This window comes from Dendrobates tinctorius, unplaced genomic scaffold, assembly GCF_039654945.1.
Source record: "Dendrobates tinctorius isolate UK_male_01 unplaced genomic scaffold, ASM3965494v1 ptg000135l, whole genome shotgun sequence".
NCBI classification, from domain to species: Eukaryota; Metazoa; Chordata; class Amphibia; order Anura; family Dendrobatidae; genus Dendrobates; species Dendrobates tinctorius.
Window position 1 is genome coordinate 11,524,292 of NW_027361803.1, and position 288,358 is coordinate 11,812,649.

The following is a 288,358-nucleotide window of genomic DNA, read 5'->3' on the forward strand; positions in this document are numbered from 1 at the left end:
TTCTGTTACGTCTCCTGGTAAGTTCTGTCCTCACAGCCCTTGGTCCAAATGAGCAGATGGAAAGCAGCCAGGACAGATGATGATGATGCAGTAGCAGCGAGATGAGTAGCCTGGTAATATAGCAGAGCTGAAGACTGAAGAAGCAGAGTACAGTGGGGTAGCAGAGTCCAGCAGCAGAGCAGGGAATGTCAGAGGACTCATTTCATTTGTCCTGATGCAGCACAGACCAGTAGTGCTGCAGGGCTATGTAACGCAGGAAGAAAACCTGTGGCAATGTAGCAGAGCTCAGCAATGTAGCAGAGCTGGAGACTAATCATGGAGAAGAAGCAGAGTACAGTATTGTAGCAGAGCCAAGCAGCCAGCAGAGCAGGGAATTTCCGTTGACTCACTTGTCATAATTACATTCACAACGTTGCCCAAACAATTAGCAACATCCCTAATCTGGGAAATGTGCCACACATTAACTATAAACACCTTTTGTGGTAACCTATATTCCTAAATCAACGAAGGTTCCACACCATGGCACATAAAAAAAAGTTATCTTTATTTATAACAATACATTCCAAAAGTTAAAAAGAAGGTGCTAGACCATGAAGAGAGACAACGCAGTCATAGACGCATCATTAAACAGTACTTTTCGCTATGCTAATGCATTCCCATGTGTTGAGTTTCAGCATAATTAACATGATTAGGGATCAGCACGATTTTGCTTACTTTAACACTAGTGAGCTGGCTATCCACAGACATATCCCGCTATATGGGGGTGTCATACCCTCCTAAATTCCCTCGGTCAGATATCCATGCTAAACCCCACATAACCCAATACCATGCAATGAACGTAAGTATAATAGCATACCATGTACTCAAGATGCTTCCTGGAACGTCCCTCATGCCCCGACGCGCGTTTCACTGTGCTTCATCAAGGAGGCGTGTCTTGACAGGGGGCTAACCCACTTAAGTATTAGTTCAGTTCCCTTGATTGGTCAATGATAACAAGTGGCACCTGATTTAAAAGCAGATTCCGCTCTTCAGATACACATCACGCCTGCGCGCATACACATCAAAAGCCTGCCCACGTGAGCTTATCACCATAAACACCAACTGCGCCTGCGCGCACAAGATCCTATGCTTAAACTAAGTCCGGTCACATGACTCCCTTCAGCCAATAAGAATACAGTCAGTAGTCACATGGTCCATACCGGATAGGTCCTATTCCCAAATATGTGCTCAAACCAGATCAGGCCACGTGACTCCCTTCAGCCAATAAGAGTGCGTTAAATTGTCATATGGTCCACACCGGATAGGTCCTATTCCCATACATGTTCAAAACAGCTCATTGCGCCTGCGTGTTTTTAATGTAAGCAGGCCCATCAAGCGTATATATTAATGACAGGAAGAGTATTCCAATGCGCACTGAAAACAGCCCATTGCGCTCATATACTCCAAAATCCCACATTGGTCTAAAACAGGCATAATCGGCGCATGCTCGAGATACGTCAGCCAATGGGAGAAATACTCAGTGGTCATGTGGTCCATACGCAGCCCGGTACGGAACTGTCCCAGTTGTCATGGAAACACCATTGACACGCCGCACATTCCTCAGGACAGCTCAAAATCCCAGCATGCGCACCGCCTCAATCAGCAGCCTGATTCCTCTGGATACAAATCTTTCTAAAAGAGAGTATATGACGCATCTCTTAAATGGACATGTTAATAGATGACATCATAAAATGCTTCTAACAGTTTGATCTTCATGGGGCACCATAGCAGATTCCATATAATCCAATACAGTAGGTAATATATTAAATATGTTATAACCAACCCTATTAATTTACATCAAAGTCTGGCCCCATGCCACGGGCTTTTCCCATAGAAAAGAGCAAGATGACCAAAATTCTTATGTGACCTACCCCAAAAATGGAACACAGGCGCACCAGATGCAAAAGGATAAAAATAAACCCACTAATTCCCCAATAGCCATATAATGTGATACCCATGTTGCCATGGGACAAAAATAACACATTATCAGCCCTAATCCATATGAAAAATTCACCAATAATTTAAATATATATTACTATTGTCAATACGACTTAAAAGCAGATATAATGTATTATATTGTTATCACAATCTAGATTTCAAACGATTAGTTGAACTTGTCCTTCAAACATCACTAGAGGTCGGCCCCCAGAAAAGGGTTTCTCCTTTAGGGCAATTCTTGATCCTTGGGTAAACCAGGGGATCCTCTCTTGGCGGCCACTAATGGAAAGAATCAGTGTATGTACTCAGAGCAGAATACTGTAAAAAATTAAAAAATATGTTAAAATCATGAAAGAACAAACCCCCTTACCTACTACCAACTTCATTGCTAATATTCAAAGAAAACCATTAAACCCAAAACTTTCATTAAGGCCCTGAGGTGTTAATGTCCCTAGCCTGAAAATCCACTGGCATTCTCTCTTTGCAAGCCTATCTCTTCATGGTGTACCACCTTCTTTTTAACTTTTGGAATGTATTGTTAAAAATAAAGATAACTTTTTTTATGTGCCATGGTGTGAAAACCTTCTTTGATTTAGGAATATAGGTTACCACAAAAGGTGTTTATATTTTTCACTTGTCATAATGCAGCAGAGACCAGCAATGTAGCAGAGCTGGAGACTAATCATGGAGAAGAAGCAGAGTACAGTATTGTAGCAGAGCCAAGCAGCCAGCAGAGCAGGGCATTTCAGTTGACTCACTTGTCATAATGCAGCAGAGACCAGCAGTGCTGCAGGGCTATGTAAGGCAGGAGGAAAATGTGTTGCAATTTAGCAGAGCTGGGCATGCCAAGAGGCCTGAAATCACAAGTGTATGTTGGACTTATATTGCAAGAGAAAAGAGGGACAGAACTAAGAGGAGAAAGCAGTGCCCAGGGCTGGATCCAGGAGATGAGTAAGGAGCAGAGTACAGTGTGGTAGCAGAGCCCAGCAGCACAGCAGAGCAGGGAATGCCAGATTATTCACTTGTTATGCAGCAGAGACCAACAGTGCTGCAGAGTTATGTAAGCCAGGAGGCAAACCTGTGTCAGTGTAGTAGAGCTCAGTGAGGTAGCAGAGCTGGGTTTGCCAGGAGGCCTGTAGGTATGACATCAGAGGTGCATGCTGGGTTATCATTTTACATGGTGACCAGGTGACCAAAAAGAAGATCCATCACTGGTAAAATGGCAGAGTGGGGTTGCAGAGGCATGGCCACCTACAGTGGGAAAGTATTCAGACCCTTTAAATTTTTCAATCTGTTTCATTGCAGCCATTTGGTAAATTCAAATAAAGTTCATTTTTTTCTCATTAATGTACACTCTGCACCCCATCTTCACTGAAAAAAACAGAAATGTAGAATTTCTTCAAATTTATTAAAAAAGAAAAACTGAACTATCACATGGTCATAAGTATTCAGACCCTTTGCTCAGGCACTCATATTTAAGTCACATGCTGTCCGTTTCCTTGTGATCCTCCTTGAGATGGTTCTACTCCTTCATTGGAGTCCAGCTGTGTTTAATTAAACTGATAAGACCTGATGTGTAAAGGCACACACCTGTCTATATAAGACCTCACAGCTCACAGTGCATGTCACACCAAATAAGAATCATGAGGCCAAAGGAACTGGCCAAGGAGCTCAGAGACAGAATTGTGGCAAGCCACAGATCTGGCTAAGGTTACAAAAGAATTTCTGCAGTACTCAAGGTTCCTAAGAGCACAGTGGCCTCCGTAATCCTTAAATGGACGAAGTTTGGGACCACCAGAAGTCTTCCTAGACCTGGCCGTCCAGCCAAACTGAGCAATCGTGGGAGAAGGTTGGTGAGAGAAGTAAAGAAGACCCCCAAGATCACTGTGGCTGAGCTCCACAGATACAGTAGGGAGATGGGAGAAAGTTCCACAAAGTCAACTATCACTTCAGCCCTCCACCAGTCGGGCCTTTATGGTAGAGTGGCCAGAAGGAAGCCTCTCCTCAGTGCCAGACATATGAAAGCCTGCATAGAGTTTGCTAAAAAACACATGAAGGACTCCCAGACTATGAGAAATAAGATTCTCTGGTCTGATGAGATGAAGAAAGAACTTTTTGTTGATAATTTTAAGTGGTATATGTGGAGAAAACCAGGCACTTATCATCTGCCCAATACAATCCCAACAGTGAAACATGGTGGTGGCAGCATCATGCTTTGGGGGTGTTTTTCAGCTGCAGGGACAGGACAACTGGTTGTAATTGAATGAAACATGAATGCGGCCAAGTACAGAGATATCCTGGATGAAAACCTCACTTTCATTTCTTATTTTTAAAAATATCAGCAGGGAGAAGTGAAGATTTTAAATGGTAGTTTGGACTATGGAGAGGTAGAAAAGCATCCAAGGGTTCAGAGAGGGCAGATCACACAGTGTAGAAAGGGAGGAACGCACACTCAGCAGAGTCTACAGGAAGGTGGAACCACATACACCTCAGCACCAGGGTCAGTCAGCCCAATGGATGGAGAGGAGATTCCTCATAGAAGGGTTAAAAACTCCAGGAATGAAGCTGTGCTGACACATGAGAACTAGTGAAGACAGTATCATCCCACAGACTTAGACCTCATGTAGTGAAGTTGGACTGACAGACAGACCTGCCTGTAGTGAGAGGCAGAGGGGTAGCGCAGTGTAGGTGTGAAAGCGCTGAGATACAGAGAAAGGGTGCTGCATTATAGTTTGACCAATAGAGGGCAGTGGAGAGTGTTAGAGTGGGACTGAATAACTGCCATTGGTCAGAGAAACTGTCAGGTGATAGTGGGCGGAGCTACCAGGACGGGGAGTATAAAAGGCTGAGGGAAGGTTCTGGAAAGTACAGTCAGTGAGGGGAGCACACTAGAGAGGAAGTTTGCTGTGGAGAGACAGTAGAAAGGCCGCCGAGGATGCCACGATTATAGTAACAAAGGAAGTGAAGGTACCCGGGTCTGTATACAGAGAAGTGTGAAACGGTTGTGATGAGCTGCGGTCGGCTTCAGAAGGACGGCCATAAATACGGACCTGTTGAATACAAACTCTGTCTCAGTCTCGTGTGTGTCTGCGGCAAGAAGTGGGTCACCCCCCGCCGGTCACCCTACCTACACTCACATCCAGCATGTATTACTGGAAGAGATACTCCCACATGAGAAAAGTCCAAACTATTGATGCACAGTGTTGCTGCCTCTGAAAGGAAATAAGAGTTTTCATTCACTGACAGCAAACAATAAATATTCTGCAAATGGAAAAATATATTAGAAAGATGGGTTGTCATGACAGACGCCTGTCTGCAGAGGACCCTCGTGCCCGTCGCTGTGAATCTCCTATGAATGCCGTTTTATGGCCGGCGTTCATAGAAGATCATGATTTTTGCGACACATAGCAGGGCAGAAACAAAAAACAAGCCCTCACACGGCCATATTGATGGAACAATAAAAAAGTTATGGCTCAAAAACGGAACATCGCCCGGGGGGAGAAAACTAATGTTGACTTGGTCCTTAAGGAGTTAAATTAAAGGAACAATTACGTCGGTTAATAGAAATCACTTTAACAAAACTATACCGGCGGCTAATAGGTGTAGTTGTCGGTGCTCGCCGTGCAGCTGGAACGTGGCGTTTCTTTGTGTCTGCGGCTGTGAAAGAGAAGAAATGAGCGATCGAGCGTTCTCCCAGCTATTATCAGCCGGATGAAATACAGGACAGCACTCCGGAAATGAGAAGAAGAAGAACGCCGCCGCAGCGCGGGCTCCAGACTAATTTACTCACTTTTGCCCAGACAATACCACAACATAATGAATGTGACTTCTGTCTTTCTTACGATCATGCACAGAATTCCGTTAATCCTGTACACACACACACACACACACACACACACGGCCTCAGATGACCTTCAGAAAGCCTCTGATGACCTTCAGAATGCTGGAGATTTTTTAGGTGCAAACTTATGGGGTTTTTTTTGTAGATTCAGGAGTGCATTTTATTTTATGCATTTTTTTTTTAATTTTTCCAATTTTTTTTTTACATTTTTTAGTAGAACGCACAAAACTTGTAATACTTTTGGTACATCAAAAAATACCAAGAATGGGGCTCAGCAGCCCCTTGCTGAATCATGTGGTGGCCCTTGCTCCATTTATTTTTTATGAGGCTACTGAGCACAGCACCCCAATTTTTCCTCTCGGTCCCATAGACTATAAATGTATTGGAGGCCCCTTCGAACTGTCCAATATTCCAGTGCCACATTCTCAGGATCACGGAAGGTCTCAGCGCTCAGATCCACATCGATCAGGAAGTTATCCCTTATCCTTTCAGTAGGGGGTAACCTATTTTTTTTTTTGGGGGGGGATAACCATTTTAAAAACGCTAATAATTGACAGAGTTATCTACTGTCCCCCAGCATAAGCCTGCAGCTGTTTATTATTTATTATTTTTTAATACATTAAAAACTAATAAAGTCATAATATTTTAGTGGGGGGGGGTTGTGTGTCTTGGGTTTGTTTTCTGTGTTTCTGTGTGGTCTCCTTTGGTTGTTAAATGTACCTTTCTTGAGTAAGTTTTAGTAGTTTTAGCTGTCGTGTACTAAAAAGTTAGAACAGCTTCATTCCTGGAGTGATTTCTCCAGGAATTTGAGAAGTGTATGGTTTCCTCATCCCTCGCCATACAGAGAGTTCCATTGGTTCTATCCACTCTCTTACTCATCCTCCCTCCCATAGTGCTTTCCTCCCTATCCACAAACTAAATAATTTACCCTCTCGGAAAACTTAGATACTTTTCTCCTCCAATAAAGGCCTCACATCATCTCAGCAATGTCATGCTGCTCAAATTAGAAAATTTGCTAGGAAACGTGCCGGAGTTGAAAGTCATCAAAATTGAATTTCTGCTGCTTTTTTTTGTGTCGCTATTGCGTTAACTTGCTGGGTACAAAGCAGACACATTCACCGTCACCAGCGTGGATTCAGCAGTGCAATACTGAAATCTTGAACCCATATTTGAAGGGTTGAGCAGAGTGAGCCGTCACAACGACAAGCAGTCGCGTCTAAGCCTGTCTCTGTTAGGGACAGCGGAACGCACTAAATATTAAATAACGGAAAGTGCGTTCGCCGCCCGGGTCCACCGTGCAGGAGGTGTTAATCTGCTGCTAAGTAATGGCTCCAGCCCGCGCTCTGAAAAACAGAGATCGATGCGGGTGGAAATGGCAATCAGCTCTTCCAGACTTACGGGAACCTCCCTGGTAGATAGAACATCCTAAACATGCGCCACCAAACCTCTCCAGAACACAGGGATGAGGGTTTTGTCAGACCACTCCAGCTCGGAAGCCAGTGTCCGGAAACGGGCGGCGTACTGGCTGACCGAGAGGGATCCCTGTGTTAACGCTAGTAGCTGGAGAGAGGTGTCGTGAGTGACCTGTGGCCCCAAAAAGACCTGCTTTAGGGATGTGAGGAACTGAGCAGCGGTCCGATCCTCAGGGTCACCACGCTCCCATAGTGGCATGGCCCACTCCAATGCCCTGCCCGACAGAAGGGAAACAATAAACCCCACCTTAGCCCGCTCTGTAGGGAATCGCACGGCCAGTAACTCAGGCTGGATAGAGCACTGGCTCACAAATCCCCTGCAGGAGGCGCTGTCACCAGAAAATTTATCGAGCAACGGGAGGCGGGATGCTGTCGGCGTAGGCGTGGACACACGTGAGACAGCCTCTGCGACTGTCTGAGCAGCAGCCTCAGTAGGTGGAACTCTTGAGAGTCGCCAACCTGCCCTCCAGCTGCCGAATGTACTGCAGAAGCTGCTGCTGGTCCGCCATTACTAGCCAGACCCTGGTGCTATTATAATGTTAGGGACGGCGGAACGCACTAAATATTAAATAACGGAAAGTGCGTTCGCCGCCCGGGGTCCACCGAGCAGGAGGTGTTAATCTGCTGCTAAGTAATGGCAGACACGCTATATCGCACACGGGTTGAACGTCACCCGCTGTGCACTGGTCGTACTCTCTTAGCTTCACAGAGACGCCTAAGGCATTAACATAAATGCTGAGCCTGTTGGACTGACAGGTCTCAGAGAAGTGCACGCATGGTATATGGTCACAGGAGCTGGGCCCTAGGCAGAGGGTCAGAGTCCGTCTAGACCTACCGTGCGTGCGGCGTCACAACTGCGGACGCCAAGAGGAGCTGCAGACTGCAGCGTGGCGAGAGACACTGCCGCTAATCGACTGTGCCCGGTAGCAGGCGCACTGTCGGACGCTAGCACTGTGGAGGATGCTGTTGTGGCTTGCCACTGGCTGGCGCTGACTCTAACCTAAGTCCCTATACACACTCGTAATATCAGAGGGAGGGGAGTCTTAATGAGTCATTCGCAGGTTCATGTATCCATCATCATTCACACAGTAGCAACGAGAGTCTATACTAGAGCATGGCCGAGTGGCCATGCGAACCATATATAGCCGGGACCTTCCGGAGGCTTCCGGATCCCTGAGATGGACCAATCAGAGCCCAAGAAGGACCTGGGCATGTGACTCCCAATCTCCAATGGGAGATCATCTCGCGAGCATGCCCAGTAGAGCGACGGAGGGACTTAGCCTCTGGAGCGGTTTGCTGCTGAGCAGCCTGCATTGCTACTGCTGACCCAAAGGTGGCAGCAACAGCCAGACCCACAGAGCAGGTCTGGGCAGAGCGTCTGGGATGCCGGGACTGCTGAGGAGGCTCCTCTGCTGTCGATGGAGAATGTGAGGCCCTGGATTCCTGCTGAGCTGCTGCAGGAACCTGACGCCTGACAGTTTCATCTGCACAGTAAGCTATATAGCAGAGGTACACAGACTCTACAACTACAGAAACTCTTTAATGAACATTGTTTAGAAAGTTGCTTAACTTTGCATCTAGCACCCAGATGTAGCAATGCACCAGGAGTATTTCAACCTTGTATAGCCCTTTCTGGTGGGATTTAGGGATTGTTTGGCCCTGCTGGGTACAATATAACATAATTGGAGTATATAGAGGAGAATACATGTACTTTTTTCTTAGGGAGCCACTTTATAGCACGGTTATCCTGTATGATGCAGTTACGTACTATGTGAACCCTGTACACCATATGAGGGGCACTTACTGCCCTATCATTATTCGGTGTCTGCAAATATCTTAGCGCCCAGTTACTTTTACATTGCAGTCACCAGTCTGTTTCGCACATGCATTGTATAACACGATCATCAGGGATCTCGCGCACTTTCTTCCTCCCTGATCACCCTCCATATTCCTCCGGCGAGCCTCGCCGTGGTGCCTGAACCTCATGTGATGTGCAGAGCGCTCAGTCATGTGCTGTCCACGATCACTGCTGGATGTGGCCTGAGGGGATGTGTGGAATAATTCATTCATGACATCTGACCCCATCAATGAAGATGTCCCCCCCCCGGCTGTCACAAGACTTCATAGGATTATGTACATAGCAATTCACCGTCACGCCCCAAGATGACCCGGATGAGTGCACGTGTTACACATGTATACATGTGCTGCGTGCAACCTACAGGAGAGCACTGGCCCTCACCGATTCATAACATCAGCGCCTCCTGGAGGAAATAAAGTAGAAGCTCAAGAGAATGGAAACTGTCCCAAAATAACCTATGTCAGCATTGATTATAGTATCTATTTATCTATTATCTATCTCCAAATAAAAGAATCCGGCAGCCTCTGTGTGCACGAAGATGTCTGCAAACAATGAATATACAGAATCTCTCCGACATTCCTGCTATCAGGATTCCACTTACTAAATGAAGGTACTTAGTGCACTAGGAAGCAGTCGCTGCATTTACAACATGGAGACGGTTCAGTATCTCTGGATACTGGTTCTCCTCACTTACCTGCTGATTTGTAATGAGAATATGTGCAAAGCCTCCCTGGCAAGGACCAAACCATACAGATAGATAGATACCTATCTATCAATATCGTATCTATAAGTAAAAAAAGCCAGGCAGTGCACCAATAGTTACCAAAATTAATGGACTATTTAGCCCACATAGCGTGGCAATGTTTCGGTTCAAATGAACCTTTCTCAAGCAGTCATCCATGGGCGCTAAATAGTCCATTTATTTGGCCAGGGTCAGACTTGCAAGAAACTCGGACGAGTCTCGCATCTTAATACCCGGCACTGCCGCCGGCTCTCGGATCGGAGCGTTCATCTGCATGTATTTCTATGCAGCTGCGCACTCCAGTCCCGAGTGCCGGCAAGTCTGACCCCGGCCTTTTGGTAACTATTGGAGCGTTGCCTGCCTTTTTTTACTTCTATATACTATTACAGAATCTGGATATTTTGTTGGGAAGGCGTTTTGGGACCCACATTGTATTTTTATAAGTGTGCTGTTCCATTTTTTCTATTACTATCTATAGTAAAGCAGCGGCGTTTCCGCCAGTGAATTTAGTGAGGTAGTGACCCAGGCAAGGTAAGTAAAACGACCATTATGGTCCAAATACTGCAAAAACTAAGGCCAAGTTCACACTGGTCGTTTTTCCAGCGGTTTTTTTTTTCTGCAGCAAAACTTGATCTCTTGCCAGGAACGAAGCTGCAGAAAAAAGCATGTTTCCTTGTTTTTTTTGCAATGTTTTTGATGCATTTTTTTGTGCATTTTTTGCTAGATTTATCGCTTGTGCATGCAGATAAAGTTTAATGTTGAAAAAAAAAAAAGTCCTGATCTATAGAATCAGGTTTTGGCCCAAAAAATGTAGCAACACCCGATACCTGCGTTTTTATAGGGTTTGCTGGTGCTGTAATCACTCACCTCCGATCACCACCGCACTGGCACTCGCACCCCGATAAGATTCTCAGGTGTTACCATGTTCATCCACATCGCTGGCTGTGGCCTGTGTCAGGCCGGTTTCACATTTGCGCTTTATGGCGCAGCGACAGCCTGCGCACGGCCGCCGCTAAGCCCCGCCCCCTGCCGGCTCCCTGCCCACAGCTTCCGGTCATCGCCGCCTTCTAGCGCACATGGACGCTTGCGATCTGTGCACCCTATCTTTAGCATAGGGTGCGCAGACTGCGCGCTGGCCGTGCACTAGCAGGATTTTGCCGTGCGCTGCGCACTTTTGAAGGTGCGCCGTGTGCGCCGAACGCAGCATGTTGCATTTTGGCACACACGGCGCACCTTCAAAAGTGCGCAGCGCACGGCAAAATCCTGCCAGCGCACGATCTGCACACCCTATGCTAAAGATAGGGTGCGCAGATCGCAAGCGTCCATGTACGCTAGAAGGCGGCGATGACCGGAAGGGGCAAGCAGGGAGCCGGCAGGGGGCGGGGCTTAGCGGCGGCCGTGCGCAGGCCTTCGCTGCGCCATAAAGCGCAAATGTGAAACCGGCCTTAGCTTCACACATCCAGGCACAAGTCCGCAGCACCTTCAGCTCTGCTACATGTGAGATCCAAACACAAAACTGCACCCCTCAATGTGCATAAACCCACATTCAAGAAGTTTATTAACCCTTCAGGTGCTTCACAGGAACTGACGCAACGTGGAAGTGAAAAATTAACATTTAACTTTTTTACAAAAAATTTACATTAGACCCTAACTTTTTTATTTTCACAAGAGTAACAGGAGAAAATGGATGACAAAATGTGCTGTGAAATTTCTCCTGAGCATGCCAGTACCCTGTATGTGAGGGAGAGCCACTGTTCGGGTGCACCGCAGGGCTTGGAACGGAAGGAGCACCATTTGACATTTTGAACGCAAAATTGTTTGGAGTCGAAGGTGGAAGACATGTTGGGTTTTTATTGTCACTGATGTACCTAAACAGTGGAAACCCACACACAAGTGACCCCATTTTGGAAACTAGACCCCCTCAAGGATTTTTTTCCAGGGGTTTAGTAAGTATTTTTAACCCACAGGCACGACACAGAAGTTGATAACATTAGATTGTCATTTTGAATACGTTGTCATTAGTGTTGAGTGCAAATGCTCGCTACTCCAGTTTGCATCGAGTGCTCGGGTATGCACCAAATATCGCAGGTGCTCCAGTGATATTCTTGAACCCCTGCATGTTTCGCAGCTGTAAGGGTATGCTTCCACTTGGCGTCCTTGCAGCGCTTTGGAAACCCCGCTCCATCCAAAGCGCTGCCCCCTTCTGTACACGGGGTGATTCTGGATGTGCTCATTGAACACATCCAGAATCGCCGCAGCGTAACCATAGAGTAAGCTATTTACCTTGCGTAAACTGAGCGTCACCGCAAGGTAACCAGACATGCTGCGGTCTAAAAAGACGTGACGCATGTCCGGAAACACGGGGCCTGTTTGCACGCCTAGTGGAGACGGGATTTCATAAAATCCCCTTCACTATGCTGTTACATCTGGACGCTGCAGATTGAACACTGTGGCTGTACGCAGCGTTCAACCCGCAGCTAATCCGGATGTAATACGGCAAGTGGAAACATACCCTTAGACACCCAAAAAAACATGCGGGGATCTGCGATACTTTGTGCATACCCGATGCAAACTCGAGTAGCAAGCACTTGAGCTCAACACTAGCCGTCATATCTTCTTTTTTTTTTTTTTACTTTTGAAAAAACCCCAATTCTAACCCTAACTTAAACACAACCCCAACCCCAACCCTAACTGCAAAGAATGGAAAAAATTAAATTTTTTTATTTTATAGTTTTTTCTAACTAAGGGGGTGACAAAGGGGGGTCTATCACAGTGATCAAAAGGAACCAATAAGTAAAATTTTCTACTGTTCCCAGGTACTGACTGGCAGATATTGGCGGGCACACTATGCATGCACCTGCCATTGTTTTCCAGGCAGATAGCGCGGAGGGCTGGGGGACAGATTAGGAAGGCCTGGGGATGGCGGAGGTACCAGTGAGGCTCGGGGGACCCCACAGCGATCTCATGACAAGGTCCGAAAAAAATGGCCCTGATCATGTTCTCCAAGGTCTCAGCTACATCACTGTTATGAATGAGTCACCGTAGGAGGCAAAAGCAGAAATACAAGCTAAGTCCAGAAAACCAGAGAAGTTGGCAACTATCAGACTGCAGACCCCTGAATCTATCAACACAACTAGCAGTAGCCGTGGGGGGTTCCTACGATGCCCTAGACCCCTCGATCACAGCCGGAGAGATACATAGGCCTAAAGAAAGAAAGGGGAAATCTAAACTGCCCCAGAGCAGACCCCAAAGCAATAGGCAGCCCCCAACATATAATGACGGTGAAGCAAGATGAAAATACTAACACAGACAGAAAGATAGACTGAGCAAAGACGGGGCCCCAAAACTACCTAGATAGGAAAGGAAAGGAAGGCTGCTGTCTGCAATCTGCCAAAACCCTATCAAAGACATAAGCCAACCAGCTGATATGAAAAAGGCCCTGAAGCAGCTAGGCTTCAAAAACTGAATCAGCACTCAGGTATTTTCAGAAGACAGAGCTAACTGAATTCAGCACACCCCAGCAAGGAATGGCAGAAATCCAGAAAAACAAAGCAAAAACAAAGTCAAAGCACAAAAGCAAAAGGCCGAGCAGCAAACTTAGCTTTGGAGGAGCAAGAATTCAGACTGGTCTCCAAGGATCCCACAGAGAAATCACCCGCAGGGCAGAAGGGCGTTGGCAGGATTATATCCAGTCCGTAACTCCACTCAGCCAGTCACAATCATCAGCCTCAGGTGTTTGACAATCAGGCTCACTACCTTTCTTTACCAGAAGAGGAAGTTCCTCGGGCCTCAGTAATGAAGGGGAAAATGAACTCACAACACGTCACGTAGCTGAGTGAGACCCCCGATATTTTCTGACCCTGGGAGGTGCTATGCCCTTATTTCTCAGCGCCGTTAAAAAGCGGTGCTGAGGAATAAGTACCCTTATACCCTTAACTGCCGCTGTTAAAAGGCGTATCGGCGGTCGTTGAGGGGTTAAATGAAAACCGTGTCCATGGGCCACTTGTAATACCCCGACTGGAGGGAGAGATCCGTCCCACTACCATCCCACAGACCTCTCTAAAAATAAAAGCCCAAGACCGGTTGTCCTAAACTGGATTGGTCAATAACCTGATCCAGTGCACACTGACTATTATTTTGCATTTGAACCACAGATGTGGTATCTATCATCTATTTATCCATCTATCATTTATTATCCATCTCTTATCTATCTATTATCTATCTATTATCTCTCTATCTATGTATCTATCTATCTAAAGTCTGGTCCGGTTCAGCGTCAGTCATTTATAGTTTTTCCTACCCAGCACAGTAGGACACCGGTAGGATACGGGGAGACACCTGATTTTGGGGGTCTATCATGTGTAGGGGCCTCTAGAACAACATAGGGATAGAACATAAATTGAAATCAGCTTTCTCCATACATAAGTACGAATTTGCTTTCTCACCCTGACAGGATATTGTGCCCCAGTCCATTAATCTATTCAGGAGCCGGTGATAATATTCTTGTCACAAGACTTAATGTAACACTGGACCGGAGGCGTCTCCCCCGCAGCGTCCTCGTAATCACTACAGAACCTCCATGTGATCGTCCTTTCATTTTTCCATATGAAACTCTGCGTTAGCTCCTAGAAAGAGCGGAGTATAACACATCAGTGACATCAGATGTGGCAGAGCGGAGATTGTCATATGGCGCACAATGATTGGAGCCGTTTTCATGAGGCAACCCTTGTAATGTAGCAGCCTTACCAGCAGTCCTATGTAAAACCACAAATAAACACCTTGCACGTTGTACATATGATATATCCACCGCTGACTAAATGAAAAGTTCAACAAATTTCTAATATAGTTTGTGTTTTATTTCTTCAGTATTTTCAAGATGTCTTTGCTGTCAGGGAATGAGAACACTCCTACTTCCATTCAGTCAGTGAGCCTGTATATAGCTGCTCCTGCTACAATGTATCCAGTGCAGACAATGCTCTGTGACTCCCGACTGATACACTGTATCCAGTGCAGACAATGCTCTGTGACTCCAGACTGATACACTGTATCCAGTGCGGACAATGCTCTGTGACTCCAGACTGATACACTGTATCCAGTGCAAACAATGCTCTGTGACTCCAGACTGATACATTGTATCCAGTGCAGACAATGCTCCGTGACTCCAGAGTGATACAATGTATCCAGTGAAGACAATGCTCCATGAGTCCAGACTGATACACTGTATCCAGTGCAGACAATGCTCTGTGACTCCAGACTGATACATTATATCCAGTGCAGACAATGCTCTGTGACTCCAGACTGATACAATGTATCCAGTGCAGACAATGCTCTGTGACTCCAGACTGATGTAATGTATCCAGTGCAGACAATGCTCTGTGACTCCAGACTGATACATTGTATCCAGTGCAGACAATGCTCTGTGACTCCAGACTGACACATTGTATCCAGTGAAGACAATGCTCCGTGACTCCAGACTGATACATTGTATCCAGTGAAGACAATGCTCCGTGAGTCCAGACTGATACACTGTATCCAGTGCAGACAATGCTCTGTGACTCCAGACTGATACATTATATCCAGTGCAGACAATGCTCTGTGACTCCAGACTGATGTAATGTATCCAGTGCAGACAATGCTCTGTGACTCCAGACTGATACATTGTATCCAGTGCAGACAATGCTCTGTGACTCCAGACTGATACATTGTATCCAGTGAAGACAATGCTCCGTGACTCCAGACTGATACATTATATCCAGTGCAGACAATGCTCAGTGACTCCAGACTGATACATTGTATCCAGTGCAGACAATGCTCTGTGACTCCAGACTGATACATTGTATCCAGTGAAGACAATGCTCCGTGACTCCAGACTGATACATTATATCCAGTGCAAACAATGCTCCGTGACTCCAGACTGATACATTGTATCCAGTGCAGACAATGCTCTGTGACTCCAGACTGATACAATGTATCCAGTGCAGACAATGCTCTGTGACTCCAGACTGATGTAATGTGTCCAGTGCAGACAATGCTCTGTGACTCCAGACTGATACATTGTATCCAGTGCAGACAATGCTCTGTGACTCCAGACTGATACATTGTATCCAGTGAAGACAATGCTCCGTGACTCCAGACTGATACATTATATCCAGTGCAGACAATGCTCCGTGACTCCAGACTGATACATTGTATCCAGTGCAGACAATGCTCCGTGACTCCAGAGTGATACAATGTATCCAGTGAAGACAATGCTCCGTGAGTCCAGACTGATACACTGTATCCAGTGCAGACAATGCTCTGTGACTCCAGACTGATACATTATATCCAGTGCAGACAATGCTCTGTGACTCCAGACTGATACAATGTATCCAGTGCAGACAATGCTCTGTGACTCCAGACTGATGTAATGTATCCAGTGCAGACAATGCTCTGTGACTCCAGACTGATACATTGTATCCAGTGCAGACAATGCTCTGTGACTCCAGACTGATACATTGTATCCAGTGAAGAAAATGCTCCGTGACTCCAGACTGATACATTATATCCAGTGCAGACAATGCTCCGTGACTCCAGACTGATACATTGTATCCAGTGCAGACAATGCTCTGTGACTCCAGACTGATACAATGTATCCAGTGCAGACAATGCTCTGTGACTCCAGACTGATACATTATATCCAGTGCAGACAATGCTCTGTGACTCCAGACTGATACAATGTATCCAGTGCAGACAATGCTCTGTGACTCCAGACTGATACATTATATCCAGTGCAGACAATGCTCTGTGACTCCAGACTGATGTAATGTATCCAGTGCAGACAATGCTCTGTGACTCCAGACTGATACATTGTATCCAGTGCAGACAATGCTCTGTGACTCCAGACTGATACATTGTATCCAGTGAAGACAATGCTCCGTGACTCCAGACTGATACATTATATCCAGTGCAGACAATGCTCCGTGACTCCAGACTGATACATTGTATCCAGTGCAGACAATGCTCTGTGACTCCAGACTGATACAATGTATCCAGTGCAGACAATGCTCTATGACACCAGACTGAAACAATGTATCCAGTGAAGACAATGCTCCGTGACTCCAGACTGATACACTGTATCCAGTGCAGACAATGCTCTGTGACTCCAGACTGACACAATGTATCCAGTGCAGACAATGCTCTGTGACTCCAGACTGATACAATGTATCCAGTGCAGACAATGCTCTGTGACTCCAGACTGATACAATGTATCCAGTGCAGACAATGCTCTGTGACTCCAGACTGATACACTGTATCCAGTGCAGACAAAGCTCTATGACTCCAGACTGAAACAATGTATCCAGTGAAGACAATGCTCCATGACTCCAGACTGATACACTGTATCCAGTGCAGACAATGCTCTGTGACTCCAGACTGATACACTGTATCCAGTGCAGACAATGCTCCGTGACTCCAGACTGATACAATGTATCCAGTGCAGACAATGCTCTGTGACTCCAGACTGATACAATGTATCCAATGCAGACAATGCTCTGTGACTCCAGACTGATACACTGTATCCAGTGCAGACAATGCTCTATGACTCCAGACTGATACAATGTATCCAGTGAAGACAATGCTCCGTGACTCCAGACTGATACATTGTATCCAGTGCAGACAATGCTTCGTGAGTCCAGAATGATACATTGTATTCAGTGCAGACAATGCTCCGTGACTCCAGACTGATACAATGTATCCAGTGCAGATAATGTTCCGTAACTCCAGACTGATACAATGTATCCAGTGCAGACAATGCTCTGTGACTCCAGACTGATACAATGTATCCAGTGCAGACAATGCTTCGTGAGTCCAGAATGATACATTGTATTCAGTGCAGACAATGCTCCGTGACTCCAGACTGATACAATGTATCCAGTGCAGATAATGTTCCGTGACTCCAGACTGATACATTGTATCCAGTGCAGACAATGCTCTGTGACTCCAGACTGATACAATGTATCCAGTGCAGACAATGCTATGTGACTCCAGACTGATACATTGTATCCAGTGCAGACAATGCTCTGTGACTCCAGACTGATACAATGTATCCAGTGCAGACAATGCCCTGTGACTGCAGACTGATACACTGTATCCAGTGCAGACAATGCTCTGTAAATCCAGACTGATACATTGTATCCAGTGCACATATTGCTCTGTGACTCCAGACTGATACAATGTATCCAGTGCAGACAATGCTCTGTGACTCCAGACTGATACATTGTATCCAGTGCGGACAATGCTCTGTGACTCAAGACTGATACATTTTATCCAGTGCAGACAATACTCTGTGATTCCAGACTGATACATTGTATCCAGTGCAGACAATGCTCTGTGACTCCAGACTGATACATTGTATCCAGTGCAGACAATGCTCTGTGACTCCAGACTGATACATTGTATCCAGTGTAGACAATGCTATGTGACTCCAGACTGATACATTGTATCCAGTGCAGACAATGCTCTGTGACTCCTGACTGATACATTGTATCCAGTGCAGACAAAGCTCTGTGACTCCAGACTGATACAATGTATCCAGTGAAGACAATGCTCCGTGACTCCAGACTGATACATTATATCCAGTGCAGACAATGCTCCGTGACTCCAGACTGATACACTGTATCCAGTGCAGATAATACTCCGTGACTCCAGACTGATACAATGTATCCAGTGCAGACAATGCTCTGTGACTCCAGACTGATACATTGTATCCAGTGCAGACAATGCTCTGTGACTCCAGACTGATACACTGTATCCAGTGCAGACAATGCTCTGTGACTCCAGACTGATACACTGTATCCAGTGCAGACAATGCTCTGTTACTCCAGACTGATACATTGTATCCAGTGCAGACAATGCTCTGTGACTCCAGACTGATACATTGTATCCAGTGCAGACAATACTCTGTGACTCCAAACTGATACATTGTATCCAGTGCAGACAATACTCTGTGACTCCAGACTGATACAATGTATCCAGTGCAGACAATGCTCTGTTACTCCAGACTGATACAATGTATCCAGTGCAGACGATGCTCTGTGACTCCAGACTGATACATTGTATCCAGTGCAGACAATGCTCTGTGACTCCAGACTGATACATTGTATCCAGTGCAGACAATACTCTGACTCCAGACTGATACAATGTATCCAGTGCAGACAATGCTCTGTTACTCCAGACTGATACACTGTATCCAGTGCAGACAATGCTCTGTAACTCCAGACTGATGCACTGTATCCAGTGCAGACAATGCTCTGTGACTCCAGACTGATACACTGTATCCAGTGCGGACAATGCTCTGTGACTCCTGACTGATACATTGTATCCAGTGCAGAGAATGCTCTGTAACTCCAGACTGATGCACTGTATCCAGTGCAGACAATGCTCTGTGACTCCAGACTGATACACTGTATCCAGTGCAGACAATGCTCTGTGACTCAAGACTGATACATTGTATCTAGTGCAGACAATACTCTGTGACTCCAGACTGATACATTGTATCCAGTGTAGACAATGCTCTGTGACTCCAGACTGATACATTGTATCCAGTGCAGACAATGCTCTGTGACTCCAGACTGATACATTGTATCCAGTGCAGACAATGCTCTGTGACTCCAGACTGATACACTGTATCCAGTAGAGACAATGCTCTGTGACTCCAGACTGATACACTGTATCAAGTGCAGACAATACTCTGTGACTCCAGACTGACACACTGTATCCAGTGCAGACAATGCTCTGTGACTCAAGACTGATACATTGTATCCAGTGCAGGCAATGCTCTGTGACTCCAGACTGATACATTGTATCCAGTGCAGACAATGCTCTGTGACTCTAGACTGATACATTGTATCCAGTGCAGGCAATGCTCTGTGACTCCAGACTGATACATTGTATCCAGTGCAGGCAATGCTCTGTGACTCCAGACTGATACATTGTATCCAGTGTAGACAATGCTCTGTGACTCCAGACTGATACATTGTATCCAGTGCAGACAATGCTTTGTGACTCCAGACTGATACAATGTATCCAGTGCAGACAATGCTCTGTGACTCCAGACTGATACATTGTATCCAGTGTAGACAATGCTCTGTGACTCCAGACTGATACAATGCATCCAGTGCAGACAATGCTCTGTGACTCCAGACTGATACACTGTATCCAGTGCAGACAATGCTCTGTGACTCCAGACTGATACATTGTATCCAGTGCAGACAATGCTCTGTGACTCCAGACTGGTACATTGTATCCAGTGCAGACAATGCTCTGTGACTACAGACTGATACATTGTATCCAGTGGAGATATTGCTCTGTGACTCCAGACTGACACATTGTATCCAGTGCAGACAATGCTCCTTGAGTCCAGACTGATACACTGTATCCAGTGAAGACAATGCTCTGTGACTCCAGACTGATACATTGTATCCAGTGCAGACAATGCTCTGTGACTCCAGACTGATACAATGTATCCAGTGAAGACAATGCTCCGTGACTCCAGACTGGTACATTGTATCCAGTGAAAACAATGCTCCGTGACTCCAGACTGATACAATGTATTCAGTGCAGACAATGGTCTGTGACTCCAGACTGATACATTGTATCCAGTGCAGACAATGCTCCTTGAGTCCAGACTGATACACTGTATCCAGTGAAGACAATGCTCTGTGACTCCAGACTGATACATTGTATCCAGTGCAGACAATGCTCTGTGACTCCAGACTGATACAATGTATCCAGTGAAGACAATGCTCCGTGACTCCAGACTGGTACATTGTATCCAGTGAAAACAATGCTCCGTGACTCCAGACTGATACAATGTATTCAGAGCAGACAATGGTCTGTGACTCCAGACTGATACACTGTATCCAGTGAAGACAATGCTCTGTGACTCCAGACTGATACATTGTATCCAGTGCAGACAATGCTCCGTGAGTCCAGACTGATACATTGTATCCAGTGCAGACAATGCTCCGTGACTCCAGACTGGTACATTGTATCCAGTGAAGAGAATGGTCCGTGACTCCAGACTGATACAGTGTATTCAGTGCAGACAATGCTCCGTAACTCGAGACTGATACAATGTATCCAGTGCAGACAATGCTCTGTGACTCCAGATTGATACACTGTATCCAGTGCAGACAGTGCTCTGTGACTCCAGAATGATACAATGTATCAAGTGCAGACAATGCTCTGTGACTCCAGACTGATACATTGTATCCAGTGCAGACAATGCTCTGTGACTCCAGACCGATACATTGTATCCAGTGCAGACAGTGCTCTGAGACTCCAGACTGATACATTGTATCCAGTGCAGACAATGCTCTGTGACTCCAGACTGATACATTGTATCCAGTGCAGACAATGCTCTGTGACTCCAGACTGATACAATGTATCCAGTGCAGACAATGCTCTGTGACTCCGGACTGATACAATGTACCCAGTGCAGACAATGCTCTGTGATTCCAGATTGATACACTGTATCCAGTGCAGACAGTGCTCTGTGACTCCAGACTGATACAATGTATCAAGTGCAGACAATGCTCTGTTACTCCAGACTGATACATTGTATCCAGTGCAGACAATGCTCTGTGACTCCAGACTGATACATTGTATCCAGTGCAGACAATGCTCTGTGACTCCAAACTGATACAATGTATCCATCCAGTGCAGACAATGCTCTGTGACTCCAGACTGATACAATGTATCCAGTGCAGACAATGCTCCGTGACTCCAGACTGATACACTGTATCCAGTGCAGACAATGCTCCGTGACTCCAGACTAATACATTGTATCCAGTGCAGACAATGCTCCGTGACTCCAGACTGATACACTCTATCCAGTGCAGACAATGCTCAGTGACTCCAGACTGATACATTGTATCCAGTGCAGACAATACTCTGTGACTCCAGACTGATACATTGTATCCAGTGCAGACAATGCTCTGTGACTCCAGACTGACACATTGTATCCAGTGCAGACAATGCTCTGTGACTCCAGACTGATACAATGTATCCAGTGCAGACAATGCTCTGTGACTCCAGACTGATACACTGTATCCAGTGCAGACAATGCTCTGTGTCTCCAGACTGATACATTGCATCCAGTGCAGACAATGTTGTGACTCCAGACTGATACACTGTATCCAGTGCAGACAATGCTCTGTGACTCCAGACTGACACATTGTATCCAGTGCAGACAATGCTCTGCGACTCCAGACTGATACATTTTATCCAGTGCAGACAATGCTCTGTGACTCCAGACTGATACACTGTATCCAGTGCGGACAATGCTCTGTGACTCCAGACTGATACACTGTATCCAGTGCGGACAATGCTCTGTGACTCAAGACTGATACACTGTATCCAGTGCAGACAATGCTCTGTGACTCCAGACTGATACACTGTATCCAGTGCGGACAATGCTCTGTGACTCCAGACTGATACATTGTATCCAGTGCGGACAATGCTCTGTGACTCCAGACTGATACACTGTATCCAGTGTAGACAATGCTCTGTGACTCCAGACTGATACATTGTATCCAGTGCAGACAATGCTATGTGACTCCAGACTGATACATTCTATCCATTGCAGACAATGCTCTGTGACTCCAGACTGATACATTGTATCCAGTGCAGACAATGCTCTGTGACTACAGACTGATACATTGTATTCAGTGCAGACAATGCTCTGTGACTCCAGACTGATACATTGTATCCAGTGCAGACAATGCTCTGTGACTCCAGACTGATACACTGTATCCAGTGCAGACAATGCTCTGTGACTCCAGACTGATACACTGTATCCAGTGCAGACAATGCTCAGTGACTCCAGACTGATACATTGTATCCAGTGCAGACAATGCTCTGTGACTCCAGACTGATACATTGTATCCAGTGCAGACAATGCTCAGTGACTCCAGACTGATACATTGTATCCAGTGCAGACAATGCTCTGTGACTCCAGACTAATACATTGTATCCAGTGCAGACAGTGCTCTGTGACTCCAGACTGATACATTGTATCCAGTGCGGACAATGCTCAGTGACTCCAGACTAATACATTGTATCCAGTGCAGACAATGCTCTGTGACTCCAGACTGATACAATGTACCCAGTGCAGACAATGCTCTGTGACTCCAGACTGATACATTGTATCCAGTGCAGACAGTGCTCTGTGCCTCCAGTCTGGTACATTGTATCCAGTGCAGACAATGCTCATTGACTCCAGACTGATACAATGTATCCAGTGTGGACAATGCTCTGTGACTCCAGACTGATACAATGTATCCAGTGCAGACAATGCTCTGTGACTCCAGACTGATACAATGTATCCAGTGCAGACAATGCTCTGTGACTCCAGACTGATACACTGTATCCAGTGCAGACAATGCTCTGTGACTCCAGACTGATACAATGTATCCAGTGCAGACAATGCTCTGTGACTCCAGACTGATACAATGTATCCAGTGCAGACAATGCTCTGTGACTCCAGACTGATACATTGTATCCAGTGCAGACAATGCTCTGTGACTCCAGACTGATACATTGTATCCAGTGCAGACAATACTCTGTGACTCCAGACTGATACATTGTATCCAGTGCAGACAATGCTCTGTGACTGCAGACTGATACATTGTATCCAGTGCAGACAATGCTCTGTGACTCCAGACTGATACATTGTATCCAGTGCAGACAATACTCTGTGACTCCAGACTGATACATTGTATCCAGTGCAGACAATGCTCTGTGACTCCAGACTGATACATTGTATCCAGTGCAGGCAATGCTCTGTGACTCCAGACTGATATATTGTATCCAGTGCAGACAGTGCTCTGTGCCTCCAGTCTGATACATTGTATCCAGTGCAGACAATGCTCATTGACTCCAGACTGATACAATGTATCCAGTGTGGACAATGCTCTGTGACTCCAGACTGATACAATGTATCCAGTGCAGACAATGCTCTGTGACTCCAGACTGATACAATGTATCCAGTGCAGACAATACTCTGTGACAACAGACTGATACATTGTATCCAGTGCAGACAATGCTCTGTGACTCCAGACTGATACATTGTATCCAGTGCAGACAATGCTCTGTGACTCCAGACTGATACAATGTATCCAGTGCAGACAATGCTCTGTGACTCCAGACTGATACATTGTATCCAGTGCAGACAATGCTCTGTGACTCCAGACTGATACATTGCATCCAGTGCAGACAATGCTCTGTGACTCTAGACTGATACATTGTATCCAGTGCAGACAATGCTCTGTGACTCCAGACTGATACAATGTATCCAGTGCAGACAATGCTCTGTGACTCCAGACTGATATATTGTATCCAGTGCAGACAATGCTCTGTGACTCCAGACTGACACATTGTATCCAGTGCAGACAATGCTCTGTGACTCCAGACTGACACATTGTGTCCAGTGCAGACAGTGCTCTGTGACTCCATACTGATACACTGTATCCAGTGCAGACAATGCTCTGTGACTCCAGACTGATACACTGTATCCAGTGCAGACAATGCTCTGTGACTCCAGACTGATACACTGTATCCAGTGCAGACAATGCTCTGCGACTCCAGACTGATACAATGTATCCAGTGCAGACAATGCTCTGTGACTCCAGACTGATACACTGTATCCAGAGCAGACAATGCTCTGTGACTCCAGACTGATACACTGTATCCAGTGCGGACAATGCTCCGTGACTCCAGACTGATACATTGTATCCAGTGCAGACAATGGTCTGTGACTCCAGACTGATACATTGTATCCAGTGCAGACAATGCTCTGTGACTCCAGACTGATACAATGTATCCAGTGCAGACAATGCTCTGTGACTCCAGACTGGTACATTGTATCCAGTGCATACAATGGTCTGACTCCAGACTCATACATTGTATCCAGTGCAGACAATGCTCTGTGACTCCAGACTGATACAATGTATCCAGTGCAGACAATGCTCTGTGACTCCAGACTGATACATTGTATCCAGTGCAGACAATGGTCTGTGACTCCAGACTGATACATTGTATCCAGTGCAGACAATGCTCTGTGACTCCAGACTGATACAATGTATCCAGTGCAGACAATGCTCTGTGACTCCAGACTGGTACATTGTATCCAGTGCAGACAATGGTCTGACTCCAGACTCATACATTGTATCCAGTGCAGACAATGCTCTTTGATTCCAGACTGATACAATGTATCCAGTGCAGACAATGCTCTGTGACTCCAGACTGATACAATGTATCCAGTGCAGACAATGCTCTGTGACTCCAGACTGGTACATTTTATCCAGTGCTGACAATGGTCTGACTCCAGACTCATATATTGTATCCAGTGCAGACAATGCTCTGTGACTCCAGACTGATACATTGTATCCAGTGCAGACAATGCTCTGTGACTCCAGACTGATACATTGTGTCCAGTGCAGACAATGCTCTGTGACCCCAGACTGATACAATGTATCCAGTGCAGACAATGCTCCGTGAATCCAGACTGATACACTGTATCCAGTGAAGACAATGCTCTGTGACTCCAGACTGATACATTGTATCCAGTGCAGACAATGCCCTGTGAATCCAGACTGATACAATGTATCCAGTGAAGACAATGCTCCGTGACTCCAGACTGATACATTGTATCCAGTGCAGACAATGCTCTGTGACTACAGACTGATACATTGTATCCAGTGCAGACAATGCTCTGTGACCCCAGACTGATACAATGTATCCAGTGCAGACAGTGCTCTGTGACTCCAGACTGATACATTGTATACAGTGCAGACAATGCCCTGTGACTCCAGACTGATACAATGTATCCAGTGAAGACAATGCTCTGTGACTCCAGACTGATACATTGTATCCAGTGCAGACAATGCTCCGTGACTCCAGACTGATACATTGTATCCAGTGCAGACAATGCTCTGTGACTCCAGACTGATACATTGTATCCATTGCAGACAATGCTCTGTGACTCCAGACTGATACATTGTATCCAGTGCAGACAATGCTCTGACTCCAGACTGATACATTGCATCCAGTGCAGACAATGCTCTGTGACTCCAGACTGATACATTGTATCCAGTGCAGACAATGCCCTGACTCCAGACTGATACAATGTATCCAGTGCAGACAATGCTCTGCGACTACAGACTGACACATTGTATACAATGGAGATATTGCTCTGTGACTCCAGACTGATACATTGTATCCAGTGCAGACAATGCTCCGTGAATCCAGACTGATACACTGTATCCAGTGAAGACAATGCTCTGTGACTCCAGACTGATACAATGTATCCAGTGCAGACAATGCTCTGTGACTACAGACTGACACATTGTATCCAGTGGAGATATTGCTCTGTGACCCAAGACTGATACAATGTATCCAGTGCAGACAATGCTCCGTGAATCCAGACTGATACACTGTATCCAGTGAAGACAATGCTCTGTGACTCCAGACTGATACAATGTATCCAGTGCAGACAATGCCCTGTGACTCCAGACTGATACAATGTATCCAGTGAAGACAATGCTCCGTGACTCCAGACTGATACAATGTATCCAGTGCAGACAATGGTCTGTGACTCCAGACTGATACACTGTATCCAGTGCAGACAATGCACTGTAACTCGAGACTGATACAATGTATCCAGTGCAGACAATGCTCTGTGACTCCAGACTGATACAATGTATCCAGTGAAGACCATGCTCCGTGACTCCAGACTGATACACTGTATCCAGTGCAGACAAAGGTCTGTGACTCCAGACTGATACAATGTATCCAGTGCAGACAATGCTCCGTGACTCCAGACTGATACAATGTATCCAGTGAAGACCATGCTCCGTGACTCCAGACTGATACACTGTATCCAGTGCAGACAAAGGTCTGTGACTCCAGACTGATACAATGTATTCAGTGCAGACAATGCTCTGTAACTCCAGATTGATACACTGTATCCAGTGTAGCCAATGCTCTGTGACTCCAGACTGATACAATGTATCCAGTGCAGACAGTGCTCAGTGACTCAAGACTGATACATTGTATCCAGTGCAGACAATGCTCAGTGACTCAGACTGATACATTGTATCCAGTGCAGACAGTGCTCTGTGACTCCAGACTGATACATTGTATCCAGTGCAGACAATGCTCTGTGACTCCAGACTGATACAATGTATCCAGTGCAGACAATGTTCTGTGACTCCAGACTGATACATTGTATCCAGTGCAGACAGTGCTCTGTGACTCCAGACTGATACATTGTATCCAGTGCAGATACAATGTATCCAGCGCAGCCAATGCTCTCTGACTCCAGACTGATACACTGTATCCAGTGCAGACAATGCTCTGTGACTCCAGACTGATACAATGTATCCAGTGCAGACAATGCTCTGTGACTCCAGACTGATACACTGTATCCAGTGTAGACATTGCTCTGTGACTCCAGACTGATACATTGTATCCAGTGCAGACAATGCTCTCTGACTCCAGACTGATACAATGTATCCAGTGCAGACAATGCTCTCTGACTCCAGACTGATACAATGTATCCAGTGCAGACAATGCTCTGTGACTCCAGACTGATACACTGTATCCAGTGCAGACAATGCTCTGTGACTCCAGACTGATACACTGTATCCAGTGCAGACAATGCTCTGTGACTCCAGACTGATACAATGTATCCAGTGCAGACAATGCTCTCTGACTCCAGACTGATACAATGTATCCAGTGCAGACAATGCTCTGTGACTCCAGACTGATACATTGTATGCAGTGCAGACAATGCTCTGTGACTCCAGACTGATACACTGTATCCAGTGCAGACAATGCTCTGTGACTCCAGACTGATACACTGTATCCAGTGCAGACAATGCTCAGTGACTCCAGACTGATACATTGTATCCAGTGCAGACAATGCTCTGTGACTCCAGACTGATACATTGTATCCAGTGCAGACAATGCTCTCTGACTCCAGACTGATACAATGTATCCAGTGCAGACAATGCTCTGTGACTCCAGACTGATACACTGTATCCAGTGCAGACAATGCTCTGTGACTCCAGACTGATACACTGTATCCAGTGCAGACAATGCTCAGTGACTCCAGACTGATACATTGTATCCAGTTCAGACAATGCTCAGTGACTCCAGACTGATACATTGTATCCAGTGCAGACAATGCTCAGTGACTCCAGACTGATACACTGTATCCAGTGCAGACAATGCTCAGTGACTCCAGACTGATACACTGTATCCAGTGCAGACAATGCTCTGTGTCTCCAGACTGATACATTGCATCCAGTGCAGACAATGCTCTGTGACTCCAGACTGATACATTGTATCCAGTGCAGACAATGCTCTGTGACTCCAGACTGATACATTGTATCCAGTGCAGACAATGCTCTGTGACTCCAGACTGATACATTGTATCCAGTGCAGACAATGCTCTGTGACTCCAGACTGATACATTGTGTCCAGTGCAGACAATGCTCTGACTCCAGACTAATACATTGCATCCAGTGCAGACAATGCTCTGTGACTCCAGACTGATACATTGTATCCAGTTCAGACAATGCCCTGACTCCAGACTGATACAATGTATCCAGTGCAGACAATGCTCTGCGACTACAGACTGACACATTGTATCCAGTGGAGATATTGCTCTGTGACTCCAGACTGATACAATGTATCCAGTGCAGACAATGCTCTGTGACTACAGACTGACACATTGTATCCAGTGGAGATATTGCTCTGTGACCCAAGACTGATACAATGTATCCAGTGCAGACAATGCTCCGTGAATCCAGACTGATACACTGTATCCAGTGAAGACAATGCTCTGTGACTCCAGACTGATACAATGTATCCAGTGCAGACAATGCCCTGTGACTCCAGACTGATACAATGTATCCAGTGAAGACAATGCTCCGTGACTCCAGACTGATACAATGTATCCAGTGCAGACAATGGTCTGTGACTTCAGACTGATACACTGTATCCAGTGCAGACAATGCACTGTAACTCGAGACTGATACAATGTATCCAGTGCAGACAATGCTCTGTGACTCCAGACTGATACAATGTATCCAGTGAAGACCATGCTCCGTGACTCCAGACTGATACACTGTATCCAGTGCAGACAAAGGTCTGTGACTCCAGACTGATACAATGTATCCAGTGCAGACAATGCTCCGTGACTCCAGACTGATACAATGTATCCAGTGAAGACCATGCTCCGTGACTCCAGACTGATACACTGTATCCAGTGCAGACAAAGGTCTGTGACTCCAGACTGATACAATGTATTCAGTGCAGACAATACTCTGTGACTCCAGATTGATACACTGTATCCAGTGTAGCCAATGCTCTGTGACTCCAGACTGATACAATGTATCCAGTGCAGACAGTGCTCAGTGACTCAAGACTGATACATTGTATCCAGTGCAGACAATGCTCAGTGACTCAGACTGATACATTGTATCCAGTGCAGACAGTGCTCTGTGACTCCAGACTGATACATTGTATCCAGTGCAGACAATGCTCTGTGACTCCAGACTGATACAATGTATCCAGTGCAGACAATGTTCTGTGACTCCAGACTGATACATTGTATCCAGTGCAGACAGTGCTCTGTGACTCCAGACTGATACATTGTATCCAGTGCAGATACAATGTATCCAGTGCAGCCAATGCTCTCTGACTCCAGACTGATACACTGTATCCAGTGCAGACAATGCTCTGTGACTCCAGACTGATACAATGTATCCAGTGCAGACAATGCTCTGTGACTCCAGACTGATACACTGTATCCAGTGTAGACATTGCTCTGTGACTCCAGACTGATACACTGTATCCAGTGCAGACAATGCTCAGTGACTCCAGACTGATACATTGTATCCAGTGCAGACAATGCTCTGTGACTCCAGACTGATACACTGTATCCAGTGCAGACAATGCTCTGTGACTCCAGACTGATACACTGTATCCAGTGCAGACAATGCTCAGTGACTCCAGACTGATACATTGTATCCAGTGCAGACAATGCTCTGTGACTCCAGACTGATACATTGTATCCAGTGCAGACAATGCTCTCTGACTCCAGACTGATACAATGTATCCAGTGCAGACAATGCTCTGTGACTCCAGACTGATACACTGTATCCAGTGCAGACAATGCTCTGTGACTCCAGACTGATACACTGTATCCAGTGCAGACAATGCTCAGTGACTCCAGACTGATACATTGTATCCAGTGCAGACAATGCTCAGTGACTCCAGACTGATACATTGTATCCAGTGCAGACAATGCTCAGTGACTCCAGACTGATACACTGTATCCAGTGCAGACAATGCTCAGTGACTCCAGACTGATACACTGTATCCAGTGTAGACAATGCTCTGTGACTCCAGACTGATACATTGTATCCAATGCAGACAATGCTCTGTGACTCCAGACTGATACAGTGTATCCAGTGCAGACAATGCTCTGTGTCTCCAGACTGATACATTGCATCCAGTGCAGACAATGCTCTGTGACTCCAGACTGATACATTGTATCCAGTGCAGACAATGCTCTGTGACTCCAGACTGACACATTGTATCCAGTGCAGACAATGCTCTGTGACTCCAGACTGATACAATGTATCCAGTGCAGACAATGCTCTGTGACTCCAGACTGATACATTGTATCCAGTGCAGACAATGCTCTGTGACTCCAGACTGATACATTGTATCCAGTGCAGACAATGCTCTGTGTCTCCAGACTGATACATTGTATCCAGTGCAGACAATGCTCTGTGACTCCAGACTGATACATTGTATCCAGTGCAGACAATGCTCTGTGACTCCAGACTGATACATTGTATCCAGTGCAGACAATGCTCTGTGTCTCCAGACTGATACATTGTATCCAGTGCAGACAATGCTCTGTGACTCCAGACTGATACATTGTATCCAGTGCAGACAATGCTCTGTGTCTCCAGACTGATACATTGTATCCAGTGCAGACAATGCTCTGTTTCTCCAGACTGATACATTGTATCCAGTGCAGACAATGCTCTGTGTCTCCAGACTGATACATTGTATCCAGTGCAGACAATGCTCTGTGACTCCAGACTGATACATTGTATCCAGTGCAGACAATGCTCTGTGTCTCCAGACTGATACATTGTATCCAGTGCAGACAATGCTCTGTGACTCCAGACTGATACATTGTATCCAGTGCAGACAATGCTCTGTGTCTCCAGACTGATACATTGTATCCAGTGCAGACAATGCTCTGTGTCTCCAGACTGATACATTGTATCCAGTGCAGACAATGCTCTGTGTCTCCAGACTGATACATTGTATCCAGTGCAGACAATGCTCTGTGACTCCAGACTGATACATTGTATCCAGTGCAGACAATGCTCTGTGACTCCAGACTGATACATTGTATCCAGTGCAGACAATGCTCTGTGACTCCAGACTGATACAATGTATCCAGTGCAGACAATGCTCTGTGACTCCAGACTGATACATTGTATCCAGTGCAGACAATGCTCTGTGACTCTAGACTGATACATTGTATCCAGTGCAGACAATGTTCTGTGACTCCAGACTGATACACTGTATCCAGTGCAGACAATGCTCTGTGACTCCTGACTGATACAATGTATCCAGTGCAGACAATGTTCTGTGACTCCAGACTGATACATTGTATCCAGTGCAGACAATGTTCTGTGACTCCAGACTGATACACTGTATCCAGTGCAGACAATGCTCTGTGACTCCAGACTGATACAATGTATCCAGTGCAGACAATGCTCTGTGACTCCAGACTGATACAATGTATCCAGTGCAGAGAATGCTCTGTGACTCCAGACTGATACAATGTATCCAGTGCAGACAATGCTCTGTGACTCCAGACTGATACATTGTATCCAGTGCAGACAATGCTCTGTGACTCCAGACTGATACAATGTATCCAGTGCAGACAATGCTCTGTGACTCCAGACTGATACAATGTATCCAGTGCAGACAATGCTCTGTGACTCCAGACTGATACAATGTATCCAGTGCAGAGAATGCTCTGTGACTCCAGACTGATACAATGTATCCAGTGCAGACAATGCTCTGTGACTCCAGACTGATACAATGTATCCAGTGCAGAGAATGCTCTGTGACTCCAGACTGATACAATGTATCCAGTGCAGACAATGCTCTGTGACTCCAGACTGATACAATGTATCCAGTGCAGAGAATGCTCTGTGACTCCAGACTGATACAATGTATCCAGTGAAGACAATGCTCTGTGAGCGAAACATCAGCAGCCGCTGCTCAGATCTCTGCTGGATTGTTACAGTGTATCAGTCTGTACAATGTTTCCATTCTGATTACTCTTTATTTACATAATAATAGACACATTTCTGCTTCAAGGAACACAGAAAATGGGGAGAAAATACATTTTGGTAAAGAGACAATGTTCAGCCACTGAGTGTAAAGCACAAGGGCACTCTGGGATCAATGTTACGTTCCTGGTCTGCGCTTTTGTATGGGATGATCCTGGCTCCCCCCACAGGGTCATCACCAGCTGGTCATTCACAGATAGATGTCAGCCAATCATTCAGCTGCCAGATCTCCTTCCCAGGGGTGTACACTAACAGCTTGGGGCCCATGTCCAATATATATATATAGTGAGGCAGTGACCGGAGCCATATGTGAGGGTCGCTATGTGTCCCCGAGGATGCGCGCAGAAGCGTTTTAGATCTGCTGGAGTGACCTGTCGTCGCAACAATGTGCCTGTGACTCACAGGGCAGAATAAAAGTGAGTTTGAGCCTGGTCAAGTTATTTGGATCAAGGAGTTTATTCAGGAAAACCCAGTATGGGCTTTTATTTTTGAAACGGACTGCAGGAAGGTAGTGGGGTCTGGTCCGTTTCCTCCAGCACAGGTCTCATAAGTGGCCTATGGTCACAGATTGGAGAAAGGAAAAAAAAACCCTGCAGAAAGGGTATGGGTGTGTCAGTTCTGGCTTGCACAGAAACAGAGCAGTCCCCCCTCAGACACACTTCATCATGTGCAGTCCCCTTCCCCCCACTTCATCATGTGCAGTCCCCTTCCCCCCACTTCATCATGTGCAGTCCCCTTCCCCCCACTTCATCATGTGCAGTCCCCTACCCCCACTTCATCATGTGCAGTCCCCTTCCCCCCTTCATCATGTGCAGTCCCCTTCCCCCCACTTCATCATGTGCAGTCCCCTTCCCCCCACTTCATCATGTGCAGTCCCCTACCCCCACTTCATCATGTGCAGTCCCCTTCCCCCCTTCATCATGTGCAGTCCCCTTCCCCCCACTTCATCATGTGCCGACCCCTTCCCCCCTTCATCATGTGCAGTTCCCTTCCCCCCACTTCATCATGTGCAGTCCCCTACCCCCACTTCATCATGTGCAGTCCCCTACCCCCACTTCATCATGTGCAGTCCCCTTCCCCCCTTCATCATGTGCAGTCCCCTTCCCCCCACTTCATCATGTGCCGACCCCTACCCCCACTTCATCATGTGCAGTTCCCTTCCCCCCATTTCATCATGTGCAGTCCCCTTCCCCCCTTCATCATGTGCAGACCCCTTCCCCCCACTTCATAATGTGCAGTCCTCTTCCCCCCACTTCATCATGTGCAGTCCCCTTCCCCCCACTTCATCATGTGCAGCCCCCTTCCCCCCACTTCATCATGTGCAGTCCCCTTCCCCCCCTTCATCATGTGCAGTCACTCTTACCCCCCACTTCATCATGTGCAGTCCCCTTCCCCCCATCATCATGTGCAGTCCCCCTTACCCCCCACTTCATCATGTGTATTCCCACTTACCCCTAATTCATCCTGTACAGTCCCCTTACCCCACTTCATCATGTGCAGTCCCACTCCCCCACTTCATTTGCAATCTCCATTACCCCAGTCATCATGTGCAATCTCCATTACCTCCAGTCATCATGTGCAATCCCCCTTACCCCCGTCAACAAGTGCAGCCACACTCCCCCCACTTCATCATGTGCAGCCCAATTCCCCCACTTCATGTGCAATCCCCCTTACCCCCAGTCATCATGTGCAATCCCCCTTACCCCGTCATCAAGTGCAGCCCCACTCACCCCCCCTCCATCATGTGCAGCCTCATTCACCCCCTTTCATCATGTGTGGCCCCACTGACCCCCCTCCATCATGTGCGGCCCCACTCACCCACCTCCATCATGTGTGGCCCCACTCACCCCCCTCCATCACATGCGGCCCCACACACCCAACTCCATCATGTGTGGCCCCACTCACCCACCTCCATCATGTGCGGCCCCACTCACCTCCCCTTCATCACGTGCGGCCCCACTCACCTCCCCTTCATCACGTGCGGCCCCACTCACCTCCCCTTCATCACGTGCGGCGCCACTCATCCCCCTTCATCATGTGCGGCCCCACTCACCCCCCTTCATCATGTGTGGCCCCATTCACCCCCCTCCATCATGTGCAGCCCCATTCACCCCCCTTCATCACATGCGGGCCCCACTCACCCCCCTCCATCATGTGCGGCCCCACTCACCCCCCTCCATCATGTGCGGCACCACTCACTCCCCCTCCATCATGTGTGGCCCCACTCACCCCGCCTCCATCATGTGTGGCCCCACTCACCCCGCCTCCATCATGTGCGGCCCCATTCACCCCCCTCCATCATGTGCAGCCCAGTCACCCCCCCTCCATCATGTGCGGCCCCACTCACCCCCCTCCATCACGTGCGGCCCCACACACCCACCTCCATCATGTGCGGCCCCACTCACCCCGCCTCCATCATGTGCGGCCCCATTCACCCCCCCTCCATTGTGTGTGGCCCCATTCACCCCCTCCATCGTGTGTGGCCCCATTTACCCCCCCTCCATCGTGTGTGGCCCCATTCACCCCCCCTCCATCATGTGTGGCCCCATTCACCCCCCCTTCATCACGTGCGGCCCCACTCACTCCCCCTCCATCATGTGCGGCCCCACTCACCCCCCCTCCATCATGTGCGCCCCACTCACCCCCACTCAATCATGTGCGGCTCCATTCACCCCGCTCCATCATGTGCGGCCCCATTCACCCCCCCATCATGTGTGGCCCCATTCACCCCCCTCCATCATGTGCGGCCCCACTCACTCCCCATTCATCATTTGCAGCCCCCGCACCCCCTCACACATTTAATTCATTTTATAAAGAAAAAAAAAATGTTTGCCGTACTTACCTCTCAGCCGCCCGCTCCCCAGCAGTGCCTCTCTGCTTCTAGGGTCCGGGCTCTGGTACATGTCATTGCGCGCAATGACGTCATCGCGCACGCGTGACACCTGACCCGGAAGTAGAGAGGGAGCGGGACTATGGGAGCTGTGCAGCCATCCAGGTGACGGCGGTGCACAGCTCCCGGCCGGCATGATACACTGTGACGCGGGCGGCTGTGTCTGCTGCCGGCCACGTCATAGTACAGCGGGCACGGCCACTCACAATTTGCTGTGCGGTCGGCCCTGTAGAGGTGCTGGGGGAGCAGCCCAGGGGGCATTTGCCTTTCAGCCACCCGGCCCAGCCCGCCCCTGACCTTACCCTTTCCTGGATCTCATCATACCTTTTTAATCGCACATTTAGTGTCTCCCACTCCCACACTACTTCCTCATTCTGCCCTTTCTATGTCGATATCCCTCAAGGCTCCGTGTTGAGACCCCTACTCTTCTCCATTTATACCTTTGGCCTGGGACAGCTCATACACTCCCATGGCTTTCAGTACCATCTATACACTGATGACACTCAGATCTACCTCTCTGGCCCAGACGTCACCTCTCTGCTGTCTAGAATCCCGTAGTATCTATCAGCCATATCCTCCTTCTTCTCCTCTCGCTTCCTGAAAGGCAATGTGGACAAATCTGAAGTGATCATCTTTCCTCCATTTCACCTAATTCCCCTACCTAATCTCTCTATTATAATTAATGGCACCACATTCTCCGCAGTACTGGAAGACCGATGCCTTGGAGTAACCCTCGACTCAGCCGTCCTTCACACCGTACATCCAATCTTTCCAACTCCTGTCGCCTCCAGCTCAAAAATATTTCCAGAATCAGTCCTTTCCTCAACCCTAAATCTACTAAAATGCTTGTACATGCCCTCATCATCTCCCGCCTCAACTACTGCAACATTCTCCTCTGTGGCCTCCCTGCTAACACTCTCGCACCTCTCCAGTCTGTCCTTAACTCTGCTGCCCGACTAATCCACCTTCGCTTCTCCCCTCTGCAAATGGCCCAGTTTAGGATTTCATGTATTACCCCATGTAGAGAGGAGCTATAAAGAGCAGCTCTCTGTCTGGAGGACCCTGCGTGTCCTCATACTACATGGACAGCCCATCATTATCACTGTGAATAATGGGTAAAACTTAATTTCCCCTGTGGTGGCGCTGCAGGGAAAATAAACACTTGGAACTGGGATTCTCCACAGCTCACTGGCGATCGACCTGAAGGTACCTGAAGGAGATAGAGCAGTTAAGACTGGACTGACTGCAGATTAATAAACAGATGCAGAACATGAGATGGCGGCCGCCTTCATCCCAAGGTTTAAGGACCAGAAGGTACCCTCCAGATAATGAAATGGCAGGTAGCCGAAGACTTTCAGCAAGACAAGAACGTCGAGAATCTGCAAGTGGCAGTTCTACTCTCAGTATGAGACTGAGAGACCTGGACAGTAGCTCCTGTGATGTACTAGATGGGTCAGACTCAGACCAGACAGTGGACTCGACTGTAAATGGGACTTATGACCACACCAACCGGGGGACCGGGCATACTGGCAAACTGTGGAGACTAAAAAGGGTCTGAGGACACAGACGGACTGTGACTTGAGGGCTGAAGCCCAAGCCCAACATACTGACTGCTGGGGGTGGGGGAGGCCTAACAATGGTATGACAGTGAATGACGCCCAAACCAGACTGAGACAGTCCTCTCGACATGTAGGGCAAGGTGACAGTGAGTACTCGGTCTCAAGGCACCTAGTGTGTGACAAATATTCAACCCCACAAGTTTGAACAGGGGGGAGGGTATGTGGTGCAGTAACCTCTGTTAAAGCTAGGGGGGGCTGCATGTGCTTCTCAGAATATGCATGGGGGGCATTTCCTTGATTGTGGTGGTGAAACAGTGACCGACATGGTTATAAATGTCCAGTATGTGTCACAGAGCTTCTCCGCGCTATAAGCCCAAAAATAGCATTGTCATGCTGGGACTTGTAGTCCACAAGTTATTTACCTATAAGGGGGGCTTATAGGGCTAGTCAGAGAGCTGGGCGGGATCAGCTAGCCACATATACACCGCCCACATATAGGGGTGGTTTAGGATATATAATGTGACTGAGGTCTGATCACATGGGTTGTGTGTTTTGATCCTGAGTGGTCAGAGTGCAAGGTCCTGCAAGGCCTGTGTGTGTTGGAAGTGTCTGGGACTGAACTTCCTGTAGAGCAGATGGAAAGGCCTGGACCTGGTAGAGTCTGTGACAGCTCTGCGTAGGGAAGCTACTGCCCGGCTGTGGGTCTGGAACTGTTAGGCGGCCGAGTGAGTAAGGCATTGTCCGGAACGGTGATCCCAGTGCGGCTGCTTCCCTGATAACCCGTGAGTAATGCTGACCGGGGTCAGTAAGAGACTGTTTGTGCTGTAAAACTGAATGTTTAACGGACATTGTACTGGAAGCTACATGCTGTTTAGTTCATGAAGAGCGGTTTATGCTGCAGTTTAATAAACCAAGTGAACAGTTTAACCTTGAGTGTGCCAGCGTGTGCCTCAAAGACCGGTCAAGCGAGTAAATCCCCGTCCACTCATATGGTGGATCGCTACTATATATATATATACACACATATATATATATATATATATAATTTCTCCTTAATATCTTAAAAATTGCAAACAGGAAAATGGGCTGATGCTAAAGGTTGCTTGAGGACTGGTTTGGGAAATAGACTCCGGAAAAAAAATGATATGCTATGTTGTGTTACCGCTAGTTGTAGCCTTATAGGGTGGAAAGTAAGCGCCCCCGAAAGTACTCTCTGCCACATAGAAAAGGACAAACATTCTAGTTGTCCTGAATATGCCAGGATTGTCTGGGGGTCCGGGAGATGGAAGGAGGAAAATGGGTGTTTCTGGGCAGGAATGGGCAAAAGTGTCCCAAAATTGCCAACGCCAATGTTGGAAATCATGGAAGATACTTGACACACCCAAGAAATTTTCTTGGGCAGCACAGTGGCTCAGCGGATATTATTGGGCAGCACAGTGGGCAGCAACTAACAGAATGGTTTTTAACAGGGAAAAATGCAAAGTGCTACATCTGGGCAATAAAAATGAAAAAAAGCATACACAGAATGGGAGGAATAGGGCTAAGTGACAGCACATGTGAAAAAGACTTGGGTATACTAATAGATCACAGACTGAACATGAGTCATCAGTGTGATGCAGCAGCAAAAAAGGCAAATGCAATTCTAGGATGTATTAACAGAAGCATACAGTCTAGATCACGTGAAGTCATTATTTCCCTCTACTCCTCATTGGTCAGACATCAGTTTTGGGTGCCACATTTTAAAAAAGACATCAACAAACTGGAGCCAGTTCAGAAAAGCGCGATCAGAATGGTGACCGGACTGCAAACCCTGTCTTATGAGGAAAGGTTGCAGGATTTGGGAATGTTTAGCTTGCAGAAGAGAAGACTGAGAGGAGACTTAAGGCTATGTGCACACGTAGTTTTAGGTGCTGCGGATTTTTCCGCTCGGATTTGGAAAAATCCGCAGGTAAATTCTCAGGTCCAAAGACCCGCGGTTTACCTGTGGATTAGCCTGCGGTTTAGCCCTGCGGTTTCACACCTCTACAATGGAGAAGGTGTGAAACCGCTGAGGATTCCGCACAAAGAATTGACATCCTGCAGATCTGAACCTGCAGCAAATCCACGCGGAAAAATCCGCAGCATGTGCACAGCGTTTTTCAGTTTACTATTGAAAACAATGGTACTGTACAACGCAGCTAAATCTGCTGCGGTCCCGCATGGCCAGAAACGCTGCAGATCCGCAGCAGACTCTGCAACATGTGCACATAGCCTAATAGCTGTCTACAAATATCTCAAGGGCTGTCACATTGTAGAAGGATCAACTTTATTCTCATTTGCACAAGGAAAGACTAGAAGCAATGGGATGAAACTGAATGGGAGGAGACACAGATTAGATATTAGAAAAAACTTTTTGACAGTTAGTGATCAATGAGTGGAACAGGCTGCCACGAGAAGTGGTGAGTTCTCCTTCAATGGAAGTCTTCAAACAGAGGCTGGACAGACATCTGACTGGGATGATTTAGCGAATCCTGCTTTGAGCCGGGGGTTGGACCAGATGGCCCAGGAGGTCCCTTCCAACTCTACGATTCTATGATTCTATGATTCAGAGGATATTATTGGGCAGCACAGTGGCTCAGTGGATATTATTGGGCAGCACAGTGGCTCAGTGGATATTATTGGGCAGCACAGTGGCTCAGTGGATATTATTAGACAGCATCGTGGTTCAGTAGATATTATTGAGCAGCACGGTGGCTCAGTGGAAATTAGTGTGCAGCACGGTGGCTCAGTAGGTATTATTGAGCAGCATGGTGGCTCAGTGGATATTATTGAGCAGCACGGTGGCTCAGTGGATATTGGGCAGCACGGTGGCTTAATGTATATTATTGGACAGCATAGTGGCTCAGTAGATATTATTTGCATCACGGTGGCTCCTTGGATATTATTGGACAGCACGGTAGCTCAGTGGATATTATTGAGCAGCACGATGGTTCAATAGATATTATTGAACAGCACAGTGGCTCAGTGGATATTATTGGGCAGTATGGTGGCTCAGTGGATATTAGTGTGCAGCACAGTGGCTCAGTAGGTATTATTGGGCAGCATGGTGGCTCAGTGGATATTATTGGGCAGCATGGTGGCTCAGTGGATATTATTGAGCAGCACGGTGGCTCAGTGGATATTTTTGGACAGTACAGTGGCTCAGTAGATATTATTGAGCAGCACGGTGGCTCAATGGATATTATTGGACAGCACGGTGACTCAGTAGATATTTTTGGACAGTACGGTGACTCAGTAGATATTATTGGGCAGCATGGTGGCTCAGTAGGTATTATTGGGCAGCACAGTGGCTCAGTGGATATTATTGGGCAGCACGGTGGCTCAGTGGATATTGGGCAGCACGGTGGCTTAATGTATATTATTGGACAGCATAGTGGCTCAGTAGATATTATTTGCATCACGGTGGCTCCTTGGATATTATTGGACAGCACGGTAGCTCAGTGGATATTATTGAGCAGCACGATGGTTCAATAGATATTATTGAACAGCACAGTGGCTCAGTGGATATTATTGGGCAGTATGGTGGCTCAGTGGATATTAGTGTGCAGCACAGTGGCTCAGTAGGTATTATTGGGCAGCATGGTGGCTCAGTGGATATTATTGGGCAGCATGGTGGCTCAGTGGATATTATTGAGCAGCACGGTGGCTCAGTGGATATTTTTGGACAGTACGGTGGCTCAGTAGATATTATTGAGCAGCACGGTGGCTCAATGGATATTATTGGACAGCACGGTGACTCAGTAGATATTTTTGGACAGTACGGTGACTCAGTAGATATTATTGGGCAGCATGGTGGCTCAGTAGGTATTATTGGGCAGCACAGTGGCTCAGTGGATATTATTGGGCAGCATGGTGGCTCAGTGGATATTATTGAGCAGCACGGTGGCTCAGTGGATATTTTTGGACAGTACGGTGGCTCAGTAGATATTTTTGGACAGTACGGTGGCTCAGTAGATATTATTGGGCAGCATGGTGGCTCAGTAGGTATTATTGGGCAGCACAGTGGCTCAGTGGATATTATTCGGCAGCATGGTGGCTCAGTGGATATTATTAGCCAGCACGGTGGCTCAGTGGATATTATTGAGCAGCACGGTGGCTCAGTAGATATTATTGGGCAGCACGGTGGCTCAATGGATATTATTGGACAGCACGGTGGCTCAGTAGATATGTTTGGACAGCACAGTGTCTTAGAGGATAATATTGGACAGCACGGTGGCTCAGTGGTTAGCACTGTAGCGCTCGGGTTCCTGTGTTCGAATTCCACCGAGGGCAACATCTACGAGGAATCTGTGATTGTGTGGGTTTCCTCCAAGTTTACTCTGGGGCGTGTAGTAATCTATCATGACTGTGGTGGCGCAGATTAGAAATTTTGCTTTCAAACTGATGAACTTTCTGCCTATTCAGACCCCCTCATATGTAGCATATTATATTAGTACACCCCGGAGTGTTACTTTACCTCTCCGGCACTGGGGATACAGACACTTCCAGCTTCCATTTTCTGGGGAGTAATGTGGGACCGTCTGTGACGCCCGGAGACCTGAGAGATAAAACAAGGGCTCCCAAACCTGCTGGCGAATAAACAGAGGAACCATACTTTGTGATTACCGCCCAAGAGTGAGAATGAAACGGCGCCGCCACATAAGGGAACGGCTGGCAACAATACTGAGAAATAACCGGAGACAATCTGGACGCTTGTGAGGTTCCCTGGTCGCCAACAATAATATTTGCTGCTCGTTCGCATGGATGACTTGACGTCGGAGAAGACAAATAAACCAGCGAGGACGGTCGCCAACTAATGTTCCCGCGGACGGTTTTACTAAGTCACATTTCCATATAAATTGCAAATGAAAAAAGCCGAACGGAAATGTCCCCAAATCCAATATAGCCAGCGCTTTATTCAGTTATGATGTGTCGTATGTCGTATGTGAGATACCGGAGTCTGAGACTATCCAGCGATCCTAAGGCCGGGGTCACACTAGAGAGGAATACGGGAGAGTGAGAGGCGCTAAAAGCACGCATTACACACGGGCCAATGATTCTCTATGGGGTCCCTCGCACCAGCCGTATATTTCTCATCCGTATTCTACGCTCTGTGTCACTCGCAGCATGCTGTGATTGTCAGCGTACTACGCCCGTAATACACCAATGCAAGTCTATGGGTGCGCAAAAAATACGGATTACACACGGAGCACACGTGTGACTTGCGAGAAATACGCACCCGGTGTCTTTTAGCAAAGCCGGCAATTCATTGCGCTATACAGGAAACTCACACTGACAGGTTTAATAAAGAAACGATATAGACACATAGAATACATATATATATATATGCATTCTATGTGTCTATATCTATTCTTTCATTTCTTTATTAAAACTGTCATAGGGCTCCATTATACGTCTATTTTGCAAGCTGGCGAGAAAATCTCACCATACGGATGCTGACATGCGCAAAATACGCGACCACACCTTGATTACGGATGACATACGGAGCACTATTTAGGGGTCTGTCATCCGTATTACGCATGTAAAATACTGACCGTATTTTGCGCAGGTTAGTGTGACTCCAGCCTTATTGTGAGTGTACAGTGATCCGCACCCCCTCCCCCGGTCCATTATGGCGACACGGAGGCCTGTGCTATGGGCTCATTCACATTCGCATCGCATGTCATAAGCTGACCAAAGCCATTGCTGGTCTCTCCCGGCCCTTCATGGTCTGTGCCGGTCGGAGCTCTCAGGGATTTTGCTTCCCTCCAATGGTCTGTGCTGCCCTCATTCAACTGATAAGACACATTACAAAGTTTCTAATATTCACTTGTAATATTCATTAATGGAAAGTTCACTTAAACCACAGCGGCTTCACAAAGCATCCTGCAGGTCTGACACATCTTGTCTGGGAGCGCGGCGGATATTTCTTTTTTGCCTTTCTAATTTTTGTGCTGTTTCTTTCAATCGTTTTTTGTGCCTTTCATAATACTGGATCAAAAAAGCAATTCTTTAACCCCTTCACCCCCAAGGGTGGTTTGCACGTTCATGACCGGGCCAATTTTTACAATTCTGACCACTGTACCTTTATGAGGTCATAACTCTGGAACGCTTCCATGGATCCTGGTGATTCTGACATTGTTTTCTCGTGACATATTGTACTTCATGTTAGTGGTAAAATTTCATTCAAATAACTTGCGTTTATTTGTGAAAAAAATGGAAATTTGGCAAAAATTTTGAAAATTTCGCAATTTTCCAACTTTGAATTTTTATGCCCTTAAATCACAGAGATACGGCACACAAAAAACTTGATAAGTAACATTTCCCACATGTTTACTTTACATCAGCACAATTTTGGAACCAAAATTTTTTTTTCTTAGGAAGTTATAAGGGTTAAAAGTTGACCAGCGATTTCTCATTTTTGCAACACCATTTTATTTTTAGGACCACATCACATTTGAAGCCACTTTGAGGGGTCTATATGATAGAATGGTGTCACTTTTGGGTATTTTCTAAAAACTGCACCCATTAAGGTGCTCAAAACCACATTCAAGAAGTTTATTAACCCTTTAGGTGCGTCACAGGAATTTTTTTGAATATTTAAAAAAAAATGAACATCTAACTTTTTTTCATAAAAAAAATAATTCAGGTTCAATTTTTTTTATTTTACCAAGGGTAACAGGAGAAATTGGACTGCAAAAGTTATTGTGCAATTTGTCCTGAGTACGCAGATACCTGATATGTGGGGGGAACGACTGTTTCGGCGCATGGCAGACCTCAGAATGGAAGGAGCGCCGTTTGACTTTTTCAATGCAAAATTGGCTGGAATTCAGATTGGACGCCATGTCACGTTTGGAGAGTCCCTGATGTACCTAAACAGTGGAAACCCCCTACAAGTGACCCCATTTTGGAAACTAGACCCCCCAAGGAACTTATCTAGATATGTGGTGAGAACTTTGAACCCACAAGGGCTTTACAAAAGTTTATAACGTACAGTGGTACCATTAAAAAATCATATTTTTTCCACAAAAATGATCTTTTCACCCCAATTTTTATTTTCCCAAGGGTAACAGGACCCTAAAAGTTATTGTGCAATTTGTCCTGAGTACGCTGATACCCCACATGTGGGGGTAAACCACTATTTGGGCGCATGGCAGAGCTCGGAAGGGAAGCAGCGCCATTTGACGTTTTTGGCTGGAATTGAGATCGGACACCATGTCGCGTTTGGAAAACCCCTGATGTACCAAAACAGTGGAAACCCCCCACAAATGACACCATTTTGGAAACTAGACCCCCTAAGGAACTTATTTAGATGTGTGGTGAGAACTTTGAACCCCCATGGGCTTCACAGAAGTTTATAACATAAAGCCATACAATTAAAAAATCATATTTTTTCCACAAAAATGATCTTTTCACCCTCAATTCTTATTTTTCCAAGGGTAACAGGACCCTAAAAGTTATTGTGCAATTTGTCCTGAGTACGCTGATACCCCACATGTGGGGGTAAACCACTATTTGGGCGCATGGCAGAGCTCGGAAGGGAAGCAGCGTCATTTGACGTTTTGGGCTGGAATTGAGATCGGACACCATGTCGCGTTTGGAAAACCCCTGATGTACCAAAACAGTGGAAACCCCCCACAAATGACACCATTTTGGAAACTAGACCCCCTAAGGAACTTATCTAGATGTGTGGTGAGAACTTTGAACCCCCATGGGCTTCACAGAAGTTTATAACATAAAGCCATACAATTAAAAAATCATATTTTTTCCACAAAAATGATCTTTTCACCCTCAATTCTTATTTTTCCAAGGGTAACAGGACCCTAAAAGTTATTGTGCAATTTGTCCTGAGTACGCTGATACCCCACATGTGGGGGTAAACCACTATTTGGGCGCATGGCAGAGCTCGGAAGGGAAGCAGCGCCATTTGACGTTTTTGGCTGGAATTGAGAACGGACACCATGTCGCGTTTGGAAAACCCCTGATGTACCAAAACAGTGGAAACCCCCCACAAATGACACCATTTTGGAAACTAGACCCCCCAAGGAACTTATCTAGATGTGTGGTGAGCACTTTGAACCCTCCAGTGCTTCACAGAAGTTTATAACGCCCGGGCGTGAAAATAAAAAATTCGTATTTTTTCCACAAACATGATCTTTTAGTCACCATTTTTTTATTTTCCCAAGGGTACCAGGAGAAATTGGACCCCAAAAGTTGTTGTCCAATTTGTCCTGAGTATGCTGATACCCCATATGTGGGAGAAAACTACTGTATGGGCACACGTCGGGGCTCGGAAGGGAAGTAGTGACGTTTTGGAATGCAGACTTTGATGGAATGGTCTGCGGGTGTCATGTTGCCTTTGGAGAGCCCCTAATGTACCTAAACAGTGGAAACCCCCCACAAATGACCCCATTTTGAAAACTAGACCCACTAAGGAACTTATCTAGATGTGAGGTGAGCACTTTGAACCCCCAAGGGCTTCACAGAAGTTTATAATGCCAGGGCATGAAAATAAAAAAATCGTATTTTTTCCAGAAACATGATCAATTAGTCCCCAATTTTTTCATTTTCCCAAGGGTAACAGGAGAAACTGGACCCCCAAAAGTTGTTGTCCAATTTGGCCTGAGTACGCTGACACCCCATATGTGGGAGAAAACTACTGTATGGACACACGTCGGGGCTCGGAAGGGAAGCAGTGACGTTTTGGAATGCAGACTTTGATGGAATGGTCTGCGGGTGTCATGTGCGTTTGGAGAGCCCCTGATGTACCTAAACTATTGAAACTCCCCACAAGTGACCCCATTTTGGACACTAGACCCCCCACGGAACTTATCTAGATGTGTGGTGAGCACTTTGAACCCCCAAGTGTTTCACAGAAGTTTATAACACTCGGACGTGAAAATAAAAAAATCATTTTTTTCCACAAAAATGATATTTTTGCCCCCAATTTTTTATTTTCCTAAGGGTAACAGGAGAAATTGGACCCCAAAAATTGTTTTGCAATTTGTCCTGAGTAGGCTGATACCCTACATGTGGGGGTAAAACACTGATTGGGCGCATGGCAGAGCTTGGAAGGGAAGGAGCACCATTTGACTTTTTCAACTCACAATTGGCTGGAATTGAGATCAGATGCCATGTTGCATTTGGAGAGCCCCTGATGTGCCCAAACAGTGGAAACCCCCAATTATAACTCCAACCCGAACCCCAACATGCCCCTAGCCCTAACCCTAACCCTAGCCCTAGCCCTAACCCTAACCCTAGCCCTAACCCTAACCCTAACCCTAGCCCTAGCCCTAACCCTAGCCCTAACCCTAAGGCTGTGTGCACACGCTGCGGATTTTGCTGCGGTTCCGCAGCGGTTTTGGCTGCTGCGGACCCGCAGCAGTTTCTGCTGCGGTGTACAGTACCATGATTCCCTATGGGAATCAAAAACCGCAGTGCAGACGGTGCGGAATTTTCCGCGCGGATTATCTGCGGTTTTCAATCCGCAGAAAGAATTGACATGTCAATTCTTTCTGCGGATTCTCCTGCGGTTTGCCATCTCCTCTATTGAGGAGATGAAAAACCGCAGGACAAAACCGCAGAGCAATCCGCAGGTAAAACCGCAGGTCTTTTGACCTGCGGTTTCACCTGCGGATTTTATAAAATCCGCGCGGATGAATCCGCACCTAATCCGCAGCGTGTGCACACAGCCTTACCCTAACGGGAAAATGGAAATAAATACATTTTTTTTTAATTTTATTATTTTTCCCTAACTAAGGGGGTGATAACGGGGGGTTTGATTTACTATTTATGGCGGTTTTTATGTTTGGCAGCTGTCATACGCTAAAAGACGCTTTTTATTGTAAAATAGTTTTTGCATCACCACATATTGAGAGCTATAATTTTTCCGTATTTTGACCCACTGAGTCATGTGAGGTTTTATTTTTTGCGGGACGAGTTGACGTTTTTATTGGTACCATTTTCGGGCACGTGACATTTTTTGATCGCTTTTTATTCCTATTTTTGGGACGCAGAATGAACAAAAACCAGCGTTTCATTAATTTCTTTTGGGGGGGTGCGTTTACACCGTTCCGCGTGCGGTAAAATTGATAAAGCGGTTTTATTCTTCGGGTCAGTACGGTTACAGCGATACCTCATTTAGGTCTTTTTTATGTTTTTGTCGGTTTTATGCAATGAAAACTATTTTATATAAAAAATAATTATTTTTGCATCGCTTTATTCTGTGAGCTATAACTTTTTTATTTTTTCGCTGATGATGCTGTGTGGTGGCTCGTTTTTTGCGGGACAAGATGACGTCTTCAGCGGTACCATGGATATTTATATGCGTCTTTTTGATCGCGCGTTATTACACTTTTTGTTTGGCGGTATGATAATAAATCATTATTTTTTGCTTCGTTTTTTATTTTTATTTTTTAAGGGGTTCGCTAAAAGGGTTAACTAATGGGACAGTTTTATAGGGCAGGTCATTACGGACGCGGCGATACCTAATATGTGTACTTTTATTGTTTTTTTTTTATTATTTCCAAAAAATGGATTTATTGAGGGAATTTTTTTTTTTTTTTTTCTAATTTATTTGGCGATTTTTTTTTAAATTTATTTTTACATTTTTTTTTTATTTTTTTTTTACTTTATTACATAGTCCCAGGTGGGACATCACTGTCCTGTGACAGATCGCTGATCTGTCACATCACAGATCACTGTGACAGATCAGCAATCTGTCACAGGCATTGAAGAAGACTTCCTCTTGCCTGCTCTTTGCAGGCACTGAGGAAGCCAGCTTCCTCAGGTCCCCGTCGCCATCTTGGATTCGGGGGCCTGGAGGATAGGAGCCCCCCGCAGCAGCGCTGCACATTGCGCTGCCGTGGGGGGCTCAGGGAAGCACGGAGGGAGCCCCCTCCCGATGCTTCCCTTTAACTCCCGGTACACCGCGATCAAACATGATCGCGGTGTGCAAGGGGTTAACGTGTCGGGGGCGGTCCGTGACTGCCCCTGACACATAGTGCCGGGTGTCAGCTGTGATAATCAGCTGACACCCGGCCGCGATCAGCGGCGCTCACCACGTGGGCGCCGCTGATCGCGGTAGACGTACTATCCCGTCCACGGTCATACGGGCCCGGGTACCGTGGACGGGATAGTACGTCGGATGTCAGGAAGGGGTTAAAGAAGATCTGAGTGCCGGCTCTCGTTTGGACTGTTTCTATTACTGGAGTATTTGGGCTGTGCACCCGGACAGGTGAGATGATTGCGCCTGTAATATACTGCAGGTACTGAGGATTTCGCCACGGATCCGAGACAGACCAAGAGTTAAAGGTTTACTTACAGGGATAAATGTGACAGTAGAAAACAGTAATATAGCATAAGGGCACAGTAGAAAGAAATGACAGTTATGCAGGCGTTCAAATGGTTAAAACTCAGGTAACTGTAACTTATCAGTCCAGGGAAAGCTTGATTGAAGGGTCTACTTCTCCCACGTTGGCACCGACAACAGCGGCGCTTGCAGGCTCTAGAGTGTCTACTCTGAAGGAAGTTGGAACCTCAAGGGTTAAAGCCAGGAGCAGGGAGACGCTGCGAACCTGAGTCTCCCCTGCTCTGAGTCTCTGTAAGATACACCGTCTGTCTCTCCGCAGGAATGATGCTGCGCACACTGGGAAGTCTCTGTACCACACTCAGGGGCCCCGGCTTGTCACTGCGGTCCCCAGGATTGCGCTCTTGGGTCACTGTCTGCACTGTCAGGGGGAAAGCCTCGTGTAGTCACGAAGGCTACCGGGGTCCACGTACTCACATACGGCGCTCTCAACGCTTCGTCCTTCAGACTCAGTCCCTTGACCTGGGGGTCCTCTCTCTCTGGGAGTGCTGTGCTGCAGCCTGCTCTCCGTCTGGCGCGCTCTGCCTCTGGCGCGCTCTGCTCTCAGTCTGGTGCGCTCTGCCTCTGGCGCGCTCTGCTCTCAGTCTGGTGCGCTCTGTATCTGGCGCGCTCTGCTTTCGCTCCCTTTCCCTGCACAGCTTCCTGTCCAGCACCTCTCCTCTCTTATCACAGCCCCCCACGATCACATGGTTCAGTTGTTCCGGGCCCGAATGTCTTCCCCCGGCAACCCTGCTGTCTGGCTAGGTGGTTCCGGATACGGAGCAGGAAAGGTAACCCCCTTACACGTCTTTTTCACATTTCATTGAAATAATACTACACTTTAGGGAACATTTGTATGATCATCCGTATTGTCACGTTTCCGCCAGACTTAGGGCCTGCTGTTCCGGTCGCGGCCACTAGGAGGCGCCGTACCGCCACTTTATCGTCAGACTCAGGGATGGCTGTTCCTGCCTCGGCCACTGGAAGGGGCCGTGGTTCTGTCACGTCAGGCTCAGAGCCTACTGTCCCGCCTTTAGGAGGCGCCGGTCTGTCACGTCGCCGTTAAATTCTGGGTCTGCTGCTCCTGTCGTGGTCACTAGGAGGCGCTATGGCTCGCCCGGGAGTTATGGTGCTGACAGAGTAAGGGCACCTGCGCAGGCATCTGGTGGACGCAGGCTCCGCCCCTCTGTCAGTCATCAAGAGGTTACTGCATCTCCATCTGGCCTGGTCCTGGGGGCGGTACTGATGACATCATCAGTTCAGGAACCTATGAGGGGTGACCTGATCCCTGAAATACCTTGGGACTGGACTTGCAAGCCGCCGGATATATTCTTGGTTCCCCCCGTGTGTTACTGTGTGAATTACTTTCTGACTGACTCTGACTTTGACCTGGACTTCTGACTCTCCTTCTGCCTAACGATTCTGTACCTCTGCTACTCTTCTGGTTTATGACTTTCGGCCTGAATCTGACTCTGCCTCTGCCTAACGATTCTGTACCTCTGCTACTCTCCTGGTTTATGACTCTCGGCCTGAATCTGACTCTGCTTCTGGCTACCGTTTTTGTACCATTGCTGTCCGACTGGTTTAGACTTGCATATCTCCACGTTTGTGTCCTGTATTGGAACACCTTTCTGGCGACCGTCCTGCTCTGGTCACTGCTCCTATTCAGACAGCGCCTCCTGGGCTCTGCTATAAATCCAGATCCCTGTATAGGGGTAAAGGGTATCAGTGTTTCTCGGGGTGTTGCCTGGCTGCGGCCCAGACCCGCAGGCGGACGTCACATTATATCCGGCCACATACAAAAAAACTGCTTCTTGTGTATATATCCACCATATACAAAAGCAGTCTCCCTGAACTTTTTTTTTTTCTCTCCCTTCTTCTGATTGAGCTGATTTCTGGCCTAAACACCTGGTTCAGTGCACAGCCGGAAGGAGCACTTTCATCTTCCTGCACCAGTATGCTGCAGTCTGGAGCCTTCAGAGAGAGAGCTGAGCGTCAGAGATCCATACTACTGAGACATCGGCCTCTGGGCAACTCTGGCTATGGTTGCCCAGGGGCACAGGTATTGCCCGCAGATGCGGCTAAAGTTTTATTGCCTATTGCCCTTTCTATTGGTCAGAAATCTCAGTGTGTGAACGCATATGTGGATTGTGGATCTGAAGGGAATTTTATGGATTCTTTGGTTGCTAAAAGTCTCGGTGTACCCCTATTAAGACTTAATGCCCCTATAAAAACTACGGCTATTAATGGCACATCTATTGTCCAGGAGGGGGTTAAATTTGTTACTGACAAAATCACTATGTCGGTGGGAGCATTGCATACCGAGGTTATGTCATTTTTTGTGATGGATAATTTGTCTGCTGCAGTCATTTTGGGGATGCCATGGCTACGCCAGCATAACCCAGTCATCGACTGGCACCTAGGCGATGTTATACGCTGGAGTTCACACTGTCAGGAAAACTGCATGTCGCTAACAGTAAATCAAGTTAAAGTTAAACCCCTCCACATACCGTTTGCCTTCAGAGATTTTGAGGATGTCTTCTCTATTGCAAAATCTGAAAAGCTACCCCCTCACAGAAAGTATGATTGCCCTATAGATCTGATTCCAGATGCCCGTCTCCCAAAAGGGAGAATATTTAATCTCTCAGGTCCAGAGCGTCAGGCTATGAACGAGTACATAGCAGATAGCTTAAAAAAGGGGTTTATTAGACCGTCCATTTCACCAGTTGGAGCTGGCTTCTTCTTTGTAGAAAAGAAAGATGGTGGTCTCAGACCCTGCATTGAATACCAGGAATCTATCAAAACCACCCCGTTCTTCTGCAATCATGGTTTGCACCCACGTTTTGGTTCCTTTTCGGCCAAGATGTCGGAGCTTCCGGGAGTAGAGAATTCCATACGTAACTTAAGGACAATCTGGTCAGAGGTGAACACAAACTTGAAAGGGTCCCAGGTCAGGCAGGCTTCGGCCGCAAATAAACGGAGGTCCACGGGGCCGCACCTAGGAGTTGGGGACAAAGTTTGGCTGTCTACCAGAAACATTAAGCTTAAGGTGCCGTCTGCCAAACTGGGGCCCAGGTTTATTGGTCCCTACGAGATATTAGAAGTAATTAACCCGGTAGCCTTTCGTTTAAAGCTCCCTCAGGCTTTTAAAATTCCTAATGTTTTCCACAAATCCCTTCTCAAGGTGTACCGCTCCCCAATTCGTCCCGTCCAATCCCCTCCTCCTCCAGTTTTGGTCAAGGGTGCCTTGGAGTACGAAGTCCAGGGCATCCTTGATTCCCGTTTAGTGAGAAAGTCTGTGCAATATTTAGTTCATTGGAAAGGCTATGGCCCAGAGGAGAGGTCCTGGGTCCCCGCTAGTGACATTCATGCCAAGGGGTTGATTAGAAGGTTTCACCTCCTTCACCCTGGTAAACCGGGTTTTGAGGGTCCGGAGGCCCCTCTTGGAGGGGGGGTACTGTCACGTTTCCGCCAGACTTAGGGCCTGCTGTTCCGGTCGCGGCCACTAGGAGGCGCCGTACCGCCACTTTATCGTCAGACTCAGGGATGGCTGTTCCTGCCTCGGCCACTGGAAGGGGCCGTGGTTCTGTCACGTCAGGCTCAGAGCCTACTGTCCCGCCTTTAGCCTCTAGGAGGCGCCGGTCTGTCACGTCGCCGTTAAATTCTGGGTCTGCTGCTCCTGTCGTGGTCACTAGGAGACGCTATGGCTCGCCTGGGAGTTATGGTGCTGACAGAGTAAGGGCACCTGCGCAGGCATCTGGTGGACGCAGGCTCCGCCCCTCTGTCAGTCATCAAGAGGTTACTGCATCTCCATCTGGCCTGGTCCTGGGGGCGGTACTGATGACATCATCAGTTCAGGAACCTATGAGGGGTGACCTGATCCCTGAAATACCTTGGGACTGGACTTGCAAGCCGCCGGATATATTCTTGGTTCCCCCCGTGTGTTACTGTGTGAATTACTTTCTGACTGACTCTGACTTTGACCTGGACTTCTGACTCTCCTTCTGCCTAACGATTCTGTACCTCTGCTACTCTTCTGGTTTATGACTTTCGGCCTGAATCTGACTCTGCCTCTGCCTAACGATTCTGTACCTCTGCTACTCTCCTGGTTTATGACTTTCGGCCTGAATCTGACTCTGCCTCTGCCTAACGATTCTGTACCTCTGCTACTCTCCTGGTTTATGACTCTCGGCCTGAATCTGACTCTGCTTCTGTCTACCGTTTTTGTACCATTGCTGTCCGACTGGTTTAGACTTGCATATCTCCACGTTTGTGTCCCGTATTGGAACACCTTTCTGGCGACCGTCCTGCTCTGGTCACTGCTCCTATTCAGACAGCGCCTCCTGGGCTCTGCTATAAATCCAGATCCCTGTATAGGGGTAAAGGGTATCAGTGTTTCTCGGGGTGTTGCCTGGCTGCAGCCCAGACCCGCAGGCAGACGTCACACGTATGCGGCTTTCATATTTTGTTTTTGTCTCTTCCATAGGTTTTTGTCTTGTCCCATTGTCTAAGTTTCCGAGATCTCCCAAATGCTCCAGACGTTAGAAAATGATTCCATTCCGTTAATAGACGCTTTAACCAGATGTTACGTCGAGTTCACCTCTCTCACGCGATGTAGATAAAAGCGTCAAAAGACAAATATATACAAACTAAAATCCTGAATATCCAAATCAGTGTTACTGAGGTCGCGGAAAAGGATCCGCCGCAGGTGTGAGAAATAACAAGATAAGCAATAATCTAATAAATGCAACTCAACTTCACCCCACAGCCGGCAGGAAAAACAGACGAACCTCGCACCTCGCTGTGGACGTCTCGTTCTGGACTTTAACTGCACATTGTGATCGATAGATAAAAAAAAATCACAATAATAATCTATCTTTTTCGTTAAACCTGTAAAAAAAATAGAAAAAAATTTCAGAATATGAAACCAACTCCAGCATCATTTAAAATGTTGGTAAATTTGCAGAAGAAACCTTAGAAATAGAACCAGAAAGCAGTCAGCTCTGCTACATCTGAGCTGCGGATCAAGCCATTATCTGGACTTATACTGGGAGAACTTCTTCCCCAGCGGGAGCGATGTAACAGTGACGCAGGAGGGACTGCGACTCCGTCTCCGCAGGAATCTAAGGCAGCCAAGACATAAAATATGCCAGAGCCTCAATAGAAGACGTGACGCCGCGCCGCCATCTGCACATTACCGGAGAAGCAAAATAGAGAAACAAAAATATGTAGGAAAAAAAATTATATACAATCACAGCAGAAAAATCACAAGAAAAGGATCTGATATAAAAAAAAAAGTAGCAGAGCGGAGACTGTCATTTATAACCAGTTTGACTCTCAGGAAAATGAGTTGCAGGATGAAACGAGATGTAGCAAAGTTGGGTTTATGTGATATAGTGGAATCAGTCAGAACTTGTTATTTCAACCAAATTTCCAGAAATCAATAACGTGAATATAAGAAACTTTGTAATATATCTTATCAGAGAATATTTTTCTTCTCCACTTATGAGCCACTTCTTCTCCTCCCCCCCCCCCCGCCTTCTTAACTCATCATTCACTCTGAGAAACAGCACAAATCTGTCTTGGTCAGAACAAAATTGACTGCCAGCTCACTGAAGAATAGTATTACAGCTGCCTATTTAAGTCTGTGGAGAGAGGAGGAGAAGGGAGGAGCAGAGTGAGCGAGAGAAGCAAAAAGATAGTGCCAATGCTTTCTAGTGAGAGTTTTATCTCATCTCAAAGTTGGATTCAAGGCTACAATGTTCAGTGCTGCTATACAGTACAATATCCTCTATGCTGCTGCTTTCTAGTATCGTAAGTGTTTTGTCTCAAGCACCAGAGCTGTATTTGCAGCTACACTGCTCAGTAAAGCTGCATAATGTCCTCTATGTTGCTGTGGCTTCTTAACATGTACTACAAAGATCATAGAATGTTAGAGTTAGAAGGCTTTCCCAGGGTCATCGTATCCAATCCCCTGCTTAATGCAGGATTCACTAAACCATCTCAGACAGATGTCTGTCCAGCCTCTGTTTGAAGACTTCCATTGAAGGAGAACTCACCACCTCTCGTGGCAGCCTGTTCCACTCATTGATCACTCTCACTGCCAAAAATGTTTTTCTAATATCTAATCTGTATCTTCTTCCAGATACAGGAGAGCAGGAATCCATCATGTCTGTGCGTGCAGGGTATGAGACACATCATTGCAGTGAGTTTCTATTTGCTAACTCAGCGATAACTGAAAATTAGAGATAGAACCTTCAGAGGAGAAACTGGTGAAAAATGCAAGTTACATGTCACATAATGGCCAGAAATAGTGTAACAATTCCTCCTGTACACTGGACCAATTATTCTAAGCTGTCCCCTCATATGACAATTATGCAATGGTCAGATGCTGTATGGCAGACTTTCCAAATTTTGCAAACTACCAGATGGAGAAGGGATGAGTTTGTGATAGTGGAGTAACTCTTGTAGGTACAATGGTTGTGGACTATGCCTGACATAGTACGGCTGATTTGTCAGATGTAGCAAAATAGAGTGTGTCAGATGCAGAAAGGTTGAACTTTTCTCATGTAGCAAGTCTGTAATACCTGCAGGGATGTACAACATTTTTTGGTCCAAATGCACATTGCCATACTGAACCAATCCCAAGGGCCACAAAAATTTTTAAAGGAGTAGTTACAATAATGCACCACTAGAACCACCATCAGCATAGTAATACATCAACATAACTAAATGTTGATTATTTGAGAAGGATTTGGAAACTGTCTGTTCAGTTTCTGCCCCAAAAGCACATGATAACTTGAATTAAGTTTTTTTGGAAGAGAAACTCACCAAATCCTACTTATAATCTCTAAGTTTTGATACTTTTTAAGTTTTAACATAGTCATGAAACACGTTATGAATTGTTACATGTGTACAAGATTAGAACCACCGTGAGCACATGAGTGCAGCACCAGAACCACCATCAGTACATGAACGGAACATTAGAATCACCATTAGTACATGAATTCAGCACCAAAACTACGGTCAGTGCATGAATGCAGCACTATAAACACTGTCAGAACATGAATGCAACATTACGATCACCGTCAGTACATGAATTCAGCACCAGAATCATCGTTAGAACATGAATAAAGAACACATTGTTCCAGCATCATAAAAAATCCATTGTTTATTAGAACATCTTGAATTAAAGTTAATTTAATTATCCAGGTAGATAAAGAATGATTGCGAGCGTTTGAAACGTTTTGCTATATGGACTGTCACATGAATCCTGTTGGGATTTAACGTAATTCATGATGTTCTAATAAATTATGGATTTTTTATGAAGCTGGAACAACTTCCTCTTTTATTCATATTGTTTGCACGTGTGACCACATACGTTCTGAGCTTCAGCACGCTGAATACAGCTATGGATGAGCTGTTTTTTTTCTACTTTTTTTTTTTACATGTTAGTACAGTACATGAATGTAGTGCCAGAAATACCATCAGCACATGAATGCAGCAAAACAACCTCCATCAGTTCATGAATGGCACATTAGAACCACCGCCAGGACATGAATTCAGCACCAAAACTACCATCAGTGCATGATTGCAGCACCAGAAACACCATCGGTACATGACTGCAGCACCAGAAACACCATCGGTACATGAATGCAGCACCAGAAACACCATCGGTACATGAATGCAGCACCAGAAACACCATCGGTACATGAATGCAGCACCAGAAACACCATCGGTACATGAATGCAGCACCAGAAACACCATCGGTACATGAATGCAGCACCAGAAACACCATCAGTACATGACTGCAGCGAAAGAGCCTCCATGATCAATTGTAATGTATGATCAGTCCCATATACAATTGTATACCTACAATTCCCAGTATGTCCTTCACAATGGTAAGGAGATTCTTGGAGTTGTTGCTAGCAGCCATCATCAGACAAACCATATCAGGAACAACAGTACTTATGAGACGTAGTCAGTATCACAAAAAAAATTTACATCCAGGTTTCTCATAAGTGACATCTCCTCTGATTGGGGTCATTCTCATCACTTTTGTATTCACGTAGCACAGACGCCATGATGAGATTTCATGCCCAGAGCTTCTCTCTCCAGACTTGCATCTTCTCTGTCTTCAGTAGCACGTCCCGACAAGGTGCCATTCAAAATAAAATACTCCCCCCCACACTGCTTCTCTATAAAATACCCCCCACAAACACTGCCCTTCTCCAAAATATCCCCCACACTGCCCCTCTATATAATATCTCCTCTACACAATCCCGCTTCATAATGTCCCCCACATACTGCCCCTAACCATATCTCATCCAAACTGCCCTTTTTCAAGTCGTCACACCCCACTGCCCCTCGCTCTACTATGCCCCCTTTCACCACCAACCAAGTGCCCTATAATGTCCCAAATTGTCCCATAATGTCTTGGATTGCCCCATAATATCCTCCATAATGTTCCACATTGCCCCATTATTTCCTTCATAAAGTCTGAATGGCTATAATGCCCAAATTGGCACATAATGTGTCCTCATAGTAACACAACGCTTCCCTCCCCCGGCCCCTCATCTGAAATAACATGACATTTAAAGAGAATCCGTCAGCAGGTTTTTACTGTGTAATCTGAAGGCTTTTTTCCGTGTAGGGACTGTGCCGCATGTGTCACCTTAGAACGCAGCACATCTTTTCTATCAAGCAACGGACTTAAAGAATTCCAGATCACACAGCGGATCACCTGCAGCCCCGAAGGAAGGATCTAGCATGCATCCCGTCCGTGCTGGCTGATATATGCAGGGCCTGCATCCCGCCAACTGAGGGTTCGGATTAGAGAGTGCATTCGAGACATAAAAAAATGCACTGGAGGTTACAGATGACACGCAGCTCGAACCCATACCAAGACATTCTACAGCTGTACACGGCTGTGGTCTCCTTACGGTGCGTGGGATTGATCGCGTCTTGATCGATAAACGTGGCGGGGACTGAAGGAAGAAACTGGCGCAACGAGAATCACGATGGATTACGAGGATTGATTATGGTCGACCCAAAGACATTAACGAGATCCTGAGTTTTTCCCCTTTCCTTTATATTAGTATCGTAGGGTTTTATTCTGTTGTTTTTATTTTGAATTTTAACCTCACTTTTTCTGTTTCTATTTCTTATAGGCTCCTGAGAGATTTATTCTCTAATAGTAGAATACCCGCGGAAAATACGTTAAAACGTTTCAAGCCGCGAGTCTCGTTGTTCACTTGTCTCAGCTCTTTGACACAATTTTGCTTTCTTAGCTTTTGGATGAACTTGCCCAATAAATGGTGGTTTTTTGGGCGGCATTTTAAAAAACAGTTCTTAGTATTATTTATGACCCTTTAGTATTCACCTGACACGAGCGAGATTTAACGTGCGCAGTATTCTGCTCCTGTCGGTGGAGAAGGGGTGTGCCAAATTTCACCCAAACCGGGCGAGAACTGTGGATTTGTATAGAGTGGGCTACTACAGATTTTGAATTTTATATACACTGCTCAAAAAAATAAAGGGAACACTTAAGCAACAGAATATAACTACAAATAAATCAAACTTCTGTGAAATCAAACTGTCCACTTAGGAAGCGACACTGATTGACAATCAGTCTCACATGCTGTGCAAATGGAAGAGACAACAGATGGAAATTATTGGCAATTATCAAGACACCCTCAATAAAGGAGTGGTTCTGCAGGTGGGGACCACAGACCATATCTCGGTACCAATGCTTTCTGGCTGATGTTTTGGTCACTTTTGAATGTTGGTTGTGCTTTCACACTCATGGTAGCATGAGACGGACTCTACAACCCACACAAGTGGCTCAGGTAGTGCAGCTCATCCAGGATGGCACATCAATGCGAGCTGTGGCAAGAAGGTTTGCTCTGTCTGTGAGCGTAGTGTCCAGAGGCTGGAGGCGCTACCAGGAGACAGGCCAGTACACCAGGAGACGTGGAGGGGACCGTAGGAGGGCAACAACCCATCAGCAGGACTGCTACCTCCGCCTTTGTGCAAGAAGGAACAGGAGGAGCACTGCCAGAGCCCTGCAAAATGACCTCCACCAGGCCACAAATGTGCATGTGTCTGTACAAACGGTTAGCAACCAACTCCATGAGGATGGTCTGATGGCCCGATGTCCACAGATGGGGGTTGTGCTCACAGTCCAACACCATGCAGGACGCTTAGCATTTGCCACAGAACACCAGGATTGGCAAATTCGCCACTGGCGCCCTGTGCTCTTGACAGATGAAAGCAGGTTCACACTAAGCATCTGGAGATGCCGTGGAGAGCGATCTTCTGCCTGCAACATCCTTCAGCAAGACCGGTTTGGCAGTGGGTCAGTAATGGTGTGGGGTAGCATTTCTTTGGAGGGACGCACGGTGTTGGGCTGTGAGCACAACCCCCATCTGTGGATGTCGGGCACTCAGACCATCCTCATAGAGTCGGTTTTAATCGGTTTCTAACTAGAGGGAGATCACTGCATTCATATTATACAGCCACCACTAGGGGGAGCTCACTACATACAGATTTGTACAGCCATAAAAAGAGTAGCTCATTACATACAAATTTATACATCCACATATATATAGTTTATATAGCCACCACTATGGGGAGCTCATTACTTACTAATTTCTTAGGCCAGCTTCACATTTGCGGATGGAGGAGCTGCGGAGGGATGCGGACTTCCTCTGTGAAGCTCCGCCCACTGCCGCACCTCCTCCGGTCAGCTCCGCCTACGTCCGCATGCGGCCTGTGTACCGAATGCTAAAGATAGGGTACGCAGGCCGCATGCGGACATAGGCGGAGCTGTCCGAGGAGGTGAGATAGTGGGCGGAGCTTCACTGAGAAAGTCCACAGCTCCTCCATCTGCAAATGTGAAACCAGCCTTAAAGTCGGTGTAAACTTTCAGAACTTTCTCTGGGAACAAAACAACCCATTCAAAACTATTGTGGTGTAGTCAAGTATTCATGGTACACCACTGCCACCTATAGACAAAAATACGTATTACATAGTCATCAACCAAACAAAAATACAGTAAAAGTTCAGAACAGTGCGAGAAAAAAAAATCACATGCCATATACCGACCATCAGTATAGCATCCGATTTTTATGGATACATTACAGTTCGGTAGCATAGGAAACTGTAAATGGTTCTGTAAATGAATAATAGCGGCTGAGGAAAAAACACGGATTGTATGACAAGTGAGAAAAAAAATCATCCCACTTTTCTGGCTGAGAATGGGACTGATTTATTTCTACGCCAATGTGAACGAACCCTAATATTAAAACAGCTACACAGAATTTTTAACAAAGGAAAAAGAAAAGAAAATAAAAAAAATTAAATTTACTGGAATTTTTTATTTTATTTTAGGATGAAAGATTCTTTATTAGCCTTAAATGCCCCATTGGGATGGTTCTAATATTCTCATATTGAGCTATTACAACTTCCCTTATTGACCACTAGAGGGAGTGCACAGCAGGCAAACGTAGGCTTCATCAGAACGGTTCCGGCAGCGATCACATAACAAGAAAGTTGTGCAGGGACAACTTTTTTGCAGTTTTTTTTAAAAAAACTGATCTCTGCTGCATCATTTCTTAGCAGTGAAGTCTAACGGAACAAAACAACTGGCTATTTAACGAGTCCATTGTCTTCCATGTTAAAAAAAAAAACGGATCCAGTTGAAATCTTTTTTTTTCTAGCTGGACAAAAAAGTTGTGTCTACATAACTTTTTTGTTAACGGATGCTGCTGGATCCGTTCTAACTGATGATTACTTGACATGTGAACACAGCCTTACAATCAATAACAGCTGTATGCAGTGAGCTTCCCCTCGTGGTGAAGCTAGAAATATGATTGCAAAGAGTTAAATTTGTAGGACTGTACCTGAAGACAGAGCACGGCTCATATAGAGATAAGCTAGGAAACAAATCAGAGCAGAGAACCCCAAGTCTATTACCATCCTTTGTGGCTCTCTCTGTAGCCATAGAGTAGTGCATCATATACAGTGAGTGCTGCTCACCCCCACTTCTAGCTAGCTACGGTGCAGACTATCTCTGCTCGGCTCTATAGCGTCTCCTTCTACATGTTCTTTTTCTGAGTGCACATTTTAGTGCAGACCCAACTCTATATTCGGACCCAGCCAAGTCACCAGCAACTCATTAACTCTTTATAGTAGAAGGCACAACTTTTGATCATAATTCGTGGTATCCAAGACCTCTGCACCCCATCTGCACCCCCTACATCTGCCGTATATGTGTATTAAAACATGGAATTGTAGGAAACCACTCACTGTCTGTGCCTCCTCCGTACCCAGTTGTTTTACACAGCAGACACCCGCCGGGAACTGCTGCTATTGGACCTAGCAGTTTATCCCCTTATATGCTGTGGTAAGCAGTGACCATGGCATCTAAGTTGTTAGACTGCGGGGGGGCAGCGGTGTAACTATAGTGGGGATCAAAACCTGCAGTCGCATTTTGGTCCTGGAGCTTAGGGGTGCCCAAAACGTTTCTTGCCCATATGAGAAGACCACTATTAAAAACCTGAAGAGATTTTGCATTTATACCCATGGACTTCAGGTTACGTCACTAGAGTCACCCATTATAGGACCCCTCTCATTGTGGCATGACAACCGGGTGACTATAAGGAGCCCAATTTGCGCTTTTGCAAAAAGTTCATTTTTTCTCATTAATTCATTAGTGTACACTCTGCACCCCATCTTGCCTGAAAAAGAACAGAAATGTAGACATTTTTGCAAGTTTATAAAAAAAAAAGAAAAACTGAAATATCACATGGTCATAAGTATTCAGCCCCTTTGCTCAGTGTTGAGTAGAAGCTCCTTTTGAGCGAATACAGCCATGAGTCTTCTTGGGAATGATGCAACAAGTTTTTCACACCTGGATTTGGGGATCTTCTGCCATTCTTCCTTGCAGATCCTCTCCAGTTCCGTCAGGTTGGATGGTGAACGTTGGTGGACAGCCATTTTCAGGTCTCTCCAGAGATGCTCATTGGGTTTAGGTCAGGGCTCTGGCTGGGCCAGTCAAGAATAGTCACAGAGTTGTTCTGAAGCCACTCCTTTGTTATTTTAGCTGTGTGCTTAGGGTCATTGTCTTGTTGGAAGGTGAACTTTTGCCAAAGTCTGAGGTCCAGAGCACTCTGGAAAAGGTTTTCATCCAGGATATCTCTGTACTTGCCCGCATTCATGTTTCCTTCAATTGCAACCAGTCGTCCTGTCCCTGCCGCTGAAAAACACCCCCATAGCATGATGCTGCCTCCACCATGTTTCACTGTTGGGATTGTATTGGGCAGGTGATGAGCAGTGCCTGGTTTTCTCCACACATACCGCTTAGAATAATCACCAAAAAGTTCTATCTTCGTCTCATCAGACCAGAGAATCTTATTTCTCATAGTCTGGGAGTCCTTCATGTGTTTTTTAGCAAACTCTATGTGGGCTTTCATATGTCTGGCACTGAGGAGAGGCTTCAGTCGGGCCACTCTGCCATAAAGGTCTGACTGGTGGAGGGCTGCAGTGAGAGTTGACTTTATGGAACTTTCTCCCATCTCTCTACTGCATCTGTGGAGCTCAGCTGCAGTGATCTTGGGGTTCTTCTTTACCTCTCTCTCCAAGGCTCTTCCCCCACGATTGCTCAGTTTGGCTGGACGGCCAGGTCTAGGAAGACTTCTGGTGGTCCCAAACTTCTTCCATTTAAGGATTATGGAGGCCACTGTGCTCTTAGGAACCTTGAGTACTGCAGAAATTCTTTTGTAACCTTGGCCAGATCTGTGCCTTGCCACAATTCTGTCTCTGAGCTCCTTGGCCAGTTCCTTTGACCTCATGATTCTCATTTGGTCTGACATGCACTGTGAGCTGTGAGGTCTTATATAGACAGGTGTGCGCCTTTACAAATCAAGTCCTATCAGTTTAATTAAACACAGCTGGACTCCAATGAAGGAGTAGAACCATCTCAAGGAGGATCACAAGGAAATGGACAGCATGTGACTTACATATGAGTGTCTGAGCAAAGGGTCTGAATACTTATGACTATGTGATATTTCAGTTTCTCTTTTTTAATAAATTTGCAAAAATTTCTACATTTCTGTTTTTTTCAGTTAATATGGGGTGCAGAGTGCACATTAATGAGAAAAAAATGAACTTTTTTGAATTTACCAAATGGCTGCAATGAAACAAAAAGTGAAACATTTAAAGGGTCTGAATACTTTCCGTAACCACTGTATAACGACTAAATAGTACTGCTACATAAGTAATAAGATTGTTGGCTGTCTTCAGCCCCAAGTCTCTTGCCGTCTGTGCAGCCCCCACCCCATATAACAGCAGTGCAGAAAAAGGGGGCACCGTACAGTTGTGGCCAAAAGTATTGACACCCCTGCAATTCTGTCAGATAATACTCAGTTTCTTCCTGAAAATGATTGTAAACACAAATTCTTTGGTATTATTATCTTCATTTAATTTGTCTTAAATGAAAAAACACAAAAGAGAATGAAGCAAAAAGCAAAACATTGATCATTTCACACAAAACTCCAAAAATGGGCCAGACAAAAGTATTAGCACCCTCAGCCTAATACTTGGTTGCACAACCTTTAGCCAAAATAACTGCGACCAACCGCTTCCGGTAACCATCAATGAGTTTCTTACAATGCTCTGCTGGAATTTTAGACCATTCTTCCTTGGCAAACTGCTCCAGGTCCCTGATATTTGAAGGGTGCCTTCTCCAAACTGCCATTTATAGATCTCTCCACAGGTGTTCTATGGGATTCAGGTCTGGACTCATTGCTGGCCACCTTAGAAGTCTCCAGTGCTTTCTCTCAAACCATTTTCTAGTGCTTTTTGAAGTGTGTTTTGGGTCATTGTCCTGCTGGAAGACCCATGACCTCTGAGGGAGACCCAGCTTTCTCACACTGGGCCCTACATTATGCTGCAAAATTTGTTGGTAGTCTTCTGACTTCATAATGCCATGCACACGGTCAAGCAGTCCAGTGCCAGAGGCAGCAAAGCAACCCCAAAACATCAGGGAACCTCCGCCATGTTTGACTGTAGGGACCGTGTTCTTTTCTTTGAATGCCCCTTTTTTTCTCCTGCAAACTCTATGTTGATGCCTTTGCCCACAAAGCTCTACTTTTGTCTCATCTGACCAGAGAACATTGTTCCAAAACGTTTTAGGCTTTTTCAGGTAAGTTTTGGCAAACTCCAGCCTGGCTTTTTATGTCTCGGGGTAAGAAGTGGGGTCTTCCAGGGTCTCCTACCATACAGTCTCTTTTCATTCAGACGCCGACGGATTGTACGGGTTGACACTGTTGTACCCTCGGACTGCAGGGCAGCTTGAACTTGTTTGGATGTTAGTGGAGGTTCTTTATCCAACATCCGCACAATCTTGCGTTGAAATCTCTTGTCAATTTTTCTATTCCGTCCACATCTAGGGAGGTTAGCCACAGTGCCATGGGCTTTACACTTCTTGATGACACTGCACACGGTAGACACAGGAACATTCAGGTCTTTGGAGATGGACTTGTAGCCTTGAGATTGCTCATGCTTCCTCACAATTTGGTTTCTCAAGTCCTCAGACAGTTCTTTGGTCTTCTTTCTTTTCTCCATGCTCAATGTGGTACACACAAGGACACAGGACAGAGGTTGAGTCAACTTTAATCCATGTCAACTGGCTGCAAGTGTGATTTAGTTATTGCCAACACCTGTTAGGTGCCACAGGTAAGTTACAGGTGCTGCTAATTACACAAATTAGAGAAGCATCACATGATTTTTCGAACAGTGCCAATACTTTTGTCCACCCTCTTTTTATGTTTGGTGTGGAATTATATCCAGTTTGGCTTTAGGACAATTCTTTTTGTGTTTTTTCATTTAAGACAAATTAAATGAAGATAATAATACCAAAGAATTTGTGTTTGCAATCATTTTCAGGAAGAAACTGAGTATTATCTGACAGAATTGCAGGGGTGTTTCTACATACATAGCGACTTGCGGGAGACAACAAGCAGCAAGAAAGTGTACATTTACCTTTTTTCTATTTTTCTTTTTCGCTCGTTAATTCATTTTTTACATCATTTGTAAGATTTGGCAATCTGCACTAAAACCCATAAAATTCCTCCATTAAAAGAAGGAAAAAAAACACTCAGGACTGTTTGATTCTCATTTTCAAAGAGCTTACACTTAGGGCAGCGCCATAAATTATTCTGGTTATTCGTCTGTCCCTATTACTCCACGTCTAGACAGGACCCTCTAATAAAACACTCCGCAGGAAAGCTAAACAGATGACCTCATCCCAATACAAAACCTCCAAGGAGAGAGCAGCTCGACACCATCTCTCAGGAGAGCAAGACAATTTGCCAGGAGGGCAAGACAATCTCCCAGGAGAGCAAGACAATCTCCAAGGAGGGCGACACCATCTCTAAGGAGGGCGACACCATCTCCAAGGAGAGCGACACCATCTCCAAGGAGGGTGACACCATCTCCGAGGAGAGCAAGACAATCTCCCAGGAGAGCGACACCATCTCCAAGGAGGGCGACACCATCTCCAAGGAGGGCGACACCATCTCCAAGGAGGGTGACACCATCTCCGAGGAGAGCAAGACAATCTCCCAGGAGAGCGACACCATCTCCAAGGAGGGTGACACCATCTCCAAGGAGGGCGACACCATCTCCTAGGAGAGCAAGACAATCTCCAAGGAGGGCGACACCATCTCCAAGGAGGGCGACACCATCTCCAAGGAGAGCGACACCATCTCCTAGGAGAGCAAGACAATCTCCCAGGAGAGCGACACCATCTCCAAGGAGGGTGACACCATCTCCAAGGAGGGCGACACCATCTCCTAGGAGAGCGACACCATCTCCAAGGAGGGCGACACCATCTCCAAGGAGGGCGACACCATCTCCAAGGAGGGCGACACCATCTCCAAGGAGAGCAAGACAATCTCCCAGGAGAGCGACACCATCTCCAAGGAGGGCGACACCATCTCCAAGGAGGGTGACACCATCTCCGAGGAGAGCAAGACAATCTCCCAGGAGAGCGACACCATCTCCAAGGAGGGTGACACCATCTCCAAGGAGGGCGACACCATCTCCTAGGAGAGCAAGACAATCTCCAAGGAGGGCGACACCATCTCCAAGGAGGGCGACACCATCTCCAAGGAGAGCGACACCATCTCCTAGGAGAGCAAGACAATCTCCCAGGAGAGCGACACCATCTCCAAGGAGGGTGACACCATCTCCAAGGAGGGCGACACCATCTCCTAGGAGAGCGACACCATCTCCAAGGAGGGCGACACCATCTCCAAGGAGGGCGACACCATCTCCAAGGAGGGCGACACCATCTCCAAGGAGAGCAAGACAATCTCCCAGGAGAGCGACACCATCTCCAAGGAGGGCGACACCATCTCCAAGGAGGGCGACACCATCTCCGAGGAGAGCAAGACAATCTCCCAGGAGAGCGACACCATCTCCAAGGAGGGTGACACCATCTCCAAGGAGGGCGACACCATCTCCGAGGAGAGCAAGACAATCTCCCAGGAGAGCGACACCATCTCCAAGGAGGGTGACACCATCTCCAAGGAGGGCGACACCATCTCCAAGGAGAGCAAGACAATCTCCAAGGAGGGCGACACCATCTCCAAGGAGGGAGACACCATCTTCAAGGAGGGCGACACCATCTCCAAGGAGGGCGACACCATCTCCCAGGAGAGCAAGACAATCTCCAAGGAGGGCGACACCATCTCCAAGGAGAGAAAGACAATCTCCAAGGAGGGCGACACCATATCCAAGGAGGGCGACACCATCTCCAAGGAGGGCGAGTGGCTGAGGATTAGATCTCATTATCGTGTAACTAAGAATTCTATTATTACATTGTATCTGAGCTGTGAAAGTGGAGTAAGACGAACCGGACCAGGTGACTTCTGACTGTTGGGGGGGGTAGCATCTTATTCTTAAAGAGTTAAACAGCAAAAAAAGAGGAAAAAAACATATTTCTTTCAAATTAAATCTTCCCTGGTATAAAGAAGCAGCCTCATCATTATCCCTCATTTTAATGCACTAGGGTAGACTAGGGAAGTATTGGATCCAGCGATAGGGTCTGTGCAGGCGTTAAGTATTTGGTGCAGAAAATTCTCCCCCATCTCTGCATTCCTTGGCAGCCAAAGCGCACTTTTTTGTTTGCCTTTTTGGTGCAGACTTTTCCCCACTCGTTAGTATGGATGAAATCTGCAGCAAAAATGCTGAAAGAATTGACAATCTGCACCAAATCTGCAAGTCACAAATACGCACCGTGTGCACGAGATCTAAAGATTCACACTCACTTCGCTGGTATCAGGAAACTCTGATACCAACACTGAGCAGCAGCACAAGTGCCACCAGGTGGCAAAAGAGTGGTCAGATGAGCCGAGTCAGAAACAGTCAAGAGCAGAAGAACCAGAGGTCACAACAGTACAGTGGTCAGAAACAAGCCAGGGGATCAGCAATGGTCGGAAGCGGATAAGACAAAGACAAAAGATAGAACAAGGTCTGAATGCAAGCCCAGTCAAAACCAGGGAGTCAACAAATTTACAGGGAAGTCAGGACAGACAGAGGGAATAAACAGACACGGGCAAGTCAGGGATCATAGCAGGGCAAATCAGGGTATACCAGAGTCAGATACACACGCGGAAGGCAGAATTATAGCTGACACCACCTGCAAGATGCAGCGGAGCTAAACAGCAAACCTGAAACCAGAGTGAGGCTGAGAAAAGTTAACCCCTAAATTGACCAGACCGCGAACATGGAAAGACAGGACTCAAAACCCGGTCTGGATCATGACATCTGCTACATACACACCTCTGCTACATACACCCACAGCTCCCCTACATACACACACAACTCTGCTACATACACACAACACTATTACATCGACACACATAGTTCTACTACATACACAAACACAGCTCTCCTACATACACAAACACAGCTTTGCTATATATACGCACAGCTCTGCTGCGTACACACTGCTCTGCTACATAACAAATGCACACAGCTCTGCTACATAAACACACCTCCGCTGCACACTGTGTATATACAGTACTATGACATTTTGAAACTCCTTTCAGCAATGTGACAGATCACATGATCTGAACCGGTCAGGTCCGGTAGTCAGGACCTGCAGGTTTATCTCCTACCCTACACTGATCAGACTGATCAGTGTCAGGTGGGAGGAGAGAGCTGTGCCGCTGCTTTGTTCTCTCAGTGATCGGTAAAGACGCTGTGTCAGCATTCGACTCAGGAAGTAGCCTCCGGACTTTATAAAGCTCATTTTTTCTTTCTCGCTTTCTGTAGGAAAATATAGTGGGCATGCTCTGTGGCCTGTGCAGAGTTCACTGTGCAGGGAGGAGGAGCTGGGTTCATAGCAATGATGTGATCCTTTCCAGCTACATAATAGAGCTGTTATTTTTATATATTCCTCACCCACTGATAATGAGATGACTGCTGCTGATGCCTCTTAGGAAACCACATGGAAAAAAAATCACCAAAACCTAGAGCGTAGAGAAAAAAAAAGTGACCAAAAGAGTAATAAATGAATGTACTGTATTTCATATTATCCTTTACGCACAGAAAAATGGTATCAAACAATGTTGAAGAATTTTTGCAAATAGTGAAAATGTGTAAAACTGCCCTCAACGTATAAAAATACTTTCCTCCGTCTCACTACTGCACAATGACCACTAGATGGCGACTTAGCAGCTCTCAAAACAGTTTGTAGATTCCAAGTAGTAGGTTTACAATGATATTATTATTATCATTATTGTTATTATTATGCTTTGCTTATATGGCGCCATTAATTCCACACACATTATCAGCACTGTCCCCATTGGGGCTCACTATATAGATTCCCAATCTGTATATCTTTGGAGTGTGGGAGGAACCGGAGAACCCGGAGGAAACCCACAAAAACACGGGGAGAACATACAAACGCCTTGCAGATGTTGTCCCTGGTGGCCAGATCCCTTAATTAATTCGGACCCCAAAATCAATTCATACCCCAGACCAGACTGCTAAAATACTTCTACTTGCCCCCTTTACACTAATACAGACCCCAGACCAAGCCCCTAAATTATTTCAGATCCCAGACGGGACCCTCTAAACCCAATTCACACCTCTGACAAGATCCCTAATTCTAATCATACCCCTGACTCGGACTCCTTAGTTAGTACAGACCCCCAAACCAGATTTCTAAATCATTTTTTGTCCCAGACCCCTAAGTCAATTCCCACCTTAGACCAAACTCTCTCCACTAATACAGACCCCTACATTATTTCAGACCCGGACAAACCCTAAAATGCAATTCACACCCCAGACCCGATTCCCTAACTAATGCAGACTCCGAATCAGATTTCTAAATTAATTTTGATCCCAGATCAGTCCCTTGAATTAAATTCAGACCCAAAACTCCTAAGATAATTCACACCCCAGACCAGACCCCTAAATTACTTCAGACCCCAGACCAGAACCTCTAAACTAATACAGAGACTCGAGCAAGACCCCACAAATGAATTCACCTTCCAGACCAGACCCCTTAGTTAATGCAGACCCCAGACGACACCGATACGTATTGGGATCCATTATGGCGCCCTCCAGATGTAGCCACTGACGAAACCGGATGCAATGCGCCTGCAACGCCCCAGCCGCTCCCACTCATGTTTGGGCCACTATGGCCTCTTGTGGGCGGTAATTACTGGGATTTGTGCCATTGTCTTAATTCATGTAGCACTGAATATAAAGTATTGAGAATCAGGCCCCGTGTAGGGAGCGTTTCGCCCACGCCGCGCCCCATAGCTGTGATGCCAGTGGGTGAGTTGTGTATTCATATAACGTCTATTAATGCGGTGCCAGTCATATACCTAATGCCTCACATGTTGGCACCAGAATCCAGCCGGAGTGTACTATTCACCCATTGCTCCCCTGGCAGAGCAAGCGAAACACAAGAGACGCCGTACAGCCATGACTGCCCAGTTACTAGGTTACCTAGTTACTAAGGATACAGCTGGCTCTACATTACACCCATGTGGCACCAAGATGCCAGAATAACTTCTCATTTCCAAAAGATACTTATGATATAAAGAATATAAACAATGTGCCATGAAGTTCCTCAAATAGCAATTCCCCAGCCTGGTAATAATCTGCAGTGTGAATATTGTGCCAGACTGATGCCATGCTATGCAGCCATGATCTGCAAGCTTTGCCCTGGCATCTGTTTGCTGCACCATGCCATTAAACAAGGTACTGTAAATGGCACCGGTGCAGGTTATTGTGGGGTCCGTCCCCTGTACACTGCATCTTCTGAAGTGAAGCTTTTAAGTGCACATTGGAAATATACCAGAAACGTGCCAGAAGTGAGCAAAATCTAAGAGCGGCCACTGTTTATTGACTGTTCCACTCTTTATCGCCCACACTCTTTTTTTCATCGTGCCCTAGTTATGCCCTTACTGTTTTTGCTACACTAATCCTTACCTCCTTTACTACCTCCAAAATCCCATCAGTGTCCAAACAAATGTTTCTCTCTCCTTCCCTCCTACCTCCCTACCTGACCTCATCTGCAGACCTGCTCCTCAACCTCAGATCCCTTGTACTAAAACATAAAACAAGCTGGACATTCCTTCTCCCACCTCCCCTCCTTCTCACTTCTGGAGATATATCTCCCAATCCTGGACCTCAATTACTTCTCCCTCCTATAACTCACTACTGGCTAGAAAATATCACAACCTCCTCAACATAAAACCCATTTATGTGACCCCTCCTCTGCAGCTCCTTCCCTCTGGAACGCCCGTTCCATCTACAATAAGCTCCACGTTATCCACAACCTCTTTACCTCTCGCAATCTATCCCTCCTGGGCCTCACCAAAATATGGCTAACACCCTCTGATCCAGCCTCCCCTGATGCTCTGTATTACTGTGGCCTTCACCTCATCCGCACTCCTCGCCCTGACAGCACACATGATGGAGGATCTCTTTCTTTTTAACAAATGCACCTTCAAGCCAATCCTACCTCTACTCTCCCTCATCCTCTCTTCTTTTGAAGTCCACTCTGTCCAGCTCTACTCTCCCTCAAACCTCCATGTGGCCCTCATATACTGACCATCGGGCCCGACCACTGCCATTATTGACCAATTCTCTGCCTGGCTTCTGTACTTTCTCTCTGCTGACATTCCCACCATCATCATGTGTGAATTCAACATCCCCACTGACACTCGGCAGTCAGCAACCTCCAAATTCCTGTGACTTGCGTTCTTACCCAATGGTCCTCCGCAGCCACCCCCATGGGTGGTCATACATTAGACCTTATCCTAACCCACTTATGCTCCTTATCTAACTTCACTACCTCACCTTTCCCCCATCTGACCACCATCTACTCACTTTCTCATGTTTGTCCTCCTTCCCTGGCCCCCATGTCCAGAAACTAGCATACCACCAAAGACACCTTGCACATCTATACAATCACATACTCTGATTCTCTACTATCTAATATCTTCACTTCACAACGCAGACAGTGCCACTGTTTTCGAAAACAACACACTCACATCAGCTTTTGACAAAGTCGTCCCTCGCGTGCATAGCAGAGAGCAATGAATCAATAGACAACCCTGGCAAACCAACCTCATTAAAAACTTTGGCAAGTGTCAAGGGTTGCGGAGTTGCTATGGAAGAAAACGCACTTACGGGAAGACTGTAATTTTTCAAAATGAAGATTGACCAAAAAGACAAATCTTTACTGCCAACCACCACTAGCCCTCCATATAACAGACCATTACCCCTCCCTCATAACCTTTTTCCCACCATCACTGAAGCAGAACTTTCTCATTTCTTCTACAAATCCCACTTTCCTACTTGTGCCATCCCACCTCCTCTCCAACCTCACTACCACTCTTGTCCCAACTCTTTATTTTTATTTATTTTTACTAATTTATATAGCGCTATTAATTCCACAGTGCTTTACAGACATTATTGGCACTGTCCCCGATGGGGCTCACAATCTAAGTTCCCTATCAGTATGCCTTTGGAATGTGGGAGGAAACCCACACAAACACGGGGAGAAGATACAAACTCCTTGCAGATGTTGTCCTTGGTGGGATTTGCACCCAGGACCCCAGTGCTGCAAGGCTGCAGTGCTAACCACTGAGCCACCGTGCCGTGCATCTCTTCAACCTATTGTTAAGTTCTGGTACCTTCCCTTCTGCTTTCAAACATGCCACAATCACACCCATCCTGAAGAAGCCATCTCTCGACCCGACCTCCAGGTCTATCATCCCATATCGCTGCTCCCGTTCGCCATCAAACTCCTTGAACAGCATGAACAGCACGTCCGCACTGTACTTTCCTCCCACCTCTCATCTAACTCGCTCTTTGATGACCTACAGTTTGGCTTCCGTTCCCACCATTCAAGCGAAACTGCCAAACTTACCAATGACTTGAAGCCAAAGCTAACAGGCAGTTCTCTATACTCCTCCTTATAGATCTGTCCTCTGCCTTCGACCCAATCAACCACTCCCTCCTTCTACAAATCAACTCTTCCCTTGACATCAAGGACCTTACCCTTTACTGGATCTCCTCATACCTCTTTAATCGCACATTTAGTGTCTCCCACTCCCACACTACTTCCTCATTCTGCCCTATGTCGATATCCCTGAAGCCCCTACTCTTCTCCATTTATACCTTTGGCCTGGGACAGCTCAAAAACTCCCATGGCTTCTAGTTCCATCTATACACTGATGACACTCAGATCTACCTCTCTGGCCCAGATGTCACCTCTCTGCTGTCTAGAATCCCGTAGTATCTATCAGCCATATCCTCCTTCTTCTCCTCTCGCTTCCTGAAAGGCAATGTGGACAAATCCGAAGTGATCATCTTTCCTCCATTTCACCTAATTCCCATACCTAATCTCTCTATTATAATTAATGGCACCACATTCTCCGCAGTATCGGAAGTCCACTGCCTCGGAGCAACTCTCGTCCTTCACTCCGTACATACAAACTATTTCCACCTCCTGTCGCCTCCAGCTCAAAAATATCTCCAGAATCCGTCCCTTCCTCAACCCTAAATCTACTAAAATGCTTGTGTATACCCTCATCATCTCCCGCCTCGACTACTGCAACATTCTCCTCTGGGGCCTCTCTGCTAACACTCTCGCACCTCCCCAGTCAGTCCTTAACTCTGCTGCCCGACTAATCCACCTTCGCGTCTCCACCCTGAGAATGCCCCAATTTAGGATGTCATGTTTTACCCCATGTAGAGAGGAGCTATAAAGAGCAGCTTTCTGTCTGGAGGACCCTGCATGTCCTCATACTACACGGACAAAACTTAATTTCCCCTGTGGGAAAATAAACACTTGGAACTAGGATTCTCCGCAGATCACAGGCGATCGACTGCGGAGCGAGAATAAACTAAAAGCCGAAATCCTGACGATGGCAATATCCAGAGATTAACCCTTTATACAGCCCCACAAGCAAATAATCAGCACATACATAGATATGGTTATTGGCAGGAATCTAGTCTAATCCCTCGGAATCTCCGAGGGCGAGAAAAACAACTAATCTTGTCCCTGGTCACACAGCACGCCCTCCCTCTGATGTTTGCGCTTGGACAATATTTGAGCGGTACTTACCCAGCAGAGACCACAGTGCTGAGTATCCTCTAATGGAGGCGTCGTCACGGCGTGTCCGTCACACAACACCATTATACAGGGGGCGCCAGTCCAGCAACCAGAGACTTAGTGGCAGGTACGTTATTGCATTCGCTTCTTTTTTTGCATTTTTCTCCCATTTTTGAGTGATTTTATGTGCAAATTTTGCAAAGCATTGGCGGAACATGTGACTTTTTGCTCTTAAAAAAATAAATAAATGTGAATGAGAAAAAAAAAAAAATTAATTATGTGCAAAAATTACGACGCTCTCCATTTTTAAGAATTTGGTGCAAAAAAAAGGAAAAGCTACAATAGTATCCTCCAGTGTTGTTGATTCTCTGTGGTACATCAGCCACTTTCTGAGCACCGGACTCATCGGACATTTATGTGTCAGTTCATTCTCGAATTTGCCCCTTTTTGCGGTAATTTTCTTGATCTTTTGCTGTGTTTATTTTCCCCCTTAACCATTTTCCCTTTTGCCCTTTTTCTAAGTTCTTTATCGTTTATATATATAGATTTTGTTTTTTAGAGCTGCTGTGGAAACTCAATTCCAGATGTTCCAATTCATCGTTTGGAACTTTTTAAAAAAGTCTTTAAAAAAATGTTGTCGTGGTAGAAGACTAATGTGCGACCTTTTAAATGGTTGTGTGGCTTTCAGCTGTACAAGGGCACAAAAAAACAAGCAAAAGAGGCAAAGAGAAAGTATCTTCTGAATTTCGTTAAATATCTCACGCACCATTTTAATAAATTCAGCATAAAATCCACAGGCGCAAATAGAAAGACAAGACATAAAAGTGTCTGTTTTGCACTGGTGGATTTTACGGTACTCCGGGTGTCTCTGGGACTGAGGGACACACCCGAGCGCTGTCCTTGACAGCCCCATAAACAACTGATCGATTGCAGTATGAGCATGCGCACCTGTGCTCCATTCAGAACGAGAATGCGCACCTCCACTTTATGCCGGATGAGCATGAGCCCTTCCACTCTATTCAGGACGAGCATGTGCACCTCTACTCCATTCAGGACAAACATACGCACCTTCATTCCATTCAGGATGAGCATGCGTACATCCGCTCTATTCAGGATAAGCATGCGCACCTCAGTTTTATCAAGGACGAGCATACGCACCTGTGTTCCATTCAGGATGAGCATGTTCACCTCAGCTCCATTCAGGACAAAGATGCGTACCTCCGCTCCATCCAAAATGAGCATGCGCACCTCTGCCCCATTCAGGATGAGCATGTGCACCTCTGCTCTATTGAGAACGAGCATGTGCACCTCTGCTCCATTCAGGGCAAGCACGTGCTCCTCAACTCCATTCAGGACGAGCATGCGCACTGCTACTCCTTTCAGGATGAGCATGCGCACTGCCACTCCATTTAGGATGAACATGCACACCTGAATTCCATTCACTACGAGCATGCGCACCTAAACTCCATTCAGGTTGAGCATGCACACCTGCACTCCATTCACTACGTGCATACGCACCTCCACTCCATTGAAGATGAGCATGTGCACCTCCGCTCCATGCAGGATGAGCATGTGCAAATCCACTCCATTCAGGTTGATCATGTGCACCTCCACTCCATTCAGGATGACCTTCCCACCTCCACTCCATTCAGGATGACCTTCCCACCTCCGATCCATTCAGGATGACCTTCCCACCTCCGATCCATACAGGATGGGACTGCAGAGCCCCATCCTGTATGGATCAACAATTTGTCTTTTTTTAGAATAAACCTTTAAAGAAAAAGCCATCGATTTATCGGGGCCATGGACGAGGATAGTCTTCATAACACAATAGCTTTCGCTTTCATACATTGATGCATTGTAGAAACTACCCTCTGTTAGACTTGGTGCCATCATTTCCCAAGCAAGAATTAGCGTGCTGTAAGTGCCAGGCGAGGACCCCCCCACTGTAATAAGCGCTGACTAAAGTGGACATTCCCTTTAAGTCAGCCATCCTGCAGTCTATGATGTGACAGTAATTGTTTCTGATTGGAGGGTGACCTGGGATTCCTAGACTGAATCTCCAGCTGTCTGAGGAAGGCGATGGATGACATGGCATCTGGAAGTGTTTTGCTGTGACACTGGGAATTTCACAAGAATGTGGAGGTCAGTATAGCGCCATATCAGATACCGCCACACCGTGCAATAATCACCGCGGTTACCGTACTCACTGCACTATAGGCTCACGTCACAACATCTCCTTCATCTCTCCTGCAAAAGTAAATCCAAAATTCACATTTCCCAATTGAATCCTCGCTCTATCAACTTGTTGATGAGTGTACAGACATGTACTGCAGCCATCAATTGGTTTTTTTTTCTGCAACAGCGATAAATGCCAATGCTGAAAAATAATGGCGGTGCATGGAATTAAAGGCAGAAACCTACTTTTTCCAGTTTCTCTATGAGCTGTGTGTATACTATAGACTTCATGACTTTAAAGTTCGGCGCACACTCAGCCAGCGCAGACCTACAGTTGTGGCCAAAAGTATTGACACCCCTGCAATTTTGTCAGATAATACTCAGTTTCTTCCTGAAAATGATTGCAAATACAAATTCTTTGGTATTATTATCTTCATTTAATTTGTCTTAAATGAAAAAACAGAAAAAGAATTGTCCTAAAGCCAAACTGGATATAATTCCACACCAAACATAAAAAAGAGGGTGGACAAAAGTATTGGCACTGATCGAAAAATCCTGTGATGCTTCTTTAATTTGTGTAATAAACAGCACCTGTAACTTACCTGTGGCACCTAACAGGTGTTGGCAATAACTAAATCACACTTGCACCCAGTTGACATGGATTAAAGTTGACTCAACCTCTGTCCTGTGTCCTTGTGTGTACCACATTGAGCATGGAGAAAAGAAAGAAGACCAAAGAACTGTCTGAGGACTTGAGAAACCAAATTGTGAGGAAGCAGGAGCAATCTCAAGGCTACAAGTCCATCTCCAAAGACCTGAATGTTCCTGTGTCTACCGTGCGCAGTGTCATCAAGAAGTTTAAAGCCCATGGCACTGTGGCTAACCTCCCTAGATGTGGACGGAAAAGAAAAATTGACAAGAGATTTCAACGCAATATTGTGCGGATGTTGGATAAAGAACCTCGGCTAACATCCAAACAAGTTCAAGCTGCCCTGCAGTCCGAGGGTACAACAGTGTCAACCCGTACTATCCGTCGGCGTCTGAATGAAAAGGGACTGTATGGTAGGAGACTCAGGAAGACCCCACTTCTTATCCCGAGACATAAAAAAGCCAGGCTGGAGTTTGCCAAAACTTACCTGAAAAAGCTTAAAACGTTTTGGAAGAATGTTCTCTGGTCAGATGAGGCAAAAGTAGAGCTTTTCAGGCAAAGGCATCAACATAGAGTTTACAGGAGGAAAAAGAGGCATTCAAAGAAAAAAAACATTGCCCCTACAGTCAAACATGGTGGAGGTTCCCTGATGTTTTGGGGTTGCTTTGCTGCCTCTGGCACTGGACTGCTTGATCGTGTGCATGGCATTAAGAAGTATGAAGACTACCAACAAATTTTGCAGCCTAATGTAGGGCCCAGTGTGAGAAAGCTGGGCCTCCCTCAGAGGTCATGGGTCTTCCAGCAGGACAATGACCCAAAACACACTTCAAAAAGCACTAGAAAATGGTTTGAGAGAAAGCACTGGAGACTTCTAAGGTGGCCAGCAATGAGTCCAAACCTGAATCCCATAGAACACCTGTGGAGAGATCTAAAAATGGCAGTTTGGAGAAGGCACCCTTCAAATATCAGGGACCTGGAGCAGTTTGCCAAAGAAGAATGGTCTAAAATTCCAGCAGAGCATTGTAAGAAACTCATTGATGGTTACCGGAAGCCGTTGGTCGCAGTTATTTTGGCTAAAGATTGTGCAACAAAGTATTAGGCTGAGGGTGCCAATACAAGTATTAGGCTGAGGGTGCCAATACTTTTGTCTGGCCCATTTTTGGAGTTTTGTGTGAAATGATCAATGTTTTGCTTTTTGCTTCTCTTTTGTGTTTTTTCATTTAAGACAAATTAAATGAAGATAATAATACCAAAGAATTTGTGTTTGCAATCATTTTCAGGAAGAAACTGAGTATTATCTGACAGAATTGCAAGTGTGTCAATACTTTTGGCCACAACTGCAGCAACAGCACAGACCTAACATCAGCGCAGACCCAACACCAGCACAGACCTTACACCAGTGCAGGCCTAGGACCAGCGCAGACCAGGCAGCAGCACAGACCTAGCATCAGCGCAGTTCACATCTTTGGGTCATCTTGTATATTTCCAGCTGAGCACTGTGTAATACCTCACTTCTCCTGTAGGGGCACGGCAGGAAATTAAACACCTGCTGCCAGGATTCCCCACAGATCGCAACTGATCACCGAGGTCCCAGCACTGGTGAAAATACATACTGTAAAAGTTTCAGCTGTTTCTAGCCAGATTTGCCATTCAGGTGTCTGGAAGAGCTGAGTGAGTCATAATGATAGTTATATTTATTTTCCCAAATACAGCTATAAACCCTAATTGTACAATTTGCCTGCGCGAGAAAAGGAACAGTATTTTAGGGGCTATGGGCACTGTACTAAACTGCTCTCATTTTTTCCCTTTTTCCATTAATAATTCTCTATACCTGCATCAACCACTAGGGGGAGCTAACTGCATAGAGATTTAAAAGGCTGTATGAACCTGACATGTTTTTTGCAAAACGCTGCAGTGAAATCATACATCTAGTGCCTGATACATGATACCTGTGTATCGGGTAGCATGTATAATCTATCAGGTTCCCTTTAAAGGCAGCTGTATAAATCTGTATGTAGTGAGCTCCCCCTAGTGGTGGCTGTATAAACCTGTATATAGTGAACTCCCTCTAGTGATGGCTGTATAAATCTGTATGTAGTGAGCTCCTCCTAGTTGTGGCTGTATAAAGCTGTATGTGATGAGGTCCCCCTAGTGGTGGCTGTATAAATCCGTATGTAGTAAGCTCCCCCTAGTGATGACTGTATAAATCTGTATGTAGTGAGCTTCCCCTAGTGGTGGCTGTATAAATCTGTGTGTAGTGAGCTCCCTCTAGTGGTGACTGTATAAATCCGTATCTAGTGATCTCCCCCTAGTGATGACTGTATAAATCTGTATGTAGTGAGCTCACCCTAGTGGTGGCTGAATAAATCTGTATGTAGTGAGCTCCCCCTAGTGGTGGCTGTATAAATCTGTGTGTAGTGAGCTCCCTCTAGTGGTGACTGTATAAATCCGTATGTAGTGATCTCCCCCTAGTGATGACTGTATAAATCTGTATGTAGTGAGCTCCCCCTAGTGGTGGCTGAATAAATCTGCAAGCAGTGAGCTCCCCCTAGTGGTGGCTGTATAAATCTGTATGTAGTGAGCTCCCCCTTGTGGTGGCTAAATCTATGTGTAGTAAGCTCCCCCTAGTGGTAACTGTATAAATCTGTATGTAGTGAGCTCCCCCTAGTGGTGGCTGTATAAATCTGTGTGTAGTGAGCTCCCCCTAGTGGTGGCTGTATTAATATGTATGTAGTGAGCTTCCCCTAGTGGTGGCTGTATAAATATATATGTAGTGCTCACCCTAGTGGTGAGTGTATAAATCTTTACGCAGTGAGCGTGTGCTGGCTGCATAAATCTGTATGTAGTGAGCCCCTCCAGTAGTGGCTGTATAAATCTGTATGTAGTGAGCTCCCTCTAGTGGTGGCTGTATAAATCTGTATGTAGTGATCTCCCCCTAGTGGTGGCTGTATAAATCTGTATGTAGTGAGCTCCCCCTAGTGGTGGCTGTATAAATCTGTGTGTAGTGAGTTCCCCCTAGTGGTGGCTGTATAAATCTGTGTGTACTGAGCTCCCTCTAGTGCTGGCTGTATAAATCTGTATGTAGTGAGCTTCCTCTAGTGGTGACTGTATAAATCTGTATGTAGTGAGCTCCCTCTAGTGGTGACTGTATAAATATGTATGTAGTGATCTCCCCCTAGTGGTGGCTGTATAAATCTGTATGTAGTGAGCTCCCCCTTGTGGTGGCTAAATATATGTGTAGTAAGCTCCCCCTAGTGGTGGCTGTATAAATCTGCATGTAGTAAGCTCCCCCTAGTGGTGGCTGTATAAATCTGTATGTAGTGCGCTCCTCCTAGTGGTGAGTGTATAAATCTGTATGTAGTGAGCTCCCCCTAGTGGTGGCTACATAATTCTGTATGCAGTGAGCTCCCTCTAGTGGTGGCTCTATAAATCTGTATGTAGTGAGCTCCCTCTAGTGGTGAATGTATAAATCTGTGTGTAGTGAGCTCCCCCTAGTGGTGGCTGTATAAATCTGCATGTAGTGAGCTCCCCCTAGTGGTGGCTGTATAAATCTGTATGTAGTGCGCTCCTCCTAGTGGTGAGTGTATAAATCTGTATGTAGTGAGCTCCCCCTAGTGGTGGCTGTATAAATTTGCATGTAGTGAGCTCCCCCTAGTGGTGGCTGTATAAATCTGTATGAAGTGCGCTCCTCCTAGTGGTGAGTGTATAAATCTGTATGTAGTGATTTCCCCCTAGTAGTGGCTGTATAAATCTGCATGTAGTAAGCTCCCCCTAGTGGTGGCTGTATAAATCTGTATGTAGTGCACTCCTCCTAGTGGTGAGTGTATAAATCTGTATGTAGTGAGCTCCCCCTAGTGGTGGCTGTATAAATCTGCATGTAGTGAGCTCCCCCTAGTGGTGACTGTATAAATCTGTATGTAGTGATTTCCCTCTAGTGGTGGCTATATAAATCTGTATGCAGTGAGCTCCCTCTAGTGGTGACTGTATAAATCTGTATGTAGTGAGTTCCCCCTAGTGGTGACTGTATAAATCTGTATGTAGTGATTTCCCTCTAGTGGTGGCTGTATAAATCTGTATGTAGTGATTTCCCTCTAGTGGTGACTGTATAAATCTGTATGTAGTGAGTTCCCCCTAGTGGTGACTGTATAAATCTGTATGTAGTGATTTCCCTCTAGTGGTGGCTGTATAAATCTGTATGTAGTGATTTCCCTCTAGTGGTGACTGTATAAATCTGTATGTAGTGAGCTGCCCCTAGTGGTGGCTGCATAAATCTGTATGTAGTAAGATTTAATATCTGTGTAAGGGGTTTGGAGTTCTCCGTCTGACAAAGAGGGAGGCAATTTAGGGATACACTGTACAAACACCCAAAGACACAGTACATGCATTCCTTTACTTACATGCCCCCTTTTGAGATTTGCTACAGGTCCTATGATTCCTGTGTGCACCCCTGTCTATTGAGAGTAGCAGGAATGCCAGGGATCCCATTGGACAGAGCGTCTTCAGAGCATCCAGGCGCTTTATTAACCCCTCATTGCACGGTCTCTGAATGTCGCAGACATTAGACGTTTTTCCAATTCCACTTGATGTCCTGACCATGACCCGCTCCCGTAATCCCGGCTAAACCCCCCGATTTGGCAGAAGTTTGCGTCTTAGCTTCGGGACCTTCATGTGAACATCTGTATGGGATTTTAACTCAAAGTCCTGTCGTTCAGCCTTTACATCTCTAATCCGTCTCTTCATCTCCAGTTCGGAATAGAAGCATTTTTACAATTGCAAAAAAAACCCCAAAGAAATAAAATGAGAAAGTTCCAATCCAGAATATGAAAATCTGATAGGAAGCAGAAAGGTCGTCCGATGCTGCAAACTCCGGGGTCAAATGTTTACAATTATATATATATATAGTTCAGAATCCTCTGTAGGCACACTTGGATAATTTAACAGTTAAATTTGTGCATAAATCAAAACTAGGAGTGAATATAAGAATTTTGGTAATGTATCTTATCAAAGATATCTGCTTCTTTCTCCACTTATGAGCCACCTCTCCTCCCCCTGCATCCTGAACTCAGTTACTCTGAAAAGACAGTTCATCACCAGGTCACTGAGGAATCAGATTACAGCTGCCTAGAAAGCACTTTAAAAAAAAAGTATTGTACCCCGTGAACCTTTCCACATTTTTCCACGTTACACCCTCAAGCTTAGATGTGTTTTATTGGGATTTTCTTTAATATACCAACACTAAGTAGCAAATATTTGTGACGTGTAAAGGAAATGATACAGGGGTTTCTAAAGATTTTAAAAATATAAGTTTAAAAATTGTGAGGTGCATTTGTATTCATCCCCCTGTAATCTCACACACCTAAATAAAATCCTGAGTGACCAATTGTCTCCAGAAGCTCATAATTAGTAACGTGAGTCCACCTAGGTGTCATTTCTTCTCAGTATAACTACAACTGTTCTGTGAAGGCTTCAGAGGTTTGTGTGAGAACATTAGGGGTCAAACATGAAAACCAAGGAGCCCACCAGTCAGGTCAAGGATAAAGTTGTGGAGGAGAGGAAAGCAGGGTTAAGTCCTAAAAAAAAAACAAAATCACCCAAACACTGAACATTTCACTGAAGCAATGTTCAATCCATCCTCCAAAAATAGGAGGAGCATGGCACAACTGCAAACCTACCAAGACTTGGCTGTCCACCTAACCTGACATACCAAGGAAGGAGAACGCTAATTAGAGGAGCAGCCAAGAGGTCCACGGTCACTGGAGGCGCTGCAGAGATCCACAGCTCAGAGGGGAAAATCTGACCACAGGACAACTATTAGTCATATAATCCACAAATCTGGCCTTTATGGAAAAGTGATAAGAAGAAAGACATTTTTGAAAGCCATAAGAAGTCCCGTTTACAGTTTGCAAAAGGCCATGTAGGAGACCCAGCGAACATGTGGAAGAAGGTGCAATGGTCAGATGAGAACGTTACGGACTAAATGGAAATCGCTATGAGTGGCAGAAACTAACACTGCATCTTGAAAACACCATCCCCACGGTCACACATGGTGGTGGCATCATCATGCTGTGGGGAGACTTTTCTTCAGTAGGGGCAGGGAAGCTGGTCAGAGCTTATGGGAAGATGGATGGAGCTAAATACAGGACAATCCTGGAGGAAAATCTTATTAGAGGATGCAAAAGCTCCACCAAGTGGTGGTTGCTGGCTGTCACTATTTTATCGACTAACACATTGCATAAGGACAAGCAGCAGTGGATTTGGAGCTATATTATAACAATGAATAGAAAAAACAGTATAGTAAACAGGCTAAACAGATTCCATAGATCTGGTCACCGGTCGGCGGCTCTTCTGGTGGCCCAGCTTTCCCAGGGAGAGATGTCACTAAGTAACAGCTGGATGGAATTATCCAGAGACACGAGAACAGAAGAGACCACAAAGGTCCGCGCTGCGCCTGATGGAGACGTCTTCTTCCTGTGACGTCATACAGTCGGTAATATCAGACGGTTCGGGCTGGATTCTGTAAACGCTGACAATACTTCGGGCCTTGCACGCTCACTACTAATATTGAGCATCCGTGGCCCCGGGGTGCGCGCCGCCCCAGTGTTTGATGTACGGCTGATTGTAATGAAGTGCATTTGGCCGTTGTTTGGAGTAGATGATTACATATAATTACTGCAGCGAGACCCCCGAGCTCTCACCGCAGATGTGCACGACAGCACTCGCACATGTAGCAGAGCTGAATCCGGCAGAAAACCTGGTGAGACCGAATCGCTGGTGCACTGTAATAATGAACTTGGATTACCATGTTGTGATGCAGCAAAGTCAGCTCAGCTATATCTGACAAACTCAGCCCTGCTGCATCTGACAAACTCAGCATTACTGTACTGTATATGACAAACTCAGCTCTGCTGTACTGTACATGACAAACTCTGCACTGCTGTACTGTATATGACAAACTCTGCTCTGTTGTATCTGACAAACTCTGATCTGCTGCACCTGACAAAGCTCAACTGTATATGACACTCAGCTCTACTGTATATGACAAACTCTGCACTGCTGTATCTAAAAAACTCAGCTCTGCTGCACCTGACACACTCAGCTCTGCTGCATCTGGACAACGGAGCTTTCTTCTATCTGACAAACTCAGCTCTGCTATATCTGACAAACCCGGCTCTGCTATGTGAGGAACTTGCCTTTTAGTTGAACATGTGAGATGTTTTACACACACTGGATGGGTGATACACTTCCTCTGCAGCCAATACTTGGTGTAATGACTGCTTGCCAGTATTTGGCAGGTATCATTCACTTTTGGCCACACCCCAGATTGGTGGGGGTCCAACATCCGGCACGCTCAAGCATTAACAGGTCCCGTGGTCAGTGGTATAGACAGTGTACAGCACAGCGCCATACAATATATAGTGGCTGTTCTCAGTATTGCAGCTCAGCTCCTCGTAAAGTGAATGGGAGCTGAGTCGCAGTACCTGAAAATGGCCACTAAACAATATATGGCGCTGTGATTCTGACCTCCTAACAGAAGACCTGTTGGGGTGTTGGGTGTCGGTTCACCACCAATATGGCATTGATGATCTATCCTATTATTGTAACCCTGGACAAACCCTTTCATATACTCCGTAAATGTACAGAAATGATCACCTCCAGGGTCTGCCATATGTTACTGGTTACACTTTGCTGCAACGACCTCTGATCCTGGCCTCTTAACTATTTGGATGCTGCAGAATGAAAGGATTTGCCATAGGACGTGCCTATAGTTTCTAGGTTCAAATGTACAACGCTGCAGTATAGGTTGGTGCTATATATTTGCAGCGAATATTAAATACACAATCTCCAGGAGAGTCTGTTAATAGTAGAGTCAGGCAGCTGCTGCAAAGGCCAATATATTATAACAATGGGCCTATAAATGGCACACGGCAGAAAAAACATTTTCAGCTCTGCTACATCTGTCAGTTCCTATGAAGCCGGTGTGGGACCCTTCAGCCGGCGATCACAACGTGCCGTGATTTACATTGCTTGGAGGACCCTCAATTGCATCTCATAAACTTTTGCAGCCTGTTATGAGTCGGATACACAGATCCGCACTTCAGGATGACGCCATCTAAACAAACTAAGCCCGTGTTTGTGATAGAACTGCATTATGGAGCGCGGCTCCCCTGGCACGTCACACCGCAACGAGCGGCTCTCCTAGCACATCACACCGCGCCGAGCAGCTCTCCTGGCACGTCACACCGCAACGAGCGGCTCCCCTGGCACATCACACCGCGCCGAGCGGCTCTCCTGGCACATCACACCGCAACGAGCGGCTCCCCTGGCACATCACACCGCGCCGAGCGGCTCTCCTGGCACATCACACCGCAACGAGCGGCTCCCCTGGCACATCACACCGCGCCGAGCAGCTCTCCTGGCACGTCACACCGCAACGAGCGGCTCTCCTGGCACATCACACCGCGCCGAGCGGCTCTCCTGGCACATCACACCGCAACGAGCGGCTCTCCTGGCACATCACACCGCGCCGAGCGGCTCTCCTGGCACGTCACACCGCAACGAGCGGCTCTCCTGGCACATCACACCGCGCCGAGCAGCTCTCCTGGCACATCACACCCCGCCGAGCGGCTCTCCTGGCACGTCACACCGCAACGAGCGGCTCTACTGGCACATCACACCGCACCGAGCAGCTCTCCTGGCACATCACACCGCGCCGAGCGGCTCTCCTGGCACATCACACCGCGCCGAGCGGCTCTACTGGCACATCACACCGCTACGAGCGGCTCTCCTGGCACATCACACCGCGCCGAGCGGCTCTCCTGGCACATCACACCGCAACGAGCGGCTCTCCTGGCACATCACACCGCGCCGAGCGGCTCTCCTGGCACGTCACACCGCAACGAGCGGCTCTCCTGGCACATCACACCGCGCCGAGCAGCTCTCCTGGCACATCACACCCCGCCGAGCGGCTCTCCTGGCACGTCACACCGCAACGAGCGGCTCTACTGGCACATCACACCGCACCGAGCAGCTCTCCTGGCACATCACACCGCGCCGAGCGGCTCTCCTGGCACATCACACCGCGCCGAGCGGCTCTCCTGGCACGTCACACCGCGCCGAGCGGCTCCCCTGGCACGTCACACCGCAACGAGCGGCTCTCCTGGCACATCACACCGCGCCGAGCGGCTCTCCTGGCACGTCACACCGCAACGAGCGGCTCTCCTGGCACATCACACCGCGCCGAGCAGCTCTCCTGGCACATCACACCCCGCCGAGCGGCTCTCCTGGCACGTCACACCACAACGAGCGGCTCTACTGGCACATCACACCGCACCGAGCAGCTCTCCTGGCACATCACACCCCGCCGAGCAGCTCTCCTGGCACGTCACACCGCGCCGAGCGGCTCTCCTGGCACGTCACACCGCAACGAGCGGCTCTCCTGGCACATCACACCGCGCCGAGCAGCTCTCCTGGCACATCACACCCCGCCGAGCGGCTCTCCTGGCACGTCACACCGCAACGAGCGGCTCTCCTGGCACATCACACCGCACCGAGCAGCTCTCCTGGCACATCACACCCCGCCGAGCAGCTCTCCTGGCACGTCACACCGCAACGAGCGGCTCTACTGGCACATCACACCGCACCGAGCGGCTCTCCTGGCACATCACACCGCGCCGAGCGGCTCTCCTGGCACATCACACCGCGCCGAGCGGCTCTCCTGGCACGTCACACCGCGCCGAGCGGCTCCCCTGGCACGTCACACCGCAACGAGCGGCTCTCCTGGCACATCACACCGCGCCGAGCGGCTCTCCTGGCACATCACACCGCGCCAAGCGGCTCTCCTGGCACATCACACCGCAACGAGCGGCTCCCCTGGCACATCACACCGCGCCGAGCGGCTCTCCTGGCACATCACACCGCGCCGAGCGGCAATCCTGGCACATCACACCGCGCCGAGCGGCTTTCCTGGCACATCACACCGCGCCGAGCGGCTCTCCTGGCACATCACACCGCGCCGAGCGGCTCTCCTGGCACATCACACCGTGCCGAGCGGCTCTCCTGGCACATCACACCGCGCCGAGCGGCTCTCCTGGCACATCACACCGCGCCGAGCGGCTCTCTTGGCACATCACACCGCGCCGAGCGGCTCTCCTGGCACATCACACAGCGCCGAGCGGCTCTCCTGGCACATCACACCGCGCCGAGCGGCTCTCCTGGCACATCACACCGCTCCGAGCGGCTCTCCTGGCACATCACACCGCGCCGAGCGGCTCTCCTGGCACGTCACACCGCGCCGAGCGGCTCCCCTGGCACGTCACACCGTGCCGAGCGGCTCCCCTGGCACGTCACACCGCGACGAGCGGCTCCCCTGGCACGTCACACCTCGCCGAGCGGCTCCCCTGGCACGTCACACCGCGCCGAGCGGCTCCCCTGGCACGTCACACCGCGACGAGCGGCTCTCCTGGCACGTCACACCGCGCCGAGCGGCTCTCCTGGCACATCACACCGCGCCGAGCGGCTCCCCTGGCACGTCACACCGTGCCGAGCGGCTCCCCTGGCACGTCACACCGTGCCGAGCGGCTCCCCTAGCACGACACACCGTGCCGAGCGGCTCTCCTGGCACATCACACCGTGCCGAGCGGCTCTCCTGGCACATCACACCGTGCCGAGTGGCTCTCCTGGCACGTCACACCGCGCCGAGCGGCTCTCCTGGCACATCACACCGTGCCGAGCGGCTCTCCTGGCACATCACACCGTGCCGAGCGGCTCTCCAGGCACATCACACCGTGCCGAGCGGCTCTCCTGGCACATCACACCGTGACGATCTCACTTCCTCCTTCATTTTCACTTTGTTTGGCCTGAAGTGATAAAACAACTTCTTGGGAACTTAGAAATCTGTAAGCGGTTTGCCACGTAGTCCTTAAAGGGGTGCTCCATTTTCATCCACCCTGGGTTCAGGATCCTTATTTAACCCCGTGGGGTTGCTGCAGCGAAATGTATCTTTTTCTATTTTTCATTTTATTGCTTTCCCTTGTTTCCTTCTCTTTTTCCCAGAACCATTTTTTTCTTGCAATATAGCTGGAGCTTTGAATGACACCTTTGACTTTGCAATATAATTTACTAGAAAAAAAGGAAAAGAATTCTTTGTTCAAAGGAAATAGTAAAATCATAAATTATTCCAAAATATTCAGGATTGAGAGTCCTCAGTGGTTGATACCTTTTAATGGCTAACTGAAAAGATGGTAACACATTGCAAGCTTTCGAGACTACTCAGGTCTCTTCATCAGGCTAGACTAATACAAAATCTGAAGAGTCACATATTTATGCACAATACAACACAGAAAAAATGCAATAGATGAGACAAGTGACGTGAAGCAGAACTATCAATATGGGAGAGGGAGAAACATAAATATTGGACCAGTTCATAGATAAGGAGTCCGGATGTTTTATTGTCCTCTGATTGGGGTCTAGTTCTGTGTTGTGAAGCCTCCACAAAGTCTTGGAAGCAAATTCCTTAATTGATGTAAAAAGACATAAATCCATGCGACACATTCATTCCAGCACTGAGAGTGTCAAAGGTCATCACAAATTTATACTCACAGACTCTTCTCTCTCTCTGAGATGTGAAGTTACCTTTCAATACCAGTAATTTCATATCCATGTTGCTGTGATCAGGGATACAAAAATGTTTTGCCACAGGTAGATCCATTCTTTTTTCTCTTATTGTGTGACGATGAGCATTCATCCTTGTTCTAAGCTTTTGCCCGGTCTCCCCCAAAATTATTCCATCATTGTTTGGGCTTTAGTTTTACAGCTTTCACTGTGAGGTCAAACGACTTATCTGTAGGTCAGTACTAATGCACAGATTCCATATCTATTGCATTAAGATGCACTTTTTAGCAAGAAATAATCTTGCTATAAAGTGTGTACATCGTATAGTGTGGAGGCGGCTTCCTATAATGGAGGAGAACGATGCTCAACAACAACACTGATCTATTTTATTGTTGCAGGGCGGGAATGAAAACCATCTGGACCTGCACGGATGCTGCACAGATGCGATGCTGCAGGTCCTGAGTAGAAGAAAGAGGGCCGTCTGGATGGAATATATCCTTGAGGGTCGCGGTTATTATCCTCTTATTACTGGTTGTGTTATAATGTACTGTGGGCGTCACTGAACCGGTTTGTACTTCTGTACCGCCACATTATAATTTACTGCATGACACATTCCCTGCATTCCCGGCCATGAGACATACAGGGTTCACTGGTGCGGCATTATAGTTACTATAGCCTACTCCAACCACTGGGACCCCCACTAATTCTGATAAAGGGGATCGGTCCTGTTTCTAAGCGATGACATAAAAGTATTACTTGCTTTTCTTTCTGTCAATATCTGTGTTTTTTGTGTATCAAAAAAGTGCCCCCTGTTTACGCCAAACTCCTTTAGATGCTGCGGGCAGAATAAGCTGTGGCATCTAAGGCGGTTAATGATAGGAAACCAGGGGGATTTTCCACCATCAAACTCTCTGTAACGATAAATCACAATACTAACCAGCCGACCATTAAAATCCTGCCCCCATTGGGGTCTCCTGCACTTACTGGAGTCTCCTGCCCCCATTGTGGTCTCCTGCCCCCATTGGATTCTCCTGCCCCCATTGTGGTCTACCTTCATTGGGGTTTCCTGCCCTCATTGGGGTTTCCTGCCTCCATTATGGTCTCCTGCCTTCATTGGGGTCTCCTGCCCCCATTGTGGTCTCCTGCCCCCATTGGAGTCTCCTGACTTCATCGGGGTTTCATGCCCCCATTGGGGTCTCATGCCCTCATTGTGGTCTCCTGCCCAAATTGGTTTCTCCTGCCCTCATTGGGGTCTCCTGCCCCCATTGTGGTCTCCTGCCTTCATTCTACTGCCCCCATTAGAGTCTCCTGCCCTCATCGGGTTTCATGCCCCCATTGGGGTTTCATGCCCTCATTGTGGTCTCCTGCCCTTATTAGGTTCTCCTGTCCTCATTGGGGTCTCATGCCCTCATTGGAGTCTCCTGCCCTCATTGGGGTCTCCTGCCCCCATTGTCGTCTCCTGCCTTCATTCTACTGCCCCCATTGGGGTCTTCTGCCCTCATCGGGGTTTCCTGCCCCCATTGGGGTCTCATGCACTCATTGGGTTCTCCTGCCCTCATTGGGGTCTCCTGCCCCCATTGTGGTCTCCTGCCTTCATTCTACTGCCCCTATTGGAGTCTCCTGCCCTCATCGGGTTTCATGCCCCCATTGGGGTTTCATGCTCTCATTGTGGTCTCCTGCCCTTATTGGGTTCTCCTGTCCTCATTGGTGTCTCATGCCCTCATTGGAGTCTCCTGCCCTCATTGGGGTCTCCTGCCCCCATTGTGGTCTCCTGCCTTCATTCTACTGCCCCCATTGGGGTCTTCTGCCCTCATCGGGGTTTCCTGCCCCCATTGGGGTCTCATGCCCTCATTGTGGTCTCCTGCCCTTATTGTGTTCTCCTGCCCTCAATGGGGTCTCCTGCCCCCATTGTGGTCTCCTGCCTTCATTCTACTGCCCCCATTGGAGTCTCCTGCCCTCATCGGGGTTTCATGACCTCATTGTGGTCTCCTGCCCTTATTGGGGTCTCCTGTCCTCATTGGGGTCTCATACCCTCATTGGGGTCTCCTGCCCTTATTGGGGTCTCCTGTCCTCATTGAGGTCTCCTGCCCCCACTGGGGTCTCATAAGCTCATCGGGGTGTCCTGCCCCCACTGGGGTCTCATGCCCTCATTGTGGTCTCTTGCCCTTATTGGGGTCTCCTGACTCGTCTTGTGCCTTGAAGTCTTTGAATCAATAGACGCGGCATAAATCTATCAGCCATGGAGCCACTCAGCTCCATGCTATTGAGTAGGATTGAGCTGTATTACCAGATCCAGCCTGTTAAAAAGAGTGGCGCTGTTTTTGAAAAATAACCAAAGAACTTTTTCTAATACGAGACTATTACAGAACGTCTGGGCGCTGAAGTAGCGTTTTTTTGCTCTTCTCGGAGACCCTTAACCCGTGAGTGACTTTCTTGGGTGGCTTTTTACAGTGCGGTGGCTTTTTCTATGGTGCAGTCTAAGGTTTGGGGGATTCTTCGGCTCTTCCCCACCACAATGAACACGATCGCAGCAGCTTTTGTCTGGACTTGGCAGGGACTTTGCCGTCTAGAACAAGACTCCATTTGTCTAATGTAAACAGCAGTTTTCGCCGACGTGCGGAGCGCGCACAGATCCACGGCGAGCGCCGACCGCGGGAATTCCTGCATCGCATTAACCCTTTCCCTTCCTTGTATCAGAGCAGAAATAAAGTTATACATCAGCGGATCCTCCGCTCCCAGATTACAGCCACATTTACCCAAGGCTGGAAAAGTCAGGTCCCAAAAGTTTGTTTCCGAGTCCCAGAACTATTTTTTTTCCCCATAAAAATCAGCGACATGAGGGATTTATTTCTCGCGGACTGAGCCGCCCTTGTTATTGGCTCCATTGTGGGGCGCGTGTGGATTTTTAATCGCTTTTTTTTTTACAATGTTTGGGGAAGGCAATGAGACTGGGGAAAAAACGTATCTTTTTTATAATTAATGTAGTATTTTAACATTTGAAACTTTTACAGATGAAATGTGGCAATGGCAAATATGTTTATCTGTTATATTTCTGGAAAAATTTAGTCTTCTTTTTATTAAGTACAGTACTAGCTGAAGAGCCCGGCATTGCCCGGGCATAGTAACTAACTGTGATTAGTTATAGCAAATTGTAATGATTATCCTCCATCCCATAGTCCCGTGCCCATATACCCATCACACATCCTCCATCCCATAGTCATCACCCATCCTGTATAACACAGCCGGCGCCCATCCTGTATAACACAGCCATCATCCATCCTGTATAACACAGCCGGCGTCCATCCTATATAACACAGCCGGCACCCAACCTGTATAACACAGCCATCATCCATCCTGTATAACACAGCCGGCGCCCAACCTGTATAACACAGCTGGCCCCCATCTTGTATAACACAGCCGGCGCCCAACCTGTATAACACAGCTGGCCCCCATTGTGTATAACACAGCCGGCACCCATCCTGTATAACACAGCTGGCGCCCATTGTGTATAACACAGCCGGCGCCCATCTTGTATAACACAGCCGGCACCCATCCTGTATAATACAGCCGGCGTCCATCCTGTATAAAACAGCCGTCGCCCATCCTGTACACCACAGCTGACCCCCATTGTGTATAACACAGCCGGCGCCCATCCTGTATAACACAGCCATCACCCATCCTGTCTAACACAGCCGGCACCCATCCTGTATAACACAGCCTGCGCCCATCCTGTATAACACAGCCTGCGCCCATCCTGTATAACACAGCCAGCGCCCATCTTGTATAACACAGCCGGCACCCATCCTGTATAACACAGCCGGCGCCCATCCTATATAACACAGCCGGCGCCCATCCTATATAACACAGCCTGCGCCCATCTTGTATAACACAGCCGGCGCCCATCCTGTATAACACAGCCGGCGCCCAACCTGTATAACACAGCTGGCCCCCATCTTGTATAACACAGCCGGCGCCCAACCTGTATAACACAGCTGGCCCCCATTGTGTATAACACAGCCGGCACCCATCCTGTATAACACAGCCGGCGCCCATTGTGTATAACACAGCCGGCGCCCATCTTGTATAACACAGCCGGCACCCATCCTGTATAATACAGCCGGCGTCCATCCTGTATAAAACAGCCGTCGCCCATCCTGTACACCACAGCTGACCCCCATTGTGTATAACACAGCCGGCGCCCATCCTGTATAACACAGCCATCACCCATCCTGTATAACACAGCCGGCACCCATCCTGTATAACACAGCCTGCGCCCATCCTGTATAACACAGCCTGCGCCCATCCTGTATAACACAGCCAGCGCCCATCTTGTATAACACAGCCGGCACCCATCCTGTATAACACAGCCGGCGCCCATCCTATATAACACAGCCGGCGCCCATCCTATATAACACAGCCTGCGCCCATCTTGTATAACACAGCCGGCGCCCATCCTGTATAACACAGCCGGCGCCCATCCTGTATAACACAGCCGTCGCCCATCCTGTATAACACAGCCGTCGCCCATCCTGTATAACACAGCCGTCGCCCATCCTGTATAACACAGCCGGCGCCCATCTTGTATAACACAGCCGGCGTCCATCCTATATAACACAGCCGGCGTCCATCCTATATAACACAGCCGGCGTCCATCCTATATAACACAGCCGGCGCCCATCCTGTATAACACAGCCGGCGCCCATCCTGTATAACACAGCCGGCCCCCATCGTGTATAACACAGCCGGCGCCCATCCTGTATAACACAGCCGACACCCATCCTGTATAATACAGCCGTCGCCCATCCTGTATACCACAGCCGACCCCCATTGTGTATAACACAGCCGGCGCCCATCCTGTATAACACAGCCATCACCCATCCTGTATAACACAGCCGGCGCCCATCCTGTATAACACAGCCATCACCCATCCTGTATAACACAGCCGGCGCCCATCCTGTATAACACAGCCTGTGCCCATCCTGTATAACACAGCCTGCGCCCATCCTGTATAACACAGCCTGCACCCATCCTGTATAACACAGCCGGCGCCCATCCTGTATAACACAGCCAGCGCCCATCTTGTATAACACAGCCGGCGCCCATCCTGTATAACACAGCCATCACCCATCCTGTATAACACAGCCGGCGCCCATCCTGTATAACACAGCCTGTGCCCATCCTGTATAACACAGCCTGCGCCCATCCTGTATAACACAGCCTGCACCCATCCTGTATAACACAGCCGGCGCCCATCCTGTATAACACAGCCGGCGCCCATCTTGTATAACACAGCCGGCGCCCATCCTGTATAACACAGCCATCACCCATCCTGTATAACACAGCCGGCGCCCATCCTGTATAACACAGCCTGCGCCCATCCTGTATAACACAGCCTGCACCCATCCTGTATAACACAGCCAGCGCCCATCTTGTATAACACAGCCGGCGTCCATCCTCTATAACACAGCCTGCGCCCATCCTATATAACACAGCCGTCGCCCATCCTGTATAACACAGCCTGCACCCATCCTGTATAACACAGCCAGCGCCCATCTTGTATAACACAGCCGGCGTCCATCCTATATAACACAGCCTGCGCCCATCCTATATAACACAGCCGGCGTCCATCCTGTATAACACAGCCATCACCTATCCTGTATAACACAGCCTGCGCCCATCCTATATAACACAGCCGGCACCCATCCTGTATAACACAGCCGGCACCCATCCTGTATAACACAGCCGGCACCCATCCTATATAACACAGCCAGCACCCATCTTGTATAACACAGCCGGCACCCATCTTGTATAACACAGCCGGCACCCATCTTGTATAACACAGCCGGCGCCCATCCTATATAACACAGCCGGCACCCATCCTGTATAACACAGCCGGCATCCATCCTGTATAACACAGCCGGCGTCCATCCTATATAACACAGCCGGCGCCCATCCTGTATAACACAGCCGGCGCCCATTTTGTATAACACAGCCGGCGCCCATCCTGTATAACACAGCCGGCGCCCATCCTGTATAACACAGCCGGCGCCCATCCTGTATAACACAGCCGGCGCCCATTTTGTATAACACAGCCGGCGTCCATCCTGTATAACACAACCGGCGCCCATCCTGTATAACACAGCCGGCGCCCATCCTGTATAACACAGCCGGCGTCCATCCTATATAACACAGCCGGCGCCCATCCTGTATAACACAGCCGGCGCCCATTTTGTATAACACAGCCGGCGCCCATCCTGTATAACACAGCCGGCACCCATCTTGTATAACACAGCCGGCGCCCATCCTATATAACACAGCCGGCGCCCATCCTGTATAACACAGCCGGCGTCCATCCTGTATAACACAGCCGGCACCCATCTTGTATAACACAGCCGGCGCCCATCCTATATAACACAGCCGGCGCCCATCCTGTATAACACAGCCGGCACCCATCTTGTAGAAAATCTGCTATATGGTGGATGTCGGGAAGGGGTATGAATATCAAAGGAAAACTAGATTAGGGCACTTCTGCCATTAGTGCAGCCCCGTCCATGAGTCCCACTTGCGCATCTGTAGCTTATAGAGAGGTTCACTGCTTGGGACCCCATTTATTAGTCAGAGTGGAGATCCATTATAAACAGCAGCTCCCACTCTGGAAGACTTAATAAAGCCTTGATTATATATTCTCCCATTCATTTGAATAGGAATCCTGTAGGACCACGTTTCTCTTACAGGGGCCACCTGTAAACTTGCCTGACAGCTCCATAATATCCATCCTGCTGTTCCTGCTCCCCTGACTGACAGCTCCTCTCAGTGTACCTCCTTCCTGCTACTGCTGATAAATCTCCATCCACCTCCTCTGACAGCTCCTCAGTGTCACTCCTCCCTGCTGCTGATAAACCTCTGTCTGCTTGGCCTGACAGTTCCTCAATGGCTCTCCTCCCTAATTCTAAATCTCTTCCCACCTAGCCTCACTGACAGCTCCTCAGTGCCCTTCCTCCCTGCTGTTGAATCCCTGCCTACCTAGCCTGATTGACAGCTCCTCAATATCCCTCCTCCCCACTGCTGAATCCCTGCTTTCCTATAATAATTGACAGCTCCTCTCCTTTTTGCTGAGATTTGTATTGCAGGAAGTCGAAGGGTGAATCCTTTTATGCTCAGGACAGTGATTCACACATGGGTGTCACAGCGCAGCGGGTTTACTATAAACACCACCAATCAAAACACGTACCTAGAGACTTAAAGGGGAAATCATATAGCCTCGCTCACTGGATTGTGCAGGAGCATTCAACGCTTTATGTATACGGTGAGCGCCTCCTAGTGGAGGCTTTATGCAGATAAAAGGTTACCACTTACCTATAGGGAAAATGGAACTCAATGTTAGAAAGCCAAAGGTCTCTCCCTACATACAGGTATTGTGGAATTATTTATGTGTATAGTATGGCAGTAACATGGTCACTGTATGGTGACATTATTTATGAGTACAGTACGGCAATAATACCTATGTGGACTGCATGGTGACACTAGTTATATGTATAGTATGGCAGTAATATGTATGGTCACTGTATGATGACATTAGTTATATTTACAGCATGCTAGCCAATGTTGTACACTATATGGTGACATTAGTGTACAGTACAACAGCACTATATATGTGCACTGTATGACAATATACAGTATGACAGCATTATTTATATGTACCATGTTTTACATTGTTATGAGTACAGTATGGCAGTAATATTTATGTGTTCTTTATTGTGACACTATTTATTTGCCCTGTATGGTGACATTAGTTGTGTACAGTATGGAGTTGTGTACAGTATGGCAGTAATATTTATGTGCCCTGTATGGTGACATTATAGAATTATAGAATCGTAGAGTTGGAAGGGACCTCCTGGGCCATCTGGTCCAACCCCCTGCTTAAAGCAGGATTCGCTAAATCATCCCAGTCAGATGTCTGTCCAGCCTCTGTTTGAAGACTTCAATTGAAGGAGAACTCACCACTTCTCGTGGCAGCTTGTTCCACTCATTGATCACTCTAACTGTCAAAAAGTGTTTTCTAATTTCTAATCTGTGTCTCCTCCCATTCAGTTTCATCCCATTGCTTCTAGTCTTTCCTTGTGCAAATGAGAATAAAGATGATCCTTCTACAATGTGACAGCCCTTTAGATATTTGTAGACAGTTATTAAGTCTCCTCTCAGTCTTCTCTTTTGCAAACTAAACATTCCCAAATCCTGCAACCTTTCCTCATAAGACAGGGTTTGCAGACCGGTCACCAGTCTGGTCGCTCTTTTCTGAACTTAATCCAGTTTGTTAGCCCTATTCCTCCCATTCTATATCTGCTTTTTTCATTTTTATTGCCCAGATGTAGTACTTTGCATCTTTCCCTGTTAAAAACCATTCTGTTAGTTGCTGCCCACTTCTCCAGTTTATTTATATCTTTTTGAATCCTCTCTCTCTCTTCTCTAGTATTAGCTATCCCTCCTAGCTTTGTGTCATCAGCAAATTTAATCAGTTTACCCTCAATTCCTTCATCTAAATCGTTGATAAAGATGTTGAACAATACAGGGCCCAGGACAGAGCCCTGTGGTACCCCACTTGAGACATTCTTCCAACTGGATGTGCAGCCATTTACGACCACTCTTTGGGTCCGATCACTAAGCCAGTTATGAATCCACCTAACAGTTGCCTTGTCCATTCCATACTTAGTCATTTTTTCAATAAGGATTGTATAAGATACTTTGTCAAATGCTTTGCTGAAGTCAAGATATACTATATCTACAGCATTTCCTTGATCCACCCAATCAGTGATTCCGTCATAGAAGGAAATTAAGTTAGTCTGACATGACTTATTAGTTACAAACCCATGCTGACTCTGTTTAATCACTTCATTCTTATCCAGGTACTGACATACATGTTGTTTAATAATTTGTTCAAAGATCTTTCCTGGTATAGAAGTCAGACTCACCGGCCTATAGTTGCCTGGGTCCACCTTCTTCCCCTTTTTGAAGATAGGAACAACATTTGCTCTTCTCCAGTCTTCTGGGACTTCTCCTGTTCTCCAAGAATTTTCAAAGATTATGGAGAGGGGTTCAAAAATTTCTTCTGCTATCTCCTTCAGTACTCTGGGGTGTAATTCATCTGGACCTGGAGACTTGAATTCATTTAGGTTAGCTAAGTGTTTCCTCACTATCTTTCTGTTTATAGATATCCTGGATTCTTCTATTCCCTTAATAGGACAGTGAAGAACAGTTGATGTTATATTTCCTTTCTGAGAGAAAACAGATGCAAAATAGGAATTTAAAAGTTCGGCCTTCTCAACATCCTGTCTTACCATTTCATCATTTTCATCCTGTAAAAATCCTATAGCATCTTTGACTTTTCTTTTACTTTTGACATATCCCCAAAATCCTTTATTATTGCTTTTGACATCTCTTGGAAGCCTCAATTCATTGTCAGCTTTAGTAATCTGATTTGTGCCCTGCAGGTTCTGCAGACAGCATTATATTCTTCTTTAGATATGCCTCCCTCTTTCCATTTTATAAACATTTCTTTCTTCCTTTTTTAGCATGTGTTTAAGTTCTTTGTTCATCCATCCTGGTTTCCTTAATTGCTTCCTATTCTTCCCTCTTTTCGGGAATTAGTTATGTGTACAGTATGGAAGTAATATTTATGTGCCCTGTATGGTGACATTAGTTATGTGTACAGTATGGCAGTAATATTTATGTGCCCTGTATGGTGACATTAGTTATGTGTACAGTATGGCAGTAATATTTATGTGCCCTGTATGGTGACATTAGTTATGTGTACAGTATGGCAGTAATATTTATGTGCCCTGTATGGTGACATTAGTTATGTGTACAGTATGGCAGTAATACTTATGTGCCCTGTATGGTGACATTAGTTATGTGTACAGTATGGCAGTAATATTTATGTGCCCTGTATGGTGACATTAGTTATGTGTACAGTATGGCAGTAATATTTATGTGCCCTCTATGGTGACATTAGTTATGTGTACAGTATGGCAGTAATATTTATGTGCCCTCTATGGTGACATTAGTTATGTGTACAGTAGGGTGACCGCAAAAAATCGATGTCGGAATTTTGTCCGTCTGGACCCCACAAAACGATTCCCCTTTCCAGATATTGAGAGAGCCAAAATTTGAGCTCGATCAAACGACGTTAACCCGTGCCGCTCGTCGCTCAAAGTTCAAAAAAATCCAAATTGAGGTATTTTAAGATTTAGGTATTTTGCATAGTCTGTTAGACTATAAAGAATGTGACAACAACATTGCAGAAATAGCCCTGACCAAATTTTCGAACCATTTGTGGTATTTGAATGCAGAGTTGGTGGGATTATCGTTTTTTGATCCCACCATTACAGACAATGAAAAGTTGTTAATGGCTAATAAATGGCTCAGTAGCACAGATGAACCATCAGAGCACGCTAGGGTTGTAAATCCAAAAGTTAGGAAAGAAAAATTAAAAGAGGTAGGAAGTAACCGACTTTAATGACCTTCTGACAAAAGATGAAGAACAAAAGCAATATGTCCTGCAAGTTGTAGGCAAATGCCGAGCATTATATTCTGACGTTTCAAAAACTACTTTAACAAAAGCTCTAGAATAGATTAGATAACTATGTAAAATTATCAACTCATGTAGGTTAGCGTGCTCTGATGGTTCATCTGTGCTACTGAGCAATTTATTAGCCATTAACAACTTTTCATTGTCTGTAATGGTGGGATCAAAAAACGATAATCCCACCAACTCTGCATTCAAATACCACAAGTGGTTCGAAAATTTGGTCAGGGCTATTTCTGCAATGTTGTTGTCACATTCTTTATAGTCTAACAGACTATGCAAAATACCTAAATCTTAAAATACCTCAATTTGGATTTTTTCAAACTTTGAGCGACGAGCGGCACGGGTTAACGTCGTTTGATCGAGCTCAAATTTTGGCTCTCTCAATATCTGGAAAGGGGAATCGTTTTGTGGGGTCCAGACGGACAAAATTCTGACATTTTTTCCCCCCCATATGAGATCCGGTCACCCTAGTGCACAGTATGGCATTATTACATAGTCATGGGTCCTGTATACACAAGTAATGATGCCCTCTTCCAGCTATAAAGTATTATATTACTTGTCCTACCATCAGAGTTCAGTGACCTGTATATAAATCTTCCTGCAGCCTTTTCCTTAATGATAATTTATAGCTGGGAGGACATTGTGCCAGATCTATCCGTCAATCTACAACAGCAGCTCCACCACATGTGCACATGACAGTCCTGCTGTTATACAGAAGCTTTCTCTGCACTTTCCTGACTCTGAGTTGTGAAAACCGTCCTTGTTTCCCCGCTAAAAATTATTTTTTGTTGTTTCCTAATTTTATCCATTTCTGGGAAAGCGGGGTGATATCTCTCACAGGATTTCTTGCCCAGTTTTCCATCAGATCTACCCCTGCATTACTGAAAGGCTTTTTAATGTTTGGGGGGCTGTACTTGTATAAGGGGTCTGTTCTGGGGGTCTGTATATGTTTATAAGGCCGGGGTCACACATGCGAGAAGCTCGCACGATTCTCGCACCTCAATATCCGGCACTGTCACTGGCACTCGGACCGGAGTGTGCGGCTGTAGGTATTTGAGTGCCGGATATTTTGAGGTGCGAGACTCGTGCGAGCTTCTCGCATGTGTGACCCCGGCCTACGTCTACTGTCTGGTTTCATTTTAGGGGCTAATTATGTAGGGGTCATATGCTCTAGTTAAAAGGAACCTATTGACCTTAAAGGAGCCCAATTTTTTAAAAAGTCTATCCTGTTTTCAGTTTGTTTATGAAGTAAAACTAAACTAGGCGTTTTCTCATCCTCCCCTGGTCCAGTGCTGAGTCTATGTCATTGCTCCCCGTGATTGTTATTGCCAACAGCGCTGCAGCCAATCAGTGAGCTCAGAGCAGCTTGTGCTGTCAATTCGGTCAGACCGGGAGAATCGTGTTACCGGGTCATTTATACGGCGCAATGAACGCTGAAAGGACGAAACACAAGAAAAAAAATAATGGTGGAGTTGCTATTTTTGCACCATTTCATCCATTTGTCAGGGAGTTATACGGTAAAGTGAATAACGGCGACAATAAAAATTACGTCTCCGCAAAAAAAAAAATACGGAACATAAAATTATGACTTTCAGAAGAAAAAACGGAATTGCAAAGATGAAAATTGGAGGTTAATATGTGGGTCCTGGAGGTCTCTTCTTAAATGGGGGGAAACCTCTATGGGGGCTATGGTGGGGGGAGTGACATCTCTGTGAGGGGGTGACACCTCTATGGGGGCTATGGTGGGGGGAGTGACATCTCTGTGAGGGGGTGACACCTGTGTGGGAGGCTATGGTGTGGGGTGACGTCTTTGGGGCTATGGTGGGGGTTACACCTCTGTGGGGACTATGGTGAGGGGTGACACATGTTTGGGGCTATGGTGGGGAGGGCCACACCTCTGTGGTGGGCTATGGTGGGGGTGACACCTCTGTGGTGGGCTATGGTGGGGGTGACACCTCTGTGGTGGGCTATGGTGGGGGTGACACCTCTGTGGTGGGCTATGGTGGGGGGTGACACCTCTGTGGTGGGCTATGGTGGGGGGTGACACCTCTGTGGTGGGCTATGGTGGGGAGGGCCACACCTCTGTGGGGACTATGGTGGGGGTGACACATGTTTGGGGCTATGGTGGGGAGGGCCACACCTCTGTGGGGACTATGGTGAGGGGTGACACATGTTTGGGGCTATGGTGGGGAGGGCCACACCTCTGTGGTGGGCTATGGTGGGGGTGACACCTCTGTGGTGGGCTATGGTGGGGGGTGACACCTCTGTGGTGGGCTATGGTGGGGGTGACACCTCTGTGGTGGGCTATGGTGGGGGTGACACCTCTGTGGTGGGCTATGGTGGGGGGTGACACCTCTGTGGTGGGCTATGGTGGGGGGTGACACCTCTGTGGTGGGCTATGGTGGGGGTGACACATGTTTGGGGCTATGGTGGGGAGGGCCACACCTCTGTGGTGGGCTATGGTGGGGGTGACACCTCTGTGGTGGGCTATGGTGGGGGTGACACCTCTGTGGTGGGCTATGGTGGGGGGTGACACCTCTGTGGTGGGCTATGGTGGGGGGTGACACCTCTGTGGTGGGCTATGGTGGGGGTGACACATGTTTGGGGCTATGGTGGGGAGGGCCACACCTCTGTGGTGGGCTATGGTGGGGGTGACACCTCTGTGGTGGGCTATGGTGGGGGGTGACACCTCTGTGGTGGGCTATGGTGGGGGGTGACACCTCTGTGGTGGGCTATGGTGGGGGTGACACATGTTTGGGGCTATGGTGGGGGTGACACCTCTGTGGTGGGCTATGGTGGGGGTGACACCTCTGTGGTGGGCTATGGTGGGGGTGACACCTCTGTGGGGGGTTATGATGGGGGCATGACATCTGTGGGGGCTATGGTGGGGGTGACACCTCTGTGGTGGGCTATGGTGGGGGGTGACACCTCTGTGGTGGGCTATGGTGGGGGGTGACACCTCTGTGGTGGGCTATGGTGGGGGTGACACCTCTGTGGTGGGCTATGGTGGGGGTGACACCTCTGTGGGGGGTTATGATGGGGGCATGACATCTGTGGGGGCTATGGTGGGGGTGACACCTCTGTGGTGGGCTATGGTGGGGGGTGACACCTCTGTGGTGGGCTATGGTGGGGGGTGACACCTCTGTGGGGGGTTATGATGGGGGCATGACATCTGTGGGGGCTATAGTGGGGGTGACACCTCTGTGGTGGGCTATGGTGGGGGGTGACACCTCTGTGGTGGGCTATGGTGGGGGGTGACACCTCTGTGGTGGGCTATGGTGGGGGTGACACCTCTGTGGTGGGCTATGGTGGGGGTGACACCTCTGTGGTGGGCTATGGTGGGAGTGACACCTCTGTGGTGGGCTATGGTGGGGGTGACACCTCTGTGGGGGGTTATGATGGGGGCATGACATCTGTGGGGGCTATGGTGGGGGTGACACCTCTGTGGTGGGCTATGGTGGGGGGTGACACCTCTGTGGTGGGCTATGGTGGGGGGTGACACCTCTGTGGTGGGCTATGGTGGGGGTGACACCTCTGTGGTGGGCTATGGTGGGGGTGACACCTCTGTGGTGGGCTATGGTGGGGGGTGACACCTCTGTGGTGGGCTATGGTGGGGGTGACACCTCTGTGGTGGGCTATGGTGGGGGTGACACCTCTGTGGTGGGCTATGGTGGGAGTGACACCTCTGTGGTGGGCTATGGTGGGGGTGACACCTCTGTGGTGGGCTATGGTGGGGGGTGACACCTCTGTGGTGGGCTATGGTGGGGGGTGACACCTCTGTGGTGGGCTATGGTGGGGGGTGACACCTCTGTGGTGGGCTATGGTGGGGGTGACACATGTTTGGGGCTATGGTGGGGAGGGCCACACCTCTGTGGTGGGCTATGGTGGGGGTGACACCTCTGTGGTGGGCTATGGTGGGGGGTGACACCTCTGTGGTGGGCTATGGTGGGGGGTGACACCTCTGTGGTGGGCTATGGTGGGGGGTGACACCTCTGTGGTGGGCTATGGTGGGGGTGACACATGTTTGGGGCTATGGTGGGGGTGACACCTCTGTGGTGGGCTATGGTGGGGGTGACACCTCTGTGGTGGGCTATGGTGGGGGTGACACCTCTGTGGGGGGTTATGATGGGGGCATGACATCTGTGGGGGCTATGGTGGGGGTGACACCTCTGTGGTGGGCTATGGTGGGGGGTGACACCTCTGTGGTGGGCTATGGTGGGGGGTGACACCTCTGTGGTGGGCTATGGTGGGGGTGACACCTCTGTGGTGGGCTATGGTGGGGGTGACACCTCTGTGGTGGGCTATGGTGGGGGTGACACCTCTGTGGGGGGTTATGATGGGGGCATGACATCTGTGGGGGCTATGGTGGGGGTGACACCTCTGTGGTGGGCTATGGTGGGGGGTGACACCTCTGTGGTGGGCTATGGTGGGGGGTGACACCTCTGTGGGGGGTTATGATGGGGGCATGACATCTGTGGGGGCTATAGTGGGGGTGACACCTCTGTGGTGGGCTATGGTGGGGGGTGACACCTCTGTGGTGGGCTATGGTGGGGGGTGACACCTCTGTGGTGGGCTATGGTGGGGGTGACACCTCTGTGGTGGGCTATGGTGGGGGTGACACCTCTGTGGTGGGCTATGGTGGGAGTGACACCTCTGTGGTGGGCTATGGTGGGGGTGACACCTCTGTGGGGGGTTATGATGGGGGCATGACATCTGTGGGGGCTATGGTGGGGGTGACACCTCTGTGGTGGGCTATGGTGGGGGGTGACACCTCTGTGGTGGGCTATGGTGGGGGGTGACACCTCTGTGGTGGGCTATGGTGGGGGTGACACCTCTGTGGTGGGCTATGGTGGGGGTGACACCTCTGTGGTGGGCTATGGTGGGGGTGACACCTCTGTGGTGGGCTATGGTGGGGGGTGACACCTCTGTGGTGGGCTATGGTGGGGGTGACACCTCTGTGGTGGGCTATGGTGGGGGTGACACCTCTGTGGTGGGCTATGGTGGGAGTGACACCTCTGTGGTGGGCTATGGTGGGGGTGACACCTCTGTGGTGGGCTATGGTGGGGGGTGACACCTCTGTGGTGGGCTATGGTGGGGGGTGACACCTCTGTGGTGGGCTATGGTGGGGGTGACACCTCTGTGGTGGGCTATGGTGGGGGGTGACACCTCTGTGGTGGGCTATGGTGGGGGGTGACACCTCTGTGGTGGGCTATGGTGGGGGGTGACACCTCTGTGGTGGGCTATGGTGAGGGGTGACACCTCTGGAGGGCTATGAGGGCCGTCAGATTGGCCATCAGACATCTTTCGAGGTTGCTGCCCTCATTGTATAAGCTGCAGATGATGCACGGCTTCTCCTGCAGGTGGAGCAGCCCTCGGTGCAGCGCTCTGTGCAGGGGGAGACGCACCTTTGTGCTGCTGGCCACTCCTATCGCCGGTGACAGCGGCGCTGCTGCAGTACCAGGGTGCGGACACCGGGTGGCGGCAGAGAGCCTGCAGGTTCAAAACTGCAAACAAAAGAGAAGAAAAGTCCAAAGCTCAGAAGTGCGGAGTATGCGGCCGGCAGGGAGCGGGGACCGGCGGCACAGGAGGCGGCTGCAGCAGGCACCCTGATCCGGGCCCCGGAGCCACACACTGCCCTCCTGCCATGTGCCAGGGAGCACAGCACTGCCAGCAGCAGCCTGAGGAGGAGCACAAGGGAGCACAGAGGTGAGGCAGGCGCTGACATCTGGGCTCTGTGCCGGAGCTGTCACTGCCATATGTCCCAGTGCACACACCGCTGCAGAGAAGCCGCAGGACGGCTCACCTGGTGACTGCTGCAGACGGCAGCTTTGCTCCTGTGGTTAGAGGGGGCAGTGGTGTTATTCCTGGTGGGATGTTAGTGCTTGGTGGGGACCAGCAGTAAGATCCATTGGATGATTTTGACCTGAAATGCCCCATTATTTTAGAAGACCCACATTGTGGGATTGTGCCCTCATATAATGTTATTATGGTGGTATCGTGACTAATTAGTCCGCAGGGATTGAATCCTTACACATTGGCCTAGAAGAACACCCCTTTTTTGCTGGCGATCAGTTGATCGCTGCAGGTCCAGCTGTAGTTACACGTTTCCCCTGCAGCGGCCACTACAGGACATCTGGGGAATTACATGGCGCGTATTGAAATGAATGGGGATATTGTGTGATATTTGGTTGTGATGGATCCGTACAGTAGAGGGGAAAACCCAATCAGAAGATCCCGCTCATCATCTATGTGACCCCCTGTATCCCGCAGAAAGACCACCGATAGAAACCGACCTGGTGCCCGGATGTGACTGACTTATTGGTGTTTTAGCAGGACGGTTCCAACTTGTGATGTAAGAGATGCTGACAGCATCATCATAAGACAATCGCTCTTAGTGCCATTCCCTAAAGTTATACAGAGATTTTCTGGCTTTATGTGGTCCGTCCGTCCCTTCCTCGCCTTGCTCAATGTATCCGATTAGCTCACAGCTGATGGTCTGGGCTGGATGCAATTGTTACAGAGTCTCAGCTGTGAGAAGTATCACGTTCTAGGAGTTTTTCATATAGATAGGATTGTTTCTGTTCACTGACTAAGCAGGGATCCTGCAAAGTGCGGAAAGTGTATCAGAGCGTCGGCGAATGCCTTATTTTACATCAATGCAGCTTTAATTTTGCAGGACTGGAGAATCCCTTTAAGGGACTGCGCCTCGGGGCCCCGTTTGGCTCCTCGTAGAATCCCTTTAAGCGGCTGCGCCTCATCTCGCTCCTCGTAGAATCCCTTTAAGCGGCTGGGCCTCGCCTGGCTCCTCGTAGAATCCCTTTAAGCGGCTGGGCCTCGCCTGGCTCCTCGTAGAAACCCTTTAAGCGGCTGGGCCTCGCCTGGCTCCTCGTAGAATCCCTTTAAGCGGATGGGCCTCGTCTGGCTCCTCGTAGAATCCCTTTAAGCGGATGGGCCTCGTCTGGCTCCTCGTAGAATCCCTTTAAGCGGATGGGCCTCGTCTGGCTCCTCGTAGAATCCCTTTAAGCGGCTGGGCCTCGTCTGGCTCCTCGTAGAATCCCTTTAAGCGGCTGCGCCTCGTCTCGCTCCTCGTAGAATCCCTTTAAGCGGCTGCGCCTCGTCTGGCTCCTCGTAGAATCCCTTTAAGCGGCTGCGCCTCGTCTGGCTCCTCGTAGAATCCCTTTAAGCGGCTGCGCCTCGTCTGGCTCCTCGTAGAATCCCTTTAAGCGGCTGGGCCTCGTCTGGCTCCTCGTAGAATCCCTTTAAGCGGCTGGGCCTCGTCTGGCTCCTCGTAGAATCCCTTTAAGCGGCTGGGCCTCGCCTGGCTCCTCGTAGAATCCCTTTAAGCGGCTGGGCCTCGCCTGGCTCCTCGTAGAATCCCTTTAAGCGGCTGGGCCTCGTCTGGCTCCTCGTAGAATCCCTTTAAGCGGCTGGGCCTCGTCTGGCTCCTCGTAGAATCCCTTTAAGCGGCTGGGCCTCGTCTGGCTCCTCGTAGAATCCCTTTAAGCGGCTGGGCCTCGTCTGGCTCCTCGTAGAATCCCTTTAAGCGGCTGGGCCTCGCCTGGCTCCTCGTAGAATCCCTTTAAGCGGCTGGGCCTCGCCTGGCTCCTCGTAGAATCCCTTTAAGCGGCTGGGCCTCGTCTGGCTCCTCGTAGAATCCCTTTAAGCGGCTGGGCCTCGTCTGGCTCCTCGTAGAATCCCTTTAAGCGGCTGGGCCTCGCCTGGCTCCTCGTAGAATCCCTTTAAGCGGCTGGGCCTCGCCTGGCTCCTCGTAGAATCCCTTTAAGCGGATGGGCCTCGTCTGGCTCCTCGTAGAATCCCTTTAAGCGGATGGGCCTCGTCTGGCTCCTCGTAGAATCCCTTTAAGCGGCTGGGCCTCGCCTGGCTCCTCGTAGAATCCCTTTAAGCGGCTGGGCCTCGCCTGGCTCCTCGTAGAATCCCTTTAAGCGGCTGGGCCTCGCCTGGCTCCTCGTAGAATCCCCTTAAGCGGCTGGGCCTCGCCTGGCTCCTCGTAGAATCCCCTTAAGCGGCTGGGCCTCGCCTGGCTCCTCGTAGAATCCCCTTAAGCGGCTGGGCCTCGTCTGGCTCGTCGTAGAATCCCTTTAAGCGGCTGGGCCTCGTCTGGCTCGTCGTAGAATCCCTTTAAGCGGCTGGGCCTCGTCTGGCTCGTCGTAGAATCCCTTTAAGCGGCTGGGCCTCGTCTGGCTCGTCGTAGAATCCCTTTAAGCGGCTGGGGCTCGTCGTAGAATCCCTTTAAGCGGCTGGGGCTCGTCGTAGAATCCCTTTAAGCGGCTGGGGCTCGTCGTAGAATCCCTTTAAGCGGCTGGGGCTCGTCGTAGAATCCCTTTAAGCGGCTGGGGCTCGTCGTAGAATCCCTTTAAGCGGCTGGGGCTCGTCGTAGAATCCCTTTAAGCGGCTGGGGCTCGTCGTAGAATCCCTTTAAGCGGCTGGGGCTCGTCGTAGAATCCCTTTAAGCGGCTGGGGCTCGTCGGAGAATCCCTTTAAGCGGCTGGGCCTCGTCGGAGAATCCCTTTAAGCGGCTGGGCCTCGTCTGGCTCGTCGTAGAATCCCTTTAAGCGGCTGGGCCTCGTCTGGCTCGTCGTAGAATCCCTTTAAGCGGCTGGGGCTCGTCGTAGAATCCCTTTAAGCGGCTGGGGCTCGTCGTAGAATCCCTTTAAGCGGCTGGGGCTCGTCGTAGAATCCCTTTAAGCGGCTGGGGCTCGTCGTAGAATCCCTTTAAGCGGCTGGGGCTCGTCGGAGAATCCCTTTAAGCGGCTGGGCCTCGTCGGAGAATCCCTTTAAGCGGCTGGGCCTCGTCGGAGAATCCCTTTAAGCGGCTGGGCCTCGTCTGGCTCGTCGGAGAATCCCTTTAAGCGGCTGGGCCTCGTCAGCCTCGTCTGGCTCCTTGGGTCTTGCAGTGTTTTGGATGTGTGGAGTGTACTATAAGTGACGGTGTGCCTGACGCTGGGTGTGGACTCCGGGCTGTGACCGTGTGTACAGTCCCTGGTGTGGGGGGTTAGACACCACTGATAATTTAGTCGTCCACCACTTTTTGCCATCTGAAAATAAACTAATTTCAGCGATCGCTGCTGTAATCTGTAAGGGAACCTTGTAGCAAAGTGTTGGATTTCCCAGCAGCTCCCCCCCAGGAGAAATGAAGCATTACATGGTCACAATTGAGATCAAAGAGCCGACATACAGCGTGTTTAGAGCGGTGTATGGCCAGTGCTCGGCCGGCTTCTTTGTTGGTTTTGTCAGGCCGGGGTGACATTTTTCGGCTTTGCAGGAAGGTGAGATTTGCACTAATCCCTAGTAATAATGTGTAAAAACAGGAGGCGCAAGTGTACAAATTCCGGAGGGGTCGGGGACACATTGACATTTCCCGTTTGTGACTGTTTGGGTTGTTTTCCTTTTGATGTTTATTGAGGTTTGTATTTTTGAGTCACTAAACAGGTGAAACTCCGAAAATGTGTGCAGGGATTTATCTCGTCCCCGTGCAAAATCTGCGCTAATAAGGTATGGTGTGAACGGCTCTATCCCTCTACATAGAGAAGTCACGGCCGGTGGGGCTGCGCGTACCGTCAACGCCATGTAGGGCTGTCCTCTTCAATGACGAGTCCCACTATTGTCTTGGATGCAGTGAGGGAACGTCACCCCAGACCTCCTCCTGGGATTATGGGGTGATGTGGCCTAAGGGGCGGGAGCCAGACCGCTCGGCGTTACATTGATTTAGTTGTGAAACGCGTGGTGCGGCCAATTCTCCGAAGTGTCCCAGAAGCCGTTTTTCTACACTACAACCCCAGGCCTCCTATATCTTTTGCTTCTGTGAGAACCTGCGCGGCCTAAACCTGCTCCCATGGCCACAATGTCTCCAGACTTGTCTCCCATTGAGCTGATCTGGGACGTCATTGGTCGGTGATTATACAGCTGCTGCCAGCAGCGGATCTTGATGATTTTCGGCAGAACCTTCCTCAGACGACCATTAATAACCTAACTGGTAACAGCTGAGACTGGAGGTGCTGGGATTTATGCACATGGCTCAGACTCCAGACTGGATTATCGAGAAGTTTTGAAAATTCTATTTCCGTTTTTCACCATTTGCAGATCCGGGACGTCTCCTCCTGGGATTTCCAGATCTCCACCGCTTTTCCTTCTTGGTGATGTGATTCCAATGTTGATGAGTGTGTGTGTGTATTATATTGTATAACCTGATGAGATATTACAGGTGTGATATATCAGATGACAGAACATGTGATCACATGGTGTGATGACATTTAACATCTATGATCTGACCTACAGTCATGGCCAAAAGTGCTGGCACCCTGGAAATTGTTCCAGAAAATTAAGTATTTCTCCCAGGAAATTATTCCAATTCCACACGTTTTGTTATGCGCAGGTTTATTTCCTTTGTGTGTATTGGGACAACACAGAAAACAGGGAAAAACGGGCAAATTGGACATAAATTCACACAAAACTCCAAAAGTGGTCCGGTCAAAATTGTCACGATCAGCTTTAATATTTGGTCACGCCCTTTGGAATAAATAACTGCGATATGTCGCTTCCTATAACCATCCACAAGTTTCTTACACCTCTCATCAGGATTTTTGGACCACTCTTCGTTTGTAAACTGCTCCAGATCTCTCATATGTGAAGGCGCCTTCTCACAACAGCAATTTTAAGATCTCTCTTCAGGTGATCAATGGGATTTAGATCCGGACTCATTGCTGCCACTTCAAAACTCTCCAGTAGTTTGTTTCCATTTCTGGGTGCTCTTGATGTATGCTTGGGGTCATTGTCCTGCTGTAAGACCCTTGACTTAAAGCACAAACCCAGCTTTCTGACACTGAGCACTACATTGTGACCCAAAATCCTTTGGAAATTTTCAGATTTCATGATGCCTTGCACACAGTCGGGACACCCAGTGCCAGAGGCAGCAAAACAACCACATAATATCTTTGAACCTCCACCATATTTGACTGTAGGTACTGTATTCTTTTCTTTCTGGGCCTCATTCTGTTTTCGGTAAACAGTAGAATGATGTGCTTTACCAAAAAGCTCTGTCTTGGTTTCATCTGTCCACAAGACACTTTCCCAGAAGGATTTTGGCTTATTCACGAACATTTTGGCAAACTGCAGTCTAGCTTTATGTCTCTGTGTCAGCAGTGGGGTCTTACTGGTTATACTGCCATTGCATTTCATTTTATTCACATGTGGACGAAAAGTCCGCGCTGACACTGATGCACCCTGAGCCTGCAGGACAGCCTAAATTTCTTTGGACCTTTATTGGGGCTGCTTATCCACCATCTGGACCATCCTGGATTGCAACCTTATATCAATTTTTTTCCACATCTAGGGAGATTTGCTACAGTGCCGTGGGATGTAAACTTCTTGATTATGTTGCGCACCGTGGACAAAGGAACATCAAGATCTCTGGATATGGACTTATAACCTTGACATTAAGGAGATAGAGAGAGATAGATAGATAGATATATATATATCTCTATTTTTTTTTTTTTTCCAATAATTTTGGTTCTCAAGTCCTCGGACAGTTCTCTTCTCTTCCTGTTCTCCGTGCTTAGTGTGGCACACACAATGCAAATATTGAGTCAACTTCTTCCCTTTTTATATCTGGTTTCAGGTGTGATTTTCACTTTACACACACTTGTTACTTGCCACAGGTGAGTTTGAAAGAGCATCACATGCTAGAAACAAAGGTGTTTGCCCACAGTTTTGTAAAGGTGTTAACAATTTTGTTCGGCCTATTTTGGGGGTTTTGTGTGAAATTATGTCCGGTTTGCCATTTTTTTTTCTCTTTTCTTTTTGTATTGTTCCAATACACACAAGGGGAAATAAATATGTGTATAATAAAACATGTGTAATTGCTAAAAATTTCTGGGAGAAATACTTCAATTTTTCTGGACAAATTTCAAGGGTGCCAACACTTTCAGCCATGACTGTAGTATATTATATGACATGTATGATGAGATCATATGGCATTTATAATCCTAGAAATGATATGATACAGATGATATAGGGTGAGGTCATGGATGATACATGGGGAAACTATGTCATGGTGTCACATGGACCCGTCCTGTGTGACGCGACCCACAGGCCGGTAACTAAAACAACAAGACGCGGCACGTGATACTGTCCTGTGTGACACGGCCCGCAGGCCGGTAACTAAAACAAGACACGGGGAAAGGGGAAACGGTTACATCGGTGGGCCCTGCGATAGGGAAAGGCGACGTGGAGCAATCCTGCACTCCCCTGAGTCAGTGTCCCTATCGCTCCTAACGTTCCCTATGCCGGTTCCGCATCGGGCGCCGATCAGGAACCTGTTGCCCTAGCACACCCTACACCTATCCCTTGCTAGGGGGCTGGGTGGCGCAGGCACTGGCCCCTACCGCTGTGCTAATACACACTAAGGAAAAATACAAACAGGGAAACGCCACTTAGCTTTACTCTGTTGCACTTGCTCCTGGCAACAGAGTCCACCACCAGAATGCAGCTCTCCTCCTGAATCGCTGCCACCAAGCTCTGTCAGAGCTACAAGGAAATCCCCTATGACTCCTTCCACACCAGGGCTAAGACAGTGCTGCAAGGAACGCTCTCCAGCTCCTTCTTCCACCAAGGATGGTTGAAATGAACACTATCACCAACACTGATTGCAACACCTGTGACTCTTTGATAGCAGAGCCAGTAATCACACCTGCATTATAATCATGTGCACATAACTAAAGAAACCAGAGTGCAATGATGCTCACCACCACCGGGGGCAAACTTAGAACAAATGACACCACAGTGCAATAATCCTAGTGGCCACTGGGGGCAAAAACCAAACTTAACCCCTTCCTGACATCCGACGTACTATCCCGTCCACGGTACCCGGGCCCGTATGACCGTGGACGGGATAGTACGTCTACCGCGATCAGCGGCGCCCACGTGGTGAGCGCCGCTGATCGCGGCCAGGTGTCAGCTGATTATCACAGCTGACACCCGACACAATGTGTCAGGGGCGGTCACGGACACGTTAATCCCTTGCACACCGCGATCAAACATGATGTCCCACCTGGGACTATGTAATAAAGTAAAAAAAAAATTTAAAAAAAATGTAAAAATAAATTTAAAAAAATCGCCAAATAAATTAGTGTAAAAAAAAAAAAAAATATTCCCCAATAAATTCATTTTTTGAAAATAATTAAAAAAAAAACAATAAAAGTACACATATTAGGTATCGCCGCGTCCGTAACGATCTGCCCTATAAAACTGTCCCATTAGTTAACCCCTTTAGCGAACCCCTTAAAAAATAAAAATAAAAAACGAAGCAGAAAATGATTTATTATCATACCGCCAAACAAAAAGTGTAATAACGCGCGATCAAAAAGACGCATATAAATATCCATGGTACCGCTGAAAACGTCATCTTGTCCCGCAAAAAACGAGCTGCCACACAGCATCATCAGCGAAAAAATAAAAAAGTTATAGCTCGCAGAATAAAGCGATGCAAAAATAATTATTTTTTATATAAAATAGTTTTCATTGCATAAAACCGACAAAACATAAAAAAAGACCTAAATGAGGTATCGCTGTAACCGTACTGACCCAAAAAATAAAACCGCTTTATCAATTTTACCGCACTCGGAACGGTGTAAACGCACCCCCCCAAAAGAAATTCATGAAACGCTGGTTTTTGTTCATTCTGCCCAAAAATCGGAATAAAAAGCGATCAAAAAATGTCACGTGCCCGAAAATGGTACCGATAAAAACGTCAACTCGTCCCGCAAAAAATAAGACCTCACATGACTCGGTGGGTCAAAATACGGAAAAATTATAGCTCTCAATATGTGGTGATGCAAAAACTATTTTTACAATAAAAAGCGTCTTTTAGCGTGCGACAGCTGCCAAACATAAAAACCGCCACAAATAGTAAATCAAACCCCCCGTTATCACCCCCTTAGTTAGGGAAAAATAATAAAATAAAAAAAATGTATTTATTTCCATTTTTCCATTAGGTCTAGTTTTAGGGCTAGGGTTAGGGTTAGGGCTGAGATTAGGGTTAGGGGTGTGTTGGGGTTCGGGTTGGAGTTATAATTGGGGGTTTCCACTGTTTGGGCACATCAGGGGCTCTCCAAATGCAACATTGCGTCTGATCTCAATTTCAGCCAATTCTGAGTTGAAAAAGTCATATGGTGCTCCTTCCCTTCCAAGCTCTGCCATGCGCCCAAACAGTGTTTTACCCCCACATGTAGGGTATCAGCCTACTCAGGACAAATTGCATAACAATTTTTGGGGTCCAATTTATCCTGTTACCCTTAGGAAAATAAAAATTTGGGGGCAAAAATATCATTTTTGTGGAAAAAAATGATTTTTATATTTTCACGTCCGAGCGTTATAAACTTTTGTGAAGCACTTGGGGGTTCAAAGTGCTCACCACACATCTAGATAAGTTCCGTGAGGGGGTCTAGTGTCCAAAATGGGGTCACTTGTGGGGAGTTTCAATAGTTTAGGTACATCAGGGGCTCTTCAAACGCACATGACACCCGCAGACCATTCCATCAAAGTCTGCATTCCAAAACGTCACTGCTTCCCTTCCGAGCCCCGACGTGTGTCCATACAGTAGTTTTCTCCCACATATGGGGTGTCAGCGTACTCAGGCCAAATTGGACAACAACTTTTGGGGTCCAATTTCTCCTGTTACCCTTGGGAAAATGAAAAAATTGGGGACTAATTGATCATGTTTGTGGAAAAAATACGATTTTTTTTATTTTCATGCCCGGGCATTATAAACTTCTGTGAAGCCCTTGGGGGTTCAAAGTGCTCACCACACATCTAGATAAGTTCCTTAGGGGTTCTCGTTTCCAAAATGGGGTCATTTGTGGGTGTTTCCACTGTTTAGGTACATTAGGGGCTCTCCAAAGGCAACATGACACCCGCAGACCATTCCATCAAAGTCTGCATTCCAAAACGTCACTACTTCCCTTCCGAGCCCTGACGTGTGTCCATACAGTAGTTTTCTCCCACATATGGGGTGTCAGCGTACTCAGGACAAATTGGACAACAACTTTTGGGGTTCAATTTCTCCTGTTACCCTTGGGAAAATAAAAAAAATGGTGACTAAAAGATCATGTTTGTGGAAAAAATACGAATTTTTTATTTTCACGCCCGGGCGTTATAAACTTCTGTGAAGCACTGGGGGGTTCAAAGTGCTCACCACACATCTAGATAAATTCCTTGGGGGGTCTAGTTTACAAAATGGTGTAATTTGTGGGGGGTTTCCACTGTTTAGGTACATCAGGGGTTTTCCAATCGCGACATGGTGTCCGATCTCAATTCCAGCCAAAAACGTCAAATGGCGCTGCTTCCCTTCCGAGCTCTGCCATGCGCCCAAATAGTGGTTTACCCCCACATGTGGGGTATCAGCGTACTCAGGACAAATTGCACAATAACTTTTAGGGTGCTGTTACCCTTGGAAAAATAAGAATTGAGGGTGAAAAGATCATTTTTGTGGAAAAAATATGATTTTTTAATTGTACGGCTTTATGTTATAAACTTCTGTGAAGCCCTTGGGGGTTCAAAGTTCTCACCACACAACTAGATAAGTTCCTTATGGGGTCTAGTTTCCAAAATGGTGTCATTTGTTGGGGGTTTCCACTGTTTTGGTACATCAGGGGTTTTCCAATCGCGACATGATGTCCGATCTCAATTCCAGCCAAAAACGTCAAATGGCGCTGCTTCCCTTCCGAGCTCTGCCATGCACCCAAATAGTGGTTTACCCCCACATGTGGGGTATCAGCATACTCAGGACAAATTGCACAATAACTTTTAGGGTCCTGTTACCCTTGGGAAAATAAAAATTGGGGTGAAAAGATCATTTTTGTGGAAAAAATGTTTTTTTAATTGTACCGCTGTACGTTATAAACTTCTGTAAAGCCCTTGTGGGTTCAAAGTTCTCACCACATATCTAGATAAGTTCCTTGGGGGGTCTAGTTTCCAAAATGGGGTCACTTGTAGGGGGTTTCCACTGTTTAGGTACATCAGGGACTCTCCAAACGTGACATGGCGTCCGATCTGAATTCCAGCCAATTTTGCATTGAAAAAGTCAAACGGCGCTCCTTCCATTCTGAGCTCTGCCATGCGCCGAAACAGTCGTTCCCCCCCCCACAAATCAGGTATCAGCGTACTCAGGACAAATTGCACAATAACTTTTGCAGTCCAATTTCTCCTGTTATGCTTGGTAAAATAAAAAAAATTGAACCTGAAGTATTTTTTTTGTGAAAAAAAGTTAGATGTTCATTTCTTTTTAAATATTCAAAAAAATTCCTGTGACGCACCTAATGGGTTAATAAACTTCTTGAATGTGGTTTTGAGCACCTTAAGGGGTGCAGTTTTTAGAATGGTGTCACTTTTGGGTATTTTCTATCATATAGACCCCTCAAAGTGGCTTCAAATGTGATGTGGTCCTAAAAATAAAATGGTGTTGTAAAAATGAGAAATCGCTGGTCAACTTTTAACCCTTATAACTTCCTAACAAAAAAAAATTTTGGTTCCAAAATTGTGCTGATGTAAAGTAAACATGTGGGAAATGTTACTTATCAAGTTTTTTGTGTGCCGTATCTCTGTGATTTAAGGGCATAAAAATTCAAAGTTGGAAAATTGCGAAATTTTCAAAATTTTTGCCAAATTTCCATTTTTTTCACAAATAAACGCAAGTTATTTGAATGAAATTTTACCACTAACATGAAGTACAATATGTCACGAGAAAACAATGTCAGAATCACCGGGATCCATGGAAGCGTTCCAGAGTTATGACCTCATAAAGGTACAGTGGTCAGAATTGTAAAAATTGGCCCGGTCATGAACGTGCAAACCACCCTTGGGGGTGAAGGGGTTAAGCACAGCTTAAGAAAAAAAAACGTTAACTGTGCTTTTTATCAGTCCTGATCCAGCATGGATGATGCTTGGTGAGGTGAGTGTTTATCGAGGCCTCTCCTGGACATTAGAGAGTGTTTGCTCTGTTGTTGGCTTGTGAACACACTGTGGTTGCCATCCCTGACCTCTGTCCGCTTTTTATGGCCCTATTTCTTTTCATCAGGAGGTTTCGGGCATGGCCGTAAACCTGTAGTCCCTCCCTGTGTCATCACTCCTGCGCCTAACAGTTTGGCTCTTCATGGCCTGTACTAACACCCCCATCATCCCAGGGCTCCGATCTCTCCTGAGTACATGTTGCTGTCCAAATGGATGGAAAACACTTGATCGCCCATAAACCTCCTATTCAGAACCTTCCCCATATGTTAAACCTGAGATTTTGTTTTGTATATCTTTTTTTGGGGAAATAGTTGCTATCTGATACGTCTGTATTTAGGGACTGACTGTGAATCTGCTTACATATTCGGAGAGATATCGTCATCTTCCGTATCACTGGGTAGCTAGTGGGATAAACTATCCAGGAAAGATCAGAGAAGAGGATACAATGTATCCAGTGCGGACAATGCTCTGTGACTCCAGACTGATACAATGTATCCAGTGCGGACAATGCTCTGTGACTACAGACTGATACATTGTATCCAGTGCAGACAATGGTCTGTGACTCCAGACTGATACAATGTATCCAGTGCAGACAATGCTCTGTGACTCCAGACTGATACAATGTATCCAGTGCAGACAATGCTCTGTGACTCCAGACTGATACAATGTATCCAGTGCGGACAATGCTCTGTGACTACAGACTGATACAATGTATCCAGTGCGGACAATGCTCTGTGACTCCAGACTGATACAATGTATCCAGTGCAGACAATGCTCTGTGACTCCAGACTGATACAATGTATCCAGTGCAGACAATGCTCTGTGACTCCAGACTGATACAATGTATCCAGTGCAGACAATGCTCTGTGACTCCAGACTGATACAATGTATCCAGTGCGGACAATGCTCTGTGACTACAGACTGATACAATGTATCCAGTGCGGACAATGCTCTGTGACTACAGACTGATACATTGTATCCAGTGCAGACAATGCTCTGTGACTCCAGACTGATACATTGTATCCAGTGCAGACAATGCTCTGTGACTCCAGACTGATACACTGTATCCAGTGCGGACAATGCTCTGTGACTCCAGACTGATACATTGTATCCAGTGCGGACAATGCTCTGTGACTCCAGACTGATACAATGTATCCAGTGCAGACAATGCTCTGTGACTCCAGACTGATACAATGTATCCAGTGCAGACAATGCTCTGTGACTCCAGACTGATACAATGTATCCAGTGCAGACAATGGTCTGTGACTCCAGACTGATACAATGTATCCAGTGCAGACAATGCTCTGTGACTCCAGACTGATACAATGTATCCAGTGCAGACAATGGTCTGTGACTCCAGACTGATACATTTTATCCAGTGCAGACAATGGTCTGTGACTCCAGACTGATACATTGTATCCAGTGCAGACAATGCTCTGTGACTGCAGACTGATACAATGTATCCAGTGCAGACAATGCTCTGTGACTCTAGACTGATACATTGTATCCAGTGCAGACAATGCTCTGTGACCCCAGACTGATACATTTTATCCAGTGCAGACAATGCTCTGTGACTCCAGACTGATACATTGTATCCAGTGCAGACAATGCTCTGTGACTCCAGACTCGGGTGCCCAGTCATCTGTGTTCACTTCTATGGGAGTACTGAGAATAGCGGAGCAGACATGCTTCAGAAATCCCATAGAAGTGAATGGACAGAGACCCACTTACACTACTGCCGCTCCGTCCACTGTGGTGTGAGACGTGGAGCCTGCATGTATCAGACATTTATGGCTTATCCACATGCCTGTGATGGGAATTCCTCCCCCCCCCCCACTTAGCTTTATTTATATAAAAACACCTAGAAAACCCCCTTAATTAAGCAGCTGTCTGGATAATTCCACCTCCGGTAAATCACAGCCTTAGTGGGAAGCTTGTAATTAATAAGGAGGAATTACAATTACATATCACAGACGTGACATCAGCCACGGGGAGACGGTTGTGGAAGAAAACCGGTGGGTAGAATGGATTTGGGAACTCATTGTGACCTCATTAAAATAAATGTGGATTATCCCAACCTCTTGCCCCCTGCTGTGCTATTATACCCCGGCTTTATAATGCCATCTGGCCGCCGGCGATTATCAACCGCCCTCAAACTGCATACGAAATCTGGGAGACACTGAGGGGGATGAACAATGTAGCTGCACTTTCACTACAGATTTTTGGAGTAGCTGACCCGAACCCTTACCCATCCCTTCACCAAACCGCTACCTTAACCCTTACCCATCCCTTCGCCAAACCGCTACCTTAAACCTTACCCATCCTTTGTCCAAACCCTTCCTCATTCCTTATCCAAACTTCTGCCATTACCCTTACCCGTCCCGTTTCCAAACATCTTATTCAAAACCTCTACCTTAATCCTTACCTGTCTGTTATCCAAACTTTTTACTCTTACCTGTACCTTTGCCCTTTCCCATCCCTTCTCCAGACCTCTACCTTTTTTTCCTCACCCGTCCCTTCTCCAGACCTCCAACTTCGCCTTTTGCCGCCTCTTCTCCAGACCTCTTCTTTTGCCTTTACCTGTCCCTTCTCCAGACTTCTACCTTTGCCATCACCTGTCCTTTCTCCAGACCTCTACCTTTTGCCCTTACCTGTCCCTTCTCCAGACCTCTACCTTTTGCCCTTACCTGTCCCTTCTCCAGACCTCTACCTTTTGCCCTTACCTGTCGCTTCTCCAGACCTCTACCTTTTGCCTTTACCTGTCGCTTCTCCAGACCTCTACCTTTTGCCCTTACCTGTCCCTTCTCCAGACCTCTACCTTTTGCCCTTACCTGTCGCTTCTCCAGACCTCTACCTTTTGCCCTTACCTGTCGCTTCTCCAGACCTCTACCTTTTGCCCTTACCTGTCACTTCTCCAGACCTCTACCTTTTGCCCTTACCTGTCGCTTCTCCAGACCTCTACCTTTTGCCCTTACCTGTCGCTTCTCCAGACCTCTACCTTTTGCCCTTACCTGTCGCTTCTCCAGACCTCTACCTTTTGCCCTTACCTGTCGCTTCTCCAGACCTCTACCTTTTGCCCTTACCTGTCGCTTCTCCAGACCTCTACCTTTTGCCCTTACCTGTCGCTTCTCCAGACCTCTACCTTTTGCCCTTACCTGTCGCTTCTCCAGACCTCTACCTTTTGCCCTTACCTGTCGCTTCTCCAGACCTCTACCTTTTGCCCTTACCTGTCGCTTCTCCAGACCTCTACCTTTTGCCCTTACCTGTCGCTTCTCCAGACCTCTACCTTTTGCCCTTACCTGTCGCTTCTCCAGACCTCTACCTTTTGCCCTTACCTGTCGCTTCTCCAGACCTCTACCTTTTGCCCTTACCTGTCGCTTCTCCAGACCTCTACCTTTTGCCCTTACCTGTCGCTTCTCCAGACCTCTACCTTTTGCCCTTAGCTGTCGCTTCTCCAGACCTCTACCTTAACTTTTACCCATCTCTCATGCTAACCCTTACCCTAGGTGAACCTGATGGATGTGTCTATTCCAGCCATCCTTCGCTCTGCTCACACAGGGTGTATAATTAAGAAAATCTGTCCAATCTCTCTATTACCTATCACAGGAGAGACCCCCACCCCCCATACACATCAGATGGTGGTCCAGTTCTGCCCAAATCGGCAGGTTCGGCCGGGTTTCATCTGGTGTGTATTCGGGTCTTCACTCATAGACTCGGTTCAGACCAAATCAAAACACCCGATCGTGTTTCCGTTGGGGGCCCCGTTAATGCCTACACTACTGTGTCCAACCTAAAAGACAGACCGTGCTGGAAAATGGTGAAGCGGGGTGCAAAGTTGCATGATTTAGGCTCCGTGATCCTAACTTGAAGTTGGGGACATGGCTGGGTCCTGTATTTCAGGCTCTAAACAGGATCCCCGACTGAGAGAGAAGCGGGGGAGAAGATGCGGTAATCTGGCGATGTCCGTAACATATGGCGGCTCACGTCACTGCCATATCAGTTGTGTATTATTCTATGGAAACTATAACAAGTCTGTGCAGCAGCTGGGAGCAGTCCATAGTATATCAGATAGAACTTCCTGCTATCAATTCTCTGCATAATTCTATTTTTTTTTTCTAAAAATGTGACTGCTTTCTTCAAAAAAAATCCAGCGCCACTCCTAGGATTATTCTGGCATTGCAAGTGAACTCCACAGAAATGAATGGAGCTGAGGTGTAATACCACATAAATCCTGTGGACAGGTGGGGTGCTGTTTTATGACTCGGTAACAGCGCTGTTTTACTAATCCTGTACAACAAAGGGGATTTTCCGCCGGCCCTTTGGAGAGGTAACCTTCATTTATGGCATTTTACCCAGAATATAAGGTATAATCTATACATTTAAAGGAGGAAAAAAACCCTTTTAAAGTTAATTTTAAGTGTGAGTCTCCAGACATCGGGCCGAGACGACAACGCCCTGCCAGAGATGGAAGCGCCGGACATGAGTCAAATCCCCGGATTAGAGGTAATTAGATAATTTGCGCAGAGTCTTGTTCAAAAGCAATTAGAGAGACCCTGGTTTATAGAGAAGGGGGCGCTCCCGGCGAGCGCTGTATAAAGTGCCCGAGTCTATAGCCATTATTACACTCCTCCCCTCCATGGTCATCAATGCTCTGATTAATGAGAGATCGCAAATGAAAAGCGTACAATCGCTTACAGTGCAATTCCCCAAATATATTGTGCAATTTCTCTTCAACATCACAATGTCATCGCATTTATTATGGGAGGCACGGGCGACTATTCTGGTTAAAAAAAAAAAAAGATACTGGATTGAATGACATTTGCAGCGATTGCAGAAGAGAAGTTGTCCTGTAGCCTAAAAAACTGGCACCACTCATATTATTTCTAATAAATGCATGGATATTCTCATACATCCTGTGAATGGGTCGAGCTTTTACAGCCTTTGTGATGCTTGGAGTTAACTGAGGTTCCATCAGTGAGCTCGTTCTGACTCAGTGAGATTGTCACTCTTCTAGCTATCTTTTTCTTAACCAATTTCCAACCACATCAAAGATGACTGAGAAGGGAAAGGAAGAGCCTGTAAAATCCTTTTTTTTTTTTTTTTTTTTTTTTATTTTATTTTTTTTTTCATGAAGCTCAATTGCAAAAATGCACTTAAAGGCGCACTCTTGCATGCTTTTATTGTTTGCTTTGCAATCAGTAGTGAATATAATTTAATTTAGGAAATGAATGATGATTATCCCTGTATCTCTCCAGCGATTGCTCTTTTAGCATTTTTCTGCTCTTCTGATTGCAGTCGTGGCTTCTGGATTGGGTTTGGCGTGTCACGCTTCTCATCGTGCAGATGACTCGCTTCGCCCTGGTTCCTGTGCTGGCCGCGGGGCTGCTCCTGCTTCTCCCTCGTTTTCCTGGAACCGTATAAAGCCAGCGCCTCGCTCTTAATTTGTACAATAACTCGCTGTAGCGTGAGGAGCCGCTACATCAGGATTTCTCTTATTAAAGCCTCTTTTTTTTTTTTTTTTTTTTTTTTTTTTTTTTAATGGGACTTTCCAGATTTATTTCTAGTGAAAAAGTTCTGCAACTTTTGTCGTTTACTTCGTGTTTCATTGTAACAACGTTTGCGAGGTTTCCGCTTTCTGTCAGTGAATGGAAACATTATTGGAACCTGAGCAGAACTAATACTTGTGTTATAGTTTCCTAAAGATAGTCTGGTTTTGATGTATTTTAGACATCCTGATACATTGTAGATTTCTTCTTCTGGCTTTCAGCTCCTTTACGTTCAGAGACTCGTTTTACAGACATCTATGCAGCACAGTTCCTGGCTCCAGGTGTGGAAAGGACCACTTCTCGTTATCTGTGCCTCGTTACACCACAATACACCCTCTCCTCTTATATCCGCTTGCATCTATGGATATTTGTCTTTCAGGAGTCTAGAAAAGTTGGGGCACTGCACCCATGTTAGGCAGGATCTCGGCTATATCGGCTGTTACACTGCCTGACTTTACAGTGATACATCCTTTCCTTCTATATTATTGCATGAAGTTGGGGACCACCCCGTGCTCGAGTGGTGGTTTCCCTACATGGATATGCACTAACACTGTGTAGCCGGGTAGTACGGGCTGCCGTACTGTGTAACTGGCCATGCTGCGTAGCCGGCTGGTGCGGGCCGGCCATGCTGCATAGCCGACCATACTGTGTAGCCGGGTGTTGTGGGCCAGCCATACTGTGTAACTGACCATACTCTGTAGCCGGGTGGTGCGGGCCGGCCATACTGTGTAGCCGGATGGGGCGGGCCAGCCATACTATGTAGCCAGGTGGTGCGGGCCGGCCATACTGTGTAACTGACCATACTCTGTAGCCGGGTGGTGCGGGCCGTCCCAACTCTGTAGCTGGGTGGTGTGGGCCGGCCATACTGTGTAGCCGGGTGGTGTGGGCCGGCCATACTGTGTAGCCGGGTGGTGCGGGCCGGCCATGCTGCATAGCCGACCATACTGTGTAGCCGGGTGTTGTGGGCCAGCCATACTGTGTAGCCGGATGGGGCGGGCCGGCCATACTGTGTAGCCAGGTGGTGCGGGCCATACTGTGTAACTGACCATACTCTGTAGCCGGGTGGTGCGGGCCGTCCCAACTCTGTAGCCGGGTGGTGTGGGCCGGCCATACTGTGTAGCCGGATGGGGCGGGCCGGCCATACTGTGTAGCCAGGTGGTGCGGGCCATACTGTGTAACTGACCATACTCTGTAGCCGGGTGGTGCGGGCCGTCCCAACTCTGTAGCCGGGTGGTGTGGGCCGGCCATACTGTGTAGCCGGGTGGTGTGGGCCGGCCATACTGTGTAGCCGGGTGGTGCGGGCCGGCCATGCTGCATAGCCGACCATACTGTGTAGCCGGGTGTTGTGGGCCAGCCATACTGTGTAGCCGGATGGGGCGGGCCGGCCATACTGTGTAGCCAGGTGGTGCGGGCCATACTGTGTAACTGACCATACTCTGTAGCCAGGTGGTGCGGGCCGTCCATACTGTGTAGCCGGGTGGTGCGGGCCGTCCATACTGTGTAGCCGGGTGGTGCGGGCCGTCCATACTGTGTAGCCGGGTGGTGCGGGCCGTCCATACTGTGTAGCCGGGTGGTGCGGGCCGGCCATACTCTGTAGCCGGGTGGTGCGGGCCGGCCATACTGTGTAGCCGGGTGGTGCGGGCCGGCCATACTGTGTAAATGACCATACTCAGTAGCCAGGTGGTGCCGGCCAGCCGTACTGTGTAGCCGGGTGGTAAGGGCCGCCGTACTGTGTAACTCCTGTCTGTTTATCACTCAGGTGTCTGTAAAGCTGGTGTGGAGCACACCTGTGTTAGCTGGTATGGCAGCCATATTGGTTGTCACCTTGCTGAGGTGAATTCTGTATTTTCTTGGTGTGTCCTGCATAAATCATAAGTTCACTGTGGTGCGGCTGATACCAGAGGACACTAGATGGTCCATTCACGGTGTGATCTGCCGCTCTCCAGGGAACGTGATATTTCTGCAATTACGGCTGGACGGAGGATCTTCGGCCGGCAGATATCGGATACGTCGCTGCTGCGTTTCTTTGTTCCTCTTCCCGTCATTGTCATTTGTTTCCATCAGAGAGAGAAGTGGCTTGTAGAGAGGACGTTATCATACGAAATATGATTACCAGATATGTGTAGAGGTTATTTTGTTATTCTCTCAACCCCCCCCCGACGACATTATGATGTGGGCCGTCGTCAGAACATGGCGCCCACTCTGCCCAGGTTTCAATTGGCGACATCGGCAGTATGCAGGACGTGCGCATGTGTATGCAGGACGTGCGCATGTGTATGCAGGACGTGCGCATGTGTATGCAGGACGTGCGCATGTGTATGCAGGACGTGCGCATGTGTATGCAGGACGTGCGCATGTGTATGCAGGACGTGCGCATGTGTATGCAGGACGTGCGCATGTGTATGCAGGACGTGCGCATGTGTATGCAGGACGTGCGCATGTGTATATAGAGTGGGCTCAGGAGCAGTGTTACACAGCCGGCACCTGAATGTAAAGCCCCCCATACACCTCAGACTAATGTCGGCTGAGCCCACCAATATCAATGTGTTTGGCCGACGCTCTAATATTATTTGGGGCGCAAACCAGCTGGTCGGGAGAAATGTCAGTCGCGCTTGTCCTCTTTGACTGCCGCTCGCGTTGTTCTTCCAGAGACTTGGAGCCAGCCGACCTGTCAATTGGCGGCTTTTTCATGGAGAACCAGGATCGCTCGGCGAAGTGAGCGCTCCGGTGTACTGTTTTCTAACAGCACCCCTAAAGGGGAAATGAGGTATTACACAGTGTCTACTTCTCCGAAAGATTCTCCTTATAACTTCTTTCCGCTCCAGCTAATAGATCCTGATATGATCCTCTCTATTAAAGGGATGTGCAACACCTCTCACTCCCGCATGAGGAGATGAGAGGCGCTGTTGTCGCTGTCTGAAAGTCACTTGTCAGGTGTCGACAGGTGCTGCGTACGCGACCTTAGGCGGACATCAAATCCTGACATCGAACGTCTCGGTCCCCCTGATACTGAGGTGACCGGTCCTGAATAACAAACCCCTTTAACGTATTTTGAAACTGACTTCTAAATGGTGTATCTGCCTATTTATGGGCAGGACAATATATTTCTGATGTATCCAGGCATATTTAGCATTCAGCGCGGTAATGACGGCCATTTTCTGCCATCCACTATGGCGAAAGGGAACGACTAGGCCTCAATTATCAAAGCAGCCTTAGTTACCCATAGCAACCAATCAACCATTAGATTTCATTTTTTAAACAGGTCTGTTAATATGAAAGCTGCGCTGTGATTGGTTGCTATGAACAACTATGGCTGTTTGTCTTTTTTTTCCGGCCGTTTCGCCTGATTTTTCACTCCTTGGCGTTTGCTTGCTAAGTCCACACTAAACAGAGGCTTCGAGCTCCAGCCAGGCGCTGACTGCAGGCCAAGAGTCGGTGTAACTCTATCTCCCTGATACCGGTGACCCTACTGCTGCTAAAGCCTCATGAAAAATAGATTCTGTGAGGAAGAGGCGACCTAGTAGGGGACGGCGGCCGTGCGGTGCCGAGGAGCAGAGCTGAATTAATAATAGGGCCGGTACGGTGTGATCTGCAGACGTCTATCACGTAGAGGCCCATCTTCTGGCATGTGATGGGCCGACGTCAGGGGCTTGAACCCTTGATTGTTTCTTCTTGTGCAAAATATTGCAATCGTAGGTTCAAGTCCCCTATGGACGACATCTGTCTTCCCAGATTACAGGGATCAAACGGTATTAGAAAAACATGGCGGCGTAGCTCCAGAAATGGCACCACCGGTTGTGTGCGGTATTGCAGCTCAGCCCTTCCACTCGAATAGAGCTGAGCTGCAGTACCAGACACAACCTGTAGACAGGGGTGGCGCTGTTTTTGTAAGAAAGCTTCATGTTTTGTTTTTTTGCTCATCTTGGACAGGCAGTGGATTCAGGCACCAAGTAAATGTGACTAGTTAATGACTGCTCAGAAATGACTCATTATCGTGCACGCCGTGTCATATGTCTGCTCATAAGCCGGTGTGTCATGTTTTGTGGCGAACCACATGGAAGAAGCTTAGCTGCCAATCTTCCCATATTCAGCAGGGTTCTGGATAAGTGAAATGGCTCCTGTAATGCAGAAGTGGCAGCTCGGCCGCCGGATGGTTCCTGGCTACCTAAACTCGGCACAAGAAGAAGTTTCATGTGAGCAGCTGCTGATGGCCGCAAACTCATAACACCCTGATGGCGGAGTGTGGGAACAGTATGGGGGGCACATAAAAGCCGGCACTGTTACTGGGACACCGTGTCTTCCTACAGTATGGGGTCACTAGTAGTGTCTGGCAGTGTTACAGGGTACTGATGCAACCATTAAGGCACTAATTGTTTCTGGCATTGTTGCCGGGTACTGATACTGTGTGTTTTTAAGGATCTGAAACTGGTATAGAGGAACCAATTGTGTCTGACACTATTACAGGGAAACGAGTGTTTATGACAGTATTATTGTAGCTGGCATCGATATGGGGGACGGATTTGGCACTCACACTATCCTTAGTTTGGGGGTACTGCAACCTCAGTGTCTATTTCTGTTCAGACTCTTCTTCGAGCGATGTTACTGGGGCTGACACTGTTATGGGGGCACTGTGACTCCATTTTTGATTCTGTTAACAACACATACGGGCCATATAATAATAGTATTGTATGAGTGGTATGCTCATTTATGCAGCTTTAGTCTTGTAGTGTATGTCAACATGGAAGTCATATATAGAAAAGTATGTGCCCCCTCCACATTCTTCCTACAGGAACTTTTTTGACCTTGTGTTCTACAACTATACACGTTAATATGGAGTCCCCATAACAGCCCCCTCTCTTTTGGGGAAGGATTTCTACAAGATTTTGGAGGTTCATAATCTCCATTATAGGTGTTGAAATGGGGGTGAGGTCTGGGCTCTGTTGTCCCCTCCATGTCTGTATGGACTTTGTGCACTGGACTCCGTTATGGGGAACAGAAAAGGGTCTTCCCCCAAACTGTGCCCACAAAGTTGTATCTACAATTGTCCACAATGTCTTGTGCTGAAGATTAAGAATTCCCATCACTGGAGCTGAGGGTCCAGGGCCGCCCCCTGATAACAACAGCCCATAGCATTATCCCCTCCACCATCTATACAGAGGCACAATGCAGTCAGGGGGTAACGTCCTCCTGGAATCACCAAAATCAGACTCCTCCATCAGACACCAGGACAGCAAGAGAAGTGCGATCTGAACACATCTCCTCCAGAGTCCAGTGGTGGCGGCTTTACACCACTCTATCCAACACTCGGCATTGTGCTTGGTGATGTACGGCTGCATACAGCTGCTCGGCCATGAAGCTCCTGATGGGGGCGCAGTGTTTGTACTGACACCAGAGGAGGTCTGGACTCTGCAGTTATGGGGTCAGCAGAGCGGTCGTGACTTTTCTGCATTCTGCTCCTCAGCACTCGGCCCCCCGTTCTGTAATGTTACGGGGTCTCCGCTTTGTGGCTGAGTTGCTGCGGTTCCTTTAGCTTCTCAGTAATCACTCACAGGTTATGGGAGAAGAATCAGAAATATCAAGGACGGACTTATAGCTCCTATTACAGGACCGCACAGGTATAATCAGTGAGTGCTTTACTAACATATGGCTGGTGGTAAAGGCAGATGGCATGGTGAGGGGCCGGGGGGGCAACTGGGCCAGGTGTTACACACTGGGGAGGGGGCAACTGGGCCAGGTGTTACACACTGGGGAGGGGGCAACTGGGCCAGGTGTTACACACTGGGGAGGGGGCAACTGGGCCAGGTGTTACACACTGGGGAGGGGGCAACTGGGCCAGGTGTTACACACACTGGGGGGCAACTGGACTGAATGGAAATTCTGAAGTCAATGTTTAAGACGTGCAGACAATTACTTTTCTCAATACATATAGTGTAGAGATTTATGGAGCCCGTCATCAAGGTCTGAGACTTTCATTATTTCTTGGTCTGAGTCAAATAGAGACTAGATAATCCCTGTAAATCTCTGAAAAGACTTGATCACACAGTAATGTCACATCAATGAAACTCTTAGTGACGTTGTCATTTTACGGTCTATAACAGGACGCTGCCCAGTGTTTAGAAAGCTTAGCGCTGCCTCTTTAAAGCCATATTACAAGAAATCCCTCCAATCATCCAGTAAATTGCCGCTTCTGATCCCATTGTTGTCCCTGTATTGTTAGAAGACGTCTTCAGCTTTGATTTCCTTCAGAGCAGCCGCTACCTGTCCTTCACGTGCAGCTGACGGTGGGAGACGTGTTTTTATCTTCTCTTTTTATGACACGGACAAGGTCATATACTTTACTGCATCACAAAGAAGCGCAGATTACTCATGTGTTACACCTATATTTTATGATTTGTGCAAAATAATCTCTGGTCACTGTATTCTAGATCGATATAGACACCCGAGAGCCCATGTTTTCCCCCACTGTCAGGACTAGAACTGCATTTCTTCCTGAAAATGGCGCAATCTGTGTCTGCTGGTTCTGGGTGGTATTGCAGCTCAGTCAGTCAGTGGTCAAACTGCTCCCCCTTTGAGAAAGCCACCATCGCGAAACGCGCGTCAGGGGTCGTGGGAAGGCCATATTTTTGTCCTGACTAATTATGGGTGAGCATAATGGGCAAATATTGACTAAAGATCAAAATGACGAAATTGGTCCATTTTTTTTTTCTCGTATTCATTCGACTCCTGGTTTTGGAAGTGTCCCATCGCGTTTCGGAGGCTTTCTTCCGTACATGACAGATATACAATCGGGTACGATATGGTGGCGGTGGCATTGCCCTCGCATTATTTAGGCCGCCTCATGCCCGGGGCACCAATCCATTCCTGCCAGTCTGCGTTAATCTCGTTACTTGTTATGTTGCTCCAGATTCCATCCAGCTCGTCGTTCCCTTTTGCGTTTGTTACATATTTCCGGATAATGGGCACTAACCGAGTCCTCTATTCCCCCTCCAGAGACTTATTAATGGAGTCTGGGCCCTGACGGACATCTTCCATGTATGGTAACACCAGGTTAGGCCATCAGCGCGTCGCTGACAAAGTGCCTGTGAGTTCTCAGCCCGCGGCCAACTCAACACAAACACCATTCTCGGGGTCAGCAGTGGTTTAGCGCCCAGGGGACTCGAATTTGACCACAACTCCTCCTCCGTTATTTTCTGGAAGGTTGGATCGCTTTATAATTAGTCATTAGTAGCAAATGTCTTGGCTTCACTCCAAGAGAAAACGATCCCTTGTAAATTTGACATCGACGCATAGTCAGTAGGGTCGACAGAAGACTGCAATCCATCAGCGAGCCATGGAGGAGAAATGGTACAGCTGGCCCTTCTTCCCCAGCTACAGAGGGAAGAAAGCCACTGCTGGAAACCTCTGTGAGGGCTGATCTGCCCTGAAAGCAAAATACGATCGGGCATATGGTTTTCAACTGCCTGATCTGAGACCCTCCGAAAAGATCATCAGATGGTCATCCGTTCCTGCAGGAATGGTCAAGTCAGGACAATTTCTTCAATGTTTTTAGGGGGTATTCAGAGAACTGCTAGTTATCCCCCTATTCAGGAGCAGATAAATCATTGGTGCAGGGGCCCAAGAGGTCAGGGGGCCACTATCGGCTCCAGTGCAGGTGAAATTGTATATTCCGTTGAGCTATTGGGCTGCAAAGGGCTCCTCGTCGGCAGTCCTATAGGCGGTGAATGCAGCGGAGGACACGTATGCACCGTTCCCCCTGCTTCAGAATCCAAGTGTTTTGTGATTGGTAGTCAGACCCCCAAGCACAGAGTAAGTTCCCCCGTATCCCATACATCGGGGCAGACCTATCATTCATGCATAGGGGGCCACACCTAGAATTGTACATTATGATGAGCTATTTGGCCCTTATTGGTCTCATACAGGGGCCATTTTCTGTCTGTGTTGACCAGTGCTATAGATGGATAGATGATAACTTTAGCAGCGATCCCACTCTGGTAGACTCGGCCTATCCCTGTATTACATGACTGTCGTGTAATAATACTGTCCGTCCTGCCGTGGCTGTCAGCAGCTTCCTCTGGCGATGGCAGCTGGTCATGGCTCAGCTTAATTTTAGTAGTCAGAAGTTAGAGTAGCATTAAAGATATTGATTTCTGTTTTTTAAGTTCTAGAAATATTACCAGTCATTGCTGCCTGCCGTTTTTGAAAAATATCTCCGGTCACGATGTAAGTTAACACCATCGCTGGCACAGTGGAAAAATCTGGTTCTTCAGTTATTAGTAGCAGAATTCCATAGTAATATATTGTAAGAAACCAGGAGGAGAGATCTGTGCAGCGGCTGCTGTGTTTCGCTCACAGAGCATTGTCTACACTGGATACAATGTATCAGTCTGGAGACACAGAGCATTGTCTGCACTGGATACAATGTATCAGTCTGGAGTCACACAACATTGTCTGCACTGGATACATTGTATCAGTCTGGAGTCACAGAGCATTGTCTGCACTGGATACATTGTATCAGTCTGGAGTCACAGAGCATTGTCTGCACTGGATACATTGTATCAGTCTGGAGTCACAGAGCATTGTCTGCACTGGATACATTGTATCAGTCTGGAGTCACACAACATTGTCTGCACTGGATACAATGTATCAGTCTGGAGTCACAGAGCATTGTCTGCACTGGATACATTGTATCAGTCTGGAGTCACAGAGCATTGTCCGCACTGGATACAATGTATCAGTCTGGAGTCACACAACATTGTCTGCACTGGATACAATGTATCAGTCTGGAGTCACAGAGCATTGTCTGCACTGGATACATTGTATCAGTCTGGAGTCACAGAGCATTGTCTGCACTGGATACATTGTATCAGTCTGGAGTCACACAACATTGTCTGCACTGGATACAATGTATCAGTGTGGAGTCACAGAGCATTGTCTGCACTGGATACAATGTATCAGTCTGGAGTCACACAACATTGTCTGCACTGGATACAATGTATCAGTCTGGAGTCACACAACATTGTCTGCACTGGATACAATGTATCAGTCTGGAGTCACAGAGCATTGTCTGCACTGGATACAATGTATCAGTCTGGAGTTACAGAGCATTGTCTGCACTGGATACAATGTATCAGTCTGGAGTCACAGAGCATTGTCTGCACTGGATACAATGTATCAGTCTGGAGTTACAGAGCATTGTCTGCACTGGATACATTGTATCAGTCTGGAGTCACAGAGCATTGTCTGCACTGGATACAATGTATCAGTCTGGAGTCACAGAGCATTGTCTGCACTGGATACATTGTATCAGTCTGGAGTCACAGAGCATTGTCTGCACTGGATACATTGTATCAGTCTGGAGTCACAGAGCATTGTCTGCACTGGATACATTGTATCAGTCTGGAGTCACAGAGCATTGTCTGCACTGGATACATTGTATCAGTCTGGAGTCACAGAGCATTGTCTGCACTGGATACATTGTATCAGTCTGGAGTCACAGAGCATTGTCTGCACTGGATACATTGTATCAGTCTGGAGTCACAGAGCATTGTCTGCACTGGATACAATGTATCAGTCTGGAGTCACAGAGCATTGTCCGCACTGGATACAATGTATCAGTCTGGAGACACAGAGCATTGTCTGCACTGGATACAATGTATCAGTCTGGAGTCACAGAGCATTGTCTGCACTGGATACATTGTATCAGCTGAAAGCCGGAGCCGCGATGGACAGGAGTTGGTCTTTGTGTTGTCCTTATGTGACCGCAAGCCGTTATTTTTTGAAGAGTAAGGAATTAAAACAAAGTACTGTATATTAAAAAGTTTTGTTTTTTTTTTTTGACAGCGGAATCCTTATTTGTGGACAACAGAAAAACTCAGGCTGTGTGCACACGTGTTTTTTGCTGCATTGTGTGTTGATGTAGCAGCGTTGTTTGTATGTAGCAGAGGTGTGTGTACACATGTATTGGAGCAGTGTATGTCTTGAAGAGTTGGGTGTTTGTATGTAGCAGTGTTGTGTGGGTATACAGTAGGGTTGATTTGCAGATTTGGTGCAGTTTTAAATCTACAACATGTCGATTCTTTTTGCTGCAGATTTCACCGATACTAATGAATGGGGGAAAATCTGCACAAAAAAATGCAGCAAGAAAACATCCACTTTTGCTGCTGCATTTTTCCTGCCAAGTGAAGCAAAAATTTTGCACCAAATATTTAACGTGTGCACACACCCTTATGTTTTGGATGGGAATCCTCATGATTGAAACGCTTGACTTTCACCTTTTGAGTTATAGTAAACTTTTGGCCGACCTCCTGCACAGGGTTGATCAGTGGCTGGCCATCTGTGGGTCAATCTAGCAGCTTCCCTCCTCTGTACAGGCTGATGTGTGGTGATGACTGGCACTCGGGGAATTTCCTTATTCAGCTTATTGTAGGGATGTGACTCAGCTGCTGAGAGAGGGGAGAAAGAGCTGCTGCAGCAGTGTCTGGAGAGAGAACATTCACCAATTATAGTAAAAAAAAAAAAAAATATAAAAAATCTGCTTATGACACGAGATGAACATTCTGCGGGGAAGTGCCAGAAACAAGAAGCGGTTCTGTCCTGGCCATTTATTACACGTTGGACCCTATAGGTAGCATCCCCGCTGCGATAGATGGCAGCCTGTATTCTGATGTTTTTCTCCAGTTTTTCCATTACGTCACCCACCACTTGTAAAAACTTCTGTATCTTTTTGCTTATTTTTTGCACATGCCTCTTAACCAATTTGACTCTAAAAACACATGCGTTTTTAAACGCTGACGTGCGCATGTCAGCTTTCCCATAGACTAATGTGTTTTTTTTGCGCATTTGTGCGCATGCGTTTTTTTGACACAGGTTGGGCGCACAGAAAATGCAACAGGGTGTGTCCGGCGCACACTGCAAAAAAAAAAGCATGCTCACAAACGTTAGACAATGTGCACCCATTTTAAACATAGGGGCGCATGTATGCGCATGCAGCGCAAAAAAACTCTAGTGTGAAACCAGCCCATGACCTATTGCAAATTTTTCATTTTAGATTTTCTGAGAGAATTAAAAAAAAAAAAAAAAAAAAAAAATTTGTCTGTGCAGAATAGACCAAGCCTTTGTTACTTGGCACCTCTAGAATTTGCTGCCCGGTGACTTTTATAGATGTGTACTGTAGTTATTGCAGTTTACACGTGTCTAGCCGCAGACAGAGCAATGTAATCTCTGTTCTATATTCGGACTTATATTGATGTATTTAAAATTCCTCTCCCCTTAGTCATCGGCTATAAAGAGACAGCCCGTCTTGTTATCCTATATATTCAGCCTTGTATTTCCACTGAGGTCTGTGGCGTTCTGCCCGGGTCAGGGCTATAATGTTCTGCCCGGGTCAGGGCTATAACGTTCTTCACGGGTCAGGGCTATAACGTTCTTCACGGGTCAGGGCTATAACGTTCTTCACGGGTCAGGGCTATAACGTTCTTCACGGGTCAGGGCTATAACGTTCTTCACGGGTCAGGGCTATAACGTTCTTCACGGGTCAGGGCTATAACGTTCTTCACGGGTCAGGGCTATAACGTTCTTCACGGGTCAGGGCTATAACGTTCTTCACGGGTCAGGGCTATAACGTTCTTCACGGGTCAGGGCTATAACGTTCTTCACGGGTCAGGGCTATAACGTTCTTCACGGGTCAGGGCTATAACGTTCTTCACGGGTCAGGGGTATAACGTTCTTCACGGGTCAGGGCTATAACGTTCTTCACGGGTCAGGGCTATAACGTTCTTCACGGGTCAGGGCTATAACGTTCTTCACGGGTCAGGGCTATAACGTTCTTCACGGGTCAGGGCTATAACGTTCTTTACGGGTCAGGGCTATAGCGTTCTTTACGGGTCAGGGCTCTCTGATAGTGGCCTAAAAGATGATAAAAGGACTCGTCTTGTTTTATGAAGTCTCCACATTCCAGTTACTTTTGGGATTGATGGACAGGTCTGCGCATAGACAAGCACATTCTTGTAGGGCTTCATCCTTAACTTTCACAAACGCAGGGGAGAATTGTAGCTACATTTGTCTTTTTTACACGTCGTCTTCCATTGTATTGGTGGGTGCTTCTAGACTTTGGGTGGCAATGGCATTCTGTGTGGCTCCCACCCCCAACCACCAAGACACAGATGTGACAAATGACTGATGCATGCCACCAATACATAGAGAGGAGTGAGGTTACTGGTCAGGTCACAGCACACCTAGGAGGAAGAATGCATCTCTGGGGGCACTGTTACTGGCAATGCTATGGTGTGAATACTGTTTAATTGGATTTGGTATGGTGGGGTCACTGTGTCACTAGGACAGTAGTAGTAATAGACATTGTTATGAGAGCGAACGTGGCAGGAACGGGCGGTACATTGTGGCTGGCACTGTATTCGAGGAACATTTGTCTGATGCCACAGTGTCCTCACACCAGTGCCAACGTAATGGAGGCAAACAGTGGCTGGAGCTGGTATGGGAGGACACTGGGACAGGCCATGTCCTGGAGGAAATGGGGGGGGGGGGGGGGGGACACTGGGACAGGCCATGTCCTGGAGGAACTGGCTGGAGCTGGTATGGGGGGACACTGGCACTGGCCATGTCCTGGAGGAACTTGCTGGAGCTGGTATGGGAGGACACTGGCAGGAAGTGCTATGGGGGCTCTGGCTGGAGCTGGCATTGGGGACACAAGCAGTCAGTATTATGGGGGCACTGGCTGGTGGTGGTATGGGGGGACACTGGGGCAGGCCATGTTCTGGAGGAATTGGCTGGAGCTGGTATGGGGGGACACTGGGGCAGGCCATGTTCTGGAGGAATTGGCTGGAGCTGGTATGGGGGGACACTGGGGCAGGCCATGTTCTGGAGGAACTGGCTGGAGCTGGTATGGGGGGACACTGGGGCAGGCCATGTACTGGAGGAATTGGCTGGATCTGGTATGGGGGGACACTGGGGCAGGCCATGTTCTGGAGGAATTGGTTGGAGCTGGTATGGGGGGACACTGGGGCAGGCCATGTCCTGGAGGAACTGGTTGGAACTGGTATGGGGGGACACAAGCAGTTAGTATTATGGGGACTCTGGCTGGAGCTGGCATTGGGGACACAGTCAGTATTATGGGGGCACTGGCTGGAGGTGGTTTGGGGGGGCGGGACACTGGGGCAGACCATGTCCAGGAGGAATTGGCTGGAGTTGGTATGGGGGGACACTGGCAGGCAGTGCTATGGGGACACTGGCTGAAGGTGGTAGGGGGGGACACTAACCCTGTGGCAGGCAGTGTTGTGGGGGCACTGTAGGGTGGTTCTGGTTTGGAGACATTGTGTAGCTGTCATTGTCACGAGGTAGACACCGTAGCAAGTGTTATGATTGGTATTTATGATTTGGCACCGGTTATGGGGGAGAGTCCGTGGCGGGCAATATTATTAGGGCACTCTGCGGTTTCATTCTGGTGTAATTTCTGCCAAATCTGGTTTCATCACTTTCACCATATTTTTTTTTTTTGTGTGTTTTAAGACCCTTTTTACGAGGTTACTAAGTAAGGGGCACGACTTCACGTGGATCTTATTGAAAAAGGGGCATGGAGAAGTTCCACTACAGGACGAGGGCAAATATGGTCTCTGCTTTCAGCAAAGCATGGATTAATCTGTTGCCAAACCACAACTCCTGTCACACCGTGCAGCCCGTCACCTTTAGTGCACGCTGGATCATTGGACTATGAGTACCAGCCAGTATACAGGACAGCGGAATATTTTTTTGCAAGATGAATTGTCCCCTTCAGGCCGGGGGCGCTGGAGAATGTGAGCGGGGTGAGTGCCTGCACCGGCCCATTGTGCAGAGGCTGATGCAGTGTATAGACTTCACTCCAGTGATGTCTTTGGCTAAAACATTGGTTCTTCTGGTTTTCTTTGGAAAATGGGGCCATTCTTCCCGGAGCTCCTCTCGAGACATTCCACATTCTTCTCCTATTCTGCACATAATGGGGTCATAGAGGGCGCTGGTTACAGTTGGAGTAGAACTAGGTGCAAATTAAAGTGATATTCCGCCATTAAACCTACATTTTAATGCCCTGCACATAGGGTAAGTGACACAGCTAATCAGAGGAACTATGCTACATTTCTAATTGGAGGTATTTGCTAATAATATAATATTACACCTGTTACATATTGGGATAGGATCTTGGAGATGCGGGTACCCCTTTAATTGACGGGAAGAAAATGGACTACAAAACAGCAGTAGTCCATGGCATGTTTTTTGGGCCAGTGAGAGTCCATCCTCAGGGGCTCACACTTATGTAACCAGGTCAGGTAGATTTTCCTTGCACACTGGCGTTACTGTCCATAACATCAAGTGAATGGAGCTGTGCTGCAGTTCCCTACAACCGGGGGGGCGCCGCTGTGCAAGAGGAACCTACTAAGCCCTGTAATTCCCCCGGCGCTCTAAAGCATTGCTGTTTAAAGCAGTCTGTATTCCGCGGATACCGTGTAAGGTATTGTTTTGTGAGGGGTGGGTGGGAATTTTTGCATTGTATGTGGCTATAAGGTTAATTCATTTTATTTTGGTTTTACAGCATCTAAAGGACAATAAAGTTTGGAATACTTGAATGGACCAATCATGAAGAGCTTAAAGGCAAAGTTTCGGAAAAGTGATGTAAGTGCTTAATCCTCACTGCGTCTCCTAGTTTTATCTAATGCAATGCAAATTATTGCTCTGCTTGATCTGGTCTATTGTTCTTGGTTATCGGCCAGTTCAGGATGGAAAGAGGTATACAGGAGCTTTTCTTCATATTATCACCCCCTTTCTTTTTACTTCTCTGAGTCTTCTAATGTCCTCTTTTTCCAATGCAAACTTTTCAGGAACTTTTCTTTGTGTTATCACCCCTTTTTTTTACCAATCTCAGTCTGCTAATGTCTTTTTTTTTCCAATACACTGTTTTCAGTAATGCTGAGAGGATGTACAGGAACCTTTCTTCATGTTATCACCCTTCTTACACCCCCTCTCTTTAGTAACTGTCATCATTCCCTTTTTACGGCCTCCAGGGAACCGCAGAGGAAAGTACAGAGACTTTTTTCCATGTTATAACCTCTCTTAGTAATAAGAGGGGATATTACATTTATAGTTACCCCCTGTATGGCTTTAAGTAACCCCAGGAACCTTTTTTCACGTTATCACCTTTCTTAGTAATGAAAGGAAATGTTACGGTCATCCCTTCCCCATACAGCCTCCAGTGACTCTATGGGAAATATAAGAACTTTTTTGTTTATTCTTTATAAATTAAAGCAAATCTGCTTATAAAGGGTATGTGTTACCAGGATTTTGCTCCCCCATCTGAGAGCAGCATGGTGTAGGAGCAGAGACTCTTCTTCCAGAGATGTATCACTTATTGGGCTGTTTTTTCTGTAGTTTTGTTAAAATCACTTTTTTTTTCTACCGCATATCTAGCAGCTCTCTAAATGATGAGCTCTGTATAACCACACCTACACCACTGATTGGCAGCTTTCTGTATAGTGTACACATGAAGCAGCCAATCAGCGGTGGGGGCTGGTTTATGACACAGCTCACGAATATGGAGGGCTACCTGGCAGCAGGTTTACTAGTCCTTTAGTGATAATCTCCTGCTGATAAAACGGGGATTTTTATCAAAACTTCAGAAAGGAGCCCAGTAAGTGACACATCACTGGAATCAGGGTCTCTATCTCTACATTATGCTGCTCTCTGGTTTTGAGGTGACAGATTCCCTTTAACTATTCCTCCTGACTTCTCCATTCACAAGTGCATATGTTTTCTTTACCCATTTCCCATAAGGGGAGCGTTAGGACACCCCTTACACATTAGATCCCTCCCGACTGATACATGGTAGCAAACCCGCAGAGAACGTATGCAGCTGCTGCTGACATGTTCAGCTCTTTTGGTATTGTAGTGCGCCAATCCTAATGTTGCGATCCTCTCCAGACATAGACAGAAATGCTCTCTAGTAAGGCGCCCCGGCCAAGTTTGGATGTTCTTTTTGTTTTATGGCTTTTATATCAGAATACGACGGGAATAAATATAAAATCTCAGCAGTGGACACGTAGAATAAAATGCTATTCTCTGAAACAAAGGGTCATTATTTGCAGCCCCGGGGAATGTGAATGGAATTCTCCGTCACGGCCGGGGCCTCTGCGCGGCTACACGCACGTTATTAAATCACAGTCCTGGGTGTCCAGTGTCGTTCTCTGCGCAAATGTGTTTTTCATCATCTCCCATTGTACTTTTGAACGAGAGGAAACATGGAAATAACAGATGTTACCCCAAACTAGAACATTATTCTTTTACATGTGTCACTGGGATTTTCTACTTCTGTGAAGGCCGATCTGGAAACGACAAAACTGATACCAGAATCCTCATCAGACCGATGGCTGTATCCGACAGGAGCTTTGCATCTGGTTACAAGGCCGTCATTCCGAATAGTGGCCCCCAATAGTTTTGTCTCATGGGTAAAGTAGTATTTGTATCTGAATTTAAAGTACTGTAATTAATGGGGTTCAGTACCTAAACCCGATCAGAGGTTTCTGGGCCACATACAGTAAAATATGCAGCCATGTTACCGGAACTTTGTCTTATTCTTATTACGGGAGGGATATTGGGGTCTTAACATCATGGAGTCCCATCTAACACCGGTATCGTCAATAAACCCCCAGACAAGACCCCACTGGCAGACACATACCAAAAAGGGCCCCTACTCAAGAAGAGTACATGGGACCACTTGCAGTCCAATAGCTCATCATAATACACAATTTCACCTGCTTTTGGAGGTGATAGTGACCCTCTTACCTTCTGGGCCCCTTGGGGGCTGCATAGGTTGCACCAATGATATGTCCGCCCCTGCCTGACCCCCCCCCCCCCCCCCCCCCCAAAATGAAACACGATCACAGAATTTGTTTGGGCCCCAGACCGAGCTACAAAATGATTTCTCATGACAAACGCTCAAAATTATTCTTGACGACAAACCAGAGTCTAAAATTAACTCCAACCTGAACCCCAAAACTCATTATTACCATAACCCTTAAAATCTGACCCCAAAATGATTCCAGTACCCCCCCACCCCTGACCCAAAAATTAATTCAGACTTTCACGTCCCAGAACTGAATCCTGACTCAAAGATTAGACTTCTAAATGATTTCAGACCCCCGAGAACAGATGCCAAAATGAATCCACACATAGAATTCGGCCCCTATATTTCATTCCAGATCCAAAAAGTAATTTACATCCTATTCTAGACCCCTAAATAAATCCAGACCATAGACATGTAAGTGAATATGGGGTTTTATGGTCGGAGCTGAATTGAAGAGCTGAGGCCATGACACATTCACGATACCGATGATTTTGGGGTAGGGATCAGCCCCTAGTAGTTGACCGTTTTTTATATAGGGCGGTGGATCTGATGATGCCTCTCGGGGCCATCACTGCTGCTTCTGGACTTTTTTACATTTGCCACAATTCCATACGATCCAGAGTTATCGTGCAGGGTCTCCTCCGCGTCGGCTGTGTCATGCCGTGGTGGTAAAGGGATCTCTGGCTTCCGAAAGCATAGACAATGAAAATCTGATCAAATTTGCATGAGGCTGGAAATTTAGGTAGAGTTTCATGTATCTGGGTGGCATCCCGTGCAAAATGAGATTTCTGTCACCGGGAGAATCTCCTGGAATAATAGGACGGTGGAGAGGAGCGAGTATATAAATAACGGCGCTGAGTCAGGCATTTTTCGACTTCTGTGTTACTACATTCCATGGAGACATGATGCTGTAAATCCTTCCTACTGAGCACCGTCCTCTGTGTTCTGCTTAAAGGGGTTACTCCAAATTACAAAAACATGGCTGGTTTCTTTCCAAAACCGTGGCACACCAGTCAACTTGTAGTTTGTAGCCTAGGTGTAACGCTGCATCAGCTCCTTGGTGGACCTCTTGAAGCATCCGGTTTTTCGGAAGGCAATGGAGATATAAGGCTTGGGTTCCACGTCCTAACACATCCAGAATTCTGATGGTCTTCATATGTCATTCGTGAGTTTACAGAACGTGCTCTTATTCCCAATTTTAGGCAAGTTTATTGGTCTGGGGCAGCGAGTTCTACAGAATTGGGTGCAGCACGAGAGAAGTCCTGCAGATAGAAATTGGAGAAGAATTTTAGGTCATTGGATAAGCGAGGAGTCGAATAGATAAGATATAACATCCCTGTTTTGGGGAGAACTTTGTTCCAGAGAATAGGTGCAGCACGAGAGAAGTCCTGCAGATAGAAGTGAGAGGATGAGGGTCATCAATAAGTCATTGGATAAGGTGGTTGGTAGAGAAGAGCAGAGATGAATAAGGGTCCCATGCTGTGGTGAGCTCTGTTCCACAGATGACATGCACCATGAGATATGTCCTGCAGATGGGAATGAGAGGATGTAATAAAGGAGGAGGAGAGTCATGGGTCATAAGCGAGAAGTTTGAGCGTGAAAATATGTCTGCGCTGTTTTGGGTAAAGCGTTGATCCACAGAATAGGTGCAGCACAAGACAAGTTCTACAGATGGAAAAGAGAATGAGTCATGGGTCATAAAATAATCAATGAGTATCAATAGTTGGTAGAAAAACAAGAGTGGTGATGTATAACAGTACAGCACTGGAGAGAGCTACTTTCCTAGGTGCAGCACGAGAGAAGTCCTGCAGCTACAGACAGGAGTGAGTGGATGTAAAGTCATTATTTAATTGACTTTGGCTCAATCTCGAGCCATGGCAACTTGATGGAAGAACTCTCTGTAAGAAGATCGATCATGTGCAAGCCTAAATAGGTCCACCAGGGTCTTCTCCGCCATCGATCGTAGTCAAGCCATTGGGTTCCTCTCCGTCTTGTTCCTTCTATTCTTCCAACCATGGTGTCCTTCTCCAGTGATTGCTCTCTTCGTATGATGGGTCCAAAGTTGGCAAGTCGTAGCTTGGTGATTCTTGCTGCCAAAGACATGTTTGGCTTGATTTGCTCCAAGATTGCTTTGTTTGTTCTTCTTCCCGTCCATGGTATTGATAACATCCTTCTCCAGCACCACATTTCGAAGGCGTCGATTCTTCCTCTGTCTCGCTTCATTATCGTCCAGGTCTCGCGTCCGAATGTTGCTACAGAAAAGACCAAACTTATGTACGAGCCATGTCTTCATCGCGAGGTGCAGCACGAGAGAAGTCCTGCAGACACGGATGAGATGATGGAGTAAAGAGGGATGAGATTTGTGGGCTGTTGGGTTAGAGGAGAGCAGTGGTGGGTTGGTAGATGTTGATGAAGACGGAGATGTCTGACGGTTCAGTGCTAGGGAGATCTCTAATTCGGTGGTTATGAAAAATGTGGGAGACGTCCATGGTGCTACCAGTCTGAATCTGGGGGTAGATCTTGCCGCCTGCCCTTGAGCACTACATGTGTTCTAGAGTAAATCACACAGACCTTGAAGCCCGAGGCTCCTTTTCTAGAGATCTCAGTAGAGATAACACATAAAACCAGTGAAATATGAGGAATCCTTCTCTTCTTGGAAGCTTTGTCCAGAATATGCAAATCTGGAGAGACGGAATTTCCTGCGCCCAGCGAACAAAATGCCTGGCATGTGTGCGAATTCCTGCAGCGGCAACAAGGTCGGCCATGTATTGTGGTGCAGGAAATCCTGTTAATGTCTCAGTCCTGATTTCGCCGTCAGGAATCCGGGAGGGGGTAGGGCTCGCGCCGCGGAAAGCTGCTGTTTGGAAGCCATTGAATACTTTGGGGGCCTTATTGTATTTAACATCTATGGATATAAAACGTCAGTAGATTTATGGAGCTTGCGGCAGCAGGTCTGGGAATATTTATGTATTTTATTTTTAGGTCCGGGAATATTTCCAGCAGAAAACCTCAGAAAAAATATCAGATTTTGTTAAACAAGTATCCCAGATCACGAGCCCCTTGGACTGTACGGAGACGTTTAATAGTTACTCACGGGGTCTCAAAGTGACAGCCAGACCACAGGAAAAAAAAAAATACAAAACTGATACCCCCGAAATGTAGCTACCACTAGAGGGAGCTCTGGAGCTGGATGTATACTTTATATACACGGGAGTAAGTGAGCGCCCCCTGGTGGTGACTACAGGTGGCCTGCATCTTATTGAAAGGGGTTTTCCAGTTTCAGCAAAATTCTGATGCATGAAGAAAAAAAAACCACAAACTGTGCTTTACTCACTGTCCCCAGGTCTAACACTGCTGCTCCCAATCTCTGAGGTCAGCGTCTCTGCACTAGTTGACACCAACAGCAGCTGAGAGCCACTAATATCACTGATTGGCTGCAGCTCTTTAGACTTGATGTAATACACACAGAGACGTGCAGCTGATTCAACATTGGACCTGGGGAGGATGATTAAAGGACAGTTTGTTTAAAAAAAAAAAAAAAAAAAAGCAGCTTGGAGAGAGGAGTTTTTCAGAAGAGGAAACATTTAACAATATCTCTTTGCTGGGAAGTTGTATCAGAGGAGTGATAGTTGCAGCCCATGAATCACGAGACGTATGACTTGCGCGTTACTTTTCTCGGAACATCTAAACTCAAATTTCCTGCATTCCAAATAATTCACACCGAGTTGTTTGATCACACGCAAGTCTCATCTTATGACCGCAGGACCAAGGAGAATTAAATCGCTCAGCTTTGCCTAAGACAGGTCTGTGCAGCACAGAGGGTCAGTCTGCTGTGCAGTAGGCAGATACCTGCACATTGGGATTTGAACCTGTCAGTAGGATCCACCCTCCTGAGCTGCAGGTCATAGGAAGCTGAATAAAATGACTCCTTGGTAGCTGTGTCTTATTCCAGAGAAATCCATATTTTTCTTAATATGTAAATGAGCTGTTAAGATCTATGGACGGGACGTAGATCTCCATGAGACTCCGCCTCCAGACTTATTGTAAAAAGGAGGGGTTACCAGTGTGAGACATGTAATGACTGACAGTCGCTCTCCTTAGCTACATGTCTCACACTGGTATTCTATGTGAAAGTGGCATATAGTAGCAGTAATTGTGCCAGAATAATCTTGCACCCGGCGCCCTCTGATCCAAGATGAGCGAAGCAGTAGATGTGAGGGCACTACCAGTCTGCCCCCTACTGTGATCACTTAGTCATCACTGCTCTGCTTTCTCACAGTCTGCTCATCTCTAGATCTCGGATTGTGTCATCCTCCTTCCATTGATGACGAGTTGGCGTCTTGTTAGCAGGTGTAGACACGCCGGACACATGGCCGCTGATCTCAGCTATGCTCCTGCCTGTAGACTATAAGTGGCATGTAATCTCCCCGGTCTTGGTATAATTGGATGCGTGTGACTCGGCTTTGGTCTATGATTGACACTCTCATGCCCTGGATTACAGCCAGCTGTGGATAGTCTACATCTCCTCCTACATGTTAGGAGGCCGCACCAGATCCCTAGTGCATGGCTTCTCTGTGATTATACTAGGGCTGTGCAAAAGATTTAGGCAGGTTTGGAAAGATGCTGCAGAGTAAGAATGACTTCAGAAATAGAAGTGGGAAGTCTATTTTTTATCAATGAACAAAATAGAAATCTATAATCCTGATAATATTTGGAGACCACCCGTCACCTTCATTTATTCTAGGAACTAGGAAAGACATTGTTCCAAACATCTCGGAGAACTGATCCCAGATCTTCTGGCAGATACGTATCCATTAGGTAATCCCATCAGGGAGGCCTCTGTCTCTAAATTTATTCTACAGCTAGACAACGACCGCAAACAATGACATTAATTCCGATCTTCAGCGTAAAGAAGAACGAGGAGCCCTGGAAGTGATGATCCGGCCCCACAGACCCCTGATCTCACATCATCCCGTCTGTCTGGGATCACATGAAGAGACGGAAGGTCAGTTCTCCAAGATGTTTAGAGCAACTTCCTGCCAAGTTCCTGCAAGTGTAACTAGAAGAACTGATGAAGGTGAAGGGCATATATATCTAATATTTCTCTCCAGTATATATAGGTATATGCTTACACAAAAGCCAATATCATGTAGTGTGGACAGATGAGATGAATACAGTTAGGTCCATATATATATTTGGACAGAGATAACATTTCTCTAATTTTGGTTCTAGACATTACCACAATGAATTTTAAACAAAACAATTCAGATGCAGTTGAAGTTCAGACTTTCAGCTTTCATTTGAAGGTATCCACATTAAAATTGGATGAAGGGTTTAGGAGTTTCAGCTCCTTAACATGTGCCACCCTGTTTTTAAAGGAACCAAAAGTAATTGGACAGATTAAATAATTGTAAATAAAATGTCCATTTCTAGTACTTGGCTGAAAACCCTTTGTTGGCAATGACTGCCTGAAGTCTTGAACTCATGGACATCACCAGACGCTGTGTTTCCTCCTTTTTGATGCTCTGCCAGGCCTTCACTGTGGTGGTTTTCAGTTGCTGTTTGTTTGTGGGCCTTTCTGTCTGAAGTTTAGTCTTTAACAAGTGAAATGCTCAATTGGGTTGAGATCAGGTGACTGACTTGGCCATTCAAGAATATTCCACTTCTTTGCTTTAATAAACTCCTGGGTTGCTTTGGCTTTATGTTTTGGGTCATTGTCCATCTGTAGTATGAAACGACGACCAATCACTTTGGCTGCATTTGGCTGGATCTGAGCACACAGTATGGCTCTGAATACCTCAGAATTCTTTCGGCTGCTTCTGTCCTGTGTCACATCACAACACTAGTGACCCAGTGCCACTGGCAGCCATGCATGCCCAAGCCATCACACTGCCTCCACCGTGTCTTACAGATGATGTGGTATGCTTTGGATCATGAGCTGTACCACGCCTTCACCATACTTTCCTCTTTCCATCATTCTGGTAGAGGTTGATCTTGGTTTCATCTGTCCAAAGAATGTTCTTCCAGAACTGTGCTGGCTTTTTTAGATGTTTTTTAGCAAAGTCCAGTCTAGCCTTTGATTCTTGATGCTTATGAGTGGCTTGCACCGTGCAGTGAACCCTCTGTATTTACTTTCATGCAGTCTTCTCTTTATGGTAGATTTGGATATTGTTACGCCTACCTCCTGGAGAGTGTTGTTCACTTGGTTGGCTGTTGTGAAGGGGTTTCTCTTCACCATGGAGATTATTCTGCGATCATCCACCACTGCTGTCTTCCATGGGTGCCAGGTCTTTTTGCATTGATGAGTTCACCAGTGATTTCTTTCTTTCTCAGGATGTACCAAACTGTAGATTTTGCCACTCTTAATGTTGTAGCAATTTCTCGGATGGGTTTTTTCTGTTTTTGCAGCTTAAGGATGGCTTGTTTCACCTGCATGGAGAGCTCCTTTGACCGCATGTTTCCTTCACAGCAAAACCTTCCAGATGCAAGCACCACACCTCAAATCAACTCCAGGCCTTTTATCTGCTTAATTGAGAGTGACATAACGAAGGGATTGCCCACACCTGTCCATGAAATAGCCTTGGAGTCAATTGTCCAATTACTTTTGGTCCCTTTAAAAACAGGGTGGCACATGTTAAGGAGCTGAAACTCCTAAACCCTTCATCCAATTTTAATGTGGATACCTTCAAATGAAAACTGAAAGTCTGAACTTCAACTGCATTTGAATTGTTTTGTTTAAAATTCATTGTGGCAATGTCTAGAACCAAAATTAGAAAAATGTTGTCTCTGTCCAAATATATATGGACCAAACTGTATAGAGCTTTTTAGTAAAGCACATCATTCTGCTGTTTACCAAAAACAGAACAAGACCTACAAAGAAAAAAACACCGTACCTACAGTCAAATATGGTGGAGGTTCAAATGTTTTTGAGTGTTGTTTTTCTGCCTATGGCACTGGGTGTCTTGACTGTGGTGCAAGGCATCTTGAAATCTGAAGATTTCAGGTCGCAATGTAGTGCTCAGGGTCAGAAAGCTGGGTTTGCGTCCTAGGTCAGCAAACATACTTCAAGAAGCCCCCAGAAATTGATGGAAACAAAGGTCTGGAGAGTTCTGAAGTGGCAGCAATGAGTCCAGATATAAATCCCATTGATCACCTGTGGAGAGATCTTACACTCGCTGTTGGGAGAAGGCGCCTTCACATATGAGAGACCTGGAGCTGTCTGCAAAATAGTGGTCTGAAATACCAGCTGAGAGGTGGAAGAAGCTTATTGATGGTTATAAGAAGCGATTGATTGCAGTTAATTGCAATAATTTTCTGGTCCAATTTTAGGGGTGCCAACACTTTTGGCCATGACTGATGGATGGATATATTATAATGTATGTTTCCTGTATAGTCATTGCAGACATTACATTGATCCCTTTTGACGATCAATCACCTCTTTGTCAGAGGCTTCGTCTCTGCACAGTCACGGCCTCAGACAGGAAATCTCCGTGTCACTGACCCTGTCTGTGCAGAGTGTCTCTTAAAAGGGAGTAGGGGGGTCTGCAGCAGATATTCTGCGCTGACAGCGGAGGCGAATTCTACAAACCAATATAAAAACCATTTATTCTACAGTATAAATACACAGGCGAAGGAAGCGAGACTGACAATGTTAAGTCATCGTCCACCAAAGGTGCGCCTGTCACTTTAAATATACTGCCTGATATTGCTCATAATACTACCGCCTCTCCAGCATTGATCACTCTGATGTTAGTCATTCCCGCTGCTATTATAAATCCTATTGTAAGGTACCCAACTTTCCCAGTCTCCTGAAAGGCACATCTGTCTGGATATATAGTCCCCAGAAAGCTGGGGAGAAGTTACTAAAAGAGCAGCAACTCTGGTGATCGCCAGGACTGGGTGGGATCATGTTACCGTTTTATTGCAAATGTAAGTAGTAGTTTATGAAATGTAGCAGAGCGGAGTGTGTCAGATCCTGAAATAAGCTGCTTCTCAGATGCAGAAGAGTTGAGCTTGTCAGTTGCTCTTGTGCTCTGTTTGCCAGACGTAGCAGTGCTGAGTTTGCCATCTGGCACATCCCCTGATCTCCTCCTGATTGATAACCTCTATTTTAGCTCAGAATGACAAATTCGGCGCTGCTGCATCCGCACTTTCATGTATGTAGCCGGGCCTCGTGTTCCTGAGGAATGCACGGAATTGCATCTCCTCTGTGAGTCATTGTAACAAATGAACAGCTCAGACATACTCAGAAATAGCCTTAAATAGTAACACCAGACGTTACTCAATAGATTGGGGTTTATTTTTTATTTTTTTTAGCCAAAATGTATCACTGTGTTGAAACACTTTTGTAGAATTTTTTTCACATCGTTATTTTTCGTCTATTCCATGGACCTCTCGTCTTTGAGCATTGCGCATACCATTAGAACGGATCTTTAGAGTCTTCTCCGTATGCTCCAGACACAAAGCTCCCGTAGGAGAACCTCATTCTATGCACAGAGGAAGCGGAGCTTCCCTTGTAGTATAGGAGAGAGCTCCGCAAGGGAAGGGATGGGGGAGGAGTCAGAGAAATGACCGCCCATGAGGAGTTGCAGCTAGAAATTGAACAGTTATTTATCAGTTTCTTAAAATCAGGTGTGGAATAAATATTTAGTTTTCAGCATTGGGGTAGAGTTGCCCTCATAGTACCACCGGATCATGGCGAGTAGTTTGGCATTTCAATGTTAACAGGAGTGGTCCTCTCTGACTCCTCCTACATTCCACCCATAAAATGGGTTAACCTATGGTCACCATAAAACTACTTGGGGTAAGAGCTTCTTTTCTGGGTGAACCACATAGATATTGAGCAGATGTCTAATCTGAGAAGCTTGTTGGGCCCCAGTGCAAATTTTCCAACTATTTAGGATTTTTTGGGGGAAAATTTTGCATTTCGTGTACTAAAATTTTAGAATGAGATCTGATGTTTTTTCCTTTTATTTTGTGTTATCGGCTATGCGCACTTTAAAACGTTTCCCACAAGATCCTATAAAGAGACAATATAGCTAAACTTATAAGCTTTTTTTTTTTTTTACATAGGTTAACCATTTTGTGGGAGGAGTCATGGAGGTGACCGCCCACGAGGAGTTGGAGCTAGAAATGAAACCGTATTATTTCTCTGCTTTTTGGATAAAATCAGCTGTGGAATAAATATTAGTTTTCAGCCTAGGCTTAGAGTTGCCCCATACTTGACTCAGTGCCTTTGGATCAAGAGTGGTCACCATGAAATTACTTGGGGCGGGAGCTTCTTTTCTGGGTGAGACGCGTGGATTTTGACCAGAGGTATAATCTGAAGCTTTTTGGCCCCAATGCAAAGTTTCCAACCATCATGAGTCTTTAAAAGTATTGATCATCTCATATCTTCCAAAGGAACCCATGACATGTTTCTCTTCTGACATCTTTGATTAAGTAAATGTATTCCCAATGGAATAGCAATTTTGGAGCATTTTATTCTTTGAATTTTGCCATTTCCTATGTTATTCCTCCTGGAAATGTGTGACTAAAATGAAGCCTTCATCTCTTATTTCCCTTCTCGATCGGTCCACACCCTATTGACATGGTGAATGGTAACTCTCGATTTGCAATATATATATATATTTTTTTATTATAGACTGCCAGGAGGAATAGCAGAGGAACGCACAAAACTCAGTACAAGTAAGGGTTACTTTCCTAATCTAGCCATGTATGTGACGCCATTAGGCCCATTTCATAATCTGGTTATATACACCCACAGCTCGTAAGGAGAAGAGACTTCTGGGTAATGCCCTTTAAGTCAACACATTATCTGCTGCTTGTTCAGAGCATGACTCCGGCCATTAGTGGTACAGAAATCCCATATATAGGAAGCCCGTGCCACCCCTGCCAGTCTGTCCTTGCGAGATAGGACTGATGGGAAGTTCTCAAGGAAGAGCTGTCGACAAGCCCTCTGCCTGCCCGGAGGAGGAGAGCGCAGGCTGCAGTGTAGAGGAGGGCGGCGCGGGTCCACAGGAGATTCAGGGGAATGAAGCGGACCCAGAAGATTCCTCTATAGAGGTATGTAAAAAAAAAAAAAAAAATTCGCTGAACTCTTGCTTGTAGGTTAGGAAACTGCTTACATGGCAATTCCCTTACATACATATCAAAATGTATCTTCTTTTGGTGCAGATGTAGAGGAAAGAACTTGCTGTATACAGCAAACTCATGCATAGGTCCCCAGTCACTTTGGGCTCCTAGCATTACATGACCATGCAACATATGGATGGGTCATGTCGAGGGAGAAGTAACAATTTTCTTCTTAGTAGGTTCTTACTTTGCCTTATAGACAAGGATTTTTGAATGCCCCTCCCCCATGACATTATTATTTATAGTCCAGTAAGGTACCTGGACAAGTCATCAACTGTTGTGAACTCATTTTCTGGTCTACCAGTTGTGAGTTCTCCTTCCGGGCTCCCTCTGGTGGTAACAGGAGGTAGTGAGGTTGATTTAATTAGTAGAGATCTGCCACCTGATGATGAGGATAACGATTGGATCTCTGGAATCTCAGACTGGATTTAAGACAGCCGGCGCCCTATTCTGGTGCTGGTGATTCCTTCTGGCTTGGTTTTCAGCTCTGTTCCAGTCCTCTCAAACTAATTGTTTCTGCTAATGTTCACGCGTGATTTTGTTGGTCTATTCAGTTTTTTGTGTGATCAGCCAGCCCCGGCTGGGGCTATGCTGAATTTCCACTCTTATTTATCTGTATTTGCCAATTTGCTTTTTGTCCCTTATTAGATTGGCCTCTTTTTTGCTCTGTCTCAGAATATTTCAGAGTGCTGATATAGTGGGAGAAGTCTAGTGACTTCAGGGTTAATTTTGTTATCAGAAGTGTTGGACATTATTTTTGTAGGGTTTTTTGGGCAGATTGCAGACAGTGTCTTTCGTTTCCTGTCCTTTCTAGTTAGTTTGGGCCCCATCGTTTGCTCAGACTATTTTTTTGCCTGTGTTTGTGTTTTCATCTTGTTTCACCGTCAATACATGTGTGGTGGCTGTCTATTCCTTTGGGGTCTGCTCTGGGGCAGTTAGTTTTCCCCTTTTCTTGCTTAAGGCTTATTTATTCCTCCGCCTGTGACAAGGCGTCTAGATTCATCGTAGGAACGCTCCACGGCTGCTGCTAGTTGTGTGGTTATGATCAGGGGTCTGCAATCTGCAGTTACCAACCTCTCTGGTTTTCTGTGACTTAGCTTGTTTAGTTTTCCTCCTCGGAGACCCATTCATAGCAGTCAACCCTTTTAAGACCATATATAGAGGTGTATTATAATAGGTGTACATCACCGGCCTCCTCCTCCACCAAAGAAGTAACACATAAGAAGTGGAGCCTCATTGTATATTTAAAGTAGAGCTTCCCTTAAATGGTAAGGGAGCTGAGCATGGGAGGGATGTGGGAGGAGTCAGAGAAGACTGCCTATGAGGAATTAGTTACTGTGGGAGAAGCTTTAAGACCAGATTTGGAATAGTCTACTCCACCACTGGGGCAGTTAAACAGAAAAACTCGAAAGGAGAACCGCACTGTACATGCGGAGAAAGTAGAGCTTCCCCTAAAGGGTAAGAGATGAGCAGGGGAGTGGTCAGAGAGAATTAAACCGCCCATGAGGAACTGTCAACTTTAGAAAGAGCTTTAAACTAGATGTGGAACGCTATTATAGACAGCGTACATCAGTGGTTCCCAAACTCCAGTCCTCGCGGACCCCAACAGGTCATGTTTTCAGGATTTCCTTAGTATTTCACAGGTGATGGAAGTATCATCAAGGCATCAGTAATTCTCTCACATGTGTAACACTATGGAAATCCTGAAAACATGACCTGTTGGAGTCCGCGAGGACTGGAGTTTGGGAACCACTGGCGTATATCATCTGCCTCCTCAAACACCCGGTCAGTAATACCAAATAACTCAGCTATGTGAATCCTTACTGTTATATATTTCCATATTTTTATGGCGACATCCAATAAAAGTTGAGCACCGACGGGAAAATCCCAGCATCTGCTATTCATCAGGATCAGCCTGAATGGTTCCCTTACTGCTTAGCAAGAATCCCTTTTATATGAAATTTTGCATATATACAGATTTAGCAGAGTTCATCACGTGTAGTTGAGCTGAGTGTGTTAGATGTTGATGCGTTTTTATTGGGTGAAGATCACCGTAACTGTATTTTATGGTTTTACATGGGACTGCTTGTAGACTGTGCACCACCACATATTTGTGTTTCAGGAGTCTAAAGGAGAGCGATTCCGATATCCGTGAATTATTATTTCTGTAGTTCCTCTAATATCGGTGAGTGTCTTCTGATGTTCGAAGGAGACGGGGGGACTAAAACTTAATTTGGAGAAGGATGCTATTGTTAGGAGTCACAATTATTTAGTTCCTGTTCATGTCTTATATTTGCACTCGGTTGTTATCTCCTGACTCAGGATGTTGTCTGACCCTCCAAAAAGTACAAGAGTGCTGAGCCTTGGAAGTGGCTGATAAGAGGACAGGAAATGGAGGAAGGGGAGAGAGACCTTGAAGGATTAGGAATGTGCAGAGAAAGAAACTGGATGGATATTAGAAGGGCGTTTATTTTACTCGCTTATGTAGAACCATTCATTTCACTAGGTTTACAATCCTCAGTTTCACTGTCCCCATTGGGGCTCGCAATCTACATTCCCTATCAGTGTGTCTATAGGTAGATATGGGATACACAGGTTGGTAGACGGATAGGTGTGAGCGACAGTGTGCGGATAGACTGCAGGGATGGGTGGATAGGAGTGAGCGACAGTGTGCGGATAGACTGCAGGGAGAGGTGGATAGGAGTGAGCGACAGTGTGCGGATAGACTGCAGGGACGGGCGGACGGATAGGAGTGAGCGACAGTGTGCGGATAGACTGCAGGGACGGGCGGATAGGTGTGAGCGACAGTGTGCGGATAGACTGCAGGGACGGGCGGACGGATAGGTGTGAGTGACAGTGTGCGGATAGACTGGAGGGACGGGCGGATAGGAGTGAGCGACAGTGTGCGGATAGACTGCAGGGAGGGGCGGATAGGTGTGAGCGACAGTGTGCGGATAGACTGGAGGGACGGGTGGATAGGTGTGAGCGACAGTGTGCGGATAGACTGGAGGGACGGGCGGATAGGTGTGAGCGACAGTGTGCGGATAGACTGCAGGGACTGACGGATAGGTGTGAGCGACAGTGTGCGGATAGACTGCAGGGACGGGTGGATAGGAGTGAGCGACAGTGTGCGGATAGACTGCAGGGACGGGCGGATAGGAGTGAGCGACAGTGTGCGGATAGACTGCAGGGACGGGCGGATAGGAGTGAGCGACAGTGTGCGGATAGACTGCAGGGACGGGCGGATAGGAGTGAGCGACAGTGTGCGGATAGACTGGAGGGACGAGCAAATAGGTGTAAGGCTATGTGCACTTATGGGATCTTGTGAGTAACTTTTTAAAGAGACAGTCCCAAAACGTATAAACTTTTTTTTTTATAGGTTAACCCTTTTATGGGAGTCTGAATCCGCTGCATCCTAAGGGCTGTTTCACACTTCAGTTTTTTCTGTCAGTCTCAATCCGCCAAAATAGCGGAAAATGGATCCGCAGGCGGACTGACAGAAACAGGGGACAGCGGAGCGGCAGATGTATGGATCCGCCGATGGTAAAAATTTAAAGGAACCGCGCCTGGAAAAAAGGGGAGAGAGAGAGAGAATTTTCTTCCAGCAGCCAGAAAAGATTCAGGTTTAAAAAAGGAAAATGCGGATCCGTGAAGCAAAAAACGTTACCGCCTCCGTTCGGTGATCTCGGCGGACACCTACATTCTCGCGGATCCGCACAAACACGGACGCAACGGACGATCATCAGTCAAAATCCGCCCACAATGCAAGTCAATGGGGAAAAAACGGATCCGCAAAGAGAAATGGCGGATCCGTTTTTTTTTGCAAAACGGCGGATTTTGACTGATGGTGACAAACGGAAGTGTGAAACAGGCCTAAGTAGGATAAAGCTGCTATACACTGAATCAGTTGCTTCATCCCATTTATTGGGGAATTATTTTTTTTCAATTTCCTATTAATTCTTTATAATCATCCTGCATGAAGTGCGAAGACAGAAAGTAGTGGAAAGCTGCCAATTCCCGGAGAGCTCAGGAAATGTGTGCATTGTCTGCAGCACGGCAGAGCTCCAACGAGAGGATTTCCTAGAAGCCACAGGATAGAAACTCCCTAATATTTGTATACAGCACTTGAGAGTGAGTGCGGCCGCCCAAAACTCGCTCTCTTCCATGAAATACTGTATATTTATAGAAGATCTTATCCTGCAGTGTCTGCCGGACGTCTGAAGTGCTGTAAATCCCATCTCCTGATTTATCGCAGGATCGTACTTCGGCTCTGTTCAACTCCCTTGCTTTACACTGCAGCACTGATGTTCAGTTTGACTGCATCAGGGTTAACCAGACATTGAACGCTGCCTCCAATCAGTGCACATTGTAGTGTAAACGTTGTCTCCGGTCAGCGCGCAGTCTGTTGCGGACGTTGCCTCCGGTCGGCTTCAAATCTGTTGCGGACGCTGCCTCCGGTCGGCGCACGGTCTGTTGCGGACGCTGCCTCCGGTCGGCGCACGGTCTGTTGCGGACGCTGCCTCCGGTCGGCGCACGGTCTGTTGCGGACGCTGCCTCCGGTCGGCGCACGGTCTGTTGCGGACGCTGCCTCCGGTCGGCGCACGGTCTGTTGCGGACGCTGCCTCCGGTCGGCGCACGGTCTGTTGCGGACGCTGCCTCCGGTCGGCGCCCACATCAGTTCCGGACGCTTCCTCCGGTCGGCGCGTTGCCTGTCGCGGACGCTGCCTCCGGTCGGCGCACATTGTGGATTTACAGAAATTCTTTTTTGACCCCAGACACAGTGGTTTATTGACAACATGAAGTCATGTAAGTACACTTTCCGGATATTTCTTGAATACTAGACTGTTTGTTTGCTTAGGACTCTCCCATCTTTTAATGGCCTGCCAGATGGTCTTCACTGGAGTCTGCTTATGTCAGCTCCATCCCGACCATTCATCCTCCCGGGACTACGATACATTACATCAGATTTCAACATTACAACGATCAAGATCTTTAATGGATCCCGGCCATATGCTTGAGTCATCTGTTCCATAAAACCTGTATCGATTTGCACTTCCTACATACCAAACATTATAGTCTTTACCCTCTCGTTATTCGCCTTATTTGGCTTCATAACTTTGGGTTTGGGGGTTTGCATCAGCAAATGGACACTGGGGAGACTTCCTGGCTTCTTAGAAAAAGTATCAAGAAAAGTGAACTTCAATGTGTAGGGGCCTCTGTGACAGAAATCGGCTGCCGGAGATGGGCCCCGGACAAACTTGTGACCTGACCCCAATCCTCATGAGATGTCTAGGATGTAATGCTGGGGCAAAAGCTAAACCACTGCGTCCATTAGGCAATTCCCTTAAGGACTACACAGTGTATTAAAGGGCGACCTCCAGGGCTACTAAGGACCTATCAAGATGCTTATGACTAATAATGTAAAAATACAAACTGCTAAGTTACTGAAAATCCTATCAGGACTGTAGGAACGACCTACAGATTCTTAGTAAAACATCCCTTATAGGCGGCCATAAAGCTAGCGAAAATCCTATATCATCCAACTCTGGAACCAACACAATTCTTTGTTTTAAGATTTCCTTTATGTTGCAGAATTTTATTTTCTCTTCTAGGACATTCACACTTTTATGTGTGATTTCTAGTATGGAAAACATACTATATCAGTCAGTCTGAGCAGAATAAACCTACAAAGTGTCTTTCTCGTCTTGTAGGACTCGGCATTACATAGGTGACCTGTTGATTTCAATGGACCTTGTGTAATACCTCACTTCACATTTAGTGGTGCTGCAGGAGAATCAAAGACTTGACTTTTGGGTTTCTACACATATTTTAGTTGATCACTGGGGGTTCTATTAGTGATTACAGTCCATCCCCCTCTCTCATTTTCCAGTGACATCATGTCGATCGAGCAGCTACTTTTCTTCTGTTTAAGTGGCATCTCTTCCGATGTTACATTGAGAGCCGGCTGTCAATCAGCGTGACATAGGCAGTGCCGCCTAACCAACAGAGTGGAAGCGGTGCTTTGTTGTCGTGAGGCCAAAGGTAGCAGGAGAGTCGCTCCCTGGGCCTGGAAGCGGGAGGAGAAGTCGCTCCCTGGGCTTGGAAGCGGGAGGAGAAGTCGCTCCCTGGGCCTGGAAGCGGGAGGAGAAGTCGCTCCCTGGGCCTGGAAGCGGGAGGAGAAGTCGCTCCCTGGGCCTGGAAGCGGGAGGAGAAGTCGCTCCCTGGGCCTGGAAGCGGGAGGAGAAGTCGCTCCCTGGGCCTGGAAGCGGGAGGAGAAGTCGCTCCCTGGGCCTGGAAGCGGGAGGAGAAGTCGCTCCCTGGGCCTGGAAGCGGGAGGAGAAGTCGCTCCCTGGGCCTGGAAGCGGGAGGAGAAGTCGCTCCCTGGGCCTGGAAGCGGGAGGAGAAGTCGCTCCCTGGGCCTGGAAGCGGGAGGAGAAGTCGCTCCCTGGGCCTGGAAGCGGGAGGAGAAGTCGCTCCCTGGGCCTGGAAGCGGGAGGAGAAGTCGCTCCCTGGGCCTGGAAGCGGGAGGAGAAGTCGCTCCCTGGGCCTGGAAGCGGGAGGAGAAGTCGCTCCCTGGGCCTGGAAGCGGGAGGAGAAGTCGCTCCCTGGGCCTGGAAGCGGGAGGAGAAGTCGCTCCCTGGGCCTGGAAGCGGGAGGAGAAGTTGCTCCCTGTAAGTTCTTAGCCCAATAGGGGAAAAAAAAAACCTATGTCCCGTATAATTCCTTTTAATGAAAAGGGATTGAAAGACGTTGACCACTCATAATTTAAAAAATTTAAGAAGCGATAGTCCTCATCGATCCTCCTACGAGTCCTGTTAGGATGTACACCTAGTCCCTACTGGCCTTTGCCTATCTGATCTGCTATCGACATGTCAGAAATTGCAGGAATAACCTACTCATTGTCTCACTGGTCGCTTCATTGAGCCACCTCACCCAGTAACTGTCAGAATGGGCATCTCCTGCCATTTGTTTGTTGTTGCAGATTTTTTTTGTTTTTTTTCATGTTTCACTCCAAAATTCCCTCCGCCATCTCATGGAGTGTGTTTTGGAGCTCTCCCCTTGATAGTGGTGCCATCATTCCGATGTAGAGCATTGGTTTCGATGGTATGATCCATTAGTGTTGAAGTTCACGTATGTCTTAACGGCATATAACATGTTAAAAGCGCCCTTTGTCTGAACTGCAATGTTTGGCGTAAATCATCCTTCCCCTCTAGGTTTCATAGCCTGGATGTCACTAGAGAGCTCTCTGCTTGTGAGTTATCGCACTCCGAGGGACTCTTCTCCATTCCCATCCCCACCCATTACAGCGTATTTGTTACAGATGATTCACGGCTCCAGACGTAAGCTACAAAACCATTGCCACATGTACTGGAGTATGCCGGGGATAGGAGATAGACTCACTGGCAGTCATGCTGACTATATCCATATCGCTGTTATTACAGCTGAGGAAGTATTGGCAATATTCACTTATCTGGAGAGAAATCGAGTGATGCCGAGCACTGAGGACCAAGGCTTTACATGAATTCGGGTGGGGTGCTTGTTAGGACTGAAAATAGTAAGAAAAACTGGATAAATGTAGAATTCAGTGCTCAGAGAGGAGATTGTTGAGATTATGCTGGGACTGTGCTGCGAGAGGGGAAGAAAGAGCAGCTTTACTACAGATTAGACTTTGAGCAGCTCCACTGTCAAATATGCGAGAGATGGGCACTGTCCTGACCTATAAAAACGTTAGACATTCGATAGATTACTGGCAGCCGTGCCGCACGAGGTTCCATGTTTTTCTTAGAATTATTGAGGTTCTTGCGAAATCGTCACTTCAGTTGTAGATTATAGCGGTTCCTAAGTTTAAGGGACATAGACAAGATTTTTGCCACATTCTGATGAATCGCTGGATGTGATTAGTGTTTTCGATCAGGCTGTGACTTCCCACTGGGAGAGGGGAAGAAAGAGCTGCATCGTTTTCACACTAGACTGCGCTTGTCACATGGCCACTGCATATATTGTCAAGCATACATTAAGTGGAGCAGATTTGGTAGATTATTGGAAACCCATCTGCATGATGTTCTATGTTTTGTGTCCGATTATTGAGGCACCTGGTAAGGGCTGTCATTTCTGTGGGAGGTGATGCCTATAGAGCATCGGTTGAGTTTCCTAAAGTTTTAATTACGTAGATAAGATTTTGAGGAATTGATGCAAAGTGTATGGTGTACCCGGATTGCCCCTTTAAATTTTGGTCTGGTTAACAATATGTTCCACTCTGTAGTGTAATTCCAGTCCGCCAGGGGTAATAACTTTGCATCCCGTCTAGTTATCCATTAATTCCATGAATACGTGACCTGCCTGCCGGGCCTCCAGCAGTTGTCACCAAGAATTTTTTTTCAGGATCTTAGCTGGCCACTTGCAAGGTAGGTAACCCCTGCCAGAGAATGTGGCTCCTCCTGGTCTGAAGTGTCCCTGTGTTGGGAATTAATAATTATTAGAGCCGTGTTTACCATCCAGATAAAAGGAACCCAGGTAAATGTGAGGAATGTCGAGAATGCAAGGACAAGACAAGATTCCCATGAAGGCTGACTGGTCATCGGGACAGAGGTCGCTTGGGACATAGTCTGTACTCGTTTTTCTTACAAATTCATGGACAGATTTGCCTTGCGTGTCGTGTAGAACATCTGCAGAAGGACTGTTTGGATTATACAAATGAGACCGGGCCCTAGATAGATGCAGGTCCTCATGATGAGGCCCGCATCTACTGCATCCTTTTACACTGTCCGTAGTTTGTTAGAAAGGTCCATTACTTATCTGCTTCCAGAAGCTGTTGGTGCAATGAGAATTGGAAGAACGGTCTATTTTTCTCTTGAGTTTCACCATTTTTGGTGCCTGGCCTACAGGTGTGGTTAGACTTTGGTGTTTTTGGATTTGCATTGCTCAACTCAAGAGAGGGAAGGCTGTTATCGTAGGAAGCCAATGCAAAGCTTTGGATAGGTAGATTTATGTATGTTTAGGTTTATTTATTTTGTCCTAATTTTCCTTTTAATGGTCCCTCGAGGAACCTCTTGTTCCATCAAAAAGACCAAAATGTCTCTTTTGTTCCTTCCCTTTAGATCTTTTAGAGGATGGACAATGTGTACTGGGTTGCTAAGCGTAAATGGGTAACGCATGAAAAATGAGAAGGGACTCCTCAATCCTCAACTAGGAGGACCTATCCCTATTTTAACTTTCTTAGAACAAAAATAAGAAGTCTCAGCTCCTAATAATGTGGTGTTGAGGACGATGGGTCTACACAGACTTTGTGGCATAGCTCACAGTCGATAGGGTGTGCGCCTTTTAGGGTGGTGTGATTAACAGGGAGGTGCAGACAAGTAGTGAATGAAAGCCGGGTTATGACTTTGCTTTAGGCAAGCTGAAAAATGTCCAACTTCTGTAGACCCCGCAATAACCTCTGTGGTACCATTGTCCTTTATGGTCACCCCCTTTAAGTTTGACTGGTTGAAACCGTTTTCATAAAAGCAAGATCTGCGTCCAGAAGTCCTACTTTGGTCTTCTGGAGCCATGACTTCTGCCATTGGTAGACTCCTTTTTTTAAAGGGCTTGCACGAGATTAGAAAAACATGGCGGTTTGTGTCTTTTATTGAAACTCGGTCCCATTGAAATTATTAGGTCTCCAGAGACCCAAGGAAGCTGCTTTCGGAGTCTGATCTGTGGGTATAGTGTTATTATCCTGTTTTATGTAGGCCTCCGGCAGTAGAACAGGGCTGTCATCAAGTTGCCCACTTTCTGATGAGATGACTCTGCTCGTTCTGTCCCATTCTATATAGCTAAGTTGCCGAAAACATACATGTCAGTTTATTGACTGCCTAGAGACCATTGTGAAAAGCTACAACATTTCAAGACTTAAAGCAATTGTTCAAGATTTTCGTCAGGATATGTAGAGACCCGGAATAGCACCGCTCCATACACTGTGTAGTGGTCGTTCTCAGGTACTGCAACTCAGATCCTATTAAAGTGAATGTGATCTGAGCTGCATTACTGAGGACGGCCACTACAAAGTGTACGGAGCTGGGCAATACCAGCTCTTTACATTGTGGCTTCTGCTGTAGCCGGATGTGCACAAACAGCTGATCTTTGGGGGGTGTCAGACCCCAAACCAATCGGATATTGATAACCTATCCTATAATAGTCAATCTGCTTCTATCCCAGTAAGGACCCAGTGGGTTTGGATTCCTCTGAGGATCCTTTGGCTCACATTGACTCCTAAGCTTTTATTTACGATCACGAATGCCATGATTCTGCTCAGTATGGTCCACGGCCATAAAACAGTCCCTGCCGCAGGTATGTACGGAAACATCCGAGCATCCGGATAATTGCTTCCATCCTGGATTTCTGGTCCGGCCCAGCCCTTGGAAATACTTCAGTCATTAATAACTTACCTCAAATAAACTTTCTGCAGGAGGAAACCTGGAAATCATGTGTACACAAGTCTTCCAAACCAAAAAATTGCTCAAATTTTATTGGCAGGAACCACACAAGTCGATTCATCTGGACGAGGCAGGATAATAGAGATGTACAAGTCTACGCTCTACACACAGCTGCTTCAAAGCTGTTCTGGTTTCCAGAAGTTTCATCTTTTGAGCTACTGATTTTTGTAATTTCTTCTATAGAAAGTTTCCATCCTGATTGAGTCTAGTCCCTTTAAAGGGATGGTATGAGAGAATGTGAAAATTTAAAGGGGTTGTTCAGGACTTTAATGTCCTATGCTTTGGATAAGTCATCGCAGGAGATGCCGTGTGTTAGATCTCCACCGATCTGACATTCGTGACCTATCCTAAGGATAGACCATCAGTATCAAACTACAGAAACCCCTTGAAATATTTAAGTTTTGTGGTTCTTGCACCTTCCACTACAGCGAACAACAGACTGACACTTCTGATAAGTGAACTGTACAAAACCAAGCTTTGCCGTATAGAATGAGTCAGGATGAGCAGAGTAATTTCATATTTTTTTTGGTTCCTGTAGCCATGCCACCTTTTATAGGACATGCCCCCTCCATGGAAGATACCATCCAAGGGGAATTTAGCAGCACACTGGAGATTCGTCAGCACTTCCAGGAGTCTGGGAGGACTCTCCTTTTTCCGGGAATCTCCCAAACATTTTCAGAGAGTAGACAAGTATACTTTCAAAGGCTTTATAGCTTATCCGCTGTGTTACTTATGGGGATCCCATACTTATTAACGTTGTAGCAAGGTGATATCCAGAGCAGTATCAACCATAGTGCCCCATCACAGTGAATGCCTAAGTACTCCTGAATTAGGGACACACTGACTGTAGAAGGCACCATATAGAGGCAGCCATGGTGCACGAATACCAATATCAGTGCCCCCAGACTAGCAACAGACACAGGGTCAAAATAAAAATGACATACCTAAGTCTCTATAACGGGATAAGCCACAGCGCCTATACTACAGTGTCTCCATAATAGTGAGTGCACATTGCCCTGTGTACCGTGCCCATTACAGTGCCCCTTGTCTTACCTGGGTTTGTATGTGTATATGTAGAGACTATTATCAGAACTTGCTCATCATCCAGTGTCAATGATTTCTGGCATCCTGTGAAGCACCACTTACACATCCATTATGTTGGAGCCGCCTCGGAGTTTCACTTATAGGGTATGTGCAATGGCCGGCTGTCTGCGCATAGTGGCCCATCTCGGGAGACGTTTTATTCACTTTTTATAGTATCTTTCCTTATGTGCTCTGAGCTGAGTTCATTGCATTATGTATGTGCATTAATGTATGGAAATGCAGCGCAGTGCAGACCATCCATGCTCTCACCTAGCACTGCTGTCATGGACTTCATCACTGCGGAGCTCCCCTATGTTATAGCCATTTGTATGGGGTGTCAGGTACATCCAGCTTTATATATAATGAGTGGATTATGCGGATTGTGATAACCCTTAACGAACCAATCTTCTGTTGTAGACTAATGAGTGGAACAAGTATGACGAGCGTCTGCTACAAGCCGTGGACCATGGAGAACTGGACAAAGTGTCAGCTCTGCTCGGGAAGAAAGGAGTGGTGGCCACCAAGCTGGACTGTGAGGGCAAAACAGCGTAAGTGACCGCCACTGGCTCCCTTACTATTTGTATGAATGAATTGGTGTGTAACAGTGAGTGCAGCTCTGGGGTATAATACAGGATGTAACTCAGGATCAGTAATGTATGTACACAGTGACTGCACCAGCAGAATAGTGAGTGCAGCTCTGGAGTATAATACAGGATGTAACTCAGGATCAGTAATGTATGTACACAGTGACTGCACCAGCAGAATAGTGAGTGCAGCTCTGGGGTGTAATACAGGGTGTAACTCAGGATCAGTAATGTATGTACACAGTGACTGCACCAGCACAATAGTGAGTGCAGCTCTGGAGTATAATACAGGGTGTAAATCGGGATCAGTAATGTAATGTATGTACAGTGACTGCACCAGCAGAATAGTGAGTGCAGCTCTGGAGTATAATACAGGATGTAACTCAGGATCAGTAATGTATGTACACAGTGACTGCACCAGCAGAATAGTGAGTGCAGCTCTGCAGTATAATACAGGATGTAACTCAGGATCAGTAATGTAATGTATGTACACAGTGACTGCACCAGCAGAATAGTGAGTGCAGCTCTGGAGTATAATACAGGATGTAACTCAGGATCAGTAATGTGTGTACACAGTGACTGCACCAGCAGAATAGTGAGTGCAGCTCTGGAGTATAATACAGGATGTAACTCAGGATCAGTAATGTAATGTATGTACACAGTGACTGCACCAGCAGAATAGTGAGTGCAGCTCTGGAGTATAATACAGGATGTAACTCAGGATCAGTAATGTGTGTACACAGTGACTGCACCAGCAGAATAGTGAGTGCAGCTCTGGGGTATAATACAGGACTTTTTATAATATTTTCATGATTCTCCAGTGAACCTTTCCTACCTGTGGAGTAGTCCGGATGTTGCTGCAGTTGTGATATGTGGCACCTACATGTCTCAATGTCCTGACAATGGAGCTGCTTGTATTCGGTGTGAGCTCGGGGGATTCATACAGATTTAGTAGCTGTGTAATGAGTCCTGATCAGGTTCTAGTGATAGACGGCCACAGCTTTGTAGACGTACCATAGTTGTTTTGGTTATATGTGAGAACTGAGGATTTTCATCTTTAGGCCAAATGGCAGTGAGTAGAGGACACAGAATGGTCAGCAGCTGCTGTGGACGTCACCCCGTGCCGGCAGTATTATAAAGTGACGAGCTCGCCCGCTCCGCTGTGTCCGTGACGCCAATTATTCTGTCTCCTGGGGGTCTGGGCTCTCCGGGCAAGTAAAGGATCACACATACTAAAGATGTGTGCAGGTCCCCCCATCAGACATGTACCGCCTGTCCCGCTGAGTATGGCAGGAGCTGCAGCGCCCCCTATAGTTACCTCCGGACTTTCTTCTCCAGTCGGTGCTCACCGTATTGAGGACTTGGAAGTGAACGTTGAACACATGGCCGCTTCCATCACACGAATCTCATAAATCCTGAGGTTTATGGGACATCACAGTTAAATGTCGGCATTCTGTATATCGACCACAAAAATGTAACCCCGCGATTACCGTCACGGGTATTGATTACAGCCAGCTGGCTCTGCATGGAGGACGCCGCGCATCATCTCTGCTCCCGTATATTACATCGATGTATTATGTATATTCTCCTAAAAGCCGTAATCGCATCTTGGCATTTGTGGGATGTGGTCGCACTCCAACATTCGTGTACAGATTTGTTTTTGCTTTAGTCAGAAGAGTTGTAACTTTCAAAATATAAAGTGTATGTAACCCAACTATTAAAGGAAACTCAAATATGCCAGAATTTTTTTCTTCACATCTTTAGTACATTATATGGTAAAATGAATGGTGTTGTTCAAAACTGGGTACTGGGAAGGTCGGTGAGTTCCTGGGCTGATCGAGGGCGGTACTGGGAGGGTTGGTGAGTTCCTGGGCTGATCGAGGGTAGTACTGGGAAGGTCGGTGAGTTCCTGGGCTGATCGAGGGCGGTACTGGGAGGGTTGGTGAGTTCCTGGGCTGATCGGGGGCGGTATTGGGAAGGTCGATGAGTTCCTGGGCTGATCGGGGCCGGTACTGGGAGGGTCGGTGAGTTCCTGGGCTGATCGAGGGCAGTACTGGGAGGGTTGGTGAGTTCCTGGGCTGATCGAGGGCAGTACTGGGAGGGTTGGTGAGTTCCTCGGCTGATCGGGGCCGGTACTGGGAGGGTCGGTGAGTTCCTGGGCTGATCGAGGGCAGTACTGGGAGAGTTGGTGAGTTCCTGGGCTGATCGAGGGCAGTACTGGGAGGGTTGGTGAGTTCCTTGGCTGATCGAGAGCGGTACTGGGAGGGTTGGTGAGTTCCTGGGCTGATCGAGGGCAGTACTGGGAGGGTTGGTGAGTTCCTGGCTGATCGAGGGCAGTACTGGGAGGGTTGGTGAGTTCCTGGGCTGATCGAGGGCAGTACTGGGAGGGTTGGTGAGTTCCTTGGCTGATCGAGGGCGGTACTGGGAGGGTTGATGAGTTCCTGGGCTGATCGAGGGCAGTACTGGGAGGGTTGGTGAGTTCCTGGGCTGATCGAGGGCAGTACTGGGAGGGTTGGTGAGTTCCTGGGCTGATCGAGGGCGGTACTGGGAGGGTTGGTGAGTTCCTGGGCTGATCGAGGGCAGTACTGGGAGGGTTGGTGAGTTCCTGGGCTGATCGAGGGTAGTACTGGGAAGGTCGGTGAGTTCCTGGGCTGATCGAGGGCGGTACTGGGAGGGTTGGTGAGTTCCTGGTCTGATCGGGGCGGTATTGGGAAGGTCGGTGAGTTCCTGGGCTGATCGAGGGTAGTACTGGGAGGGTTGGTGAGTTCCTGGGCTGATCGAGGGCAGTACTGGGAGGGTTGGTGAGTTCCTCGGCTGATCGGGGTCAGTACTGGGAGGGTCGGTGAGTTCCTGGGCTGATCGAGGGCAGTACTGGGAGAGTTGGTGAGTTCCTCGGCTGATCGGGGGCGGTATTGGGAAGGTCGGTGAGTTCCTGGGCTGATCGAGGGCGGTACTGGGAGGATCAGTGATATCGTGGGTAGGGCTGAAGGTGAGACCTCAAATCCCTATTTTTCATAAACTGTTGGTGACTAGTTAGAATTAGGACCAATTACCAGGACAGTACAATTACCACCTCCTGCACCCTCTACAGTTACACCCCTGGATTTACTTGATGCATTGGTGATATATGGACTTGCTTCATTTTATGGAATAATACTTTTTATTATTATTCCTTCAGACATTGTAAAATCTAGAAGATGAGGAATTCCTGGCATGTGCTGCACAAATAACGGGGCGGGTGGTTTGGCAGAACTGCTTTTATTTGGGTTGTTTGTGCCAGATCACAGGAATGTGATAATGGCCAAGGTGAATTCCTGTAATGGTAGCAGACGTATCATTAAGACTCAGGCAGCGATATATAATAGGATGATTGTGATACCAGTATACAGATTTAACACCTCCTTATCAGCTGCCCCAGTGCCTCCAATACCCCCTCCTCAGAATTCCTCTCTGCTTCCAGTAGGTGGCGCTAGAGTTCTAGTCCTCTGCCTCTGTGAAGAGACAATTTGCATATTTAATTTCCCAGAGATGCATGCATGGCTTATAAGTCTCCTTGACATGCCAGGCTTGGCTTGTCACTCTCCCCAAGGAGAAACGTTACCCCTTGCACTCCTTTTGGATTATGATTATATCCACTCCACAACTGAGAGCAGGACCAGTTATGGTGAAGAATTAAAAATATATTAGAAAAAAAGATTCTGCCTAAGTACCATGCAATTTATTATCACTTCATGGTTCTTTCTGCAACGCTAAAAATTTTTGTTGCATGTAAATGGGTTTGTGGGAACTTTCTTCATATTCATGGAATGTAGATTTTGTCAGATTCAACTTGGAATTAGGAGCAGAATTTGCACCGATATGATCATACTGTGATTTGTATGTAGATGTCTTGGCTCTATATAGCAGTACTGAGCAGCGTAGCAGTGAATCCAGCACTGGGATGAGAGAAACACTAGAAACAACAGCATAGAGGTCATTATACAACAGTACTGAGAAGTGTAGTTGTGAATCCAGTGTTGGGGTGAGATAAACACTTACTAGTAAGCAGTATGTAGTTTATTGTATAACAGTACTGAGCAGTGTAGATGTAAAGCAAGTGTATGGGTGAAATAAACACTTATTAGAAAGCAGCAGGGAGGTTATAATCTATCCGTGCTGAGCAGTAGAGATGTATGGTATACCCAGTGTAGGGGCGGGAGAAAGTATCTGATCACTCAGTGTCTTGTTTTCAGCAGGATGGGTTTTAAAAAAAAAAAAAAAAAAAATTTTTAGGGCAAATAATGAGCTCAAGATAGACGTGGAGAAGAGAAGTGGCTCATAAGTGGAGAAAGAAGCAGATGTCTCGGTTAAGATTATAAACAGTCTTCACTTACTATTTAATTTGTGCAAAGGTGACAGTGGCCAATTAAGGGTTTGTTGTGTTTTGTTTTTATAACAAACATTTTTTTTTATATAGTTTATCATATTAAAAATAGGGGTGGTGTTCTCTTTTTGTTCAGAGCCGCATACCTGCCCTCCTCTCTTGTCTATTTCATGCATGATTCCTACTGATGCCCCCCCCCCCCCATACCTAATGTAGGAACTTCATCTGAGTGCCCAATGTCAGGCGGCAGCCGCTTCAGCACCGACATTTTTGTGATGTATTAATAGCATAGTTTGGCAGTTATAGAATAATGTCTGTATAATGATAGATACTGTGCCTTAACGGTTTACTGTAGTTTTAGGGCACATAGTCTATAGCCGTACTAGTAACTAGACATACCGTATAACCAGGCTGAATTGTGAGACCGCTTGATCACCGACCTCGGTGTGACTCCTGATGAAGCCCAGGCCAGGGTAATTAGCCTCTGTTTTCTTGGCATGGATGCGTATAATGGCCATAACTGGTAAAAAATAAAGTTTATACTGGAATGTTGATTTCTCGCAGCCCTAATTACCATCCTGTGTCGGAGGTCAGCTCCCAGCTGTAAATCTCCGCTACCCCAGAGACTTCATCAATAACGTATGTTGGAAATAGAAATTCCATCCACCCGGAACATCAGGAAAGAAAAACATCGACTACTATAACATAAAGACTTGTCCTACCTAGAGGTCATGTAGGCCAAGGGGTGGCCAGGCCATAATGGGGCTAAATAGCTGATTTTTCCCTCACCCACCACACACATTTTTTAAATGAGTTGCTTAGAAAAATCATTTCTGATTTCTTCCAGAAATTGCGCCAGACCGGTCAATAGATTACATCTGCAATTCTACATGCAACCTGTGGATACTGATGGAAGAAATCAGACTTTTTTTTTTTTTTTTTTAACTCTGGACCATCCCTTTTAAAGTGAATCTGTAAATAAGATCAACCTCCCAGAGCTAAATTCATTAATACCTTTTATATATTCTATCTGTTGCTGCATTTCCGAGAGAATGTTTTAAAGCCATATGCTTAAAAGAAGTATTGAGTGCCCTGGGTGTGACAGAGCACTTCTTGCACCCCTGTCACCTGAAGTTCTTTCCCTGCCTCTTTAGCTTGATTGACTTCACACAAGCAGAGAACTATCAGGCTCCAGGCAAGGAAATCGGACAACAAACTATTAAGCTAAAGAGGTTGGTGCTGGGCAGGGTAACAACTTTGGTAGGCAAGGGTTGAGGAAGTTCTCGGTCACACCCAGAGCACTAAAAGCCTCATTTGCATGTGAATTAAATTGCTGATTTATGTAGAATACAGCATCAGATTGAAAACAAAACCCATCGTCGCCTTTATATCTTCTATCTGTTGCTGCATTCCAGAAAAATTGTCAGTTTAACTCGCATGCAAATGAGGCGTTAAGTGCTCTGGTCCCTACGATCTCTGCCTTACAAAGTTATTTCCCCACCCACCACCAGCCTCTTCAGCTTGATTGATTGGCTCAGTCTTTTTTTTTTTTTTTTTTGCCTGGAGCCTGACATCACACAGGCAGTGAGCTGTCTGTCAAGCTAAAGAGGCTGGTGATGGGCTGAGAAGCCACTTTGGGAGTCAGAGATTGAGGCAGTGCTCAATCACACTCGGAGCACTTAGCGCCTCATTTTGAATTAAATTGCTGATCTCTCTGGAATGCAGCAACAGACTGAAGATATAAAGGTGTTGATGGATTTAGCTTTCAAAGACCTGAATGTCCATATATGTGGTTTGTGAGGTTGATTTTACTGACAGATTCCCTTTAACCTTGGCATGTTTTGTGAGTATGTTTGAAAAACAGATCGATCAGAGGAAACCCACATAGGAGAGGAAAAAACATGAATGAGAGCTTGTAGCATTGGCAAACAGATGTTCCTCCGGACTATCCTGTGAATCTTACAACACAGTACATTGCGCCTCAAGTTAAACTGTCATGTGTGTCACGTCCTTCAGGGAGATCTGGGGTTAGTACATCACTACGTATTGTGAATCACAAATCTTCCATTTAGCCTTTGTGTTTGTGACCCATATTAAATGAATTTGGTTTCCTTTGGTGCTGAAAAGGTTAAAAACCCTTTCTTTGCTGGTCAGAAACTTGCAGCTCCATTTTCAGCTGCTTCTGATCAGGTCATTTCCTCCCCCTATAAAATCTGGTCAGATCTTCTCTTCCTTGCCAGTGAAAGCTTTGCTTCTTAGCTCCTTGGAGATGCTGTGCTGAATAGGAGATCATTGTTGCTACTAGAGATTGTTGTGTGCTGTTTTGGGGTGTATGCTTTCCTATTCCCATGCCTCATGGGGTGGAGGAGGAGACAGGTCAAGATGCAGCAGTAGCATAGGAAGGTCAGAGACTCAGGCCTCTCTACCATCAGGAGTACCCTTGGGACAGGGATAGTTAGACAGTTTGAGGTCCCCCATCTTTACCTAAGACGTCACAGCGTGACATAAACTGTGAGTCAGGTCTGGACAAATACCAGTGGGCTAGGTAGCCAGCAGACAGAGGAAATTTCCTCCAGTAGTCAACTTTTTTATGTTTTCTCTATTGGTGTTTACTAAAGTTTTTGGCTATTAATAAAAAAAAACAAATTCTTCCTGGTTCTTTAGCAGGGTCTAACAAAGCCTACAAAAATGTGTGGTCTTGGCTGGCAAAAACAAGTTGTCTATAAAGGGAAGCATGGAAGCCGAAAGCTCAATAGTTGTGCTAATGGAATCTGTCAGCAGGTGTTGCTATATAATCTGAAAGCAGCATGATATAGGGATAGGTACCCTGATTCCAGCGATGTGTGCTGTTTCTGTAAAACCAGTGTTTTATCAGCAGGAGATAATCACTAGAAGGCTTTGTGTCTCGTGCCTCCTGGTCCAACCAAGCCCTCCCTACTGATTAGCAGCTTTCTGTCAATCAGTTGTATGTGCGAGTTATACAGGGCTCAGCGTTCCGAGCTCTGCTAGATCTGCAGCAGAGATAACGGTGGGTTTCTTTTTCTCAAACTGACAGCAAGCAGACTAATAAGTGCCACTTCACTGGAATCAGGATCTCAGCCCCTACAGTCATGCTGCTCTCATATTACATAGCAAAAGCTTGATATAACTTTGTGGGTTGAAGGTCATTAAATCAACATGAGGTGGAGGGTTGCGGTTGTGCAGGGACTATCTCGCTTGACTGGGAGGACCCCTACTACTTTAGAATAGGTTTTGAAGGCCCGAGAGTCTGTGGCCTCCAACAAGGACTTCAGTAATGATCACTTTTTGAAGCTCGAACCTTGCAACCTTTTAACTGGGAATGAGCAACTATACATGTTATCTAATCTTATAATTGACTGACTGGGTGATAGATGTGTGATTGTGAGTCTCTCCACCGGGACACTAAACCAATCCCCCATATGACTGCAACCGAACTGAGCATGTGCGACCATTGCTACAGTCCATTGTCTGGCAGTGGGGAAATAATGTGGAAGGACTGGATGCCCCCTATACAAGTTGTATGTGTCTCCATGGTAACAGACTACAAACAACCCCATGTAGTCTGATCTTGCAGCCATGCTCCTTCCTACCCATTCCCCGCTTTTTGGTATCACACATCCTGATCTATGAGACGTGAGTGCAGACAGACGGGATGTGACTGCAGGATCCGACTACACAGGGCTTGTTTGTAGTCTGGCCAGCCTCCTGCCATAATAATCGGATAATGAGAGATTTTTGTGTGTGTATGAAATGAAACTTCTCTTCTCCATAGTAACGTGAACTTGCTTTTGGGTTTTCAGGTTTCACCTCGCTGTCACGAAGGGCAACGCAGAGTGTCTGAGGGTCATGTTGGCGCATGGGGTAGATGTCACAGCTCAGGATCTCTCAGGTATCAAAATCTGCTGTCTGTTCAGATGCAGCTGTTTCCTTTCCTTCTTCCCAGACCCATAACTTTTTTTAATTATTTTTTTTGTACCTATAACTATATGAAGGCTTGTTTTTTGCAGGACGAGTTGTACTTCTGCATGATCCCATTGATTTTTTTTTTTTTTGTTTGTTTTTTTTTTCTATATAGTGTACTGAAAAATGGGGGAACAGTTCCAAGTGCAGCAAAATTGCAAAAAAAAAGTGCAATTCCTGTTGGTTTTTCTATTTACCATATTCGCTATATGGTAAAACTGACCTGATAATGATTCTAATGATTCCCCAGGTCCATACGAGTTCTCAGATACCAGACAATATAGTGGTTTATTTTTTATCTAAGTGATGAAAAAAAAATCCCCAAGTTCTAGCTTATGTTGCCTTTTTCCGAGACCCATAACGTCTCCATTTTTTGGGATCTGGAGCCGGGTGAGGGCTTATTTTTGCGACCTATGCTGACAATTTTGGAGTAGATACGATGTTTTAATTTCCTCTTATTATTGCAATGTTGTGCCATATAATCACATAATCTATAAACACTGGCCACGAACCGGCACGAGGGTCCTCTGCAGACCCCTGGATGTCATGACAACACATCAGTTCCCCTCTAATCACATGACAGGGGCACCGATGGTTGGGAGTTGTGACCCGCTGGCGGGTGTTAAATCACGCTGTCAGGGATTGACAGTGGAATTAACTGGCGGAATTTAACACTAATAATGTCCATCCCGCCATGTGTCATCTATAGCATCGGGGTCTGACTCTTATGCAGCAGAGGGTCCTTTAGGCCCCCTCAGATATTGGTGTCCAGCTTCTACATTTGCACCCTCTATAGTCACACAGCTTCTCTTTTATAACCATAGCTTTGTTTGTATTTCTTGCAGGTCACAATGTTTTACACCTGGCCGTGAAATACGGCCACATAGAGTGCATCAAGAGACTTCTCCAGGTAAGTACCCAGACTGCTGACCGCGATGGCTGGAGGGTGACGCCAACTAATCCCATCCAAACATTCTTCCCAAAACTATCCACTGACCCCCATGAATGGGGTGATAAGCAGCTCGTGTGTTGCCGATTTAGGAAACAGCCGGCTGCCCCCATAGGGAATTAGAATAAAAATAATGTCACATAGAGCACATCCCAAAATGTGTGTGACCCATTTCTCCATAAAGAGCCAGACGGGTAAGGAGGAACTGCTGATCAGGAGCGCGCCTGCCGCACCTCATCCTCACGTCTTCTCTCTTGGTGCCATGAGAATGTCACCTGTCCAATACCAGCACCCATTAACCCTTTACCGCCTGCATTGACTTGCATGACTGGGCCTATGCTGGTGCCCCCTTCAGTTCTTCTGCTGTCACTGTGACGTCTGTGCAGATGGTCGTACTCTAGATCGCACAGATCCTGTAGGATATTGTACACACACAAATGCACGTTGTCCAGTTATGAAATTGAGAGTCAAAAGTAGATGTCCACTAAATTCTGTGGGGATTCTAGAGAAAGTATGCAAAACAAATGTGTGTCCACAACATTAGAAAAGGTCAGCGTAGGAGACATCTTAGATCCCATAGAGGGTGGAGACACCACAGTACTTGCACACCCTATAATGCAAGCCTGACTATATATCAATAGGATCAAATTCTAAAGCCCACCCATCAGAGCCCATCTCCAAGACTTTCTTCCAAACCTGCCCATCTCCGGGGCTCTGTTCCAAGCTCGCCCTTCTCTGGGACTCCGTTCCAAACCCACCCATCTCGAACACACTCTTCCAAGCCTGTCATCACCAAGACTCTCTCTTCCAAGCCGACTCATCTCGAACACTCTCTTCCATGACCGCCCGTCTCCAAGGCTCTCTTCCATGCCCGCCCGTCTCCGAGACTCTCTTCCAAGCCCGCCCATTTCCGAGACCCTCTTCCAAGCCCGCCCATTTCCGAGACTCTCTTCCAAGCTTGCCCTTCTCTGGGACTCAGTTCCAAACCCACACATCTCAAACACTCTCTTCCAAGCCCGCCCATCTCCGAGACTCTCCTCCAAGCCCGGCCGTCTCCAAGGCTCTCTGCCAAACCCACCCGTCTCCGAGGGTCTCTTCCAAGCCCGCCTATCCCCCAGATTTTCGATTATTTGACCTGCAATTAAAGGGAATTTAATAGACTTTGTAAGATACTCTCACCATTTTGAAGATCTCTGCTTGCTGGGCATAATCAGTGCAGGTGTCCAGAACGTAAATTGAACTAATGCCATTCACTGACAGCCAGCAGAGATCTGCTCAGGGACTGGTTCACAAAGCGTAGTACAAAGTTTCAGATCTTTTTATATGATGCAATGTATGAAGTTGATCTATTTTGTGCTGTAGCTTTAAGGACATGAACAACGTGAATCGCGAGGGCGCCTAGTACCAGATAAACAGGATTGCAGCTGATTAGTGAACCAATACAATGGCGGCATTTACGGGACAGTTCCCTCCATTCAGTAAAGCCGCTCTGGCAGAAAAATTCCCCCGTAATCTTTCCCATATGACGTCGACCCACTGGACGAGGCTCCGTCTCCAGCAGCTGTTCCTTTGTCCGGCTCCTGACGTGTGTGAACCTGAGCGTAGAGGGGTTGTGCATCCTCTCGATTAGGAGCGATGCACTGAGCCTGACCCTACTGAAAATGGCCAAATTCCTGGCGTGTTTGCTGTGAGCAGGAAGCGACAATGTGAAGGTCGCTGACCGTCATCTCTGTGGCAGCCAGCCCACGCGCTCTATGGATGCGCTCTATAGCAAAGTCCATGCCCCCCTTCTCTTCTTTAATTGTTTGGGAATTGCATTTTAAGCGATATTTCCAATATTAATCTGTAGTGATAATTATTGTAAAAATGAGAGACTAATGTCTGCATTACAATATCCTATCAATCTGGGTCTGACAGCCGGGACCCCCCGCGATCAGCTGCTTGCAGTTCCCACAACGGATGTACAGAGGCAGAACTACGGAGCGCCGTACACTGTGCAGTGGCCATGCTTAGTACTGCAGCTCAGCTCCTATTTGTAGGTGTAGTACCCAAGTGCAGCCACTACATGGCGTAGGGAGCTGAGCTGTTCTCACTGTGTACACTGTATATATCCAGCTGACGTCAGACCTGCAAACAGCAGGTCGTGGTGGTGTTGTGTGTCAGACCCCCACTAATGTCATAGGACGGCCCATTCATTTGCCCTGTGGTGACGCTTTAGAGGGGCTGACTATCCATATATTGGAAGGACGGCCCATTCATTGGCCCTGTGGTGACGCTGTAGAGGGGCTGACTATCCATATATTGGAAGGACGCCCCATTCATTTACCCTGTGGTGACGCTGTAGAGGGACTGACTATCCATATATTGGAAGGACGCCCCATTCATTTACCCTGTGGTGACGCTGTAGAGGGGCTGACTATCCATATATTGGCAGGACGGCCCATTCATTGGCCCTGTGGTGACTCTGTAGACGGGCTGACTATCCATATATTGGAAGAACGGCCCATTCATTTGCCCTGTGGTGACTCTGTAGAGGGGCTGACTATCCATATATTGGAAGGACGGCCCATTCATTTGCCCTGTGGTGACTCTGTAGAGGGACTGACTATCCATATATTGGAAGGACGCCCCATTCATTTACCCTGTGGTGACGCTGTAGAGGGGCTGACTATCCATATATTGGAAGGACGCCCCATTCATTTACCCTGTGGTGACGCTGTAGAGGGACTGACTATCCATATATTGGAAGGACGCCCCATTCATTTTCCCTGTGGTGACGCTGTAGAGGGGCTGACTATCCATATATTGGCAGGTCGGCCCATTCATTTGCCCTGTGGTGACTCTGTAGACGGGCTGACTATCCATATATTGGAAGAACGGCCCATTCATTTGCCCTGTGGTGACTCTGTAGAGGGACTGACTATCCATATATTGGAAGGACGGCCCATCCATTTGTCCTGTGGTGATGCTGTAGAGGGGCTGACTATCCATATATTGGAAGAACGGCCCATTCATTTGCCCTGTGGTGACTCTGTAGAGGGGCTGACTATCCATATATTGGCAGGACGGCCCATTCATTTGCCCTGTGGTGACTCTGTAGAGGGGCTGACTATCCATATATTGGAAGGACGGCCCATTCATTTTCCCTGTGGTGACGCTGTAGAGGGGCTGACTATCCATATATTGGCAGGACGGCCCATTCATTTTCCCTGTGGTGACGCTGTAGAGGGGCTGACTATCCATATATTGGAAGGTCTGCCCATTCATTTGCCCTGTGGTGACTCTGTAGAGGGGCTGACTATCCATATATTGGAAGGACGGCCCATCCATTTGTCCTGTGGTGATGCTGTAGACGGGCTGACTATCCATATATTGGAAGAACGGCCCATTCATTTTCCCTGTGGTGGCTCTGTAGAGGGGCTGACTATCCATATATTGGAAGGACGGCCCATCCATTTGTCCTGTGGTGATGCTGTAGACGGGCTGACTATCCATATATTGGAAGAACGGCCCATTCATTTTCCCTGTGGTGGCTCTGTAGAGGGGCTGACTATCCATATATTGGAAGGACGGCCCATCCATTTGTCCTGTGGTGATGCTGTAGACGGGCTGACTATCCATATATTGGAAGAACGGCCCATTCATTTGCCCTGTGGTGGCGCAATGGAAGAACTGAGCACTTGTTGCTGAATTCTACCACAGATCACGACTGATTGCTTGGACTTGGCACAGTCAATTTATTTTAATAAGAACTGTGTAATACTTAATTTCTCCTGCGGGGGAGCTGTAGGGGAATTGAACAATGATTCCTGTCTGTAAATGTTACTGTTATATTGTGATTGTTTTCTAGGCTAAATGTCCGGCGGATTGCACTGATAATCTGGGGAGAACCTGCGTGCATTATGCCGGTGAGTTACCTGAGAGGTCGTAATTGATACTGGTGCTGACTGTGGGGTCAGATATTTGGCATCTAGCATTGAACAGCAGCCTCCCATCACACCTCATAGCACCAGCCTGCTGCATGGGGGGTCTTATAAACAAGCTCGGCTGAAAATTAGAAGTTAAGCCTGTGCTCCGCTGGTCTCCCCTCCTTCTCTGTTGTTGTGTTTGGCATGAGACCGCTGCAGCTGATCAGCGACTGCAACAATTGGCTACAGCTGTCAAGCACCGATCGTGCTGGAATAGAAGGAGGGAAGACACAGAGGATTAATAGGTTTGTGCTATTTGTTTAACAACACTGGGGCCATATGTAAAGTTAAAGGGGCAGAATATTCCTTTAAGGGTCCTCTAGCCCACGGTCACCTGGTTCTTCCTCATTTATAAACATTTTGGCCCTGATCCTTCATCGCTGTTTCTCCCAATTTCTGCAGTAATTTGTACCTTACTCTCTACAGGTTTTTTTCTTGTTTTAAGTCCTTTTTTTATATTTTTGTGGACAACTTTGCTTATCCAGATGATGATAGACAAATTCATGAAATGTGTTGCTTCTTGTAAAACTCGAGCGCGGAACACCCGTTATTACAGGAATCCGTGCAATATTTACATTGGTCGTCTTGTTTTTCAGCTGTGACCGGCTCCGTCCCCGCGCTGCAGATCCTGTGCGACCATAAATGCCTTCTAAATGTCAGAGACTTGGTAAGAAACCAATAAACTTATACTGGATTCTCTGTGAACGGACCGAGCAACGAGCCGGGTTACAGGGATATTCTCCTACATATAGGAGGTGAATGAGACTCATTCTATGAGGAGGAGTGATACATTTCTCCAATATAACCTCTGATAACGTGCAGGGAGTTAGAATCTGCCCCGGTCTTGTGATGGATGCACAGCTACACAGCTCGTCGCAGTGCAGTTATCAGAGCTGTGTCTCATCACAAAATGTAGTGTTGTCCGCCAACTATGTAATAGATACAGTCCCCCAGAACAAGCAGAAAGACCCTGGTGGGTCAGTTGAGAAATCTGGATGATAAATTTCCTTTTTAGACAATCCCTGTGACCAGTTGGGATTTGAGGGAAAACTTGACAGTAATGGTTCAGATTTCCTGCAGTGCCCCCAGAGGGAAAATGGGGTATTACACAGTAAAAACCCAAATCAATGGGCTTTGTGTGTGTAATACAGGATGGGTCTTATGATCGCTCTCCATTCCAAGAGATCGTGATCCAGTACAGAGGACCCCCTCTATTAACAATTTCTTGTTTTTTTTTTATGGACAATCCCTTTAATTTTTGTAGAAATGGTTGTATGCACCATAGTAGCTATTGAATCCCAGGTATGTTGGACTTTTCCGGCCGGTGTATAATACTGCAGGATTACACACTCCAGATTGGATTTAGGAATGCGTTTTGAAAGAAATCATCTGAAAATCTCCTGGCCTACATTTCTGTAATCTCCACATTGTTTAATACCTAAACCTTGGAATTATAAAAAAGGAGAGAAAAAAAAATAATACACTCTGATGAATTGATGGTAACTATAGTGATGCTGTATGAAAGGTCATATGGGTTTTATGCCATTATTCTGCCTTCAGAGCTGAAAGCCGCCCACACACCTCATGTTAACTCACATTTTATGGCGATCTCACCTGCAATCGTCTGATCGCCTCGTGTCTGGGAGCTGGGAGAAGCTGCGGTGGCCTCTTCAGGTGACAGGTGGTATTACAAGGTCCCCAGTTCAATGAATGTGAGCCAAGTCCTCCACAGCTGGGGCTGCACAAATGGAACAACCCCTACAAGTTTGTTTCTTCAGATGAATGTCTTCCTTTCGTAGTACATAAGATCACCAAAACGGGAACACTGGTACAGAAATATTTAAGGGGTCACCCTGACCTTGTAAAAACTGAAATGTTCCAACTTAAGTGTTTATAAACATGGATGACTGTAAAATTCACTTTGGCGTAAAAACTATTTCAACCATTTTAGTTAAAATAGTAAAAATAATTTCCATATTTTATGTCAGTCAAAGCTTAATTTTCTGAGACCACAAATTTTAGATTTAAATTATTCTGGCTGTGGTCACCACTAGGGGGAGCTCATTACACAGTTTCTTATACATGTGCATGCGGTGAGCTCCTACGTTCCCCCTAGTGGTGGCTGATGGCAGACAGAAGATTGTCACTTAAAGGGGATTTTTCAGAAGGGCTAAAATAGCAATATTTTTTCCTATTTTGTTAATTTTTATTCAGTCACCTTTTTATTTAGCATTCATTTTTGTGGCCTTTACGAAGGGGGTGTGGCTCCAGGATCCTCTGGGGCGTGTCTTTAGGCTGCTCTGACTATAAAATTGAAGACTTGTAAAAATTAAAATTGTAAATTTTCAGTTACTCTTGGGATATGGACACTATTGTTTGCAGCTTGTTGCCTAGGAGACCGACCACCACTGCGGTCTAGCAGCAGTGCCTAAGCATACGCCATGTTTACAATTTCTTTTCTCTTTTTCTGTTCTTTTCTGTTCTCTGTTCCTAAGCTAACCGGGATAGACGTTGCCCGCTATTACCTCCTAATTCTGGACAGCTTGAGATTAGTGCTTAGAAACGAGACCGCTGCGGTGGTCGGTCTCCTAGGCAACAAGCTGCAAACCAAAAAAAGTGTTAATATCACAAGAATGGATGTAAATTTTCATAAGCAGTAAATTGCAAAAGTGTTTGTTTTGACATGTCCTATTCAACAATACCCAAATGTAAAACTGCAAAAAACCCCATAACTCAACAATTTATCATCTTTACCCCTGTATATGATCATTTTCATGGAGATTTTTTAAGAAAGTTGGTTGTCATGGAACTGCCTCACAGTGCAGCTTAAAGGGCTATTCCTATCTCCAAGATCATCCTATACCAGTATGTGGTAGGTGTACTGGTAATATCAAATGCCTCCAATTAGAAATGTAGTATAGTTCTTCTGATTCGCCCTGTCTCTTTCCTCATGTACAGGGAATTGCAGTACTTGGGTATCCATGGTTACAACCACTCATACGGTGACAGTTAGTTGCTAGTTGTTGTAACCATGGATACCTAAGCTACCACAATGCCCTGCACATGAGGAAAGAGACATAGCTAATCAGAAGAACTATACTACATTTCTTATTGGAGGTATTTGCTAATATTATTACATCTACTACATATTGGGATAGGATTTTGGAGATGGGAATACCCTCCAAACTGGAAGTTCCCTTTTAAGAACGTTCTTTTTAAATTATTTTTTTTTTTTGTTCTGTATTTTGCAGGACGGTCACACTCCTCTGCTGATTTCCGTACATCAAGGCCACGTGGAGGCGTGTAAGTGCCTCTTAGACCACAGAGCTGACGCAAACCTGGCAGATAAGAACGGAAAGTAAGTCTATGATGTTGATGTGCAGCAAGAGGGTCTGCTACACACTCCAGCCTGGCTTAAAGGGACACTAACATCAAACATTTATATAGAGAGTGTTCTTAAAGGGTTAAACCAATGAAAGTTATGAGCGGTAGCATAGACTGAGATGTGATGGGGCGGCATTAAAGGGGTATTCCCATAATGATAAGTTAGGATTTGCAATCACACACTAATCTCAGGGGTCAGAAGGCTGGAACCCCCACTTATGAAGGAGCCACAGTACTACTTCAGTGATGGAGCTTCTTCGTAAAATTCCCCCCGGACACATTCTTACCACCTCAATAATTATGGTTGGAAAAAGTCTCAGAAATCGTAATCATTATAATATCATGACTTGAGATATGCAAATACTATTATAAAGTAGGAATACCCCTTTAAAACAGTCATAGGCCCATTTCAGAGATGGAATTGGATGGCATTACTGCCGTATAGAAATTCATGTTCTCAGTGCACAAATTGGCCAATTCTTGGGAGCCCACCGGCCACGACAAGGTGACCTTCTTTCTGTAGAGAACCTCACCGTTTTATCAGACGTGTTACAAATATGGAGGGGAGGTAGGATCCACAGCCCTAGACCGATAAGAGGAGCTCAGCCAAACATGAAGGCCGTCGCCACCTCCAGTAGTATACCAGCCTTCTTGTGGCTGGTGGGCGCTCCCAAAGTGGCCATTTTGTGCATTAAAGGGAACCTGTCATCAGGTGTTACTACCTGCAGTTGATCTAATCTGTATTACGTTGCTGTAATGCAGATTAATTTTGCACTTTATTTTTTCTTCTATTTCCCTGTAATCACGATGTCAATTTTTATGTAAATGAGCCAGAAAGTGCAGGGGGCCAGGCCCTGCCCATCCAGTTCTCCCGCTTCCCCCAGTCATTGACAGACGGGACGCTATTGTCTTACTAACCTGCCTCCACGCCGGACATCTTGTGCAAGCACCGTCTTTCCCTGGGGCAGCGCTGGCAGGAATCCATCATCCAGTTCTTACAACTTCATCAGGACGTGAATTATCTATCCTATCTATCCATGATCTCTGTATCCATGATCTCTGTATCCATGATCTCTGTATCCATGATCTCTGTATCCATGATCTCTGTATCCATGATCTCTGTATCCATGATCTCTGTATCCATGATCTCTGTATCCATGATCTCTGTATCCATGATCTCTGTATCCATGATCTCTCTATCCATGATCTCTCTATCTATCTATGATCTCTCTATCTATCTATGATCTCTCTATCTATCTATGATCTCTCTATCTATCTATGATCTCTCTATCTATCTATGATCTCTCTATCTATCTATGATCTCTCTATCTATCTATGATCTCTCTATCTATCTATGATCTCTCTATCTATCTATGATCTCTCTATCTATCTATGATCTCTCTATCTATCCATGATCTCTCTATCTATCTATGATCTCTCTATCTATGATCTCTCTATCTATCTATCTATTATCTATCTATTATCTAGCTATCATTTTGCAGTCATCCCTCTATAGAATTGTCGTGCCTGGTGTGTATTTCCGCTCCCCGGGCAGCCATTGCTGGTCAGGTCCAGGTAGTCACCCAGTCGGTGTTTCCACATGGTCTCATGTAGGAGGAATGCCAGGTTTGCGGTTTGTTGAGCGGCCTGAGCTTTGCTTTTTTGATGGATGACTGAACAGATGACAGACTACATTCTCCTAAGTTTTGATAGATGTTGAAATTCCAAGTTTTTTTTTTCATTTTTGTAACCTTGAGTGAAGCGTGAGCTGCAAAGAATGAGAATGTGATCCTGGTGAAATGTCAAGAATTCTAAATAGAGCATGAAAGTGAGGAAAGGAACAAGGAGTCGATCAAAGCCAGGGAAAAGTGACCATGTGAAAAATGTCTATATCTATCAGATCGTTGTCTATCACCACCTCAAGGGAAAGGGTTCTCCAACACTGCCTTGTCCAGCTTTTGGGAGCAAGCGTTCTGTCATCCTGCAGCACCCCCGCAGGTTATATTAAGCATTACACGTCAGTGGGCTGTCTGTGTGATGGATAAGTATGTTGGGTCCTCCACTGGTCGAACACATCAGATACATGTTGGTTTGCGTGGCCTTTACACATACATAGAGAGAGGGGAGCGAGCCGCTGTCAGATCCCTCTTGAAGATGGTTGTCTCAGGGGAAAACTAAAGGACTGAATGTGCTGAGATCCAACTTCAATCATTCTAGAGGACTCTACACATTAGGTGGTTGCGTTCAGCCAGCTTTATAGATAGACGCATTTTTGAGGACCCCGGCTGACAGAGGAGGGTCCTGAATTATAGATCTCCCTCCTTCATTTACTTAGACTTTGGGGAACTTTTCCAAAGACTTGAAGAATCCCTAAAAATCAATGGAATAAGCCAACAAACATATTCTACCTCTGTGGCCGAGTCTAATCAGACCTGATTGATTCCAGTCATAACTAGATGATATGCAGAGCATGCCAGACAAGATTGATTAGAGTGGTCTGACATGCATCACTGTGGTGAATAGGATTAGCAACCTCCGACCGCCCTGAAACTACAACTCCCAGCATTGGTCTGTCACAGCATGTCGGGAGTTGTGGTTTCACCACAGCTGGAGTGCCGGAGATCTCTGATCCTTGGTGGAGGACTGTACGAGTCTAACTCTTCTATCTTGCTTCTCTCAGGACTCCGCTGATGTTGGCGTGTGAGGCCGGCCACTTCAACATGGTGGACGCCTTGGTGCAGCGTGGAGCCAGCCTTTCGGTGACAGACGCCCTGGGCCACGATGCTCTCCATTACGCCAGATTATCTGGAAACCCTCACATCCTTAGCCTTCTTCTGTCAAAGACAAGCCAAGAGCATGGTATGTCCTCCATAGTATTGATCTAGACTAAAGGTAGGCAGGAAGAAAAACATGGCTGCTTTCTTCCACAAAAATGGCACCTCGCCTGTCTACAGGTTTGCGTAGCATTGCTGCTCAACCCCATTCTTTTACATTGGAGATTTGAGCTGCTATACCAACACAACCCAAAGTGTGGCGCTGTAACAGCCTTGTTTTTCCAATCCTCCTAAAAGGTATCTGCAGCATTTTGTGGGACAACCAATATGGCTGCCATTGCAGCACCAACTGTTATGCAGCTTCTCTATATACCTGATAGTCAGGTCTGTCTATGGCTGTTGCTGTCATTTGAGTCTGGGACGATCGCAGTAGGAGAAACTGCAATGACGGCCATATAGGCCAGACAGATTCTTACTTATGTCTTCTCTTTTCTCATACAGGAGTGAAAAGCCCGACCAAGCCATTACAGGTACCGGCATTCCATCCTCTGCCCTTTATGTCCTTACTCTTTGTCTCCCATTATTAGAAAATATAGGCAGATTTAGCACCTTGTATACAGAAAAATGGGAGTGCAGAGCTCCTATATGGCTAATCCAAATGTATGGAGACTTAATAGAGTTTTCCCTTCAAGACTTGGGACTGAGCTCAGCCGTCGTTGGTTGTAGATGGAGCAGAGTCGTTGGCAGTTCCCGCGATTGTGGAAAACTGTCTGCTAGATTAGGACAGATAACATTAATACTTAGTGTTCCTCCAACTAAAAATTAAAATTTCATATAGTTCCCAGTTTTCTGAAGTTTTACACCCCAAAGCCCACGGTCCTTGTAAGTTTACAGTCTTCCGGACTCCTATGTTGTGACTTCAGCATGTTCCCTGGCTGTCCTGATCTCTCCTCCTTGTTGGTCAGTGTGATGATGCCTTCTGAGTACAGAGAGCTAAAATGGAAAGAATGCCTATGTGCTTGCCTCAGTAAGTGCAGGTGGAAGGTCCTAGCAGGGCACTACATTAAACTTATATAGATTGTTGGGGTACGAAGATGCCATGGGTAATCTGCTGACACGAAGAATGCATCTCTGAAAAAATGTCGTCTCCTCCCCAATGTGCTACCCCTGGCCTGCCGACACTATTCAATTCGGCACTACGCCTCTCCTCTTCGTGAAAGGTTCTTACAAAATCTGACGTGGTCCGAACTGTTCAGCACTACCTGTCACTCATAGCTCCGATCAGATGATCAGATTCATTGTTGTTCATCCCGGTATGCTTTTGCAGAGGTCGGACCACCGGACCTCCTCTAGGGCTAGAATTGCTCTTTGTTTTCAATCTGCCCATGCAGAAGATTTGGTTAAGCTAGCGCACCCCTTGCCAGTCCCGTGTTGTCTGTTATCTACGGCATTCTCAGTGAATGAAGCGGTGGTGCGCATGTGCGGTCCTAACCTCCTCCAAACAGGGTACTTCAAAGCCCCCCCCCAAAAAAAACGTAGGGACCCTCAGCGACTAGGAAGTGATCACCCATCCTGTTGATAGGTTGGGATCCCTCCTCTCGGACATCCCTTCATTACATATAGAGGATTGTACTTTTCAGTGCAGTTCCATGATTAGCATAGTCCTGATTTTTGCAAGATTGTCCTGCAAATCGGTCCACAATATGGAAGGGCTTTATGCCAATTATTATAATTGTGTGTTTTTGGACATCTGAGGAGAGGTGATATTTCTTGGAACTTGTGTTTTGGAATACTGCTTTTGTATGTAGTAGTGTCCTGTTAATGTACTTGAGTGGTCGTTTCGCCCCAGCCTGAGGTCCTCAGGTGCCAATCCGTCTTATCTTAGTATCTCTATAGATCATTGCAATCTTTAAATTGTAACTTTTAATATTAAAACTTGATTATTCCGTAATCCAAGCTTAATCTGAGCTAAATTTATGAATACTTTCTAAGGATGGCATTAGACCTTATTCTTTCCCGCTTGGTTTAGTAGAACTTGTAGTTGACGTGCAGCATGTAGAGCTATAGTGCATGTGTGAGGGATTTCCCGCAGACCCTCCCTCTATAGGATAGTCGTATTGCACTAGTCCTCGTGATATCCTTCGTCGCTCATTACTCGACCCTCTGCATAGACGTATAACTTTTTAGATAAGTCTTGCTCGGTTTCTACTAACCCAACTAACAGCTCAATTTTTCTGGCCTGTAAAACTTCCAGCATGATCAAGTCACTAGATTAAGCTCAGAGAGAAGTGGAACCCCCAAAAAACGCAAAGCTCCGCCTCCTCCTATCAGCCCGCTACAGGTAACCATATATACATATATAAATATATATGTTTCTGCATGTTATATTATATACGCTACCAACCAATCCATCTGGGTGAAAGTGTACCAAAAAGGGCATATATACCGTAGAAGGAAAAGTCCAATATGTTCTATGAGAAAGCCCCCTTTATGATACAAAAGGGTCCATCTCTATGACTCTACCTATATTGTGATCTCCTTTCGGGTCAGGGTTGTCTTAGTGATATTGCATGCGTCCATGTCCCAGGCCATTATTGTAGGGTTTAGGGGTATTTTATGTGTCCATGTCCCAAGCCATTATTGTAGGGTTTAGGGGTATTTTATGTGTCCATATCCCAAGCCATTATTGTAGGGTTTAGGGGTATTTTATGTGTCCATATCCCAAGCCATTATTGTAGGGTTTAGGGGTATTTTATGTGTCCATATCCCAAGCCATTATTGTAGGGTTTAGGGGTATTTTATGTGTCCATGTCCCAAGCCATTATTGTAGGGTTTAGGGGTATTTTATGTGTCCATGTCCCAAGCCATTATTGTAGGGTTAAGGGTATTGCATGCGTCTATGTCCCAAGCCATTATTATAGTGTTTAATGTGGGCATTGAGAAACTTTAGGTCACTCTTACAATCAAAATCAGAAATTCCGATAACGATGCTACAGATCCTGAGAAAAGGGGTCTCCTCAACTTGAATGAAGTGGAGGTGCATTTGCTTGAGATGCTTTCTATTCATTGTCTATGGGACTGATTGATGTAGCGGAGTTCTGTACTTGGCCTTTTCCGGCAGTTCCCTAGACAGTGAATGGAGCAGAGGTCAAACATGCGCTCCTCCTGCCTATATAAAACCAAAGCCATGTTAGCAGCATCAATAAGTTATCGACAACATACAGAATGAATCTGTCAGCATTGCCAGGAGTAAAACCCAGACTTAAATATCGAGGTCCGGTTCTACTTCGTCCTAAACCCAATAATCGATCTTTTGGGAGGCAGCGAATCGTGATCACTCAGTGCCATGAAGTGGGTGGAGATAGAACATCCTCTGGCCAATCAGATCATGGGAACCGTTACAGCAGCGGAGGAGGACTGTGCTGATTTTGTGGAAGGTAGTGACCATTGAGAAAGTAAAGGACAAAACCATATTGTAATGTTGGTCAATTTGGGCCAAAAGGGCTAGGAGAATAAAAAGGGCTTCTCATATTTAGGCAGGGACATTTAGATGGGTCATCTACCACCCTCTGCTATTGGGCAGTGACTGTACATTCTGCTTTATTTTACGCTTTTTTTTGTTTATGTCCAAAAATGCCCCTCTCCCTTCCCCCTTCCCAGGAAATGAACGGTATGTGAGTTTTTACCAAAAACAACTGTCTGTCATTACAGCTTAGTGACTTATCCTCCCCGCTGTCATCGACATCCACCCCGCTCTCCGCCAAAGGAGAGGTCTTCTTCTCTGAGAACAACAGCAAGGTAATGGGTATAGTAGGGCCGAAACACCCCTCGAAACGGCCACCATACACATGAGATAAGTCAGCCGATCCCACTAATTTCAGCGGCCATGGGGTTGTCTTTTGTTTAAGCTGCTCCCAAAAGATTCTCCTCTCTCCCCATAGAGCACACAGGAGTGTGTATGATGGGGTCCGGAGATATAACGGTCAGCCGTCCAATCATTATCTAATGTGTATAGTCAGCTTTAGACCCCCCTTACCAATAGGAAGGCCGCTACTGCTCTCCTGTGCGAGGAGCCATGCAGCCGCCTATAGACCTGCCGCACATTCATTAATCTTTGGGATTAGACTAAGTCAATATTATTTTGCAGAGAAAATGGCTGTAGAAATGTTTAGCTGCGGGTTACTCATGTTTTATTGTTTCGTGTTTTCTCAGGACGAGAATTCGCCCTACAGGCGAGAGTACAGGGACCGACTGAGTGACAGCACAGGTGAGAAGCACAGGTCTGCTCTGTGTCTGCGGGAGGATTACATAGAAGGACGGGGTCAATTAGTCACCATGTAGTCACAGGATTATTCATTGTGACATTTTACCACCCAGCACTAGAATCAGAGTATCTATGTATCTAGGGGTTTCTGGAAATTATCAGGAGATCCAGAAACTTTTCATCATGGTATCACCTCTTCTACAATCACATATTGTCATCCCTACCCCCGCAGAGCCCCCAATAAATGTACATTTCCTCATGTTATCGCCCCTCTCCCTATCACCTGTGACCCGTGTTCAGCCATCGGTGATCTTATCAGTTCGCCACAGGAACTTTTCTATGTTATCAGCCCTTTCCTATTCACAGCCGTCACTGGCATCTCGCCCTGTTTACAGTCTACAGTGACCTCGTGGATTATAAGAACCTTTCTTCATGTTATCACCCCTCTTATTATTCATGTGTACTGCTTCCAATGAACCGGGGGAGGGATGAGACACAGCAACTTTTTTTTTTTTTTTCATTAGCTTCCCCCGGTCTTCATTCCCCCTGTAGTTTCATATGACCACAATGGACGCTATAGGGACTTTTCTTCGTATTTACTCTTAACAATCGTAGTCTACCTGCCGTGTCCATCACTGTATAGCCAACAGTGACCACTGTGGTACTGGGGGAAGATACAGGAACGCTTCTTCATGTTATCACCCTACCTGTCAGCCTCACACTGTCTTACCTCCCCCTGTATAGTTTCACGTGACCACACAGTCTGCCTGCCATTTATATCACTGTACATCCATCAGAGACCACTGTGGTGATGGGAGAAGATACTGGAACGTTTCTTCATGTTATCAGCCCCCCACTATCTTCCCTTCCCCCTGTACAGTGTCATGTGACCGTGTATTCTGCCTGCCATCTCTATTACTGAAGAGTCACCACTGGCCATTGTGGTGATGGGGGGTGGGGGGAGATGCAGGAACCTTTCTTCATGTTGTCACCCCACTTGTCAGTCTCCCACTGTCTTCCCTCACCCTGTACAGTTTCATGTAGACACATAGTCTGCCTGCCGTCTCTATCGCTGTACGGCCATCAGAGACCATTGTGGTGATGGCTGTGGACAATACAGGAACCTTTCTTCATGTTTTCACCACTTTGACCAATCACAGCCTGTTGCCAGTCATCTCCCATAGTGTTAACAGGGGCAAATGAAGTACAAGTGTGGGGTAACCTTTTCATTATGTGAGGGGTCCTTTTTCTTTTATCATTAATGAGAAAGGGGTGCACTTATTTTTTGGACAGCAGCGAGATCATAAATATATCAATAAAGGAGGAACAACGAGTATATATAGCCAAATGTACAGAGAAAAATTGTATTTATCAAAAGTTATACTTTAATAAATATATGTAATACAAACATCGTATATTAACAAACATGCATGGGCATACATCAATGTCATGTGACTAACTCCATGGGTCAATATAATGACCAGGAAAAGCGGGACCCAAAATTTAAATAACACATGCACCATTCAAAAAAGGATCATATAGAAGGTTAAAGGTTGTTTAGAAACACATGTTATCCAGCGATAGGGATTAAACAGTACTGACTTCCCCAAAGCATACAATTCCTATACCGCTAGGTAAACAACCTCCCATAGACACTAATTAGCACCTTTACAAGTATATAATCCAGTGCACGATAAAGGAGAGATTTATAAGAGAATTGGTACAAAATAATTACCCATAGTGGTGTGTATAAAGTCCCGTCTAGACCTTGGTCATATGCCCCTAACAGGGGCAAATGAAGTACAAGTGTGGGGTAACCTTTTCACTATGTGACGGGTCCTTTTTCCTTTATCATTGAGAAAGGGGTGCACTTATTTTTTGGACAGGCATTTAGATCATAAATACAGATGGCTACCAGCAGTTGTCATGTCAGTTTACCCACATTACCGCTTGGGTAAGGGAGACCATTTTATGAACTTTCTAAAAAAAAAAAAAAAAAAAAAACAGTTAATTCTTCTGTAGTATCTTGATGTTGGTCAATCACACATTTAGTTGTCACATTGTACGGGTGTAATGAGCGGTAACCTCGGCCTCCCCCCATACTAGATGCCTCCTGTGATTACTTCCAGGCAGCACATACTGATTCTGACACCTGAATAAACAGATCACAATGTTTTGGGCACATTGCTGTTTACAACCAGCGATCCAACCGGTCCTGTCATGTTACGCGGAGCGAGTGATGTGACTGACGGGTTATAACAGCTCTGCTGCAATTACCGCTAAGAGGCTGGGACGGATTTACAGGAAGATTGTAGAAAAAAATATAGGAAAAGGGATTTATAGAAACAAATCTCTCTATAAATGAAGAGTTCAGCAAATTTCTGATATTCTTTGTTTTCATCCCTCATGGAGTTACCGACACATCTGCGGGATGTCTGTGAATGAGAACGCTTGTTTCCATTCAGAGGTAATAATCCTGTACACAGCTACAAGATACAATGTATCCAGTGCAGACAATGCTCTGTGACTCCGGACTGATACATTGTATCCAGTGCAGACAATGCTCTGTGACTCCAGACTGACACAATGTATCCAGTGCAGACAATGCTCTGTGACTCCAGACTGACACAATGTATCCAGTGCAGACAATGCTCTGTGACTCCGGACTGATACATTGTATCCAGTGCAGACAATGCTCTGTGACTCCAGACTGACACAATGTATCCAGTGCAGACAATGCTCTGTGACTCCAGACTGACACAATGTATCCAGTGCAGACAATGCTCTGTGACTCCAGACTGATAGAATGTATCCAGTGCAGACAATGCTCTGTGACTCCAGACTGACACAATGTATCCAGTGCAGACAATGCTCTGTGACTCCGGACTGATACATTGTATCCAGTGCAGACAATGCTCTGTGACTCCAGACTGACACAATGTATCCAGTGCAGACAATGCTCTGTGACTCCAGACTGATACATTGTATCCAGTGCAGACAATGCTCTGTGACTCCAGACTGATAGAATGTATCCAGTGCAGACAATGCTCTGTGACTCCAGACTGATACATTGTATCCAGTGCAGACAATGCTCTGTGACTCCAGACTGATACATTGTATCCAGTGCAGACAATGCTCTGTGACTCCAGACTGATAGAATGTATCCAGTGCAGACAATGCTCTGTGACTCCAGACTGATACAATGTATCCAGTGCAGACAATGCTCTGTGACTCCAGACTGATACAATGTATCCAGTGCAGACAATGCTCTGTGACTCCAGACTGATACATTGTATCCAGTGCAGACAATGCTCTGTGACTACAGACTGATACAATGTATCCAGTGCAGACAATGCTCTGTGACTACAGACTGATACAATGTATCCAGTGCAGACAATGCTCTGTGACTACAGACTGATACAATGTATCCAGTGCAGACAATGCTCTGTGACTCCGGACTGATACATTGTATCCAGTGCAGACAATGCTCTGTGACTACAGACTGATACAATGTATCCAGTGCAGACAATGCTCTGTGACTCCGGACTGATACATTGTATCCAGTGCAGACAATGCTCTGTGACTACAGACTGATACAATGTATCCAGTGCAGACAATGCTCTGTGACTACAGACTGATACAATGTATCCAGTGCAGACAATGCTCTGTGACTCCGGACTGATACATTGTATCCAGTGCAGACAATGCTCTGTGACTACAGACTGATACAATGTATCCAGTGCAGACAATGCTCTGTGACTCCGGACTGATACATTGTATCCAGTGCAGACAATGCTCTGTGACTCCAGACTGACACAATGTATCCAGTGCAGACAATGCTCTGTGACTCCAGACTGACACAATGTATCCAGTGCAGACAATGCTCTGTGACTCCGGACTGATACATTGTATCCAGTGCAGACAATGCTCTGTGACTCCAGACTGACACAATGTATCCAGTGCAGACAATGCTCTGTGACTCCAGACTGATACAATGTATCCAGTGCAGACAATGCTCTGTGACTCCAGACTGATACAATGTATCCAGTGCAGACAATGCTCTGTGACTCCAGACTGATACATTGTATCCAGTGCAGACAATGCTCTGTGACTCCAGACTGATACACTGTATCCAGTGCAGACAATGCTCTGTGACTCCAGACTGATACACTGTATCCAGTGCAGACAATGATCTGTGACTCCAGACTGATACATTGTATCCAGTGCAGACAATGCTCTGTGACTCCAGACTGATACACTGTATCCAGTGCTGACAATGCTCTGTGACTCCAGACTGATACATTGTATCCAGTGCAGACAATGCTCTGTGACTCCAGACTGATTCAGTGTATCCAGTGCAGACAATGCTCTGTGACTCCAGACTGATACAATGTATCCAGTGCAGACAATGCTCTGTGACTCCAGACTGATACATTGTATCCAGTGCAGACAATGCTCTGTGACTCCAGACTGATTCAGTGTATCCAGTGCAGACAATGCTCTGTGACTCCAGACTGATACATTGTATCCAGTGCAGACAATGATATGTGACTCCAGACTGATACATTGTATCCAGTGCAGACAATGATATGTGACTCCAGACTGATACAATGTATCCAGTGCAGACAATGCTTTGTGACCCCCAGACTGATACAATGTATCCAGTGCAGACAATGCTCTGTGACTCCAGACTGATACATTGTATCCAGTGCAGACAATGCTCTGACTCCAGACTGATACACTCTATCCAGTGCAGACAATGCTCTGTGACTCCGGACTGATACATTGTATCCAGTGCAGACAATGCTCTGTGACTCCAGACTGATACATTGTATCCAGTGCAGACAATGCTCTGTGACTCCGGACTGATACATTGTATCCAGTGCAGACAATGCTCTGTGACTCCAGACTGATACATTGTATCCAGTGCAGACAATGCTCTGTGACTCCAGACTGATACATTGTATCCAGTGCAGACAATGCTCTGTGATTCCAGACTGATACACTGTATCCAGTGCAGACAATGCTCTGTGATTCCAGATTGATACTGTATCCAGTGCAGACAATGCTCTGTGACTCCAGACTGATACAATGTAACCAGTGCAGACAATGCTCTGTGACTCCAGACTGATACATTGTATCCAGTGCAGACAATGCTCTGTGACTCCAGACTGATACAATGTATCCAGTGCAGACAAAGCTCTGTGATTCCAGACTGATACACTGTATCCAGTGCAGACAATGCTCTGTGACTCCAGACTGATACAATGTATCCAGTGCAGACAAAGCTCTGTGACTCCAGACTGATACAATGTATCCAGTGCAGACAAAGCTCTGTGATTCCAGACTGATACACTGTATCCAGTGCAGACAATGCTCTGTGACTACAGACTGATACACTGTATCCAGTGCAGACAATGCTCTGTGACTCCAGACTAATACACTGTATCCAGTGCAGACAATGCTCTGTGACTCCAGACTGATACATTGTATCCAGTGCAGACAATGCTCTGTGACTCCAGACTGATACATTGTATCCAGTGCAGACAATGCTCTGTGACTCCAGACTGATACAATGTATCCAGTGCAGACAATGCTCTGTGACTCCAGACTGATACAATGTATCCAGTGCAGACAATGCTCTGTGACTCCAGACTGATACAATGTATCCAGTGCAGACAATGCTCTGTGACTCCAGACTGATACAATGTATCCAGTGCAGACAATGCTCTGTGACTCCAGACTGATACAATGTAACCAGTGCAGACAATGCTCTGTGATTCCAGATTGATACTGTATCCAGTGCAGACAATGCTCTGTGACTCCAGACTGATACAATGTAACCAGTGCAGACAATGCTCTGTGACTCCAGACTGATACATTGTATCCAGTGCAGACAATGCTCTGTGACTCCAGACTGATACAATGTATCCAGTGCAGACAAAGCTCTGTGACTCCAGACTGATACACTGTATCCAGTGCAGACAATGCTCTGTGACTACAGACTGATACACTGCATCCAGTGCAGACAATGCTCTGTGACTCCAGACTAATACACTGTATCCAGTGCAGACAATGCTCTGTGACTCCAGACTGATACATTGTATCCAGTGCAGACAATGCTCTGTGACTCCAGACTGATACAATGTATCCAGTGCAGACAATGCTCTGTGACTCCAGACTGATACAATGTATCCAGTGCAGACAATGCTCTGTGACTCCAGACTGATACATTGTATCCAGTGCAGACAATGCTCTGACTCCAGACTGATACATTGTATGCAGTGCAGACAATGCTCTGTGACTCCAGACTGATACAATGTATCCAGTGCAGACAATGCTCTGTGACTCCAGACTGATACAATGTATCCAGTGCAGACAATGCTCTGTGACTACAGACTTTGTATCCGTGTGAAGTCTGGACCGTGGCTGCTAATGGATTAAAAAAAAAAAACTTCTAAAAATTGTTTAAATTAAATTGCCTCCTTTTTCTATGCAAAACAAATAAAAACTTTGGGCCACAGTTTCTCAAAATATAAAATTACTGAACCCATATGGTGAAAGCCATAAATACAAAATAAAAAAATCTCAGAATTGGAATCCCAGAGCGGCCACCTCGAAAACGCTCCAATAGTAAAGAAGTGGTGACGGATTAAAGGGGATAATCCTACCGACAGGTTCCCCTTTAGGCCATTTCTTGGTCATATCTGCAGCTGGAAAAGCGGAGTGACAACCATTATTGCTGCCAGTGCAAAGTTTTTTCCCAACTTTTCCAACTCCTGAAGGGCAATCCTGCTTGGTTTATGATGGGTAACCTCCTGTGATGGGTAAAGAAGTATGGATTGGTTGCCATCCATCATTTAGTAGCAAGCATCAAAAATTGCTGTAGGAGGGATTTTTAATTTTTGCCTAGGTTACCGACCACCTCTGCAGTCTATCAGAGATGACCGATTTTGTAGGCAAGGAGCACGTGTCTGCAGGCTGTTTGCTATAGAGCTTATAAGAGCTGCTCGGGGCAGAGACACAACCGTGCTGTCAGTCTGCGGGAGCGCACTGCTACCTGGCATCCAAGAAGCCGGTAGGCAGAGGAGCGGTGCGCTCCTGAAGGTTGATCTGAAGAACAACCCTTTAATCCGTTGCTTCTTATTCATGCACTGATAATAGTAACCACATGAGTACTTCTCACTTTCTAGAAGACAGTCTCCTGGACGTGAGCTCCGAGGCCGATCACCAGGATACGCTCTCACAGCTGCAAGCAAAGGTGGTCTCTCTAACACTACTAAACAAGGAATTACTGGAGCAATTGCAGGTTTGTACCCCTGGACATTATCCTGAAACAGCGCCTCCCTCTTGACTACAGGCTGTGTCTGGTATTGCAGTTATTTCCCATTCACTTTCATATTATACAGTCGGACTCCTAATACCATAGGCTTGGTCAACTTTTCCCTACATTGACTCCAAATATCTATGTACACGACTCGCCGATGGAATCACTTATTTTTTCACGTTGCCTTTGTAGAATGACAAGTCTGTGCAGTGTGAAAAGGTAGTCTGCTGTACAGCTCGTAAAACTTCCTGTGACCTTGTAAATTTAATAATTTGTCAGTATACTCTTCCAAATTCAGTGGGATCTGGCAACATATTATTTAAAGGGGCATCCTGATTGTACTCTGATCCATCTTGGAAAAATTGAGATCAAACCGGTTGAAGTTCGGCCCATAAAATCTTATTCATAGGCTGGTAGGGTAATGTCTTTGCTCAGAGGCCAGGAGCGGTTATATAGAGGTTACACAGAGCATCTGTGTCTTTTGAATGACCTGCCCTGTCTTGTATTACTGAGATAACTGACCTAAATAGGTATGGTGTAATGCCTCATTTCACCTCTGGGTGTGCTGCAGGAAAAGTAAACAGTTATCGCCAGGTTTATCTATAGATTGCAGATGGAAAACAAATGGAGAACACATTGTGCTTGTAATTAAAGAGTATCTGCTCATTTTAATTTCTATTTCATAAATCAATAGCATGCATGAAAATAATCAGCTTTTCAATGTATCTCATCAGAGAAATCTGTTTCTTCCTCCTCCTGGATTTATCTTTCAATTGGAGGGAAAAAAATCTGTCAAATCTGTGTAAGATAATAAGTGACAGTTGATTCTTTTAAAATTCTAGGAGGAGGAGCTAGAGACCTTCTGCTGCAAGTTCTCCTGAAACAGTTCTCAATAGAACTTTATGAGCACCAACTCATAAAGTTCTACGGAGAACTGTTTCAGGAGAACTTGCAGCAGAAAGTCTCTAGCTCCTTCTCCTAAATCTGTTTTTACTGGAGACAGATTTTACCTGAGAATTTTCAAAAATGATGAGTCCGAGGGGAGAAAGAAGTGGAATTCTTTGAAAAGTTATATTACAAGGTTTCTTAGTTTCACCTGTACTATTGATCTGTGGAAACAAAAACTTAAACAATGGTTACTCTTTAAAGGACCCTTCTTAAAAATAGTGATTGTCCAAAGTGGAAAACTCCTATAAGTGCATCTATAACAAGATAGAATCCTAATAATTGGGTAATATGGACCATAATAAATTGTATATTCGTATTGTTTGCAGGAGAAAGCCAACACTGGGGCATTAGCAGATATTAGCAGTGACTCCTACCATTCCACACAGACCGACTTAAACCAAACTGTTGCCAAAAATCAAGATGCAAAATCACCAGCCGTTATTTCAGATAACTCCGATACGTCTTTCGAGTCACAAATCGAAATGGTCAACAACGAACACAAACTAAAACTGTTGGAAAAAACCATCGAAGACATGAAAACGAAATTGGAAGATTCTGAAACAAAAAGGAAGAGCTTGGAAGAGCAGATCCGGTTAAGCTTTAGAGAGTCCATCAGCACGGAAACTTCCGAGGTGGCTTCGGATATAGACCTTCCGTCTCGGGTATCACCTAGTGATATGAAACAAGACGTTTCCTTCAAGCCAAATCTAAAAAGGATGTCAAAAGGGGAGCAAGAAGAAGATGGAGTGGTGAGAACCAGTGCGGAAAGTTTATTGGTATTGGAAGAGTTTGAAGTTTTGAAGAGGGAGTACCAAGAGGTCCTGGCGGAAAGTGAGAGGAAAGAGAACGAGATGAATGATTTGAGGCACCAGATCGATGTCGTTACCCAAAGGATAGTCAACTTGGTGCCTGTAGAAAAGCAGGAAGAGATGGAGAAATCTTACTGTGCCGTGATTGAGAAATTGAACGTGGAGAACGCCAAACTTAACGTGAAGCATCAAGAATTACTGGAAGAAATTACGAGTCTGCAGAAGGAATTAGAAAGAAAGACTGAGACAAAGTCTCCGGTGGAGAACGGTCAAGTGGAGGAGGACATGACCAAAACCATCGACGACTTGATCAACCAAGTGAATGAATTGTCGGTGTTGTATAAGGAAGCCCAGGTGGAACTTGAGAAGACAAAGCAAGCACCGCTTGATGTATCTGAAGATTTCATCCGTAAGGACGAGCACGAGAAACTTCTACAGGAAGTGGAAGAAAGCAAAGAGAAAGTGGAGACAGATTTGGTGGATTTGGCCTCACAGCATGCCAAAATATTGGAAGAGGTATGTGAGCTGAAGCAACAGTTGGACAATGAGAGGGGGAACATGGCAGTGTCTGATCATGTGGAAGTCATGGAAGGTCTTAAAGAAACGGTAGGAAAACTGGAAGTCGAGAGAAACGAGCTGAGGGAGCAGATCACTACTCAAGATTCCAGAATCAAGAGTTTACAAGGTGAACTTCAGCTAGAAAAGTCGACGGTCCAGGATGGCTTGGTGACAAGACAGCTGCTAGCCGAGAGGCAAGTGTCTCTAGAAGATGACATCAGCGCGTTATCGACACAAGTGAGCGATCTGCTGAAGGAACGAGAGGGATTTATTGTGGAGAACGAGGAGGTTAAGAAGGAACTGTCACAAGTGAAAGAAGAAAAAGACACTATAGAAGAACAGCTAAAGAACAAGGAACAAACACTCGGAGAGCTGAGGGCGAAACACAACAAAGTGCAGGAGGACCTGACCGAGATGAAGAGGTTGTCAGAAAATACCTCAAAAGTGGACGAGGACAAAGACAAGAAGGTTGGTGAATAGGATTTAGGAATAGGACTTTCTTCATTATGGACTTTTTTTGGTTTCTTGCTTGCTCTTTTTTTCTTTTTCTGTTCCTTTCTTTTTTTCTCATACTCTTTTCCTTTCTGGAACTCGTTTTCTTTTCTGGAACTCGTTTTCTTTTCTGGAACTTTTTTTTTTTTCTTCTCTCGCACTCGTTTTCTTCTCTCGCACTCGTTTTCTTCTCTCGCACTCGTTTTCTTCTCTCGCACTCGTTTTCTTCTCTCGCACTCGTTTTCTTCTCTCGCACTCGTTTTCTTCTCTCGCACTCGTTTTCTTCTCTCGCACTCGTTTTCTTCTCTCGCACTCGTTTTCTTCTCTCGCACTCGTTTTCTTCTCTCGCACTCGTTTTCTTCTCTCGCACTCGTTTTCTTCTCTCGCACTCGTTTTCTTCTCTCGCACTCGTTTTCTTCTCTCGCACTCTTTCCCAATTAATAGACCGATTACTGATATTAGATCAGTGGCCATAAGATGTGCCCCCTCTCCCATAAGAACTAGACCTCAGTAGTAAGTGATTGCTCTAGTCACCTGCAGATGGGGTTCTCTTCTGCAGCACCTATGGGTGAATCGCACATGTTCCCAGAGGGTCTTCTAATATTCTGGTGGCCAGTCTGACCCTGCACCATGTATGACTGTCTGTGACGACCCTAAAGGAGTTTTACTAAGATGAATTCATGATCTTCCAGATAAACGAGCTCTCGAAGGAAGTGAGCAAACTCCGAGATGCACTAAACAGCCTTTCCCAGCTGTCGTTCACCACAAGCACTACCAAGCGGCAGAGCCAGCAGCTGGAAACCCTACAGCAGCAGATCAGGCAGCTGCAGAACCAACTGGTGGTAAGTCCTGCTCCTCCTGATCAAAGACCCTCACATGTAATGTGGAGCTTCACTGGTTCCCAACACCTAGAGCAAGGACCCAAATCCTCCATAACTCTTAGTCCGGCATCCTCCGATGTCCCACACTTGGGCCTCTGTAGAAGTCAGAGACAGAAGTCCCTTAGAAGTCAGAGACAAAAGTTCAACCAAGTCTCTGCGTCCTTTGAACACCCAATGGCAAACCATCATGAGTTTGGTAAATATGTGCACAATATGGCTAAAATTATGTGGACCTCACACTATTAGACCAGCTTCATTTTTTGCTTGAACTGTTGTGACTATCCAAGTGTAGTCGCTGCAGGTGATTGGGGCAGATCTACCCGATCAGAAATATCATGATTGGACTTGTGGCAAGGGTGGCGTCCCCTGGCACCACCATAGTCCCCGGGCTCTTAAGTACAACCCATACTCATTCGTGATAACTGCGCAGGAACATCTGGAAGGTTCCTGGAAAATGAGGAGACATTATGGAGTCCTGGAGATAACAGATGGTGCCTCAGACCCTTCCTGAAACCCTTTAAAAAGCATGTTAGAAATGCACATTAAAGGGGTGTTCCGGAGTACCGGAGCTGCGCTCCTGTCATTCTTCTGGGAGTGCTGAAGACCAGCTGAGCACAGTGCTCGGCTATCCCCAGCGGTCCCATAGAGAACGAATGCGCACATCTGCTCCATGATCCACCACTGGTCCATTCAGACCGGACTCTTAAAAGCCACAGTCTTCGGCAGCAGTCGGGAAATCTCTATCCAATGAATATGGACAAATTTCCAAACGTGAGATTAACCCTTTAAGTGGACTTAGAAGAAGTGTGGCGGGGGCATAGCCGGGAATTGGACTGTGGCTATAGGGAAAGATTTTTTTTTTTTTTTTGGCTCCTTGTGAACTTCAAATGGTTTCTGCCTTGATGGGATTCTAGAAAGCTGTCAAATATGGCCGCAACACTCCCACTGTCTGGCCATGGAGGTTACACGGCTGTGTGGCGGAGCTTACGCCAAGGCTCGTCTAGAACTCCATATTTAGGAGGGGTTCACATACTTTTTACCTATAGTGTATATATATTTACACCTCCAATCATTTGTGATAATTCACCACTTGGGTTCTCGGCCATGCCAGAGTAAAGGAAGGTGACGGGCTCAGGAGAAATGAGGAGCCGTGTGATGGGAAAGCGAAATCACTTATTTTATGTATTTAGGAAACCAAGAAGCAGCACCAAGAAATCGTCTCCGTTTACAGGATGCATCTGCTCTACGCTGTGCAGGTAAGAGAAATCCGCCCGTGTGTGTGTGTATGTATGTGTGTGTGTATATATATATGTGCATATGTATGTGTGTGTGTATATATATATATATATATATATATATATATATATATATATATATATATATATATATATATATATATACACACACTATACCAGCAGAATAGTGAGTGCAGCTCTGGAGTATAATACAGGGGGTAACTCAGGATCAGTAATGTATGTACACAGTGACTGCACCAGCAGAATAGTGAGTGCTGCTCTGGAGTATAATGCAGGAGGTACCTCAGGATCAGTAATGTAATGTACACAGTGACTGCACCAGCAGAATAGTGAGTGCAGCTCTGTAGTATAATACAGGATGTATCTCAGGATCAGTAATGTAATGTATGTACAGTGACTGCACCAGCAGAATAGTGAATGCAGCTCTGGAGTATAATACAGGATGTAACTCAGGATCAGTAATGTATGTACACAGTGACTGCACCAGCAGAATAGTGAGTGCAGCTCTGGGGTATAATACAGGATGTAACTCAGGATTAGTAATGTAATGTATGTACACAGTGACTGCACCAGCAGAATAGTGAGTGCAGCTCTGGGGTATAATACAGGATGTAACTCGGGATCAGTAATGTAATGTGTTGTGAGTTCATTCTCGGGTTCACCAGTTGTGAGTTCCCCATCTGGACTCCCTCTGGTGGTGACGGGAGGTGGTGCGGCTGGTTTGATCGGTGGAGATCTGCCACCTGAGAATGAGGATGACGATTGGATCTCAGGATTCTCAGATTGGATTTAAGACAGCCGACGCCCTATTCAGTTGCTGGTGATTCCTTCTGGCTTGTCAGCTCTTGGTTTTCAGCTCTGTTCCAGTCATCTAAAGCTAAGTTTTTCTGCTAATGTTCACACTTGATTTTGTTGGTCGATTCAGTTTTTTGGTGTGGTCAGCCAGCCCCAGCTGGGGCTGTGCTGAATTTCCACTCTTATTTATCAGTATTTTGCCAATTGGCTTTTTGTCCCTTATTAGATTGGCCTCTTTTTGCTATGTCTCAGAATATTCCAGAGTGCTGATATAGTGGGAGAAGTCTAGTGACTTCAGGGTTAATTTTGCTATCAGAGGTGTTGGACATTATTTTTGTAGGGTTTTTTGCAGGTTGCAGACAGTGTCTTTCTTAAAAGCAGGGGAAAATTGTAAAAAAAAAGTGTCAGAAATATATATATATATATATATATATATATATATATATATATATATATATATATATATATATATGTGTATATATATATATATATATGTATATTTTTTCCTCTTTCTTTGGGGCCGTAGGAGGATTTATTTTTTTAATGGAGATTAAGCAATTTTCTGATCGTGTGGAGCAGCTCACTGCTGAAGTGCGGGGAATTTCCGCCTATCTCGCTCATTCACATGCTGCTGAACCAAGGATCCCTACTCCTGATGTGTTTTTTGGGTATCGGTCTAAATTTTTGAATTTTAATAATAATTGTAAATTATTTCTTGCCTTGAAGCCTAATTCATCGTGGAGCTCTGAGCAGTAGGTTAAAATTGTCATCTCCTTGATGCGAGGTGATCCCCAGGATTGGGCGTTTTCTTTGACACCTGAAGATCCTATTCTGACTAATGTGGATGCATTATTTCAAGCCTTGGGGTTGTTGCATGATGAACCTAATGCTATTGATCAAGCTGAGAAAGCCCTATTGGCATTGAACCAGGGTCAGGATTCTGCAGAGTTATACTGTCAAAAATTCCAAAAGTGGGCGGTCCTTACTACATGGAATGATAGTGCATTGGCAGCTCTCTTTCGGAAGGGTTTGTCAGAAACCGTAAAAGATACTATGGTTGGATTTCCTGTTCCCTCTGGTCTGGATGATTCTGTCATTAGCCATTCAAGTTGATTGGCGTTTACGTGAATGCAAAACTACACAAGAGGCGCTGCCACCTTTTGGACAAACGTCTGAACCTATGCAATGTGATGGGGTTTTGTCTAGGGCGCAACGTCGGGAGTTTAGAAGGCGTAATAAGCTGTGTTTTTTCTGTGGAGACGCCTCTTATACTATTTCTGTCTGCCGTAAACGAGAGAAACGTTTTGCACACACATTTGCTGTGGGCAGTATACAACCTAAGTTCCTTTTGGCAATTACTCTGATCTGCTCCTTGTCCACATTTTCCACTAAGGCTTTTGTGGATTCAGGAGCAGCGTTGAATCTAATGGATTTGGACTTTGCTAAACGTTATGGTTTTTCCATGACGCCTCTGCGGACGCCTATTCCTTTGAGGGGTATTGATGCTACTCCTTTGGCGGAGAATAAACCTCAGTTTTGGACCCAGGTTATAATGCGAGTTGCCCCAGACCACCAAGAAAATTGTAAATTTTTGGTGCTGCATAATTTGCATGATACTATTGTTCTGGGTTTTCCTTGGTTGCAAACTCATAACCCAGTTTTGGATTGGAAATCTGGGTCTGTGGTGAGTTGGGGTTGTCAGTGTGTTCTTAGGGACGCTCCTGTTTTCTCCCTCTCCTCAGTCTCATGATATTCCTGATTATCTAGCCGATTTTTCTGATGTGTTTAGTGAGAGCAAGTCTGCGTCTTTGCCTCCTCATAGGAGTTATGACTGTGCAATTGAGTTGATGCCTGGGTGTAAATTTCCCAAGGGTCGGCTTTTCGACTTATCTGTACCCAAACATGATGCTATGCGATCCTATATTAAGGAGTCATTGGAGAAGGGTCATATTAGACCATCCTCGTCACCTTTAGGTGCTGGGGTTTTTTTGTGGCCAGGAAAGATGGTTCATTAAGACCGTGTATTGATTATCGTTCCCTTAACAAGATGACGGTTAAATATCAGTATCGGCTACCTTTGATGTCTAATTTATTCTCCAGAGTTAAGAGTGCCTGCTGGTTTACTAGGCTTGACCTCAGGGGGGCGTATAATCTTATTCGCATCAAGCACGGGATGAATGGAAGACGGCGTTTAATACTCCGGAGGGAAATTTTGAGTACCTGGTGATGCCTTTTCGGCTCACTAATGCCCATTCTGTCTTCCAGTCCTTTATGAATGATATTTTCCGTGACTTTGTGGATAAGTTTTTGATCATCTATCTGGATGATATTTTGATCTTTTCTAGTGATTGGGATTCTCATGTGGAACACGTCCGGACTGTGTTCCGGATTTGAGGGAGAATTCCCAGTTTGTTAAGGGATTGAAATGCCTCTTTGGTGTACAGAGGATTTCATTTTTGGGATTTATCCTATCTCCATCGACTATTGAAATGGACCCGGCCAAGGTACAGGCCATTTATGATTGGGTTCAGCCTACTTCTTTGAAGGCTCTCCAGAAGTTTTTGGGTTTTGCTAATTTCTATCGTAAATTTATAGGTAATTTTTCTGGTATTGTCAAACCACTGACTGATCTGACCAAGAAGGGAGCTGATGTGCTGAATTGGTCTCCTGAGGCTGTCTCAGCATTTCAAGAGCTTAAGCGGAGATTTACTTCAGCTCCAGTTTTACGGCAACCTGATGTCTCACTTCCATTTCAAGTGGAGGTAGACGCTTCAGAGATTGGTGCAGGAGCTGTGTTGTCCCAAAAAGACCCTGTGACTTCTAAGATGAATCCCTGTGCCGCCTTTTCTCGTAAGTTCTCCCCATCTGAACGCAACTATGATGTGGGGAATCGGGAATTGTTGGCCATGAAGTGGGCATTTTAAGAGTGGAGACATTGGTTGGAGGGAGCTAGACATCAAGTTGTGGTCCTCACCGATCACAAGAATTTGATTTATCTGGAGTCGACCAAATGCTTGAATCCTAGACAGGCTTGATGGGCCTTGTTTTTCGTGCGTTTTAATTTTGTGGTCTCTTTTTTTCCGGAAGAATGTTAAGGCAGACGCCCTTTCTAGGAGTTTCTTTGCTGATTCTCTTAATGTGACCGAGCCTACTACTATCCTAGGTGAGGGGGTAGTTATTTCTGCCATTTCGCCCGATTTGAGACGCGCCGTGGAGGAATTTCAGGAGGATAAACCTGAGTGTTGCCCTATGGGAAGATTGTATGTTCCTGACCAGTGGAGAAAAAGAGTGATGTCTGAAGTCCATTGCTCCGCATTGGCTGGTCATCCAGGTATTTTTGGTACCAGAGATTTGGTGAGTCGGTAGTTTTGGTGACCTGCCTTATCTCGTGATGTCAGGAATTTTGTACAGTCCTGTGGGACTTGTTCTCGGTCTATACCCTGTTCTCGTTCTAGTGGGTTGCTGATGACCCTGCCGGTGCCCAAGAGGCCATGGACCCATATCTCAATGGATTTTATTTCTGATCTTCCGGTCTCTCAGAGAATGACTGTTATCTGGGTGATTTGTGATAGATTTTCGAAGATGGTCCATCTTGTACCACTCCCAAAGTTGCCATCTTCCGCTGAGTTGGTGCCCTTGTTTTTACAACAGGTGGTTCGGTTACACGGGATTCCTGAGAACATTGTGTCCGATAGAGGGGTCCAGTTTGTTTCCAGATTCTGGAAAGCCTTTTGTTCCAATCTGGTAATTCAGTTATCCTTCTCCTCCGCGTTTCATCCCCAGACCAATGGGCAGACTGAGAGAACAAACCAGACCCTGGAGTCTTATTTAAGATGTTTTATATCTGCTGATCAAGATGATTGGGTCTCATTTTTGCCCTTGGCTGAATTTGCGCTGAACAATAGAGCTAGTTCTGCCACTTTGATGTCACCCTTTTTCTGTAAATTTGGGTTTCATCCTCGATTCTCTTCAGGGCAAGTGGAATCTTCGTCCTGCCCAGGTGTGGACACTGTGGTTGTGAGAATGCAGCAGATATGGGACCAAGTGGTGGATAAGTTGTCACTCTCTCAGGAAAAGGCCCAGCGTTTTTCCAACCGGCATAGGACCATTGGTCCCCGTTTTAAAGTGGGTGATATGGTTTGGTTGTCGTCTAAGAATATTCCTATGAAGGTTGCATCTCCAAAATTTAAGCCAAGATTTATTGGACCTTATAGGATTTTGGAGATTCTTAATCCTGTTTCTTTTCGATTGGCTCTTCCAGTTTCGTTCAAAATTCATAACGTATTTCACAAGTCACTGTTGAAGAGGTTTGTTGAGCTAGTAGTTCCTGTGGCGGCACCTCCTGATCCTGTATTGGTTAAAGGCAATGTGGAATATGAGGTAGAGAAAATATTGGATTCTCGTTTGGTTAGACAGAGACTCTAGTATTTGGTCAAATGGAAGGGTTATGGCCAGGAGGATAATTCTTGGGTCTCTGCCTCTGATATTCATGGAAATAAATTGGTTCGTGCTTTTCAACGGGCCCATCCTGATCGGCTTGGTGGCATGGATGAGGGTTCGGTGACCCCTCAAGGGGGCGGTACTGTCATGAACTCATTTTCTGCTCCACCAGTTGAGAGTTCCCCTTCCGTTCTCCCTCTGGTGGTGACAGAAGGTAGTGCGGTTGGTTTAAGTGGTAGGGATATGCCACCTGATGAGGAAGATAACGATTGGATCTCTGGAGTATCAGACTGGATTTAAGACAGCCGATGCCCTATCCGGGTGCTGGTGATTCAGTCTGCTTCTCAGGTCCTGGACTTCAGCTCTCTTCCAGTCTTCTCAAGTTAAGTGTGTTTTTTGCTAATGTTCACACTTGCACTTGTTGGTCAATTCAGTTTGTTGTGTAATCAGCCTGCCCCTGCTGGGGCTGTGCTGAAATTCCACTCCTATTAATCATTATTTGCCAATCTGCTTTTTGTCCCTTATTAGATTGGTTTCTTTTTGCTCTGTCTCAGAATATTTCAGAGTGCTGATTATAGGTTTAGAAGTCTAGTGACTTCAGGGTTAATTTTGCTATCAGAAGTGTTGGACAATATTTTTGTAGGGTTTTTTTGGCGGATTGCAGACAGTGTCTTTCCTTTTCTGTCCTTTTTAGTTAGCCGGGCCCCATCGTTTGCGCAGTCTATTTTCCTGCCTTTGTTTGTATTTTCATCTTGTTTCACCGTCAATACATGTGTGGGGGCTGTCTTTCCTTTTGGGGTCTGCTCTGGGGCAGTTAGTTTTCCTCTTTTCCTGCTTTAGGCTTATGTAGTCCTCCGGTTGTGACGAGGCGTCTAGGACCAACATGGGAACGCTCAACGACTGCTGCTAGTTGTGCGGTTAAGATCAGGGATCTGCAATCTGCATAGTTACCAACTTCTCTGGTTTTCTGAGACTTAGCTTGTTGTCGTTTTTTTCCTCCTCGGTTTCCCATTCATAACAGTAATGTAATGTATGTACACAGTGACTGCACCAGCAGAATAGTGAGTGCAGCTCTGGAGTATAATACAGGATGTAACTCAGGATTAGTAATGTAATGTATGTACACAATGACTGCACTAGCAGAATAGTGAGTGCAGCTCTGGAGTATAATACAAGATGTAACTCAGGATCAGTAATGTAATGTATGTACACAGTGACTGCACCAGCAGAATAGTGAGTGCAGCTCTGGAGTATAAAACAGGATGTAACTCAGGATCAGTAATGTAATGTATGTACACAGTGACTGCACCAGCAGAATAGTGAGTGCAGCTCTGGAGTATAATACAGGATGTAACTCAGGATTAGTAATGTAATGTATGTACACAATGACTGCACTAGCAGAATAGTGAGTGCAGCTCTGGAGTATAATACAAGATGTAACTCAGGATCAGTAATGTAATGTATGTACACAGTGACTGCACCAGCAGAATAGTGAGTGCAGCTCTGGAGTATAAAACAGGATGTAACTCAGGATCAGTAATGTAATGTATGTACACAGTGACTGCACCAGCAGAATAGTGAGTGTAGCTCTGGGGTATAATACAGGATGTAACTCGGGATCAGTAATGTAATGTATGTACACAGTGACTGCACCAGCAGAATAGAGAGTGCAGCTCTGGGGTATAATACAGGATGTAACTCAGGATCAGTAATGTAATGTATGTACACAGTGACTGCACCAGCAGAATAGTGAGTGTAGCTCTGGGGTATAATACAGGATGTAACTCGGGATCAGTAATGTAATGTATGTACACAGTGACTGCACCAGCAGAATAGAGAGTGCAGCTCTGGGGTATAATACAGGAGGTAACTCAGGATCAGTAATGTAATATGTGTACACAGTGACTGCACCAGCAGAATAGTGAGTGCAGCTCTGGGGTATAATACAGGATGTAACTTAGGATCAGTAATGTAATGTATGTACACAGTGACTGCACCAGCAGAAAGGGGGGAAATGATGGATCAGCTGCCAGCGTCCAACTCTTGGCTTTTGGTCTATGTTCCTCTTGTTGGTTTTCCCTTAACGGATCGTTTTTGTGGTCACAATCTCCATTGACTTGATGATGTTGGTGGAGGGCGATGTTGGTGGACGATGCCGTCTGATCCGCCAACCCTGGCTAGTACCTTCTAGTTCTTCTAGGCTGTAGTGGCCTTCTCTTCTAACTCTTCTGTTTCCCCCCAGGGCCAAATGGATGAAGACGTACAGAAGGTGCTAAAACAAATACTGACCATGTGCAAGAGTCAGTCTCAGAAGATGTGACGTGAGACGAGCGGGATCAGCTCATACAGCACTGCCTCTAATATGACTAATGCTGGAGATCACACGTACGAGTTCTTCTGTATCAGAAAATGAAGTTTATTTTATACTTTTTTGATAAGAAACCACCGGTTCCAATTTTTAGTATTTATCGTGGTCAGTTAGCTCCTCATAACAGAACCCAAGAGATGAAAACTGCTGCTTCCCATAGTGCTAATATCCTCATTTAGTAGCCTTTAAACAGATACCAGTGTGAGACGCGATCATTTCCTCTTACAGCCGGTGACCACCAAAATGGCTGAACTTCAAAGCTCCGCGGTCATGTAACCGTGAAAGATAAATAATGAAATGTATTTACAAAGTGACTCCTCTTTATATGTAGATTATATCTATGTATTAAATGTAATATGATGGTCACAAATGGAAATGCCCTTTAAGGCGTCGTTACTCAGTTTCCATAGGCTATTGAATGCAAATCTGCTTAATTATGTAGCAAAACTAGAGCGGGGGATTGATTACAGATTTGTTATTCATAAGTCAGGAATCTTGGGTGTCAACCTATGTGGGCGACATAGTGGCCGGCACCGCTTGTCACTAATATTTGCCAAAATACACATAGAACTAAAGAAACGGAAAATTTCTACCAACTAAGGGTAAATGTTCCTTATAGCATGCCTCCACAACTGTCCCTTTTTTTTCATGGGATTGCCCTTCAAAACGTAAGGGGAGCTCATGCAAAAGAACCCAATAATACGTTTTCCTAGTTCTTCAGGGGTGTGGCTTATGCAAATACACCTAGAATGGGCAGTCCTGGTTCAGCAGGGGTGGGGCTTAAAGTGGGATTTCATGTTTCAGTAGGTTAAGGACTCTAATTGCTGGTTATTTGTGTATATAGATGCCGTGCTCATTAGCAGGTACCCCTGAGGTCGGCTTCTTACCTATAAACAGCGCTAGGACGTCCCACATCTCCAGTTGCTACATGTAGCACTTTTGCTTTTCCTCCGTTAAGCCCCCATTAGTGGAAAAGTCTCCAGGTAAATGTTGCAGCGCCTACTCCAAATACATAACCCCCCTTTACCTCCCCGACCACAACAGTTTAAAGGTAGCAAAGTAATTTAGTTTTCTACGCAGTAATGTTATTTTAGATTGATACCTTTTTAATATTATATGTTAAATTTATGTAGCTTTTTTTTGTTTGTTTTTTGTTTCGATTATTGTAAAAAAATAAAATAAAAATGTTTTGCTGCTTAATTTTATAGATCGGAGTAGTAAAATATATACATGGGTCTAACTTTCCAGAAACGTTAGAAATTATTTTATATACAGTTTATGTATTTGTTATGATGGGGTTTATTGCCTGATAACAATGTCTGCATTGTCTGCCACTCCAGCAAAATAAAGGAATAATAAAAAAATAAAATTACCAATAAAGGGCGACTGCATTATAGTATTATTTATGGCCTCAGCATATTTGTCTTTTATCCACCAAACCCAATTACCCCTGAGATAAGGCTATATCTTCTCCTAAATCAGCCCTGATCATGCCTGCTCCTCTGTGATTGGGCCTGCTCCTCTGTGATTGCTCCTGTGATTGTGCCTGCTCCTCTGTGGTTGCTCCTGTGATTGTGGTTGCTCCTGTGATTGCTCCTGTGATTGTGGTTGCTCCTGTGATTGCTCCTGCTCCTCTGTGGTTGCTCCTGTGATTGCGCCTGCTCCTCTGTGGTTGCTCCTGTGATTGCGCCTGCTCCCTGTGATTGCTCCTGTGATTGTGCCTGCTCCTCTGTGGTTGCTCCTGTGATTGTGCCTGCTCCCTGTGATTGCTCCTGTGATTGTACCTGCTCCTCTGTGATTGCTCCTGTGATTGCGCCTGCCCCCTGTGATTGCGCCTGCTCCCTGTGATTGCTCCTGTGATTGTGCCTACTTCTGTGATTTCTCCTGTGGTTGCTCCTGTGATTGTGCCTGCTCCCTGTGATTGCTCCTGTGATTGTGCCTGCTCCTCTGTGATTGTTCCTGTGATTGCGCCTGCTCTTGTGATTGCGCCTGCTCCTCTGTGGTTGCTCCTGTGATTGTGCCTGCTCCTCTGTGGTTGCTCCTGTGGTTGCGCCTGCTCCCTGTGATTGCTCCTATGATTGTGCCTGCTCCTCTGTGGTTGCTCCTGTGGTTGCGCCTGCTCCCTGTGATTGCTCCTGTGATTGTGCCTGCTCCTGTGATTGCGCCTGCTCCCTGTGATTGCGCCTGCTCCTCTGTGATTGCTCCTGTGATTGCGCCTGCTCCTCTGTGGTTGCTCCTGTGATTGTGCCTGCTCCTGTGATTGCGCCTGCTCCCTGTGATTGCTCCTGTGATTGTGCCTGCTCCTCTGTGGTTGCTCCTGTGATTGTGATTGCTGCTGTGAATGCACCTGCTCTGTGGTTGCTCCTGTGGTTGTGCCTGCTCCCTGTGATTGCTCCTGTGATTGTGCCTGCTCCTCTGTGGTTGCGCCTGCTCCCTGTGATTGCTCCTGTGATTGTGCCTGCTCTTCTGTGGTTGCGCCTGTGATTGCGCCTGCTCCCTGTGATTGCTCTTGTGATTGTGCCTGCTCCTCTGTGGTTGCTCCTGCTCCTTGTTGTTGCTCCTGTGATTGTGCCTGCTCCTCTGTGGTTGCTCCTGTGGTTGCGCCTGCTCCCTGTGGTTGCTCCTGTGATTGTGCCTGCTCCTCTGTGGTTGCGCCTGCTCCCTGTGGTTGCTCCTGTGATTGTTCCTGCTCCTCTGTGGTTGCGCCTGCTCCCTGTGGTTGCTCCTGTGATTGTGCCTGCTCCTCTGTGGTTGCTCTTGTGGTTGCTCCTGTGATTGTGCCTGCTCCCTGTGGTTGCTCCTGTGATTGTGCCTGCTCCTCTGTGGTTGCGCCTGCTCCCTGTGGTTGCTCCTGTGATTGTGCCTGCTCCTCTGTGGTTGCTCCTGTGGTTGCTCCTGTGATTGTGATTGCGCCTGCTCTTGTGATTGCGCCTGCCCTGTGGTTGCTCCTGTGATTGTTCCTGTGATATTGCCTGCTCCTCTGTGGTTGCTTCTGTGGTTGCGCCTGCTCCCTGTGGTTGCTCCTGTGATTGTGCCTGCTCCTCTGTGGTTGCTCCTGTGGTTGCTCCTGTGATTGTGCCTGCTCCTCTGTGATTGCTCCTGTCATTGCGCCTGCTCTGTGGTTGCTCCTGTGATCGCTCCTGTGGTTGCGCCTGCTCCCTGTGATTGTTCCTGTGATTGTGCCTGCTCCTCTGTGGTTGCACTTGCTCCCTTTGGTTGCTCCTGTGACTGCTCCTCTGTGGTTGCGCCTGCTCACTGTGGTTGCTCCTGTGATTGTGCCTGCTCCTCTGTGGTTGCTCCTGTGATTGTGCCTGCTCCTCTGTGATTGCACCTGCTCCTCTGGTTGCTCCTGTGATTGTGCCTGCTCCTCTGTGGTTGCGCCTGCTCCCTGTGATTGCTCCTGTGATTGTGCCTGCTCCTCTGTGGTTGCTCCTGTGGTTGCGCCTGCTCCCTGTGATTGCTCCTGTGATTGTACCTGCTCCTCTGTGGTTGCTCCTGTGATTGCGCCTGCTCCCTGTGATTGTGCCTGCTCCTCTGTGATTGCTCCTGTGATTGCGCCTGCTCCTCTGTAGTTGCTCCTGTGATTGCGCCTGCTCCTCTGTAGTTGCTCCTGTGATTGCGCCTGCTCCCTGTGATTGCTCCTGTGATTGTGCCTGCTCCTTTGTGGTTGCTCCTGTGATTGTGCCTGCTCCTCTGTGATTGCTCCTGTGATTGCGCCTGCTGTGTGGTTGTGCCTGCTCCCTGTGATTGTGCCTGCTCCCTGTGGTTGCTCCTGTGATTGTGCCTGCTCCTCTGTGGTTGCTCCTGTGGTTGCTCCTGTGATTGTGATTGCGCCTGCTCTTGTGATTGCGCCTGCCCTGTGGTTGCTCCTGTGATTGTTCCTGTGATATTGCCTGCTCCTCTGTGGTTGCTTCTGTGGTTGCGCCTGCTCCCTGTGGTTGCTCCTGTGATTGTGCCTGCTCCTCTGTGGTTGCTCCTGTGGTTGCTCCTGTGATTGTGCCTGCTCCTCTGTGATTGCTCCTGTCATTGCGCCTGCTCTGTGGTTGCTCCTGTGATCGCTCCTGTGGTTGCGCCTGCTCCCTGTGATTGTTCCTGTGATTGTGCCTGCTCCTCTGTGGTTGCACTTGCTCCCTTTGGTTGCTCCTGTGACTGCTCCTCTGTGGTTGCGCCTGCTCACTGTGGTTGCTCCTGTGATTGTGCCTGCTCCTCTGTGGTTGCTCCTGTGATTGTGCCTGCTCCTCTGTGATTGCACCTGCTCCTCTGGTTGCTCCTGTGATTGTGCCTGCTCCTCTGTGGTTGCGCCTGCTCCCTGTGATTGCTCCTGTGATTGTGCCTGCTCCTCTGTGGTTGCTCCTGTGGTTGCGCCTGCTCCCTGTGATTGCTCCTGTGATTGTACCTGCTCCTCTGTGGTTGCTCCTGTGATTGCGCCTGCTCCCTGTGATTGTGCCTGCTCCTCTGTGATTGCTCCTGTGATTGCGCCTGCTCCTCTGTAGTTGCTCCTGTGATTGCGCCTGCTCCTCTGTAGTTGCTCCTGTGATTGCGCCTGCTCCCTGTGATTGCTCCTGTGATTGTGCCTGCTCCTTTGTGGTTGCTTCTGTGATTGTGCCTGCTCCTCTGTGATTGCTCCTGTGATTGCGCCTGCTGTGTGGTTGCTCCTGTGGTTGTGCCTGCTCCCTGTGATTGCTCCTGTGATTGTGCCTGCTCCCTGTGGTTGCTCCTGTGATTGTGCCTGCTCCTCTGTGGTTGCGCCTGCTCCCTGTGGTTGCTCCTGTGATTGTGCCTGCTCCTCTGTGGTTGCTCCTGTGATTGTGCCTGCTCCTCTGTGATTGCGTCTGCTCTTGTGATTGCGCCTGCCCTGTGGTTGCTCCTGTGATTGTTCCTGTGATATTGCCTGCTCCTCTGTGGTTGCTTCTGTGGTTGCGCCTGCTCCCTGTGGTTGCCCCTGTGATTGTGCCTGCTCCTGTGATTGCGCCTGCTTTGTGGTTGCTCCTGTGATTGCTCCTGTGGTTGCGCCTGCTCCCTGTGATTGTTCCTGTGATTGTGCCTGCTCTGTGGTTGCACTTGCTCCCTTTGGTTGCTCCTGTGATTGCTCCTCTGTGGTTGCGCCTGCTCCCTGTGGTTGTGCCTGCTCCCTGTGGTTGCTCCTGTGATTGTGCCTGCTCCTCTGTGGTTGCTCCTGTGATTGTGCCTGCTCCTCTGTGGTTGCTCCTGTGATTGTGCCTGCTCCTCTGTGGTTGCTCCTGTGATTGTGCCTGCTCCTCTGTGATTGCGCCTGCTCCTCTGTGGTTGCTCCTGTGATTGTGCCTGCTCCTCTGTGGTTGCGCCTGCTCCCTGTGATTGCTCCTGTGATTGTGCCTGCTCCTCTGTGGTTGCTCCTGTGATTGCGCCTGCTCCCTGTGATTGTGCCTGCTCCTCTGTGATTGCTCCTGTGATTGCGCCTGCTCCCTGTGATTGCTCCTGTGATTGTGCCTGCTCCTTTGTGGTTGCTCCTGTGATTGTGCCTGCTCCTCTGTGATTGCTCCTGTGATTGTGCCTGCTCCTTTGTGGTTGCTCCTGTGGTTGTGATTGTGCCTGCTCCTCTGTGGTTGCGCCTGCTCCCTGTGATTGCTCCTGTGATTGTGCCTGCTCCTCTGTGGTTGCTCCTGCTCCCTGTGATTGCTCCTGCTCCTCTGTGGTTGCTCCTGTGATTGTGCCTGCTCCTCTGTGGTTGCTCCTGCTCCCTGTTGTTGCTCCTGTGATAGTGCCTGCTCCTCTGTGGTTGCTCCTGCTCCCTGTGGTTGCTCCTGTGATTGTGCCTGCTCCTCTGTGGTTGTGCCTGCTCCCTGTGGTTGCTCCTGTGATTGTGCCTGCTCCCTGTGGTTGCTCCTGTGATTGTGCCTGCTCCTCTGTGGTTGCTCCTGTGATTGTGCCTACTCCTCTGTGATTGCGCCTGCTCTTGTGATTGCGCCTGCTCTGTGGTTGCTCCTGTGATTGCTCCTGTGATATTGCCTGCTCCTCTGTGGTTGCGCCTGCTCCCTGTGATTGCTCCTGTGATATTGCCTGCTCCTCTGTGGTTGCTCCTGTGATTGGGCCTGCTCCTCTGTGGTTGCGCCGGCTCCTTCGCGATCCTACCTAAAGTTCTCCCCCTGCAATGTTGGGCTAGTCTGCGCCTCCAAGCCCCCATCCTGTCCTATCCCGCATACACCTATGGGCCGTGCCTACAGGACATATGGTATGTAATGTGTCAGTATAAAGATGCTAAAAAAGGTTATTTTTGTAATCTGTTATTTTTAGGAACATTTTAGGTAAAAAGTGAAAGTTATTACGTTTTGCACCAATTAGCACATACTGCACCCATCAAAAAACTTGTGCAAACCAAAATATCAGTAGTTGTAATTTTGTATGAGAATCTGAGCTGCTCTGTGGTGTTAATCTTCTCATATTTCCCTTTAGCAAGTCGGAGGGGCCTAAAACAAGTCTGTGTAGTGTAGAGAGGCAGTAGACTGTGCAGCTTCTCTGGTTTCATATTGCAACATCTACTCAAACAGCAGTCACCGAAGGTGCAAAAGCCCCGACTACCATCAATCATGGAGAGAATATTCCTTTTTTTTTTTCTGGCGTTTTCACCTCCATTTATTTTACCACTATTTTCTACCATACAGACACCGAAAGGAAACAGCGAGGCCGCGGAAGTCCCATGTAACAAGGGGGTCACTCCAGGTTTAGCAGATCTGGCTGAGTCACGTCTTATGTCGCAGCAGAGAAAATGGAAGTAATAAAAAAAATTCTGCCTCCTATCAGCGTCATGGAGGCCGGGATCATCGGTCGATCACTTTGTATTAGGAAAATTGTACAAGAAGCAAATGAGCGGAAACCACGTCAAGGCGCATGTGCTGCCAATGTATGAGCAAGGCTGGGAACCAGGGACCAAGAGATAACGATGTCACCAGGTGTAGAGGTATCAGGGGGGCTGCTGCTATGAGACCACAGGGTCAGGGGTCCACGCTAACTGTATGTGGCTTGTACCCAAGGAGCACACGAGTATCCATTCCTCCTATCCCAAGAGCTTTAAAGTGTGATGTGGTCATCCAGCTCCATGTGGGGGTCCTCCATGTACTCCCCTGCTTGTTGACCCAGTGCTGGAATATCCCGATATGATGACCAATCATACTCCCATACAGGGCCACATAATGCTGCCAAATAATGCACAAGATCTAAAATGCTGACGTATAAGTAATGGTGAACAGCTCGGCTATATTCGCATAACCCTAATTAGGATGGTGAAGAGGTTCATGACAACTCTCCTGGTGGTCTAGGGAAGCAAATGGTTTAATAGATCCCTAGGTAACACCTGTGGTCCTTTAATTTAGTAAAGGTGGACTAGTCATCTAGGTCAGGGTTCCTCAACTCCAGTCCTCAAGGCCCATCAACGGGTCATGTTTTCAGGATTTCTATTGTATTGCACAGGTGATGCAATTATCTCCTGAGCAATACTAAGGAAATCCTGAAAACATGATCTGTTGGTGGGCCTTGAGGACTGGCGTTGAGGAACCCTGATCTAGGGTACAGAAGGACACGGCCATGGTCATCTATGGTCATCTAAAGTACAGAAGGAAACGGCCCTGGTCGTCTTGGGTAGCGAAGGAAACGGCCCTGGTCATCTAGGGCAGAGGAGGAAACGGGCCTGGTCGTCCAGGGTAGAGAAGGAAACAGCCCTGGTCGTCTAGGGTAGAGAAGGACACGGCCCTGGTAGTCTAGGGCGGAGGAGGAAACAGCCCTGGTCGTCTAGGGTAGAGAAGGACACGGCCCTGGTAGTCTAGGGCAGAGGAGGAAACGGGCCTGGTCATCCAGGGTAGAGAAGGACACGGCCCTGGTAGTCTAGGGCAGAGGAGGAAACGGGCCTGGTCGTCCAGGGTAGAGAAGGAAACAGCCCTGGTCGTCTAGGGCAGAGGAGGAAACGGCCCTGGTCGTCTAGGGTAGAGAAGGACACGGCCCTGGTAGTCTAGGGCAGAGGAGGAAACAGCCCTGGTCGTCTAGGGTAGAGAAGGACACGGCCCTGGTAGTCTAGGGCAGAGGAGGAAACGGGCCTGGTCGTCTAGGGTAGAGAAGGACACGGCCCTGGTAGTCTAGGGCAGAGGAGGAAACGGCCCTGGTCGTCTAGGGTAGAGAAGGACACGGCCCTGGTAGTCTAGGGCAGAGGAGGAAACGGGCCTGGTCGTCCAGGGTAGAGAAGGACACGGCCCTGGTAGTCTAGGGCAGAGGAGGAAACGGGCCTGGTCATCCAGGGTAGAGAAGGAAACAGCCCTGGTCGTCTAGTGCAGAGGAGGAAACGGGCCTGGTCGTCTAGGGTAGAGAAGGACACGGCCCTGGTAGTCTAGGGCAGAGGAGGAAACAGCCCTGGTCGTCTAGGGTAGAGAAGGACACGGCCCTGGTAGTCTAGGGCAGAGGAGGAAACGGGCCTGGTCGTCTAGGTTGTGAAGGATAAATGGCCCCGGCCATCTAGGATCAAGAAAAGGACCTGGTCATATGGATCAATCGTCCTCAACCTCAGTCACTACAACTCCCATCATGCCCTGAGTGCTCACATTGGACAGATTTCTGCTGGGCGTCTCACTCTCGGGGAGCGATGTGTCTGGTTTCTGTGCTTTAGATATGACCCTGGAATTTGACGGAACTGATGATGGTTGTCTGATATTACACAGACGGACCCTGTGGAAATGAGCCGAGGGCCGGATTACATGTGGCGGAAATACAGAGCCGACGTTTCCATTCAATGACAACAAGCAGAGATCGTGAAACAAAGAATTCATGGAGAACAAGAGACGAGGAAAGTCCCAGCTTAGAGATTCTCTGTTTATTACATGGGGCAGTGCTGCCACCATGTGGCTATTATGGGTATTGCATATTGGAAAGTAAATGGACTGATCCTACCTTTTGGTAAATTCAGCATTTTTGCGCACATGTTAGATTTTAATATATATTGAATTTTAGTAAGTGAAACCGATTTATTCCCAAGTTTGTTTTTTGCTTCACTATTTATTATTACTTTAAGTAAAAAAAATCTATTTAATTTAAAAAAAAAAAACAATCCTTAACCTCATATATTCAGACATAGTTTGGGGAAAGCATTTATGCAGGGGGCATTTAAGCACACTTTATCGAAGTACAGTTTATCAAAGTACTGGCAGTTATAGCATGGCAGGAGACAGGTAAGACATTTATATACATCTACTCCCTGTACATTTGGAGTAAAACAAATATTTACCATATGCATTTGTATAATTTATATCCTGGCCGCTGCATTCACACGCATCCACCGCCCTGGCATTAACTCTCTACACTCCATCCATATTGGCTCCTCACTCCTTTCCTCTCCTATGTATAGCACTCACGCTCTTTTCACATTGTTAAATTGCACAGATCCAGTCAGTCCCACCATTCCACATAAGAGACGCTCTCACAAATCACTTAACCATCTGCTCACTCTTTCTATCCTCCTAGTCGCAGGAGACATTGCTCCCAACCCTGGCCCCCCATGTTATAGAAAGTCAAACCCCCCAACTGCTACACTCAGAAACTCCTCTAATCTTATTAATATTGCCTGCATGCCTTTTGTCTCTTTTAATTGTGCCCTTTGGAATTCTCGCTCAGTGTGTAACAAACTCTCCTTCATTCATGACTTTTTCCTTTCTAATTCTCTTAACCTCCTGGCTCTTACTGAAACCTGGATCCAGCAGTCAGACACTACCGCTGCTGCTGCTCTTTCATACGGGGGGCTACACTTCTCTCATACCCCAAGATTAGACAATAGAGCAGGTGGAGGCGTTGGTCTGCTCCTATCACCAAAATGTACCTTTCAGGTTATCCCTCAAGTATCCTCACTAGTCTTCCCTTCTTTTGAGGTCCATGCCGTCAGACTCTACACCCCCTTCTCCATGTGAGTGGCGGTGGTGTATCGTCCTCCTGGCCCTTCCCATCAGTTCCAGGATCATTTTGCCACTTGGCTTCCACATTTTCTCTCCTGTGACATCCCTACCCTCATCATGGGAGATTTCAACATCCCCATTGCTCTTCCCCTCTCCCCATCTGCTACTCACCTTTTATCTCTAACCTCCTCGTTTGGCCTTTCGCAGCTTACTAATTCTCCAACGCATGAAGACGGAAACTCCCTCGACTTGGTCTTCTCTCGGCTTTGTGCAGTGGATGATTTTGCAAACGCCCCTCTCCCGCTCTCTGACCACAACCTTCTTTCATTCTCTATCAAGAACCGTCAGGCCGCTCAGGTCACCCCCACTGTCCAGACTTATAGAAACATACAGGCCATTAACACCCAGAAACTTATGAAGAACTTGCAGTCTTCATTGGAACCTATCTCCTACCTCTTATGTCCTGATTCTGCATTGAAGCATTACAATGAAACATTTCAAAGTGCCCTGGATGAATTTGCACCCCCTATACATAGAACACCACAACACAGATGGCGACAACCCTGGCACACGGTGCAAATACGTTTCCTGCAGCGGTGCTCCAGGTGCGCCGAACGTCTGGAGAAAATCCAATCTACACGAAGATTTCATCCATTATAAGTTTATGCTTAGAACATACAACACTGCCCTTCACCTCTCCAAACAAACCTATTTCAACACCCTCATCACCTCACTGTCCAATAACCTGAAACATCTCTTTGACACTTTTCATTCTCTACTCAACCCAAGAGTACAGGCCCCAACCACGGAGCTCCGAGCTGACGATCTGGCCAATTACTTCAAAGAAAAAATTGACCAGATCCGACAGGAAATTATCTCCCAATCACCTCATACCATGCACTGTCCTCCCTCCCCCACTGCATCTAACTCACTCTCTGATTTTGAACCAGTCACAGAAGAAGTAAGCAGGCTCCTTGCATCTTCTCGCCCAACCACTTGCACCAGAGACCCATTTCCGTCACATCTCCTCCAGCCCCTTTCCCCTGCTGTCACCACTCACCTAACTAAAATATTTAACCTCTCTCTCTCTTCTGGTATCTTTCCCTCCTCATTTAAGCATGCCATCATACATCCACTACTTAAAAAACCATCCCTCGACCAAAACTGTGCCGCTAACTATAGACCTGTCTCTAATCTTCCCTTCATCTCTAAACTCCTGGAACGCCTGGTCCACTCCCGTCTTATCCGCTATCTCTGACAGCTCTCTTCTCGACCCTCTCCAATCCGGTTTCCGCTCTTTACACTCCACTGAAACTGCCCTCACTAAAGTCTCTAATGATCTACTAACAGCTAAATCAAATGGTCATTACTCCATGCTAATTCTCTTGGATCTCTCTGCAGCATTTGACACTGTGGATCATCAGCTCCTCCTCACTATGCTCCGTTCCATTGGCCTCAAGGACACCGTTCTCTCCTGGTTCTCCTCCTATCTCTCTGACCGCTCCTTTACTGTATCTTTTGCCGGTTCCTCCTCCTCTCACCTTCCCCTTACTGTTGGGGTTCCTCAAGGATCAGTTCTAGGCCCCCTCCTCTTCTCCTTGTACACTGCCCCTATTGGTCAAACAATCAGTAGATTTGGTTTCTAGTACCATCTCTATGCTGATGACACCCAATTATACGCTTCTTCTCCTGACATCACGCCAGCCTTTCTAGAAAACACCGGCGATTGTCTAAACGCTGTGTCTAATATCATGTCCTCACTATATCTGAAACTGAACCTGTCAAAGACTGAACTCCTGGTGTTTCCTCCCTCTACTAATGTACCTATACCCGACATTGCTATTTCTGTGTGTGGTTCCACTATTACTCCCCAGCAACATGCCCGCTGTCTTGGGGTCATACTTGATTCCGAGCTTTCCTTTGCCCCCCACATTTGATCACTGGCTCGCTCTTGTCATCTGCACCTCAAAAACATTTCTAGAATTCGACCTTTTATTACTTTTGACTCTGCAAAAACTCTTACTGTTTCTCTTATTCATTCTCGTCTCGACTATTGTAACTCTCTTCTAATCGGTCTCCCTCTTACCAAACTCTCCCCCCTCCAATCTGTCTCGAATGCTGCTGCCAGGATCATATTTCTCGCCAATCGTTACACCGATGCCTCTACCTTGTGCCAGTCATTACACTGGCTACCCATCCACTTCAGAATCCAGTACAAACTTATTGCCCTCACCCACAAAGCCCTCCATGGCTCAGCACCACCCTACATCTCCTCCCTTGTTTCAGTATACCACCCTACCCGCGCCCTCCGTTCTGCTGATGACCTGAGGTTAGCATCCTCAATAATCAGAACCTCCCACTCCCGTCTCCAAGACTTTACACGTGCTGCGCCAGTTCTTTGGACTGCACTTCCCAGGTCAATACGATTAGTCCCCAATCCCCACAATTTTAAGCGTGTCCTGAAAACGTATTTATTCAGACTGGCCTATCGCCTCAACACATTAACCTAATCTATCCCTGTGTGGCAGAGCCAAAAGTTTTACCATAACCAGATTTCCTGCATCATGTTCCCACATGCTTTATGCATCCATTAGCCCTCTGTGTCTGTACTGTTACACACTTAACATTATGGCTGGTCCATACAATCAGGACAACTGTTACCACCCACCTTTCGTGTCTCCCTCTTTCCTCATAGACTGTAAGCTTGCGAGCAGGGCCCTCATTCCTCTTGGTATCTGTTATGATCTATGTGATTATTGTTATGCTGCAATGTCTATTGTCTGTACAAACCCCCTCTGAAATGTAAAGTGCTGCGGAATATGTCGACGCTATAGAAATAAAATTTATTATTTAATTTATCTTTTTTTTTTTTAATTAATGTTTGCGGCTTCCTTTATGTGTTCAGGTCAGAACTAAATGGTGTCTATAAACCCGATATCCCATGTAATGTGCGTCTGTGGGGTCACACGACATCAGCAAATTGTTCCTATAGTCCTGAAATCAGCATTGCGCTCCCTCCTGTCAGTTTGCTCCCCGCCATTCATTCCTCTTTCTCTAAATGACTTCCTGGCAGCGACCACACTCACAATGGAGGAACTGGAATCAGGCCCCACAGTGCTCCAGAGACAAGTGCCCGCACCCGCCCCTGTTGTCAAGATGCTTATTCTAAGTCTCCATAGCAACAAGACAAACAGTGTAAACAAAGCGCAGAGAGCAGGAGGCCGAAACACAGTGACGAGGCGCAGCAGTGAGGTGGGCGCAGGTTGTATGGGGGAGTCCGGGGCAAATAGGAAACTTTGGGGTTCACAGACGGCGCTCATTTTTGCATTAGTAGACACGGGCAGGGAGACGGATCTGGTGGACTTTTTGCTCTCATTCTGATTTGTTAACCCTTTAAGGACAAAACTCATTTTTTTTATTTTTTTTGAGTCGCATCTTTCTGTTTCTCCGTCTGGCCATGTTCTTACAGGTCGGGTTATATTAGGAAGGCCGTCACGTTGCGGGGCGTGTCGTGTACTCTGTGACTTTAATTCATTTTTTTGGGGAGAGAAAGTGAAAAAAAAAAAAAAACAGATTTTTTTTTTTTTTTGTAGATTTTATTTTTTTTTACACTAAAAAATGTTAGTTTTATTCCGCAACTTATTATGGACGACTGGGTGCAAATGGTGCGAAAGCTTATTGAACATTTATACTGCATTATTAGAACATGTGATCATCTGATGATGTCAGTAATGCCCCTGATGTCAGTAATGCCCCTGATGTCAGTAATGCCCCTGATGTCAGTATTGCCCCTGATGTCAGTAATGCCCCTGATGATGTCAGTAACGCCCCTGATGATGTCAGTAATGCCCCTGATGATGTCAGTAATGCCCCTGATGATGTCAGTAATGCCCCTGATGTCAGTAATGCCCCTGATGTCAGTAATGCCCCTGATGATGTCAGTAATGCCCCTGATGTCAGTAATGCCCCTGATGTCAGTATTGCCCCTGATGTCAGTAATGCCCCTGATGATGTCAGTAATGCCCCTGATGTCAGTATTGCCCCTGATGTCAGTATTGCCCCTGATGTCAGTAATGCCCCTGATGATGTCAGTAATGCCCCTGATGATGTCAGTAATGCCCCTGATGATGTCAGTAATGCCCCTGATGTCAGTAATGCCCCTGATGATGTCAGTAATGCCCCTGATGTCAGTATTGCCCCTGATGTCAGTAATGCCCCTGATGATGTCAGTAATGCCCCTGATGTCAGTAATGCCCCTGATGTCAGTAATGCCCCTGATGTCAGTATTGCCCCTGATGTCAGTAATGCCCCTGATGATGTCAGTAATGCCCCTGATGTCAGTAATGCCCCTGATGATGTCAGTAATGCCCCTGATGTCAGTAATGCCCCTGATGTCAGTAATGCCCCTGATGATGTCAGTAATGCCCCTGATGTCAGTAATGCCCCTGATGTCAGTATTGCCCCTGATGTCAGTAATGCCCCTGATGATGTCAGTAATGCCCCTGATGTCAGTAATGCCCCTGATGATGTCAGTAATGCCCCTGATGATGTCAGTAATGCCCCTGATGATGTCAGTAATGCCCCTGGTGTCAGTATTGCCCCTGATGATGTCAGTAATGCCCCTGATGATGTCAGTAATGCCCCTGATGATGTCAGTAATGCCCCTGATGTCAGTAATGCCCCTGATGTCAGTAATGCCCCTGATGATGTCAGTAATGCCCCTGATGTCGTCAGTAATGCCCCTGATGTCAGTAATGCCCCTGATGTCAGTATTGCCCCTGATGTCAGTAATGCCCCTGATGATGTCAGTAATGCCCCTGATGTCAGTAATGCCCCTGATGATGTCAGCAATGCCCCTGATGTCAGTAATGCCCCTGATGATGTCAGTAATGCCCCTGATGATGTCAGTAATGCCCCTGATGTCAGTATTGCCTCTGATGTCAGTAATGCCCCTGATGTCAGTAATGCCCCTGATGATGTCAGTAATGCCCCTGATGTCAGTAATGCCCCTGATGTCAGTATTGCCCCTGATGTCAGTGATGCCCCTGATGATGTCAGTAATGCCCCTGATGTCAGTAATGCCCCTGATGTCCGTATTGCCCCTGATGTCAGTAATGCCCCTGATGATGTCAGTAATGCCCCTGATGTCAGTATTGCCTCTGATGTCAGTATTGCCTCTGATGATGTCAGTAATGCCCCTGATGTCAGTAATGCCCCTGATGATGTCAGTAATGCCCCTGATGTCAGTATTGCCCCTGATGATGTCAGTAATGCCCCTGATGTCAGTAATGCCCCTGATGATGTCAGTAATGCCCCTGATGTCAGTATTGCCCCTGATGTCAGTATTGCCTCTGATGATGTCAGTAATGCCCCTGATGTCAGTAATGCCCCTGATGATGTCAGTAATGCCCCTGATGTCAGTATTGCCCCTGATGATGTCAGTAATGCCCCTGATGTCAGTAATGCCCCTGATGATGTCAGCAATGCCCCTGATGTCAGTAATGCCCCTGATGTCAGTAATGCCCCTGATGTCAGTATTGCCTCTGATGATGTCAGTAATGCCCCTGATGATGTCAGTAATGCCCCTGATGATGTCAGTAATGCCCCTGATGTCAGTATTGCCTCTGATGTCAGTAATGCCCCTGATGTCAGTAATGCCCCTGATGATGTCAGTAATGCCCCTGATGTCAGTAATGCCCCTGATGTCAGTATTGCCCCTGATGTCAGTAATGCCCCTGATGTCAGTGATGCCCCTGATGATGTCAGTAATGCCCCTGATGTCAGTAATGCCCCTGATGTCCGTATTGCCCCTGATGTCAGTAATGCCCCTGATGATGTCAGTAATGCCCCTGATGTCAGTATTGCCTCTGATGTCAGTATTGCCCCTGATGTCAGTATTGCCTCTGATGATGTCAGTAATGCCCCTGATGTCAGTAATGCCCCTGATGATGTCAGTAATGCCCCTGATGATGTCAGTAATGCCCCTGATGTCAGTAATGCCCCTGATGTCAGTATTGCCTCTGATGTCAGTAATGCCCCTGATGATGTCAGTAATGCCCCTGATGTCAGTAATGCCCCTGATGATTACAGTAATGCCCCTGATGTCAGTAATGCCCCTGATGATTACAGTAATGCCCCTGATGTCAGTAATGCCCCTGATGTCAGTATTGCCCCTGATGTCAGTAATGCCCCTGATGATGTCAGTAATGCCCCTGATGTCAGTAATACCCCTGATGTCAGTAATGCCCCTGATGTCCGTATTGCCCCTGATGTCCGTATTGCCCCTGATGTCAGTAATGCCCCTGATGATGTCAGTAATGCCCCTGATGTCAGTAATACCCCTGTTGATGTCAGTATTGCCCCTGATGTCAGTAATGCCCCTGATGTCAGTAATGCCTCTGATGATGTCAGTAATGCCCCTGATGTCCGTATTGCCCCTGATGTCAGTAATGCTTCTGATGATGTCAGTAATGCCAATGATGTCAGTAATGCCCCTGATGATGTCAGTAATGCCCCTGATGTCAGTAATGCCCCTGATGATGTCAGTATGGCCCCTGATGTCAGTAATGCCCCTGATGTCAGTATTGCCCCTGATGTCAGTAATGCCCCTGATGTCAGTATTGCCCCTGATGTCAGTAATGCCTCTGATGATGTCAGTAATGTCGATGATGTCAGTAATTCCCCTGATGATGTCAGTAATGCCCCTGATGTCAGTAATGCCTCTGATGATGTAAGTAATGCCCCAGATGTCAGTTATCCCCCTGATGTCAGTATTGCCCCTGATGATGTCAGTAATGCCCCTGATGTCAGTAATGCCCCTGATGTCAGTAATACCCCTGATGTCAGTAATGCCCCTGATGTCCGTATTGCCCCTGATGTCCGTATTGCCCCTGATGTCAGTAATACCCCTGTTGATGTCAGTATTGCCCCTGATGTCAGTAATGCCCCTGATGTCAGTAATGCCTCTGATGATGTCAGTAATGCCCCTGATGTCCGTATTGCCCCTGATGTCAGTAATGCTTCTGATGATGTCAGTAATGCCAATGATGTCAGTAATGCCCCTGATGATGTCAGTAATGCCCCTGATGTCAGTAATGCCCCTGATGATGTCAGTATGGCCCCTGATGTCAGTAATGCCCCTGATGTCAGTTATGCCCCTGATGTCAGTAATGCCCCTGATGTCAGTAATGCCCCTGATGATGTCAGTAATGCCCCTGATGCCAGTAATGCCCCTGATAATGTCAGTAATGCCCCTGATGTCAGTAATGCCCCTTATGTCAGTAATGCCTCTGATGATGTCAGTATTGCCCCTGATGTCAGTAATGCCCCTGATAATGTCAGTAATGCCCCTGATGTCAGTAATGCCCCTGATGTCCGTATTGCCCCTGATGTCAGTAATGCCCCTGATGCCAGTAATGCCCCTGATAATGTCAGTAATGCCCCTGATGTCAGTAATGCCCCTTATGTCAGTAATGCCTCTGATGATGTCAGTATTGCCCCTGATAATGTCAGTAATGCCCCTGATAATGTCAGTAATGCCCCTGATGTCAGTATTGCCCCTGATGTCAGTAATGCCTCTGATGATGTCAGTAATGCCTCTGATGATGTCAGTAATGCCCCTGATGTCAGTAATGCCCCTGATGTCAGTATTGCCCCTGATGTCAGTAATGCCTCTGATGATGTCAGTAATGTCGATGATGTCAGTAATGCCCCTGATGTCAGTAATGCCTCTGATGATGTCAGTAATGCCCCTGATGTCAGTAATGCCCCTGATGCCAGTAATGCCCCTGATGTCAGTAATGCCTCTGATGATGTCAGTATTGCCCCTGATGTCAGTAATGCCCCTGATGATGTCAGTAATGCCCCTGTTGATATCAGTAATGCCCCTGATGCCAGTAATGCCCCTGATGATGTCAGTAATGCCCCTGATGTCATTAATGCCCCTGATAATGTCAGTAATGCCCCTGATGTCAGTAATGCCTCTGATGATGTCAGTAATGCCCCTGATGTCAGTATTGCCCCTGATGTCAGTAATGCCTCTGATGATGTCAGTAATGTCGATGATGTCAGTAATGCCCCTGATGTCAGTAATTCCCCTGTTGATGTCAGTAATGCCCCTGTTGATGTCAGTAATGCCCCTGATGCCAGTAATGCCCCTGATGATGCCAGTAATGCCCCTGATGTCAGTAATGCCCCTGATGATGTCAGTAATGCCCCTGATGATGTCAGTAATGCCCCTGATGTCAGTAATGCCCCTGATGTCAGAAATGCCCCTGATGTCAGTAATGCCCCTGATGATGTCAGTAATGCCCCTGATGTCAGTAATGCCCCTGATTATGTCAGTAATGCCCCTGATGTCAGTTATGCCCCTGATGTCAGTATTGCCCCTGATGATGTCAGTAATGCCTCTGATGATGTCAGTATTGCCCCTGATGATGTCAGTAATGCCCCTGATGATGTCAGAAATGCCCCTGATGATGTCAGTAATGCCCCTGATGATGTCAGAAATGCCCCTGATGTCAGTAATGCCTCTGATGATGTCAGTAATGCCCCTGATGTCAGTATTGCCCCTGATGTCAGTAATGCCCCTGATGATGTCAGTAATGCCCCTGATGATGTCAGTAATGCCCCTGATGTCAGAAATGCCCCTGATGTCAGTATTGCCCCTGATGATGTCAGTAATGCCCCTGATTATGTCAGTAATGCCCCTGATTATGTCAGTAATGCCCCTGATGTCAGTTATGCCCCTGATGTCAGTAATGCCTCTGATGATGTCAGTATTGCCCCTGATGATGTCAGTATTGCCCCTGATGATGTCAGTAATGCCTCTGATGATGTCAGTATTGCCCCTGATGATGTCAGTATTGCCCCTGATGATGTCAGAAATGCCCCTGATGATGTCAGTAATGCCCCTGATGATGTCAGTAATGCCCCTGATGTCAGTTATGCACCTGATGTCAGTAATGCCTCTGATGATGTCAGTAATGCCCCTGATGTCAGTTATGCCCCTGATGTCAGTAATGCCTCTGATGATGTCAGTAATGCCCCTGATTATGTCAGTAATGCCTCTGATGATGTCAGTATTGCCCCTGATGATGTCAGTAATGCCCCTGATGATGTCAGTAATGCCCCTGATGATGTCAGTATTGCCCCTGATTATGTCAGTATTGCCCCTGATGATGTCAGTAATGCTCCTGATGATGTCAGTAATGCTCCTGATGATGTCAGTAATGCCCCTGATGTCAGTAATGCCTCTGATGATGTCAGTATTGCCCCTGATGATGTCAGTATTGCCCCTGATGATGTCAGTATTGCCCCTGATGATGTCAGTAATGCCCCTGATGATGTCAGTATTGCCCCTGATTATGTCAGTATTGCCCCTGATGATGTCAGTATTGCCGCTGATGATGTCAGTAATGCCCCTGATGATGTCAGTAATGCCCCTGATGTCAGTATTGCCCCTGATGATGTCAGTATTGCCCCTGATGATGTCAGTAATGCTCCTGATGATGTCAGTAATGCTCCTGATGATGTCAGTAATGCCCCTGATGTCAGTAATGCCTCTGATGATGTCAGTATTGCCCCTGATGCCAGTAATGCCCCTGATGTCAGTAATGCCCCTGATGATGTCAGTAATGCCCCTGATGTCAGTAATGCCTCTGATGATGTCAGTATTGCCCCTGATGATGTCAGTATTGCCCCTGATGATGTCAGTAATGCCCCTGATGATGTCAGTAATGCCCCTGATGTCAGTAATGCCTCTGATGTCAGTAATGCCCCTGATGTCCGTATTGCCCCTGATGTCAGTAATGCCCCTGATGATGTCAGTAATGCCCCTGATGTCAGTATTGCCTCTGATGTCAGTATTGCCCCTGATGATGTCAGTATTGCCTCTGATGATGTCAGTAATGCCCCTGATGTCAGTAATGCCCCTGATGATGTCAGTAATGCCCCTGATGTCAGTAATGCCCCTGATGTCAGTATTGCCTCTGATGTCAGTAATGCCCCTGATGTCAGTAATGCCCCTGATGATGTCAGTAATGCCCCTGATGTCAGTAATGCCCCTGATGATTACAGTAATGCCCCTGATGTCAGTAATGCCCCTGATGATTACAGTAATGCCCCTGATGTCAGTAATGCCCCTGATGTCAGTATTGCCCCTGATATCAGTAATGCCCCTGATGATGTCAGTAATGCCCCTGATGATGTCAATAATGCCCCTGATGTCAGTAATACCCCTGATGTCAGTAATGCCCCTGATGTCCGTATTGCCCCTGATGTCCGTATTGCCCCTGATGTCAGTAATGCCCCTGATGATGTCAGTAATGCCCATGATGTCAGTAATGCCCCTGATGTCAGTAATACCCCTGTTGATGTCAGTATTGCCCCTGATGTCAGTAATGCCCCTGATGTCAGTAATGCCTCTGATGATGTCAGTAATGCCCCTGATGTCCGTATTGCCCCTGATGTCAGTAATGCTTCTGATGATGTCAGTAATGCCAATGATGTCAGTAATGCCCCTGATGATGTCAGTAATGCCCCTGATGTCAGTAATTCCCCTGATGATGTCAGTATGGCCCCTGATGTCAGTAATGCCCCTGATGTCAGTATTGCCCCTGATGTCAGTAATGCCTCTGATGATGTCAGTAATGTCGATGATGTCAGTAATGCCCCTGATGTCAGTAATGCCTCTGATGATGTAAGTAATGCCCCAGATGTCAGTATTGCCCCTGATGTCAGTAATTCCTCTGATGATGTCAGTAATGCCGATGATGTCAGTAATGCCCCTGATGTCAGTAATGCCTCTGATGATGTCAGTAATGCCGATGATGTCAGTAATGCCCCTGATGATGTCAGTAATGCCCCTGATGTCAGTAATGCCCCTGATGTCAGTAATGCCCCTTATGTCAGTAATGCCTCTGATGATGTCAGTATTGCCCCTGATGTCAGTAATGCCCCTGATAATGTCAGTATGGCCCCTGATGTCAGTAATGCCCCTGATGTCAGTAATGCCCCTGATGTCAGTAATGCCTCTGATGATGTAAGTAATGCCCCTGATGTCAGTATTGCCCCTGATGTCAGTAATTCCTCTGATGATGTCAGTAATGCCGATGATGTCAGTAATGCCCCTGATGTCAGTAATGCCTCTGATGATGTCAGTAATGCCGATGATGTCAGTAATGCCCCTGATGTCAGTAATGCCCCTGATGTCAGTAATGCCTCTGATGATGTCAGTAATGCCGATGATGTCAGTAATGCCCCTGATGTCAGTAATGCCCCTGATGTCAGTAATGCCCCTGATGATGTCAGTATTGCCCCTGATGTCAGTAATGCTCCTGATAATGTCAGTAATGCCCCTGATGTCAGTATTGCCCCTGATGTCAGTAATGCCTCTGATGATGTCAGTAATGCCGATGATGTCAGTAATGCCCCTGATGTCAGTAATGCCCCTGATGTCAGTAATGCCCCTGATGATGTCAGTAATGCCCCTGATGCCAGTAATGCCCCTGATAATGTCAGTAATGCCCCTGATGTCAGTAATGCCCCTTATGTCAGTAATGCCTCTGATGATGTCAGTATTGCCCCTGATGTCAGTAATGCCTCTGATGTCAGTATTGCCCCTGATGTCAGTAATGCCCCTTATGTCAGTAATGCCTCTGATGATGTCAGTATGGCCCCTGATGTCAGTAATGCCCCTGATGTCAGTATTGCCCCTGATGTCAGTAATGCCTCTGATGATGTCAGTAATGTCGATGATGTCAGTAATGCCCCTGATGTCAGTATTGCCCCTGATGTCAGTAATGCCCCTGATGATGTCAGTAATGCCCCTGATGCCAGTAATGCCCCTGATAATGTCAGTAATGCCCCTGATGTCAGTAATGCCCCTTATGTCAGTAATGCCTCTGATGATGTCAGTATTGCCCCTGATGTCAGTAATGCCTTTGATGTCAGTATTGCCCCTGATGTCAGTAATGCCCCTTATGTCAGTAATGCCTCTGATGATGTCAGTATGGCCCCTGATGTCAGTAATGCCCCTGATGTCAGTATTGCCCCTGATGTCAGTAATGCCTCTGATGATGTCAGTAATGTCGATGATGTCAGTATTGCCCCTGATGTCAGTAATGCCTCTGATGATGTCAGTAATGCCCCTGATGTCAGTAATGCCCCTGATGTCAGTAATGCCCCTGATGCCAGTAATGCCCCTGATGTCAGTAATGCCTCTGATGATGTCAGTATTGCCCCTGATGTCAGTAATGCCCCTGATGCCAGTAATGCCCCTGATGTCAGTAATGCCTCTGATGATGTCAGTATTGCCCCTGATGTCAGTAATGCCACTGATGATGTCAGTAATGCCCCTGTTGATATCAGTAATGCCCCTGATGCCAGTAATGCCCCTGATGATGTCAGTAATGCCCCTGATGTCATTAATGCCCCTGATAATGTCAGTAATGCCCCTGATGTCAGTAATGCCTCTGATGATGTCAGTAATGCCCCTGATGTCAGTAATGCCCCTGATGTCAGTAATACCCCTGTTGATGTCAGTATTGCCCCTGATGTCAGTAATGCCCCTGATGTCAGTAATGCCTCTGATGATGTCAGTAATGCCCCTGATGTCCGTATTGCCCCTGATGTCAGTAATGCTTCTGATGATGTCAGTAATGCCAATGATGTCAGTAATGCCCCTGATGATGTCAGTAATACCCCTGATGTCAGTAATGCCCCTGATGATGTCAGTATGGCCCCTGATGTCAGTAATGCCCCTGATGTCAGTATTGCCCCAGATGTCAGTAATGCCCCAGATGTCAGTAATGCCTCTGATGATGTCAGTAATGTCGATGATGTCAGTAATGCCCCTGATGTCAGTAATGCCTCTGATGATGTAAGTAATGCCCCAGATGTCAGTTATCCCCCTGATGTCAGTATTGCCCCTGATGTCAGTAATTCCTCTGATGATGTCAGTAATGCCGATGATGTCAGTAATGCCCCTGATGTCAGTAATGCCCCTGATGTCAGTAATGCCTCTGATGATGTCAGTAATGCCGATGATGTCAGTAATGCCCCTGATGTCAGTAATGCCCCTGATGCCAGTAATGCCCCTGATAATGTCAGTAATGCCCCTGATAATGTCAGTAATGCCCCTGATGTCAGTAATGCCCCTTATGTCAGTAATGCCTCTGATGATGTCAGTATTGCCCCTGATGTCAGTAATGCCCCTGATAATGTCAGTAATGCCCCTGATGTCAGTAATGCCCCTGATGTCAGTATTGCCCCTGATGTCAGTAATGCCCCTGATGTCAGTAATGCCCCTGATGATGTCAGTAATGCCCCTGATGCCAGTAATGCCCCTGATAATGTCAGTAATGCCCCTGATGTCAGTAATGCCCCTTATGTCAGTAATGCCTCTGATGATGTCAGTATTGCCCCTGATGTCAGTAATGCCCCTGATGTCAGTAATGCCCCTGATGTCAGTATTGCCCCTGATGTCAGTAATGCCTCTGATGATGTCAGTAATGTCGATGATGTCAGTAATGCCCCTGATGTCAGTATTGCCCCTGATGTCAGTAATGCCTCTGATGATGTCAGTAATGTCGATGATGTCAGTATTGCCCCTGATGTCAGTAATGCCTCTGATGATGTCAGTAATGCCCCTGATGTCAGTAATGCCCCTGATGTCAGTAATGCCCCTGATGCCAGTAATGCCCCTGATGTCAGTAATGCCTCTGATGATGTCAGTATTGCCCCTGATGCCAGTAATGCCCCTGATGTCAGTAATGCCTCTGATGATGTCAGTATTGCCCCTGATGTCAGTAATGCCCCTGATGATGTCAGTAATGCCCCTGTTGATATCAGTAATGCCCCTGATGCCAGTAATGCCCCTGATGATGTCAGTAATGCCCCTGATGTCATTAATGCCCCTGATAATGTCAGTAATGCCCCTGATGTCAGTAATGCCTCTGATGATGTCAGTAATGCCCCTGATGTCGGTATTGCCCCTGATGTCAGTAATGCCTCTGATGATGTCAGTAATGTCGATGATGTCAGTAATGCCCCTGATGTCAGTAATTCCCCTGTTGATGTCAGTAATGCCCCTGATGCCAGTAATGCCCCTGATGATGCCAGTAATGCCCCTGATGTCAGTAATGCCCCTGATGATGTCAGTAATGCCCCTGATGATGTCAGTAACGCCCCTGATGTCAGAAATGCCCCTGATGTCAGTATTGCCCCTGATGTCAGTAATGCCCCTGATGTCAGTAATGCCCCTGATTATGTCAGTAATGCCCCTGATGTCAGTTATGCCCCTGATGTCAGTAATGCCTCTGATGATGTCAGTATTGCCCCTGATGATGTCAGTATTGCCCCTGATGATGTCAGTAATGCCTCTGATGATGTCAGTATTGCCCCTGATGATGTCAGTATTGCCCCTGATGATGTCAGAAATGCCCCTGATGATGTCAGTAATGCCCCTGATGATGTCAGTAATGCCCCTGATGTCAGTTATGCCCCTGATGTCAGTAATGCCTCTGATGATGTCAGTAATGCCCCTGATGTCAGTTATGCCCCTGATGTCAGTAATGCCTCTAATGATGTCAGTAATGCCCCTGATTATGTCAGTAATGCCTCTGATGATGTCAGTATTGCCCCTGATGATGTCAGTAATGCCCCTGATGATGTCAGTAATGCCCCTGATGATGTCAGTATTGCCCCTGATTATGTCAGTATTGCCCCTGATGATGTCAGTAATGCTCCTGATGATGTCAGTAATGCTCCTGATGATGTCAGTAATGCCCCTGATGTCAGTATTGCCCCTGATGATGTCAGTATTGCCCCTGATGATGTCAGTATTGCCCCTGATGATGTCAGTAATGCCCCTGATGATGTCAGTATTGCCCCTGATTATGTCAGTATTGCCCCTGATGATGTCAGTATTGCCGCTGATGATGTCAGTAATGCCCCTGATGATGTCAGTAATGCCCCTGATGTCAGTATTGCCCCTGATGATGTCAGAAATGCCCCTGATGATGTCAGAAATGCCCCTGATGATGTCAGTATTGCCCCTGATGCCAGTAATGCCCCTGATGATGTCAGTAATGCCCCTGATGTCAGTAATGCCTCTGATGATGTCAGTAATGCCCCTGATGTCAGTAATGCCCCTGATGATGTCAGTAATGCCCCTGATGTCAGTAATGCCTCTGATGATGTCAGAAATGCCCCTGATGATGTCAGTATTGCCCCTGATGCCAGTAATGCCCCTGATGATGTCCGTATTGCCCCTGATGTCAGTAATGCTTCTGATGATGTCAGTAATGCCAATGATGTCAGTAATGCCCCTGATGATGTCAGTAATGCCCCTGATGTCAGTAATGCCCCTGAATGTTGTCAGTAATGCCCCTGATGTCAGTAATGCCCCTGATGATGTCAGTAATGCCCCTGATGATGTCAGTAATGCCTCTGATGATGTCAGTAATGCCCCTGATGATGTCAGTAATGCCCCTGATGTCAGTATTGCCCCTGATGATGTCAGTAATGCCCCTGCTGGCGTCGATGACTCCCTGGATTGTGATATGTGACACTGTACCACAGTCCGTACTCTGCCACCTTAGTGACAGGCCTGTGGCTCTTTTATTAGGCCCCCTGTTACCATGGCAAATAACTTTTTGCTGTTGACCGTGGTAACCAAGGAGTTAAATGGCCGACAACCACAATGATGGAGAAGTGACCCACAACGTTATTTTTATTATAGTTGTCCTGGAGATGATGTCGTCTGTCCCGATACGTATCCCCACCGACTCCGTGTACGAGGACCTGGGATCGCCGTGCCTGTACGTAACACTGTACAATGTAAGATCCAGCCGCCATTACTGTGTCCATAGTGTCCCCAGCATCAGGAGCGCCCGCAACATTGCCCCATAACAAAAACCCAAACCCACCACTAACAAAGGTATATGAATGGAGAAAAAATCATTTTTATTAATTTTTAAAATGATGCATCACATATCAAATATTGTCACAAAATACCAGCCATAAAAACCAACATAGGACAGTAGAGTGTTATAGCTTACCCATATTAATGATAAAGTGCCCGTCCACGATGCCACCAATGCCCCGACGCGCGTTTCGCAGATATGCTTTATCCTATTGATTAGTGACACATTTGTGGACATTGTGTTTATCATTGCCTCCATAACAGGATGAGCCACAGAGAACCCATATAAGGGCCAGCCACAGTGCCCCCATAACAGTGCTGAGCTCAGTACCCCCATAATAGGGCCTGCCCAGTGCCTCCATAACAGTGCTGGGTTTGGAGTCCCCATAACAATGCCCACACCAATGTTCCCATAACAGTGCTGGGCTCGATGTCCTCATAACAGCGCCCCCCCCATAAAAGTACCCACACAAGTGCCCCATAACAATTTCCACAGCAATGCCTCATAACAGTGCTTGCTCCAGTACCCCAAAAGAATGTCCACCATTTGCCCCATAGTAGTGCGCCCTCCAGTGCCCAACCCAGTGCACCCATAACAATTCCCACACCAGTACCCCCATATTAGTGCCCATCATTTGCCCCATAGCAGTGCTCCCTCCAATGCACTAATAACAGTGCTTGCCCCACTGCCCCCATAACAGTGCTGGCCTCGGTGCCCCTTAACAGTTCCTGCTCTTCTAGACCCATGCCAGTGCCCAATCACAGTGCCTGCTTCAGTGCCCCAATAACAGTGCCCAGGTCAGCACCCCCATAGCAGTGTTAGTGTCAGTATCCCTACTACAGTTCCTGCTCCAGTGCCCCCATAACAATGCATATCCTTTGCCCTTATAACAGTGCTTACCTTTTGCCCCATAACATTGCCAGCTCCAGTGCCCCATAACAGTGCTAGTCTTGATGTCCCCACAATAACTCTCCTGGACCTAAAAATTATCTTCCAGACTTGTGTGTTCTTTTGTTTACTGAACAGAACCCCTAAATCTGCCCTTCAGGAAGACGGCGGCGGCCCCCCAGACTGTACAGAGAGGTCATGTAGCGGAGCAGAGACCCCGGCGCCCAACATGAAGACTCGGACGCTTCCTGTGGACCAGCTGTCCCGGGCTCAGATGATGGCGGAGCAGTACACCAGCGACAACAAGGTGACCCCAGACGTCTGTCCGTAGTCACGGGGGGCTGCGGACCCTCTGATGCCGGCAGGATTTCATCTCTGGTCATATTCAAAGCAAAAGATAAAACTTCTCGACGTGAACAAAAAAAAAGTCTCCTCCACCGAAGTGTCAGCAGAGTTCTTTATTTTTTTGCACATTTTTCATCTCTTCTTTCCAATAGTTGCTGAAGGCACACAAGGAGTTAATCCGCTGCGTGGCCCTAAGTAGGATCGTCCACGGGGACGGCCACTGGAGGCTGGCCACGGCCTTCGCTGAGCTGGCGCACAGCTACCTGACCGTGAGAGGTGAGTCCTCCGCCGTGCTCCCCACCCACCGCGTCACAGTGACCAAAGACTGATACCACCACCTAGTGACCAACCTGGGACCAGCAGGACATGCACGGCACATTAATATTAGCTATACCCTATTCATCACTCCTTTCTCTTCTCAGTTTGTTACTGTGTATCAGTGCAGGTAAACGGTATCGACACGGGGCTGTAAGCGACCACCAGGGCATCGATATGTATGGTGGCACTGCCCCAGCACTGCCGCTCCGGTGCCCCCGACCAGTCTATGGCTGCCACCTCCGAGGTCAAAGACCAGCAGGGAGCGATGGGGCTGCGCTGGGGGCTACCATCTCCGAAAACTCCCTTTAAGGATAATTCCCATTGCATTAGGTGCTGGTATCCTGCTCAGGTATGGCATCTGTGGGACCTCCTGAACTTGGGGGGGCAGTCACTCTGGTGTAGAGCCACAGCACCCCAGAGTAAAACTCATGGCCCCCCAACTCCATAGAGTACTGCGGCTGGGTCTATTACCTGGAGATGCGCTGTTGTTCCCTGTGCAGCCAAGAACAGCGAAGGGGAACAGCAGCGTCCTCTCCAGTCTCAGGATCAGTGGGGGTCCCAGAAGATGGTTCCCCCACCGATCATAGATGGCATAGCCTAGAGATATCCCATCAGATGATAAGGTGAGAAGCAAAGTTGACCTTTAGAGCACCAAGCCCTAGGCTATACTAAACACCTAGACCACCAGGGATGTTATAAAACCTTCACCCATATGGATGCTAAGCACCTAGATATCTAGGGATACTAAACACCTAGACCATCATGGATACTGAACATCTAGACCACTATGGATACTAAACACCTAGACCACCATAGATACTAAACACCTAGACCACCAGGGATACCAAACATCTAGATCACCAGGGATACCAAACATCTAGATCACCAGGGATACCAAACATCTAGATCACCAGGGATACTAAACACCTAGACCACAATGGATGCTAAACACCTAGACCACAATGGATGCTAAACACCTAAACCACCAGGGGTACTAAACATCTAGCCCACCTAAACATCTAGACCACCAGAAATACTAGACACCTAGACCACCAGGGATACTAAACACCTACTGTAGATCACCAAAGGTACTAAACACCTAGATCACCCGAGAAACTAGACACCTAGACCAACAGGGAAGACATTTATCATTATTTCTAAAAAGCAAGCAATATGATGATCGGCTCTGGTTACTTGTCTCTCCACTCTAGTTTATAGAGGGGGCTTGAAGAGGGGACCCCCTATTATTATATCAATGTGTTCTAATGGAATATCGAGAAGGGTTGTTTAATTGTGACAATCCCTTTAATCTCATAGATGTCCAGGGATGATATCCATTAACCTCTTGACCATCAGGGCTAAATACTTAAAGAGACATTGATTAGAATTAGTATCTCCGAGCGCAGGACCACGGGGAGACTGTACGGAGTAATGATGACTATAATGTAGTTTTTGACTGATTTTTGCAGGTTTACCAGTCCAAGCCAGACAACACGCCGAATCTGCCAAAAACATCCTGCTGCGAGGAGTGGACATGTCAAAATCCATAGAAGAGAAGAGAGAAGTGCTGGGAACCCTGGTGACCATTTACTACACTCTGGGGGTGTCGCACCTGATGCAAAATAAATATCCTTTAGTGAGACCCCAAGAAGCGAGTCCTTTCCACAGGCCCACGACATGATCTCTAGTCCATTCCTCAGAATATAATACGACACTGCCTTCTTCAGGAGGTGTTAATTGCTGATAAATGTGAACACTCTCAGCAGCACAGAGTATTTCAGCATCACACTGTGAGTTATGTGGCCCAGTATATGTCAGATTCAAATCCACTGGTATGTTCATTTTTATCGTCGAAAAGGGGGACGACAGCTAAGACGCCATATTTTTGGGAGGGGGGTTGTCGAGTGACATGAAGGTCATGTTATGTCATCAGATCATCATAACATATCTGTGAGCTGAGACCCCCACTAAGAAGGGGTTAAGTGACAAATTCTGCTCTGCTACACCAGCCCGTCGGTTTCATGTTGTCAACCTTAATGGTCGCACTGGTAGAGAATCGTATCTGAGTTTGCAGAAAGTGGAGAAAATTGTGGAAGAACTGGAAGAACTTCAGGAGAAGACGTCTGTTCTTGGCAAAGTATCTGACAAGGACATAGCGCTGGCGCTGGGGAGGTGAGCGGAAATTTACCGGCAGCGGCAGGAAACCGGTTAATAGTATTCCTCCTAGTTTACCTTCACCCCTTTAAAGAGGATCATTTCTATTGTGCGAAGGGAAAGAAGAGCTGTGTGTCATTACCAACACTTCCCTGCACCTATCCCAGGCATCAGCAAATATAGAGTGCTGTATTTAATGGCACACAGCTCTGCTCTCTCTTTGCACCGTAAGAGCTTTGTGACATAAGAAGCAGAGCAGAGCTGTGTGTCATTAGATACAGCACTCTATATTATTCCCTGATGCCTGGGATAGATGCAGGGAAGTGTTGGTAATGACACACAGCTCTGCTCTCTTCCCCAGACCACAAAGCTGCTGGCATCAACTGTGTGAAGGGGGAAGAGAGCAGAGCTGTGTGTGATTAGATACAGCACTCTATATTATTCCCTGATGCCTGGGATAGATGCAGGGAAGTGTTGGTAATGGCACACAGCTCTGCTCTCTTCCCCAGGCCACAAAGCTGCTGGCATCAACTGTGTGAAGGGGGAACAGAGCAGAGCTGTGTGTCATTATATACAGCACTCTATATTATTCCCTGATGCCTGGGATAGATGCAGGGAAGTGTTGGTAATGACACACAGCACTGCTCTCCTCCCCAGGCCACAAAGCTCTTACTGCTGGCATCAACTGTGTGAAGGGGGAAAAGAGCAAAGCTGTGTGTGTCATTACCAACACTTCCCTGCATCTATCCTTGGCATCGGAATAATATGGAGTGCTGTGTTTAATCACACACAGCCTTGCTCTCCTCTCCAGGTCACGAAGCCCTTACTGCCCACATCTACTATGCATTGGGGGAGAAGACCAGAGCTGTGTCTTATTACCAACACTTCCCTGCATCTATCCCAGGCATCAGCGAATAATGTAGAGTGCTGTATTTAATGGCACACAGCTCTGCTCTCCTCCTACTTCTTTGCACAGTAAGAGCTTTGTGATCCGGGAAGAAGAGCAGAGCTGTGTGTCATTAAATACAGCACTCTCTATTATTCCCTGATGCCTGGGTTAGATGCAGGGAACTGTTGGTAATGACACTCAACTCTGCTCTCCTCTCACTTGGCGCAGTAGATAATGGAAATAAGAGCTTTGTGACCTTGGGAGAAGAGGAGGGTTGTGTGTCATTAAATACATTTTTCTGCATTTTTCTCTGATGCCTGTGTTAGGGAGGTGTGTGTGATAACTCACAGTAGGTGCCAACTGTAATATGTGTGTGACCTAGTGGAGAGTGCCTGGCTGCGTGTAATTGTATGCCCTGCGGTGCTTTATTCCCTGAAGACTGAGAAGTGTATGTAATGACACACAGCTCTGCTCTCCTCCTCTGCATAGTGATCACCGGCAGTAAGATTTGTTTGACCTACATAGACCATATCAAAATTCTGCAGAATTCCTCCTGTTCTGTGAGATTCCTGGGTCGTCTTGCCTCCTCTGCTATTTTGAGGTATAGCCACAGATTTTCAATGATGTTCAGATCAGGGGGCTGTGAGGGCCACTGTAAAACCTTCAGCTTGCGCCTTTTGAGGTCATCTATTGTGGATTTTGACGTGTGTTTAGGATCATTCTCCATTTGTAGAAGCCATCCTCTTCCTCTTTTCACCTTCAGCTTTTTACAGATGATGTCATGTTTGCATCAATAATTTGTTGAAATTTCATTGAATCCATTCTTCCCTCTACCCGTGAAATGTTCCCCGTGCTATTGGCTACAGCACAACCCCAAATCATGATTGATCTATGTTCTTTTCCTGAAATTCTGTGCCCTTTTTTCTCCACACGTACATTTGATTATTGTGGCCAAAGAGTTCTATTTTAACCTCCTCGGTCCACAGTACTTGTTTCCAAAATGCATCAGGCTTGTTTAGCTGATCTTTTGCATACTTCGGACGCTTTATTTTATGGTGAGGACGCAGGAGAGGTTTTCTTCTGATGACTCTTCCATGAAGGCCATATTTGTGCAGGTGTCTCTGAACAGTAGAGCAATGTACCACAACTCCAGAGTCTGCTAAATCTTTCTGAAGGTCTCTTGCAATCAAACGAGGGTTCTGAATTGCCTCTCTAGCAATTCTACAAGCAGCTCTCACTGAAATTTTGCTTGGTCTTCCAGACCTTATCTTGACCTCCACTGATCCTGGTAACTGCCATTTCATAATCACATTTCGAACTGAGTAAAGGGAAACTTGAGTACTCTTTGCTATCTTCTTATATCCTTATCATGCTTTGTGGGCCGCCACCATTTTCAGAGTGCTAGGCCGTTGCTTAGAAGAACTCATGGCTGCTGCTTTTTGTCACAAGGTTAGGGGACGCTGGGATTTTTATAAAGGTGGGAAATTTGTATCACCTGGTCTTTCCTAACCATGATGGTGAGCAAGCTGTAACCCTAACAGGTCAATTAAGGTCTGAAAACTTGGTCAAAGTTATCTGAGCACACACATCTCTAAGGGTGTCTAAACTTTTGCATTGTCCCATTTCTCTTTTCGTAATTTTTAAAATGTAAAAATGAAAATATATATTTTCTTTTTTTTGCCTAAAATACAAAGGAAATGTGTCATCTGTAACTTTAGGCCCTTTAGAAATCATTTCATCTTCAACTTGCTTAACTGTTCACAATAACAGTAATTTTGACCAGGGGTGCTCACATTTTTACACGTATAGGCTGAAACTGCACATGGAATTTTTGATGGGGTTAAACCTAAGACAAAAATGTATCTAAAATATCATAGAATGGTAGAGTTGGAAGGGACCTCCTGGGTCATCTGGTCCAACCCCCTGCTCAATGCAGGAGTCACTAAACCATCTCAGACAGATGTTGTCCAGCCTCTGTGCGAAGACTTCCATTGAAGGAGAACTCAGCACCTCTCGTGGCAGCCTGTTCCACTCCTATAAGGAGAAGTATAAAGGAAAGACCGAGACGCCTCTTCAGCCGAGAGCAGGACTAGATATGTCTACCTTGGTTTTCCAGGGCCTGTGTGATGCAGGACAAGCTCAGCTTAGCTATGAATTTCTTTGAACAAGCTGTGAAGATCGTCATCTCATCTGAAGGAGACAGCTCTGCGGAACTGATAAGTATCTACCGAGACCTGGCCCGGACGGAGCAGATGAAGAGGAGGCACGAGCCGGCCATCCACTACATGCTGCAGGTCAGTCGCCATCATATCACAGCCGTGAAGGTGGTGTCCAGGGCTATGATAATGATGAGGTCACACAGCTCCCTACTCTTTGTAATGGCCATTCTTCGCTCTGTACCTGAGAACGGCCACCACATATTGTATGGCATTGCGTATTTCCGTCCTGCCGCAGGATTTGGTAACACCTGCTCAGTGGAAGCGTCACTTGTTGGACCCCACCGATCTAATATTGATGACCTATCCTAAGAATAGTCCTCAATATAAAGGCTCTGGAAAATGTCTTTAAACTAGAAAGACAGGCCATGAGGCCACCATTGTCCCCCAATTGCAGGGGTAGGTTTTCGCACTCTCATACTGCGATACTAAATTATTATCTTCCACCATTATTCTCTGTGTGCAGGGTTGTGTTAGCTTTGCACAGTAACGTTACACCTCTTTCAAAGTTTCAAGGGGGAATGAGAAAGTCCTCATGAGGCCTGGACTATTTATGACATGTGGTATATGGTGGGCACTGACAAAGATTTCACATTGCGGTTTCTTAGATGTTTTTTTCTCTCTTCCTCACATGATGTCTGTATAGGCCCATTCTATATGTCAGGCCATATATCAGAAACTGAGTGAAGAGGCTGCACAGACCGGGCTGCTGTTAGCTAAGGCTTACGCCGCCGCCGGACATTGTGAATATAACGGTAAGTGAAGCACATTTTATTGGTTCTGTCTCTGTACTGTGACATCACTATGTGTATTATCCCTGTACTGTGACATCACTGTGTGCGTTATCCCTGTACTGTGACATCACTGTGTGTGTTATCCCTGTACTGTGACATCACTGTGTGCGTTATCCCTGTACTGTGACACCACTGTGTGCTTTATCCCTGTACTGTGACATCACTGTGTGCATTATCCCTGTACTGGGACATCACTGTGTGCATTATCCCTGTACTGTGACATCTCTGTGTGCATTATCCCTGTACTGTGACATCACTGTGTGTATTATCTCTGTACTGTGACATCTCTGTGTGTATTATCCCTGTACTGTGACACCACTGTGTGCATTATCCCTGTACTGTGACATCACTGTGTGCATTATTCCTGTACTGTGACATCACTGTGTGCATTATCCCTGTACTGTGACATCACTGTGTGCATTATCCCTGTACTGGGACATCACTGTGTGCATTATCTCTGTACTGTGACATCTCTGTGTGCATTATCCCTGTACTGTGACATCACTGTGTGCATTATCCCTGTACTGGGACATCACTGTGTGCATTATCCCTGTACTGTGACATCTCTGTGTGTATTATCCCTGTACTGTGACATCACTGTGTGCATTATCCCTGTACTGTGACATCACTGTGTGCATTATCCCTGTACTGTGACATCTCTGTGTGTATTATCCCTGTACTGTGACATCACTGTGTGCATTATCCCTGTACTGTGACATCACTGTGTGACTTTGAGGGGGGTTGGCTAAAAGTGATTCGATGGGTTGATCTAGCAGTTGGGAGTCTGCTATAGTCCCTCATTACTGACATTTTGGCTTTCCTGTGTCATAAGCTAAACTTTATGGGAGTCCGTCATTTGTGGTCTGCGGTATTGTAAATATGGTATAAGTGATCAGGTGATCGTAGGTTCAAATCTTTTTAAGTGGACTAAATAAAATAAAGTAAAACTAAAATAAATAAATAAAAGAATAAAATATAAAAATGTAAATTAACCCCTTCTTTCCTTAGCAAAAATAAAGAAATACAAAAAAAATATAAAAATATAAACATATTTGGTTTCGCCGCATCCATAGAAGTCCGGTCTTTCAAAATATAACCAAACGGTAAATGCCGTAAAAAGAAAGAAAAAAATAAAATGCCAATATTGTTTTTTTTTGTCACCCGACTTCCATAAATAAAGGCAATTAAAATACTGGATGTATTTCAAACTGGAATCAATAAAACGTGCCCCAGCTTTATTGATGGAAAAATAACAATTTCACGGCCTTCCTTCACAAAGCCAAAGATTATATGACGAAAATGTCGTCTGGCTGCTGTCACCACTAGGGGGAGCTCACTGCATATGGGCGTATACAGCTGCCAGTAAAGGGGTTGTCCAGTCCAGGCTTTGGATGACAGTCTGCTGTGGATCTGTGACTGCAGACTTCTGACCCCTGACAGCATGTGGTGCACACTGTCAGGATTCTCCAATATCGCCCTAGAGAGCTGGTGGTCACATGACCACATGTATTTAAATGGCATACTTGCAGTCATGTGACCCGACTCTCACGGGCAATACTGGAGAATCCTGACAATGAACGCACCTCAGGCTGTCAGGATTCAGAGGTCATCACTACAGACTTAAAGGGAATGTGTCAGCAGGATTTTGCTATATAATCCGAGAGCAACATGATGTAGGGGCTGATACTGTGATTCCAGCGATGTGTCACTTACTTTACTGGGTGCAGCAGTTAAGATACAATCACAGTTTTTTCTGCTGCAGATCTCAGAATGCTGATCTGTGTATAGCCACGCCCACAGCACGGATTGATAGCTGATTGGTTGCTAATCAGTGGTGGGGGCGTGGTTGGACTAGGAGGCACGAAACACCTAGTCCTGTAGTGATAATCTCCTGCTGATAAAACACTGATTTTATTGAACAATGTGGCACGCACACTAAAAAGTGATACATTGCTGGAGTCAGAGTCTCAGCCCCTACTTTATACCGCTCTCTCATTACATAGCAAAAACCTGCTGACAGAATCCCTTTAAATGCAATAAAAAATCATTACGAAGTGAGCGCCTCCTGGTGGTTGCAGTGGAAATGTTAATTTTTGTAAAAAAAAAAATTTGAAAAATGATTTTTTTTTTTATTGTTTCTAGAACACGCTGATAAGTATTTTACAGAGAGTCTGGGTGTTTACCGGGCGGTGCGAGGCCCCGACGACCCTCAGACGTTGAGCACATGCGTGGAATTCAGCAAATGGCTCATACAAATCGGGAAAACTCAGGTACGATGGATGTGAGAATAGCCACAGCATTTGTAATAAATGTTTGAGATGGGACCTGCACCTGCTGTATTTAGCGGGGGAAACAAATAAACGTGTTCAGCTGTGTTTGTAAGGGGGTTATCCAAGATTTAATAAACAGCGCCACACCAATGCACAGGTTGTGTCTGGTACTGCAGAACAGATCCATTGAAAAAAAAGAGTGACTAAGCTGCAATACCAGACACAACCTGCAGACAGGAGTGGCGCTGTTTCTGGAAGAAAGCAGCCATATAGGACACCCCACGTTCTTTATTCTGTTTGCGCTGGTGCTGCCAATACTCGGCTGAGGTCATGAAAAGTGAGATGGATCAGATTCATCATCCGGACTGCCAGAGTCTGACTTTTCTGCCATTTCTATTCACATAATGTTCTCAGATCGGAATATCCCTTTAAGGAGTAAGTTGTCCTGAGTTAGTACTTTGCTTTGTGCTACCCTTTTCATTTTTTCTGCTGTAATTCATCTCTGCTCCTCTAGGAGGCGTATAAGATGTTGAAGGAAGCGGTGGGCTCAGAGACAGAGTACAGCGAGATTGTGGCTGAGATGCTCAGTATCATGGGCAGCGTACACCTGGCTGATGGAAACATAAAGAAGGCCTACCGCCTGCTGAAAAAGGTGATTATGCTTCTTGTAACCTGCGGATTTAGGATTATGACTTCCTGCTGTCACCACTAGAGGGAGCTGACTGCATAAATCGGATGTAGGATTGTGACTGCCTGCTGTCACCACTAGAGGGAGCTGACTGAATAAATCGGATGTAGGATTGTGACTGCCTGCTGTCACCACTAGAGGGAGCTGACTGCATAAATCGGATTTAGAATTGTGACTGCCTGCTGTCACCACTAGAGGGAGCTGACTGCATAAATTGGATTTAGAATTGTGACTGCCTGCTGTCACCACTAGAGGGAGCTGACTGCATAAATCGGATTTAGAATTGTGACTGCCTGCTGTCACCACTAGAGGGAGCTGACTGCATAAATCGGATTTAGAATTGTGACTGCCTGCTGTCACCACTAGAGGGAGCTGACTGCATAAATCGGATTTAGAATTGTGACTGCCTGCTGTCACCACTAGAGGGAGCTGACTGCATAAATCGGATTTAGAATTGTGACTGCCTGCTGTCACCACTAGAGGGAGCTGACTGCATAAACGGGCTTTAGGACTGTGACTGCCTGCTGTCACCACTAGAGGGAGCTGACTGCATAAATTTACAATAGTCCTGCTTTTGCAGTCTATGTAAATCGCACCCTAAAGTAGTCAGAGATGATCTGCGGGTAGGACTTTAGTGTATATTGTTTTTTTTAGCAATAAGTAATAAGATCCCGGTCTTAGGGCTGCTTCAGATGGGCACTGGTGGGCAGGGGTCACCATAGATGTAGCACTGACCATTTGGAATCATTGGTGTAAATGTATCAGTAGATGATTCTCGTTCCTTCCCTACAGTGTCTGGAGATCCAGACGGCCGTGTACGGTTCCCAACACAGCAAGAGCAGAGAAACCCAGAACCTCCTGACCGCCCTGCAGAAGTAAGTCCTCTATATAGGATCTATGGCCAAGATTCACCTTATGGGATTCTTGTTGTTGTTAAGAATTCCTAAAACAAGAAATGGATTCCTGTCTGGCGCTGGAGCACATTTCCATCATAATTTACGGTACGCCATCTTTGTGGCATACATTCTGATGCATTAGTTGGACGTGCCCCTCCAGGATAAACTCCACGCACTTTTCAAAAAGTCGTCTGGGTCTTGTATATAACAACCAAAAGTTGCAAAATGTTTATACAGCTATAAGCTGCAAAAAAAAAAAAGAATCCGACATTTCATACACTTATGTCAGAAATTTGGTGAAAATTGGTTAATGATTTAGGGCGCATGTAAAATCCCTTATAGGGGTTATCCCAGCCTTTATTATTCCCTATGAGGCTAAACACTTATCGGCTGGTAGTTGTTATCTACCTGCTTGTTCTGCCCCACGGCGATCTCACCTGGCTCAGAGCAGTCACAGACCGCTCCTGCCGGCGATTCTCCTGCTTCCTGTGACATCACGTCGACAGAGCAGCTTAATTCTCTTCCGCTCTGCTCTGTAGCCGGGGCGTCACTGCCGACGTCATGTTGATTGACAGCTGGCACACAGCTGTGTTAGACTGAGCCGACTGTCAAGCAGCACGATCTTGGCCGTGACGCCATATCGACAGAGCAGAAGAGAAGAAGCTGCTTTGTCAACGTGATGTAACAGGAAGCAGGAGAATCGCCGGCACGAGCGGTCTGTGACTGCTCTGAAACAGGAGAGATCACCTTCTCCCTTAGATCTTGTCTTCTTCTACTCCCTATTATTTTGTCCCCTTGCTCTCCCTGCTATCCTTTTCTAGCTGTAAGACAACTGCCTGCAGCAGGAGCCTCCCCCCACTGCTCTGTTTCTAAGAGGAGATGGATTTAGGCCTCACCCCATACTTCTGTGTGTAACAGTGTAAATTTCGCCTCTAAAGCATCAGGTCCACATACGTCATGTACCATCTGACGTAGAAATGTATATTTAGAACTACACAATCTGTCTTTAGAATTTGCTCTGGATTGTTTGACCCCATAAATGTCAGCGTATGGAGTCTCATGTGCCTCTTTGCAGGTCGGGAGCGCATGGCGAATAGAGATGACATCACTGCGGGTCTTAGTAAGAGCTACACCCAACCGGATAGGCAAAAGCGTCTCCGCCGCCACAATTTCTACACTATGAAGACCTGCAAAGAGACATTCCCGGGGTCTGCACTGCCCTGTAACCACCAGATACTTGGCTTGTAGGTGACCATCAACTCACCCGAATATTACAGAGCTGTGCCCCCCACAAAGTCAAGGACAATGAATCACCGGAGAGGCGGCGGCCATACGTGACGTTTATGTGTGACTTAGTTCATCCATTGGCTGGATTGGACTGAGACACCGTTGATTTCTATGGGGCGGGATGCACATGTGATGGGAAACAACAACGTCAACCTGACTTCAGAAATAACACCAACCAGTGCACCGGTTACAGATTTACTTGCCTTAGTCAACACCTGTTGAACACACAGAAGTGTTGAAGAGGCTTCTTCCATCCCATTGTTGGCCGTTTAGTCCTGCAGTGATAAACTCTTTACCCGTACAGATATGAATGACAGGGGAGGGTGTTTTTCTAATCCACATTACTGTAGGGTCATTGGAGCCACATATGCAGATTTCTACATTTGTTTATTTATTTATTATAAGGTTACATGTAAATCATTATATTATTAAAAATGCTTACCTTTACCATATCTTAGCCTCTCTGTGGGACCCCCGCATACCTGGGCTATATCTACGAGCTTGGTGAGCTGTGTGTGCATTGTGCCGCCGCGATACTGTTCTTCCACAATCCTTAATAATGGTTACTTTCCACCAGCAGCAACTTTACTCAGCAGGTCCCAGACAAAACGTATCTGGCCTTGACTATAGAGGACCCTATGTTGTGTCCGTGGAATAGCTGCTGGGCTGTAGAGGATCATCAGATCACCAGGTTAGCACCGGACAGATGGAAACAGTGACAAAATAGGTGGAGTTCAGATGGTGTTTGTTCAATAGAGCTTTCAGAAACACTACCACCTACGCCACGTACACGGCGGACACCAAGCCTATTCCCCCTTCCACCACGACCAAGCCTATTCCCCCTTCCACCACGACCTTGCTTTTTCCTACTCATGTTGGATGTACCTTTCCCCTCTTTTAACCAGCTGTTTCACAACCCATGGCCCAGAGCTGTCAGTCACCTGTCAATAAATTAACAATCAGTATTTATTTGCTGAGATAGTGTGTCTGGACCACATTATTAGCAGAAAGGATTCAGATTCAGAAATGTGGCCTCCTGCCTGCACCCACAATATTAGCACAAACGAGTCAAGTGCTGGAAGGTGGATTCCACACAGGATCCCCTCTCCTCATAAAACATGTCACCCCACCCACAACAAAAGTATTAGTAGAAACGTGATCATATACCAAACTGTGAATTTTTCTGAATTTGAGGAAAAATGCTTGGGAATCTGAACACGAATCCGAATATTCTACGTTTGTGCCAAATTTGAGATTGGCAAACGTTTTTCAAACAACTTCTCTCATCTCTAGTTCTGCAGGTGGCGATCAGAGACCATTTCTCTGTTCTCATCCTTTTTGGTTGTTATTGTACTCACTTTTGCATTTTGACATTGCTCTCACCCCTAGAGGTAGTGTACAGTAGCATGAGGTGATGTCTACAACCCACATAAGTTGCTCAGTTAGTGCAGCTCATCCAGGATGGCACATCAATGTGAGCTGTGGTAAGAAGGGTAGCTGTGTCTGTCAGCACATTTTCCACAGCATGGAGCTGATACCAGGAGACAGGTCAGTACACCAGGAGGCGGGAAGGGGACCATGGGAAGGTAACAACCCAGCAGCAGGACCGCTACCTCCTCCTTTGGGCAAGGAGGAATCAGAGGAGCACTGCCAGAACCCTGAAAAATGACCTCCAGCAGGCCACTAACATCGATGTGTCTGCTCAAACTGTCAGATATGGACTCCATGAGGGTGGTATAAGGGCCCGACATTCTCAACTGGGTGTTGTGCTTACAGCCCAACACTGTGCAGGATGATTGGCAGACAACACCAAGATTGGCAGATTTGAAATTGGTGCACTGTGCTGGAAACACCACAGAGAATGTTCTGCTGCCTGAAAAATCTTCCAGTATGACAGGTTTGGCAGTGGGTCAGTAATGATGTGGGGAGGTATTTCTTTGGAGAACCACAGAACCCTCTATGTGCTCGCCAGAGGTACCCTAAGACCCTGGAATGAGATCCTCAGACCCATTGTAAGACCATATGCAGGTGCAGTGGGCCTTGAGTTCTACCTGATGCATGACAATGGTAGGCCTCATGTAGCTGGAGTGTGTCAGCAGTTCCTGCATGATGAAGGCATTGATGCTATGGACTGGACTGCCCTTTCCCCAGACCTGAATCCAATCAAGCACATCTGGGACATCATGTCTCGTTCCATCCACCAATGTCACATTGCACCAAAGACTGTCCAGAAGTTGACTGATGCTTTAATTCAGGTCTGGGAGGAGATCCCTCAGGAGAACATCCACCGCCTCATCAGGAGCATGCCCAGGTGTTGTAGGGAGGTCATACAGGCACGTGGAGCCCACACACACTACTGAGCATCATTTCCATCTCTTGAGCCATTTCCACTGAAGTTGGTTCAAACTGTTGTGAAGGGTTAAAACTAAAATCAGAGCTGAAGTTTCATATTCTCCATTCTCTGAAGGTTTCGTTTCTCCATTTTCGTTGCTGTAAGATAAATTTTTGTAATTAGGATGAAAAAGTTCAGGGTGTCATGAAACCAGACTGTTCCCATCAGGTGCAAGATAAGGGAACCGGGGGTGTAGAATTCTGAAGAATATGCCATTATACTACTTTCTATGCTATTTGGATACGGACATATATGCAGTTTCCGGTTTATTTGCAATATTATTGGCTTATAAAGTGAAATGATGCTATTGGTAGTTGAGAACTTTGCATAATTAAGCAAAATATTATAAAAGAAGTGACTAAAATAAAGGGGACTAGTGATCTGTCTCGATCCTCCCGTACAGAGACCCCCGTCTCCGTGTGGTCATTACCAGTTGCTAGCAACGCCCTGTGGATTAATTTGGAAATCACTGGATCAACCGTGAAGGGTTAATTTAATCCTCTCCCAATCAGTTGCCGCCCAACGTGGGGCCCCCGAATAGGGACGCCTCTGCCCCCAGAGGACAACAAGACAAAGGACCCTCGGAGCAGACACAGGTGCTGGAAAATTGGGACTGATCATCCCCCACGACAACCACGGTAAGTTGGCAGTTATACTGTTCAGACTGACCGCTGGTGTGTTTTCCTGTGCTTGTTGCTGCAAAGAGGATCTGAGGTTTGTCCTTGATGGTGGGGTGATTCATGTGTGGAATCATATAGAGGTGCAGTCCCGTTGGGGGCCCAGTGCTCGAATCGTACCTCATAAGGGACGGACACCTCGGATTGACCAGTGATTGTGGCTCTCTTTATAGTCAAAATATCCTGAAATCCTGATCACTGTTAGAGTCAGGCGTGGTGATGTGATCAAAGACTGGGTAGGATACGTAACTCAGGTATATATATATATATATATATAACCAGAGGTGTCCAGAGGGATAGTCTGAGACGCCCTCCTCCTTTCACTGAGTACCGCGTTGAATTTTGGGCATCCCAGAGAGGGATTATTGACCCAGTGGAACAGAGACTGAAACGGCCACCAGTACTGTGCACAGCTGAAGTATGGATATTTAGCTCTAAATGAGAGAATCCGTGGAAGGAAAAGAAGAATTTTGTGGCTTGGCACATGAATTGTGTGACAAAGGTGTTAGGAAGAACAAAGGAAGTGAATTCTGATTGTTTCTGTTACTGCTGTTGAAGAAGGAAAAATTGTCTATTATGACAGGGACTGGATGTTTTGTGGTTCAAGAAAGTGACTGTGGTGTGAGAATTGAGGAAGTGATTAAAGAAGAAACTGATATTGAGACTGATGTGTCAGGCAGACAAATAGTTAAGAATGATTTGAAAGAAGAGGTCTCCTTGCTAGATGACAATTGTACCAGGAGACCGGGAGATGCTGACGGTACCTATTATCATCCGCCGCCAGCCTCATTCCCCGCTAGTGGTTATGAGTATACTCCCTTCACCCCATCCCAAATAGACACCCTTTGCAATCAATTACCCAATCCAGAGACTTCCCCCATGACTTTCTACAGGCAAATGGCAGCAAATCGAGAGATTTATTCCACTCCCCGAAGAGATCTATTACACATATTTCGAGTAAAAGTTGGGGAGGGGTATTTTCCAATTATTGAGGGTGGCATAATATATAATGTGAATCTGGATGGGGAAACCTATGAGAGTGGTGTTGATTTCTGCAATACTTTAAAGGTTTGGTCACAAGATAAATTAGTGGACCAAGCTATCTCTCTCACAGATGTCACACAGGACAAGGGGGAGACTGCCGAGAAGTTCTATGGGCGTCTTCTGGTAGTATTTAGAGATCTGGGATTCTCACTGTATAATGAAGCCCATACACATCATTTTGTGGCAGCTTTGATGTCCGGCCTTAAACCCGACTTGCAAGAGGCGATAATGTCAGTTATAATATAATAATAAATTTTATTTTTATAGCGCCGACATATTCCGCAGCACTTTACATTTCAGAGGGGATTTGTACAGACAATAGACATTACAGCATAACAATAATCACATACAGTAGATTATAGCAAATACCAAGAGGAGTGAGGGCCCTGCTCGCAAGCTTACAGTCTATGAGGAAAGAGGGAGACACGAAAGGTGGGTGGTAACAGTTGCCCTGATTGTATGGACCAGCCATAATGTTAGGTGTGTGACAGTACGGACAGAGAGGGCTAATGGATGCATAAAGCATGTGGGAGAATGATGCGGGGAACCTGGTTATGGTAAGACTTTTGGCTCTGCCACACAGGGATAGATTAGGTTAATGTGTTGAGGCGATAGGCCAGTCTGAATAAATGCGTTTTCAGGACACGCTTAAAATTGTGGGGATTGGGGACTAATCGTATTGACCTGGGAAGTGCATTCCAAAGAATTGGCGCGGCACGTGTAAAGTCTAGGAGACGGGAGTGGGAGGTTCTGACTATTGAGGATGCTAACCTCAGGTCATCAGCAGAACGGAGGGCGCGGGTAGGGTGGTATACTGAAACAAGGGAGGAGATGTAGGGTGGTGCTGAGCCATGGAGGGCTTTGTGAGTGAGGGTAATAAGTTTATACTGAATTCTGGAGTGGATGGGTAGCCAGTGTAATGACTGGCACAAGGTAGAGGCATCGGTGTAACGATTGGTGAGGAATATGATCCTGGCTGCAGCATTCAAGACAGATTGGAGAGGGGAGAGTTTGGTAAGAGGGAGACCGATTAGAAGAGAGTTACAATAGTCGAGACGAGAATGAATAAGAGAAACAGTAAGAGTTTTTGCAGAGTCAAAGGTAAGAAAAGGTCGAATTCTAGAAATGTTTTTGAGGTGCAGATGACAAGAGCGAGCCAGTGATCGAATGTGGGGGGCAAAGGAAAGCTCGGAATCAAGTATGACCCCAAGACAGCGGGCCTGTTGCTGGGGAGTAATAGTGGAACCACACACAGAAATGGCAATGTCGGGTATAGGTACATTAGTAGAGGGAGGAAACACCAGGAGTTCAGTCTTTGACAGGTTCAGTTTCAGATATAGTGAGGACATGATATTAGACACAGCGTTTAGACAATCGCCGGTGTTTTCTAGAAAGGCTGGCGTGATGTCAGGAGAAGAAGCGTATAATTGGGTGTCATCAGCATAGAGATGGTACTGGAAACCAAATCTACTGATTGTTTGACCAATAGGGGCAGTGTACAAGGAGAAGAGGAGGGGGCCTAGAACCAATCCTTGGGGGACCCCAACAGTAAGGGGAAGATGAGAGGAGGAGGAACTGGCAAAAGATACAGTAAAGGAGCGGTCGGAGAGATCGGAGGAGAACCAGGAGAGAACGGTATCCTTGAGGCCAATGGAACGGAGCATAGTGAGGAGGAGCTGATGATCCACAGGGTCGAATGCTGCAGAGAGATCCAAGAGAATTAGCATGGAGTAATGACCATTAGATTTAGCTGTTAGTAGATCATTAGAGACTTTAGTGAGGGCAGTTTCAGTGGAGTGTAAAGAGCGGAAACCGGATTGGAGAGGGTCGAGAAGAGAGTTTTCTGAGAGATAGCGGATAAGACGGGAGTGGACCAGGCGTTCCAGGAGTTTAGAGATGAAGGGAAGATTAGAGACAGGTCTATAGTTAGCGGCACAGTTTTGGTCGAGGGATGGTTTTTTAAGTAGTGGATGTATGACGGCATGCTTAAATGAGGAGGGAAAAATACCAGAAGAGAGAGAGAGGTTAAATATTTTAGTTAGGTGAGGGGTGACAGCAGGGGAAAGGGACTGGAGGAGCTGTGACGGAAATGGCTCACTGGTGCAAGTAGTTGGGCGAGAAGATGCAAGGAGCCTGCTTACTTCTTCTTCTGTGACTGGTTCAAAATCAGAGAGTGAGCTAGATGCAGTGGGGGAGGGAGGACAGTGCATGGTATGAGGGGATTGGGAGATAATTTCCTGTCGGATCTGGTCAATTTTTTCTTTGAAGTAATTGGCCAGATCGTCAGCTCGGAGCTCCGTGGTTGGGGCCTGTACTCTTGGATTGAGTAGAGAATGAAAAGTGTCAGAGACGTTTCGGGTTATTGGACAGTGAGGTGATGAGGGTGTTGAAATAGGTTTGTTTGGAGAGGTGAAGGGAAGTGTTGTATGTTCTAAGCATAAACTTAAAATGGATGAAATCTTCGGCTAGATTGGATTTTCTCCACAGACGTTCGGCGCACCTGGAGCACCGCTGCAGGAAACGTGTTTGCACCGTGTGCCAGGGTTGTCGCCGTCTGCGTTGTGGTGTTCTATTTATAGGGGGTGCAAATTCATCCAGGGCAGTTTGAAGTGTTTCATTGTAATGCTTCAATGCAGAATCAGGACATGAGAGGGAGGAGATAGGGGCCAATGAAGACTGCAAGTTCTTCATAAGTTTCTGGGTGTTAATGGCCTGTATGTTTCTATAAGTATGGACAGTGGGGGTGACCTGAGCGGCCTGGCAGTTCTTTATAGAGAATGAAAGAAGATTGTGGTCAGAGAGCGGGAGAGGGGAGTTTGCAAAATCATCCACTGCACAAAGCCGAGAGAAGACCAAGTCGAGGGAGTTTCCGTCTTCATGCGTTGGAGAATTAGTAAGCTGCGAAAGGCCAAACGAGGAGGTTAGAGATAAAAGGTGAGTAGCAGATGGTGAGAGGGGAAGAGCAATGGGGATGTTGAAATCTCCCATGATGAGGGTAGGGATGTCACAGGAGAGAAAATGTGGAAGCCAAGTGGCAAAATGATCCAGGAACTGATGGGAGGGGCCGGGAGGACGATACACCACCGCCACTCGCATGGAGAAGGGGGTGTAGAGTCTGACGGCATGGACCTCAAAAGAAGGGAAGACAAGTGAGGGTACTTGAGGGAAAACCGGAAAGGTACATTTTGGTGATAGGAGCAGACCAACGCCTCCACCTGCTCTATTGTCTAATCTTGGGGTATGAGAGAAGTGAAGCCCCCCGTATGAAAGAGCAGCAGCGGCGGTAGTGTCTGACTGCTGGATCCAGGTTTCAGTAAGAGCCAGGAGGTTAAGAGAATTAGAGAGGAAAAAGTCATGGATGAAGGAGAGTTTGTTACACACTGAGCGAGAATTCCAAAGTGCACAATTAAGAGAGACAGATGGCATGCAGGGAATATTAATAAGATTAGAGGGGTTTCTAAGTGTAGCAGTCAGGGGGTTTGACTCTCTATAACATGGGGGACCAGGGTTGGGAGCAATGTCTCCTGCGACTAGGAGAAGGAGGATAGAAAGAGTGAGCAGATGGTTAAGTTATTTGTGAGAGCGTCTCTGATGTTGAATGGTGGGACTGACTGGATCTGTGCAATTTAACAACGTGAAAAGAGCATGAGTGCTATACATAGGAGAGGAAAGAAGCGAGGGGCCAATGTGGATGGAGTGTAGAGAGTTAATGCCAGGGCGGTGGATGTGTGTGAATGCAGCGGCCAGGATTAAAATTACACAAATGCATATGGTATATATTTGTTGTACTCAAAATGTACAGGGAGTAGATGTATATAAATGTCTTACCTGTCTCCTGCCTTGTCTAACTTCCATGTTATAACTGCCAGTACTTTGATAAACTGTACTTGGATAAAGTGTGCATAAATGCCCCCTGCATAAATGCCCTCCCCAAGCTATGTCTGAATATATAGGAGGATAAGACTTAGAACTTTTTTTTTTTTTTTTTTGGCCTCTCTCTCTTCTCGTTAATCAATCACACTAAATTGAGACACCAGGACCCAATAAAATGTTGTGGTCAAATAAACACATGTCCAGCACTACATGGATCATAAAGCACTTTGAAAAGTTTCTTGACCTCACAACATAAGGGGACAAGCAGAGTAAGTTGAAAAAAAACTATATACCATATACTATAAGCTTGCAGAGTTGAAAACACAGAGATGGCATTCAGGATTAACTGCTTGCTGACATTGAATGGAGACACAGGAGTGGATTCAGAGCAGAGACTGGAAAAGCTGGTTACCTGTATGAAGAGAATAGAGATGCGTGTCACATTCATCCATGTTATAACTGCCAGTACTTTGATAAACTGTACTTGGATAAAGTGTGCATAAATGCCCCCTGCATAAAATAGACCTGACGTTGAGAATTCCACCCCGGACAATGCATTGAAAGTGATAAAAAGTTTTCAGAAGAATTTAACCCGCTCTGCAGCAGCAAGGAAACAGAAAAATAAATCAACAGCAGCATCCCCCACAATCGCGCCCAGCGCGGCTGCGAGCACACAGCAAACTCTGGCCCCCCCTCAGACTTCAGCTCCTAATCCTATGACTGGGAAACCTGCTCCTCAGCCCCTCCCTGCTAATTCTTGTCTGCAATGCTGATGGTCAGATGGTTCTTATGTTAAATAATCCCTATGTAGATGAAGACAGTGAGGAAATCTGTATTTTTCATGCCTTTCCCACAGATGCCACAAGGGGCCCAAAACAGTCCCAACTAGTTTGCAAAAAAAAATATGAGCAGGTGTCTTTTGCCATTGCTGCCATTGTTAGCCTTCTCAAGCATCTGGCAGCACTGAACTGTCGGGTTTAGGCCTCGGGACTTCAGTTCTGCCTTGGTCAAGTGATATTCTTGGGTCACTGTCTCCTTCAGGGTGCCAGACACCTCACAGAAGAAAGAAAAATAGCTGTCAGCTCCCTTCCTTTCCCAAAAGATGAAACTGAACTCCAGCGTTTTCTTGGACTAAGCAATTATTTTTGTCAGTGGATACCGGATGCATCCCGCATAATGCAACCTCTCACAATGCCTTGAAAGACGGTATAATGAACTATAAGGGAAGATGGCAGTGATGAGTAGAGTTGAGCGACTTTTGGTTTTTTAGGGTCGCGTTTCGTTTCGTGAAACCCGACTTTTCCAAAAGTCGGGTCGAGCAAGATCGTCCGATTATAGGGAAAAGTCGGGGTCGTCCCGAAACACGAAACCCAATGTAAGTCAATGGGGAATAAAAGTCGGCAGTGAGAGGAGGACAGGAAACACACCTACAGTGCCCATTTGAATGCCAAAAGCATCAATTCTTCTTACTTAAGCTTGTCAACCTTAATTAACTTCATAATACAAGTTATGCACTGAAAAATGGGGGTTATTTGGCTAAAGTTGTGGGGGGGGAGGGCTGGCTGCAGGTTTTCATGTGCCCTGGGCGAAAGAGCGCCCCTTTAACACATACCACAACTCATCATGCTCCGATACGGCAGAGAAATAGCGGTATAGTACAATGAAAAATACTTCACTTTTTACATCTCATGACAAGGCCCATCTATTTCTCCATACAGAATCATTGGTCCCATATAATGTTTGAAACAGTATATGATGAGCTCCACATAATGCTACAGTATATGTTGGTCCCCATGGATGAAGCTCCACTGTCTTATGGGCCCAAATAATGCTCCAAACATAATGGGCCCCATTTCTAATGCTCTAGTGTATAATGGGCCCTGTAAATGCTGCTCCAGTGTCTGATGTCCACCTTTGGAATGTTCCAGTGTATGGTGGGCCCCATCTATCATTCTCCAGAGTAACGTGCTCCCCAAAAATTGCTGTCCCAACATTGAAAACATATACAGTTCCATCTTACACGGTGACAAAGAGGAAGCTGCAGATGAAAGTGCAGGGACTACTATGAGGGACCCTGTGCCAGTGCCCGCGCCCAAGAGTCGGCCTACCCACCTGTCCAGGGCAACGGCACTCGCACGGTGTCGTGCGCTAGGTGGTGACCCCGGCCATGGGGGGGGAGGCAGCACAGTTAGGGAGTTTTAGAAAGTGGCATATGTTGATGTTGGACATTCAGCTGATGCAAAAGGTGAAATAGGTCAAGTCCCAGGAAGAGGTGGACCAAAGCAAGCCATTTTTCTGTCACCCTATGTGTCATCAGGGGAAGGTGGGACAAAATCCTTGGAAACCCATGCATGGTTCATTTTAATGAAGGTTAGATCATCCACATTTTGGGTTGACAGACGGGTCCTTTTTTCTGTCAGGATTGATCCAGCTGCACTGAAGACTCTTTCCGATAGCACACTTGCAGCTGGGCAAGCGAGCTCCTGTAAGGCATATTGGGCCAATTCAGGCCAGGTGTCCAGTTTAGCGGCCCAATAGTCAAAGGGGAATGACCTGTGTGGGAGAACATCGATATGGGAGGAAAAGTAGTTTGTAACCATAGTTGACAACTGCTGTCTCCTGTCACTTTCCATCGATGCAGTATTACCAGTTGTGTGAGCGGTATTTGAAAAATCAGTCCACAACATTGTCATGAAACCCCTGTCTCCAACGCCACTTCTGCTGTGTGCACCACCAACACCTCTGCCAAGCTGCCCCCAGCCCGTACGGCTCGTGTGAGAACCATCACCGCTGCTGTGTGCTGGGAATGCCTCAAGCAACCGATTTACCAGAGTTGCTTGTTTATTAGCCAATATTAGGTCAAGGTTCTCCTGTGGCATGATGTTTTGTAATTTGCCTTTATAGCGTGGATCCAGGATGCTGGCCAACCAGTAGTCGTCATCGTTCATCATTTTGGCAATGCGGGGGTCCCTTTTTAGGATCCGCAAGGCATAATCTGACATGTGGGCCAATGTTCCCGGTGTCAATGATGCACTGCGAGTGCTGGTTGGAGGAGCACTTTCTGGCAAATCCACATCCCTCCAGTCACGCACAAACCCTGTACCAGACCTTGCCACGCCAACATTTTCACTTGCCCCACGAGATGCATCCTCCTCCCCTAAGTAATCATCTCCATCATCATCCTCCTCCTCCTCTTCTTCCTCCACCTCGTCCAGGAGAGGTCCCTGAGCAGACAATGGCTGAATGTCATCAAGGATTCCCTCCTCCTCTTCCTCCTCATCAACATTGGCTGCAGACGCCTGCTCCTTAAGGTGCGTCAAAGTTTGCATGAGCAGACGCATAAGTGGGATGCTCATGCTTAGGATGGCGTCGTCTGCGCTTACCAGCCGTGTGCATTCCTCAAAACACTGAAGGACTTTACAGAGGTCTTTCAGCTTCGACCACTGCACACCTGTCAACTCCATGTCTGCTCTCAAAGTGCCTGGCCGTGTATCCTCCCACAAATGCATTATGGCCTGCCTCTGCTCGCACAGCCGCTCCACCATGTGCAGGGTGGAGTTCCACCTTGTTGCAATGTCGATAATGAGGCAGTGGTTGGGAAGGTGGAGCAATCGCTGCAGCTTCTGCATACGAACGGAGTGTACAGGCGACCGGTGGATGTGCGCGCACAGTCTTCGCACCTTCTGGAGCAGGGCTGTTAACTCCGGATAATTTTTGAGGAAGCACTGCACCACCAGGTTCAAGGTGTGAGCCAAGCAAGGAATGTGGCTGAGTTTTGAAAGGGCTATGGCTGCCACAAAATTACGGCCGTTATCACTAACTACCTTGCCTGCCTCAAGATGTACACTGCCCAGCCATGACTCAGTTTGTCACTTCAAGTACTCGGCCAGCACCTCGGCGGTGTGTCTGTCGCCCAAACACATCATCTGCAACACAGCCTGCTGACGCTTTCCACTAGCTGCTCGATAGGGGGACACATCGTGTGCAACAGTGGCAGCTGCAGATGGAGTGCTCGTACGACTGCGCTCTGTGGACGAGCTTTCGCTTCTGGAGGAGGAGGAGGAGGGTGGAACGCCTACAGCCAACTGTTTCCTATACCGTGGGCTAGGCAGCACTGTCCCACCACCGCTGTCCCCTGTGGACCCTGCATCCACCACATTAACCCAGTGCGCAGTGATGGACACGTAACGGCCCTGGCCATGCCGACTGGACCATGCATCAGTTGTGAGGTGCACCTTTCCGCTCACTGACTGCTTGAGTGCATGGACAATGCGGTCTTTCACATGATGGTGGAGGGCTGGGATGGCTTTGCGAGAGAAGAAGTGGCGACTGGGTAGGTCATAGCGTGGTACTGCATAGGCCATGAGTTCCCGGAAAGCTGTGCTTTCCACCAACCGAAAGGGCATCATCTCAAACGAGATTAGTTTGGCAATGTGGGCGTTCAAAGCCAGTGTACGCGGATGAGAGACTGAGTACTTTCTTGACCTACTCATAGTGTCTGGGAGGGTGAGCTGGACTTGAGAGCTGCATATGGTGGAAGTAGCGGTGGACAGGGCGGACTGAGAGAGGGTTGATGATGGTGATGGAGTTGGTGTTCTTTCTGATGGCCTAGAATCAGTCTTTCGTTGATATAACAGTGGGATTCCCTGACTGCTGTGGCCTTGCAACGACACCTCAACATTTGCTGCTGTGCTAACCGGTGGGCTTACAGTGGGGGAAACAATGTAGCGTTGATGACTACCTTCGTTGTGATCAGTTGCACATGTGGCACTTGAGGTTTGGTGTTGTGTCCACGCTTGCAAGTGCATGCTGGTTAAATGTCTAAGCATGCAACTGGTATTCAAATTTTTCAGATTTTTCCCTCGGCTAAAGGTCTTTGCGCACTTCTTACAGATAACCTTGGCCTGATCATGAGGATTTTGTTCAAAAAAGTGCCACACTGCACTCTTCCTACTTTGGCAGACATTTTGCGGCCTAGCACGCTGTGATCTTTTGACCCTCTGGACAAGCTGTCCAGCAACTCTTTTGATGTTTGGAACCTGTCTTTGGAGTGCTCCGGGCCTCCCAGATAACAGCTGTTGTGATGTCGATGTCTGCTGTGGATGCTCCTCATCTGAGCTATTGGAAGCAGCACCCTCTTCCCCCAATGGATGCCAATCTGGGTCAACAACTGGGTCATCCATCACTTCCTCTTCTATGTCGTGCACCTTCCTCTGTGTCACCGTGTATGGTGGTATAGTGTGCGGGAAGGGGCAACTGAGTCTCATCAGGGTCAGAATCTGGCTCTGTACACTGCGAGGACAATGTAGTGCTCTGAGTGAATGTACCAGCAGAATCATCCATCAGCGGCTGTGCATCAGTGCACTCCATGTCAGATTCATCTTGGCCTGGGTAATTCACCATTTCACTTGATAATCCAGGCATGGTATGTGAAAACAGCTCCATGGAGTAATCAGTAGTATGGCCTGCGTCATCCTTCAATCTTGGTTGGGGTGAAGGACACAAGGAAAGGTGTGGTTCATGAACATGAGCCTCCAATGACGACTCAGTGCTTTTACTTTTTACAACTGAAGAAGAGGAGGCGATAGAGCTGGAGGCTGAGTCAGCAATGTAAGACAAAACTTTTTCCTGATGCTCTGGCTTTAAAAGCGGTTTGCCAACTCCTAGAAAACTAAGCGTTCGAGGCCTTTTGTAGCCAGACGATGACGCAGGCTCAACACCTCCTGCATTCGGTCCTATTTTGCTCTTGCCACTACCATCAGATCCACCACCAACATCATCATTACCAGCTGCCAACCCCCGCCCAATTCCACGGCCTCTTCCACCAGCCTTCCTCATTTTTGGTAGAAATGTAGACAAAATCCAACAAACTATATAGTATGTAAAACAAGGTACAAGGTGTCTATAGGACAGGGGAGATTTTGAATTTCTGCACACACTTTTGGACACTGGACACTTTTGGATTGTGTGAGGCCCAATGAATATCTGAGCGCTATGTGACAGGCTCGATGGCACAGCTGTGACCTAAGTGACTAGAGGATAAGTGAGATTTTGAATCTCTGCACACACTTTTGGACACTGGACACTTTTGGATTGTGTGAGGCCCAATGAATATCTGAGCGCTATGTGACAGGCTCGATGGCACAGCTGTGACCTAAGTGACTAGAGGATAAGTGAGATTTTGAATCTCTGCACACACTTTTGGACACTGGACACTTTTGGATTGTGTGAGGCCCAATGAATATCTGAGCGCTATGTGACAGGCTCAATGGCACAGCTGTGACCTAAGTGACTAGAGGATAAGTGAGATTTTGAATCTCTGCACACACTTTTGGACACTGGACACTTTTGGATTGTGTGAGGCCCAATGAATATCTGAGCGCTATGTGACAGGCTCGATGGCACAGCTGTGACCTAAGTGACTAGAGGATAAGTGAGATTTTGAATCTCTGCACACACTTTTGGACACTGGACACTTTTGGATTGTGTGAGGCCCAATGAATATCTGAGCGCTATGTGACAGGCTCGATGGCACAGCTGTGACCTAAGTGACTAGAGGATAAGTGAGATTTTGAATCTCTGCACACACTTTTGGACACTGGACACTTTTGGATTGTGTGAGGCCCAATGAATATCTGAGCGCTATGTGACAGGCTCGATGGCACAGCTGTGACCTAAGTGACTAGAGGATAAGGGAGATTGGATTGCTTTTAAAAAAGCAGTTTGCGGAGCAGTGGGTAAACAGCAATGCCAGCCTGTCAGGAAGCCTTAAAAGGCAGCCCAACAACCAACACCACTGATACACCACAATATAGCCTCCCCTTGCACTGCACACACAGTGACTGGTGTGTTGTGCAGGCCAAATTGCTATCAGCAGCAGAAGCAGTTTTTTTTTCTTCTCAGCAGGACAAAAAAAATAAATTGGGATTGCTTTTAAAAAAGCAGTTTGAGGCCCAATGAATATCTGAGCGCTATGTGACAGGCTCGATGGCACAGCTGTGACCAAAGTGACTAGAGGATAAGGGAGATTGGATTGCTTTTAAAAAAGCAGTTTGCGGAGCAGTGGGTAAACAGCAATGCAGGAATGTCAGGAAGCCTTAGAAGGCAGCCCAACAACCAACACCACTGATACACCACTATATAGCCTCCCCTTGCACTGCACACACAGTGACTGGTGTGTTGTGCAGGCCAAATTGCTAGCAGCAGAAGCAGTTTTTTGGTCTTCTTCCCTGCCTAACGCTCTCCCTACAGAATCAGCAGCAACCTCTCCCTATACTGAGATCGGCAGAAGATGGCGGTCGGCGTGCACGCCCTTTTATACCCCCTGTGACGCCCACCAAAGCAAGCCAATCACTTGCATGCCCTTCTGAAAGATGGTGGTGACCCGTGCCTATGTCATCACGTTGCCCACAGTGTCCGTGGATCCTGATTGGCTGAAAAAGAGCGCAAAACAAACTTTTGAAACGCGACTTTGGCGCGTAAGTCGCCGACCTCGTGGCCGACCTCATCCTAGGGTCGGGTTTCGTTTCATGAAACCCGACTTTGCCAAAAGTCGGCGACTTTTGAATTTTTTCGACCCGTTTCGCTCAACTCTAGTGATGAGGATTACCTCCAACATGACTGTTCCCAACTTCTGACTGAAGAAACAGCTACTCCACCAAATGTCAGTGAGAATTCACTCCCAAATCCCGATCTGGTGTTATACACGGATGGTTCAAGATATGCTGAGGAGTTTGGTAGATTCCACACAGGATACACTGTTACCACAGAGGACACTGTAGTGCACGCAGCTGCGCTCCCGCCCTCACAGTCAGCACAAGAAGCAGAACTCCAGGCTCTGTCTACTGCATGTACTTTGGCCAAGAACAGACGGGCTAATATACAGTGGGGAAAAAAAGTATTTAGTCAGTCAGCAATAGTGCAAGTTCCACCACTTAAAAAGTTGAGAGGCGTCTGTAATTTACATCATAGGTAGACCTCAACTATGGGAGACAAACTGAGAAAAAAAAATCCAGAAAATCACATTGTCTGTTTTTTTTTCATTTTATTTGCATATTATGGTGGAAAATAAGTATTTGGTCAGAAACAAAATTTCATCTCAATACTTTGTGATATATCCTTTGTTGGCAATGACAGAGGTCAAACGTTTTCTGTAAGTCTTCACAAGGTTGCCACACACTGTTGTTGGTATGTTGGCCCATTACTCCATGCAGATCTCCTCTAGAGCAGTGATCTTTTTGGCTTTTCGCTTGGCAACACGGACTTTCAACTCCCTCCAAAGGTTTTCTATAGGGTTGAGATCTGGAGACTGGCTAGGCCACTCCAGGACCTTGAAATGCTTCTTACGAAGCCACTCCTTCGTTGCCCTGGCGGTGTGCTTTGGATCATTGTCATGTTGAAAGACCCAGCCACGTTTCATCTTCAATGCCCTTGCTGATGGAAGGAGGTTTGCACTCAAAATCTCACGATACATGGCCCCATTCATTCTTTCATGTACCCGGATCAGTCGTCCTGGCCCCTTTGCAGAGAAACAGCCCCAAAGCATGATGTTTCCACCACCATGCTTTACAGTAGGTATGGTGTTTGATGGATGCAACTCAATATTCTTTTTCCTCCAAACACGACAAGTTGTGTTTCTACCAAACAGTTCCAGTTTGTTTTCATCAGACCATAGGACATTCTCCCAAAACTCCTCTGGATCATCCAAATGCTCTCTAGCAAACTTCAGACGGGCCCGGACATGTACAGGCTTAAGCAGTGGGACACGTCTGGCACTGCAGGATCTGAGTCCATGGTGGCATAGTGTGTTACTTATGGTAGGCCTTGTTACATTGGTCCCAGCTCTCTGCAGTTCATTCACTAGGTCCCCCCGCGTGGTTCTGGGATTTTTGCTCACCGTTCTTGTGATCATTCTGACCCCACGGGGTGGGATTTTGCGTGGAGCACCAGATCGAGGGAGATTATCAGTGGTCTTGTATGTCTTCCATTTTCTAATTATTGCTCCCACAGTTGATTTCTTCACTCCAAGCTGGTTGGCTATTGCAGATTCAGTCTTCCCAGCCTGGTGCAGGGCTACAATTTTGTTTCTGGTGTCCTTTGACAGCTCTTTGGTCTTCACCATAGTGGAGTTTGGAGTCAGACTGTTTGAGGGTGTGCACAGGTGTCTTTTTATACTGATAACAAGTTTAAACAGGTGCCATTACTACAGGTAATGAGTGAAGGAAAGAGGAGACTCTTAAAGAAGAAGTTACAGGTCTGTGAGAGCCAGAAACCTTGATTGCTTGTTTCTGACCAAATACTTATTTTCCACCATAATATGCAAATAAAATGAAAAAAAACCAGACAATGTGATTTTCTGGATTTTTTTTTCTCAGTTTGTCTCCCATAGTTGAGGTCTACCTATGATATAAATTACAGACGCCTCTCATCTTTTTAAGTGGTGGAACTTGCACTATTGCTGACTGACTAAATACTTTTTTTCCCCACTGTATACACGGACTCACGGTATGCATTTGGTATTGCTCACGATTATGGGGCTCTATGGGCCAATCGAGGGTTTATTCCTACTGCCGGAACCCCAGTGAAAAATGCTGAAGCTGTTAAAGCCCTCATGGACTCGATCAAATTACCTACTCAGGTGGCCATTATGAAAGTTAAGGCGAACGGTCCTAGGATCAGTCCACAGACTGTTGGCAACGCATTTGCGGATATGCAAGCAAAATCCGCCGCTCTTTTACCCATTGAGCCAACCATACCAACTATGGTGACCACACGTTCTCAGTGTAAACAGTTACAAGAAGCACTGACCCTACAAGAACCTGATGATCTACAACAGACTGAAGTTTTCTGTCGGACCCCGCGGGACCGCTTAATGACGATGCAGAGACCTACATATCGAGGAAAGGCCAAGGCCCTCGCACTGGTGCAAATATTCTACTGGGCCCCGGTTCTCCAGTTGGCCGGAAGCATTCCCTGTTACCAACATGACTGCAAAGACCACAGCGAAGAAACTGGTGATGGAAGTTATATGCAGATATGGGGTTCCAGGAGTTGTTGAAAGTGATCAATGTCCAGCCTTTTCTTCTTATGTGTACCAACAAGTTCTAACAATGCTTGGATCCACTGTAGCCCTCCATACTCCGCACCACCCACAATCCAGTGGGAAAGTTGAGAGCCTAAACGGCACACTGAGGGGACAATTGACCAAAATGATGCAGGAGACTACGGCTCCATGGCCAGAGCTCCTACCCATTGTACTATACCTATTACAAAATATGATTTGTTCTTATATAAGATATTGTTTGGTACTAGGCCCCCAGTTGCGAATTTTTTTGAAGCCTCATCAGTTATCAGAAGAAACTGACCAGGCTGTTCAATGTGTTATTCTGCTTAGTAAAAATCTTGCTAACACCCATGCTCTAGTTTCTTTTTCTCTTCCAGATTCAGCAGAAACCGACACCTGTTATAACCTGAAGCCTGGTGATTTGGTAGTCGTGAAGAGGCATGTCAGGAAGCACAGACTAGAACCTTTGTATGACGGTCCCTATCAAGTTCTCCTCATCACCCAACAAGCCAATAGCAACAAATAAAGGGGACATAATGTTTTGGTTTTTCGCATTTTCCATATTATTATTGGTAGAAGTTAAAGTTAGAAGATATTCAAAGACTCAGAGATCAATACAATAAAGACAATGATCGTAATAAGGACAGTTGGTGGTCAGACGCCTTCTCCTTTCTCAATCCAGCCAATTGATTTAAGGGAATTGGGGGCTGGCTAGCTGGGATCTTACAGAGCTTGTTGCATATTGCTGCCTGTAGCCTTGTTGCATATGTGATACTAAAACTTGTTCTTTGGTGTATTTCTGTATGTATTAGGAAATTCTGCACTAAGACAGCTAATGATGATACCAAAGGCATCGTCGCCCCTGCTCTTCTCTGCACCGATCTCAAAAGGCTACTTGATGAAGATGTTGAAGCCAAGCACATGGCTACCTACAAAAGATCTCCACCACCATCATCAAAAATTGTTATTCGTGAATTGCAGTATACAGGGGGGACGGGTGCACCACGACAGCCATGACTGGTGACACGGCATCAGTCATGTGAAGACCAGTACTGTTATGAATGGGTCACCGAGGAAAAAAGCTAAACAAGCTAAGTCACAGAAAACCAGAGAGGTTGGTAACTATGCAGATTGCAGATCCCTGATCCTAACCACACAACTAGCAGCAGTCATGGAGCGTACCTACGATGAATCTAGACGATTCTTCACAGCTGGAGGGCTAAATAAGCCTAAAGCAAGAAAAGGGGAAAACTAACTGCCCAAGAGCAGACCCCAAAGGAAATACAGCCCCCACACATGTATTGATGGTGAAACAAATGAAAGCACAAACACAGGCAGGAAAATAGGCTGAGCAAACGATAGGGCCCAAACTAACTAGAAAGAATAGGAAAGGAAAGACACTGTCTGCAATCTGCCAAAAACCCTACAAAAATAATGTCTAACACTTCTGATAGCAAAATTAACCCTGAAGTCACTAGACTTCTCCCACTATATCAGCACTCTGAAATATTCTGAGACAGAGCAAAAAGAGGCCATTCTAATAAGGGACAAAAAGCAAATTGCCAAATACAGATAAATAAGAGTGGAGATTCAGCACAACCCCAGCCGGGGCTGGCTGACCACAAAAAAAACTGAATAGACCAACAAAATCAAGTGTGAACATTAGCAGAAAAACTTAGCTTGAGATGACTGGAACAGAGCTGAGAACCTAGACCTGAAAAGCCAGAAGGAATCACCAGCACCAGAATAGGGCTTCAGCTGTCTTAAATCCAGTCTGATTCCTGAGGTCCAATCGTCATCCTCATTATCAGGTGGCAGATCGCTACTGATTAAATCAGCCTCACTACCTCCTGTTACCACCAGAGGGAGCCTGGAAGGAGAACTCACAACTGGTGGACCAGAAAATGAACTCACAACAGTACCCCCCTTGAGGAGGGGTCACCGAACCCTTATCCACGCCACCAGGCCGATCAGGATGGGCCCAGTGAAAAGCACGAACCAATCTATTGGCATGAATATCAGAGGCAGAGACCCAAGAATTATCCTCCTGGCCATAACCCTTCCATTTGACCAAATACTGGAGTCTCCGTCTAACCAAACGAGAATCCAATATTTTCTCTACCTCATATTCCACATTGCCTTCAACCAGCACAGGGTCAGGAGGTGCTGCCATAGGAACCACTGGCTCAACAAACCTCTTCAACAGTGACTTGTGAAATACGTTATGGATTTTGAGCGTAACTGGAAGAGCCAATCGAAAAGAAACAGGATTAAGAATCTCCAAAATCTTATAAGGTCCAATAAATCTTGGCTTAAATTTTGGAGATGCAACCTTCATAGGAATATTCTTAGACGACAACCAAACCATATCACCCACTTTAAACCGGGGACCAATGGTCCTATGCCGGTTGGAAAATCGCTGGGTCTTTTCCTGAGAGAGTGACAACTTATCCACCACTTGGTCCCATATCTGCTGCATTCTCTCAACCACAGTGTCCACACCTGGGCAGGATGAAGATTCCACTTGCCCTGAAGAGAATCGAGGATGAAACCCAAAATTACAGAAAAAGGGTGACATCAAAGTGGCAGAACTAGCTCTATTGTTCTGTGCGAATTCGGCCAAGGGCAAAAATGAGACCCAATCATCCTAATCAGCAGATATAAAACATCTTAAAAAAGACTCCAAGGTCTGGTTTGTTCTCTGTCTGTCCATTGGTCTGGGGATGAAACGCGGAGGAGAAGGATAACTGAATTCCCAGATTGGAACAAAAGGCTTTCCAGAATCTGGAAACAAACTGGACCCCTCTATCGGACACAATGTTCTCAGGAATCCCGTGTAACCGAACCACCTGTTGTAAAAACAAGGGCACCAACTCAGCGGAAGATGGCAACTTTGGGAGTGGTACAAGATGGACCATCTTCGAAAAGCTATCACAAATCACCCAGATAACAGTCATTCTCTGAGAGACAGGAAGATCAGAAATAAAATCCATTGAGATATGGGTCCATGGCCTCTTGGGCACCGGCAGGGGCATCAGCAACCCACTAGAACGAGAACAGGGTTTAGACCGAGAACAAGTCCCACAGGACTGTACAAAATTCCTGACATTACGAGATAAGGCAGGCCACCAAATTGACCGACTCACCAAATCTCTGGTACCAAAAATACCTGGATGACCAGCCAATGCGGAGCAATGGACTTCAGACATCACTCTCTTTCTCCACTGGTCAGGAACATACAATCTTCCCATAGGGCAACACTCAGGTTTATCCTCCTGAAATTCCTCCAGGGCGCGTCTCAAATCGGGCGAAATGGCAGAAAGAACTACCCCCTCACCTAGGATGGTAGTAGGCTCGGTCACATTAAGAGAATCGGCAAAGAAACTCCTAGAAAGGGCGTCTGCCTTAACATTCTTAGTGCCCAGAAGAAAAGAGACCACAAAATTAAAACGCGTGAAAAACAAGGCCCATCTAGCCTGTCTAGGATTCAAGCATTTGGTGGACTCCAGATAAATCAAATTCTTGTGATCGGTGAGGACCACAACTTGATGTCTGTCTCCCTCCAACCAATGTCTCCACTCCTCAAATGCCCATTTCATGGCCAACAATTCCCGATTCCCCACGTCATAGTTGCGTTCAGATGGGGAGAACTTTCGAGAAAAGAAGGCACAGGGATTCATCTTAGAAGTCACAGGGTCTTTTTGGGACAAAACAGCTCATGCACGAATCTCAGAAGCATCTATCTCCACCTGAAATGGAAGTGAGACATCAGGTTGCCGTAAAACTGGAGATGAAGTAAATCTCTGCTTAAGCTCCTGAAATGCTGAGACAGCCTCAGGAGACCAATTCAGCACATCAGCTCCCTTCTTGGTGAGATCAGTCAGTGGTTTGACAATACCAGAAAAATTACCTATAAATTTACGATAGAAATTAGCAAAACCCAAAAACTTCTGGAGAGCTTTCAAAGAAGTAGGCTGAACCCAATCATAAATGGCCTGTACCTTGGCCGGGTCCATTTCAATAGTCGACGGAGACAAGATAAATCCCAAAAATGAAATCCTCTGTACACCAAAGAGGCATTTCGATGCCTTAACAAACAGGGAATTCTCCCTCAAAATCCGGAACACAGTCCGGAAGTGTTCCACATGAGAATCCCAATCACTAGAAAAGATCAAACTATCATCCAGATAGATGATCAAAAACTTATCCACAAAGTCACGGAAAATATCATTCATTAAGGACTGGAAGACAGAAGGGGCATTAGTGAGCCCAAAAGGCATCACCAGGTACTCAAAATGTCCCTCCGGAGTATTAAACGCCGTCTTCCATTCATCCCCGTGCTTGATGCGAATAAGATTATACGCCCCCCTGAGGTCAAGCTTAGTAAACCAGCAGGCACTCTTAACTCTGGAGAATAAATCAGACATCAGAGGTAACAGGTACTGATATTTAACCGTCATCTTGTTAAGGGAACGATAATCAATACACGGTCTTAATGAACCGTCTTTCTTGGCCACAAAAAAAAACCCAGCACCTAAAGGTGACGAGGATGGTCTAATATGACCCTTCTCCAAAGACTCCTTAATATAGGATCGCATAGCATCATGTTCGGGTACTGGTAAGTTGAAAAGCCGACTCTTGGGAAATTTACACCCAGGCATCAACTCAATTGCACAGTCATAACTCCTATGAGGAGGCAAAGACGCAGACTTGCTCTCACTAAATACATCAGAAAAATCAGCCAGATAATCAGGAATATCATGAGACTGAGGAGAGGTGGAGAAAACAGGAGCATCCCTAACAACACACTGACAACTCCAACTCACCACAGACCCAGATTTCCAATCCAAAACTGGATTATGAGTTTGCAACCAGGGAAAACCCAGAACAATAGTATCATGCAAATTATGCAGCACCAAAAATTTACAACTTTCTTGGTGGTCTGGGGCAACTCGCATTATCACCTGGGTCCAAAACTGAGGTTTATTCTCCGCCAAAGGAGTAGCATCAATACCCCTCAAAGGAATAGGCGTCCGCAGAGGCGTCATGGAAAAACCATAACGTTTAGCAAAGTCCAAATCCATTAGATTCAACGCTGCTCCTGAATCCACAAAAGCCTTAGTGGAAAATGTGGACAAGGAGCAGATCAGAGTAATTGCCAAAAGGAACTTAGGTTGTATACTGCCCACAGCAAATGTGTGTGCAAAACGTTTCTCTCGTTTACGGCAGACAGAAATAGTATGAGAGGCGTCTCCACAGAAAAAACACAGCTCATTACGCCTTCTAAACTCCTGACGTTGCGCCCTAGACAAAACCCTATCACATTGCATGGGTTCAGACGTTTGTTCAAAAGGTGACAACGCCTCTCGTGTAGTTTTACGTTCACGTAAACGCCGATCAACTTGAATGGCTAATGACATAGAATCATCCAGACCAGTGGGAACAGGAAATCCCACCATAACATCTTTTACGGTCTCTGATAAACCCTTCTGAAAGAGAGCTGCCAATGCACTATCATTCCATGTAGTAAGGACCGCCCACTTTCGGAATTTTTGACAGTACAACTCTGCAGGATCCTGACCCTGGTTTACTGCCAACAGGGTTCTCTCAGCTTGATCAACAGCATTAGGTTCATCATACAACAACCCCAAGGCTTGAAAAAATGCATCCACATTAGTCAGAATAGGATTTTCAGGTGTCAGAGAAAAAGCCCAATCCTGGGGATCGCCGCGCAGCAAGGAGATGACAATTTTAACCTGCTGCGCAGAGCTCCCCGATGAGTTAGGCTTCAAGGCAAGAAATAATTTACAATTATTCTTAAAATTCAGAAATTTAGACCGATCCCCAGAAAACACATCAGGAGTAGGGATCTTAGGTTCAGCAGCATGTGACTGAATGAGGTAGGTGGAAATTCCCTGCACTTCAGCAGCAAGTTGCTCCACACGATCAGACAATTGCTTAATCTCCATTAGGAAAAAAAAATCCTCCTACAGCCCCAGAGAAAAAGAGGAAAAAATACATTAAAAAAAAAATTCTGACACTTTTTTTTCTTTTTTAACAACTTTTTCCTGCTTTTGAGTACCCTAGAATCTGCGGTATGGCTGGTGATTCTGTTATGAATGGGTCACCGAGGAAAAAAACTAAACAAGCTAAGTCACAGAAAACCAGAGAGGTTGGTAACTATACAGATTGCAGATCCCTGATCCTAACCACACAACTAGCAGCAGCCATGAAGCGTACCTACGATGAATCTAGACGCTTCGTCACAGCCGGAGGACTAAATAAGCCTAAAGCAAGAAAAGGGGAAAACTAACTGCCCCAGAGCAGACCCCAAAGGAAAGACAGCCCCCACACATGTATTGATGGTGAAACAAGATGAAAGCACAAACACAGGCAGGAAAATAGGCTGAGCAAACGATGGGGCCCAAACTAACTAGAAAGAATAGGAAAGGAAAGACACTGTCTGCAATCTGCCAAAAACCCTACAAAAATAATGTCCAACACTTCTGATAGCAAAATTAACCCTGAAGTCACTAAATTTCTCCCACTATATCAGCACTCTGAAATATTCTGAGACAGAGCAAAAAGAGGCCAATCTAATAAGGGACAAAAAGCAAATTGGCAAATACAGATAGATAAGAGTAGAGATTCAGCACAGCCCCAGCCGGGGCTGGCTGACCACAAAAAAAACTGAATAGACCAACAAAATCAAGTGTGAACATTAGCAGAAAAACTTAGCTTGAGATGACTGGAACAGAGCTGAGAACCTAGACCTGAAAAGCCAGAAGGAATCACCAGCACCAGAATAGGGCATCGGCTGTCTTAAATCCAGTCTGAGATTCCTGAGGTTCAATCGTCATCCTCATTATCAGGTGGCAGATCTCTACTAATTAAATCAGCCTCACTACCTCCTGTTACCACCAGAGGGAGCCTGGAAGGAGAACTCACAACTGGCAGACCAGAAAATGAACTCACAACACAGTACCCCTCAAGCTGTTAGCTTGGGATAGCACCTCTGATGCTGCATATGTGTTAAAAAAATTTATCTAGGGGGGATTGTGAAGGGTTAAAACTAAAATCAGAGCTGAAGTTTCATATTCTCCATTCTCTGAAGATTTTTTTCTCCATTTTTGTTGCTGTAGGATAAATTTTTGTAATTAGGATGAAAAAGTTCAGGCTGTCATGAAACCAGACTGTTCCCATCAGGTGCAAGATAAGGGAACCGGGGGTGTAGAATTCTGAAGAATATGCCATTATACTACTTTCTATGCTATTTGGATACGGACATACATGCAGTTTCCGGTTTTCTTGCAATATTATTGGCTTATAAAGTGAAATGATGCTATTGGTAGTTGAGAACTTTGCATAATTAAGCAAAATATTATAAAAGAAGTGACTAAAATAAAGGGGACTAGTGATCTGTCTCGATCCTCCCATACAGAGACCCCCGTCTCCGTGTGGTCATTCCCAGTTGCTAGCAACGCCCTGTGGATTAATTTGGAAATCACTGGATCAACCGTGAAGGGTTAATTTAACCCTCTCCCTATCACTGTAATTGGATTCTCCACTTTCATTTTTAGTATCACTACAAATCCAGACCTTCATGGGATATTAATTTTTATTTACATTGATCAATTTTATGTTTTATTGTTCTCAATGCATGCCACTATGTAATAAATAAAGATTTGATTTGGGTGAAGCCATTTATTGTCAAGCTACTATGTTTTCTCTTTTTAAATCATAATGACAACCCAAAACATCCAAATGACCCTGATCAAAACTTCACATACCCTGGTGATTTTGGCCTGATAACATGCACAGAAGTTGACACAAATGGGTTTGAATGGCTACTAAAAGTAACATCCTCACCTGTGACCTGTTTGCTTGTAATCAGTGCGTCTGCATAAAAGCTGAGTGAGTTTCTGGGATGCAGACAGACTCTTGCATCTTTCATCCAGCCACTGACATTTCTGAATTGTGAGTCATGGGGAAAGCAAAAGAATTGTCAATGGATCTACAGGTAGCTGAACTGCATAAAGCAGGAAATGGATAACATCAGCTGAAATACAGGACTCTCTGAAAACTAGCATTGTGACTGTTTCAAGATGCACAATAAGGAGGCACTTGAAGAGAAATGGGCTGTATGGTCGAGTCGCCAGAAGAAAGCCATTACTGCGCAAATGCCACAAAGTATCTTGCCTACAATATGCAAAACAGCACAGAGACAAGCCTCAAAACTTGTGGAACAAGGTCATTTGGAGTGTTGAGACCAAAATTGAACTTTATGACCACAACCATAAACGTTACATTTGGAGAGAGGTCAACAAGGCCTATGATGAAAGGAACACTATTCCTACTGTAAAGCACGGAGGTGGAACGCTGATGCTTTGGAGATGTGTGAGCTATAAAAGCACAGGAAACTTGGTCAAAGTTGAAGGAAAGATGAATGCAGCACGTTATCAGCAAATACTGGAGGCAAATTTGCAATCATCAGCCTGAAAGCTGCGCATGGGACGTACTTGGACCTTCCAACATGCCAACTGTAATGCCGCTGTGTTTGGACCTTGTTTCGTGGCGTTACTCTGCATTTCTCTGCTTTAACCCTTCGCTCCTTCCCCTCTAAAGAGCTGGAATGCTGTTGTCAGTTACCTGTGTGGATGCTGCTCAGTTCCCAGTCCCGCTGCGTAGCCGTACTTGTGTGTGTGGCTCCGCTGCTCTGCATGACCACCCGCAGGTGCGGTCCCTGACTGCCGCTGTGGAAAGCTACCCATGGGTTAATGGGTCCTCTGCACTGTGTATGGCTTACCATGTGTGTTCAGGCTTGCAGCTCTCGCCAGGTGTCCTTTGCATTGCTGATTTCTGTCTGACTTTGCTTGGGGTGCGCGCAGCCACACCTCCCCTGCTTTTATGAGGAATGGGTGTGTGCTACAATTGCTGCTCCAGCCTATCACTGTGAGGCAGCTCCTATATAAAGTTCCCTCCCCCTTTGGAGCGTTGCCAGAGCTTCGCATTGAGTTCCTGAACCTAGCCATGTGAATTTGTGTGTTCAGCTCCTGCTCTGATTCTGATCAGTTCTGGGGGAGCTGTTGTTCGTTGTCCCTGTGTGAACTGTATCTTGTATCTCGGCCTGCTCTGGGGGCATAATACCCAGATCGCCTTTCCTGGAGGCTGCATATCCAGGCCTGTCCATGTTGCGTCTTGTTTCCTGAATCCTTGATCCTGGATCTGTTCCTGCACCTGAGTCTGAATTGTGTCTTGTTTCTCCGCCTGATCTGGGAGCAAAAATACCCAGATCGCCCTTCCTGGAGGCTGCATATCCAGGCCCATCTATGTTGTGTCTTGTTTCCTGAATCCTGGACCTGCTCCTTTACCTGACCCTCTCTGAACTGTGTCCTCTGTGTGATGTTCCTGAGGTCTCTCCGTGTCTTGAACCCTGTGCCCAGTGACTGTGATGCTTAGCTACCTGACTTGCTGTGATTTAACCTGGGTTCATCTTGGAAGTAGGAGTCCAGGGTATCCGCTGAGTTTCTGTTACTCTGTGCTCAGCTGGTTATTCGGTGCAATTCCCTGCCGGTTCCAGTCCAACCCAGTGGGGTTTGCACCAGACCGCTTGGGTTCCTTTCTAGGTCACTGCCAGATGTCCGGAGCCTGATGACTGTGGCCTCTCGTCCGGAGCCGGATGACCACGGCCTGATGTCCGGTGTCTGATGACCTCTTCCTGATGCTCTGATGTCTCCCTGGTGTCCTGATGTCCACCTGATGTCCACCTGGTGACCTGATGTCCACCTGGTGACCTGATGTCCACCTGGTGACCTGATGTCCTGATGTCCACCTGGTGATCTGATGTCCCGATGTCCACCTGGTCCCCTGATGTCCAGATGTCCAGTCCGTGTTCCTGATGTCCAGTCCGTGTTCCTGATGTCCAGTCTGTGTTCCTGATGTCCAGTCCGTGTCCTGATTTCCCGCCTGTGTCCAGATGTCCTGCCTGAGTCCGGATGTCTGTCCATGTTCTGATGTCCAGCCTGTGTCCAGATGTCCAGTCCGTGGTTCTGGTGGTCCAAGTTGTGCTCTTCAGCCGGTCCCGTTCTTCGTCCTGTATGGAATCCTCCTCAATGGTTTCTGGGAGTCTCCAGCTCTGTTCCCCGGTGACGATTCCACCAGTGAGTCCTGGATCTGACGAGCCTATGCCCGGTGCTGTAGTGCCAACATTCCTGGAGCTGTGCTATTCGAGTCTTGTTCTGATGTCCTGCCGGTTCCCTGGGGTCTTACCCGTGATGGCTTCTGCCGTTGTATGAAGGCTGCCTGAGGTTGGTGTCTGATGCCCTCCTGATGTGCCGGTGCTATGCCTGAGGTCTGAGAGAGAGGCCATCCTAGTATGCCCGAGCCAGTTAACCCTGCATTGCATTTACCCATGATGACATCTGTCATTATCTGAAGTCTGCCCGAGGTTGGTGTCTGACGTTCTCCTGCTGAGCCTGTGCTACGCCCGAGGCCCGAGAGAGGAGCCATCCTAGTATGCACGTGCCAGACAATCCTGGACTGCGTCAACCCATGATGACCTCTTGCTTCGCCTGTCAACCTGAGATGTGTTTCCTTTATGATGTGCATATTCCGGAACCCGGTGTTTCTATGTTTTTGCTTTATTTCAGTAAACTTTCTTTTTCTTCATACCTGAAGTTGTGCGGTGTCTTTAGTCCTGCATATGGCCATCTTGTCCACAAGCTCAGCTGCCACAGACCCTGGTCGTTACCTTTCCCTTGTCCGGGTAGGCCCGGGTCCCCCCTGTGGTCCAGTGGGTCCACATTCGACGATCACCTGGGACGCATACCCCGTCGTTGTTATAGTTCGACGAGACAGGAGCGTTGACTGGGTAAGCCACGCTGCGCCCGCGATCATATCACCAACATTCCAAAAAATTCTGCTGGGGTATGTAAACTTTTGAGCACAACTGTAGCTATATATATATATATATTTTTTTTTTATTTACACTGTTCACTTTATGGTAAAAGTAACAAGGTTGATTAATTGTTCTGGTCAGTGCGATTATAGTGATACCACATTTATGCAGCTTTTGCATACTTTGCTACCTTTAAACTTTTACAAACTAAGGCCGGTTTCACATTTGCGCTTTTGAGCGCAGCGACGGCCTGCGCACGGCCGCCGCTAAGCCCCGCCCCCTGCCGCGCCTCCGCCGGTAGCTCCGCCTACCGGCACATGACGCTGCATGCATCCTGCGTCACCTATCTTATCACTGGGGGCGCAGCCCGTACGCAGTGTGCGTTTGGCGTCGCATGCGTCCTTTTGACGGTGCGCCGAGCGCAACCAAACTGCAGCAGGTTGCGTTTGGCGCTGGTCGGCGCACCGTCAAAAGGACACATGCGCCGCCAAGCGCAAATGTGAAACCTGCCTAAAAATAATATTTTACAAAAAATTTGTTTTGCATCATTGTATTCTGAGAGCTGTAACTTTTTTTATTTTTTTTGCCGAATGAGGCATTTTCAGGATCAAAATAAGGGGCGCCACAACAGGACGTAACTGTATGCCCTATTGCGGCAATGGGTTCAGCGGCCTCACTGTTATCCACTATGATTATAGTCCTTAATTTCTGATATCCCAAAATACCTTGATGACTTCTTCCAATCACTTCTCATCTTTGCTGAATATATTGCACAGCCATTTTTGGTTCATCCCTTTTCCAGCACCCTTCTTATTTTCCCCACCTCGGTACAATATGGAGTTATATTGCTGTAGCTCTCCATAGTGCACCAGACAGTAATAACCCTATTGAAGAGAGGGGTATCCGTGGACAAGAATAAGAACACCCTGTGTGTTGCAAATGCATTGGAGCTGTGTACACCATGTTTTGATGATTAAATAAAGAAGTTTTTAATCTGAGCATTGGATACCTCTGTCTCCATTTAGATGTTTATCAGCACATGGTTGGAGCACTTTTCCGTGAACCCAGAGAAATCCAGTGCTTTCACAGGGTGGGATTCAGACTTCCACCAAGCCGGTTGTCAAACTGTGAGCAGGCTCAGAGAAAATGAAAAATGCCAGCTCTGGATTCAATTGTACTTGCATCTTTCAGGTGCACTGAAGGAGAGGACATTCAGCAGTAATGTAAGCTCTTTAATGGAGCCGAAGATAGAGGAATTTTATTGAAAGGTTGGGCGGGTAGTGTTAGGAAAAAGTACGGGTGGTGGAAGTGTGAGGGGACAATATGGGGGTGAGAGTGTGAGGGGACAGTAAGGAGAAAAGTAAGTTGACAGAATGGGTGACAAAAAACAGCAGAGACATTAAGGGTGGAAAAGTGTGATGGGGACAGTATGAAGCTGAATAGTGTGAGGGGACAATATGGGGAGGAGAAACTGTGAGGGGACTATATTAGAGGTAAGTATGAGGTGACAGTAAGAGAAGAGTGTGTAAGGGAACAGGATTGAAGAGAAAAGTAAGCGGACAGTATAGGGGGAGAATTGTGAAGGGACAGTATAAGTATAAGAGGAGAAAACTGTAGGGGACAGTATGGGGGCGTGGAAGGGGACAGTTTTGGGGTGAAGTGTGAGAAGACAGTATGGGGACAAAAAAAGTGTGAGGGGGTAGTATTGGGGAGTATGAGGTGTCATTATGGGGTAAACAATGTGTCAGGAGACATTATGGGAGAGAAAAATGTGATGGGACAGTAGGGGGGAGTGAGGGGTCACAGTATAGAGACCGGGTAGTGTGGGAAGGCAGTACAGAGAGAAGGGCAGCGTGGGGAGACAGTTTGAGTGCACAGCAAGGAGAGGAAAGTATTTAAAGGGGAAGTGTGAGGAGGGGGTAAATTATAGAGACTGTGCAGTACAGGAGAAACACGGTGTGAGGCGACAGGGTAAAGAGAATGACCAGTTATGAAGGGGCAGCATGGTGGGGGGATACTTAGAGTGTGGTAGTTATAGCTAATAAGGGTGGACAATGGTGATTGTGAACTAAATCAATTCTATGCCTTTTGAACTCCAAATAATAAGGCCCTGGGAAAAGTTCTCATCTTTGGAGACCTCAATGCAAGAAAAGGGAGAGAAAACGACTTCCTGACCACGGATGGGAGCATCGACATATTTGGAGCAGAGAATGACGGCCAAGACTCAGTAGTCACAGAGAGAAACAGCTATGACAGTACAGTCAACAAAAGTGGTAAAAAACTCCTGAACATATGCAGAAGTTTAGGACTTCATATTCTTAATGGACGAACCAAAGGAGACTCTTTAGGGAGGTGTACACTAAACTCCCATGTAGGGAGGAGTGTAGTAGATTATGCCATTACAGATATGAACCTGGCAAATATCAGCGCCTTCATAGTCTCCCCACAAACGCACCTGTCAGACCACAACCAACTTCTTCTGTACCTGAAATCTACAGAGAAACCATCCATTCAAAAGCCTCAGCAGAGCGGCCTCTTCACCCGGCCTCCATCCTATAAATGGTACAAAATGTCGGCATTAAAGTATAAAGAGGTTCCCAGCAGACCTGAAATACAGCGGATGCTCCACCACTTCTACAACTACGAGTACCAGCCTAACCCAAAGGGAGTGAGTCAAGCTGCAAAAGACCTCAACAATATATTCTATGCAATGACCAGACTGTCTGACCTTAAAAAAGTCAACTACAAGAGACCAAAAGAAAAACAGATCAATGGATGGTTTGACAGAGAATGTAAAGCCGTATGAAATTACTCTTAATACACTCTTAATACACTCTTAATTGTCTGGCCAAGATGAGCAGAGACCACTCCTCTCTGCTTCACACCTGACTGCACTTAGTTGTACATATATTGCAGAGTACAAGTCTGCATAGACTTCAGTCTGCATTGTGATTGCTATAAGTGTGTGCTAGAAGTGTGAAGATTAATTTAAGAATTAAAACCAGAATTGAACCAGAAGGGAACTGAAGGTAACTGGACACAGTCACTGTAAACAATGTTTCTGTTTGTTTTCACTTTCACCCCAATAATCCTTCACTTTCTGCTAATTCCCCTAATCCCTACTCCTAGTAAGGAACTCTTCATCTCTTCTTCAATCCTCCCCATCCACCTCGCCTCCTCCTCAAAACTGTTCCTTAACATACAATCCTCTGTCTCCAAACACAGACAGCCCCCTCATGCCCTCTCCTGCTCCCACCTGCTAACACTTTCTCTGCTCCTTCTCACTGCTGGTGATATCTCTCCAAATCCTGGTCCTCCTCACCACATTCCCACAGTCATTTCTACCTCCCATCCACGCTCTATCACAACCTTCCGTAACCACTCCAACCTTATACCCATTCACCCAGCCCCCGCTTCCCCAGTCCCACTAACAGGAGCTCTGTGGAACGCTCGCTCTGTCTGCAACAAGCTTTCCTACATCCATGATCTTTTTGTTACTACCAAACTCTCCTTCCTCGCCATCACCGAAACCTGGCTCACCCCTTCTGACACAGCCTCTCCTGCTGCACTTTCGTATGGCGGCTTCCACCTTTCTCACACCCCCCGCCCCAGCAGCAAACATGGTGGAGGAGTTGGTTTTCTCCTGTCAGATACCTGCTCCTTCACCCCAATCCCACTGCCACCCTCTGTTACCCTCCCTTCCTTTGAGGTGCACTCTGTGCGCATCTACTCCCCCTCCAACCTCCAACTGGCTGTCATCTACCGCCCCCCAGGGCCAGCCACCACCTTCTTTGACCACTTCACCACCTGGTTACTTCATTTCCTTTCCGCGGACATCCCTACTATCATCATGGGCGACTTCAACATCCCCATTGACACTTCCCTCTCAGCTGCCACTAAACTTCTATCTCTCACTTCCTCCTTCGGCCTCACTCAATGGTCTTCTACAGCCACCCACAAAGATGGCCACACACTGGACCTCATCTTCACCCGCCTCTGCTCCCTATCTAACCTCTCTAACTCACCTCTTTCTCTCTCTGACCACAACCTGCTCACATTCTCTTCCCTCTTCACTCCATGTCTACAATCCCCACCCCACAAACTTTCACACCCTCGCAGGAATCTTAAACACCTTGACCTACACTCATTCTCCGAATCCCTCCTCCCTCTTACAGATATAAGTTCCTTACACAATGCGGATGACGCTGCCGCTCTATATAACACCACAATAGCTGTAGCTTTGGAATCCGCTGCCCCACTTACACATACCAAAACTCGCAAAATCAACAGACAGCCCTGGCACACCAGCCTGACCAAAGAGCTGAGGCGAGCTTCCAGGGCTGCTGAGCGCAGATGGAAAAGATCCCACTCCAACGAGCATTTCATCGCATTCAAACAGTCCCTCACTACTTTCAAGACCACACTCGCCACAGCTAAACAAACCTACTTCTCATCTCTCATATCCTCCCTGTCTCACAACCCTAAACAGTTATTCAACACCTTCAATTCTCTCCTCCGCCCCCCAGCACCTCCTCCCTCCCCACTCATCTCAGCTGAAGACTTTGCCTCATTTTTCAAGCAAAAAATTGATAACATCAGGGACAGTTTTGGTCAACAACCCCCAGAGCCCTTCCTCCCGACTTCCCAGCCCTCCACCTTCAAAACCAACTTCTCCACCATTACAGAAGATCGACTCTCCACTCTACTCTCAAGATCACATCTCACCACCTGTGCACTCGACCCGATCCCATCCCACTTCATCCCAAACCTCACCACAGTCTTCATCCCAACCCTAACCCATCTCTTCAACCTATCACTAACAACTGGTGTTTTCCCCTCAAGCTTTAAACATGCCTCCATCACACCTATCCTCAAAAAGCCCTCTCTTGACCCATCCTCTGTATCTAGCTATCGCCCTATATCACTTCTCCCATACGCCTCCAAGCTACTGGAACAACACGTCTACCTTGAACTGTCCTCCCATCTCTCTTCTTGCTCCCTCTTCGACCGCTTACAATCTGGCTTCCGGTCACACCACTCCACTGAAACTGCCCTTACTAAGGTCACCAATGACCTCTTAACTGCCAAGAGCAAGCGACACTACTCTGTCCTCCTCCTCCTGGACCTGTCGGCTGCCTTTGACACAGTGGACCATTCCCTATTATTACAGACCCTCTCATCCCTCGGCATCACAGACTTGGCCCTCTCCTGGATCTCATCATACCTAACAGACCGGACATTCAGCGTCTCCCACTCACACACCACCTCCTCACCTCGCCCCCTATCTGTCGGAGTCCCACAAGGTTCAGTCCTAGGGCCCCTGCTGTTCTCTATTTACACCTTTGGCCTGGGACAGCTCATAGAATCTCATGGCTTTCAGTATCATCTTTATGCTGATGACACACAGATCTACATCTCTGGAGCAGATATCACCTCCCTACTAACCAGAATCCCTCAATGTCTGTCCACTATTTCATCCTTCTTCTCCACTAGATATCTGAAACTCAACATGGACAAAACAGAATTCATCATCTTTCCCCCATCTCACGTGACCCCCCCTACGAACCTATCAATTACAGTAAATGACTGCCCACTCTCCCCAGTCCCACAAGCTCGCTGCCTCGGAGTAATCCTTGATGCCGATCTCTCCTTCAAACCACATATCCAAACCCTTTCCACTTCCTGCCGACTTCAACTCAAAAATATTTCACGCATCCGTTCATTCCTCACCCAAGAATCTGCAAAAACCCTAGTCCATGCCCTCATCATCTCTCGCCTTGACTACTGCAACCTCATGCTCTGCGGCCTCCCCTCAAACACTCTCGCACCCCTCCAATCTATTCTAAACTCTGCTGCCCGACTAATCCACCTGTCCCCCCGCTATTCCCCAGCTTCTCCCCTCTGTCAATCCCTTCACTGGCTCCCAATTGCCCAGAGACTCCATTACAAAACCCTAACCATGACATACAAAGCCATCCACAACTTGTCTCCTCCATACATCTGTGACCTCGTCTCCCGGTACTTTCCTGCACGCAACCTCCGATCCTCACAAGATCTCCTTCTCTACTCCCCTCTTATCTCCTCTTCCCACAATCGCATACAAGATTTCTCTCGCGCATCACCCCTACTCTGGAACTCTCTACCACAACATATCAGACTCTCACCTACCATCGAAACCTTCAAAAAGAGCCTGAAGACCCACCTCTTCCGACAAGCCTATAACCTGCAGTAACCACCGATCGACCAAACCGCTGCACGACCAGCTCTACCCTCGCCTACTGTATTATCACCCATCCCTTGAAGATTGTGAGTCCTCGCGGGCAGGGTCCTCTCTCCTCCTGTACCAGTTATGACTTGTATTGTTTAAGATTATTGTACTTGTTTTTATGTATACCCCCCTCACATGTAAAGCGCCGTGGAATAAATGGCGCTATAACAATAAATAATAATAATAATAATAATAATAATAATGAAAGACCCTGAGAACAGCCTCAAACAAGAAACACAGAGACCCCAACCACCCGGGTCTGAGGGAAGCCTATGAAACCATACAAAGGCAATACAAAACCATCCTCAGGAGGAAGAAGCAGAGTCACATCTCAACCAAACTTAACGAACTCCAAGACGCCCTCCAAGACAACGCCTTCTGGGAACTATGGAACCACATGGGCACAAAAGACAAGAAAAACAACATCCATATCCAAAACGGCAACATCTGGCTCCAGTACTTCAGAGACCTCTATAAAGACATTCCAAAGGAAGAACGAAGCCAAGAACAGGAAAGCATAATGGCAAAGCTAAAAGAAATGGAGGAAAAAGTAAAACATTTCCAAAACCCCGTGGATACACCCATTACATTACAGGAAGTAGCAGAAAGAATCTCTTCCATAAGATGTAGAAAAGCCGGTGGCCTGGATGGAATTCTACCAGAAATGCTAAAGTACAGCCCACCAGAAATACAGGCTGCAATGGTTAAACTCTTCAATATTGTGCTATGTGCCGGCTATTTCCCTCGTACCTGGAAGCAAGGCCTCATCACACCCATCCACAAGAATCGGGACAGGTATGACCCAGCCAACTACAGAGGAATATGTGTCAGCAGCAACCTGGGAAAACTGTTCAACAGCATCCTGAACAAGAGGATCCTCAGCTTCCTCACCGAGCACAACGTCCTCAGCAAGAGCCAAGCAGGGTTCATGCCAAACCACCGCACGACTGACCACATCTATACCCTGCACAGCCTCATACAGAGACACGTCCACAATGCAAAGCACGGGAAGATATACGCCTGTTTCGTGAACTTTAAAAAAGCCTTTGATTCGGTGTGGCACCCAGGCTTATTCCTGAAACTGCTGGAGAGCGGAATAGGAGGAAAGACCTACGATGTTATCAAAAGCTCCTACACCGAGAACCTCTGCAGTGTGAGTGTGAACGGCAGAAGAACGGCCTATTTCCAGCAGAGCTGGGGAGTCAGACAAGGCTGCAGCCTAAGCCCAACGCTCTTCAACATTTACATCAACGAGCTGGCTACCGCTCTGGAATCTTCCACAGCACCAGGTCTCACCCTCCACGACGCGCAGGTGAAATTCCTGCTCTATGCAGATGACCTGCTGCTTCTGTCACCAACCGAGAAAGGCCTCCAAGACAACCTGAAAATCTTAGAGAAATTCAGCTCCACCTGGGTACCTAAAGAAAACCAACATCATGGTGTTCCAGAAGAGAAAGAGAAAATCAGACCAGCACCCTTCATCTGTCCTCAACAACTGCACCCTTACAGGAACCGACAAATATACCTATCTGGGCCTAGAGATTCACCGGTCAGGGAGTTTCAAACAAGCCATAGAGACCCTGAAAGACAAGGCCTGCAAAACCTTCTATGCCATCCGAAGGAAACTACCATCTTAAGCCACCAGTGAGGGTCTGGTTAAAAATCTTTGACTCTATCATCGCACCAATCCTCCTGTATGGCAGCGAAGTCTGGGGTCCTCACACCTACCCAGACTGGTCAAGGTGGGATTCCTGACCAGCAGAAATATTCCACCTGGAATTGTGCAAGCACCTTCTCCAAGTCCATCGGAGCACCTCCAACAGTGCTTGCTGGGCCGAGCTGGGCAGATTCCCTCTACACCTAACGGTTCTAAAGAGGGCACTGTCATTCCGGGCTCACCTACAAAGGAGCAATCCAAGCTCCCATCACCATAAAGCCCTGACACATGTAGGGGAAACAGAAAAACCAGGACCCTCGGAACAGCTCACCCAAACCCAACCTGACCAGAACACCAATCACAACAACCGGAAAAAAGCCGGAATCAGGAAGATGGTAGACGAAGGCAAGAAGAGGTACGTAAGTGACTGGAAGAATGACATCATCAGCTCACAGAAACTGACCATGTACCAGAGTCTACAGAGAGACTACAGACTGGCTCCATACCTGGAGAAACTCCCGGACCCCAAAGACCGCAAGATCCTGAGCCGATATAGACTCAGTGCCCACTGTCTGGCCATCGAATCCGGCCGACACAGGCAGAGCTACAAGCCCAGGGAGGAAAGACTGTGCCAACACTGTGACCAGGAGGCCCTGGAGGATGAGACCCACTTCCTGCTACACTGCCCCAAATACTCAGCAGTGAGGGACACTCACTTCAGGAGACTCTCACATCTCTTCCTGAATTTCATGAGCATGAAGGAGGAAGAGAAAACATACATCCTGCTGGGGGAAGAAGAGAGAGTAGTGGAGATAGCAGCGTGGTATGTGAGCGAATGTCATAGACTGCGAGAAAGACAGCCATGATATGCCATGGACTTCTATAGCCCCATCCTGGATCTGCCCGAACCCACCTTTCCTACAGCCCCTACCCAACATCCCTACAGTCCCTATCCCTATTCCCTTTTGTACACTTGCTGTGGCAAAACTAATGTGTATTTAGTCCTGCCAATAAAGCTTCTTTGAATTTGAATTTGATATTTTTTACAAGTGCTTGAGACATCAAACAAAACAGCCATTGTCTGGTATACTAAGCAGGATTTTTGATTTATTAATGCACAGCAGGGCACTCAGAGAGGGGGCTAGGCAGCTTTGGAATGCTATGAACCTGCAGATTAACCTCATATCTTCATGTTAGTAGCTTTTATTATATGACAGTCTCATTTTAAATACTGTCACAAATAAAAAAAAAAAACTTCCAGACTAGAGATGTAGTCAGAAGAATTTTAGGGTGTGAACAAAAATGTGAAACTTCTCAGCCCAGGAGTGTTAATAGAAAACCATTATATAGGAGTTGTGAGATAAGAAAGATACACAGGGACAATATGGAATCTGTTCTCTCACATTCCCGATTTTGTGAACAATTGTGGGTGTTTCAGGAGGTATATAGGAGCGTGCTACCTGTGTTCTCAGGTTTTTTCTACTTGCTTCATGTCAATCTCCAACCTGAATACCCATGTCAGTCTCCTACCTGAATACCCATAATTGTATCATAACACTGAATCTCTTCTTGCTTGTGGTCATTAATATACAACCAGGGGTTCTTCGACCAGATTTCCTTTACACATAGACTCGATTAAACTGTAATATAACATAGATTAGCACTTTACCAGCTACATATGCCAACAAATAAAGCAATACTGTTTGCACACAGGTTTGTAAGATCCCTGAGAGCCACCCCACCCATTCAGACACTTTCACCAATTGGCTGGGTTCAGGAAAGAGAATGTTTCTCCCCACCAAGATTTCTTGTCTGCATCGTGTTCCTGTAACCATTTCTTCCTTGTTTTGGCTATTTTCTGTATATTGGCCTTAACCTGGAGATTTCCCATAAAATCAATATAGTGACTACAAGGAGGACCTATTATCTGACACATCCCGTCTTCTTTTGCTGTGAAATAGTCCGTTGGTTAGTGACTACAATTAGCTGAGATCATCATTCTTTTGGTGGGGCGACTTTTTTACAGCGATGGAAGGCTTTCCAAGTGAGTTCTCCATCAAGCTTCACCAATGCTGATGTAGTTACAAGAACCTGGTATGGCCCTTCAAATCTTGGCTTACTGCTCTTTCTTGTGCTTCTGTTTAGGAGCACCCAGTCTCCCGCCTCCAGATCATGTAGTTTTGCTTCTGATCCACCGTCTGAAAAGGAAAAATACATCTATTTATCACACTGATTGATTGTGCAAGGCTTGTACATAGCAGGTCAAGCTATAATGCTGCATCTGAAGTATCTGTGGGAAGAATAATCCTGTTCTAGATGCTGAACCAAACAGTACCACATATGGAGAGAGACCTGTTTTTTCTACCCAGAGTGTATATTATTGAGAAATAAGCTAAAGGCGAGCATCAGGTCCATGGTTTGTCGCTCTCCTTCTTTGCCTTCTAGATTTACGCTTCATGACCCATTCCGCCTTTCCACTGCTCTGTGGGTGGGTGTTAATTTCCCAGACACTGAAGAATCTCCCTCATCACCTCTTCTGTAAAATGTGTACTTTACGAGTTCCATATCTACACATCATCTCATTCATGAGTTTTTGAACACTAACCTTAGCCGTAGGTTTTGGCGCTGGATATGCCTCGGGCCAACCTGAAAAGCAATCAGCACTGACAAACAGAAACTCATATACACCTACTCGTGGTAGCTGTATATAGTCAACCCACAATCACTGGAACGGCTACAGCGGATGAGGGGTGTGCTTCTTTTTTGGGATCTTTAAATTTTTTCCTATGTTGTGTCCGGCACACATCATACAAGATTGGGTGTACGTGGTTGCCTGGGTACTTAACCCTGGTGCCACCCACACCTTGAAAATCAAGGCACACAAAGCTATTTTTGACAAATGTGTAAGTCAATGAGCCTTCATAGCGAAGAGAACTCCATCCTGGGCAACTATCTTCCTTTGCCTGGGCCTTCATGTTCCTCCATCCTGGGCCCTCATGTTTCTTCATCCTGGGCCCTCATGTTCCTCCATTCTGGGCCCTCATGTTCCTCCATTCTGGGCCCTCATGTTCCTCCATTCTGGGCCCTCATGTTCCTCCATCAGAGGCTGCGCTGAGTCAGGGTGTGGAGCACAGAAATGACGTTAAATGGCCTCTGGCCTATCAAAGGCCACACTCGTCAGCACACGCCCTTTGATATGAACGTGACCTTTCTAACAACCGCGATTAATGGCGGGCCCCATCTATAAACCAGGGCACACTGGAGGATTGTCCGGTGTCTCGCCAGGCCAGTCCGGCGCTGTGTATGTATGTCTGCTATTTCCTCCTCTGTTATGGAAAATAGTCTTCTGCATCTTTCCCCCCTTTAGAATCCAGGGGCAGCAGCCTAGCATTAATCACAGTGTGGTGACGCATCATGCTAGTTTTTCCATGGGAAAATCGCGGGAATTTAAAATGCGATTTTCCCGCGGATTGGAATTCCGAAATAATCGCGGTAACTTCCGTGGGAGTTCCGCTACGTGTCAACGTAGCCTTAGTGTTTAGGGTCACTTTGACGTGGTTGGAGGTGTTTGCGCTCTTTGATCAAAAAATGTCATCTAAGTACTTTACGTTTGTAAGGTCATTTTGTGTATTACAGTCTAGACCTGCTGCTAACAATCATTAACCTGTTAAATATTGCTGTCAATCTCTGCCCATCGGCGCACCAGTGATGTGATTCCGGGTCACCAATGGATTGTCATGACAGCTGGGGGTCGAATAATTACGACCCCCTTACCTGTCATTACGGAGCTCCTTGAAACCCTTCCTGCGGCTGGGCTTCAAAGGAGACTATGATTTTTTTCTGTATGCAAGTGTAGCGCAAGTGATTGGACAATCGCATCTTCAAGTCCTCTAATTGGGCTAACGAGTTCAGTAAAAAATATACCAAAAATATGAAAAAAAAACAGAAAAAAAACCCAAATCATTCCCCCTTTCCCCCATTCAAAATAAAGATATGTAAAATAAAAAACACAGATATTTGACATTCTCGTGCTAAAAAAAAAAAGTCAGATCAATCAAAATACAAAAACAATTAACCGGATTAGCAAAAAACAAAATGCCAAAATTGCGTTTTTTTTGGTGGCTGCAATTTCACAAAAAATGCTGTAACAAGTGATCAAAAAGTCACATATATCCCGAAATGGTATCAATGAAACATCGTCTCGCCTTTCAAGGTATAAGTCATCACACAGCTCCATCGGCTGAAAAAGGAAAATGTTACGGGTCTCGGAAAATGGCGACACAACCCTGAAAAATGTTTTTGCAAACTTCAGATTTTTCTTTAACCATTAAAATAATTCCGTAATCGTATTGATGAGGATGACCATATTGTGGGGTCATTTTTACCATATAATGTAACCTATGAAAACAATTCCCAAAAAACAATGTCAGAATTGTGTTTTTTTTTTGTGAAAAGCCTGCAAATATGGTGCAGCCAAAACAAGTACAAATATATAAATGTTATTAAAGATACAACATACAGATGAAAAAATATGGCGGACACAAGAGGGCGACAAAGCACAGCAATTGGATAAGACTGAATGTATGATGCATATATAATAATATAAAAATAATATAAAAAGTAAAGTACTGAAAAAATAAAAGATAATATGATGGGAAGGAAAAAATGACCACACGATACAAGGAATGAGGCAGAACCCGGTAGGAAAAAAGATCACCTGCATTCATTAAATAATATCTAGAGAGATAAAGTGTTAGGACACAGTGAAAGGAATCAAACTCATAGCTTCCTCCTGACGGAAGAAGGGGAGGAAAAAAATGGAACCGAAAAAAATGGAAATACACAGCGGCGTGAAGGTGTTAATGGATAAAAAAATATCATTCACGCCATGTACCGATCACCGTAAATAATCTAACTCTATTGTATGAGCTATTATTTGTGATGTTTATTTATTTACCGGTATTTAAAAAGTGCATTAAAAATATCATTATAGCAATTTTTTGTAGCAATTTTAAAGAAAGAAGAAAGTCTCTGAATTTTGTTTTATCCCTGGAATACAGGTATATAGAAATGCCCTGGTATATTGTACCTCTATGTACAGTATAATTTGCCTGTAATGAAGAAGAATGCAATGCACATTCCAGTACAGAAAATTCTCTAATTCTTGTCAGTGAAGCCTGGGACACATAGAGCTATTGCTGCTGCCTGTAATGCTACATGTTGGGAGTTCGAATAGCAGCAAAAAGAGAAGAGTGATGAATGCACCCTGATGAGGAGGAACAACTGAGCAATGAACGCAGCATCTCCATCCCTTTGGGACATTTGGAAGAATGATTATCTGGAGAAGAAAGGGTGAGCACTACCACGAGTCCTGTGTAGGCCAACAGTAAAGCCTACTGAGACCCTTCATGTGTGGAGAAGGTCACTCACAATGTGCAGGGGGCCTCTTCTCCTCCATGGAGGGGCTCACTCACAATTTACCTAAGAACAAGACCATGAATAAAGAACGGGATCTAAACCTCCTCCAAGAACAACGTCTCCCATCATCCAGGACAACGTGGTGATGAGTAATAATTTTTGCACCATGATGGAGACTATGAGGTAAAAGTGATAAGTTTGTGGCTGGGGGAACAAAATATTGACCTTTTGACTACATGGCCAGAAACAAAACACAATTTATCACATAAATAAGATGTAATAATCCTCTAATATCAGGAACAATCCTGATCTCCCTCCATACTCACCAGCAGTCACTGCACCCGCGTGAAGGAGAATCTCAATGCAGGAGCCCATCTTCTTACAAACTCAGGAGCAGGAATGTGTCACCCAAAGGAAACCCGATGTGACACCATGGCAGGACCAAAACAGGAGCTCAGCGATGATAGGACGACAGCTTCCTCTAATAGGAAAAAGATCTGCAGCTGATCAGCAGTTACCGTGCAGAGGGAGGACGGAGAGGAGACACTAGTGATGGGCGAGCACATTTGCGATCTTCACACTTAGTCACGTGCCCATGAGCTGCTCGCCCTATTTTAATGTTCAGCGAAAAACTGAGGGAAGCAGAAGAGAAGCTCGTTGTCACGTAACTGCGTAAGTATGAGTGAAGCGGCCATATGATGAGTGCTGGAACCAGCGAGCAGAGCTCAGTCCTGACAGTGAGATTACACGCTGTTAGGATTGGCTGCAGGGCTTCAATTTATCATTAAAGGGTGAGTCCAGGTTTGAAATGAAAATCTGCAGTCATTATAGGTTGCTGCAGGCTTCTGAATTCTCACAGCGCAGGCACTGCACACTTTTAGGATTCTCCCTTGCACAAGTACTGTATGTGATTTTTATACCTCTGGCCACATTCCGACTAGACGTGCCCGGCCTCGCTCAGTTCATTTTCATTGAGTGAGGCCACACATGTCTAGTCAGCACGTGACCACATGTATGCAAATCACCGGGACCAGAGAATCCCGACAGCGTGCAGTGCGCACTGTGAGGGTATGTTTCCACAGTCAGGATTCATTTAGTATTTGCTGCGGATTGGACGCTGCGTACAGCCGCAGTGTCCAATCCGCAGCATCCAGATGTTACAGCATAGTGGAGGGGATTTTCTGAAATGGTGGCAGACCTGTGTAACTGGACATGCGGTGCGTCTTTATAGACCGCAGCATGTCTATTTATCTTGCGGAGACACTCCGGATAACACAGTCTAATGTATAGGATGCGGTGATTCCACATGTGTTCAATGAATATATGCGGAATCACCAATGCGTACAAAAGGGGGCAGCGCTTTGGGTGGAGTAGCGATCCGCTGCTTTCAAAGCGCTGAGAATCTTGACTGTGGACACATAGCTTAAGAGTTCAGAAATCTGCAGTCACATAGAATGACTGCAGACTCAGCACAAACCTGGACAACCCCTGTAATGCTCCTAACAAAAATAAAAATATGAGAATTAGTACCACGAAAAAATGACATCCAGGCACCTTATAGATGATGTTGTCTCTGGAGCCATTCTCTTTCTTTTCTTCTTCATCTTGTCCAGACTCCATGAGTTTTCTAAGCCGTCTCTGCAGACTTCCATCTTCTCCGGTCTTCTGCAGCAAATCTCCACATGACGCCCTTAAAGATAGAAGTGTCATTATAATGCTCCCAAATATAAATATCTGCCCTACACTGAGCCCCTGAATAAATAATTGCCCCTCACTATAGTCCCTACCTAAAATATGACCCCACACTGTCTCTCTTATGGTACATGCTCGTCACTCTGACCTCTCCTTTCTATACTGGGACCCCTCTTCACACTGTTCTCTCACACTTGTCCCCCCTATAGGGCCCAGTCGCTAAACTGTGCCCCTTCATCACACTCCTCCCTCCTTGGTATACCGTCACCTCCTGGCTGCATCCTTACACTGTTGCCCCATGCTACACCTCCCCCACACTACTCAGTCTCTATTCTGTGCCCACTCACACTTTTATCCCCCCATACTGTCTCCTCGCACGTTTCCCCCTCCGTCCTCACACATCACTCTGACTCCCCATACTGTGTCTGCACCCATCCCATCACACTTTATACTGTGTTCTCATACATTTTCCCCTCGCTACTCATACTGTGTCTGCACCCATACCACCTCTCACCATTCTGTGACTGCACCCTTCTTCCATACATCTCATACCATCCTCCTCATATTGTGTCTTCAAATTTCTCCTGCTTCCAATATTGAGTCTACACCTGCCACTCCCTTGCTCCCCAAATTGTATTCTAAAATCATACCACGAAATCTCACCCAGCCCCGTTACACTAAAAACTCCCATCACAGTAAAATACCCCACACAGTGAATACCCCCCACACACACAGTAAATGCCCCCATACACACAGTGAATATCCCTCTCATACACAGTGAATACCCCCCCCACACACACAGTAAATGCCCCCCATACACACAGTGAATATCCCTCTCATACACAGTGAATACCCCCCACACAGTGAATACCCCTCTCATACACAGTGACTACCCCCCACACACACAGTAAATGCCCCCCATACACACAGTGAATATCCCTCTCACACACAGTAAATACGCCCTCACACATACACAATAAATACACCCACATACACAGTAAATACCACACACACACACACACATACACAGTAAATACCCCACACACAGTAAATACGCCCTCACACATACACAGTAAATACCCCACACACACAGTAAATACGCCCTCACACATACATAGTAAATACACCCACATACACAGTAAATACCACACACACACACACACACACATACACAGTAAATACCCCACACACAGTAAATACGCCCTCACACATACACAGTAAATACACCCACATACACAGTAAATACCACACACACACACACACATACACAGTAAATCATAGAATCATAGAATCGTAGAGTTGGAAGGGACCTCCTGGGCCATCTGGTCCAACCCCCTGCTCAAAGCAGGATTCGCTAAATCATCCCAGTCAGATGTCTGTCCAGCCTCTGTTTGAAGACTTCCATTGAAGGAGAACTCACCACTTCTCGTGGCAGCCTGTTCCACTCATTGATCACTCTAACTGTCAAAAAGTTTTTTCTAATATCTAATCTGTGTCTCCTCCCATTCAGTTTCATCCCATTGCTTGTAGTCTTTCCTTGTGCAAATGAGAATAAAGTTGATCCTTCTACAATGTGACAGCCCTTTAGATATTTGTAGACAGCTATTAAGTCTCCTCTCAGTCTTCTCTTTTGCAAACTAAACATTCCCAAATCCTGCAACCTTTCCTCATAAGACAGGGTTTGCAGACCGGTCACCATTCTGGTCGCTCTTTTCTGAACTTGCTCCAGTTTGTTGATGTCTTTTTTAAAATGTGGTGCCCAAAACTGGACACAATATTCCAGATGAGGTCTGACCAAAGAGGAGTAGAGGGAAATAATGACTTCACGTGATCTAGACTGTATGCTTCTGTTAATACATCCTAGAATTGCATTTGCCTTTTTTGCTGCTGCATCACACTGTTGACTCATATTCAGTCTGTGATCTATTAGTATACCCAAGTCTTTTTCACATGTGCTGTCACTTAGCCCTATTCCTCCCATTCTATATATGCTTTTTCCATTTTTATTGCCCAGATGTAGTACTTTGCATTTCTCCCTGTTAAAAACCATTCTGTTAGTTGCTGCCCACTTCTCCAGTTTATTTAAATCTTTTTGAATCCTCTCTCTCTCTTCTCTAGTATTAGCTATCCCTCCTAGCTTTGTGTCATCAGCAAATTTAATCAGTTTACCCTCAATTCCTTCATCTAAATCGTTGATAAAGATGTTGAACAATACAGGGCCCAGGACAGAGCCCTGTGGTACCCCACTTGAGACATTCTTCCAACTGGAAGTGCAGCCATTTACGACCACTCTTTGGGTCCGATCACTAAGCCAGTTATGAATCCACCTAACAGTTGCCTTGTCCATTCCATACTTAATCATTTTTTCAATAAGGATTGTATGAGAGACTTTGTCAAATGCTTTGCTGAAGTCAAGATATACTATATCTACAGCATTTCCTTGATCCAACCAATCAGTGATACCGTCATAGAAGGAAATTAAGTTAGTCTGACATGACTTATTAGTTACAAACCCATGCTGACTCTGTTTAATCACTTCATTCTTATCCAGGTATTGACATACATGTTGTTTAATAATTTGTTCAAAGATCTTTCCTGGTATAGAAGTCAGACTCACCGGCCTATAGTTACCTGGGTCCACCTTCTTCCCCTTTTTGAAGATAGGAACAACATTTGCTCTTCTCCAGTCTTCTGGCACTTCTCCTGTTCT

At 46.6% G+C, this 288,358-nt stretch overlaps 3 protein-coding genes and 1 long non-coding RNA gene across 8 annotated transcripts; 2 read left to right on the forward strand and 2 right to left on the reverse strand.

Moving 5' to 3' along the window:
- The first annotated feature begins 103,252 nt into the window (after window positions 1–103,252).
- On the forward strand, window positions 103,253–204,493 carry RAI14 (retinoic acid induced 14). 3 transcript variants are annotated; one of them, XM_073543905.1, is made up of 18 exons: window positions 103,253–103,520; window positions 134,958–135,037; window positions 159,368–159,498; window positions 167,719–167,807; window positions 168,724–168,788; window positions 172,678–172,735; window positions 173,392–173,462; window positions 176,047–176,153; window positions 178,860–179,038; window positions 179,455–179,483; window positions 181,208–181,294; window positions 182,665–182,751; window positions 183,166–183,220; window positions 190,414–190,526; window positions 191,819–193,327; window positions 194,044–194,193; window positions 195,423–195,488; window positions 202,966–204,493. In XM_073543905.1, exons 2-18 carry the CDS (start codon window positions 135,002–135,004, stop codon window positions 203,041–203,043), a joined length of 2,910 nt encoding a protein of 969 aa, XP_073400006.1. In that variant the 5' UTR covers window positions 103,253–103,520; window positions 134,958–135,001; the 3' UTR covers window positions 203,044–204,493. The 3 variants fall into 3 exon arrangements, with proteins under 3 accessions (XP_073400006.1, XP_073400007.1, XP_073400005.1); XM_073543904.1 differs by having other exon boundaries at window positions 103,255–103,520; window positions 190,411–190,526; XM_073543906.1 differs by lacking the exon at window positions 181,208–181,294 and having other exon boundaries at window positions 190,411–190,526.
- On the reverse strand, window positions 203,103–212,020 carry LOC141048444 (uncharacterized). The gene is made up of 3 exons (XM_073543992.1): window positions 212,002–212,020; window positions 206,064–207,079; window positions 203,103–203,120 (listed from the first exon to the last, which is right to left on the reverse strand). The coding sequence occupies exons 1-3, from the start codon at window positions 212,018–212,020 to the stop codon at window positions 203,103–203,105; spliced, it is 1,053 nt and encodes a 350-aa protein (XP_073400093.1).
- Window positions 212,021–216,167: 4,147 nt separating this feature from the next.
- On the forward strand, window positions 216,168–242,119 carry TTC23L (tetratricopeptide repeat domain 23 like). 3 transcript variants are annotated; one of them, XM_073543909.1, is made up of 12 exons: window positions 216,168–216,248; window positions 228,739–228,817; window positions 229,949–230,117; window positions 230,308–230,431; window positions 231,943–232,099; window positions 232,520–232,645; window positions 235,633–235,810; window positions 236,379–236,487; window positions 238,669–238,796; window positions 239,311–239,448; window positions 240,277–240,359; window positions 241,456–242,119. In XM_073543909.1, the coding sequence occupies exons 2-12, from the start codon at window positions 228,750–228,752 to the stop codon at window positions 241,475–241,477; spliced, it is 1,302 nt and encodes a 433-aa protein (XP_073400010.1). In that variant the 5' UTR covers window positions 216,168–216,248; window positions 228,739–228,749; the 3' UTR covers window positions 241,478–242,119. The 3 variants fall into 3 exon arrangements, with proteins under 3 accessions (XP_073400010.1, XP_073400009.1, XP_073400011.1); XM_073543908.1 differs by lacking the exon at window positions 216,168–216,248 and having other exon boundaries at window positions 228,684–228,817; XM_073543910.1 differs by lacking the exon at window positions 216,168–216,248 and having other exon boundaries at window positions 228,739–228,836.
- A 38,067-nt stretch (window positions 242,120–280,186) lies between these two features.
- On the reverse strand, window positions 280,187–284,631 carry LOC141048441 (uncharacterized). Its single transcript, XR_012220063.1, has 2 exons — window positions 284,283–284,631; window positions 280,187–280,736 (listed from the first exon to the last, which is right to left on the reverse strand). It is a non-coding gene; the product is annotated as an uncharacterized lncRNA (long non-coding RNA).
- Between the last annotated feature and the right edge of the window lie 3,727 nt (window positions 284,632–288,358).

Excerpts from the sequence above, each read along its gene's own strand:
- TTC23L (XM_073543908.1), top strand. The coding sequence starts at position 228,684 with ATGGCCGACAACCACAATGATGGAGAAGTGACCCACAACGTTATTTTT. Across the intron at positions 232,646-235,632 it reads ATAGCGCTGGCGCTGGGGAG|GGCCTGTGTGATGCAGGACA; the intron begins GTGAGCGGAAAT and ends TTGGTTTTCCAG. Across the intron at positions 238,797-239,310 it reads TACAAATCGGGAAAACTCAG|GAGGCGTATAAGATGTTGAA; the intron begins GTACGATGGATG and ends CTGCTCCTCTAG.
- RAI14 (XM_073543904.1), top strand. The coding sequence starts at position 135,002 with ATGAAGAGCTTAAAGGCAAAGTTTCGGAAAAGTGAT. Across the intron at positions 179,484-181,207 it reads GCCCGACCAAGCCATTACAG|CATGATCAAGTCACTAGATT; the intron begins GTACCGGCATTC and ends TAAAACTTCCAG. Across the intron at positions 183,221-190,410 it reads CCGACTGAGTGACAGCACAG|AAGACAGTCTCCTGGACGTG; the intron begins GTGAGAAGCACA and ends CTCACTTTCTAG.